The sequence below is a fragment of the Phoca vitulina genome, unplaced genomic scaffold, assembly GCF_004348235.1.
Source record: "Phoca vitulina isolate PV1807 unplaced genomic scaffold, GSC_HSeal_1.0 scaffold89, whole genome shotgun sequence".
NCBI lineage: Eukaryota > Metazoa > Chordata > Mammalia > Carnivora > Phocidae > Phoca > Phoca vitulina.
Window position 1 is genome coordinate 1,673,115 of NW_022589792.1, and position 215,786 is coordinate 1,888,900.

Genomic DNA, 215,786 nt, shown 5'->3' on the forward strand with positions numbered 1-215,786 from the left:
TCGGCCTAGCTTGTGACGGCCAGCGACGGCCCGGGCTTTCTGCCCAGACACCTGACTTGCTGAGGGTCCGCACCAGTGGCCCTGTGCTTAGACAGCTTGCAAATTGGCCCTGCTTCAGCTTCCTACCCCCCCCTTTTTTTTTTTAAGATTTTATTTATCTGACAGACACAGCAAGAGAGGGAACACAAGCAGGTGGAGTGGCAGAGGGAGAAGCAGGCTTCCAGCTGAGCAGGGAGCCCGACGTGGGGCTCGATCCCAGGACCCTGGGATCATGACCTGAGCCGAAGGCAGATGCTTAACGACTGAGCCACCCAGGCGCCCCCTACCCCTCTCTCTTACGTTTCCTCAGCGCGCGTGCACGGCCTCTCTTTGGGCAGGTTGCGTGGAACTGTGGGCGGACGGGCCTCTCTCCACCTCTCCCAAGCATGTGCGCAGCCTTGCGCATGCACCCAGCTATCTGGTCCCTTGCTGATGTGTGGGGTCAGCTGTGGCTGTGTTGTTCTCTGGGCCTTTCGACTGCTGATTAGCTCACCAGTCTGTTGCAACCAGGATCCCAACCTCAGGCTAGTTAGGAGACCTTGACCTTCCCCGTTCATCCCACCCTGAGAATCCCTCCCCTTCCCAGTATGTTGCTATTCAGTTCCAAAGAAAATACACGCGGTCAGGCAGTGACTTTCAGGTCCTGGCCTGGCTAGAGCAGCTTTAGGCAAAAGGCACCACCATCTCTCACCACTCCTACCTGCCATCCTGATTTTCCTGAATAAACACTTTTTAATTTGTTGAATGCCTTTGATCAATCTCAGGGATCCTGAAATGGCTGTTTTTGAGAACTCCATCTAGTTTTGTTTTTGCTTTTAGGGAGTGCATTTGCCAAGATCCTCACTCCCATCAGTTTGGAAGTCCACATGTTTTTGTTTTAGTGGCTTTGACTTTATTTTAATAGATTCGGATTTGTTTTAATGTTTGCAGCAAATCAGCTCACCGAACCCTTGATTTCAGGATATTCAGGATGAGGCCAGTTTAAAAATGAGCCCCTTGAGGGGAAAAAAAGTACCACTGGAATTTTGGTATGACAAGATATCATACGATACATGTATTTGTATGATCTAGTTCATTGGCGAATGGCAGCAAGATACAACATAATATTGAGTTATTGGACACGAGTTAATATATTTCATACAGAATCTAGAGTTGGTGCCTCACAGTGTTGGAAAACAGGTCCTTCTGTGTTGTTGCTTTAGTATGTGCCATCCCTATATCCAAGGTCATCTCATGGCCCAAGATGGCTGCTGGTACTCCATCTATCCATTCCACCTTTCAGCCATCAACAAGGAGGCAAGGGGGAAGAGAGGGGCCCACGCCACCTCTTAGAGACCCAATATGGAAACTGATCCATCACTCCCTTGTGCCCCTTGGTCACGACAGTCACATGGCCGCACGTAGCTGCCCTGGAAGCCCAGACATGCAGCCTTGCTGCCGGTGCCTGTGTGCCCAGCTGACGTTCTGGACATGTGACTTGCCCACTATCTGCTTGGTGGTGGTTATCCCCAGTTCGCAGGTGAGAAAACCGGCACAGAGAAGGCAAGTAATTTGCCCCGAGGCTGCCCTGCCAGTCCTGGAGCCAATATCTATGAAGCATTGCTCACCTTCCTCCCAGGTCGGGTGGTTGTGGGTTCCAATCGTGACCCACCGCTTCTGGGCTCTGTGACCTTGGGCAGCATTCTGCACCTCTCTGAGCCCACTGGGGGATGGGACAGCAAGAGGTACTAGGGAAGGTTGTACTTTCTTCAGGCATTTCTATATTCTCTATGGTAACAATGAAAAGGAAGATAATTTGGGGGGCACCTAGGTGGCTCAATCGGTTGAGTGGCCGACTCTCGATTTCAGCTCAGGTCATGATCCTTGGGGTCATGAGTTCGAGCTCTGCATCAGGTTCCGCACTGAGCGTGGAGTCTGCTTGAGATTCTTTCTCTCGCTCTTCCTCTGCCCCTCCCCGCACTTGTTCTCTCCCTTTCTCTCTCTCTCAAATAAATAAAATCTTAGGGCGCCTGGGTGGCTCAGATGGTTAAGCGTCTGCCTTCGGCTCAGGTCATGATCCCCAGCGTTCTGGGATCGAGTCCTGCATCGGGCTCCCTGCTCCTTGGGAGCCTGCTTCCCCTCTGCCTCTCTCTCTTTCTCTCTCATGAGTAAATAAAATCTTTAAATAAATAAATAAATAAATAAATAAATAAATAAATAAAATCTTAAAGAAAAAAAAAAAGGAAGATAATTTTTAAGCAAAAAAAAAAAAAACGAAGGTAATCAATAGGAGCTGGTGTTTGACATCCACACATGGTAACCCAGGGACACATGGACCGTGATGAGGGTGAGAGGTCAGGGCTGCAGGCCCTCTGGCCTGGCTCCCACATTGACCTTGGCCTAAGGTCATAGAACCAGCTTGGTTCTTGTGTGGACACTGGCCCCGAACCAGGCACCTCCACCAGCCTGAACTGCTGCTCCGGGTTGCAGATCCTGTGCTCCCTTCCCACCCCCCAGCTGGCCTTTGCTTTCACCACCCATCTATCTGGACAGCCCTTTCCCCTCCAGTCAGTGCCTTCCTCCCCCATTTCTCCCCACATCCCTAACAGGTGGAGGACTTCATTCTTCATTCCCATTTCACAGATGACACAGGTGGGGCTCAGAGAGGTGAGGCACTTGCTCAAGGCCACAGAGATCTGAGCCCAGGTTTGGGAAAGACAAGAGTCTTCAGGGGCCAGGACGGGCCCTGGGTCTAGAGGAAAGTCCTCGGCTCTAGAAGGTGAAATGGCCCCATGGAGAAGGTGGGGTGTTGAGCAATGGGGGGGGGGCAGACCTCTGTGTCCCCAGGGAAGCACAAGAGGCCTCAGCAAGGCATGGTTGAGGATGTGCACGGAATGGCTCAAGGCTGGAATGTCATATGGTCAGTGTGTGATGGGAAGCCATGAAACGCCCTGACACAGCTGGGACTGGGAGGGGGGCAGTCACGACAAGTGTAGACCCAGGGCACCTGGCTGGCTTAGTCGGTGGCCCATGTGGCTCTTGATCTTAGGGTCGTGAGTTCAAGCCCCACGTTAGGCATAGAGTTTACTTTTAAAAACAAATAGGGATGCCTGGGTGGCTCAGTTGGTTAAGCATCTGCCTTCAGCTCAGGTCATGATCCCAGGATCCTGGGATCAAGTCCCACATCGGGCTCCCTGTTCAGCGGGGAGCCTGCTTCTCCCTCTGCCTGCCACTCCCCGTGCTTGTGCGCTCTCTCTCTCTCTCTCTGACAAATAAATAAAATCTTAAAAAATAAATAAAAAATAAAAATAAAAACAAATAAAATTTAAAGAATAAAGATGATAGACCCCTCCTATGTGACAGATGGCCACAACAGTATCTCCCATCCCAGGTTCATTCTAGAACCTTGCAACTCCCCCATTAGATTCCACTGGATACGTTGTCTAATACTCCTTCCCAGGCTTGGGACCTGCTGGTAAGTAGAATCCAGTGGAGGTGACACTGTGTGACTGCCGATGGTGGGGGCGGGTCATACAAGGTACTACAGCTCCCACCTTGCTCGCTGGAAGACTCACTCGAAGGCACCAGCTGCCCGGAGGCTGCCATGTTGTGAGGAAGCCAACACAAGCCCATGCTCAGAGACCACCAAGACCACGTGAGCAGAGATAGCTGGCCAGCCAAGCCCCAACTCCTAAGGCTGTAGTCCCTGGCTGGGCGCACGTGCCCGGCTGAGCCCTTCCCATATTCCTGGCACATTGAAACCATAAGAGGGAACGAAAATGATTGTGTTTTAAATCACTCAGCTGTGGGGTGACTTCTTATGCACCAACAGTAGCTGGAACATCCTAAAACAATGTTTCAAAGGACATGGGTATAATTAACACAGAAAGATCTTTAGAACATTGTTAAAGATAGAAAAGCAAGCTGCACAATGAAGTGTCCAGCGAGCTGCTATTTTGGACACACACGGGATCCTAACCATTGCCTCTGGACCCTGTCACTACCACATAAATGTTTAGAGAAAGGTCCCTCAGGATAGGCTCTGAACACACTGCATCCCGAACGGCTGTTAGCCCTGGGGGCAGGGGACAAGTGGATGGACCTGGGAGCTTTTCCAAGCCGGTAAGGTCCTGGACACCTCTCCATTTTAAGAACTATTTCTTTTTTTTTTTTTTTTTTTTTTTATATTTATTTGACAGAGACACAGCGAGAGAGGGAACACAAGCAGGGGGAGTGGGAGTGGGAGAGGGAGAAGCAGGCTTCCCGCCGATCAGGGAGCCGGATGTGGGGCTCGATCCCAGGACCCTGAGATCATGACCTGAGCCGAAGGCAGGCGCTTAACGACTGAGCCACCCAGGCGCCCCTTAAGAACTATTTCTTAATGCCTCACCAAGGTTTAATTCAACAGAAGGTTTCAAGTTCATGTCATGGTCTCAAAGATTTCTACCGCAGTGAGGCCATTCACTTCTTCTGGAGCATTGATATTTTATGAGGTGGCTAAGGCCCAAATCTTCGTGTTCCTCCCACACCGGACTGCTCGTATGGCCCCCTTCACAGGTGGTCGCATTGGCCCCCAGCGGTCCAACTCAACTGTCATCACTTTCCCTGAGGCTCTACCATCCAATCTCAGCTCGGCCCATTCTCCTAAGTAACTCTTCAATCCATCCACCTCTCGCTCCGCCCGAGGCCCTCACCTTGGCCAGCCACAGCCACCGTCCCTGGTGTGATCAGCTCCTCCCTGATTCTCCGCCTTCCACCCTCATTCCCTGCCAGACTGTCCTTTCCACAGGGCCAGAGGCATCTAAACTCCCAACTCCTCAGTGCACGTGAGGCTCAGATCATCTGAGCCTGGCAACTCTCCAGCCATGATCACTCTAAACCTAAGCCACACTGAAACTTTCCACCACACACTCGCAGACATTTTGCCCATGCGCCTCCCTCCTCCTGTGATGGTTCACCTGGCAAATCTCCTTCCTCTGAGCCTCATCTCAATTGTCGCTTCTGCCCCTTCTCGCCTTCGTTGACATTCTAGGGGGAGGAAGCAGGTAGGCCCTCCTTAAGAGAATCCTAAAAAAGGTTTCTCTCCAAAGCATGGTCCCATGATGCCCATGAAGGCTTGTTGATGAGTGACCAATGGGAGGGGATGTGATAAAGATGAATATGTCAAAACTGAAAAAGAAATGGTAGCTTATGGGGCGCCTGGCTGGCTTAGTTGGTAGAGCATGCGGCTCTCAATCTCAGCATCGTGAGTTCAAGCCCCACGTTGGGCATGGAGCCTACTTAGGAAAAAAGAAAGAAAGAAATCCTAACTTGTTTGCTGAAAAACACTTTGAGAAACTAACAGAAGTTTTTTGTTTATTATTTATCTTTAGAAGCCTCACAGAGAAACCACAAAGAAATATGAGTTCGTATATGGAAATAAAGGATTTAATCCTATGAACCTCCAAGTAAATGCAAATTAAAACACTGATGAAACACTTTATTATTATTTTTTTTATTCGTTCGCTTAGCAAATTGGCAAAGATATGGTAAATGATAACACACCATGTTGGCGAGGTGGTGTGAAGGCAGGTTGTCGTAACAGCTACTATACCTGGATATGACTTCCTAAAAAGAAATTTGACAAGATGCCTTACAAATACGTATACCCTGGGGGCGCCTGGGTGGCTCAGTCGTTAAGCGTCTGCCTTCGGCTCAGGTCATGATCCCAGGGTCCTGGGATCGAGCCCCGCATCGGGCTCCCTGCTCCGCGGGAAGCCTGCTTCTCCCTCTCCCACTCCCCCTGCTTGTGTTCCCTCTCTCGCTGTGTCTCTCTCTGTCAAATAAATAAATAAAATCTTTAAAAAATATATATGTATACCCTGGGGTGCCTGGGTGGCTCACTGGGTTAAGCGTCTGCCTTTGGCTCAGATCATGATCTCAGGGTCCTGGGATCGAGCCCCATGTGGGGCTCCCTGCTCAGCGGGGAAGCCTGTTTCTCCTTCTCCCTCTGCTCCTCCCCCCTCTCAGGCTATCTCTCTCTCTCTCTCTCTCTCTCAAATAAATAAATAAAAATTTAAAAATATATATGTATACCCTTGGGGCTCCTGGGTGACTCAGTCAGTTAAGCATCTGACTCTTGATCTCGGTTCAGGTCTTGATCTCGGGGTGGGTTGTGAGTTTGAGCCCCATGTTGGGCTCCACTCTGGGCATGGAGCCTACTATAAACACACACACACACATGCACACGCACACACACATATCTTTTTCTCAGGAATTTCTCATAAGGAAATTATTCGAGATACAATCAGAGAACAGGTATCATTTCCATTGTTTGGGTAGCAATGGCAACACCCATTAAGGTTCATCCAGAAGATTCTGAACAGCCATTAAACATCATATCAGGGGCATGAAAAAGGGCTTATATATGACACAAAGAGGGGGAAATGGGCTACAAATGGTATTGATCAGTAAAATTTGAGGTAAGTCTATAGACTTATTAATCGTAATGTACTAATGTACTAATGTTAATTTCCAGGCCCAATAAAGTACTATGGTTATGTAAGATTTGTAATATTACCTACCATTGGGAAAAGCTGAGGGAAGGGTCCATGGGACCTCTCTGTACTGTTTTTGTAACTTTTTTGAGTCTGCAATTATTTCAAAATAATTAGTTAGGACAGTCTGCTGTAACAAACATCCCCATTGTCTAAGGGGTTTATATCAACAAAGGGTGATTTCTTTTCTTCACACGCTACCAGGTTGTGTTACTCAGGGACCCAGGGATATGGAGGCTCTGACTTGACACGGGCTTCTATAGTTGCCAAGCGAGGAAAATGACACTGAGAGCATCTCGCTGAAGGTGACACTTGTGCCCAATATCCTTAGCCCAATCAAGTCATATGGCCACTACTAGCTTCACTTGGGGACAAAAGGAGCAGTCTTTTTGGGCCTAGAACAAGTTTAGTGAGTACCACACTGTGCAGAAAATAATCCCATTTCACAAAGATTTACGTTATATCTATAGATCTATCGATCAATTGATCGATCAATCGGTAGATAGTAGATGACTGGAATAAATAAATAATATATACAGTGATGACCTTGAGTAGATTGTGGATGGCTCCTCTTGGTAATTTCTAAGTTTTTCTAAGTTTTCCACTTTCTAGAGTTTTTACATTTAAGCATGTGCTATAATCCAAGATAATGACCAAAATAGATGGACTTTAGATCAACCTCAAAGGAATAGTCTTAAGTAGGAGATGATGAGGATGAGAATTTGAGGAAGTAACACCCTTGTTTTTCTAGCCCCAGACATTTGTGATTTCAGTTTTAATCTCAGAGACATTTTATCAAGGGGGATTCTTGTTTACAAATGACACAAACCAGCCTGGGTGGTTTATGAATCAAAAGGACAATGGGTGTTGGATTCCTAGCCTGGCTCTGGAGTCAAAGTCCTGGATGTGAGAATGTGATTGGCCGATTTCAAGTCACATGCTCATGTTCTTGTGCAAGGGATGCTGGGAAAGCTAATATTTAGCCTTTAGAATTTCAAAAGTTGGAGGTAGGAGAGAGATCCACAAATGCAGGAATGAGGTTCAGATGCTGAATAGACAAAATAAAGTTGGGGGGAGGGGGACCATAGCTTGAGAAAAGGGAGATCAGCTCTACCACCAACTTGCTGCGTGACCTTGGGCAAACCCATTTCCTTCTCTGTGCCTCCATTTTTCGTCTCTTTGTTAAAGGGGGCCTGAGTGATTTTCTTGATATTCGCCTATGAAACAGACATTTTACATGTATTTTTTAAAGATTTTATTTATTGGGGCGCCTGGGTGGCTCAGTCGGTTAAGCATCTGCCTTTGGCTCAGATCATGATCCCAGGGTCCTGGGATCGAGCCCCATGTCTAGCTCTCTGCTTGGCGGGGAGCCTGCTTCTCCCTCTCCCTCTGCCTACCACTCCACCTGCTTGTGCTCTCTCTCCCTCCCTCTATCAAATAAATAAAATATTTTAAAAATAATAAAATTAAAAAATAAAATTAAACGAATGAGAGGTGCCTGGGTGGCTCAGTTGGCTAAGCCACCGACTCTTGATTGCAGCTCAGGTCATGATCTCAGGGTAATGGGATTGAGCCCCAGCCTGCTCTGCACTCAGGGCGGAGTCTGCTTATCCCTCTCGCTCTGCTCCTACCCCCCCTCATTCTCTCTCTCTCTCTCTGAAATAAATAAAATCTTTAAAAAATAAAAATAAAATGGATGTTAAATGATGCAGCTGCTGCGGAGTTTCTTTGAACAATTAAAAATAGAATTACCAGCACCTAGCTAGCTGAGTCAGAAGTGCCCTCCAGGTTGTGAGTTCGAGCCGCATGGTGGGTGTAGAGATGACTTAAATAAAACATAGAAAAAAAGAAAAAGAGAGCGCTGTAGTTGCAGGCAACTAGCAGTATCCACTGCCCCTGTAGACAGGTGTGCTATCCCCCCACCGTCTACCCACTGCGAGCCAGGACCACGAGTTGCAGTCAGGTCAGCCAAGGAGGACAGAGCCCAGATTCCAGGCAGGGTGTTGGGGTCACTGAGCAGCCTAACACGCAGAATGGGAAGAGCAGACAGGTCTGCAGGCGCCCCACAGGGATTCTGATGGCCTTTTCCTCCCTGGATGCCCGGGGGTTCCTGGCAGCCAGGGTATGGGCGGCTTGGAAGAGGGCTGGGAGGCCGTGCTGCCCTTGACGTACGTCCCGAGGCTACGGCTCACCATGGCTGACGCAAGAAGCTGTGAGAGCCAAGGTCGAAAGCGTGGCTTGGAGGAGATTTTCACAATGTTGGGTTTTTTTTTCCCCTCTCATTTATTTCCCCTCCCTCCTTACTTTCCTCTTTCCTTTCTTTCTATTGTTCTTTTCCTTTCTTTTTTATTTTTAATCATGGCAAAATACACATAACATAAAAGTTACCATCTTAACCATTTTAAGTGCATGGTTCAGTGGCATTAAGAACATTCACGTTGTTGTGCAACCATCACTACATCGACCATCAAAACATTTCCATCTTCCCAAACTGAAACTGTCCTCATTAAACACCAACTCCCCCTCTCCCTCCCCCGGTACCCACCATTTTCTGTCTCCATAAATCTGACTCCTCTAGGGACCGCCTCTAAATGATTCCATGTCCTTTTGTCCTTTTGTGAATGGTTTGTTTCACTTTTTTCTTTTTTAAGATTTTATTTATTTTAGAGAGAGACAGAGAGAGTAGGGGGAGGGGCAGAGGGAGAAGGAGAGAGCATGTCAAGCAGACTCCGCTGAGTGCCGAGGCCGACGTGGGGCTCCATCTCACGACCCTGAGATCACGACCTGAGCCGAAATCAAGAGTCAGACGTTCAACCCACTGAGGCACCCCGGCGCCCCTTGTTTCACTTTTTTCTTAATCACATAAGTAGTAATACATGAATAGGACACATCCTGGTATGGGCCAAACACGGTAGGACACAGTGAAAGACACTTTCCCAGTTGCCTCCTCAGATTGGAACCCAGGGCTATTTGTGTCCCTGGATGTAACCACATGCTGTGGACAGTGGAGTCCCAACCTCTACCCATTTTCACTCCTGCCCACAACTGTCAATGAACCTCTGTTGTTCAGGAGTCCTAGAAATTCATGGACGCAGTCTGCTCTTAGCCATGCAGCTGACATGACCACCCGGGAGGCGAGATGCAAGCCCAGCTCCGCCATCCAGGGGCTTGTGCTTGGGAGGCCTCGCACGCCAGGCCTTTGTACAGCAAGAACAGACTGCTGATAAAGGAAAGCCTGATCTTGGCCTTTGGGACCCCCGTGGTGTCTCAGTCATACCTCAAGTACCTTGCACCTGCTCTTCCTGCTGCCCACATCACCCTTCCTTCAGCTAGGTCCTTTTTGTTATCCAGTCCTTAGCTTAAATGCCTCCATCCTCAGAGAAGCCTCTCTTCCTTCCCCATCTCAGCTCAGCCCAGGGGTGTGAGGGACGCTGCTAATATTATCTATCTTGCTCGGGTGGTGGTTACACAGACAAGTACGTATAAGATAAATCTCTGGTGGGACACCTGGGTGGCTCAGTTGGTGAGGCGTCCTACTCTTGATCTCAGCTCAGGTTTTGATCTCAGGGTTGTGAGTTTGGGCTCTGTGCTCAGCAAGGAGTCTGCTTGAGATTCTCTGTTTCTCTCCCTCTCCCTCTGCCCCTCCCCCTTGTGCTCTCTCTCTCTCTCTCAAATAAATAAATAAATCTTTAAAAAAATCTATAGAGGGGCGCCTGGGTGGCTCAGTCGTTAAGGGTCTGCCTTCGGCTCAGGTCATGATCCCAGGGTCCTGGGATTGAGCCCCACATCAGCTCCCTGCTCAGCGGGGAGTCAGCTTCTCCCTCTCCCACTCCCCCTGCTTGTGTTCCTGCTCTCGCTATCTCTCTGACAAATAAATAAATAAAATCTTTTAAAAAATAAAAATAAAAAATAAAATAAAAATAAAAAAGTCTATAGGGGCGCCTGGGTGGCTCAGTCGTTAGCGTCTGCCTTCGGCTCAGGTCATGATCCCAGGGTCCTGGATCGAGCCCTGCATCAGGCTCCCTGCTCAGTGGGAAACCTGCTTCTCCCTATCCCACTCCCCCTGCTTGTGTTCTCTCTCTCGCTGTCTCTCTCTCTCTGTCAAATAAATAAAATCTTAAAAAAATAAATAAATCTATAGAAATGAACACATAAGCTTTGTGCACTTCATTGCATGTATGTTATATCTCAGTTTTAAAAAGCTAAAAAAGGGGCACCTGGGTGGCTCAGTCGGTTAAGTGTCTGCCTTCAGCTCAGGTCATGATCCCAGGGTCCTGGGATTGAGCCCCACATCAGGCTCCTTGCTCAGTGGGGAGCCTGCTTCTCCCTCTCCCTCTACTGCTCCCCCTGCTTGTGCCTCTCTCATTCTTGCTCAAATAAATAAATAAATAAATAAATAAATAAATAAACAAAATCTTAAAAAAAAGTCATGAAAAGAGGCACCTGCCACACTAACCACTCCTTTTTGTGTTATCACGAATTTGGTTATGGACAATCACCTCGTTGATTTATTTCATGTATCTAATCCACTGGAACCTCAGCTCCTGGAGGGGTGGGATCTTTGTTTTGTTTCTGTGGTGGACAACTAGAATGTTCCTGGGACAGAGTAGACACTCGGGAAAAGTTTGTTGAATGAGGAATAAATACAAGGAAATGGAGACCCAGAAAGAAGCGATTTGTCCAGGGTCCCAGAATTTACGTAATTGAGACGCAGAGCCGACTTCCCACTTCTGGCCAGATTTCCCATACCTGTGAAGCTTTCCAGTATCTTCCAGATTATTCCAGATATTCCAAAACCATTCAGAAAACTCTCCATCTGTGGGCAAGCTGTGACCAATGCACTTCATGTGGATATATTGTAGAAACCATGACAGGGCGAGGACTGTTCATGACCGAATTTTTCATTTCAGGATTCATGTGGATTAATAACTGGTGTGTGAGTTAAATATAAAGTATAACCGAAGAGGTTTAATCCCCGCTCTTGCCTGCTCTCCCTGCCCTCACCTCAACTCTTGCCCAGGCCTCTCTCCCATCCCCATCCCATGACCTAATTAATGAGTCATCTGCCCAAATGACCACTTGGACCCTGCCACTCTCAGCCTCCATGGCCTCGAATGCTTCTGACTGCCCCGGAAATAGATTCCTTCATTCGAAGGACATGCCAAGGCCTCGGGTGTCCATCCTGTTTTTACTTCAGCTTCCCAGCATTCCACACATGTGCCCCAACCCTTCAGCTAACCTCTCTCCATCTCCACCTCACTGCCTCTCCCGCCATCTTTAGGCAGTTTTAGGTTGACAGAAAAATTGAGTGAAACATGCAGAGATTTCCCATATACCACTGTTCCCCACGTTTGCACAGCCTCCCCACTATCAACCGTCCCACCAGAGGGGTACATTTGTTACAAAGGATGACACACTGACACGCCATTATCACCCAGAGTCCATGGTATACATTAGAGTTCACTCTCCAAGCGTTAACATTCTTTAAATTTGGACAAATGTATGACATGTATTCTATAATATAGAATAGTTCCACTGCCCTAAAAAACCTCTGTGCTCCACGTATTCATTCCCCTCTCCCCCGCCACCATGACACCTGCCAACCACTCGTCTGTTTACCATCTTCATAGTTTTGCCTTTTCCAGAATGTCCATCTGCACAGTTGCAAGTGTGCAGTATGTTGTTTTTTCAGACCAGCTTCTTTCACTTGTTAATATGCATTTATGCTTCCTGCATGTCTTTTCATGGCTTGATAGAACATTTCTTTTTTTTTTTTTTTTTTTTTTAAAGATTTTATTTATTTATTTGACAGAGAGAGACACAGCGAGAGAGGGAACACCAGCAGGGGGAGTGGGAGAGGGAGAAGCAGGCTTCCCGCAGAGCAGGGAGCCCGATGGGGGGCTCGATCCCAGGACCCTGGGATCATGACCTGAGCCGAAGGCAGACGCTTAACGACTGAGCCACCCAGGCGCCCCGAGAACATTTCTTTTTAGTATGAATATTCCATTGGCTGGATGTATCACAGTTTATTTAGTCATTTACCTGCTGAAGGATGTCTTGGTTGTCTCCATGTTTGAGCCATTATGAATAGAGCTGCTATAAACGTCCGCATGCAGGTTTTTGTGTGGACTTAAATTCTCATCTCATGTGGGTAAATATCAAGGAGTGCGACTGCTGGATCATATGGTAAGAGTGTGTTTACTTTTGGAAGAAATTGCCAAACTATCTTCCAAAGTGGCTGCACCATTTTGCATTCCCACCAGCATGAGGATTCCAATTTCTCCACATCCTCACCAACACTTGTGATTTTCTGGTTTTGGCTTTTTAAAAAAGTTTATAATAGCCATCCTAATGGGGATGAAGTACATGGGATCTCGCTATCATTTTGATTTGCATTTCCCTAATGGTTAGTAATGAGTATCTTTTCATGCCCTTACTGGCCATTTTTTAAAAAAATTTTTTAAAGATTTTATTTATTTATTTGACACAGAGAGAGCAAGAGCGAGACCACAAGCAGGGTGGGTAACACACAGAGGGAGAGGGAGAAGCAGGCTCCCCGTGGAGCAGGGAGCCTGATGCAGGACTCAATCCCAGGACCCTGGGATCATGACCTGAGCCAAAGGCAGATACCTAACTGACTGAGCTACCCAGATGCCCCTTACTGGTCATTTTTATATCTTCTTTGGAGAAATGTGTATTCAAGTCTTTTGCTCATTTTTAAAATTGGATTGTCTGTTTTGTTGTCAAGTTATAGGGGTTCTTTATATATGTTGGATGCTAGACCCTTATCAGATATAGGATGTGCAATTATTTGCTCTGATTCCATATGTTGCCTTTTCATTCTGTTGAGAGTGTCCATCTGATGCATGATAGTTTTTAATTTTTCTGAAATCCACCTTACCTATATTTTCCTTTATTGCCTGTGCTTTTGGTGTCACATCCGAGAAATGATCACCAAATCCAGTGTCATGAAGCTTTATCCCTATTTTTTTTCTTCTAAGAGTTTTATAGTTTTAGCTCTTCCTTTTACGTCTGTGCTCCAGTTTGAGTTAATTTTTGTACCTGCTGAAAGTAAGACGTGTCCAACTACATTACTGTGCATGTGAATATCCAATTTTCCCAACACCATTTGTTGAAAAGACTGCCCTTACCTCATTGAATGATCTTGGCACCCTTGTGAAAATTCATTGGACCAGATATGCATGGTTTATTTCTGGGCTACCTATCCTAGTCCGTTGGTCTATGTGTCCGTCTTTATGCCAGGACTATACTGTTTTGATTCCCGTGGCCTTCAGTTTTGAAATCAGGAAGTGGAAGACTTCTGACTTTGTTCTTAAGATCGTTTTGGCTATTTGGGGTCTTTTGAGATTCTATATGAATTTTAGGGTGAATTTTTCTATTTCTGCTAATAATGTCATGGGGAATTTGATAAGGATTACATTGAATCTGTAGACTGCTTTGGGTAGCGTGACACTTTAACAATATGAAGTCTTCCAATCAATAAACTTGTGATGTCTTTCCATTTATTTGTGCCTTTTTGAATTTGTTTAAAAGATTTTATTTATTTATTTGACAGAGAGAGAGAGTGTGAGAGCACAAGCAGGGGGAGCGGTCGGCAGAGGGAGAAGGAGAAGCAGGCTCCCCAGCTAAGCAGGGTGATGGAAGCGGGGCTCGATCCCAGGACTCTGGGATCATGACCTTGAGCCGAAAGCAGACAAAGACTGAGCCACCCATAGCAGGAGGGGAAGAATGAAAGGGGGGAAATCGGAGGAGGAGAAGAACCATGAGAAACGATGGACTCTGAAAAACAAACTGAGGGTTCTAGAGGGGAGGGGGGTGGGAGGATGGGTTAGCCTGGTGATGGGTATTGAGGAGGGCACATTCTGCATGGAGCACTGGGTGTTATGCACAAACAATGAATCATGGAACACTATATCTAAAACTAATGATGATGGGCGCCTGGGTGGCTCAGTCGTTAAGCGTCTGCCTTTGGCTCAGGTCATGATTCCAGGTCCTGGGATCGAGCCCCACATCGGGCTCCCTGCTCAGCGGGAAGCCTGCTTCTCCCTCTCCCACTCCCCCTGCTTGTATTCCCTCTCTCGCTGTGTCTCTGTCAAATAAATAAATAAAATCTTAAAAAAAAAAAAAACTAATGATGTAATGTATGGGGATTAACATAACAATAAAAAAATTTAAAAAAAAAAAAGACTGAGCCACCCAGGTGCTCCTGAATTTCACTCAGTAACATTTTTTAGTGTTCAGCGTGCAAGTCTTTTTCCTTTTTTTTCTTAAAGATTTTATTTATTTATTTAGACCCTGAGGGCAGGGGGGAAGGGCAGAGGGAGAGAGAGAATCCCAAGCTGACTCTGCACTGGGCGCAGAGCCCAACATGGGGCTTCATCTCACAACCCCGAGATCATGACCTGAGCTGAAGGCAGACGCCTAATGGACTGAGCCACCCAGTCGCCCCATCTGTTCTGTTTGAAAGGCGCTGTTCTGGGGCACCTGGGTGGCTCAGTTGGTTAAGCGACTGCCTTCGGCTCAAATCATGATCCCAGAGTCCTGGAATCGAGCCCCACATCGGGCTCCCTACTCAGCAGGAAGCCTGCTTCTCCCTCTCCCTCTACCTGCTACTCCACCAGCTTATGCTCTCTCTCTTTCTGTGAAATAAATAAAAAGTAAAAAAAAAAAAGAAAGGTGTTGTTCTGTTTGAAAGGAAAGACTGTCAGCCCAAGATCAAAGTTGAGTTCTGCATTATCAAAATCCCGACCAAAGTGGAATTCAGAAACAGTGCTGATAATGGCAGCCATGTCAATGATAATTTCTTTCATTTTCACTTATTTATTTTACCCTTACCACAGCCGGGTGCTGGAGATAGAAGCAATGATCTCAGCTCTCACTTGGCTGATGGGCATCTTATGATGGAGATAACTGATGGCCCAATAGAGTCAGGTCCTTAATCGCACCTACTGGAAGGCTCCCAGGCACCCGTGATCGCTCACCTTCTCTCTGCAGACTGCTGGGCCAAAGGGCAGGCTGCAGCTGTCATGGCTCACTATTGCCAAAAGGCCAGGCTCCTCTGGGCAGAGGCCTATTCTGGTCTGAGCCTCCTGATGAATCAGAAGTAAAAACCAGGACAAGGCAGGCTGTCCGTTAGAATGAGGACTATGCAAGCCTGGCCACTTTCAAATGAAATGGATTCTGTGGAAGGATTTTTGTTTGTTTGTTTGTTTGTTTGTTTAGGAAACTAACACTTATTGTTAGATTGAAGGTGTAATACAGGTTTCTAAAAATGTGGCAGTGAGAATACCAGCATAAAAAAAAAAAGAAATTTGAGGGGTGCCTAGCTGGCTATCGGTAGAGCCTGCGACTTGATCTTGGGGTTGTAAATTTGAGCCCCACATTGGGTGTAGAAATGACTTAAAAATAAAATCCTCAAGAAAAGGGGCTCCTGGGTATTTCAATCAGTTAGGCTTCTGCCTTCGGCTCAGGTCATGATCTCAGGGTCCTGGGATCGAGCCCCGCATCGGGCTCCCTGCTCAGCGGGGAGCCTGCTTCTCCCTCTCCCACTCCCCCTGCTTGTGGTCCCTCTCTCACTGTCTCTCTCTGTCAAATAAATAAATAAAATCTTTAAAAATAAAATAAATAAATAAATAAATAAATAAAAACCAACAACACAAGTTTTCCCAGGTAATTGCTAATTATCTCATTTGACCCCACGAGGAACCTGCCAAGTAAGGGAAGCAAGCATTATTTCCTCCCCTTTCCTTGTTGGAAAAGCTCATTTACTCACCCAGGGTCTGCCTGTTTCCGAAGCTGGGGCTCTTAACTGCTCTTTCTTACTCTGATTAATCACCCTTTCACACACACACACCCCCAGGGTTCAATTGTCCTCTTTCTGCCTCTTTTTTGCCTCCTCTCAGGGGTTTCCCCATAAGCCTGCTGAGAGGTTAGTACATTCTGCCAAGCTCTAGTCTGTAAAACCTCAGAGAACTCTGCTCATTCCTGGGAGACCCCTCCAAGACTGCCAGACCCTTCATGGGGTTCAGGCAAGATTCTCATACATGCCTTTTTGGCAAGGGGCCTTGGAAACTTCATTAATTCCAAAAGGGACTCTGATATTTTTTTTTTTTAAAGATTTTATTTATTTGACAGAGAGGGAGAGAGAGAGGGAGAGAAAGGACACGTGAGCAGGGGGAGCGGCAGGCAGAGGGAGAGGGAGAAGCAGGCTTTGCTCTGCGCAAGGAGTTCAATGCTGGGTTCCATCCCAGGACCCTGGGATCTTGACCCCAGCCAAAGGCAAATGGTTAACCGACTGAGCCACCCAGGTGCCCCAAGACTCTTGATTCTTAAAAGCTGCTTTCCATCAGCCCTCTCTGATCAAGGCAATCAGGTTCAACTCTAAAAGGTGTTTTGTTTTGATTTTGCTTTGGAGAGAGGAAGCAGCCTGTTTAACATCTTCTCCTAAAAATATAAATCTGTATTTATGTCCAGACCCCTATTGGATCAATTGATTTTAGAGATGTTTTTGCTCGTATTCATCCAAGTGCGGGATCCCACAAAACAAGATCAGTTTGGGGCTGAAGGTTTGTGAAGATTTTATTTAAATTCCTCACTGAGTACTGTTTAGACCAATTCTGAAGAATCGTCTCAAAACTATATAGGATTAAACTCAGTTAAAATCTATATACGATTCCTAGAAAGGAAAAGGCAAGTGGAGAAAGGAGCCGGTAAGGTTTCCGACATGTCTAGTTTTTTCCTTTGGAGGCAGAGGGCAATTGGTCATTAGCCTATTAGATGATCTGGAAGCAAGTTTTGGAAAAGACTGGAATCCGAGTCAGGGCTTTACGGGTTAAATAGGCCTTGTCACATCGGCCGTTCGAAACTCCTCCTCTCGAAACTCCTCCTCCCGCAGTGAGGTGAAGATATTCCAAAATCACCCCACCGCAAACTCCTCCCCCTGCAAGGAAACACATAGAAATGCTGCAAATGACTGGGGCCCCGCATGCATTTGCCACCCGAGCGCTCGAAGCCCGGGTTTCCTGCGCGGACTTTTCGCACCGAAGCCCGGGATGGCACTTTCGCTGGCGGAGGCTGGGAGCATGAAACCCGCGGGCTGGGGGCTGTGGTGGGCCGCCGCCCTGCTTCTCTCAGCGACGGGGACGGCAGGTAAGGTTGGCTCCAGGCGCCCGCGTGCAGTGGGGTGACCCCTCCAGAACTCGGGGAGCCCCTTGGTAACTCTGGGAGCTGCGGAAAATCACCCCATCCTTGTAAGATGTGTGGGGAAATGGCACGAAGTCCTTTCCAAACGGCTGGAGGGAGTGTTGAAGGGATTGCGAGGTTTGGGGTGTGGGGGAGTCACGAGAAGCGGGGTGAGGCTTTCCCCGTAAGTCTCCGCCGGATGGGAGGACCCCCTTGTCTTCCTCAGAGCAGGACACGGGGCTCTCCAGCTCTCGGGAGGCAGGGACCCCCCCACCGAGGTGTTCTGGGGTGAGGAGTACCAGAATCCCGGGGGCTTGGCCCGGGGGGCGGGTCCCTGCGGGCGCCCTCGCGTCCACCCGCGGACAGGAATGCCGCAGGCGGCTCAGGTGGCTTTGTAGCCCGCGTGGAGCCCTGGGTCCGACGCGGAGTTTCCTGGCGGGCACCGCACTCACGCTTCGGCCGGTGGTCACCGCCTCCAGCCCCGCCTCCGGCCCTGAGGGCTAGTCCCCGAGCTCCCATTGGGTGCGATTGGAACACGCGAGCCTCGAGCCACTCCCCTTGGCCAATGAGAGGCGGTGGATGCGGGGTGGGGGCGCGCGGGGCGGGGCTGGGACACCCGCTGGGCGGGGCTCGAGGTGAGGCTGGGGACTCCCGCCGCAGCTAGTTCGGGTGAGGGTCGGCCGGCGTTCCCTCGCGTCGCCCGGGGCGCCTGTCACAACGCGTCCCGGGCCCCCGGAGTCGTCTCCGCGGGCCTGGGCGAGGTGCCCTCCGCGATCTGGGGCGAGCCCATTTAGTCCTGGAGGCCTCGCTCGCTGCCCCGGCCTGGGTCGTTCACCTACGCGCCCCCCAGACCACCCTCAGGGCCTCGGTTCCTTCCCGAGCCGAAACGTGGCCTCCTCGGTCGCCAGCGAAGGGAAGTTCGCGGAGACCTTCAACCGGGGCAGCGACCGGGTGGAGGCAACGTCGGACGGATCCCTCAGGGTGGCCTTTTTTGTTCAGAAGCTGTGAATGGGTTTAGTTGAGCTGTCCGCATGACGATGTTTCCTTTTAGGGGGGGTTCCGATTTAGATTTGGTGAAGAGACTAGTGGGTGCGCGATCCTGAGTTATCCAGTGGCTTTAAGGGAGTTGCCAGAGGCACTTGACCTCGCCCTGGATGTGAGCTAAATGGTTCTTTTCCTATTTAGAACCCGAGCAGCCCCTAAAAGAATTGGGATTATCTGATTGCAGGAAACTTTTTTATCGACGGGAGGGGAGGGGCGGCTTTGTGCGGGCAGCTGTGAACTCTTGGAATTCCTATCCGTGACACGATCGGTTTTCTCTGAGGGGAGGAAGGAAGGCTGCGCCCTGTAGCTGACGGTTATTGCGATAACTCTGCCACCCAGTTGTGTGAAGAGGAGGGGGTTGGGGCTTGCCAAGCGGCATTTAATTGACTTGCATTTCAAACGCTGATTGACTCCATCCCTGAGAGGAAATAATGGCAGTCAAGTCTTGAGCAAGATGCGAGGTTGACTTTAGTTTCCTCTCTCTTTGGGGTTCTGATAGGACTGCAGGAGGAGGAGTTTCTGGGCAGTGTGACCGGGCTGGTTAACCCTTGAAGCCCTGACTCGGACTCTAGTCTTGTCCAGAGCTGCTCCATGGTCAGCTGCTTGATTTGTCCAGTTTTGGTATTCCTTTGATGAGCTGCGCCCCCAAATTTGGAAATGCACCTCCCGAAAGATCTCTTTCGATTCCCTCAACTCTGATTTTTTCATCCCTAACAGGAACTAAGGACGGTGAAGCCTTGAGCAAGATGTGTTGCTTTACTTTAGGTTTCTTTATCAGCGAGTAGCCTCCTACGTTCTCGGGGAGGCTCAGAGTCCTGATGTGTTCCCCAGACTCCCGAGAGCTAGCAGCTCCTTCTCCTCTGGTGTTAACAGGATGATGTATATTTGTAGCAGCCCTGGCTGCTGTCTTTAAAGCATTCTGGGGGGTCGAGGGGGCTGGGATTTCTTGTTCTTTTTCCTTGGAAATGGGAGTTGTTGGAATCTGAACTGCATGCCTTCACTTAGCCATTTCAAAACCACTTACCAGTCCTGTGCAGAGCATCAGGCATGCCCAGGGCACACCCAAATTCAGAAAAGTGGAGCATCTCCCTAAGAGCTGTGTCTGTTTTAGCAACATGAGCCGGGGAGATTCACTGGTCATCGCTGGGCATATTTTTCTTCCCGGGCAACACTGGAAAAAGACAGGGAGAACTTTTTGTTTTGGAGACTGCAGACCTTTAAGGGGAGTTACGTGGATCATTCTGTCTTTCCAGGATATTTCTGCCTTGATAAGATCCAAATCTAGATGCCTTTATTGCTTAGTGCTTTGATGGCCCTTCGCATTCCTTGTTAAGTACATTAATAGAATCCATACTTTCCCTGGATGTCAAGCACATGACATTTGTTGATAAAACACCGTGGAGGTAACCAGCAATGAACAATCACAGATACAAACCTCTCCCCAAAGGAGCTGACAACAAAATCTTCCACTGAGATCACACCTGAGGAAAATGCCTTGGCATCACCTAGTTTGGAAAAACACAGTGGTAAATTGATTTCTTGTTCATATTCAGCTGAGTCTGTTAGCACCAGCCGTTTCTTTTTTTCAAGGAAACGATCCTGTCTATAATTTTGATTTTCCTGAGCAACAACTACCTTCCGTAGCATGGGAAAGAAAACATCGAAAGCATTTACCACCTCATTTGTGTGCTGGAGAGAAAGCAGAACTGGGTCTTCTCCTTTTCTGTTTCGATAACCTTGTTCCTGGCTTGTCACATGTGACAAGAGCGATTTAAAGGCTGGAGTTTAGAGATTTGGGCACTGGGGGGTGTGCGTGTGTGCGGTTCCTGGGTAATTTTAGGCATCCCCAGCATGAAAAGATACCGATGGGGTGCTCCAGTTGGCTTTTACTGGACTACAAATGAAACTGACAGGGAAAACACAAACCTTGCTTCAGCAACAGGGAGGAAGCCCTGAGGTTTCTTTGGGCGGTGGTGCTTGGAACAGGACTGGTTCTGTCCCCTTGCTCAGAATGGTGTTGTCTGCTGTGGGGACTCCCATCTGATGTCCTGTCACTAGGTGCTTGCTGTTCCTGATCCCTGTCCCCACCAGCAAGGCCATGGGATTTATTAATTTCCCGGCTGACTATTGCCTGGCTGCATCTGTAACAGTAAAATCCATTAGCTTTTCATTCAAACATTGTCCAGAGCTGTCGGCCAGCTACTGGATGACCTGTCCTGATAAAAAGTAAGGACGGGATCTTCCTGTTGGTGAGGTCTTCAGCCATCTTTGGCTAGCAGATATTTGGAGAGTCGTTGCCAGGGGAAGACTGATGTCCAGGGAAGGGGTTTATTATTCTTTATCCTGCTTTAAAGGGCCTTGAGGTGTTATTACTATTTCCAGTCTTTCCAATGGCATGTTTTGTTGGTAAAATAAGGCTTTGTGCAAAGGTTGGGAGGCCAGAGCAGCGGATTAGTGGTAATGGAAGTTGTGATCGCCTAGGGGATGAAGGTAGGACAGAAGCTCCTCCTCCAAGATCCTTATTGCGAATGCCCTTTGCCTGAACTTCCTTTTTAATTTTTTCTGAGAGTCCTGAAATTCCAGTTGCTTTTTACCCACCCCGTGTGCCAGTAGCGAGACGTGAGTCATATCCGGTTTTTGGCACAATTGCCATTCAGCTGTGAGTCAGTGGGGGGTGGGGCCTACTGTAGAGGCAGCTCCGAGGGAGTCATCCTGTTCAGATCCGAAGTTGGGCAATTCGATTATCAGTCTGTGTAACCACAGCACATTCCAAAGCTCAACCCATTCCCTTCTCTCTTATTTTCTCTCTCTTACTCAGTCTCGTCACCTGGGCTGTCCACCATGGCCACCTCAAGCATGGTCTCCTTGTAATCCAGCTTCCCAGTCCTTTGATTCTTCTAAGCCCTCCTTGTATTTCTCTATTGTTATCACCTCTATTCTCCTTACAACCCCCCTCAGATCTCTCCTGATATCCCCTGACTGGTTTCCTAACCTCTGGCAGGAGCACAGGACTTGCACTTTGAAGACCCAGACTTCGTTGGCTTTTTATTTCTTTATCTTTGAATTTTCTTTAAGTAATCTCTACACCCAATGTGGGGCTCGAACTTATGACCCTGAGATCAAGAGTCGCCTGCTCTTCTGACAGAGCCAGCCAGGTGCCCCTGTTTGCTTTATAAAATGAGGTATAACTGGGGTGCCTGGGTGGCTCAGTTGGTTAAGCATCTGCCTTCGGCTCAGGTCATGATCCCAGGGTCCTGGGATCGAGTCCCTCATCTGGCTCCCTGCTCAGCAGGGAGCCTGCTTCTCCCTCTCCCTCTGCCTGCCGCTCCCCCTGCTTGTGTTCTCTCTCTCTCTCTCTCGATCGCTCTGTCAAATAAATAAAATCTTTTCAAAAATGAGGTATAACTGACATACTATAAAATGGACAGATATTAAGTGAACAGCTCAGTGAGTTTTGATAAATGTCTACCTCCATGTAACCACCTCCCATTAGGACATAGAACATTTCTAACTTCCTAGAAAGTTCTCTTGTGCCCCCTTTCTAGTTTAATTACCACCCCTACACACCAGATGCAACCACTAATCTGAGTTTTATCATTAGAGATTGGTTTTACCTGAACTACAACCTCACATAAATAGCAGAGTACATACGTTTTTTTTTTTAAAGATTTTATTTATTTATTTGAGAAAGAGCAGAGTGAAAGAAAGAACATGAATGGGGGTGGAGGGGCAGAGGGAGAAGCAGGCTCCCCACCGAGCAGTGAGCCCGATATAGGGCTCTATCCCAGGACCCCGATGTGGGGCTCGATCCCAGGACCCTTGGATCATGACTGTAGCCGAAGGCACTTAACCGACTGAGCCACACAGGCGCCCCCAGAGTACGTACTCTTGAGCAAAAAAAGCCAGACACATAACGTTTCAGAGATTCATCCCTGACCGTGCGTTCACCAGCCATTTGTCCCTTTTTATTGCTGACGTGTCCCGTTGGACGAATACTCCACCTGTCTGTTTTTAAGCTGATGTTTGTTACATCAGCATGTGTGCGGGGCTCCTTTTTGTTCTGTTCCTTAATCCTCATAACAGTCTCACAAATAGGGACTGTTCTTCTCCCCCATTTTACAGATAAAGAACTGAGACCCGGAAGGATTAAGTCAGTAGCCTAAGTCGATCTACTTCAATGGCCCAGAAAGCCATTGAAACCTAGGTCTGTCTGACACCTCACTCCACGGGCTCTCAGGGAGTCTACATGAAAGGGCTGGGTGAGCCATTAAAGTAGGAATGATAAAGGGGCACAGATTTGAGAACTGCAAAACATGGATGCATACATACATAAATACAGACACTCCTCTTTTTTTAAAAAAAAAAGTTTGATATATTTAAGTAATCTCTGCACCCAATATGGGGCTTGAACTCATGACCCTGAGATCAAGAGTCCCACGCTCCTCAGACCCAGCCAGCCAGGCGCCCCCAGACACACCTCATTTTATAATGCTTAGATATGCCTTTCTTTACACATGGAAGGTTTTGGCAACCCCTTGTAGAGCAAGTCTACATTTTCCCACAGCTTTTGCTCACTTCCTGTCTCTGTGTCACATTTTGGTAATTTAGTGTAAACATAACTTTTATATGCACCAAGAAAACAAATTCACTGGGCTCGCTTTATTGCGATATTCATTTTGGTGTGGTGGTCTGGAAATGAACCTGCAATATCTCCATAGTATGGCTGTATGTAAATAATTAGATAATAAATAAAAGTAAGTAAATAAATAGTTATTTGAATTAAAATAGTTTTTTTGGGGAGGGCGCCTGCGTGGCTTAGTGGGTTAAGCATCTGCCTTCGGCTCAGGTCATGATCCCAGGGTCCTGGGATCGAGCCCCGCATCGGGCTCCCTGCTCAGCGCAGATCCTGCCCTCTCCCTCTGCCCCCACCCTCCCACCCCCAGCTCCTGCTCATTCTATCCTTTCTCTCAAATAAATAAATAAAATCTTCAAAAAATGATAATAAAATAGATTTTTTTTAAAAAAGATTTTATTTTTAAATAATCTCTACATCCAACATGGAACTTAAACTCACCACCCCGAGATCAAGAGTTGCATGTCCCACGATGGAGGTGGCTGGGCACCCCTGGGAAGGTGGCTTTTAAACTGGGTCCCAACGTCCCTGGCCCCCAGGGCCCTCAGCCCAGGTTCAGGATCAGGTTCAAGCCTAGTGGAAATGTTCAAGGGGGCCTTGGCTACTCCCACGGGAATGACCAAAGACAGGAGAAGGCACTCGGAGCAGTTAGAGAATTGGAGTAACACGCACAAAAGCCAGGGACGTACAGTGACTGGTGTTACGGTTATTTCGCTTAATTATTTTTTCTTTCCTTTTAAAAAATCTCAAACATAAAGCGTCCTTCGAAGAAAAATAACTCTGAAATGAATTGGCCACTATTCCCTATGCAGAAGCACAGATAAGATTCTGTTTCTTAAAAAATTGGATAATATGGAATTATTACTAACTACTCTGCACTTCCTTTTTCTCCCCAGTTAGAAAATATTGTGGGCAGCTTTCCGTTTTACAACATAGGATGATTGACCTCATCTTTTTCTTTCTTTCTTTTTTTCTTTTTAAGATTTTATTTATTTATGGGGCGCCTGGGTGGCTCAGTCGTTCAGCGTCTGCCTTCGGCTCAGGTCATGATCCCAGGGTCCTGGGATCGAGCCCCACATCGGGCTCCCTGCTCAGCGGGGAGCCTGCTTCTCCCTCTCCCTCTGCTGCTCCCCTGGCTTGTGCTCTCTCTCTCTCTCTGTATCTCTTTGTCTTAAATGAATAAATAAAAATCTTAAAAAAAATTAAAAAAATAAAATAAAAATAAAAACAAAAACAACCCTCATAGACAAAGTTAAATGAGAGGCACCTGGTTGGCTCAGTCATTAAGCGTCTGCCTTCGGCTCAGGTCATGATCCCAGGGTCATGGGATCGAGCCCCACGTCGGCTTCCCTGCTCAGCGGGAAGCCTGCTTCTCCCTCTCCCACTCCCCCTGCTAGTGTTCCCTCTCTCATTGTGTCTCTCTCTGTCAAAAAATAAATAAAATCTTAAAAATAAAAATATCTTATTCGTGATAGCTTCCTAGGATTTAAAATCTCAAGTGATGATGTACAGTTAGGGCAGGGAAGGCAGGTTTTTTTTGTTTTTTTTAAAGATTTATCTATTTGACAGAGAGAGACACAGCGAGAGAGGGAACACAAGCATGGGGAGTGGGAGAGGGAGAAGCAGGCTTCCCGCTGAGCAGGGAGCCCGATGCGGGGCTCAATCCCAGGACCCTGGGACCATGACCCGAGCCGAAGGCAGACGCTTAACGACTGAGCCACCCAGGCGCCCCTTTTTTTGTTTTTAAGATTTATTTGAGAGAGAGAAAGTATGCGCGCATGAGCACCTGCACAGGGGTGGGGGACAGAGGGAGGGAGAATCTCAAGGAGACTCTGCACTGAGCATAGAGTCCGATCCAGGACTTGATCTCACATCCCTGAGATTACGTCCTGAGCTGAAACCAAGAGTCAGATGCTTAACCAGCTGCACCACCAAGGCATCCTGTTTTTTTTGTTTTTGAAGTTTTGTGTTTTTTTAAGATTTTATTTATTTATTTGACAGAGAGAGACACAGCGAGAGAGGGAACACAAGCAGGGGGAGTGGGAGAGGGAGAAGGAGGCTTCCTGCAGAGCAGGGAGCCCGATGTGGTGCTCGATCCCAGGCCCCTGGGACCATGACCTGACCCCAAGGGAGACACTTAACGACTGAGCCACCCAGGTGCCCCTGTTTTTGAAGATTTTATTTTTAAGTAATTTCTACACCCAGATGGGGCTTGAACTCAACCCTGAGATCAAGAGTCACATGCTCTACCAACTGAGCCAGCCAGGCACCCCTGGTTTTCTGTTCTTTTTGTCTGGAAGGTTCTCCTAGCCATGGAATATCTTTCCGGAGATGTGGTTTCTGCTTCAAGTTATCATGCATTCATTAAGTACCTTTGTGCAACATGAGGTAATGATTAAATTTTGCAAAAACCACTAAACTATACTTTTGGTTATGGGCAGCATTCAAAATTAATTGATAAAAGGAAAAACAGAGTCACCCGGGTGGCTCAGTTGCTTAAGCTTGTAACTCTTGGTTTCCAGTTAGGTCATGGTCTATGTGTTCTGGGATCAAGTCCCACATGGGGCTCCATGCTTAGTGAGGAGTCTGCTTGGGATTCTTTCCCCCTCTGCTCCTCCCCCTTCTCGCATGCTCGCCCTCTCTCTCTCTCAAATAAAATGAACGAAATCTTAAAAAAAACAAAAAGGAAAAACAATCTTCTTACAGGAATAATGGAACTTATAATAAATGCAGCCAACAGTCAAAACTTACATTTTACATACTATTTGCCTACAGAACATTGGACTCAATAGGAAAATCCTGCTAGCTTTTCTTCTTCTTCTTCTTCTTTTTTTGGTCTTATTTGCTTATTTATTCATAAAGCATGATGAAATAAACCAGATCATAATTTTTATTGGCCACATTGTTTTAATTTACATAGGGCATCAGAATTTATACTTAGAGATTAAAAGATTTTTTTTTATTACCAGGTATCACTAATAATAAAAGTTTGCTTTATTCCAGTTCACATGGAACAATGCATTCTGAATCAAAGTATAATATTTAAGACTAAACGCAATCAACATTATTGTAATCTCTTTTCCAAAATGCAAAAATCAATGTTTTAGGAAATTTCCCAAAAATTTACTTGTCCTCATTTTTATCTAAAAATCTGAGTCTTTGTAGGAGCTTGGGTAGCTCTGTCAGTTAAGTCTGCCTTCGGCACAGGTCATGATCCCGGAGTCCTCCCCCCTGCTCAGCAGGGAGCCTGCTTCTCCCTCTCCCTCTGCCTGCCGCCCCCCCTGCTTGTGCTCTCTCTGTCAAATAAATAAATAAAACCCTTAAAAAAAATGTTGAGTCTTTGCTTTCCTAGAAAAAGTTTCTCTTATTACAGCTTTTGCTACTGTCTCTGTTCCGTTTCTTTTGATCTGACCTTCCAATATATGAGTATTTTTGCTGCAGCATCTCTGTTCTCTGACATCTACATTCACAATTTCCTATAATTTTTATCTCTTTATATTTCCTCCTTACCCACTGGAGATGGCCCCTCATGTTTCCTTCCGCTGAATGATTTCACACTATCAATTTTCCTCATTACTGTCGCCAGCACAGGTTTGTAATATGCTAAATCGTTTAAATGCTTTTCTTTTCTCATGTGCAGGGAAGTTGTACTCTTTTGTTTCCTGCCTTAATGGGTCCATACACTGGATTCAACGACCGCTATGTCAAGTTTCACACACGTTGGCAAGTCACTCTTCTAGATCTATTCTTCGCATCCTCTGCTGCACTTGTGGTTCATGAAATGTGTGTGTTGTATTTCCTGGGAAGGATCGGATTCTATTTCTGGTTCATTCCTCAGCTGGCAGGAAATAGACACACACAGGTGGCATTGTCAGTTTCCGATTCTGGCGCTGAATGGTCCTTCCTCTTCCCTTCTCTCTCAGCGGAAGACAAATGTGGGAGAAACGAGTTCCAGTGCCAGGATGGGAAGTGCATCTCCTACAAGTGGGTTTGTGACGGGAGCGCTGAATGCCTGGATGCCTCAGATGAGTCCCCCGAGACCTGCAGTGAGTCCCCTTTGGGCTTCCTACCCTTTTTGATGAGAGTGGGTGACAGATGAGATGAACATCAGCCAGCAGACTGATGTGTTCAGCCATGAATTGGGCCTTGGGGGGAAGAGAGATTTCTGGAGCCTTAACAGCTTTTACAAAAAAAAAAAAAAAGGTGAAATTCACATAACGTAAAATTAACCATTTTAAAGGAACCAGTTCAGTAGTATTAATACGGTCACGGTGCTATGCGACCATCACCTCTCTCTCCTTCCAAACCTTTCCATCACTTCATGTCTGATTTTTTTTTTTTTTGTCCCAGAAAGGTGGGCTTGGCCCCCTCTTTCTGAAAACTGTGTTTTTGTTCTGCAAAGCTGGGGCTGGGGACGTCAGATTGGGCTTCCCTCTGAGGGAAGGCTCAGTCCTGTTTCTCCCACAGTGTCTGTCACCTGTAAGTCGGGGGACTTCAGCTGTGGGGGCCGTGTGAACCGCTGTATCTCTCAGCTCTGGAGATGTGATGGCCAGGTGGACTGTGAGAATGGCTCGGATGAGCAAGGCTGTTGTAAGTGTTCTCCCCCCCCCACCCCCTGCAGCCCTGCGCTGGCCCCACTGGTCCCACCCTGGTCCTGGGCTGTGCTTAGAGTTGGTGCCCCCAGGCAGTCCTGCCCCCAGCTGAGCTGCGGATTGGCTGCTCTTCAGTTGGCTCCGTCTCCTGGAAGCTCCTACCAAGCCTCCTCCCACTACTGGAGCCCCACTTTGCCCAGGAGGCTTTGCGGGGGGATAGGGTTGGTGCCACCTCTTAGGGTCATCGGCATCCTCAGTGAGGCTGTCCTTGCCAAGTGTCCTTCCAACCACATGGCACATGCTCTGGTGAGCCACTGGGACCACCACCAGCCGCCCCGGGGGGCTGAGCACCCAGTAGGTGCTCGCTGGCCGAGACCCGATCACTCAACTGACCACCGAGAAGAGGAAAGCTTTACTGAGTTGCGGCTTCTGGGAAGAAATAGGGCCAAGAGTCCTGGAGGGGGAGGCACTTTGGAGAGCAGGGGGTCTGTCTTGGCTCTTCAATATTAGTTAGTTAGTTATTGTGTAGTTTTTGTTTTTTTGTTTTTTTAATACCTCTTTACTTACTTGAGAGAGAGAGAGCGAGAGCAAGCACGAGCAGTGGGGAGGGAGAGAGGGAGAAGCAGACCCCCTGCTGAGCAGGGAGCCCGCTGTGGGGCTCAATCCCAGGACCCTGAGATCATGACCTGAGCTGAAAGCAGACGCTTAACCAACTGAGCCACCCAGGCGCCCTAGTTTTGGTTTTTTAATGGAGTTAAGGCTCTGAGAAAAATAACTGGGAAAAATTTAAATAACTAAGATAATGTCAGATCTTCAAGTTCAGAAAAATATAAAAATCCATGAAAAAAAGCGACACTCAAGTGTTCACATACATTCACCTGAGAAATGCATGTCTAACCTGGATTAGTGGTCATCTGATGACCTCGGGGTCATTTAAAAATAAAATGGATTGTTGTTCTTTTTATAGGTACGTTTTTTTTTTTTTCCTTCCAGCTTTATTGTGATATAATTGACATACAACATTATGTAAGTTTAGAGAGTAGATGGGGGAAAAAATAATTAAAAAAAAATTTATTTTAAAGTTGCCAATTTCTTCTTTTTTTTTTTTTTCTAAAGATCTTTATTTATTTGAGAGAGTGAGTGGGGAGGGAGAAGGAGAGGGAGTCTGAAGCATACTCTTCGCTGAGTACAGAGCCCCAACTTTAAAAAAAATTTTTTTGGTGGGGGGCACCTGGGTAGCTCATTCGGTTGAGCGTCCGACTCTTGGTTGCATCTCAGGTCTTGATCTCAGGATCGTGAGATCGAACCCCGAGTCAGGCTCTGTGCTGGGTGGGCATGGAGTCTGCTTAAGATTCTCTCTCTCCCGGGCGCCTGGGTGGCTTAGTCGTAAGCGTCTGCCTTCGGCTCAGGTCATGATCCCGGGGTCCCGGGATCGAGCCCCGCATCGGGCTCCCTGCTCGGCGGGAAGCCTGCTTCTCCCTCTCCCGCTCCCCCTGCTTGTGTTCCCTCTCTCGCTGTGTCTCTCTCTGTCAAATAAATAAATAAAATCTTAAAGAAAAAAAAAAAAGATTCTCCCTCTCCGTCTGCCCCTCCTACCCTCCTCATGTGTAGACTCGCTCTCTAAAAAAATAGAGCAGGTGACGATCTGATTCACATACATATGGCAAAATGATCACCACTGTAGTGTTACAGCCAACAGCTCCGCCAATTCCCATGATTACCACGTTTGGGGGGTGTTTCTTCTAATGATAACAGCAAACTCAACTAGTGCCTCCCTGGGGCCAGGCCCATGTACAGATGACAGAGCTGAGGCACAGAGGGACCACGGGAGCAGGCTGGGGAGGCTGAGCCTGGCTGGGGTTTCCAGTCCAGGGCCCCTGACCACTATCCTGGCTGCCTTCCCAGGGTCTCTCACTGAGGTCTGGCCTCTCCAGGACTCGGTGTCCTCATCTGTGGAATGGGCTGCTAGTGAGCAGTGGGGGCGCTCTGGTGACCGGGTTGTCTTTCCCCACCTATCCCTGCAGTGCCCAGGACGTGTGCCCAGAATGAGTTCCGCTGCCAGGATGGGAAGTGCATCGCCCTGGAATTCGTCTGCGATTTGGACCGGGACTGTCTGGACGGGTCGGACGAGGCGTCCTGCCCCGTGCCCACCTGCGGCCCCGCCACCTTCCAGTGCAACAGCTCGTCCTGCATCCCCGAGCTGTGGGCTTGTGACGGTGACCCCGACTGCAAGGATGGCTCAGATGAGTGGCCGCAGCACTGTGGGGGCCCCAACACGTCCGCCCCGCAACAGGACAGCAGCCCTTGCTCGCCCCTCGAGTTTCACTGCCAGAGCGGGGAATGCATCCACTCCAGCTGGCGCTGTGATGGTGGCCCCGACTGCAAGGACAAGTCGGACGAGGAGAATTGCAGTAAGGGCGCTGCGTGGCGGCGGAGGGGGGAGGGGCGCCCTCTCCCCTGTCCCTGCGCTCCCCCGGGGGTGGGGCGGGTCGGCCTTGGGATGCTTAAATGATGCCAAGTCTCACCGCAGGAATTTCCATCTCCTTCCGTGCTTCTTCCAGTGCTCCTGATCACATGGAGGAGAAAGCCTCTGTAAAAGGAGACCCTATCTTTAACGCCTATAGAGTTCACCTCTTTTTTTTGACCAGGGGAGCAAGCAGCAAGCTGCAGTATTATTTTCATCCAGAAGGGATCCTGGGCTCCAGGCCTGGCGGGTGACCTCTGGCCAAGGACTCAACCTCACTGCCTTGTGTTCTCTTCCCCCATGGAATGGGGCAAGAGCATTGGCCTTTGCAGACTTTCGACTGGAGTCCAGCACCACCCCTCGAACTTTCCAGGGGCGGTGGAGACCTCCCACGTCAGCACTGCCCAGTGCGGTAGCTGCTACCCAGGGGAGCTCGTGCAAGCAAGGAAGGGACTGTTTTGTTTTATTTCTTTTTTTTTTTTTTTTTTTAAAGATTTTATTTATTTATTTGACAGAGAGAGACACAGCGAGAGAGGGAACACAAGCAGGGGGAGTGGGAGAGGGAGAAGCAGGCTTCCCGCAGAGCAGGGAGCCCGATGTGGGGCTCGATCCCAGGACCCTGGGATCATGACCTGAGCCGAAGGCAGACGCTTAACGACTGAGCCACCCAGGCGCCCTGTTTTGTTTTATTTCACTTTTGTGAATTGAAAGTTAAATAGCCACAGGTGGTGAGTGGCTCCTGTGTTGGAGGCCGAGCAGATAGAGGATTGTGCCACCCAGACCCTGGCCTCGCGTCAGTGCTTCCTGAACGGGGGGCCGATACCTCAAAGCTACGATGCAGAGCTCCTGTGAATTTAGAACATGTTTTCGTGTCCCTGTTTCTTTGGTACCTTTGCCCTCGTGCACTGTTTTCCTAGAATTGTAATCTCAGTGTAGCTGGAATTAGACTTTTTAAGAGTCACTTTAAAAAAAAAAAAAAGTGACTTTTTTTTTAAGTTTATGTATTTTTATTTAGTAATCTCTACACCCAGCGTGGGGCTCGAACTCACAACCCCGAGATCAAGAGTTTCACGCTCTTCCGACTGAGCCCGCCAGGCGCCCCTAAAAGTCACATTTTAAAATAATGGATGATTTTGTATACAATGTGTACTAAAACTCAACACAAACTCCCTGAATTCTCATAACTTGAGCAGGCTTCCTCCACCCTTTACAGATGGGGAAACTGAGGCCCAGAAAGGCTGAGTAACCGGAGGACACACACCTGTGAAAATAAAAAATTCATCTTTTTTCTTCCACAGTGTCATCTCATAAACATTTGTCCTGCTTCACAGCGTTCGACTGTGTTGTACGCAGTGGTACTGATCGAATTTGTCCCACTTTGGCCTAGATTGGGAACACACCATTGCTTTTCCGCTGAGGGCAGCCTATTGGCTCTGGCAGGTTTTTGGCAAATTATGTGTTCTCGGGGCACCTGACTGGCTCCATCCGTAGAGCGTGTGACTCTTGATCTCAGGGTTGTGAGTTCAAGCCCCACATTGGGTGTAGAGATGACTGAAAATCTTAAAAAAAAAAAAAAATTTGTGTTCTCAAAAATGCATATGTGGAAAGGTTGGGGAGAACTCCAGGAAAACTCAGTGGTTGTGTTAGGGGTGCTTCCCCCCTCACACTTTCTTATTTTCCAAACGTTGCTCTGTGACTTTAGTAATAAAATTTTCTGGGATTAGTCTTCATTGAGGAAAAAAGTACTTACTGCCATGAAAGAAAAGCTAAAACTATATTGGTTAGGGGGGTGCCTGGGTGGCTCGGTCGGTTAAGCGTCAGACTCTTGGTTTCGGCTCAGGTCATGATCTCAGGGTTATGAGATCGAGCCCCACGTGGGGCTCTGTGCTGGGCGTAGAGCCTGCTTAAGATTCTCTCTCCCTCTCCCTCTGCCCTCCCCCTACCTTTAAAAAAAAAAAAAAAAAAGGACTACATTGGTTAAAATTTAGAATGTGAAGACAGGTGTACCTGGGGAGTTTTTCCCCAGGTGGGAAGCAGGTAAAATGGATGAGCCACTGTCTCCTGCTTGTGGAGGTGGTAGGGCATGTTCTTTTCACCTCTAGAGTCTTCCCTGTTACGTGCTGTCCCTGATGCCCGAGGCAGCCAGGAAATTGCTGCTTCAAAGGTGGTAGTTTGGTTTTGCTTCGCTGTTCCTTGAGAAAAACCAACATGTGCCCTGTCTTTCCCAGCGGTGGCCACGTGCCGGCCTGATGAGTTCCAGTGCTTGGACGGGACCTGCATCCATGGCAGCCGGCAGTGCAACAGAGAGTATGACTGTAAGGACAGGAGCGACGAGCTCGGCTGCGTCAACGGTGAGCTCCTCTCGGGGTGGCCCCGCGCCCGCTGTGTGTCCTCAGGCCAGTTACTTGCCCTCCCTCAACCTCCCTTCCATTTATCTGACCAGCGTGCGTCATGGAAGCCTCTGTTTCAGGACTGTGACATTTGATGAGGCCAAAGTGCACGGGGCTCGTGTCTTCGAGCTTTGGGTAACGCATGTGGTACGACTCCGTGTAAAGCACTCTCCTGGGCTTACGGTGTGACACTTCCACTCCTGGGAATGACGCCAGGAGAAACTCGCACCTGTAACCGGGAGACGGGCTCCAGAACGTGTGGAGCAGCACTGGCCTAACGGCGAAACCCTAGAAGCAACCCAATTGTTTATCAGCAGAATTCATTTTTAAAATTGTTTTAATTGTGTTAAAATCGTGGAACATAAGGATACGACTTTTATTTTTTTATTTTTTATTAAAGATTTTTTTTTTTTAAGATTTTATTTATTTGAGAGAGAGAGCGAGAGAGAGAGCATGAGCGGGGGGAGAGGGAGAAGCAGGCCCCCTGCTGAACAGGGAGCCCGATGCGGGACTCGATCCCAGGACCCTGGGATCATGACCTGAGCCACCCAGGCTCCCCTATTCTTAAAGATTTTATTTATTTATTTTTAGAGAGTGTATGGGGGGGAGGAGGGAGAGGGAGATAGAGAATCTTTTTTTTTTTTTTTAAAGATTTTATTTATTTATTTGACAGATAGAGACACAGCGAGAGAGGGAACACAAGCAGGGGGAGTGGGAGAGGGAGAAGCAGGCTTCCCGCCGAGCAGGGAGCCCGATGTGGGGCTTGATCCCAGGACCCTGGGATCATGACCTGAGCCGAAGGCAGACGCTTAACGACTGAGCCACCCAGGCGCCCCGAGATAGGGAATCTTAAGCAAGCTCCACACCCAGCACAGAGCCCGATGGGGGGCTCGATCTCACGACCCCGAGATCATGACCCGAGCCGAAATCCAGAGTTCAGACATTTAACCGACTGAGCCGCCCAGGCGCCCCCAAAACAAACTTTTTTGAACAAGAAGTTAAATTCTGATAATGCACTTTTTGACAGTTGTGGTAAACGACACATAACACACACAAAAACCAAACCAAACAAAAAAAAAAACGACACATAACAAAATAATTACCATCTTTACCATTTTTCAGTGTTTATTTCCATGATATTAAGTACGTTGTTATGTTTTATTTATCAATACATTTGCTTATCATCTTGTGTAAATGACCTATTCTATGAGTAAAGAGTAGTAAGTGGGCTCTTGCTTCTCCGAAGCACCTGACCCTCCTCTTTGGCTCCTAGTAACGCTGTGCGACGGGCCCGACAAGTTCAAGTGCCACAGCGGCGAATGTATCACGCTGGACAAAGTGTGCAACTCGGTCAGGGACTGTCGGGACTGGTCGGACGAGCCCCTCAAGGAGTGCGGTGAGCCCCCCAGGGTGCTGGCAGCTCTCAGACTTAGGGAGAGCTGGGGCTGGGACCCAGATGTGGATATGCTATGGGGCTGCAAGTCTCCTGCCCACCTGTGCCCGTGGGTGCTTTAGCTCTGCAGCAACACAGAGATGGGGGTCCTAGGGGAGAAGCAGCTTTGCTTCCCTAGCCTCAGTGTTCACATCTGTAGGATGGGACAGTAAGGGTTCAACATCCTAGGGCTGCTGGGGATTGGCTGTTGCGATGCTTATAAAGTTTCAGCAGTGCTCTGTGATCTGTGGCCATGTAAATATTTTGGACTTGACAGCTGTATGGTCCGTCACAGCTGGTCAACAGGACCTAAATTACAGCAGGAAGACCGCGTACGAATGCACATGCGTACATGAACGTGTGTGGCCGGGCTCCAAGCAAACCTAATTGTGGACACTGATATTTGAACCTTTCATGTGGCACAAAATACTATTTTTCTTTTGATTCTTATTTTTCTTTTCAACTATTTAAAAACGTAAAAAGCATTCTGAGCTTTGGGGCCACGCAGGAACAGAGGGTAGGCTGGCATGGGCCGGAGCCCTGTAAAGAGAGCCAGGGCAGTCATGCTGGTGCCGAGCGCCCTGGGTCTGGTCCAGCACGGCGATCTTGGGCAAGTCGTGGAGCTTGGCCGTGCCTCAGTTTCCACAGCTGTAGTTCAGCTACCTGTATGGTTGTTGGGAGTTAGTACATGCAACTGTGGAACATGGTGTTTTAGTTTTTATAATCAAGAACATTTTGAAATGGGTCTTACAAAAAAGAACTAATAATGTAGAACTTACCATCTTAACCATTTTTAAGTGTCCAGTCCAGAGGCACTAAGCAGACTCACATGGTCGTACAACCATCTCCACCGTCCGTCTCCAGAACTTTCTCATCTTCCCAAACTGAACCTCTGCCCCATGAAACGCCGACTCCCCATCCCCTCCCCCAGCCCTACTTCCTGTCTCTGATTTTGACTCCACTGAGAACGACCTACGAGTGAATCCTGCAGTATTTGTCCCTCTATGCCCTGCCTAGTTCATTCAGTGGAATGTCCTCCAGGTTCCCTCCTGGCGCCACACATGACAGGGGTCATGTTAAGTCCTCTTAGGGGACATGGTAGTTCACGTCCCCGAGTCGTTGTGGCAATCATGATAAGGGTGATGATGAAATGGTGCAGGGGTGCCGACGACCTGAGTGTGACCTGTCTCTGCTCTCTCCCCACCGCCCCCCGACCTCTGCACCCGGCACAGGGGCCAACGAGTGTCTGGACAACAAGGGTGGCTGCTCCCACATCTGCAATGACCTCAAGATGGGCTACGAGTGCTTGTGCCCCGAGGGCTTCCGGCTGGTGGACCAGCGAAGATGCGAAGGTGATTCCCCAGCAGCCTGGGCTCCCAGCCTCCTCGGCCCTTTCTCCTCATGGGGTGGCCAAAGCCTTGGTGCCTCAGTTTCCCCATCTGTTAAGTGGGCGTGTAAGCCGTGCTGACCTCACAGGCCTGTTAGGAGGATTTAATGAGGTGCCAGATGCACGGGACATCCAGCGCAGGCCTGGCCCTTGAGGAGCGCTCGGTTCTTGCCTTTGGGGATTAATAAGAAAGAGAGAAAGAGAGAGAGAGAGAGAGAGAGAAAGAGAGAAAGAAAGAGAGAAAGAGAGAAAGAAAGAAAGATTTCTTAAGAAAGAAATCTTGGCTGACGCAGCTTCGCCCTGTGAGCTGCACCCCTGGGGTGAATGGTGAGGTCAGGGTCATTGTTGGAGACGATGCTTAGCTGTTTCTGTGTTTTTATTTCTGAACCTGCTGGTCACCAAGACCCTGGCTCTAGGGGTTGTCCCCAGAGGGCTTGGGCTGTCCCCATTTGCCACTGGAAGGCACTCCAAATCCCTTTCTGCACCCCATGAGGAAGAAGCCCCAAATCCCTTTCTGTGTCCCGACTTACAGATATCGACGAGTGTCAGGATCCCGACGTGTGCAGCCAGCTGTGCGTGAACCTCGAGGGCAGCTACAAGTGTGACTGTGAGGAGGGCTTCCAGCTGGACCCCCACACCAAGGCCTGCAAGGCTGTGGGTGAGCGCGGGGCGGGGCTGGTGGGGGCGGGGCCAGCGCCAAGAGCAGGTGCAGCGGGGAGTCTCATCATGTGAACTTTGCATCCACTCCAAAGACCGCTGGGTGGGGCCGACTCTGTCCTCGGGAGACCTCTGGCAGATGCATGAGCAGCCCTGTCGGGAACTTGCCAGGAGGCTGCCCCCACGTGTCCTGTTTCCCTGCAGACACAGGTCAATTGCAGGAGATCCAGCTTGCAGCCCCCAGCCCTCCCCAGTGGCTTCAGGGGACAAGAGGTTGAAAAGCTGCGGCCTGAAGGGCCCGCACACCCACCAGCTGTTCTTATTCACTTAGAGGAACCTATCCCCAAAAAGCAAAAATTCACTTAAGAGAGACCAAGGTATAATCAATCGCTCATAAGAAAACCAAACCGCAGGAATAGTTGTGTTTCTTTTCTACCTAAACTGAAGATGAGCACGGCAGCCAGGCATTGATTCTCAGAAGCCCCGAAATGAAGAGATCCCATGGGTTTGGAGGCGTAGCCGTCCTTGGGGAGTTGACCGGTGGGCCAGACTCCCTTTGCTTTGTGTCCTATTCCACCCTCCAGTGTGATTCCGGTGAGGAACAAGTGTGCAGAAATATTTTAGATCGTCTTCTGTTTCCCTCCCCTGTTGTCATCCCTTTTGTGATGGTTCCTTGGCCACCCTCTGTCACACCTCCATGTGTTCCCTGTTCTGGGGAAAACCAGGGACTGAGTTCACGAAACCACCCCAGGGTTTGAGGTTTCACTTTTGTTCTGATCTCTCCGGGCCGGTGTCTAAACAGACCCCTTCCCAGGGCAGCGGGTGGTGTCGTGGGAAGGGCTGTTCTGAGTGAGGTCAGTTGTACACACGGTCAGACTGTCGGTGAATACTGGTGTCGTGGTCACAGCACAGCCCCCAGAGTCGGGGCGGCCTGGGTTTGAATCCCGGCTCTGCCAGCTGGTGTGACCTTGGGCTCGTCACTTCCCCTCTCTGAGCTTCAGTCCCCTTATATGTAACGGGAGTTTGACAACAGCCCTGGCCTCATAGGAGTGTGAGGATCAATGAGGGAAAACATAATATGAAAAGCACTCAGAATTTCCTGCCCTAAGGAATCGCTCTGTATTCCTGAGCCGCTAACGTTTCTTCATCTTTATGTTCCAAAACGGAAAATGCTGGGCCCCCAGTGTAGATTTTTTTTTTTTTTTAAAGATTTTATTTATTTATTTGATAGAGAGCGAGAGCACAAGCAGGTGGAGTAGCAGAGGGAGAAGTAGACTCCCTGCTGAGCAGGGAGCCTGATGCGGGGCTCGATCCCAGGACCCTGGGATCATGACCTGAGCTGAAGGCAGATGCTTAACTGACTGAGCCACCCAGGCGTCCCCAGGTTTTATTATTAATGTAGGTTTTATTACCATTCAAGTATGGTGGGGCCGACCCGGCAGGAGACGACCACCATTGAGAAGATCAGTTGTTACAGTTCCCCAGAGGAGGGGGCGTGGCAGCTGGGGGGTCACCCTGGGGAAGCACCAGGGTCGGTCAGGAGGCGGAGGGAGAGGGCCGGCCCTGGGAGGGGCTGTCCCTTCAGTCTCTACAAGGGCCAGGATGTCAGAGCATCAGAACCACATGGTTAATACACCCCAACCCGAGTGCCTCCTCTGGTTCAGCCTGACCCCAGAGGGTGACAAGCAGGAGTCGGGGGTCCCTTCTGCTCCCCTGAGCAGCCTTCCTGCATTCCCAGGCAACATCGCCTACCTCTTTTTCACCAACCGCCACGAGGTGAGGAAGATGACCCTGGACCGCAGCGAATACACCAGCCTCATCCCGAACTTGAAGAATGTCGTTGCCCTAGACACAGAAGTGGCCAGCAACAGAATCTACTGGTCTGACCTGTCCCAAAGGAAGATCTACAGGTGAGTCTTGGAGCCGCTCCCAGCCCCGACCCTGGGTGAAATAGGCCCCTCACACTGACGCTCTCCTCCGCCTCTCCCTCTGCCCCCCGACAGTACCCAAATCGACAGAGCCCCCAGCTTCTCTTCCTATGACACCATCATCAGCGAGGACCTCCAGGCCCCCGATGGGCTGGCAGTGGACTGGGTCCACAGCAACATATACTGGACAGACTCCATCCTGGCCACCGTTTCCGTGGCTGACACCAAGGGAGTGAAGAGAAAGACGCTCTTCAAGGAGAAGGGCTCCAAGCCGCGTGCCATCGTGGTGGATCCTGTTCACGGGTGGGTATTCCCGTAGCTGAGGGGTACAGAGGGAACGAAGAGCAGAGGCGGGGTTCTAGAACTGGTTAGGACTCAGATGGGGGGAAGGCGTGTGCCTGAGCTGGACTGGCCTCCGTGGGCACGGGGCTGTCCCCAACCACAGAGGCCCTTGCTGTCAGGAAAGAACAGGACCTGGAACGGTGGTCCTTCCCCGCCCACCCTTTGGGAGCCAGGGGTTGGTCCCTCTTGATGTCTGCTGAGATGGAAGCGGACCCAGAAAAGTTGTGCGCTCAGGATAAGAACCCAAAATCAGGCACCTGGGTGGCTCAATCCGTTAAGCATCTGATTCTTGATCTCCACTCAGGTCCTGATCTCAGGGTGGTGAGTTCAAGCCCTGTGTTGGGCTTCGTGCTGGGCGTGGAGTCTACTTAAAACAAAACAAAACAAAACAAAAAAACAGAAAACCAAAACCAGAAATTAAAATATGAATTTAAATTGGTCTTAGAAATGAATACTTATTTAAATTCTGATTTAGTATTTCATAGCAGAGAATCCTGTGCCAGGATAGGATTGGTGAAAGTAAAAAACGCTCAGATCCAACAGTAGTTTCAGGGAGGAGGCCACAGGGGGTAAAGGTCGCCACCCTGCTGAGCCCCCAGGAGGGTGTTTGCAGGGCTCACGGCTGACTCAGCAGCTCCGGGGCCCACAGGGACCTGTGTCCCCTGACGGAAGGCATCTCCCCGCCCCATGTCCAAACCCATTACACCATATCTGCCCGTGGAATTTCACAATTCTGGAGGGACGGTGGCAATCTCGGGATGGGCAGCTGTCCTGGTGGCAATCATCAGGAGGAAAGGGAATTTTTTATTTTTTTAAGATTTTATTTATTTGAGAGAGAGAGAGAGATTGAGAGCACGAGGGGAGGGGAGAAGCAGAGGGAGAGGGAGAAGCAGGCTCTCTGCTGTGTGATCCCAGGACCGAGGGATCATGACCTGAACCGAAGGCGGACGCTTAACCCGAGCCGCCCATGCACCCCAAAAGGGAACTTTTGAGATGAGCATGACTCACACGGGACAGACCCTGAGTTGAAGGTGGGCCTGGGCCCACAAACGTTCTCATTTGGTAGAGGGACACTCGGTTGAATAAATTTAGCCCCCCAGCTGCCAGGAAAGAGAGAGGCTCCTAGAAATAAACCCTGAGATACAAGTCATGGTGTGTGTGTGTGTGTGGTCTATTGTTGTGTTTCATTTCCCCCCAGGTAGTAGCGTAGGATTGCCCTCTTGGACTCTGTTCTCCACTTGGCTCTGTCATTTGGCATATGGGGCTCATTCCCTGTTGACTAGATGAGCCATGATTACTTTGTATCTGGTCCATGGAAATTTAGTTTTTCCCCCCTACCTCACACAAAGAGGCTGCAAATACCTCTGAATATCTTTGAAGGTGAGTCATTGCAGTTTCTCTGCAGGATTGTCAATTCTAGATTCCTCATTCTAGAAGCTGGATTATATTCTAGAAGTTGGTCCGAGGGTACGTGCGTGGCCAGAGCATCAAATTGCCGTTGAAAACCTGCATTATGGGGCGCCTGGGTGGCTCAGATGTTAAGCATCTGCCTTCGGCTCAGGTCATGATCCCAAGGTCTTGGGATCGAGTCCCGCATCGGGTTCCCTGCTCAGCAGGGAGCCTGCTTCTCCCTCTGCCTTTGCCTCTCTCTCTCTCTCCCTGTCTCTCATGAATAAATAAATAAAATCTTAAAAAAAAAAAAAAGAAAACCTGCATTATAAGACCGAGCCTCCGAGCGCACCTGAGCACCCATCTCGCTCACGGTCAACAGCAAGTTTTTCATTTTGCCAGTCACGATGGGGAGGGGCTATTTCAGTGTATTTGTATGTGGCTACTTGTGAGTTAGTTTGAGCATCTCTTCAGAGGCTTAAAAGCCGTCGGAGATCCACGTCTAAGTATAGATCCAAAAGCAGTGAACACAGGGATGCAAACAGGTGTTTGCGGCCCCGTGTTCACAGCGGCCGGGGTACGGAAGCAGCCCGAGTGTCCCTCGATGGCTGAAGGATAAACCAAATGTGGTCCATCCACACAGCAGAATTGTACTCAGTCTTAAAAAGGAAGGACATTCGGACACCTGCTGCAATGTGGATGAACCTTGAGGCCATTATGCGAAATGCAAGAAGCCAGGCACAAAAGGACAAATGCTATATGATCGCACTTATGTGAGATCCCTAGAGGAGTCCCATTCATGGAGATAGTGAGCCGAGTGGTGGGAGCCAGGGGTCGGGGGAGGCGGATGAGGAGTTGGTGTTTCATGGGGTCACAGTTCCAGTCTGGAGTGATAGAAACGTTCTGGAGATGGATGGTGGTGATGGTGGCATGACATTGTATGTGTACTTAACTTCACCGAACTGGACACTTAACAATGGTTAAGATGGTAACTTTTATGTTTTGTATGTTTTACTACAATTAAAAAAACATTTTATTTTTTTTAAGATTTTATTTATTTATTTGAGAAAGAGGGAGAGGGAGAAGCAGACTCCCCGCCAAGCAGGGAGCCCGACTCTGGGCTTGATCCCAGGACCCTGAGATCATGACCTGAGCCGAAGACAGACGCTTAACCGGCTGAGCCACCCAGGCGCCCCTAAAAAAATATTTTTAAAGCAAAAACAAAACAAAAACAAAAAAACAAAACCTTACAAAATAAAAAATGTATAAAAGCCTTCAGAAAGCACTGTCAAGGGTGCAAATTAAGGGCCCCCGTCCAGACGTTGGAATCAAAATCTCCCTTTGTTCTCGAAGTTTCTAAAATCCTGCCAGGCCTCACCAGGTTGCAAGCACTAGGGTAGCAGAAGAAACCAATGAGAGGTCTCTTTTGGGGGGATGCCTTAACATTTCCTGGCCTGGCTGCTTCAGCTGGGAGCCTCCCCCACTGACACCCTGCTGTCCTTGCTGCTCTCCCACCAGTTTCATGTACTGGACGGATTGGGGAACCCCCGCCGAGATCAAGAAGGGGGGTCTGAACGGTGTCGACGTTTACTCGCTCGTGACGGAAGACATCCAGTGGCCCAACGGCATCACCCTGGGTACGTCCTTGGGACCTGGGTCCCTGGGGTCAGGCACCGTCTGGAGGAGAGGGGGCAGTGGCCAGGCCGCACCTGAATAAGCACATGCAGCTTCCTGAGGTTTTTATAACCTGCCGCTAAACCGTGCCAGTGTGGGGTTTGGGCTCACACAGGGAGGTGGCCCGCTGGGGCTGCTTTTCGGGGCACCTGTCCGCCGGCTCCTTGGGCAGGGGGTGCCTTCCCCGGGGACGAGTGGAGTGGCCAGGCCCAGGCCCCTTTGGCATCGGCATGTGATCTCTTCCTTATCCACCTGTGGGTTCTAGATCTTTCCGGCGGCCGCCTCTACTGGGTCGACTCCAAGCTCCACTCCATCTCCAGCATTGACGTCAACGGCGGGAACCGGAAGACCGTTTTGGAGGACAAGAAAAACCTGGCACACCCCTTCTCCTTGGCCATCTTCGAGGTAGTGCTTGAGGGAATTCACATCCCAGCGCCGGGTGCAGAGCGAGGCCTTGGTGCTCGCGCTGATGGGTCAGCCCATGTCATCGGGCTCGGTCAAGCCAGGACCAACTTAGAAAACAGAAGTGATTTCCATTTTCTTCTCCTCAAAAGGGGTGTTTTTGTTGGTTTGTTTTTTTATTTATTTATTTTTAAGTAAACTCTGCCCCCACCGTGGGGCTCAGACTCACGACTCTGAGATCAGGAGTCGCAGCTCCGCCGACTGAGCCAGCCAGGCGCCCCCTACTCACCCGAAGAGTCTTAAAGCAGCGGTTCTCACTTGGAGGCCATCTCGGGGCCCAGGGGACATTTGGCACTTTCTGGAGACTTTTTGGTTGTTGCACTTGGAGGGGAGGAGGTTACTCCTGGTACCTAGTGGGCAGAGGCCCGGGAGGCTGCTCACCGCCCTACAGAGAGAAAAGGGGGCCAACCACTGCGGGGAAACCTGCTCTGAGGAAACGTTGTTATATTCGTGCACCCTTGTTTGACGGGCGTGAGTCACAGTAGCCGAGTGGTGGAAGCAAGCTGGTGTCCGTCAGAGATGAAGGGCTAAACAAAATGTGTATCTGTACAGTGGAATGTGATTCAGGAAACAGGGAGGAATTTCTAACACGCACTAGAACATGGAGGGAGCTGGGGGCAATTAAGCCAGACACAAGAGGACAAATCCTCTCTGATCCCACTTCTGTGAGGTCCCTAGAGGAGTCCCGTCCACAGAGACAGGAAGTAGATGGTGGGGGGTGGGGAGTCCGTGTTTCCCGGGGACAGAGTCTCAGTTTGGGGAGATAGAAAGTTCTGGACATGGATGGTGGTGATGGTTGCACACCAACGTGAATGTACCTAATGCCACAGAACACACTTAAAAAGGATTAGGATGGTCGATTTTAGGTTGTGTATATCTTACACAATTAAACATTTTTTATTTTTATTTATTTATTTTTTTAAAGATTTTTATTTTTTTATTTTTTGACAGAGAGAGACAGTGAGAGAGGGAACACAAGCAGGGGGAGTGGGAGAGGGAGAAGCAGGCTTCCCTGCCGAGCAAGGAACCCGATGCGGGACTCGATCCCAGGACCCTGGGATCATGACCTGAGCCGAAGGCAGACGCTAAACGGCTGAGCCACCCAGGCGCCCCTAAACATTTTTTAAAAAAGAAAAAAAAAAAGAAGAAATGAGGCTCGTACCACCCAGTACCACTTTCTCCCAGAAATTCGGGTGTCCTATGCCCTTGACTAATGGGATCGGCTGTCTTCTTTAATTGCTCATATAGGATAAAATATTTTGGACGGACATCATCAACGAAGCCATTTTCAGTGCCAACCGCCTCACGGGCTCAGACATTAATTTGGTGGCAGAAAACCTGTTGTCCCCGGAAGACATTGTCCTTTTTCACAACCTCACACAACCAAGAGGTAAAGATGGGGTGACCGCCTCCCCCCTTCCACTTCCCTGCTGGTGTTCTGGAATTTTCTAGCATTGTTCTTCCCCTAACCTCCTGCCTCTTCCCCATCAGGGGTGAACTGGTGTGAGAGGACCGCCCTCCGCAATGGTGGCTGCCAATACCTGTGTCTCCCGGCCCCGCAGATCAATCCCCACTCGCCCAAGTTCACCTGTGCCTGCCCTGATGGCATGCTGCTGGCCAAGGACATGAGGAACTGCCTCACAGGTAGGGCACCAGCCTGCCCGGGCATGCATCCTGCTTCTGCCACCCTTGTGGCTTAGTCCTGCAACTTGACCTTCCCGATCTTGTCTTTGCTCATCTGTCAAATGGGAGCCTGAGTCTCCAGGAGGCCATCGTAGGGGGTAACCGTAGTTTGCCTTTGTCATGTGGGACCCATGAGCTCTGTGCCAGGCTTTTAGACAGACGCTCTTCACCTTTGATGTCTGGTTCACTCTCTTCCAGCCCCTTTGGGAGGTGACTGATTTTAGACATGGGCATCGAGTGAGGAGATAGCCCCCTGTTCGACTTTTCTCATCCTCAGAGAAAGTCTCAGTTTGGGGCCAGTGTGTCTGGAATACTTGTGAATCTCCCTTTCGAACTACAACAAATAACAACAACATAGACATTCGTGTTTTTCAATTATTTTCAGTTTTTTTTTTTTAAGATTTTATTTATTTATTAGAGAGAGAGCATGAGCAGGGGGAGGGGCAGAGGGAGAGGGAGAAGCAGACTCACCGCTGAACAGGGAGCCCAGCACAGGGCTAGATCCTAGGACCCTGGGATCATGACCTGAGCCAAAAGCAGATGCTTACCAACTGAGCCACCCAGGTGCCCGTTTTCAGTCATTTCTTTGTGGCCAATGGCATGTGCTACTTACCAGCGGGACACTCAGGAAATGCTTCTTCTTTCAGGGACTGAACCTCCAACGACCACCCTGGGTACCTCCACGGTCCCGGTCAGGCCGACGACGGTCCGCTCCACAGCCAGCCCGTGGTCCGTGGCCAGCCCTGAGTTCACCACGGCTGAGATGGTGACGATGTCCCACCACGGTAAAAGCGGGGGCTACCCTGGCCCCTGGTTTATAGCTCAAGCCTCTAGACAGGCCCCTTCAGGGGCCAAGAGAATCTTGGGGAAGGGATCCAGTGGGTTTAGTCTTTGCCCCTGCACTCTTTCTGACGTGGCCTGTGCATCTTGGAAGCTTCCGCTTCCCTACCTATAAAATGGGATTAATAAGCATGCCCGCCCACCTCCTGGTAGTAGTGGGGATTACGTGGCCCCAGGTGTGCGGAGGGCTGGAATGCGTGGCGGCGGCTTACCCCAGAGTCCTCCCCGACCAGAGGCCCGGGAGCCTGAAATGTTATCAGGGCCCATTCAATGACCTGCTTTCAGGTGTCTGCCCAGCAGGGCCAGGGCTGGGGTGAGGCAGGTGAGGCGCTGCTCAGGGCAGCATCGGAGGGGGCACCAAAAACCCAGGACTTAAATCGTATTTTACTGCATTGTTGTTTTCAAAAATCAAACCACCAAGCTATGGGCCATGGGCCGAACACCTGGTCTTGTAAATATAATTTGATCAGAGCCAGGGTCCCAGTGAGGCCGGGTCAGGCAAATGTAGTTAGAGCCCGTCTTCCTAAAAATCTGACACTTTGTTATCATGGGGTATTGGCCTTCATTTTTATTTCTTAAAAAATAACACATTCAAATATTACTCAATTACTAAGTGTTTTTTGTTTTGGGGGGTTTTTTTTGGCAAGGGGGAGGGGCGGGGGTCAGGCTTTAAGTTCTTTTTTTTTCATGATTTTATTTATTTATTTGACAGAGAGAGACACAGCGAGAGAGGGAACACAAGCAGGGGGAGTGGGAGAGGGAGAAGCAGGCTTCCTGCTGAGCAGGGAGCCCGATGTGGGGCTCGATCCCAGGACCCTGGGATCATGAACCTGAGCTGAAGGCAGATTTAACAACTGAGCCACCCAGACGGCCCAGGCTTTAAGTTCTGTGCTTGGGGCTAATGCCCGGCTCTCACTGGCTTCATGGAAGACCGCCATTTATCTCTTTGCCCACCAGAGGGCGCCTGCCCTGGAATTTGAGTGGCCAGAAAAATGGAGCTCATAGATTTTTCTAGCCAGAAAAAAAAGGTGGGGGGGCACATCAGCAAGTTTCAGACATTTTTTTCCCCCCTCAGAGTAGCTGAAGTCTGTGTCCAGCCGTAAACAAGGCAAAGCAGGAACTACTGTGGTTGAGGGAGGCCAGGAAACCTGTTTGCTTGGGGCGGGTTGAAAAGCCATTTCCCAGACAGGCCCACCCAGGGCTTCTCGCTTTGGGCAAAGGAGCCCTTTTAAAGGAAGAACTTCTCAAGGACCCTGCTTCTGTCTTAGATAATTTTTGTTAAGAAGTTTTCTTAGGGCGCCTGGGTGGCTCAGTTGGTTAAGCAACTGCCTTTGGCTCAGGTCATGATCCTGGAGTCCCGGGATCGAGTCCCACATTGGGCTCCCTGCTCAGCGGGGAGTCTGCTTCTCCCTCTGACCCTCCCCCTCTCATGCTTTCTGTCTCCCATTCTCTCTCAGATAAATAAATAAAATCTTTAAAAAAAAAAAAAAAAGTTTTCTTAAATATGTGCAAATGTGACAAAAGTCTGTATAAACTCCCTACACACACACACACACACACACACACACCAGCGGGATGGATGGATGTCAGTCACTGCTCACCTGCGTCCATGTGGTCCAGGTGTGACTCCTCAGTCCTCCCAGCCTGTCTGCTTGTTTGGAGGACTTTAAACTTTGGTTTGCATGGGGCCCTCACAGGGCTCGGGGGCACACGCGTGCTTCCATAACGAGGTCCCCCCCCAGGATTTCTGAACTGGGGACAGCTGGTACAGGACTGTGGAGCGTGGTGCAGTCCACGCCAGGCCCTGGGATCGCTGAACGCTACCGAGTCAGGTGGTTCTTGTCCCACGCAGACCTGTCTCGTTTCCATCAGACGCACAACCAGGGCGAACAAGTCCACCAGTGACCTCACCAACTGCTGGGAATGTCCCTGCAGGCTTTTTTTTTTAATATAAAGATTTTATTTATTTATTTGAGAGAGAGAGAGAGAACACATGGGAGGGGGGAGGGTCAGAGGGAGAAGTGGACTCCCTGCCGAGCAGGGAGCCCGATTCGAGACTCGATCCTGGGACTCCAGGTTCATGAGCTGAGCTGAAGGCAGTCGCTTAACCAACTGAGCCACCCAGGCGCCCCTCTACCTGCAGGTTTTTGTCTCAAAGACCGGGGTCCTCTTCCCCGGAGCCTCATAACGCTTGACTAAGGAACCCTCTTAAATCTGCTCTGAGTCACATAACCCTGACTGCTAAGAATAAGGCCCCAGCGTGATGCCTCTCAAACCCGGGAAATGCTCCAAGTTCCTTTGAACTTTTTTTTTTTTTTAAGATTTATTTATTTTATAGAGAGAAAGAGAGTGTGCAAGTGGTGGGGAGGGGCAAAGGGAGAGGGAGAGAATCCCAAGCAGACTCCGGGCTGAGCGTACAGCCTAATATGGGGCTTGATCTCACAACCCTGAGAGCCGGACCTGAGCCGAAATCAAGCGTCCAACGCTTAACCAACTGCGCCACCCAGGTTCCCTGCCCTTGAACCTTTAAGGACACCAGGAAGCATCAGGCGTTTCCCTCTGTATGTCGGTTGTCCTACACCTGCTGTGTTTCCCCTGGCCCTCACCGTGGATCTGAGCCTCGCTTTGTCCTTTCCCTCATGCAGCCCTGGCTGATGCTGCCAGCAGAGGCGACGAGGAGAGGCCCAGGAGCGGGGGGGCTCTCTACATCATCCTTCCCATCGGTAAGCCTGCCGGCCCGGCCCACGCCTGGTCCCGGCTTCCTGCAAGATGACCGCCTTGCCCGGCGAGCTGGGCCGGTCCACCTTTGCTCCCAGCCTCGGGGCGGCCCCTTTTCTAGCTTCATTCACTCAAATACAGTTGAGCGCCTACTGTGTGCCAAGCCCACTTCTGGGTCCTGGGGCCGCACCCAGGTGAGGATGAAGCCTCCCACCCCTCCGAGCGACCGCTGATGTGTCAGCTGGGGGCGGGGGGTGCGCGTCCCTGAGGGAAGCCTCCTGGTGAACGGTTCTCTTGCAGGGGGAGTTTAGGGAGTTCTACGCCCCTACGCCCCACCTCACCCCTGTCACTCGCAACTCTGTTAGCATCACACCCGTTACTCCTTTTCTGAGCAAATCGTTTCGAGGTGTCCCTTCAACACCCAGCCTGCTCCGGAGACCTGCATGTTGGTGCCTTATGGTCGTCTGGCTGTGCGTGGACCGTCATGACAGTGGGACCCTCACCTCCCAGCTGACTGCCCGAAGGTGGCACCCACCCCTTGTCTTCCCAATGGAGCCTGAGTCTCTCCCACCCTCTGGGCCCTCGCCAGAATTTTTTATTTTTATTTATTTATTTGAGAAAGAGCAAGAGAGAGAGAAGGAGCAGGGGGGAGGGGCAGAGGGAGAAGCAGACTTTCCGCTGAGCAGGGACAGCTCGGCTTGGGGAGACCTGGGATCATGACCTGAGCCGAAGGCAGACGTTTAACCGACTGAACCACCCTGGCGCCCCCTTGGCCAGAATTTTTTACAAACCTGGGCTGGGTGAGCGCTTGGCTGTCCCCTGGATCGTGGAGGGTCTGGGAATGCCACCCCGGAGGCCCACTAGAAATGAGGCAAAGAGCACCCGGACAAAAGAAAAGAATTTTGGCCCCATTGATAGAGAACAGGCCCATTTCTGAAAGGCAGGAGGCCCCACGTGTGGTGACTCACAGAGGAAACCTGGAAGCATCACCCCCAGTGGGGTCGTTCTGGGGCGAGGCAGTCACAGTGGGCTTCGAGTTAGATTTGTTACACACATAGGTAGGTTTTTCTCCAGTGGACAAGTATGTATGGCTTCAAATTTGGAACAAAAAAACCCCTATATACGTCAAAAGGCCCAGAGTCTGCTGGTGGCGTCACTTGGGGGGCTGAGCTGGGCGGCCTCCTGACCAGGCCCCCTTCTCCCCCCTCCCGCCCCCCCCCGCAGTACTGCTCATCCTCTTGTGCTTCGGGACCTTCCTCCTCTGGAAGAACTGGCGGCTGAAGAGCATCAACAGCATTAACTTCGACAACCCCGTGTACCAGAAGACCACGGAGGACGAGGTCCACATCTGCTGCGGCCAGGACGGCTACACCTACCCGGCGGTGAGCGCCCCGCCCCGCCCAGGAGGCAGGGGATCCTCCAGAGCCCTTCTCAGGGTGGGGGATGCACAGCATCGAGAAAAGGGGGGGGAAGCAAGCCAGTGGGGGCTGGGAGGGAGATCTTAGATAAGGAGGCTGGGGCAGCCTTCCCCGAGCTGGAGGCACAGCCTCGGCATCGGCCCTGAGGCTGGTGTGGCTGGAGCTGAGAGTTGGGGGAGAGGGGTGTCGAGGGAGGAGCCAAGGGAAGGGACCAGGCAGCTGGGGAGGATTCTGGCTTTGCTCTAACAAGGTGGGGAGCCCTGGAGACGGTTCTGGGCTTGGCCTGACTTGGGGCTCACGGGCGCCCTCCGGTGGCTGTCGCGGGGGAAAGACTGGGGCCAAGGTCGGGAGACCAGGCTGGAGACCGCTGGTCCAGGCCAGCTATGAGGGGGGCCAGCCCCGCTGCGGGGGGGCGCGGAGGGCGTGAGGCGTCTGTGGCCTCTGGCCGTGTTTACTGAGCGTTGGACTGATCGCTTCCGGCGTTTATCTTTCTGTTGACAGAGACAGATGGTCAGCCTGGAGGATGATGTGGCGTGAGTTGCGGCCTCTAGTCCTGTCCTTCCCCGGAACCTGCTGCCGCTCACGGGCAGGAAGAACACTTTCTCCCCGGCCGCTTGACCTGCCCCAAACCCTTCCTGAGACCTTGATGCCCTCCCGTTTCATGCAAAGAGAGAGGTGAACCCAAAGCACTGTTGGCGGCCGCAGCCGCTTGGCCTGTCCTGCCGGAGCTTTGTTCTATATATTTATTTGTCTGGGAGGCAGAACGGGCTTCGAATGGCACACGCGCAGCGGGTTTAGGTTGGGATTTTTTTTTTCTTTCTTTCTCTATGAATAGTGGAGAAGAGAAGGCCGAATGAGCTGGGGTGGGGGAGGGGCGCGTTTCTGCCCTCTCCAGGGACTTGCTCACTCCTTCCACCTGAGGGACTGCTGGAGGGACCCAGAGGGAGAGAAGGCAAGGGGCTTGGGACTCGAGAGAACAGGTCCTACCCGCAAGGTCCAGGGTAGCTGCTCTACCCGCCCCCCACTCTAGCCCGAGCCCCCCAACTCAGGAGTAAACGTGCTCACCTCTGCCTTGCTAGACAGCCAGAGTTCACTTTTGCTTTGCTATCCCTCTTCCCAAGCGAGGTCTGTGCCCTCCCTCGACGCCAAGACTCTGGCATCTGTCTTGACCTGGTCGAATCCAGCATCCCGGGGGCGGGGCCCAGCGACCCCCAGTCATGCACCAAAACCTCCACGGTTCCCAGGGAAACCTGAGCCACCGGTTGCCCTTAATATTTATTAAGTGCCTGAGATACGCAGTTAGCTGATTCGTGAAGACAGCGGCCTCCAACCTCTAGGAGCATCCTGTGGTTGGATGTGGTGGTCTGGACCCCCGCCCCGGCCCCCTCCAGGTCCCCGTGCACTTTTTTTTTTTTAGTTCAGGGCTGTGTCTTGTGTAACGTTGACGTTGTTACTATTTTGCACTGGTTTCTGTTCCGGTTGGGATGGGCTCCGGGGTGGGCGAGAGCCTGTGTGGATGAACGTGAGATCCCGGGGCCTCTCCCCCCACCAAGCGCCTCAAAGCTGCCATCATGAGACTATCCAGCTAGTGTTTCGGCTTCTGTGCAGATGCCCCCGAGCCATTAATTTCCCCAACAAGATGGTTGTGGTTGACGGGTATCCGCCGAAAATGTGCATGGCGTTTTAGCCCTGTAAGACGGCCCCCCGGCTGGGTCACTTCATGGGACTTCTTCAACAAAACGTCTTTCCTGTCCGATCACCCGTGTCCCATTTACGACCAAAGAGAGAAGAGGCAGCCTTCTGTGGCTTCCCGCCTGACGTGGCCCGGGGCCTGCCCATTGCTCACCGCATGACCACCGAACACTGTGCCCTACCCTGCAGGAAACTGTGAAAGCCTTTTCTCCTTCCGAAGCATGTAAATAGTCCCCTGTACAGATCATGGGGGGGGGGAGCTTTTTTGTTATGTTTGCACTTTGTATATTTGTTAAACATGTTTCACTTATATATATATGAAACAAAGATCTATTTATTTTTGCAAACCCTGGTTGCTGCATCACTGACCCCTCCAGGGGCTCTGCATTGGGGGCCGTCGTCTCTGAGACGCCTCTTCTTTTTGTACAAAGATTAGCGCAAAGCTCTTCAGGTGAATCGTGTCTGTGTTGTATATATGGTGGGTTGCTTTGGGAGGATGGGTATCGCTTTTTAAACCACTGTACAGAATGTTTTTATAGCCTGAATGTCTGTGATCGATTAAATTTCTTAAATGAACTGCTTGGCGAAACCTGGACCATTTTCTTTTTTTCTTTTTTTTTTTTTTTAAGATTTTATTTATTTATTTGACAGAGGGACAGCGAGAGAGGGAACACAAGCAGGGGAGTGGGAGAGGGAGAAGCAGGCTTCCTGCCAAGCAGGGAGCCCGATGCGGGGCTCGATCCCAGGACCCTGGGATCATGACCCGAGCCGAAGGCAGATGCTTAACAACTGAGCCACCCAGGCGCCCCTGGACCATTTTCTTCCTCTGGTCTCTGGGCTCCTCCGGGTCTGTGCATGGGTGGGACTCCACTCCCCAGGAGATGGATCTGGAAAAGGGAACATTTCCCCAGAGCTCAGGACAGGCTATGGGGCGCTTCCCTGAATTGGGGTTTTGCTAAATCTCCCGCATGCTCATTCACAGAACCAACATCTACTGGGCGCCTGGTCTAGGCATGTGGGACACTGCAGTGAGTAAAAGAACAGAAGTGAGTAAGAGTCTGCCCTCGAGCTGACATTTTAGAAGGGGGAAATAGATACAAACAATGACTATATTTTGGAAGAATATTCTAGAAGAATTTTAAACAGGGTAATGGGACAGAGAAGTGACTGGCAGGGAGAGGACTCCTTTCAGGAGGGTTCAGGGAAGGATTCTCTAAGGAGGTGACACTTGAGCTGAATCCAGAAGCATAAACTGGGGGAAGAGTGGCTGGCGCTGAAACCTTCCCACCTGGTTCAATCAACACATGATTTCCAAAGGAAGCTTCCCTTCAAACCCTTTGGGCTCCTGGAGTGGTTGATGTGAGGTTTTCTTAAAGGATGAGACAAAGGATAAACACCTATGAAATTAATTGCTAAGAGATAAAGCAAGAGATTTCACAACACAAATCCAAATAATCATGAGTTCCGGCGAATTCTCAAATTCCATCGTGGCAACATTTGGCTACAGCTGTGGGCGTCCAGCTACATATGTCCCCATTCTTTTGTGCACCCCGGCTCTTCTGGAGTCTGGACCTGTAGGCAATTTAGACCCCTTTCCTTGAGCATGGCAAATCAAACCACAAGTAGTCTAGGTGGATCTGTTGGGGTAGGGTCAGGAACAGCAGGTCAACGGATAGAACTTAATATGGGGAACTACGAGTAAAAAGATCAAATGGGGCAAACCATAATGACATGCCACCTCACACTCTAGGTCCCTAGAGAAGTCAAATTCATAGACATGGCAAGTAGATGGTGGGCGCCGGGGGCTAGGGGAGCAGGGTGGGGAGTGAGCGTTCAGTGGGGACAGAGGTTCAATTTGAGAAGACTAGAAAGTTCTGGAGACAGATGGTGGTGATGGCTGCACAACCATGTTATTGTACTTGATGGCCCTGAAGTAGACGCTTAAACACGGTTGAGCTGGTAAATTTGATGTTGTGTGTCGGAACACAATTTAATACTAAATGATAGTTTTTTTAAAGACCAAATCGGGGAACAATGAGGCAGCCAGCCCTAAGCAACAGTGTAGGGTGGGGCTGGCGTTACTGGAACCCGGGAGGGAGCTGGTGGGAGCCTTGCAGGAGACCCTGTGTACGGCAGAAAAAAGGGAGAGTCAGCTTCTCCCCCCCTCCCGGTGCCCTCTCCCACCAGCGGCCCCCGTTGGCTGAACCCAGCAGGACCTGGGGAATGGGGTCCCCTGCCTTACAGGGCAAAGGGAGGGAGAGCAGGAACGGGCTGGGAGGGGGGCTTCCCAGAGTGCCGGACAGTGGGGCCAGGCCACTTAGGTTGAGATGGGTGACCGCGGGCCCGCGAGAGCCTCAGTTTCCCCCAACCGAACCGGGCCAGCGCTAATCCCCGCTCCCAGGCTCGGAGCGTGTCGGCGGCTCTGCGCATGCCCGGAACGCGGGCGCGGAGGGCCTGTTATCTCTTCTGTGTCCACAGGGTGGCACTTCCTTCCTTCCTTCCGCCTTTTGTCTTGGGAAGGTTCCAAAATGCCTCCGGGGGTGAGAACTGAACTGACCGCACAGGAAGCGGCCCGGGCCCGCACGCGGGCGGTCGATAATTGGTTGATTGACTGATTCCATGCTCAGCCGCGTGGCAAACGGGACAAATGAGCGTAAATGGCTTGGCAAACAAGGGGCCTGGAGGTGGCCCGAGGATGCAGCGAGGGGAAGGTGGCAGGACTGGGGGAGGGGGGGGTCCCTGGGCCAAGGGCACGCATGGGAGTGGCCAGAGGTGATGGAAGCTTCTGGTGTCTGGCTTCGGCTGCTTTCTGTTAAAGGACTGATGACTGAAATCCTTCCTCGGTGCCCGCAAGGCGCCCCCTGCATGTAGCCTGCGCCCATTTCACAGATGGGAAAGGGGAGGCTCGGGTCACTGGGCTCAGCTCAAGCAGCTCCGGGGGCGCCTAGTTGCCACCCCGTGGCTTTCCCTACTGGCTACGAGGGGTAGAGGGGATGGATTCTTAGGGCTCAGAACCGGGTCCCGTATCGGAAGGCCCCAAGTCGCACTCCCAGGTCTGTGGGCTCAGCACCAGAGCTCCACTCCGGTAGAGGCATTCTGCAGCTTGGGGGCTGTCACCCCGACAAGGTGGGGGGCTGGCGGTCCTGTCCTCCTCGGCTCTGAGGGCTCAGTAGCTCTGGCCAGGACAGGGTGGGTGGTGGGAGAAAGCTGCTCCCCTAAGCTTGATACCCCCAACTCGTGTCCTCTGCTGCCCCCCACCCCCACCCCTGGCAGCCCCAACCACAGCTGCCTGCGGTGAGTCAGGCTGGAGCCTGCGGGGCTGAGCCCAGGTCTGAGGGGGAGAGGGGAAGGGGAGGGCTGCCCGCACCCCACAGCTTCCCCAGCCAGCCCCGACCCCACTGCGGGGGTGAGTGCTTCCTTCAGTCCCCCAGGAAGTGAATTCTCCCATGAAGGATGAGGGAGAGGCTGAGGGCTCTGACTGTGGGTGAGCCCTGGTCACATCAGCCACCCCACGGAGCAGGGCAACTGAGTTGGGGGGGGGGGGTTGGAGGCGGGCAGCCCCGGGGGACGCCTGGGTCTGGTCCAGCCCCCACTCCAGGCAGCTCGGGTTCCAGCCCTGCTTCCTGCCCTCGGGGGAGGGGCTCTCTCCTACTGGAGCCCCACCCTCCCAGGCCCAGCTGTTCTGCTTATCCTGGCCTCTGCTCCCACGCTGTGCCTGGGATGGAGGGGGGTAGCTCCGGGTTCACAGCAAGACCAGCCCCCTAGAAACGCTGGGCTACTGCAAGGTGGCCTGTGCTAAAAGGCTGTCATCAGGCTTCCTTTTCCTGGGCCCCAACTCTGGTCCTGCCTGTAATCTGAAATCCTCTCCAGATCTTATGCGGGGGGAGTGCAGGCTCAGCAGGATCAAGCAACCACTCCCTACTCCCCACCCTCCCTGTGGGATCAAGCCCCCTGTTTCAAGGTTCAGGCCTCACAGTTCCCACAGGCCACTTGGCTACCCCTGAACACCCACCTTTGCACTTGCTGTTCCCTCTGCCTGGATCACAGTCTCCACACTTTTGTCCCCTGGACGCTTAAGTCTGGGCTCCAAGGACCCCGCCTCCCCAGAGCCTCCCCCAACAGTAACAGCATTTATCACTAACTGAAAGTTGGAGTTCAGTGCCCAAACTCTAGGTCCAGTCCAAACCCTGGCTCTGCTGCTCTGAGAACTTCACACCAATAACTGGTGGACTCTCTGTGACTCAGTTTCCTCCTTCTGGACCCATGAGTCTTGACCTCCAATGCAGTGTGGCTCCCTGACGGTGGGGGGGGGTGTGGGGGAGTGGCCCGCTGGGTCACAGATGCCCAGTCCACATTTCTGAGTCAGCTGGGGAGGCCACAGGAGGTCCTGGGACCACATTCAGAGGGTCCCCAGGAACCCAAGCACTGTCATGAGGACGCCCTGCGACTGGTCTTTCCGGCCTCTCCCCAGCCAGTCCAGAGAGATCAGGTCACGGCCTCACATCCAACAACGGAGGTTCAAATCCAGCCCTGGACCCCTGTCCCCCAGGCACATGCACTCACCCACCCCCTTGATCTATAAGCTAGGAAGAGCTCTGAGCACCGCTTACACCGGGCCTGGGGGTGGGGGACACAGGGTGGCCCCACCACGGCGATGAAGTCCTGGGGGTTTAGAGGAAGAGGTCGAGTGGGCCCCTCGGGGGCAGTCAGCCTTGGGACTGGACCCGGGACTGCCCCGTGTGAGGGCCTTAGGTCTCCCTCGCATTCCCTGGGCTCTTTCCCCAGAAACACCGATTACAAGCCAGGTCAGCTGGGCCTTCGGATGTCTGACTCGCGGCCACCTATCCGTGATGACTTTATCTGGAACGTCAGCTTTGCAGCTCCAACACAGGCGTGGGTTCGTCATTGCTTGGCCTCTTGCTAGCCAGGTCACCTTGAAAAAGGGGCCGCCACCTCTGAGGCTGTTCCTCCATGGACCCCACAGCCTCACTGTGGGGGTTCAGACTCCCGGGGTGTCACTGTCCTGTGACTTTGGGCAGGTGACCGGACCGTCCATGCCTGTCGCCCCATCTGTAAAATGAATACTCTTTACTGGCTTGGGATGGCGCTGGGCCTGTGCTGGCCCTGAGGGGGTGCAGGAGGAAGGGGGTCAAGCCTCAGCCCTCCAGGCGCAAAGCCAGTGGCCTGGCTCCCCACTCCCCGGGCCTGGGGACACGAATCTCGGTCCTCCCTCAGCAAGGCTGGGCCAAACACTCAGCAGGCCTTGTGGCCGGCCTCCAGAATTCAAGAGCTGGTGACCACCACCGCCGGGGCGGCTCTCAGAGGAAGGCCAAGCACGAGTGGGGTAGGGGTCCACACTGGAGGCTGTGGGCCTGAGGCTGTCCCGCCGGCTGTCCCAGGCACCCGGCAGTGAGTCAGGGCCCAGGCATGCAGAGGGCCGGGGCCTCTCCAGGCCCCTGTGAGCTCAGGCACCTCCCTGAACCCGCCCGCCAGGCCACGTTCCTTACCCGCTTGCTCATTCCTTCGGCCAGTCCCGGGGGGCTGCCTGGGTAGACAGAGGTACACAGCCACTCTGAGCCTGGGTTCATGCAGCCTCCCCGAGGGGACCTTCTTCCTCTTGGAGAAACTGAGCTGCAGGCAGGCCAGCACCTCCTTGGCCTCCTCCCAGAACCAAGCGAGGCGATTGCCTGGAGGGAGAGCAGGCCCATGGAGGGCTTTAGGGCCTGGGCCTGGGCCAAGGGCACTCACAGGCTCTGGTCTGTAACAGCCTCCGCCCCCCACACCTGCTTTGTCTCCCAGGCGCTCTGCGTGATCCGCTACAAGGATGCGTGCCTCATCGCCTGCCCCGCAGCTCAGCTGGGCTGGGTCGATTCGCACATGCTCTTGGGGCCCCCCCGGGCGGGGCGCACTCCCGGCACCTTCACCCGTGCCCTCGAGCAGGCGGAGGCCGGCTGCGTTAGCGGGAACGCCCGTCAGGGACACAGCTATTCAGCCCACCACGTGTGGATGCCTGGCTGGTTCTTGGCTGAGGCCGCAAGGTGGGGGGGGGGGGGGGGGGGGGGGGGGGGCGGCTGCCTCGTGCGCGTGCTCCATGTTTGTCATGACCGAGGGGGTGTTCCTGGCATCTAGAGGGCGGTGGCCAGGAATGCTGCTAAATGTCCTGCGGTGTCCAGGACAGCCTGTACCACAGAGAATGACTGGCCCCGATGTCCCTAAGGTGGGAAAACCCTGGTCAAGTTCAAGTCTTTTGCCCTTTGGAGACCGATGGTACAAACAGGAGGCTCTGCGCCCATTTCATGCCATAAAAGACCCTACCGATCTTGAAAATGAAAACAGCTCAGGAGGGCTTATGAGAACATTTACTCGAACACGTAAAACTGAGGAGGCCCTTGGCATAAAAACAGGGCCTCTGAAGTTCTGGGAATTTTTGTGAACCGAATGAACTGGCCCATTTCCCTAGAGCCTGACAGGCAGTCTTCCTTGCCCCGGAACCTCCAAGGGTGACCTGAATGGACTGTGTCTAGTGCCCATGATGTGCTCAGATGCTGCTAGAACTTACTGCTCCCTCTGCCTAGAATGCCTCCTCTCCACTTAAAAAACACTTACCGTAACATTGCACCTACTAGAAACAATTCAGTTATACAGACGTGCACGAAACCCCAGACCAAAGGACCCAGAGGCTCATGTGACCGTAACAAATCTACCGGCCAGGCTTTATGTTGAAGGCAGCCAGTTAGGTTTGAGGGGAACCCACTTCCCGTTCTCCACCCTCAGGCAGGCAGGCTGGCCGTAAGCTTCCCATTCTTAGTGGTACCCCAAATCACTGAGGATGGGGGGTAGGGGGACACATAGATTGGCCTGGGTTGTATGCTGCATCAGTTAGATTTACTTTAGTTGTGGGGCTCCTGGCTGGCTCAGTCAGTGGAGCATGCGACTCTTGACCTCAGGGTCATGAGTTCGAGCCCCATGTTGGGTGTGTAGAGATTATAAATAAACTAAAAAAACCCAAACCAAACCAAACCAAACCAAACAGTGGCACACACAAGATGACTAGTCTCCCCCCACATAAAGTGTCCAGTACGGGGGCGCCTGGGTGGCTCAGTTCACTGAGCATCTGACTCTTGATCTCAGCTCAGGTCTGGATCTCAGGGTCATAAGTTCAAGCCCCATATTGGGCTTCTACGCTGGATGTGGAGCCTACTTAAAAAAAAAGTCCAGGGGTGCCTGGGTGCTCAGTTGGTTAAGCATCTGACTCTTGATTTCGGCTCATGTCATGACCTCAGGGTCGTGGGGTTGAACTCTGCGTCGGGCTCTGCGCTCAGCCCGGAGCGTACTTGTCCCTTCCCCTCTGCTCCTCCCTCTGCTCGCTCCCTCTCTCTGAAATAAATAAATAAATAAAATCTTAAAAAAAAAAAAAAGTCCAGCGCTGCTGATACCCGGTTCCACGGTCATCAGGGAACCAGGCTCCCATCCACCCTAGAGGACTGCATCCCGCCTCACGTGTGGCAACGGGACTGCCAGGGCTCCAGCCTGCACCTCCAAATTCCAGTTCTGGGCACACAGTGGCACTCAAGGATATGCCCCGAGTCAATACACAAATCACAAATGACAAAGACGCAGGACATGTCCTCATACGCTACAGCGTCGTTCCTACAGTGTGGCCATGACGTGAAGCCGCAGGTCTAGCCGCAAGGGCAGTTCTCCGAGGTTACCTAGCCAAGGCCAGGCCAGCCCTGAGGCTGAAGGTCAAAAGGAATCCAGTAACAAACCGCACTTGTGTGTAAACATTTAATGTTCAGCTCATCTCACCACTGAGGCACCGACCACCCACCACGCTGCTTTGTGCTGTGGACGGACGTGTCCCCGAGGCCCCCGGCTACCAGTCCGTGTCCACCAGGCTCCAGAGATAGTCGCTGATGAACTTCTTGGAGAGCTGGGTGCTGTCCAGGTGGATGGGCTGGGCGACGCTGGGGCCGTGATGGACTGAGGGCACAGATGTAAGGAAGCCTGACACACACGGTGCCCCCCCAACCCCGGGACCCCAGGAGCAAAGGATACTGCCTCTGAAAAAATTGTATGATGATATTTAGAGACTAAACGAGATTTCTGTGAACAAAATTTAAATTCTGATAATGTACTATCTTTTTAAAAAATTGTGGTGAAATACATGTAAAATATACCACTTTAACCAGTTTTTAAGGGTAGAGCTCAGTGGCATTAAGTACATGCACGGGGTTGTGCAACCACCCTCGCCATCAGTCTCCAGAACTTTCCATCTTCCCGAACTGGAACATGGACTCCCCTCCCCCTCCCCCCAGCCCCTGCCATCTACTTCCTGTCTCTGTGGCTTTGACTCCTCTAGGGACCCCTCCTGTCCGTGGAATGAGACAGCAGTTCACTTTTTGTGTCTGGCTGATTTCACCTACCATGTCCTCCAGGTACATCCATGTTCTAGCATGTGCCAGAACGCCCTCCCTTTCTAAGGCGGAATATTACTTTAAGGCATGGATACGCCACAGCGTGCTCACCCAGCAGTTTGCCGAGACATCACTGGGTTGCTCCCACCTTTCGGCCGTTGGGACCAACGCAGTCATGAACACAGGTGTACAAATATCCGTTCGATCCCTGCTTTCCATTTGTTTGTGTTTATGCCCAGAAGCGGGACTGCGGGGTCGTCTGGGGACTCGGGGGACCTGCCGGACTGCTGTCCACAGCGGCTCAGCACCTCACATCGCCGCCGGCGCACCAGGCTCCACTTTCTCCACAAAGGATACTGCCTTTGACCATCCCCGGCTCACTCTCGTAGTCCCACTCAATTTTACTAATTCGATGATAAAGTTGAGCCACATACCTGAACGAGAACACAAAAAACAAGATGAAGAGAGAGAAAAGAAAGTCACTCCCGCAGAGACTCCAACTCAGCTGCGGGACCGCGCCCGACACCTGCCACGCCACCCCACGCGCGCTGGAGGGACCTACACGGCCGAGGGGATGGTGACAGTCGTGTCTTCGTCAACTTCCCTCTCCTGTCTCTCCAGACTGGCCTCGATCTCCTTGAGCTCCTCCAGCTCTTGGGTGAGCTGAGTAAAGCAGGCAGTTAAGGTCACCTCGCTCTGGAGGGGGGCTGCCCGCGTGAACCCCAGCTGCAGGGGGGCCCAGGGCCCCCGGCTCCAAGCCCAGTGCCTAGCGTCCAGGAGCTGGCGTCTCCGGGGTGAGCCCGAGGCCCCGCCGCCGCACACACACGGAAGGATATAGGAGGCTGGCCTTCAGACGGGTGTCCTCCTCGCCGGCCTTCCGAAGCTCGGCTTTGAGCTGCTGCAACTCGACACCCCCCTGGTGCGCCCGCTCCTTCGCATCAAGAAGGCTCTGGGCCACTTCTTCCTCCATGGCCAGAACCTCTGGGGGGGTGGGGTGGAGAGGAGAGAAGGTGGAAGCCCTTCAAAGCAGTTTCTCCAGGGTCTGCCCTTGCCCCAGAAGAGCCCGAGGACAAAGGGGGGGGGTTCATGCACCTGAGGTCTCGGCCACTCCTCACTTCCCTGTCTACGGCTCCCCAACCTGCGATCCTATTTCCAAAAGCCCACCACTCAGTTCCACCCGGACCTTGCAAAAGTGCTTCCATTTCACCAAAACACATTTGAATCCGCCAAAAAAAACGAACGAATGAATGAATAAAAAAATCAATCAACCAACCAACCAACCAATCAATCAATCCAGTCCTTCTTTGCACACCTAGTCTTAACTTACAATGTCACGGTCAACCTTGTTGCCCAAGCAAGAAGCTTGGCCCTCACTTCCCACATCCCATTAGTGATCCAGGCCTGGCCAGTCCCCTCCTCCTGGCCAGCGGCAATCCCCTCACAGGTCCCTCCAGGACCACCCAAACAGCCTCCCCCTCGCTCCCTGCTTGCCAGTCCCTTCTGCTCTCTGCCTCCAGTGTGGCTGTCTTAGAGACCAAATGTGAAGTCACTCCCCGGCTCAAAGACCACCCATGGCTGCCTAGTGTCTCCACGATAAGGTCCAGGTCCCTCTGAGCACCTTCAACTTCCCCGACAGCCTTTCTCCCTGCTTTTCAGCCCACCATGTACTCTTCCCTCTGCTCTGGCCACAAAAACACCTCATCATTCTTCAAACAAGCCCCATTTTTCACAGGCCTGGGCCTCCACCTGCCTGTCCTCTGTGGGATGCCACTGTGCTCCTGCCCATTGCGTACTCCTGGACTCAGCCTTCAAGACCTCCTGGGCAGTGCACAACTCGGGCAGCCGGACACTCTCCTCTCCCTCCTAGGGCACGGCCATGCTTCCATGACAGCCCCTCCAGCACTGAATGATTCACTCCTCCTCCTTCTTCCTCCAATCAGGCATTGCATCTTACATTCACCATAGATCGCCAGCACCTACTCAGAATAAACATGCTTTGAACAAAACCCTGAAAGATCAAAAACACCCTAACAAGGTTACCATGTTTCTTCCCAGAGAGCTGGAGAAACCCGCCAACTCAGAGAAGACACAGATGGAAATGTTTCCCAAAGGGCTGGCGTTTAAGTGTTTACAAACTTACATTAAGTTAATTTTTCATCAAAATAGTACATGTATATGGCTGTGAAAACTTAAACACACACAGGAGCACCCCCCTCCTCAAGCCTCTCCAACCCTCTGAAGCAGCCACTTTCAACTCATCACTGTTTTCTTTGGCATTGACCTTCACATTTCTAAATAATTTGCTTATGCTGCTATTTCTTGATTTGTCTGTTTTAAACAGTGCCTGCTGATTTCCTGTTAGGATAGCTGAGGGACTGGCTCTCTTCTGCAGCCTTCCTGCCCCTTCTCCCCTCACCCTCCCCACAGACAACCGAGTCACCTTGGATTCTTCCCTGGGAGTGCCCTCCTCCCTCACAAGCCTCTGAGGGAGGTGGCTTAACCCCTGCCCCCATGGAGAGGTGAAGGACAGAAGCCCCAAGATGTTCAGTGACTTGTCCACAGGCACTTAGCTCTGAGGCCTGGATCTGAACTGGATCCCAGATTACCAGCTCCCTGGTACACTGACTCTTGTCTCGCCAGCCCCAACTCCATCCGTTCTGCTAAAACCCAGGCAGTCTGGGTGATGCCATCTGCTCCCCAAACCATCAATGGAGGGGGAGCGAATGCAGTGGGTAGGAGAGAGAAGAGAGAAAAAAGAGAGAGGAGGAGGAGAGAAGGGGAAGACTGACTGGGGCATGCACCACACTTAGAACAACCTCCAAACACCTCCTGGGGGGCTCACTGCCGGCAGGGTCTGGCTGTGGCTGACCTCACCTGCACCACTTTCTCCGGGGTCTCCAAGTTCACTCTCACCTCAGGACCTTCGCATTTGCAGTCACCTCTGCCAGGAACATGCTTCCCCCAAGCCATCCCCTGCCTACCTCCTAGGTCATTTCAGTCTCAACCCAAACAGTATCTCCGCATAAAACGTAACTGTAAAAAGGCATTAAAAAAAAAAAAAAACCCTGGGGGCGCCTGGGTGGCTCAGTCGTTAAGCGTCTGCCTTCGGCTCAGGTCATGATCTCAGGGTCCTGGGATGGAGCCCCGCATCGGGCTCCCTGCTCTGCGGGAAGCCTGCTTCTCTCACTCCCACTCCCCTGCTTGTGTTCCTGCTCTCGCTCTCTCTCTCTGTCAAATGAATAAATAAAAACTTTAAAAAAACAAACAAACAAACCCTGGCACTGAAACCACTGTGGAAAACTGGATGACAGTTTCTCAAAAAGTTAAATATCAAATTACCACGTGATCTAGCAATTCCATTTGTGGGAAAATACAAAAAAAGATTTGAAAGCAGGGACCCAAAGAGATATTTGCATACCCATGTTCATGGCAGCATTATTCACAATAGCCGGGGGGCTGGAAGCTACCAACTGTCCATCAGTGGATGAACGGACAAACAAAATGAGGTATGTCCATACACTGCAATATTATTCAGCCCTAAAAAGAAAGGAAATTCTGACACGTTACAACGTGGATGAATCTTCAAAACATTCTGCTAAGCGAAATTAGGCAGACAGAAAATATAAAAAATAATAATAAAAAGAAAATAAGCCAGACACAAAATTCCAGGATTCCACTTTATATGAGGTCCCTAGAATAGTCAAATTCATAGAGACAGGAAGTAGAATGGTGGGTGCCAGGGGCTGGAAGGAAGGGAAATGAGGAGAGTCAGCGTTTAATTAGTACAGTTTCAGTTGGGGATAATGAAAATGTTCTGGAGACGGACGGTGGGGATGGCTGCACACTGATGTGAATGTGCTTATTGCCACTGAACTGGACACTTAAAAATGGCTAAGTGCTATCAGTGGTCCCATTTCATAGATGAGGACACTGAGGCTTGAGAGGGCAGCCACTGGACTGGGGCCGCAGGGCTCATGAGTTACCTGAAATCCAGGTCGCAGGCTGGGCGAGCCCCTCTCACCTGTGGGAGAGGCTTGATCTAGCCCTCTCTGTAGCATATTAAGATATTTATTAGCAAAGCTTTTTCCCCTTAGCTTTAAGAGTCTTACATTTGAAGGTGTCTTCGATTCCACGTAAATGGTATTATCTATCCACTGTCCTCTCCATGTAAAGCAGGGGGCATCTTACCAGCACCGATTTATTTAATCCTCACCATAGCCCTGGCTCCCTCCCAAGCCTCCTTGGGTTTCTGCTAAAACATCATCTTTTCAGAAGGCTTTTGCTGACTTGCCCCAAAACATCACCACTCCCTCCTATACAACCCAGTTTTTCTCCTTAGCCCGTCACCTCCTGACTTACCATTTTCCTTGTTTATCCTCTGACCTCCCCCCCGCTAGCATTAACTACCCTCTATCGGTCTGTTTTGTTCTCTGCTTCTAACCCAGGGCTGGCACTCTACCTGGCACACGGCAGGTGCTCAATAAAATAGCTGAACAACCTCAATAAGTGGGGATGCTGGGATTAAAACCCAGAGCTTTGACTCCTGAGCCCCACTTCGGACCGAGTCCCCCAGCTCCTGCTCACGGAACGCTCAAAATTGGGCCAGACCCTGCGAGCTCCTATATTCACCCACTAACTCTCTGGGAAGTGGCTGCCATCCTGAAGCCCATTTCACGGGCGGGGAAACTGAGGCTCAGAGGAGGCAGTGTCTACGGGAGAATAGGGCAGGGATGGGGGCGCCCAGGAGGGAGGGTTTTGAGGCGGACCTTCTGCCCCCTGCCATCACGCGGACCCGGGTCCCGGCCGCTCCCGGCCCCAGCCCTGACCTCGCAGCCGTTGCTCGGCGCTGTCTTGCGTCTCCAGCAGCCGCTCCACCACCTGTTCGTGGCGTCCCAGCAGCCGCCGTTGCTGCGCCTCCGCGCGGTTGGCGCCCAGCAGGCTCACCAGCCCCTGGCTCACTTCTTCCATGTCTCGGAAGGCAGCCATGACTACGCCAGGACCATTCCCGCGCAGGTTTAACTGCCCGCAGGGCCCGCCCCCTTCCCGAAGAGGCCCGTTTCCATTGGCTTCATCTTCCGTCAGTCATCAGGGAATGGGCGGGAGGTAGCTTCAGGTCTGGCCTAGTGCGCCTGCGCCAGCTCGTCAGTCTCCGGCAATGACCAATCGGCGCAGGGAGGGAGGTGTGTGTGTGCCTGCGGGAGTCCTGCATGATGCGCCTGCGCAGGCTGGAAAGCGTCTGGCAGATCCTGAAGCTGTTTGTGTCCTTGGCAGTAGGCAGCCTGCTGCATCCAGGGCGGGGTTCTAGGGGCGAAGCCTTGGACTGCATCTCGTGGAGCTGACCTTATATAGAGTGTGCGTGGGGTCCTCACAATCAACGTAATAAGTACATAAATTCCATAAGAGGCTGCATAGCAAAATAGAGTCCGCAACCAGATTTATGGGGTTCGAATCCCACGTACTAGCTTTGTTACCCTGGGCAAATGACTTCACCTCCCTGTAACCTCCCTTTCCTCCTCAGTAAAATGGGGGTCATAATAGTACCTACTTAGGGGTTGGCGTGAGGATTAAGTGAGGACGGTGCTGGGTATTCAGTGAGCACAATATTAAAGCGTTAAATAAAACCTACATAGAACACTAACAGGTCGGGCACCCAGCCTCACTGGCACCAAACACCATGCTGTGTGAAGGGTTATAGTAGAGAAAAGAAAAGCTGCCCATTTACGTGACAAATTTCTCAAACTGAGGTAAGGAAATCAATTCAGCCTGTCACAAGCAGCATTTTCTACAAAATACAGTGGGGAAAAAATCAGTGCATTGTGTACAGAACGTTAAGTATTGTTTTGGGAAACTCCAAAATCTGCATTTGTGTATTGGGTGTGACAGATTATATTTTCAAAAAATGGCTACGGAAATAGTTCCAACCTTGACACTCCCTATCAAGAGGCAGACTCATTCTCCTTTTGAACTTCAGCAGGACTCCGCAACAAATAAAATGTAGCAGAAAGGGTACTATGAATTACAAGCCTCGAGCCTTCGGTCAGAAACTAGGATGCAGCTTCCGCCTGGTGCTAGCTTGTGCCCTCTCTTGCTCTCTTGCCCTCTCTCAGTTTTGGGATACTTTTTCTCAGAGCCCAGCTGCCATGTTGTGAGGAACCCAAGGTGATGATATAAAGAGTCTCCCAGATGAGGTCGCAGCAGAAGTGAGTGAGTGAGTGACTGAGCCTGGAAATGATTTCAGCCCCCAGCCTTGGAGGCATCTCAGCTGACACCAAGAGGAGCAGAGATGAGCTGTCCCCACCAAACTGCTGAAACTGTAGATCTCTGAGCAAGATCAATGCCATTCTTCAAAGGCAGTAAATTTGGGAATAATTTGTTGTGCAACCGTGACACCTGGACTGCTGGGTCACAGGTGTAATTTCCATCTTACTGTAGGTCACACAAAAAACACGGAAGGCCACTGCTTTAGTGGCAAGACCTCACAATAAGCAAGGAAACAAACGAACAAGATCATTTTAGCGAGGAAACTGTGCTTTGAAGGCACTCCAGCAGGGTCTGGGATAGCGTCAACGGAGTTGGGGGCAGGGAAGGAAGTGACTTTAGGCTATGTGGCCAGGGACAGGGACGGACTCCCTGAGCAGGGGACATATGAACCATGAACCGGGATCTGAGTGATAAAAAGATGTTGGGAAACCAGTGCCAGGCAGAATAAAGAGCCTGTGCAAAGGACAACGAAGTGGGGAAATTTTTAGTTTGTTTAAGGAATACTGAGGAGGTCCAAGTGGCTGGAGAGGAGGAGGGAGAGGGTTTCCAGGGGTCCTGAAACTTTATTCCGGTGTAACAGGAAGCATTGGAAGGCACTGAGTAGAGGAGAGCTATGGAGTGGACTGGCTTGCAGATCTTGCAGAGTCTAGAGAATTTTGGGGCTGGGCTGGATATGCAGAATGAGGAAAAGGAAGAAGTTGCTTCCTGGGTGTTTGACCCAAACACCTGGATGGGTGGTGGTGCTTGTGGCCAAGAGGGAGAGGAACAGGCATGGAGATAAGTATGGAGGGCCCCCTCAGGGCCCCATGAAGTGAAAGGTTTAGGGAAGTTCTTAGTAGCTGGGGCATGGCCACATGGAACTATCGAGAAGGTGGTTGCTTGGCTGTGAGTCCGTAGAGACGCTTAGGCTGGGAATAAAAGTCAGTTGTCCAGATGCACCTGAGACCAGATGCCACCACCCTGGAAGAGAATAAGGAGGAGGAGGCCCAAGGACCAAGCACTGAGACCCTCTGACTGTAGAAATTGTGGAAAAGAGGAGAAGCCGGCAGAACATAGAAGGCAAGCCAGGGAGGAAGGAGAGAAGCTACCACAGAGAAGTCAGGAAATGTGATTTTGATTGATCATCAGGACTCTGACAGGTCCCCGACCCCACGCCTGGGGCCACCTTCTTCCTCAGAGCTTACTTTATTTTTTTTTTTTAGGTTTTATTTATTTAAGTCATCTCTACACCCAATGTGGGGCTTGAACTCATGACCCTAAGATCAGCAGTCGCATGCTCCTCCGAGTGAGGCAGCCAGGCACCCCCAGAGCTTACTTTCATTTCTTTTTTTTAAAGATTTTGTTTATTTATTTGACAGAGAGAGAGACAGTGAGAGAGGGAACACAAGCATGAGGAGTGGGAGAGGGGAGGGCAGGGCGGGGAGCCTGACGTGGGGCTCGATCCCAGGACCCTGAGATCATGACCTGAGCCAAAGGCAGATGCTTAACGACTGAGCCACCCAGGCGCCCCCAGAGCTTACTTTCAAGAGACAGTTTTTGTGACGACCCCAAGGGCTGTTTTTATATTTTTACAGTGGTCATGGAGATGGGAACACCCTTAGGACTGATAGATGGATTTAGTCTTATCCAGGTCACAGATCCCTTTGAAATCTGATCAAAGCAGTGACACGGGCTCTTTCTTGAAAAATGCATGCCACATCCATACAGGTTTGGATTTTGTGCATATTTGGGGTTTAGGACCCCAAAAGGCCATCCCCAGATTTTTAAGTTAATGAAGCTCTCCAGCCTTGTCTCCTCGGGTAGCTAGCGTTCTTGCTGAAACATCAGTGTGTGGGTGTGGAGTTAGGTCCCCGGAGACAGCACTCAGGGCGAGCAACACTCATCTCCTGTTGGCTGAGCATTTATGCTGATTGCTGTGTCACCCTCAGCTGTGTGACCTTGTGGCAGGGGCTCACATTCTCTGTGTCTAAAGGTGGTGGATTACTTAACAATGCAGAGTGAAATAATGAGGAGATAAGAAGTCAGGGGTTCAGTTTCTGGTTCTGCAGATTACCTGTGACCTTGGCAAGCTCGGAACCTTTCTAAACCATGGGCTAATGATAGCTCTCTCTTATCAGCTGGGGTGGGCTGGTCATGAGATAAGCCATTTGGGATTGCACAACCATAGCCGGATAGATATAAATGCTCCTGTCAAAAAAGGTCACTCACCTCCCTTCCAAAAAACAAAGCAAGAGCCACCTCACAACCATTAGGATGGGGACTATTAAAAAAATAATAATTTTATTTTTTTAATGTAAAATTAAAAAAGCGGGGGGCTGGGGGGTGGAGAAATTGGAACCCTTGTACATTGTGGGTAGGGATGTAAAATGGCACAGCCGCTGTGGTAAATCAGTATGGCGGTTGCTCACAAAATTAAAAATGGAATAATCCAGCACTTTCACTTCTAGGTATATAGCCCCAAAATTGAAAGCGAGGATTTGGAGATATTTCTAGACCCGACATGATTTACAATAGCCAAAAAGGTGGAAGCAACACAAGTGTCCACTGATGGATGGTTGAACAAAATGTGGTGTATCCATATGAAAGGATGTTATTCGGTCTTAAAAATTCTGACAGATGCGATGTGGATGAACCTTGAGGACATCGTGCTAACTGAAGTAAGCCGGTCACAAAAAGACAACCACTGCATGATTGTACTTATTTGAAGTCCCTCCAGTAGTTAAATCCATAGAGGCAAAAAGTGGACCAACAGTAGCCAGGTGGGGTGGGGGCGGGGGCGGTGAGAGTCAGTGTTTAATGGGCAGTTTCAGTTTGGGAAGAGGAAAGAGATGGATGGTGGGGATGGTTACACAACAGTGTGAATATGCTTCATGCCACTGAACTGGACATGTAAAAATGGCTTCGATGGGGGGCACCTGGGTGGCTCAGTCGGTTAAGCGTATGCCTTCAGCTCAAGTCATGATCTCAGGGTCCTGGGATCGAGCCCCACATCTGGCTTCCAGCTTGGCGGGGAGCCTGCTTCTCCCTCTCACTCTGACCTCCCCCTGCTTGTGCTCTCTCTCTCTCAAATGGATAAATAAAATCTTAAAAAAAAAATGGCTTCAATGGGGGGCGTGCCTGGCTGTCTCAGTCTATGGAGCATGCGACTCTTGACCTCAGGGTTGTGAGTTCGAGCCCCACATTGGGAGTAGGGGTTACTTAAAAAAATAGGGGCACCTGGGTGGCTCAGTCGTTAGGCGTCTGCCTTCGGCTCAGGTCATGATCTCAGGGTCCTGGGATTGAGCCCCGCATTGGGCTCCCTGCTCAGCAGGGAGCCTGCTTCTCCCTCTCCCACTCCCCCTGCTTCTGTTCCCTCTCTCACTGTCTCTTTCTCTGTCAAATAAATAAAAAAAATAAAAAAATAAAATCTTTAAAAAATGGCTTACATGGTAAGTGTCATGAATATTTTACCACAACTAAAAATAAAAATACACGTATTAGAAAAAAGCAAAGCAAGAAACTGGGTGGTGCTGGGGAACGGGGTCTTAAGCATGAGCTGAACAAGTCAACAAAGACGACAAAATGGTCCTTGGCAATTGCTTGTGAATGACAATATTTTTTATTTCTGGAAGGCCTCTTGGCTCACAGACCCATTTGGAAAACTGACAGTAGACCTTTAGTTCAGAAATACATAACTTTACATAAATTTCTGGGATTTCCAAAACCCTCTGAAAGCCCCCCACGATCTCATGTTGGAACGGTCCAGAGGAAAAACAGAGGAGGAGAGGTAAAGAGAGCAATCTTCCATCACCCCACCCTTGGGGGAAGTGAGGGGGGACCCAGGGATGGGCAGAGAGGATGCTCCACCTCCTGTCTTGGTGTCGCTGACACGGGGATATTGCTTGCCAAAGGCCATAATGCTATACACTTTTGTACACGATCTGTGCACAATATGTATGCATAGGATACCTCGAGAAAAAGTCAGTGAACCAAAATTCTAAAGATCCAACCTATTAGAAAAAGGTTTGATAGGAGATACCCCAACGTGTTGACAACAGAGGCATTTCAACCAGTTGGGACCATGGCACCTTCCACCGTGCCAAACATTTCTGTATTTTTAGAATTTTGCCTTTTATAGTCACAATGAATTATTTTGTCACAAGGAAAAAAAAAATCAGTTAAGATGTTTTCTGAGGGGTTCACAGCGGGTGTTCATTAAAACTTTCTGCAGGGCACCTGGGTGGTACAGTCGATTGAGCGTCTGACTCTTGGTTTCGGCTCAGGTTCTGATCTTGGGGTCGTGGGGTCGAGCCCCATGTTGGGCTCCATGCTCAGTGGAGTCTGCTCGGGACTCTCCCTCTGTCCCTCCTCCTCGTGCTCTCTCTCAAATAAATAAACCTTAAAAGAAAAAAAAAAAACTTTCTGCAACCATGGCAATGTTCTCTATCTCCACAGTTTGGTTCGGTAGCCACCAGGCACGTGTGGTTATGGAGCACAAATTAATTATAATAATTTACATTTAAATGGAAATAGCCACTTGGGACAGTGCGTGTGTAGGGCAGAGCAGAAGGGAGTTTACTGTATTATTCTTGTCACTTTTCTGTCGCTTTGAACGTTGTTTAAGATAAGTCCATTTTAATTCTAATTTTTTTTTGGAAAGAGAACGTGTGTGTGGGGGGGTGCACAGAGGGAGAGGGTGAGAGAATCCTAAGCAGACTCCCAGCTGGGTGCAGAGCCCGACACAGGACTCCATCCCATGACCCTGAGATCGTGACCTGAGCCGAAAACCGAGCCGGATGCTTCACCGACCGAGCCACGCAGGCGCCCCAAAATCAGTCCATTTTCAAAAAGAGATCAATCTGAGGGGCACCTGGGTGGCTCAGTCGTTAAGTGTCTGCCTTCGGCTCAGGTCCTGATCACAGGGTCCTGGGATCGAGCCCCGCATCGGGCTCCCTGCTCGGCGGGAAGCCTGCTTCTCTCTCTCCCACTCTCCCTGCTTGTGTTCCCTCTCTCGCTGTGTCTCTCTCTGTCAAATAAATAAATTCTTTAAAAAAAAAAAGAGAGAGATCTATTTGAAAGCTTAAAGAGGAGTACAGGGAGACAAAGACCAGACACTGATGCGTGGACGTTATCATAAGATAGCTTTATTAAATTCCTTTACCTTCTACAACACGATTACAAAAAGGAATACTTCATTTAAGTGTAATACTGTCTTTATGGACGTACCGTGGCCGGAAAGTGAAGTTAAAGGTCATGAATACACATGAGAAGAGCACAGGGACAAAGGCGGGACATCCCTGGAGCCTCGCACACCAAGCCCCATGGGCAGGGGAAGGGAAAGCAGGGATAAATACGGACTTATCTGAGGGGGGGGGGGGCGGATTGTCAATGAGCTGCTTCTAGGAGCTTAAAATAAACCTAACTGCTGGCTCTGGGGCCAGACACACAGGCACACAACTCTTGTACCACTTCTCAAAGCTGCCCCAAGTTGTGGCCTTCTGTCAGACATGAGCAGTTGTCCCCGGTCAGCTTTGGTTTTGTTTTCTCTCCGATTTACACACGTGTGCGCACGCACACACACACACACACACACACGCAACCTAGGGTGTCTCCTTTGACCGTCCAAGCTCTTTTGTCTTCGGTACCTCCCTTCAGTCAAAAATCAAAGCAAGCCAGACTCCATCAAGCCAAGAAACCCATTTTTCTAGGAGAGAAGTCAGCGCCTCACTTTACTGAATGAACACGAGCACTCAGGGCCGTGGTTTGGCTTCAACCCTGGCGGCTGAGCTCAGAGAACTGGACGACAGGGGACGGGACACCTATTAGCTGGGGACCTTACTCCCTGTCATAAGGCACTTCTCAAGGCTCTGAACCCATCCTCCATCCCCGGTTTGTTGTTGTTGTTGTTGTTGTTGTTCACAAAAGGAAGGAACTGGAAAGAAAACTATGTTAAGGTTCTGGGGGACAAAACAGGCCATGAAGGAAACTGTGTCTGGCGAGCCCTATTTCCAGCAGGCTCTGTTCCAGGCAGCTCCGGAAGGCCTGTAGGTTGTTAAAAAAAAAAAAAACACACACACACACAGACACACACAAAAAAAACAAACCCAGCTGGCCCTTGTTTGGTTTTCGGCAAAGCCCTGTCTCTTTAAGTTTGCACTGGGAACCCTCGGGGGCAGCCAACTTTTAATTGTGCACACATGGAGTTTTTGGAGCTTGCCCTATGCTTTGCTAGCAAGCGCATAGGCCCTTTCTCCCCGCCCCGCTTTGAGGAGAGAAATTCTGGAGTCTGGGGAGGCTGAGGACGGCCCCGTTACCAGGGTTCTAAACCCAGGGACTCAGCAGCTGCTCTGGGAACTGGATTCATTTCCTGCGTCCCCAGGTCTGAAAGATTTTCTAGGAAAATTAATATTTGCCAGGGCCTCCACGCAGGGAGGGGACGGGTTTCTGGGTGATTTTTCGATGTGAACTGCTCACACATCTCAGCTGCTGGGTCCTGAGCTCCCTTACTTGAAAGCAGAAGGAAGGACTCAGCTTCCTGCCCTGAGTGACAAGGACAGAATCTGTTTTGTGAAGAGACCAGAAGAAAATTCTCCCAAGAGAGGTCTTGCGGGGGGGCAGGGGGGGAGGAGTGGACAAAACACTATTATATAGCAGACAATTAAATGTGGGGTGGGCGAGGCGGGGGGGCGTTAAGCCACTCCAGACGTGACCCGTGCATAATAACATTCAGGATTAAAATGAAAATATGCGATTCCAGTGACTTTCAAAATTGGCAACAAGGAATATGATTCCCCCCCTCCCCCGATAATGACTCAAAAATACAGTATTTTCCCTTTCACCCCGCTCCATCCATAATTGCCAGTTGATTGTTCTCCATGTTCTTCACAAACCCACGCCCCAGCCTCGGCCACTGGCGCCGATTTACGTAAGAATGTAGCTTCAGTCTGCACTGCGGCGGCTTTGAACTGGCCTACCCGGAAAAACCCGCTTTAAGCTGGAGTCTTGCTGCTGTCCGGGGCTCCTCCTGGGAAGCGGAAGAAAAATCCACTTGCCTTTGAGACGTGGGCCTTGGTGAGTCTGCGTGGGGGCTGGCGAGGGAGGGGACAAGGGACGAGGGCCAGCTGGCTCTGGGGCTGGCTGGCCCCAAGCAGAGGTGCCCCTGGCCTCCCTCACAGCTACTCTTCGGCAGAGGATGACGCAGGACTTTCATCATCGGACATCGGGGCAAACTGAAACAAGCAGAATTCTTTTGTTGGGCATCATTTCCAGTGCCTGCCAGGTGCCAACTAGGTTGGCTGGCCTCAGGGCTGAGGTGAGTGAACAACAGAACTTGGTCCCTTGGCCTCAAGGAGGCGATGTTCAGAGAAGCGCAGGGATGCTGAGGAGGATTTTCATCACAGATAAAGGATGGCGGGGGGGGGAATGAAGTGGAGAGCAGGTAGTCAGGGCGGGAGGGGCTTCTGAGCTGAGTGACATTGAGGGATGGCGCTTTCTGGCAGAGGAAGTAACAAGTGCAAAGGCCCTGAGGCAGGAGCAGCGGAGAGGCTGAGCAGACTGAGCAAGGGGCAGAGGAAGAGAGTGCGGGGGGGAGGTGAGGGTGTTCATGCAGGGCTTGGTGGGCTCTGGGGAGGACTTTGGTTTTTTCTCCAAGCAGGGTGACAGCTACAGCGGGCTGTGAGCTGAGGAGGGATATACCCTAACTCACGTGTTCACAGTGACTGACCTCTGCTTGCTGGGGGGGCGGGGGGGGGCAGGTACAGACTGGAGGCGGCAGTGAGGGTGGGAGCCAGGGTGGAGGCAACAGCAGTGGTCTAGGTAGACAATGATGGAGGACTGGGGTCTGTCCCTCAGGAGCCCCTGGGAGCGGGACCACACATCAGACAACAGCTCATCACCTGGTCCTATCACCCCCATCTTTCAGTTGAAGAAACTGAGGCCGAGCTGATCCCCAGGTGATGCCCTGAGCACAACAACTGAGTCCCAGGTGTCCAAACATTCTGGGGAATGAAGCTGGGAAAACCTAGAGCCTCAGTAAGAACCTGGAAGTCACGTGGGCGACGGAGGGCTTATCTCAGTGACCTTCGCTCTCCTGGACTATTTGGGGGGGGGGTCACTGTGGTCAACACCTACCATGCCACCCTCGAGCCAGGCTGCAGACGTGCCTCAGGGAGGCCAGGGCAAGGGCAAGGCAGAGTGAGGAGGAAGGAACGTGAGTTTCCTGACCTAGGTCTGGAGACAGACGGCTCTCGGGGCCTCCCCCATTCCTATCTGTGAGACTTTGGGCCGGGGGTGTAACTATTCTAAGCCTCAGTTTCCCCACCTGAAAAACAGAAAGGATAACAGTACTTTATGCAGCTGAATCAGGCTCTTGTGGAGGGTTCAAGAAATCATGGCTGAGAGGCACCTAGAATACGGTCCCTCAGACTGGAAGAGCTTGTCTCCTCCATCAGACAAGGGTATCGCTTTAGAGACCTATGAGGAGTGCCTCTGTCTCCCCCTTCAGACTGGAACGCCTCTCTCCTCCATCAGGCGCTTATGATACAGCAAGTATCAAAATTATCCTCCTCTTAGGCTTCCGGAGAGTGTTCTGCTAACAGGCATCATTTCTTAAAAACCCTGGTTTCTGTGCTCAAATAAGAGCGATGCCGAGTTAGACGCAGCTTAGGTTTCTTTACGGGGAGACATCTCAAGGCCTTGAATATACACTGACATGCTTCGAGCAGAAGCCAAAGGCCTCACTGTGGCCCACAAGGGCCTGCATGATCTACGGTGTCACCTCCTTGCTCTCATCTCCCTGATGCTCCTCAAACACACCGAGCACGCTCTTGCCTCAGGGCCTTTGCAGGTTCCCTCTGCCTGGACAGCCACACAGCTCACTCCCCCACGTCCGCAGTACCTCCCATCTCTCACTGTCCCCTCCTATCCTGTTTCAGATTTCTTTCCAGTAGTTACTATCACCTGGTCATGGTACACTGATTTGTATATTTTGTATCTGCCTGCTCTGTGGGGGCAGAAACCGTTTCCTCTTTGGTTCCGGGCTGTGGCCCCCAGGGTCTATCATGCAGCAGGTGCTCTGTAAATATTTCTCAAATGAGTGAATGGTAATTAAGAGCCAGCCTTTGGAACCAGACAGGTCCAGGTTCAAATACTATCATGTATTCTCAGCTGTCTGTGCCTCATTTCCTCATGGGGGCACCAGGAAGGTTCAACAAGCATGGGCCCCATATGGCCCCAGCCCTTCCTAACCATCGGCCCCTCGAAGAGTGTCCCCCCCCAACCCCCCGCCAGGGCTGACACTCACCGAGCACTTGATGTTCATGCGAGAGTACAGCATGGACGCGATTTCACTCTGCCCAGCATCCAAGGCCACCATCAAAGCGGTGCTCCCGTCCTGTAAAGCATCCACTGTTAGGACGAGCCCCGGGCGGTGCTCCCGCCCTCCCTGGGGCGCGCCGGGCCGGGGACTCACGCGGTCAGTGAGTGAGATGTCGCAGCTGGGCACGGCCAGCAGGAGGCCCGTGATCTCCTTGTGGCCGTGCTCGCAGGCGCACATGAGAGCTGTGGAGCCGTCGTCATCCTGCTGGTTGACGTCCGCTTCACAGGCCAGCAGAGCTTTGACCACGTCCACCCGCCCGTGGCTGACGGCCAGCATCAGGGCGGTCTGCCCCGCCTGGACAGGGCAAGGAACAGGGTTATGGACTATGCGGGGCCCCAAGGCATGACACCCTTGCTTGGAAACCTTCCGTGGCTCCCAAGTACTGTGATGGTGATGGTAACGGTATCCCCACTCGCTGGCCTTCTAGATCTCAAACAATCCCTCCCACCACCGGGCCTTTGCACCTGCTGGTCCCTCCTCCTCCTCCTGTCTCCTTCTCATCCCTCACGTCTGGACTTAAATGTGTCCTCTTTGGGGAGGTGCGACTTGCCTACCCATTCCCATCCCCAACTAAAGCAGGTTCCTCACTCCCAGGTGTCAATATAGGTGTATAAACTTACTGAGCTAAGATTTGTATACTTTTCCCGTATGTCAGTTGAACCTCAATAAAAATTAAATCAATGTTCATTAGTGGATGAACGGAAAAACAAACTACAGAGTAACACTGAGCCTTAGAAGGGCATGAAGGACTGATGCACCCCACACAGTGGACGGACCTTGGAAATATTATGCTCGCTGGAAGAAGCCAGACACAAAAAAACACATACTATGTGATTCTATTTATGTAAAATATCCAGAATTGGTAAATCCATAGAGATAGAAAACAGACTGGTAGTTGCCAGGAGCAAGTGGAGGGGGAATGGGGAGTGACTGCTAATGGCACAGTGCTTCCTTTTGGGGTGATAAGAATGTTCTAGAAATAGACAGAGGTGATGATTGTACAACATTGTGAATGTACTACATGCCACTGAGTTGTATACTTTAAAAGGAATAATCTGGGGCGCCTGGGTGGCTCAGTTGGTTGAGTGTCTGCCTTCGGCTCAGGTCATGATCTCAGGTCATGAGATCGAGCTCTGCGTCAGGCTCTGGGCTGGGCATGGAGCGTGCTTAAGATTTGCTCCCTAAAAAAAAAAAAAAAATTCTCCTTCTGCAACACCCCGCCCCGCACGTATGTGTGCTCTCTCTTAAAAAAATAGTAATAATTTTTTTAAAAAAGATTATCCTGGGGCGCCTGGGTGGCTCAGTCGTTAAGCGGCTGCCTTCTGCTCAGGTCATGATCTCAGGGTCCTGGGATCGAGCCCCGCATCGGGCTCCCTGCTCAGCAGGAAGCTGCTTCTCCCTCTCCCACTCCCCCTGCTTGTGTTCCCTCTCTCGCCGTCTCTTTCTCTGTCAAATAAATAAATAAAATATTTAAAAAAAAAATATTATCACTTTTATTTATTTTTATTTTTTTTAGAAAAGATTTTATTTATTTATTTGAGAGAAAGAGAGAGAGAGAGAGCGTGCACACAGGCACAGGTAAGGGGCAGGGGGAGAGGGAGAAGCAGGCTCCCCGCTGAGCAGGGAGCCTGACGTGGAGCTCGCTCCCAGGACCCCAAGATCATGACCTGAGCCGACTGAGCCACCCGGGCCCCCCCTAAAAATTTTTTTTAAGTAAACTCAACTCCCAAAAAGGGGCTCAAACTCAGGACCCCAAGAGCAAGAGTCACATGCTCCACCAACTGAGCCAGCCAGGGGCCCCTAAATGGATAATCTTACGTGTATTTCACCTCAGTTAAAATAAGTAAACCATTGAAATTATTTTTAATTAAAGAAGAACTAAATCAATAGAGAAGCCAGTGGGGGGCGGCGCCTGAGTGGCTCAGTCGTTAAGCGTCTGCCTTCTGCTCGGGTCATGATCTCAGGGTCCTGGGATCGAGCCCCGCATCAGGCTCCCTGCTCAGTGAGGAGCCTGCTTCTCCCTCTGCCACTCCCCCTTCTTGTGCTCATTTGCGCTCTCTCTGTCAAGTAAATAAATAGAATCTTTAAAAAAAAATAATGGGGTTCTAAAGCTAGACCATGGGGGTTCAAATCCCACCTCCTCTAATCTGGCCTTGAGGAAATGGGTGCTTCTCTGAGCCTCAGGTCCCTTGTCTGTGGAGTGGGGATCCTCCCCCGGGGGCATGGAATAAGATCACATCTGGGCTTGGTGCACAGCCAGGACTTAGTGGGAAGGGCTGCCTGGGTCCGCAGCACGGACGGCCCGTACCTGGCTAGCTTTGGCATTGACGTTTCCGAGCCGGAAGAGCTGCAGGATGGTCTCGATGTCATCCTGGGTCTTCAGGGTAGCCAGGGCGGTGAGCATGATGGGGCTGTAGCCAGCACGGTTCTGCTTGTCCACCTGACACACACCTTGGGGGGGGGGGACACTGGACCCTCAGACCCCAAAACTGGGGGAGCGCCCATGAGAACCAGGCAGCATCTCCCCCATCAGTGGCCAGATTCCTCCCTTCTCTCAGGCTGAGAGCCCCATTCTGCCCCAGCGTCTCCACCTCCACTATCCTGCCCCATCAGATGAGGGACTTCGGGCCTTGGAGGGGGGCTGGAAGGTGTCCATGCTGTCCCTAAGGCCATGTCTGCCCTTTTCAGTACGCTGGGGCCTCGGGTGGGACGTGTACCTCCCTCACCAGACTGGGAGGCTGGCATGCTCCTCAGGAGACGAAGAAGGCAGCGTCTTCGCCATCGGGCCACCAGACTGGGGGGGGCAGCTGGCCCCCCCACCCGGGGCCCCCGCTCCCCCCCCCCCCCCCCCCCTCACCACTGTCAAGCAGCTGCCGCACCACAGGGAAGTTGGCGTGAGACACAGAGTAGTGCAGAGCCGTGTTGCCGTTGCTGTCGGCGATGTTGACCACGTAGTCCAGCAGGCGCGCCGACATGGCCCGGAAGGTGACCAGGTGGCGCCGCACGAGCTCGGGGTGTGCGTCGCTGCGGCAGGCCAGGCGCAGCCATTCCTGCAGCACCGTCGTGTAGGCCACTTTCTGGCCGCCGTGCGGGAGGGGAGGCCGTGAGGGCAGCAGCAGCCTGCTCCCCAGCGGCCCCCCAGCCCGGACGAAGCCCCAAGTCGGGGAGTGTGGGTAGGGACACCCCCCCCATCCTGAACCAGAGCCTGAAGGAGAAGCATGGGCAGCCCTCCCCCGATGAGCCCCTTGCACTCAACAGCGTGGGCTCCCCGTCCCGGACAAGACAAGGGCTCTAAAGGGACTCCAGGCACCGCAGTCCCAGATGTGCCCCCCGCCCTGCCGAGGAAGGCGTGAGCATCTCCATCCTGGGCCCGTGGTCTTCAAAGGCAAGTACAGACCCCCGGAAAGAGAAATGTGGCAGCAACTTCCCTCAAGCCCCCAAAACAGCAGGAACCAGAGGTCAGGACTGTTGGCAGGTGACCATCCTCGGGGCCCCTCCCACCATCCTGGCCCCTCTCTCCAGGGCCCCTTCCCCCAACGCCCAAGCTCTCGGCTGGGATCCCAGAGTCCCTTCAAAGCCGGCACAGGGAGACACTGTGGATGAGAACCTGGGGTGGGGGTGGAAGAGAAGGAGGGGACCCCAGGCCCAGGGCCCCATCGTACCAGCTCCCGCTCAGTGAGGGCATTGGGGTTGTCCAGGTACTTTTCCAGGGCCAGGCAGGCTGAGATGAGGTCGGGGCTTAGCTCCATCCTGCCAGGGGCAGATAAGGGGGAAGTTTATCTTTTTTTTTTTTTTTTAAAGATTTTATTTATTTGACAGAGAAAGACACAGTGAGAGAGGGAACACAAGCAGGGGGAGTGGAGGAGGGAGAAGCAGGCTTCCCGCTGAGCAGGGAGCCTGATGCAGGGCTCGATCCCAGGACACGGGGATCATGACCTGAGCCGAAGGCAGACGCTTAACGACTGAGCCACCCAGGCGCCCTGGGGGAAGTTTATCTTCAGAGCACTCGCCGCAGCCTCCCGGGTGACCCCAGACATGGGGAGCAGACAGAGCCCAAGAGAAAGTGGACATACAGGCTAAAGTTTATTCCAAGCAGGCAGTGGTGGATAGAAAATTGTTGCCCGAGGGCAGATTTTTCACCAGGGGGGGAAGGTAGGTGTGGCGTATGTCCCAAAGACAGCGGGTGGCTTAAGGACAAACTTTGCTTGTCCCTTAAATTTTAACCCCAACAGCCCAAACTGCCCTCATCAGGCCCTTTATCAAAGCCTGTAGACCTTCGGATGGCCAGAAGGAGAAAGTGCTGGTTCGCCAATTCAGACTAAGGCGTGCACGACTGATGGCAGGTTCCCTCAGAGGGCGTGAATGGTGAGATCTGAGGCAGGGGTCACCCACCTCACCCCGTCTGAGTTCATCCCACACAGAAAACTGACCGGATCTCCTCCTCTGCATTCGCTCCTGACGCGCCCTCCGCCACGGGCGCCTGCTGAGACTCCCGAGATAGCTGGCTCTCCTCCTGGCTACTCTTGGCCACCGCCGTCCCTGAGGGCCTGAGCTGGGGGGCTTCGGCCACACTTGGAACCTTCTCCTTTGGCTCTGGGGCCTCACTCTCCGTGCTCTCGTTGTCTGAAAAGTTCTCTGCTGTGCTAGAGTCCTCAGATGAGGACTCGTACCTGGGAAGGAAGGACGGGCGGAGTGAGGAGACGCAGCAGATGGGACAGGACATGGGCTCTGACCGCTTGACCTCTCTGCGCCTTGATTTCCCCATCTGTTAAATGGGAATAATGGCAGTATCAGCCTCACAGGGCCGCAGGGATGTGCCTTACAGCACCTGGCACACAGTAAGTGCTCAATAAACACTAGCTAGCACTGCGATCGTGCTTGGGGTGGGTGGGGGGAGAAATACTGCTCTCACCCTCTACTCTTCAGTACCTCGTCTCCCTTGGCCCCTTATGCAGGTCTAACTGCGTCAGACCCTCACCCCACTGCAAACAGGTTCCTCTTGTGCTTCTTGCTGCCTCTGGACAAAGTCTAAGCTTTGGGCCTGGCATTCAAAGTCCCCAGACCATCCCTGTCTACCACTCCTACTCCTTATGGCTCTTGCTTCTCACGTGTGTTGCTTCCTCCTCCCACCTCTGAGCCTTTGTCCAGGCTGTGCCCTCCACCGGGAGTGCCCTCCCAACCCCCACTCTTCACTCTGCTGGCTCCTGCTCATCCTGTAGCACACTCGTCCCCTCCTTCAGTGTCTTCCCTGGGGACATCACTGCCTCCCCCGGCACCCTGCACTGCCCGAGTGTCCCCATCCCCCATCACCGCTCCAACCACACTGGGTCTGAACTGCGCGCCAGTGCCCGAGGCCCCACTGGACTGGGAGCTCCATCTGGGTAGGAAGCCGAGCCCAGCACCTTCCGAGGACTAGGAGACCAACGGCACAGCACAGGCTTGGAAGTCTGACCACCGGGGCCGACTCCCAGTCGCCGTGTGAGCTCCAGCAAGGCATCTGGCCCCGGAGTGCCTCAGTGTCCCAACCGTCTACTGCGCCTTGCTTAAAGGAGTGAATCAAAGTAAGGGGCCTAGGCCAGGGTGCATTCTTGGACATGAACAAACCAAGGAACAATCAGGAGGGTAGAAGCTGAGGAAAGGGTGGGAGCGTGGGGAGGGGTGGGGGGCTCCTCTCACCCGCCATTGACCCCCACAAACTGCAGGCTCCTCCGGTGGGCCGCGGGGTCTGCGGACTCCTCTCTGCGCTTTATGATGGACCGCACGCCTGCTGGGGGCTCACCTGGGGGGACAGGTGGTGTCGTAAGAATCTCCCAAAGCCAGACCCTATGCCCAGGCCTCCAGGGCCCCGTCCCCCTCGGCGGCCACCCTCACTCACCTGCACTCCCCGCCTCCTCTGACTTGCATGAGGCTGCTTGCCTGGTGGGCTCCGTGTTAGCAGCCTCACGGGCGCCCATTCCACCCGCGTTCTTCTCAGGCTGTGCCAGATGGGTCACTGCCACTCCTGGGGGTGATGAGGATGACTCTGCCAGAGCCTGTGGGAGCCCTGCAGGGGCAGGAAGAGAGGTGCTCACCGTAACAATGTGGGTCACATACCCCGGGCCAGGCGCTCGGAGGGCTGAGGCTTGTGTTGCTTCATCAAATCTTCCCAGACCATGAGATTCTGATTGTTACAGATAAGGAAACTGAGGCACAGAGGGTTGCCTGAGGTCACCCTCACCCTCTGAGCAGCAGAATATGATTCCAGCAGCCTGCGCTGGCAGCTGATCAGGGACAGAGAAGAAGACACTGTGACTACAATCCTGGCTTGTGACCAACCCCCCCCCCCCAAACACCACACTGAGTGTTATCTGGAAATAAGGTTTGATCACAGCCAAGAGTCCCCATCATGGTAGGGACTCAACTCTCCCATGAACAAGCTGTGTGACCTCAGGTAAGTCACTTAATCTCTCTGTGCCTCACGAGAATGACATCTCCTCCATCATGGCGTTGTTGTGCAGACTGAAGACAGCAACATGGGGGGAAAGGGCTTAGAACAGCGCCTGGACGTCAACAGTGCTCGAGGATCATTTGTTAACTCAAGAGAGCTGGAAGCACTATTTAGATAAGATTTACTAGTATTTTAACAAAAGCAAGGTTGTGTTATGGATATCACAGCTCCCTTCTTCTGAACTTTAAGCAGGTAACACTTTAACAATCAGGAAAAAGAAATAATAAGGGCTATTAAAAAATAAATGTTTTTTAAGATTTTATTGATTTTTTTGAGACAAAGTGAGCAAGAGAGAGCATGGGCAGGGGAAGAGGGAGAGGGAGCAGCAGACTTCCCGCTGAACAGGGAGCCTGATGCGGGACTCAATCCCAGGACCCTGGGATCATGACCTGGGCCGAAGGCAGACATTTATTTTATTTATTTTCTTAAAAGATTTTCTTTATTTTTGACAGAGAGAGAGAGTGTACAAGCAGGGGAAGAAGCAGGCAGAGGGAAAGGCGGAAGCAGGCTCCCCGCCCAGCAGGGAGCCCAATGTGGGGCTCAATCCCAGGACCCTGGGATCATGACCTCAGCTGAAGGCAGACGCTTAACCGTCTGAGCCACCCAGGCGCCCCCCGAAGGCAGACATTTAACTGACTGAGCCACCCTGGGGCCCTGGAAAGTAAAAATTAAAACCCAGGTAAGGGTGCCAGAGTGGCTCGTTCAGTTAAGCGTCTGATTCTTGGTTTCAGCTCAGGTCATGATCTTGGGGTCATGGGATCGAGACTCGGGTCAGGATCTGTGCTCAGTGCAGTCTGCTTGAGATTCTTTCTCTCCCTCTGCCCCTCCCACCTCACTCACATGGACGCACGCGCGTGCACGCTGGCTCTCTCCTTCTCTCTCTCAAATAAATAAATAAAATCCTAAAAAAACAAACAACCCAACCAGGTACATTTTCAGTTTGGGAAAATGAAAGTGTTCTGGAAATGGACGGTGGGGATGGTCACGCAACAATGTGCATGTGCTTAGTGCCCCTGAACTGGACACTTTAAAATGGTTAAGATGGGGCGGGGTGCTTGGCCGGCTCAGTCGGTGGAGCATGTGACTCTTGATCTCAGGGTCATGAGTTAAAGCCCCACGTTAGGCATGGAGCCTACTGAAAAAAATAATAAAATAAAAATAAAATAAAATAAAATGCTTAAGATGGTAAGTCTCATATTATGCATACGTTATCACAATTTGAAAAACCACCCAGGTTGGGCAGAGGACAAAGGTGACTCAGTGGGCACTAGGTCCCAAGGGTGCCCACTGCCCATGTGGGAGTGAGGGCAGCAGGGAGCTCCAGGCCTGGATCACCAGCCTGGGAGCCAGGAACAGAAGTGCCACCGTGAGTGGCTGTCTGCATCTCAGAACCTGCTCAGGTTCCCCCAGGCCACGTGTGGCTTCTGTGTCCCTGCTTCCCCAGGACGTCTCATTTCTACCCCTGGCCACGGGCTCTGCAGACCAATTCCTTTCAATTCCTTTTAACAGTTACAACTTTTTTTTGACAGGCACAGTGACTACTTCCTCAAGTCCACGACCACTCAGAGTTAAGAGCAGAGAGTCACCAGTCAGCACAAGCAAAGCGTGAACACATGAGACACAGCCACAAATGGGTCTGACGGCGCCCAGCCCAGGGTGTGGCCGGGTCTGGCCACTTCCAGGGCCGCAACCCGAGCCCCTGTGGGGAACCAAACACACACTGGGGTTTTTATGTGAGTCTTTTTTTTCAGATTTTTATTTATTTGACAGAGAGAGACACAGCGAGAGAGGGAACACAAGCAGGGGGAGTGGGAGAGGGAGAAGCAGGCTTCCCGCCGAGCAGGGAGCCCAATGTGGGGCTCGATCCCAGGACCCTGGGACCATGACTTGAGCTGAAGGCAGACACCCAACGACTGAGCCACCCAGGCGCTCCTATGTGAATCTCCTGATTTCTTTTTTTAAACTCTGTCAATAAATTCACATCCAACAAACAAAATCACTTCGTGGCCAAGTGGGATGTGTCAGGAGGCAGATGGGCCAGTTCACCGTCTCAGTGATTGGCCCCAAACTCCAGACTCCTAATTTCAATGCCGGGGAGGGTCAAAAAAAATCAGGTGAGACAACATTTTGCACAGTGAAAGCAGCCGGTCACAAAAGGACAAATACTGCAGGATTCCACTTTTGTGAGGTCCTTAGAGGGGTCACATTCACAGAGACAGGAAGTGGATGGTGGGTGCCAGGAGCCGGGGGAGGGAATAGGGAGTCAGTGTTTAACTCAGACAGTTTCAGTTTGGGAAGATGGAAAAGTTCTGGGGATGGATGGTGGGGATGGCTGCACAACAATGTGAATGTGCTTAGGCCACTGGACACTCGAAAATGGGTCACATGCTAAGTTTAACGTTATGTGTATTTTACCACAATTTTTTAAAAGTGGAGGAAAAAAAAAAAAAAGAAATAGAGCAGCCCTATAGCCCATTCTGCCCCAAGGGAAAAGCAGGCCAAATGGGGCAAAATGATACCACAATTTACATGGGGGAACTGAAGTCCACAATCAGCTAAGACAACTTTACGAAAAAGGGCAAAGATGGGGAACCTGGCTGAGGAGAGAGTAAAACATTCCAAACGGCCACAATGGCCCAACAGCAGGCACAGCTGAGGGAAGAAAGGGGCCAAAGGAACAAAGGCGAGAAGGCCAGGCCCAGGCCCCAGCTGAGGAAGCTGGGGTTAAGACCAAGGGGTTTCCACAAATTGGTGGGAAAGTTGGTCTCTGGGGTGTAATGCTGGGAAAAGCAGCTTACTCGCCCCAAGGAAAAAAAAAAAAAGTCAAGCTAGGTCCCTACCTCACACCTTAACACAAAAACTCTGAAGGATCAATGTAGCTACCAGAAGCTACAAAGCTACAGGAAGAAAATGTAACAGAATATCAGGGACCTCAGGAAGGGGAAAGATTCCTTTAGAAAAATTCCTCAAAGATGGGGCGCCTCGGTGGCTCAGTCAGTTAAGTGTCTGACTCTTGATTTTAGCTCGGGTCATGATCTCAGGGTTGTGAGATCAAGCCCAGAATCAGGCTCTGCACTGAGCATGGAGCCTGCTTAAAATTCTCTTTATCCCTCTCCCTATTCCCCACGCTCTCCCTCTCTCTAAAAACAAACAAACGAACCTCAAACCACATATGAAAAATACAAGATGATCTCACTTACATGTAGAATTGGAAAAAAAACAAACTCCTAGATGCAGAGAACAGAGCGGTGGTTTCCAGAGGCAGGGGGTGAGGAAATGGGAGAAGGGGGTCAAAAGGTAGGAATTTCCAGTTATGAGATAAATAAAGCCTGGAGATGTCCTGTCTAGGATGGGGACTATAGCTGATAATGCTGTATTGTACATTTGTAAGTTGCTAAGAGAGTAGACCTTAAACATTCTCATCACAAGAAAATCTGTAACTCTGAGCTGACAAATGTTAACTAAACTTACTGCGGTCATCATTTTGCAATATATACAAATATCATTATTTGTATACCTTGAATGGGTACAATGCTACATGCCAATTATACCTCAAAACCTGAAAAAAATTAAAAATTAACACAAGAAGAAAAGAAAAATACGACGGATTTAACTGTATCTGACATGAAGATTTCTACTTGATTAAAAAAAAAAACAAAAACAGGGGCGCCTGGGTGGCTCAGTTGTTAGGCGTCTGCCTTCAGCTCAGGTCATGATCCCAGGGTCCTGGGATCGAGCCCTGCATCGGGCTCCCTGCTCAGCGGGGAGCCTGCTTCTCCCTCTCCCTCTGCTTCTTCCCCCGCATGTGCTCTCTATCTCTTTGTCTCAAATGAACAAATAAAAATCTTTAAAAAAAATTAAAAATAAAATAAAAATAAAAATAAGCAAAAACAAAAACAACCCTCATAGACAAAGTTAAATGAGGGGCGCCTGGGTGGCTCAGTCGTTAAGTGTCTGCCCTCGGCTCAGGTCATGATCCCAGGGTCATGGGATCGAGCCCCACGTCGGCCTCCCTGCTCAGCTGGAAGCCTGCTTCTCCCCCTCCCCCTGCTTGTGTTCCCTCTCTCACTCTTTGTCAAATAAATAAATAAACTCGTAAAAAAAAAAAAGTTAAATGATAGAAGAATGCACATTATGGGAAGATACTCACAATGCCAAAAATGGCCAAGGGATTATCTTCTAGAACAAGACTCAACAAACTTTTTCTGTAAGGGACCAGACAATAAATATCCTCAGTTATGTGAGCCATAAGGGTCTCAGCGGCAAAAGCAGCCCTGGACAGTATGCAAATTAACGGGCGTGGCCGAGTCATGATAAATTTGAATTTCATATAATTTTACTCATGTCACAAAATGTTGTTCTTCTTTTCATATTGTTTAACCATTTAAAAACATAAAAACCATTCTTAGCTTTCGAGCCTATAAAAACAGGCAGTGGGCTGGATTTGGCCCAAAGGCTGTAGTTTGCCAACCTTGAATCTGGAATATGCCAGAACTTCTCAAAATTGTCCGAGGAAAAATGGACAAAGGCTACGAATAAGTGATTCACAGAAGAATCTTATTAAACATGGACGGTGATGCCCAATCTCACCAAAAAAAATCAAAGAAACGCACATTAAAACTCGGAGATACCACTTTGCACCAGTATCAGATGGGCAAAACATGAGACAAAACTTTGTGCCGGTGGGTATGTGGGGAAATGGGCACCTCGCATCCAAGCGTGGCTGGTGGGAGTGTGGACAGGCAGAGTTTTCCCAGAAAGGATCAGACAAAACGTGGAGGGAAGTGAATTCCCTGTGATTCAGCAACCCCAGGGGAGGTGACACTTGAAGACAGCGCCGTCACTGCTCACGGCCGCCAGGAGCTGGAAGGCACACAACTGCCCACCGACGGGGCACGGAAAAGAAAAGTGTAGCACGCCCCTAGGGCAGAAGGCGACGCAGTCATTATAAGTGACAAGCCCGAGGTACCATCATCAGGATGCAGAGTTCAAAAAGAGTGTACAGAGAGAAAAAAAAAAAAGAAACAGCAAGATTTCTTCTTCGGAAATCACAATACCATTTTAGGAAGTCAAGCATGCACAGAGCATATTTTTCAAGGACACTGAAATGTCTAAATAAGCTTTTGGAAGGTGGATTGCGAGGAATGGTATTACATGGGCTGGGGGGGCGGGGAGAGTGAATGGCATAGGGCAGGGGTTGTCCAACTACGGGCCGTGGGCACGATTTTTGCATTTTTGATGGTTGGAAAAAAACAAAGAAGAATGCTATCTGGGACATGTGAAAATTATATGAAATCGGGGCGCCTGGGTGGCTCAGTCATTAAGCGTCTGCCTTCGGCTCAGGTCATGATCCCAGGGTCCTGGGATGGAGCCCCGCATCGGGCTCCCTGCTCCGTGGGAAGCCTGCTTCTCCCTCTCCCACTCCCCCTGCTCGTGTTCCCTCTCTCGCTGTGTCTCTCTCTGTCAAATAAATAAATAAAATCTTTAAAAAAAAAAAAAGGAAATTATATGAAATTGAATTTCACACAGCCCCACTTGTCCCTTTATATATTGTCCACGCTTACATGCTACACAGGGAGAACCAAGGCACTAAACTCATCAAAATGCATACATTAAATATGCAAAAAATATTTTTACATATTATAATAAAGCTTAAAAAAAAAAAGAACCAAGCTGAACTGAGCCATCGCAACAAAGATGATAACGACCCTCAGCACTGAGGGTGGAAGGTGAAGGTGGAAAAAGAAACAAGTAAAATGAGAGGGCTGGCGTGCACAGACCATCGGAGCTGGTCGCTGTGAGCTGAAGAATTTAGATGAACTAGGTTTGGACGTCCTTCGGGCCAAAAGACTTTTTTTTTTTTTAAGATTTTATTTATTTATTTGACAGAGAGAGACACAGCGAAAGAAGGAACACAAGTAGGGGGAGTGGGAGAGGGAGAAGCAGGCTCCCCTCCAAGCAGGGAACCTGATGCGGGGCTCGATCCCAGAGCCCTGGGATCACGACCTGAGCCGAAGGCAGACGCCCAACGACTGAGCCACCCAGGCGCCCCACCAAAAGACATTTTTAAAAATGTAAACCACTCAGCCACCCAGTGTGGGAAGGGAGTGAGGCCACAGGGGAATAAAGCAAGTTGGCAACAGACGTCATGGACCTCAAAAATGGTCTTCCAGGGGCGCCTGGGTGGCTCAGTTGGTGAAGCATCTGCCTTCGGCTCAGGTCATGATCCCGGGGTCCTGGGATCGAGCCCCACATCGGGCTCCCTGCTGCTCAACGGGGGAGCCTGCTTCTCCCTCTCCCTCTGCCCCTCTCCCCTGCTTGTGCTCTCTCGCTGTCAAATAAATAAATAAAACCTTAAAAAAAAAAATGGTTTTCCAGAAACGTGTCCTGAGAAAACAGAAGACGTGAGGGGTTTCTGCAGGAGGAAGTCCGCGTGGCACGGATGACAGCAGAGACCGACGTGGCTGTTCAGTAAATACGGCATCCCAGGAATTTTTAATGACGAGAAGAAATGCCTCTGGGATCATGTTAAATCCAAGAAACCAAAGACGTAGTTTGAATCCTGCCCTCATGAACAGTGGGCAACCACCCTAGGCCTCCGTTTCCTCATCTGTAAAATGGGGATGAAAACACTGCCCACCGCATCCGCATCCGGGTGGCTTGGGGAGGTGAGTTAAAATATGAAAAGAGCGTCTAAAAATGCCCTGGCCCCTTGGTGAGGCTGCCGAACTGCTTTTCAAAGTCAAGTAACGCAAAACAACGCTTTCCATCAGCATCAGTTCCCTGTTGCCAGGCTTGAAAAATACGTATTATTTTCTGCATTAAAAATTTCGGAAGGAAAGAAGAAGTGCTGACAACAGCTGCGTCTGGGCGGTGGTGGGTTTACTGGGGTTTTGCTTTGTGTTCCAGATTTTTCTGTTACTTCCCAAATTTTCCACAAAGAATATGAATTGCTGTCAGAGGAATATGTTTTGAAAGGGAGCAAAGGACATTTCAAAGCCCTGGAGCCCCCACGGATGTACATGCCCAGCTGCCCCTTCTCCCAGTCATCCCGCTGAGGCGGTGCCTTTGGAAGGTGGGCGGGGGGGGGGGGGGGCTGGTGAGGTGTCCAGGCCTCTGCCTGCCCCACCCACCCTCGTCAGCCCGAGGGGAAGGCTGCTTCTCACCCTCCCTGCCCTTTGGCTGCAGTGAGGGAATTCTAGATGGCAGAGAAGTCCTTCTTGCCGCCGCCTCCTCCAGGGAGTACTCCCAGATCCACCCATCAAGCTGGCTGACCTGAACACATGGTTGGAACGCTTCTCAAGTTCTGTACTATCTAATTTCATTTTTCACAGTGCTTCTCCCCAGTCTACAAGCCCTACAGGACCCACCTCTGATGCCCTGCTACCTCTAGACCTTGCTTCTCCGGCCTCATCCTATTCCAGCTGGTTCCACACCTTGATGTGCTCAAGGCAACTCCTCACTTCAGGACCTTTGTCCCTGCTGTGAACACTCTTCTTCCCACCTCTGTGCCACCTGCCTGCCTCTTCTCTTTCACGTCTTGGTTCAAAGAGCCAACAGCCTGACGCCACACGGAACACTCGATAGAAACTGACGCATTAAACCTCACACTGATCTGGTGACACTGGGCTGTCAGGACCCCCGATTTGCAAATGAGGCACACAGAGGTCAAGTAACTGGCTCAAGGGCACAGAACTAGGAAACAGCGAAATCAGAATTGGAACCCAGACCCACCACCCCATCCAATTGCTGCCTGCCCCATGCCCCCGTTTTATCCGCTTCAAACACGTATTCTCTGAAATGGTACTTCTTCACTTACTATGGGGCTTCACGTGTTTATGGCACGGGCTCTGTCTATCTTGTTCACTGCTGCGTCCCCAGTGCCTAGAAGAGTCTGGCACAGAGCAGACATTCAATAAAAGTATGCTGAAGGAAAAGACACTAAAATGAACTGGCACACTCCAGTTCTGCCCAGGCAGAGCCGAGACTGGGGCTGGCTGCAGCAAGAAGGAATTAAGTGAGACACAAGGAAGAACGCGGGGGGGCAGCAGCCTGCACAGAGTGGGAGCATCACTATGTCTGTGTGTCCCACAGGCAGGCAGCCCCATGGCTGCCCTAGGTGGCATGTCTGGAATGAAGGCTGCCTCTCAGAAATCCCAAGGCTGAGCTGGGCAGGGCCCTTGGCTGGGGGCCAGAGTCAAAGGGCCGGGAGTTTGTGATGGACACAGAACAGAGGAGTGGTGTCTGGAGCTGGCCAGGAACAACACGGAAAAGCAAGAAAACACAGCTGGGTCCCCACCCTCCAGCTTGTGCTCTCGGGTCCCGCCATGGGGCTCTGACATTCGAGACTGGGTTGAGGGCCTGAGCTGCACCTTTGAGCCCTCTGTAGGTTCAGGCTGACCTTGGTCTAGATCCTGGCTCAGCCACCTCCTGGCTGTGACCCAGGGCCAGTACAACTTTTCCCTGAGCCTCAGTTTCCCCAGCTATAAGCAGAATTGGCCTGAAAATTATCAAAAGCAGCACCAAGCAGGGATTGAGGGTTCACTGTGCACATTAATTCACACGAGTCCTAGAGGGGGGGACTATTGCTATGCCATTTATGGATAGGGAAGCTGAGGCTCAGAGACGTGAAGTCCCTCTAGGGCTACATCAAGATGTAGAATTTGAACCCAGGTGGCTTGATTATAAAGCCCCATACTCTTTAGCATTCCACGAGTGAAACCCTTAGCGTAGCACCTGGCACTAGGCTAGCGCTTGATAAAGAACAACTGTCATTAGGGGCGCCTGGGTGGCTCAGTCGTTAAGCGTCTGCCTTCAGCTCAGGTCATGATCCCAGGGTCCTGGGATCGAGCCCCACATCGGGCTCCCTGCTCAGCGGGGAGCCTGCTTCTCCCTCTCCCTCGCTCCCCTTGCTTGTGTTCCTGCTCTCACTATCTCTCTCTGTCAAATAAGTAAATAAAATCTTTAAAAAAAAAAAAAAAGAACAACTATCATTACATGAATCATTCCGACGGCTTCTCCCAGGAGCCCAAGGGTAGCAGTGGTGGGGCAAGTGTCATTTTGCAGATCCCACATCCTCTTTCCTGGCATACAGACTCAGCACTTCTGCCAGGGGGACACCTCTCTGTTCCCTCAAAGGCCACCGGACTTGGGTGGGGCTCCTCTACCCCCAGGATCTGGAGTCGGGCAGTGAGGGACACCGTGATTGGCTCTGTGATGGGTACATGACTGCCACCGGCCAATGAGGGGTACCCCTGGGAGTTTTTTATGGGCACTATTTGGACTGAGAGGCTCCCTTTTCACTGAGATGGAAGGACAGATGCCTGGAGTGGTGGGGCCACTTTCACTCACCTGAGAAAGACAACTCCAAGGCGCACAGAAGTCAGAGATCCTCGATGATATCGGAGCACCTAGATCCAGCTATACCTAAAGTTGTCCCTAAGTTACACGAACAATACGTTTCCTTTTCCTCGCCTAAACTGCTCTGAAGTTGGTTTCTGCCATTTTCTGAATAAATTGGGTGGGTTTTTTGGCCCAACGAACCAACAGTCTTAGGGACCCTCCCTCAAACCCTCAAAAACCTCCTGTTTTCTGGATACTTACAACATACTAGATATGAAAACGCACACTTAATCAGATACCTGATTTTTCTGCATGCCTCCCTACAGCACAGAATCAGTGGTACAACTGTCCCCTTTTTTGCAGGTGAAGAGACGAGAGGCTCTGAGAGCCAGAGTGGTTGGTCTGCTGGAAGGCCAGGGCTGGGGGCTACACCTTGGCATTCAGAGGAACAAAGAGGACCTCTCCACCATCCTCCCCTGTCCCCTATGGCTCACCTGTTGTCCCATCACAGCTTCGTTCCGTGATGCTGATCTTTTTCACCAGGTGGACGTTGCCAGTGGGCGCAGTGGACGCTGGGAACGCTGTCTCTACCACCTCATGGCTGCGGAACACAGCAGGGCTCTCGACCCTTCCAGACGTCGCCAGGGACCGCAGCCCTGTCCCATAGGGCTCCAGACTCTGGGCCCGCTGTGCAGGGGCCCCGGCAGCTGTACTGGCCACCACCTCCACCTCCCGAGGGCCCTCTACCACCCGGACAGTGTCCACGCGGATGGGGCTGTCTGGTGGTGGCCGGGGCCGGGGCGGGGGGTCAGCCTGCCGGGCCTGAGCTGCCTGCAGCTCCCGGAGGGTTTTCTTGAGCTGGGTCTCCAGCACGGCGACCTGAGCGGCAAGGGCTGCTTCCCCGTCGGGCACCCCCAAGTCCCGCTCCCGGACCCAGGTGCCCACGCTCCGGGTCTCGAGAGTCACCGGGTCCTCGGGGGTCTCTGGGAGGTCCAGGCAGAGCTCGCTTCGGCCCCGGGCCCCTGTGGGATGGCCCAGGAATTTCTGGCTCTTGAGCTGTACTGTGAGCTGCCGTTTCTCCTCCTGCAGCACAGAGAGCTTCACCTGGAGCACGGGGATCAGCTTCACCTGCTCCTCCAGCTGCCGCAGCTTCCGCAGGGCACCTGCCATCTGTTCCCGCACGTGGGCCAGGTGCCCGGCGCTGGGAGGCACAGGTGTGGACAGTCCCGAGCCCCGTGGCGTCGGGGGTGGCAGCCCCACGCCCACCAAGGAGCTGGTGGAGCCTGCCGCGCTGGGGGTCAGGGAGCCCAAGCCAGTGGGCGCAGCCGCCTGGTCCTCCAGGCGGCGACGGGCGTCCAGCAGCGTGCGCTCCACGCGCGGGTTGAAGCCGGCTCGGGTCTCCAGGGCACCGTACTGCGGGTAGAAGCCACGGCCACAGTAGGAGTAGGCCGAGTGGCGGCTGTCCCCACTGGCATTAGAGCACAGAGACTCGGTGGATGTCCACCAGGAGCCAGGACCTCGGGGCAGTGAGCCGAGGCGCGGCCGGCGCTGCACGGCGACTCGCCGGAGCGTGTGGCCTTTCTCGATGTCATCCACGTACTTGAGAAAGTCCAGGTCGAGGCGGTAGCCGTAGGGCGTCTCCACGGAGTACGGCGGGTCAGGCTCCCTGGCAGGGAAGGCGGGTGGGGAGGCTGGGCCAGGGGTCCCTGGGGTGTGAAGAAAGACCAGGGCCTCTGAACACTGCTGTCCCCTCCTCAGGGTGAAGACTCACATCCCTGGGAGAGTCAAGGTTTATTTGCCCAAGGGCTGGGAGCCCACTGGGTGCTCAACCGTGACTCCATCTCAAGGCAAGGCCCTGTCCCCCCCTCAGAAACCCTCAGGGCAGGGCTGCGCCTACTCCGTCAACACCCCCAGCATAGGGACCTGTGTCTCTACTCAGACCAGCCCCTTTCCCTGAAAGACTGTCTCCCCCATCAGACCCTCCAGGGCAGAGCCAAGAGGTGCTCATTCAGGCCCTCCGGGCAGGGCTGTATTCTACCCTCAACACCCCCCCCCCCCCACACCTCCTCCTCCCTGGCCTCTACCCCTGAGGCGGGGCCATATCTTTCTCCCAGACCCCAAGGCAGGGCCCCTTCTTCCTGAGACCCCTGACCTGGGAAGGGGGCTGGCACGTGCAGGACTTGGGCCATCCTCTGGTCTGCAGATGCTCCTCAAGAGTCACCTGGGGCCTATGACTCAGATCACCTGCAGCACAGGCCGAGGCGTACCTGGGGAGAGAGGATATTGGAGCCTGGAGTCAGGAGGAGTTCTGCAGGGGGAGGGGATGTGGCCACCCCTCCCCCACAACTGTCCCCCTCCCAACCCCCCCACCTTCCTCGAGTCCGGGACCCTCTCATACGAATACACCCGGCCTGGCTTGTGGAAAGGGGTGGGGGGGAGGGCCCCCGAGGCCTGGAACAAAGAAACCAAACCTCACGGCCCGCCTGCACATCTGTCCAGCCCCTGGACAGGCTCCAGCTGCTCCCACAGCCCCGCCTCCACAAGGCCCTGGGCCGGGGGGCCCCAAGCCCGACAGGCCCCACCCTTCCTGCACCCCTCCTCTCAGCCCAGGCCAGAAGCTGGCTACAGGGACAGATCGGGGCTGAGGTGGGCAGGGGGCTGGGGCACTAAGTGGGGGACAGTCTTCCTGCAAAGATCCGAGCACACGGAGACACAGGCACAAGGAGAGATGGAGCTCAGGGTAGGGGACCCCAAAGCAGAGCGGGGTCAGGCTAGCCAGAGTGGGGGGGGTAGGGAAAGTTGAGGGGAGGCAGCGAGGAGCAAAGCCTTTCCTCTTTATGGAAACAATTTTCTCTAAAAATAAACAGTTTTGCTGCCGGGCTACACGAGAACTTCCTGCCCCCCCAGGATGCGTCCGGCTCAGGGGCGCAGCAGGGATAGATGGCCGGGTGGTGGCCAGGGAAGTCATGGGGGTGGGGGGGGAGGAAGTAAGAGAGGGTGCCTGGAGGCTGCAAAAGGGAGGGACAATCAAAGCCTCTCACTAACCCCTCCTCAGCCCTGGAGGCCAGCCAGGACCCTTTTGTCCCCACCACTCAGCCTGAGCTTGGCCAGTCCTTTCTGCTGTCTGACCTCTAGCCACCCTGCTCCAGAGGCCCCATCCCATCCCACCAAGGAGGACCCTTTCTGGCCTACGGGTGCCAGGGCAGTGGGTACCTGGGAGGATGGGCCAAGCGGGGCACCTGCCGGGCATGAAGGCGAGGCTGGGGCTCCAGGGGCGGCCAAGCTTGTCCTCTTCTCACACCCTGCTCGCCTCTTGCTTAGTCTCTCCACGTCTCTCCGAGTCTCTCCACATCCGTCTGTGTCTCGATCCACTTCTCTCTCCCTCTCTCTCCACGTCTCTGTCTTTCAACGCCTGGAGCACAGTCACCAATTGTATGAAGTTCGGTTTTCCATCTGCTTGGAGGTTCACCCCCTACACACCAGGGAGGTGATCAAAAGTATTTTCTGGAGACCTGAGAGAGACTGGTGGCAGGAAGCAGAATTGGAATAGCCTGTGGGGGCCCCTGGAGGTGAAAAGCGGTGGGGCGAATAATGGTGATAAGTGTAATAATCACCCCAGCCGCTCATTTGATCACAACATTCCCATCAGGCGCACGGTTACTGCCCTGTTTTGGAGACAGAGAAATGTCCAAAGACTTGCCCAGGGTCACGAGAGGAGGAAGGGGCCGGGTGTGGACTTGAACCTAAGCCTGGCAGATTCCCCACTGCCAGGGCCACACCACCCTCACCCCCAACTCCACATCCCTCTGCCCATTTCCCAGACACAGAGACTGAGGTCTGAGAGTGTCCAGTCATCTGACCACCCTCTATGTGCGAGGATGACTCCAGATCTAGAAAGCAGATGGAGGTGGGGAATGTGGTGGCTGAAGCCCCTCTCCCTGTATGGGACCCCTGGGGTACAGAAAAGGAAACACCGGGTAGGAGAGAGATGGAGAAAAAGGGAGGCGAGACGCTCCCAGAGGGGACAGGTAAGGGGGCGCGGGGTCCCGGGCCGGCCCGAATGTCCGGCGGGGTCTCCCTGAAGCCCCCCTGCCAACCAAACCCGGACGTCTCTGGGGTCTCCCCGCCCCAAAGATGGGGGCAAGGGTGACCCCGCCCGTGCAGGGAGGGGGCGGGGCCTGCGGGGTCCCCGGCTAATGGCAAACAGCTGCCGCTCCCCATGCCGGCCCAACCGCCAGGCCGAGGCCCAGCCCGGCCGGACGCCCGGACGCCTTCCCGCCGTCTGGGGCCTGGCTCGGCTCGGCCACGGAGGAGGGCGAGGGGGGGCAGAGCGGGGGTAGAGAGGTAGAGAGGAGGACCGAGGTGGGGGAAAGAGGCAGAGGGAGGGCAATGATGCGGGAAAGGGGCAGGGCGAGAAGTACAGATGGAGGAGGATGGGGCCGGGGAGGGGAGAAGTAGGGACGGGGTCAAAGACGGGGGAGGGAGGGACAGAGACACGGGGAACGAGACACTGAAAGTCCGGAAAGTTTGGACCTAGACGGTGGAGTTGGAGGCAGCGGCTCGTAGAGAACGGCGAGGTCGCGCCCCGGGATTGGGGGTGGGTGGGGTGGGGACCACGCTCGAACCCCGAACCGGACTCGAACCCCGACCCAGCCTCGGGTCCTACTCGCCTCGCGCGCTCCGGCCGCCGCAGTCCCTGCGTCCCGCCGCCCGTGCGTCCTCCGCGCGCCACCGCCCGGCCGCCCGGCCCTCGGCGGTGGCTCCGCCCCCGCCCTGCCCCCTCCGGGCCGGCCCCGCCCCCAGGCGCCCGCCCCCCCCGGGCAGCCGTGGAGGGGGATGCCGGGAGAACGGGATCGCACCTGGACCGCAGGTGTGTGTCTGTGTGTGTGCTCGCGCGCGCGCAAGGGGTCCGGTGTCGTCCTCTCGCCCCTCCTCCCCGAGTCCCCAGAGCACGGTCCCCGCCACCGCCGCAGCTGGGCGCTGCGGGGGGCGGGAGGGGGCGGGGCTGGCCAAGGCCCAGCTCCGGGAGGGCGCGGGCGGCGGCGGCGGCGGCGGGAGGTCACCCCTCCCCCACCCCGCCGGCCGAGGGCTGGAAGCGGCCCAGCACAGGCCTGGTACGGGGTGGCGTGACTGCCGCGGGGTGGGGAGTGGGGCTGGGTCAGTGCGAGGCTGCGCAGGCAATGGCTAAACCGGACCTGGGCTCCAATCCCCACCAAGCCTCTGCCTGGGGCCTCATTTTCCCCACCTGTAAAACGGGGTTAAGAATGCTTCCTACCCCCCTAATGGCATTGAGAAAATTCACTAACTAGGAGGCGGGGGCCTAATGGAGGTCAAAAAGGCCCCATAAATGGGGCGGTGTCTTTTTAGGAGCCATTTAGCGCAGTGCTGAGTCCTCTGCCAAGAGTTTAATTAATGTTACTATTATTCCCCATGGGCACGTGACATTATTTGTGTGTTGCCTCCTCTACTAGAATGTCAGCCCCACCAGGGCAGGAATTTGCATCGGTTGTCACTGCTGTGTTCCTGGCACCCAGTGAGTTCTCAGAGTCTGTCAAAGATCAGGGTGTGTGGGTGCGCTCATGACCCAACTCCCAGGATCCACATCAAACAGGCTGCTTATGAAAACCACTTTAAATTAGAAAAGGTAAGAAGCATCAGTGCACACAGATGGGAACAAAGGAACAGAGGGCCCAGCCCCGTGTCAATATGATCACCCCACAGCCCAGTGTGCCAGTGGAGGGAGAATCCTGGGAAGGCATAGACAGTTGAGGCTAGGGTGATGGTTCTTCTGGGTGTGGCTTCAGGCCACTCGGAGCTCAGAGGTCGGCCTTCCGGAAACTTGCTCTGTTCAAGGAGTTCCTGGGGGAAGAATGAGGTGGGTCAACATGGCCAACTCCATAGTGCTCATCAGCCTCCCCCCGCCCCCTCCTCTTCTAATTAGGGACTCTGCTCCTTTCCCATCCATTCTGATTTGGCCACGAGTTCACAGAATCTCTCTTGGAATCTCCCACCAAAGCTAAGAATTGTGCCCATTTTACAGATGTGGAAATCTCGGCTCCGGAACATGAAGTCACATGTCTGGGAAATGACCTAGCCAGGATCCGAAGTGGCTGCCGGGAGCCTGCCCAGCAGGCATGTCCCCATAGTTGCATGTTTGTGCCACGCCGTGAGCATGCGTGCTGACATGCACGTGTAGGACAGCACGTGTCTGTGCCCGCCTCTGCCCTCCCGATGGGTGGGGGGCTGGGGTCAGGCACCTGAGGCCCGCTGTGGTTGGCGCCAGCAGCTGGGGCAGGCGCTGGGTGAGTAGCGGCTGCAGAGCCTCCCGTAGGCGGCCGTAGTTGCGCTCTAGCTCACGGTGGTACTCCTTCTGGTCTGGTCCTATCAGGGCCTTGTTCTTCCGCAGGGCATCCTCACACCTGAGAGACAGAGGGCAGGAGAGGCTCGGGGCTGGCGGTCAGGAGAAGGCAAGACTGGAGGTGGGGGGCAGTCCATGGGGGGTGGGGTCAGGAGCTATAATATGAGTCTGCTAGGTAGAGGAGACTTAATGAGAACCAGAGAGGCGGGAGCTCCATGATGGACATCCGGGATACAGAGAGGCTGTATGAGGTCAGGAAGGCAAAGAGCCCGTAAGCGGGGCTTGGAAGGGTCAGGCCTACTTCTTGCAGAAGTCCTTGAAACAGAGCCGCAGCTTGTTATGGTGCCTGAAGAGTTTGGGGTCTTCTGGGATCTCTGCCAAAAATACCTGGGCCACCTCCAGGGGACCCTGCAGGGTGAGAGGCGCTCCTGAGGGTGTCCGCATGGCCTCTGGGGTGCCTCAGGCAGCCTGCCTGCCCCACTGGCTGTACCTGGTTCACAGTGGGCCCCACAGAGCCCTGCAGCACCATCTGAAGCATCTTGGCGTCGGGCGGGTCCTGCTCGGTGGCAAAAGCCAGCTCCCGTGTCTTCTTCTGCATGTCCTCAATGGCCACCTCCACTGGCGTCAGCACTGTCTGTGAGAGAAGGGGGGGTTTGGCAGGCACTGGCTGGGGCCTGAACATGTCCTGACCCAAGCCGGCCCAGAGCAGCCTGGACCCCTGCTGGGGGTGGAGAGGGGTTCCAAGAGGCTGCGTCATGAACAGGGTGTGGGGGTGTCTGCCTGCCTGGGTCTGGCGGAGGGGGGAGGGGGGTGTCTGGTCTCAGCCTCCTATGTCTGGCTCTGGGGACTTAGGTCTGATTATGGTCCAGCCTCCAGTTGTCTAGGTTGGGGAGTAGAGGTTTGAGTCTGAAGATTGGTGTTTAGGGGTTGGAGTTTGGGGTCCTCTCGCCAGCGTGGGTCTGGGGTACCCGGGCCTCCCTTGATCTTGGGTCTCGGCCTCTCCCCTCCCTGGGCCCTGGGCCTCTGCCCACCTCCTCCCGGTGGCACACGCGGATTCGCGTCTTGATGTAGGGGAAGGCGTGGTCTGTGCTGAGCAGAGTCTTGCGCTTGTGTTGCTCCGGCAGCTCCCCGTGGGCACGCCCGTCAGGTGTGAAGGGCGTGCAGAACAGGAAGGTGCGCAGCCCGTAGTTGCGGTCGAAGTAGGTCACCCGGTCCTTGAGCTCATAGGTGTCGAAGTGCGGTTCCACGTAAGTGATCTGGATGTAGGCCTGGGACGCGGGGCTCAGGTATCAGGCTCCCACAGCCCCAGTACACACACTTGGGGCTTGCCAGCCTCCCTGCAGGGCCCCATCCCTGGAGAAAGGGGATTTGGACTTCCTTGGGTCTGGGAGCTTTAAATCTGGGGTTCCCACAGCCCCCGAAGTCTCGATGTTTGAGAATCTCCCAAAGAGAAGGATTTGTGGGTCCCCGAGAGAGATAAGCTCTCAAGTTTGCCAGAGAAATACGATTTGAGGGTCCCCAGGAAATAGTACTTTTGAGTCTCCCTGAAGATAGGATTTGGGGGTCCCCTGGGATGGTCAGGAGCCCTCACCTTCTGTGGGTCAAGCTTGGTCTTGTCCACGGGGTTCGAATCTTTGACAATCTCGACCACGTCCTCCCCAAACCTCTCCGTGTAGAACTCCTGGGGACACGGGGCTGACTCGGGGCCATGGAGGAGCAGCGGCCCCCGCTCCGCCCCAGCGCAGCCCAGTGCCCGTCTACCCCCTACCGCTGGGACGTGCCTCCAGCCGGTGTGAGATCTCGGCCAGCTTCGTGATGGACGGCTCCTTATACACAAACTCCTGCTCGTCCAGGTCACCGAAACGGGCACCATAGAAGCCCACGCGGAAGTACGTCCCGAACACGCGCTGCATCTGTGAGAAGGGGAGCTGTGGCCCGGGATGCCCCCCTGGAGGCTCCCTGGCCCCAGGGATGCGTGGCCCTGAGCCCCCAAGTGTGGAAGAGGTGGGCAGGGCCAGGGAGACCCCAAGAACATTAGGTCATAGGCACAGCTGGGGGGACCCTGAGACCCAGACGATGGCCAGCTGCTTACACCCTCACTCTTTCTCCCCAGCCTTTGTCTCCTGCCTCCCCCAAATCTTTGTTTTCATTCAACACAAGCCCCTGCTTTCTGATTATCCCTCTCATCCCGTGCAGTTCTTCAGAGTCTGAATCTCAATATGAAATTAGGACTAGGGCTCTGTTGCTTACAGCTGTGTCCTCAATGCCTATGGGGCTGGGTATACAGCAGGTGCTCAATAAATGCTTAAGTGGCTGAGGAAATGCATAGCCCTCTGGGACAGAGGCTCTGGCTACCTTGTTCCAGGGCACCCCTCACCCTCATCAGATATACTACCCTCCACCAGAAAGGAAGAGGGTAGCTCCATGTTCACTCACCAAGGCCGATCCAGGCAGAATGGGGCAGGCACAAGGGTATTGGTAGGGGAGGGAGACACAAAGTCATGGGAGAGGTCAAAGGTAAGAGCCCCCAACCCCCAGGATCCTGGTTATGCTGCCCCATGAGTACCATTCTTCGGGCAGAGACCAGAGATCTCTCTCTTCCCCCTCCTTCTCTCCGGGGAAGGAGGGGACCTGACCGTCCTACCCGGCCCCCACCCAGCCCTCCCATCTTGGCTCTGGGTTCCTGCCTTCTTTGGCCAGAAAATTCTCCCCAAACTAGGAGATGCCTAAAAATAGACCCAAGTCGGGGAGAGGCGGGAGAGGGGGAGCACGAGATGGCAGTGAGGAGCAGAGATCCTGGGAGAAGCTGGAGGAGACAGTGAGAGACAGAGACCCAGAGAGACAGAGTGTGACCAAGACAGGGAGAGAGAAAGAGACAGGGAAAGAGACCATAATTCGAGACAAAAAGGAACACAGAGACAGACAAGGAGGGAGTCAGAGCCCCCCCTTACAGGCAGTGACCAAGCTGGCCCTGCCCGAGGGAGGGGTGTCTCTGGAGAGCTCCCAGCTGGGTGAGTCACAGGCTGCCCTTGGGATCTGGGGCAGGGAGGGGGACCCGGGGGAATGGGGGAAGAAGTGGAGGGTGCGTCATTGCCCACTGAGCACCAGCCCCTGCGGCCAGGCAGCCATGTTCCTCCAGCACCCCCTGGTGGTCCCTGACCACTGCTGACCAGCCATCATGGGGGCCCCAGAGGCAGGTGGCCACTGGGCTGACTCACCTCCCAGCCAGAGCTCTGTGGGGGAGAGAAGGGTCAGGGTCAGCTGAGCTGTGGTGAGGTGGGAGGTGGGGCCAAAGGCAGGGTCTGGGAGGGCATCCTGGGCCCACCTGGTGCATGATCTTGGTGAAGGCCTCCTGCAGTTTGCCATGCACGGCAGCCAGCTTCTTGTAGTCTCGGTGGGCTTCCAGGATGGGGATGAGGGTCTTGTAGACCTCGTTCACTGCCTCGTAGAGCCCGCCCTGGGGGTGGGGGCACATCAGGGTTCCCAGCACCCCCCGCCCCTAGTTTTCTCCCCTGCCTGGAACAGCCCACCCTCTGTGCAACTACCCATCCTCTAGGGGTCCATCTTTCACCACCTCCTCCAGGAAGCCCACCCTGACCACCCTGCCCCGGATGGGACACCAGTCTTTCCACCCCCCACAGACCCCTCCGTGGTCTCTATCGTGCTTACTGCGGACCAGGTGCTGTGTACACCTGTACTTTACCCATGTTCCTTCATTTGTGGGAGGAGGTTTTCTTGTTTTTTGTCTTTTTTTTTTTTTTCATTTCTCAGAAAACTAAAACTCAGAGACATGGCTCCCCAGGGCCAGGACCTGAACACCAGCCCTTTTGGCCTGGTGCCCAAGACTTCCACACCCAGCTACCTCTTGGCTCGTGGTAATGGCCGCTCCTAAGTGCCCCTCACCCACAGCCAGCGCCAGCACAGCAGGCAGGCTGCGATGTTTGCTGACCGACCGTGAGAGGTCTGTGTCTACCGTGCAATTTATTCCCAAGGCTTTTGTTTCTGAGCCTTTAACACAATGACAATAATGAAAACCCCACTAGGGGGCTGGCAGCACAGAAAAGAATTCTCGCTGGAAAACCTGACCCTGAATCTGAGCAGGGCTCCAGATCTAATCATCAGTTCCCATAAACACAGGGGACTGAGGAACAGGTAAAGCAACACCACAGGGATGCAACCAGCCCTAAGCGGGCCAGAAAACCTCTTGGAACAAAGCCCAGGTCTCCAACAAGTGAAATGCAGGGGAAAACCCAACTGCTTTCACACAAACAAGCAAACTGGAAGAGAAAACCTTTTTATAACAGTGGACAATACATCGCCTGGGCCTCAACCTATCAAGGAAAACATTAAAAACGCTTATTGTACAAAGTGGGGAACTTATGCCCTGTCTTTTGTTCCTGTTTTCTTTCTTTGATTGAGAGAGCCTTAAGAGACTTGTCAGTCATTGCCACTGTGGGTCTTATATGGATCCTGATTCAAACAAACCAACTGCAGAAAGAAAACTGTTTCGAGATCGTCAGGGACATCTAAGCACGGACGGGTATAAAGAGTTGCATAAAAGGATTTCACCAGCGGGGCTGCACAGGGAGGTACTTGGTGTGATGAGTAGGGTTTGTTTGAAGCTGGAACTTCTCTGACTCCCAACACACAGGAATCTCTGAGATCTTGTTAAAATGTAGGGTTGGGGGGCACAGGACTCTGCATTTATAACAAGCCCCCAGGTGATGCCCGTGCTGCTCGTCCTCAGACCATACTGAGTAGGCAAGCTTTGAAAAAAAACTCCAGCTGAACGGTCATGTTGGGTTTCATCAATCAATCTGTGAAAATTAAGATCTTCTCTTTTTTATGTACAAAAAAAATTGTGAAAATTAAGATCTTTTTATGTATATATAAAAAAAACAAAAAAAACCCCAAAACAAAAACAGAAAAACAAACGCCATCAAAAACAAAACAAAAAACTAGAGGCAATGAGTTGAAACAAGAGCGTAAAGACTGGTGGTTGCTGGATTTGAGTGTTGGGGGTGGGGGTGGGGGTGGGGGTGCAACCTTTTCTTTTATGTGTGCTCGAAATTTTCTCTAATAGAAAAAATTTAATAGCGGCTGAGTGTGTGGAAGGCTAACTACGTCCAGGCCACGTTTTAAGGGTTTTATAGGGAGAGAGGCAGGTAACCCAAGCTCGTGAAGGACCCCGTTGTCCTCAGTCAATCCCCTGCTCAGAAAGGGAGGGATCGGGCAGCAGCTTCACCGGGAGCCCCCAGGAGCAGGTACTGGGCCCGTCAGTGGCCCTGAGGACGCCACCCTGGCCCGAGCCCCGCGTTCTGCGGCCAGCCGCAGGCCTCACCATGGTGAAGTAGGCAGCCGCCTGCTCCAGCAGCCCCACCAGTCCCAGCTCCGTGAAGTGCTTCCCGGAACAGAAGCCCTCCTCGTCGGGGGACAGGATGTCATCGGAGATGGCAGACTCCTCCAGCACGTTGGATGAGATGTTCTGGGATGGGAGGTGGCATCAGGCCCTGGCCCCGGCCCACGGGTGCCACCCCCTGCCCCATCGGGCCCGCCACTGCCCCCACTGGCTCACCTGGAAGGAAACGCAGCCCACGGGCAGGTAGCGACTGTCCTCCAGCAGGGCGAGGTACTCGGCCACCAGAGCGGCGGCGTGCACCATACACTGGGCGGCCTCCGCGTGGTTGCCCAGCTCCGCGTGCTTCCCCGCCATGTTCTGCAACCACGTCAGCCGCAGGTCGGGGGAGCCCTGGTAGCCGCGGGCAATCCTGGCATATGGGTGGGGGCTGGTGAGGAGGATGGGGACTCGCCTAGCCCCCACTGGCCGCCCCTCGCTGGTCCACCCCCTTTGCTTGCTACCCCACCCATCGGTGGCGCTCACCAGCCGGGCTCCAAAGCTGGAATGTTAAGCCACGCCCCTGTTCCCCTTGCTCCTGGCCCCACATCCCCGTGCACCAGGCCCCGACCTCCCATAGGCCCCCGCGCCTTCCCTAGCTCCATCACCTGTCCCCTGCCTCCCACTCCCCTACTTCTTCCCAAACACCCCTCACCTCTCCTCCAAATCACTTGTTCCTGGACCTGTCATGGGTTAGCACCTCACCTGTCTCTCCCACCTGTCCCCCTCACTTGACCTTTTTCTCCTCTGTCGTCCTCCAGTTATGTTCATCTGGCACCCTTTGTACCGTTCATTTACCTGCCCTCCCCTTGCTTGTGCCCTCTCCTGCCTGCTCACCTGGCCCTCTCCCCACCCACCCCACCGCCACCTGTCTGTGGGTGAGAACAGCTGAAGGGCCCACCTGGCCCTCGTCACCTGTACATGAGATCAATGAGCATCTCCGGGTCCTCCTGATGCTCCTTCATCTTCACCGTGTCCGTCAGGATCATGTGCAGGTTGAACATCAGGTCCTGGACCTGGAGCGGGGGAGCGGCCGGGGACAATGAGGGCATCGAGACGTGACTGAGAGCCTTAGTGGCGGGGGCGAAGCAGGCAGAGCAAAGATGCAGGCCGAGGAAGGCGTGACGGGGGGGCCCGGCGGCGTCACCTGCTCGGCGAAGGTGCTGTCCCGCAGCCCCACGTCCTCCTCGGCATAGGTGAGGATGGTCTTGAGCGACCGTCTCAGGTGCTCTTCGCTGAAGCTCTGCGTTGTCCCCACCAGGGATGAGAGGGACATGGTCACTTGCATCTTCACGCGGGCAAAGTTCTACGAGGAGCCGGGAAGGAAGAGAACACCTGTGAGCCTGGGACCCTCACCCCCAGGGCCCGCTCGACCTGCCGACCTCTCCCCTCCTGCCCTCCATTTACTGCACCAACCCCCCCCCCCCCCGGCCGCCCTCCCCTCCCCCGAGCCTCCTGTGGACCATGGCCTCTGCCCGCCGCTCCCACTTACGTTGCCAATCTCGAAATTCTGGCGCATGAGGAGGTAGAGCGAGGCGCTGGCGTGCGTGCGGACGGTGCTGAGGCGACTGCCACAGTGTCGCAACAGCCTCAAGCAAAGGTCGGCGCACAGCTCCGTGTCCTCCTCGAACAGCAGCTCTGGGAACTGTCCCCCCAGCGCAACACAGACACTGGTCAGCCCCTCCCCGTGGTGCCACACAAGGCCCCTGATGGGGACGTCGGCAGGGGCGGCTGTATTCTGCCCCCTCTGGCCAAGCACAGTGGGCTTCAGAATCAGACACGGGGTTAGGCCCTGGCTGTGTGACCCTGGGGGAGTGACTCTGCCACTCTGATCCTCAGCTCCCTCCTCTATAAACCATGGCTCAGGAGTGTGTGTCTCATGAAGTGGCTGAGCATACAGCAGGAGCTCAGTGGGCTGCAACGATTACTCAGGGCCCTGCCTGTCGAGCGGGGCTTACCTTGGACACCAGGGCTCGCTGTGTGGCCAGGCCGTGCTGCAGGAAGAGGGCACTCTGGGCACTGCCCAGACTACACAGCACAACCTTTAGCACTGCACCCAAGATGCTCTCCCGGGCCTCTGACAGCATCACTGTCTGCCGGGGCGTGGGGGAGAAAGGGGTCAGAAATCCAGCTGTTAGGGACTGAGCTGCTTCCCGGGTCAGGGAAAGAGAGGGATTCTAGAGTCAGAGATCACAAGGCATGGCAGTGGGGTCAGAGGTCAGAGAGATGCTGGCTCAAGCCCTACCTGCACGATGATCTCCAGTGTGTCCAGAACCACCAGGCTGGCCTCGGTTGCCAGGTTCCCGTCCACCAAGGCCTCATGTTCCATCTCATCCTTGGTCCTGGAGGGGATGGGAAGGGGCTGGGGGCTGAGCTCTCTGCCCCTGCCTTAGCTGCTCTAGGGGCACCCGTTCTCTGGAAACTGGTCTGACCCCAGCGAACGACTTCCTGCCCACACCCACTTGTCCACGCGGTCCGAGGTCTGTCTCCAGTGCGTGATGCTCTTCCGCCAGCGGACGTTCTCCTGGTTCCCAAACGGGCTCCTCTCTGAGATGCGCAGGTGAGCGTTCGCAGATGTGCAAAAACATAAGGACGTGTGACCGTGAGGAGAAGGGCTCAGGCATTAAGATACACATGTGGGACGGCCCCTGAGGACACCGGGTGACACATATACATGCTAAGGGAACACAGTTAAACACGAACGACATGAGAACAGACAGGGAACACAGATGCCCGCGTGCATACGGACGATGTGCGCACTTCTTTCTGGGAAAGGTGAGGCAGACACAGAGGTAGGATGCCCCCTTCTTGGGGCCCCTCAGACAAAGGCTGGGAGCAGCCCGTGGGGACGTGCACAGGGTACATCTCCCTCTCACCACGACTCCGCCGGACCATGTCCTGTCGTGCTCCAATGGTGCCCAGGATGGCTTCCTCCAGACGGGCCTTCATGTCCAGTGACTTCTTAAACGTGAGGCTGTTGATGCGCTCAAAGGCCTTTTTCCCCTGTGAGGACAGAGTACGGGTCGAGGCTTGACTCTGCCCTTTCCTGTGGGACCTGGGCTGCTTGGTCACACTCATTCGGCCTTTTCTGACCTCCAGGATCGTGTGCTTGGAGACACAGCTCTCCCCTTTACTACAAAGTCTTGGCACCTTCCAAATTCTATTCACGAAGACGATTTTCCCTTTTCTCTTTGGCTCAGCCCAGAAACAGTCCACCCCTTGACCCTCAAACCCACAGGAACCTGGGCATGAAGACAGTTCACCCCTGCCTCGTCCACCCACTCAGTCCCCTGGCCACCCCACCCCCATCCCCACACCTTGTACTCAAAGGCAGCCAAGCAAAGGTAGAGCAAGTCCAAGAGGCGACCCAGCTGAGGGAGGGCAAGGTCAGCGGCCCAGCGCTGCAGGAGGGCTGGCTCAGCATTCTTCAGGACCCACAGCACACACACCAGTAAGGTCCGGCTGGACTCGGCAGAGAGCGGACAGCCTGAGCGAGAAGCCTGGGGCCAAACAGGGGAGAGGGTGCTCAGAAGGGATGGAGTGGATTCTCATTTCCTCCATATTGTGATGAGAACTGACCTATCAGGATATCCTACGTAACTTCTATTACCAGGTTGGATGGTGTCTCTGGGGACCAGCGCCATACTCACTGCCACGGGGCCCTGAGAGATGCTGGCCCGGGAGCCAGGGGCTAGGGGGCCACCAGCGATGGCCATGGCCACTGAGGGGTTGATGGTGCCTCCGATGTCCCCTTCCCCTTCTGTGTCTGAGTCGAGCATCGAGGCCAGTCTTGACCGTTGACCTGGGCCCTCTGGGGGCAGGGACAGGGGGACAGAAGAATGGCCCTTGGTAAGTACCGTCTCTATCTCATAGTCTAGCTCAAAGTTCGCCTCCTCAGGGAAGCCTTCCCTGATACTGCTCCCCCAGGCCAGGGTGAGGTCTCCAGTTATCTATTCTCAGAGCTCACTTTTTGTGCTTATGATTAGATACATTTATCATACAATATGATGACAAAAGCCTGAACTATATCTGCTCGAGCTGCTGCTATATGCTCAACACTCAGAATGTGGCCTGGCCCACAGGAGCCGTAAATGTTTACTACGATGATGATGATGATGATGGGAACAATGGCAGGAATAACAGTAATAATAATTAGTAATAAACACTGCTACAATGATTGTAGCATCAATTGGCACTTAGATAGAATCTCCTATGTGCCAGGTGCCATTCTAAGCACTTTGAAAATATTAACTCGTAATCTTCAAAACAACCCTATGAGATAAATGCTTTTACCCATCCCCATTTTATGGGTGAGGAAACTGAGGCACAGAGAGATTACATCACTTGCCTGGGGTCACACAGGTAAATGGTAGAGATAGGATTTTTTTTTTTTCAAGATTTTATTTATTTATTTGACAGAGACCAGCGAGAGAGGGAACATAGCAGGGGGAGTGGGAGAAGGAGAAGCAGGCTTCCCACGGAGCAGGGAGCCCGATGTGGGGCTCGATCCCAGGACCCTGGGATCATGACCTGAGCCGAAGACAGACGCCCAACAACTGAGCCACCCAGGTGCCCCTAGAGATAGGATTTTAACCTAAAGAGTCGGCTTCCAAACTCTATGGTCTTAAAAGAGTAACTCCCATAGCCCCCCCCACCAAAAAAAAAAAAAAAAAAAAAGGTCTCGCCAGAGACAGGAGCTGCCAACAAATACAGAACTGGTCTCACCCCAGAGATTCTTGAAACAAAGGGTCGACTGAGTTTAACTAAAGCTCCAGCTCAGCTTAACCTAGCTCAGTTCCTGACCAGATTGAGGAGACCAGCCCATTTTCCTATCTGCATAAGGGAGGGAAAGAGGAACCGTGAGTCACTGGGAAAGGATGACATTACCTCAGTCCCAATGATTCGTTTACATACAGCATCCAAAATACCGTAACAAGTTAAAAGACATAGGAAGAGGCAGGAAAATGTAATTGATAGGAGAAAAACAGACAACAGAAGCAGGCACACAGATGATCAAATGTTGGAGTTAGCGAACAAAGACGTTAATATATAAACTGGCAGAAAAGATGGACAAACGTGGCTAAAAAGATGGCAAATTTCAGTAGAGAACTGGGATCTACAAAAACACACACACACAAAATCAAACAAACGTTCTATAGCCGCCAAGTATAACATCTGAAATTCGGAACCGGGGTTAACAGAAGACTGGACGCAGCCAGAGAAGACCGAAGCAGTGAGCTCCAGTGAATGTTAAGTTTCCCAACTGAAAACGGAATGGAAAACAGGACAGAGTACAGCAGGCACTGAGACGTGATCAAAAGGTCTAACGTACGTGTAATTGGAGTCCCAGAAGGAGGGAAGCGAGAAAATGAGGCAGAAAAAAAAAAAAAATGCAAGAGGTAAAGACTGAGAATTTTCCCCAAATGACAAAGGGGATCCACCCAGAAAGCCTAAGTCTGTGCTTCCAACTGTCCCCTGTCCCCCAGGTGCCAGTGAAGGTTGAAGAGGAGTGACTGAATGAACACGGGGCTCCGACCATCCCCTCACCCCGATGTTCCCCACCTGCCCCTCCTCACCTATCGGGAGGGTGACAGTGTCCCAGTACGCTGCTCCCCAAATTTTCACATAAGCCTGGGAAAGTGCATGCGACCACTGTCCCCATGTAACAGGTGAGAAACCTTTAGCCTCAGAGAGGTTAATGGCTTGCCTGGGGCCCCCCAGCAGCACACTGGAACCTCCTCTTCTGACCCCCACCACCCATGCTTTTGTTCCTAACCCTGCTCCCCACCTTCCCCGACCTGAGCCGGTGTGATCAGTGAAGCCCCTGGATCGTGTAGCCCCGTCCTGCCCCCGGCCCACTGACCAGCAAAATCATGCAGGCGGGGCAGCGTGTCCCGGGCGAGAGACAGCAGCGGCAGGTAGAGCTCGGCCACACGGGCCTTCACAGCAGCCTCAGCGTAGCGGGGGTCCGCGTCGTGGCCACAGAGCAGACTGTGCACGGCGCTGATGGCCTTCTTGTGCAGCAGGGATGCCCTGTGTGTGTGTGGGGGGGGAGTAGCGAGGAGCTCAGGATGGAGCAGACATGGCTCCTGGACCTTTTCGCCAGCCCGGGGACCAGAGCGGGCCTGTGCTCACCCCTCGGCCTCGGGCTCCAGGGCCAGCGCCAATTCTGTCAGCAGGAGCCCAGCCAGGAAGTGCTGTTGTCGGAACGGCCCACTCAGCTCGAACATGCTGGTTACCTTGGGGTCCGGGGCCTGGCTGGAGAAGGTGGAGCTCTGCAGAGGGCAGGTGGAGAAAGCAGGGATGGCGGGAGGCCAGGGGTCAAGGGTCGGGGGGGGGGGGGAGACTGGCGTTAACCCATATGTGAGGGGACAGGGCCTGGAGTCAAACGTCAGAAGTCAGAGAAACAGCAACTGGAACCCCAGGCGGGAATTAGGATTTGGGGTGAGAAATAAGAAGCTGGCCCCCACTCCAAGAAACTGCCAAGAGTGCGGGGTCAGAGGTGAAGGGTCAGACTACCTGGGCTTTGGCCCACTCTGAGATGGCCAAATGAGGGTCCCACAGAAGAGGGGGCTGAAGGTGAGTGGTCATAGGTGAAGAGGAGGAGCCAGGAGTGAGGCCAGCCCACCTGGGAGGTGGTGGAGGATACAGAGGGTGAGGGCGAGGCTGGGGGCGACAGGGGGCAGCAGGGGAGGTTGAGGGTCACGTAGTGCTCGTGGCTGCACAGGATGCGGGTGAAGTCCATGCGCAGGGTCAGCAGCAATGCCGGGTTGGGGGCCGACTGCAGTCGTGTGGCCACCTGTGGGGGAGGGGTCAGCGGGCGACCTTCACGTGGCTCTGCCCACCACGCCCACCACCCTGCCACGTCACTGCAGATGTGCCGTTCCCACCGTGCCCACCCCTACCTGCTTGTAGTGGGCCCGGACCAGGCTGAAGATGAAGCCGCGGTCCACCAGGGACAGCAGGTCGCTGAGGAAGAAGGCCAGGCTGGCGTTCAGGCGCTCGGCCAGCTCTGCATCCTAGGGGCACAGGGCCGGTCAGCCCGTATCCACGTGTCCCATTGAGCCTCAGTCTCCACATGGGGCCTGGCTCCCACCAAGGCCACCAGTGACCTCCAGGAGCCGCGTCATTGCCCCAAAGCCTTGGGGCTTCTTGATACACCCTCATTTCTGGACTCCAGATACACCTGGCCTTCCTGGTTGTCCTCTTCCCTCTGTCCCTCCCCTTTCCCACGGTTATATGTCTACACTCCTCAGGACTCTGTTCAGAACACTGTTTTCTTTCATTAGATTTGACCAGTACAATATGGATGGCAGAAACTGGCTGCTGACTTCCCCCAAATCCTCTCCCCACTCAGAGTACTGGAACCCTTCTTCACAGTTCAGAGTTGGGCAAAGACTACATTTCCCAGCCTCCTTTGTGGCTGAGAATAACCATGTGACATCTTGGCCAATGGGGTTTGGGAAGAAGTGATGCCGTCACTTATAGAGAAGGGGCAGGTCTGCCTGTTCCCACCACCTGCCACGCCTCATGTGGGGGGCACCATGGTGAACCACGATGGCCAGTCCCACACTGGGAATCCCCTGCAACCCACCTAGGCTCAGAAATAAACTCTGGTCACATTTAAACCACTCGTAATGATGATCAAGCAAATTAACCTCTCTCTTAACTGATACGCTCTCAGCAACCATTTAACAAGACGATACTGAGCATCTACTATGTGCCACGCCCTGTGAATGGCATAGACATGGTCCCTGTAGCTTGTCCAATTCACAGTCTTGTGTGGGGGGAAGGCAGAGAATAAATAAAAGGACTGGGGATAGTTCCGTGTATTTTGAAAAGAACTGAATGGGGTGCTGTTTTGAGAGGAACCCGAAAGATGGGAAAGAGCCAAGATGAGAAAGGCATCCTGAGCAGAGAGAACAGTAAGTGCAAAGGCCCTGGGGCAGGATGTGCCTGGCAACCGTGAGGAACAGCAAGAAGGCTGCTATGGCTTCCGAGGCCTAGCTGATGCTTGTTCTGCTCTCATGCTACCATAAGCCCACAGAGCGGTTAGCCTCAGTGGCCCTCAGTTCCCTGCAACCCAAAGAAACAAGATATAAAACCTGCCTTAGCTCTGAGTCCAGAGGGGAGCAGAGACTGGGTCTTCCTTGTACACTGAGCCTGGTAGTCAGTGCACGATAAATGTCAAGTGAAGCAACGAAACCACTGTGGCCCATCACCAATGCCTCACTGGCAGCTGTGATGATGCTGCTTCCTGGGGGCGTTGTTCCTCCCTTCAGCCCATTCTGAGTGTGGTTTCCTCACAATCCGGCTCAGCCCCTGGGAATATCAGCCCTTGGGGAGGCTCCAGTGGAACAAGGTCGAGAACTCTGAGCCCAGCCCAGAGGTCATGGGATATTGCACAAGGGCTGACTTGGGTTGGGCCGGCATTTCAAAAATCTGGAAAGTTCCTATCAAATCCAGAACTCCCATTTCTCCTGAAAAATCAGGCATTCTGGCCACAGCCAATGGGTACATGCCCCTGAGTCCACCCTAAGCCCCACTCTTCCCAGGTGGTGAGGTTGTGGGCTCTGGAGCTGGTAGCTTGGGTTCAAATCCCCATTCTGCCCCTTCTCAGTTGTGTGGTATCACGTTGTTACCTGGTCATTCTCTGCCTCAGTTTCCCCACCAGTAAAATGGAGACAACTTCATGGGGGTGGTTGGGAGAATTTAATGATATGATCCATCAACCACATTTAAGACACACAGTAAGTACTCAATAAATGCTCAATATTATTACTACCCTCATTGTTATTACTGCCTGCCTAGCTCCTGGGAACACTGGAATTAGTGATCCAGGACCTGGACAATCAAGGATCAAGGCCTCAGAACATCAACGTCCATTTATTGAGCACTTACTGTATTCGGCACTGTGCTAAGCGCTAATGGATCTGCTCTGTCCACCTCCCCATCCTCATCAACTCCCATTCCCACTTTTGCTCACTCCACTCCAGCCACACTTACCTCCTAACTGCTCCTCTAACAACCCGGGCATGGTCCTACCTCAGGGCCTTTGCACTTGCTGCTCCCACTGCCTGGAAGGCCCTTCCCCCAGCCATGGCATAGAGTGCTCTCCCCCCGCGCCTTCAAGTCTCCTCAAAAAGTCAGCTCCATGAAAACATGGATTTGGGCCTCTTTTGTTCACTGCTGTGTCTACCATCCGGCACAGCCACTGTGCACACGGTCAGTGCTCAAGAAATAGATGCTGAGTGAACCGACTGATCTGGCAAGCGGGTTCATGGTGCTGCTGCCTGGCTGGCTCTATGTCCTCTCTCAGACCCTCCCATTGAGGCCTGTTCCTGCACACCTTGTATAGCCGGGTGATGACTTCCAGGCCCACAGAGCCCACGAGGGCCGCGATGTCGTCCAGGAAACGCCCAGGGAAGCGAAGCTTGCGGGGCGTGTCCAACCGTTGGCCCAGAAGCAGGTGCAGCGCCATGCTTTTCACCTGGGGGTGGGGTGAGAGTGGAGCGGGGCTTGAGGAACTGAACAGGGGGGCCCACCAGAAGGGGGCAGGGCCTGAGGGGCTGTGAGCGGTGTTTTACTAGCAAGGCACGGGAGCTAGAGGTGGGCATAAGGGGTCCTGGGTGGGGATTGAGCCCTGACTCTTAACACAGGGCTTGAGCCGGCAGTGAGAGGAGCCTGAGTGGGTTCTAGGCAAGATGCAGGGGTGGGGAGGCTGAGAGAGCCTGGGAAGGGCTGGACTAGGTCTCCTGGGGCTAAGTATGCGGGTAGGACAGAAAGCAGGGCTCAAGAAGTGGGATTTGAGGGAGCCCTGGGTGGGGTTTGATGGCCCACCAGATTGGGGGGGGTTTGTATCCAGCAGTGGTGGTTCAAGGCACCACTTGAAGAGTCTGGCGCAGAGGTCTCGAGTCTGATCACAGGGATTCCCTCTCTCTCTGGGGATATCTCTTGAGAGGGAAGGGTCTCCACGCTGGTTAGGGGGACTCTCAGTGGTCTCTATAATCTCCTAGGGAAGGTGGGGGGTCATCTCTCTGTGGACGGGGTCTCAGGTGAGTTTCAGGGGGCCTCTCTCCAGGGAGAGAACCCCTTCAGTGTTTCTTATCTCTCGACACGGAGGGTCTCTTGGGGTCATTTCTCAGGGGTCTCAGGTGCAATCTCAGGGGCTTCTCTCCCGAGGAGAGGACCTCCCCGGGGCGGCTCTTGCTCTCAGGTGGGGAGGAGGGTGTCTCACCATGAGCTGGAAGAAGAACCAGGCGTGCTGCAGGACGGCCTCTCGCACGGCACTGCCGCTGACCACCCACTGCAGAGCCAGCTCCTCGTGCAGCAGCTGGGGGCGGGGGCAAGGGTCACAGAGAGCCGAGGAGCCCACCCCATGCCCTCCTCTGGAGGGCATAACGGGGCTTGGATGCAGCAGGATGGCTTGGGGTTAGTGCAGCTGGGGACCGTGCAGGAGAAGGAGCGGAAGGAGTCAGCATGCCCTTTCCCTGGGCCCTCCAGACCCTGCTGGGCTTCGGGGGAGACAGGAGCTCCAGGGCCAACACGGAGTCACCCACCCCCTGCCTCCCACTACCTTCTGCACAGTGGGTCTCGGCTGGGTGGCTGGTGGGGCCAAGGAGGAGCCCTCAAGGTAGGAAGAAGTTCGGCTAGAGCTGCGGTCGATGGCCTATGACGGGATGGGGTGAAGAGGATGGGATGGCGAGGTGGGTTAGTGAGGGTGCCGGCGGTATGGACGGGGAGGAGATGGTTGGCATGGATAGGGCACAGACGTGTCCATGTGGACAGGCCAGGAGGGCATGGATGATTTTGGCGGAGATAATAAGGATAAAGGTGGGGGGGGGTGATGGAGGGGATGAGAAGCATAACAAAGAGAGAAGGGGGTGCCCAGCAGGGGGAACAGAAGAGGTGAGAATGGGGACAGGAGCCCGTCGGCGAGGGTGGACGGGGCCGGACAAAGATGGCAGAGGGATGGGGGTGCGGGTGGACACGGTGAAGAGGGAGGGTGAAGTCAGAGAGCCGGAGAGAGTCCGTGAGGCCGGGGTGGATGGAAGAGAAGGGCAATGAGGTGGAGGAGGGAGCGTAGACAGGGGAGCGGAGTATAGACATGGGGTCCAAGCGAGGGTAGAGAAAGAAGAGGGAAAGAGACAGGACAGAGGTGAGAGGAGGTGCCGATGAGATGCAGCAGGAGCAGCCAAGAGCCCCAGGTTCCAGGCCTGGCCCTGTTCCAGCCTTGCTTGCCTCAGTGCTCCCCATCTGTGAAATGGGGATGGGGGCCCACGCTCCACTTCTCCCCTCCTCCTTTGCTGGTCGGGAGGTGAGGCCACTGGCAAGGAGAGGAGGCCCGAAGATGGAGTTGCTCTGACCCCTGGAACCTGCCCGGGCCCCAGCACTCGAGGGACCCCCAGTTCCCACAACCCCAGCAGGGCCCTGGCTCCTCAGCACACACCAGATGGGCCACCCACAGCAAAGGCCGGCCTCAGGGTCCCCTCCTGCCTGCAATGTCCACCCTCTTACCACCTCATCCCCTCCTAGGTGCTCTTCGAGGCCCAGCTGACACCTCAGAGAATGAGGGCATTGGGGGAGGCCCTCTTAAAGATGCTGGGGGGCCGGCAGGGCCCATGAACCCAGATTTCCAGCAATCTCAGGAGAAGACTGTCCAAAAGATCCCTTGCTGCTAATAGTCCCCTGGCGTGCCTTCAGTGCAGGCTGCCCGGGTGATGGGCACGGAGCTGGAACAAGGTCTGGGGCCAAGTGTGTGGGGAAACCACCCCAGTGGCCTCCTTTCAGTGCCTCGGGGGCTCTGAGCTCGGTCCCAACCTTTGCATGTGCCTTTCCATCCATCTGGAGCAGCCACCCTTCCCTGGCTGGCTCTGTCTCACCCTTCAGGTCCCAAGAGAAATGTCATCTCCCTGGAGAGGCCCCCCCCAGACCACCCAGAGGAGGCTGGTGGCCTCATTCCTATTCATTTCTTTTCAGGCATTTTCACACCCTGCACTCATATACTCGTGTGTTTGCATGATTGGTGCCTATCTCCCAGACCTGGCAGCTCAGAGGCCGGGCTGGACTGAGATCTATCCCAATAAAATCCTGCCTGTGATGCCCTAATGCGTTCCCAGGTTCGGGACCACTGTGCTAATAAACACTTTACTTTGAATCTTGACCACATCTGAAAATTCAGAGCCTCGGGCACAGGGCGAGCCCGCAGCAGAGCGAGAACTCGAGAACTGGGACCCAGGTCTGTCTGAAGGCAAAGCCTCTCCCCACACCAGATCCCTGGGAAGGGGCAGAGTAAAGGGAGCTGCCCACAGAGGTCTCTCTGCCTGAAACAGGAGGGGAGGGAGAGCCCAGAGGGTCAGTCTCGGCCCTTTGGCGTCATTCGGATTGCTATGTCAAGGGGACAGTTGCGAGGCTCCTGAACAGAGTGGATTAGAGAGAAACAGGCCATGCGAGGCAGGGAGGTTATAGTGGCTGGATTTGCGTATCCTTTGCATGCTATTTGCATACCACCCTCTCCCTCCTGTCTCTGCCTGAGGCTGGAGTCTGTAAGGCAGCAAAAGGCTGGTTAAGATGACCGTGATGCCTAAAACACTGACTCCACAGCCCCTGAACAAAGGCAGGAGGGGTGTGCTGCCTCCTTCAGGCAGCCCCCCTATGTTAGTGGGCCACAGCCAGGAAGGTGGGAGGAGCTCATGCCAAGATGGGGTCACACGCGTGCAGGGGCAGGTAGGGAGGGCACCTGTCTGGGGTCGGCCCCACAATAAGGGGGTGCCCGTCGCAGCACAGCCTTGCTGCCTCCTGGAGCATAAGCAGAATTCACCCAGGAGTGTGAGCGGTCGATACCCTGGAGACACACAGGGACGCGGTAGAATCCGTGGGCAGAAGGCGGGGAGAACGGCACGGAACACCAAGCGTGAGCACTGCCCGGGGCCATACGCGCACCCCGGGCACCCACACGCAACCCTGGCAAATGCACGTGCACATACGTGCTTGGGGCCCATGCGCATACGCTCCCTGGGGGCGGCCGTGCATGGAGTGCACGTATGTATGTGCCCCGTGCACACACATGCGTGGGGTCTGTGAGTATATGCACCTGTGCGTATATGCGCCCACACGCACCTGGTCCGCTATGTACACATTGCTTTTTTCAACCAGGCCGACCTCCAGCCACCCATCCTTGGGTCGGCCTTGGAGTGCGGAGCCCAGGGCAAAGTCTGAGTCGCAGCTCCCAAGCTGTGAAAGCCGCAGACCAGCCCCGCTGCCCAGAGTCAAGCTTCTGTCCGTGCTGCTGCTTGGAGCTTCCCGTCCTCTGTCAACCCTAATCCTTCACCCGCCCACCTGACAGCCGTGGCCGCTGAGGCTAGAGACCCCAGCGCCCACCCGCGCCCTACCTTGCTGGCCAGGATGCGGGAGACCTCGTCGTCCACAGAGCCCGGGGCCACAGCCAGGTCGGGGTTGCTGCTGCTGATGCTCTTAGAGCGGGCCAGGTAGAGGCTGGTGGGGCGGCCAGGGCCACGGGCCAGTGTGGCAGGCTGCACCGCCACTGGAGGGGCCCCTGAGGATGGCGGCAAGATGGTCGGCCCCCTGCCCCTTCCCGGCCGGCTGGCCTGGGTAAAGTCACTTTCTGTCTCTGAGCCTCAGGCTTCTCGCCTATAAAATGGGCATGCTAGTGGCTGCCACCTCATAGTGATTTGGGGGAGACGGACAAAGCCCAAGAACAGTGCCTGGCACGTGGTCAGTGCCCAGAGGGGCTAGAGGTTAGTATTAATTACTTAGCAAATTGAAAAGGATCCAACTGCACTGAGCGTTCACCATATCAAGCGTGTTGTACGGATTAGACCTCATTTACTATTACCAGCGCCCCCATGAAGGGATGACCGTTATTATCCTTGTTTTACAAATGGAAAACAGACCCAGAGAGGTGAAGTCACTTGCCCAGGGTCACAGCATGTGTAGGAAGCAGAGCTGGGATTCGAGCTTGGGCAGCCCAGCTGCGTCTCTGCTTCAACTTAACTGCAGATGCTTGTTGACTGGCTGAATGACCCACCAGTCAAGCAACAAAGACCACCAGCCTGGGGAGGGGAGGAGTGAACAAAAAACTCTCTCTCTTGCAAGTTGCCCAAAACAGCCAAGGTCTGTACGGCTTCCAGGCCTTTGCACATGCTGTTCCCTCTGACTGGGATGCTCTCCTCCCAGATATGTCCTGTCCCCCAGGGGCCTCCCACTAACACTTACCACTTGGGAGGCTGGGCTCGGTGCCAGGCAGTCGGAAGGCATAGTGGACGTAGGCAGCCAGCAGTGGGCAGTGACCACGGGCATCCTGGGCAGCCTCTAGACTCCGATGGACAAGGCTGACCACATGGGCCATTGCCTCAAAGGCCCCACGGCCTAAGTTCACTGCCGGGCAGAGCAGAGGTCAAGTGCTAAAGTCCAGGGCCTTCTACCTCCCCAAGGAACTCCTATCTCCCACCTTTCCAAGGGGTTGTGGGGCCAATCAAAGGGTCACAGGTGGTTGGGAGCCATTTTTCAGAAAGGAAGACCGAGGCCAGAAAGATAAGCGGGCTGAGGAGGTCACTCAGGACCAGGGGACTGAGGGGCCGGCCCTCTTCCAGATAGGGAAACTGGGGTCTGAGGCTGTGCCCGCTCACCGATCTGGCCGCCAATGATTGGAGGCCGCACGACCAGACGGACGAGCTTGTCCAGCACGTGATGGGAGAAGGCAACAAGGGGCTCGGGGCTGGCGAGGCGCAGGGCTGCTAGGCTGGCCCGCATCTCCTGCTCCACAGTGCTCTCACTCAGCACGGTGTCCTTGAGGCGGAACGGGAAGGCCCCCTCCTCCAGGACATGCACCAGAGTGAAGAACTTGTCCAGGTGAGGGTCCTGGGGGTGGGGGGAGCCGGGGTGAGCAGGGCGGGGGGTGGCCAGGGTTCCATGGCTGGGAAGGCCCTGGAGGGTTGGGGGTGGTGCTCAGTGGGCAGAAAACCAAGGCCGGGGATCAATGAACTGACTATAAATGAGGAAAGGGATGAGCTAGGAGCTGGAGGGAGGAGAGGGGCGGGGGAGTGACCACAGAAGCGGTGAGGGACACACGCGGGGAGGAGAGACCATGCAAAGGGCCAAAGCCCCAGCTGGGATGGCCACTGGCATGGCCGCCCCCGCCTGACTCAGCAGCTTTCCTGGGAGCCGGGCCTCGCTGACCAAAGTCACGTCCATGGCCCGAGGCCAGGCCTCCCCGGTCAGCGGCACTGTTGCTCAACCCCAGGGCCGGACTCCTGGGTTCCCCCCACCCCCTACCTGCGGGTGCACAGAGGACACGGCAGTGAGCTCCACGCTGAACACGCCCTTGTGGCCGTCCACCCAGCGCATGCCCGGCAGCGCCACCTGCAGGAGGGACACGCCAGGTGGGCACTGGCCCGCCCTCCCGTGCCCATAGCGCCACCGGCCCCAGCCACTGCAATACTGTGGGTGTAACCCAGCCCCACCGGCGGGAGCAGCCGGGCGCCAACGGGGGGGACACAGACAGGAGGGAGTACTATGGGGGTCCCCTGGGCAGGCTGGAAGCCTGGGGTACAAACAGAGAAACAGACAATGGAGGCCTGGGGTGTACATTACTGAGGGGAATGAATTGGGAAAGAGCATAATGGGAGAACTTGAGGCCCCCAGGGCATTAATGACAGCTCAAGGGTAAGTGGGAGGGTGACAGCATTAATGGGGGTGATGGGACCTGGAAGAACTACTGGGGGCATCGTGGTCAGGGAGGCAGGCAGGGCTACGAATGGGGGACTGGAGCAGAAGGACAGTGGGGAATGGTGAGTGCAGGGGCAGGAGGTGGTAATGAGGCCAGGCTAGTGGGGGACAGGGACATGTGGGGACAGTCGGACACACAAAAGTGTAATGGGGGGGATGGAGCAGCCAGGGGCCCCGGAGGCCCTAACAGAGGGCAACAAGGCTCCCAGGGGTATTGATGGGAAGGAAGGCATGGCACAGATCGGGGACCATGTGGTGGGAGCCTGGGGAGTGTTGTCGGGGGACAAGGCACTGGGAAGGGAGGCAGGGGGCCAGGGCACATACGTCTGGTGTGAGCACGGAGTAGCTGGGTGGGAGCTGGTCCACAGACACAGGGAGGCAGAAGGGGCCGGTCCTCAGGCGGCCATGCTGCAGCAGTGGGATCCACTGGGGAGAGGCTGGGGGTCAGGTCTGGGGCCAAACAGGGGGTCAGCGGGGCTGGGGGGTGGGGGTGAGGGCTGGTGGGGTCTCACAGTGAAGCCCACGGGAGTCTCCAGCGCTGTGCCCGGCCGGGGCTGGCAGCTGACGTGGTAGAAGGTGAACAGCAGGTGGTGGTTCTCGGTCACACAGGCTGGAAGACGCAGCTTGAACTCCTCGTAGAACTCTGGGGACCTGGCATGGGGCTCTGCTGGGGGCGGGGACGCCCCTGGCCCTCCCCATCCCCTCTTGCAAGTCAGACCCCAGTGCTGCCTGGCCCCATGGTCTGCTCTCTGCCTCAGGATCCGCCGCCGGCTCTCCTAGCGGCAGCCTCCTCCCCTCCCGCTGCCCCACCGCGTCCCCACCGCCAGTCCCGTCCCGCCACCCCGCATACTTGTTGTGGTAGACCACGGGGGTGAAGGCCTCTCGGGTGAACTCACTGCAGCTGGACTTGCCAAAGATGACCTGGGGGAGGGTGAGCGTGAGGGGCCCCCCGGGATGTCCCAGCCGGGACCCCCGCCCCCGCCCCCGGCACAGCCACTGACCGGCAGGGCCTGGCTAGGGTCCTCCCCCGCCATGTACTGCACTCGCACGGTCAGGTTGCGCACGGAGCCCTGGCGGCTACTGAAGTTAAGGCAGTGTGGGTACACGTACAGCAGGTTCCTGCGGGGGCAGGGGGGCATCAGAGGGACAGGCGGGGCTGGGCTTCCGGCGCAAGCCTGGCCTGGGACACGGGGGGGGGGGAGGGGGGCGTCGATGGCCACACAGCTGGGGCACTGAGGGTGGCGTATGGGGCAATTATGGGCACCGGGCGAGAGATGTCACTGGCAGAGAGTGGGGGACAGGTGGGCACCCTCAGAGCATAGATGGGGGAACAGTACAGCTGAGCGTGGGGACACAGAGGGACTCCGGGGGCACTGAGGCATGGGGGGGTGTCGAGCAGGGTCAGATGGGTGCTCAGGGTCGGGGTTCCAAGAAGGTGGCCCGGGCGGCCAGCAGTCAGGCCCGAGCCCCCACTTGGGCTGACCCGCCCCTTCCCCCCGCTCAGGGGCCTGACTGCCCTTCCCCCAGGAGAAGCCACTAGAGTTAGGAGGCCTGTGTCTCGGGTGGAGAAACTGAGGCCAGAATCAGAAGTGGGGCTGGGCTAAAGTCAGAGTTCTGCCTCTCCCTCTCACGGCTAACTCTGTGCAAGCCCCAACCTCCTTCTGGGCCTCAGTTTCCCTATCTGTATAACGGGGGCATCGAGCCTCCCAGCTTAGCCTTCATAACAATACCAGTAATAAGAAAACAAGGGGAGCGACAAGGATTGTACCAAACGTTAACATGGAACCTACTGCAGGCCCAGCTCTGTTCTAAGCGCTCAGCATGAGAAACAACTCATTTACTTCTCCAAGCAGCCGAAGAGGGGGGAGGAACGCTCCTCCCATTTTACGGTGTATGTGTGTGTGTTGCGGGGGGAGAATAGAGGCACCTGCCCACAGTCATCCAAGGAGCAGAAATGGCAGCTAGCCCTGATCCGGGGCACACACGGGGCCTGCAGTCAGGCTGTGCGGCCTTGGGAGAATCTCTGCCCCCTGCACCCCTCCCCCAAACCATCCGAGCTAAGATGCTCACTATCCTCACTGCTATGGCTACCATGTCTGTTACTGTTGTCGTCCCTTCCACGGGCGGGGAAACTGAGGCTCCGAGCTTCAGGTTTCCCCGGCGGGGCCTGGGCCTGTCCTCAACCAGTGCCCCCCAGTCCACAGCTGGCCCCAAGCCCCAGCCGGCGTGATCTCAGCGTGGCCTCACCGGACATTCGCCTGATGCAACTGCCGCGCCACCGCCAGGCCCTTGCACAACCCGGGGTGTCCAGCTGGCCGGTTAACGATTGACCGGGGGTTAACGGGGTGCTGGGGCATAAAAGCTGGTGGCAGTGGTACCGTGGCTGCACCCTCAGAGCCTCAGCCATGCCCAAGCTCGCACTGTGCCTACTGTGTGCTCTGGCCACGGTGGCCCGGCCCGCCTCTGCAGCGCCCGTCGGGGGCCTGGAGCTGGCACAACATGAGGAGCTGACCCTCCTCTTCCACGGGGCCCTGCAGCTGGGTCAGGCCCTCAACGGTGTGTACAGGGCCACAGAGGCACGGCTGACAAAGGCTGGGCACAGCCTGGGCCTCTATGGCCGTGTGCTGGGCCTTCTGGGGCAGGAGGTCAGCCGGGGCCGGGATGCAGCCCAGGAGCTACGCACAAGCCTGTTGGAGATGCAGGTGGGCACTGCAGGTGGGGCATCGTGGGGTGGGTAGGAGTTTGCGGTGGAGTTGTCTAGGGTAACCAACTGGGTTTGCCCAGGATTGGGGGGGGTGGCATCCCTGGAATATAGGACTTTCAGTGTTAAAATTAAGCAAGTCCCAGGCAAACAAAGACAAGTTGGTCGTCCTACTAACATCCACTATTTATTGCTCAGATGGAGGAGGATGCTCTGAAGCTGCAAGCAGAGGCCACGGCCCAGGCGCTAGGGGAGGTGGCCCAGGGACAACAAGTGCTGCGGGAGAGCATGCAGCAGCTGGAAGTCCAGCTGAGGGGCGCTTGGCTGGGCCATGCCCAGCAAGAATTTGAGGCCTTAAAGGTAAGAGCCTCCTGGCCCTGGTGGAGTGGAGACTCTGATTTCCCACAAAGAACTTGCTTCTGAGCCTTGAGTCCCAGAGACATCTCCAGATCAGCCTCCCAGTGCCATGGCCTCTAATCTATGTGACCCTGGGCAAAACCCTGGTCCCTTCCCATGCCTCAGTTTCCCCATTTGCAAATAAGGGCAACAATTCACATCTCAGAGCAGAGACAGGGACTCAACACAGATAAAATACTCAGCATGGGGCAGGGGCTATGGAAGTTACTCAACAAATGTATACTATCAGAGTAACTGGTAGTGTTTCTTGAGCGCCCAGGAACTACCCAGCCATGCCTCTTAATAATCCGTATCATGCTTATAACCCCCCCATGAAGCAAGTCTTCTGTCATCCCCATTTAACAGATGGGGAAGTTGAGGCCACAGAGTAGCAGTGACTTGTTAGGTCATACAGATGCAGGGTTGGGGGATGGGAGGTGAGTGGGCCCCAGCTGAGGTTTCTGTCCTGACCCCACAGGCCCACGCTGACAAGCAGAGCCACATCGTGTGGGCGCTCACAGGCCACGTGCAGCGACAGAGGCGGGAGATGGCCGCACAGCAGCATCGGCTACGACAGATCCAGGAGAGGTGAGGCTGGAGGGGACTGGTTGGGCGGGGCCGCTGGATGGGAGGCGTACAGGGCACCTGGATGGGGGCCCCTTTGCCTTGGCTGAGCCTCATCTCCCTTCCAGACTCCATACAGCGGCGCTCCCGGCCTGAGCCTGCCTGGGTGGAACTGAGGACCAGTCTACACGGAGGGGCGCTGCCATGCCCCACGCGGCCCCTGCACAAAGAGGAGCTGCCTGCCCCTGGGGTCGGCCAGGGTGCCGGGGCCTGCTTCTGGCCACGGAGGAGAGACGGAAGCAGGCGGGGACACAGACAGAGGACATGTGTATGTGGAGGGGTGGAGGCAGGACATGGGACCCTTCATGCGTACACACCCCTCCATTAAAGCGGAGTAGTGGTATCTCACTCCGGGTGTCTGTGTGTGTCTGGGAGAAACGGTACCTTGCTCTGCATGATGCCTGAATACCCCCCCATTCAAGTGCCCAGCTGGGCCCTGGGGGCTGTACCTGTAGCTTGTGTGGGGGGCATAGACTTCACGGGCAGGGAACTCCAGGATCTCCTTGGTGGGCCGGCCCCTGGGGTCTGGGTAGGGCTTGACATGAAGCAGCTCCGGGGAGAGGCAGAAGTGTGGGTTCTCAGGGGCCGGGGAAATGTCGATCTTGAGCTGGGCTGGGGAGAGAGGAGCGCGTTTGCACCTGCCCAGGAGCCTCCCAGCCCCAGCCCCACCCTCTCTGGGCTTCAGGGCTGGGGCTCTGACTTTTCCATGATGCCCTCTAGTGGCTGTCCTTCAGGTGCTAAGGCCAGAAGTCACCCTCGATTGCTGTACCTTGCCTCCACATTCGATCAGCTCTACCCTCAGGACCCACGTCCCCACTGCCACCATGTCCCCCATTTGACCCACTATCTGTCTTATTATGTTTCTTGTCTATGATGCCCATTAAAGATCCAGCCCCTGACGTCAGGGATTTGTGCATCCGGTCCCCTGTGGGTCCCCGGGGCCTGGCAGTGCAGGTGCTCAGTGTGGGTTTGCTGAGTGACTGCATGGAAGTGCCAGCTCTTATTTACGGGGTGCACCACGCACCAGTCACGGGCCGCAGGCGCCGCAGGACAGAAGAGGGGCGCCGCATGTCAGCCAGGAACTTGAAGAGGTCCTCATCACTGAGCCGCTCGGCCTCCTGCACGGGACATGCCCACGTAAACTGGGTCCCTGGGGCCCGTGCGCCCACAGTGGGGTAACGGGGCTTATCCCTGGGAAACCCTCCCCCAGCCCCACGGCCATGGCACCTGCTTAAAGAAGTTGGTGACAGTTAGCGTGGCTGGGCGGAATCCAGAGAAGCTGCAGGTGTCATCCCCACTACTTGTCCGATCCTGGGGCCCACGCCGGCGGCGGTCACTCCAGGCAGGTCGGCGCTCTAGGGGAGGCAGTGATGGAGATGGAGGGGGCAGAGATGAATGGGAGGCGGGGAGGGCCAGAGAGACACGGAGACTCGACCTTGTACCAAGTCCGGCCAGCAGAGGGCGCCCCTTCCCCTCCCAGTAGCCCCGCCCCTGGCCAGGCAGCCCCGCCTCCTCACCGCCCTCGGAGTCCGAGTCGCGGTCCGGCTGCCCTGCGCTGCTCACGATGTTGGCCAGGTGGACCGCGGTCCAGGCGAAGGGCATGCGGTAGCGGCCCAGGCGGGTGCAGAACTGCTCCGCCGCTAGACGCAGCTTCTCCAGCTTCTCTTTGTTCTGTGGGGAGGGCCCCCAACACACCCCACAAGCTCAGTGCCCCAGGCCTACCCTGCCCGGTGACCCCTTCACCACCCCGCCCAGCCTCCCCAGGCTTACCTTGGCCGTGTCCACCTCCTTCATCACCATGTAGGGCTCGCAGCACTCGCTGATGTCCCCCTGCTGCAATACTTTCTCCAACTGAGGGGGCAGGCAGGGCCAGTGAGGCCTTGTCCGGACCCCAACCTCCCACCCCATTTCCAATCGCCTGGCCCCCTCGTCGGCCCTCAGACACTCCATCCAGCTAGGGCTCTCGCTCCAACACCTCCCATGGCTCCCACTGTCCTCCGGATTGAGCACTAGCAGTTGGCTTGCCTGGCCAGCTGCCCCCTCCCCTCCCCTTTGAACCCACTCCAAACCCAAGTCTCCATATTTTCTCTACATTGATATTTTTGTTAATATACAAAGAGGCCACTCCAAGCATGGCCGGATGCCAATCCTGACCACTTGGGGGCTGTGGGAGCCTAAATAGGTCCCTAACCCATTCTGTACCTCAGTTTCCCCATCTGCAAAATGGAGGCCACAGCAACCCCCACCTCCTGAGGCTGCGGTGAGGTTAAAGGTGGGAATCCCCGTGTAGTCTGACTGACCATGAGCAGCGCCTGCCTGTAGTGTAACCCAACTGAACGTCTTGGGGAAGGAAATTTGAGCCCACTCCTAGAAACAGAAAATCTCACACAAATGTGCCAACTAGGTCCTTCTTCCCTAATAAACTGAAAAACTCTCAACTTAAAAAACATTCTAAATGTCCATCTGCACGTGCCAGGCCGCCCACTCATGGGTCCCGGCTTAGCAGTCACCTCTCCACAGAAGCCCTCCGTGATTTCTCCCCACCTGGGTTGGGTCAGGAGCTTCCTCTGGGCTACCCAGCTGCCTGTGCTTCCCCCACAAGAGACTTGATCACCCTTCTTGGTGACCTGGCCATCCTCTTCCATGAAAGCAGGGACCACCCTCTGGCGTTTACCATTATCACCCCCTGACCCAGCCCCAGCGGGCACCTTGATGACCAGGAAGATGTCGGGTGAAGGGTAGGTCACGGAGAAGATGGCAGAGCGGGCCAGGGTGGAGATGGCGGGGTGGGTGCCATGGGCCCGCAGCAGCCCCTTCATAGAGTCCGAGTTCAGGTCAAAGTAGAAGTTTTCTGAGATCTGGGGACATGAAAGGCAGCTGGGCCACCGCCTCCAGGAAGCCCACTGCCCTGCAACAAGGAGGAAGGTTGGGGTAGGAAAGGGAAGAAAGGGGCTCCTACCTTCTTTTTCTCCCGCACATCATACAGGGCCAAGATGCCAAAGATGGGCTCAATTTCGATCTCAAACCTACAGTGAATGGGAAGACTCTGGCAGAGGCTGTCCCTAAAACTCCCACCACCCACACACCCCACTCCCTCTTGAGACCCAGCCCAGGCGTGGTGCATTATGGTGCTGGTGGGGACTAATTTCCATTGGCCCACCAAGAATTGCTACTTAAGAGCTTGTAGGAAAAGCCTGTCCCATTTTGCAAAAGGGGAAACTGAGCCACTGAGCTCCTGCCCCCCACTCCGGCCCTGTAACTCGTGCAGAGCCCTTCCCCTGAAACGATGGCCCTTCTTCAGTTGATACAGAGGAAGCTTTTGGCACAATGACCCCCATCTTGAAGTTCTCAACTCCTGGGCTTCCCTGTCCCCCCTTTCTGAGGTGTCCTCTGCCACCCTGGGCTAAGTAAGGCCCATCTTCACTCCCCTGAACAGTCCCTGTAACCACCTTCCTGTCTTACTCTGCCCTGCTGGCTCCCACTCCTCATGCGAGTCTAAGGAAGCATCTTAAAACTTACAATTTGAGGCTCCCCAGTGTGCTGAGAACAAAATCCTGCCTGGTCCATTCCTGCCCACCTCTTGGCCTCATTTTCTCCCCTCCAGACATCTCCCAGCCTTTGGGTGTACCATGTCCCCCCACCTAGAGAGCCCTGTGTGGTCATTCCATGGTTACATGTCCTGTACACAGTAGGTGCTCAATGAGTGTTTGCTGAATGACTGGATACTCATAGAGCTGGTTCCCAGCCCCAGTGCTTGGGGCAGGCGGCCCACCCAGGCCTCAGGCCAGACCAGGGCCTCCCTTTCCTGCCCCCATCCAGGCAGGAACTCAGGGTGGGGAGGGGCAGGGCTGGGCTTAGGTCCAAGGCCACATCCTGTTCAGCTCCATTCCCACGCACTTCTGGCTGCTCCCAGGGACTGATGTGGAGGGGGCCTCGGTCAGCTGGAAGCCAGGTCCAGGGTCACCAGCGCCCCCACCAGCCTGGGTCCCAGCAGAGCGAGAGCCAGACTCCGGCCTCACAAGTCATGTGATCTCACGCACAATGACTGCCACCCTGTGCCTCGGTTCCCCCCCCAACCCGCACCTATCTCACAAGATTAGGGGTAATGCATGTGAAGGGCTGAGAACAAAGCCTGGCACAGTCGGTGCTTAAGGCCTGGTGGCTTTGAAGAACAAGAAAAGGAAGTCTTACTTCCCACCTAAAAGTGCCCGGACCGCCTCATGGGTCTCAGGGCTGCACGCAGTCATGGCCCAGCTTGGGCAATGGGCGTCATGTGCGCGCGCACCGGGACCTACGTGGGGCCTCGCACGTCTGAAGGGAGGGGGTGAGTCAGCACACTCACTTCAGCGACAGACACTTGACCAGGATCCTCTGTCCAAAGTGTTCCCGGGGCGGCTCGGGGCGGCTGCAGCGTTCCACGGCCTCGTCCTGCCGAGAGCCAGGGAGGGCAGCTGGGACACGTCCTTTAAGAAGGGCTTGGAATGCGTGGCTTGAGACCAGCTCTACCCCCAGCCTGACTGAAGTTTCTTGCAGTTCCTTGTATTCCCCCTGCCTGGATGCCCTTCCTTGTCCCCTCCTCATCCAGGTCGCAGCTTAGCCGGCACTTCCTCCAGGAAGCCTTCCCTGACCCCTGAGGCCTGGGCAGGCTCCTTGTCCAGGTGTTCACCATGCCCTATTGCAAAGGGCCACATGGCTGGGACACAGAGGGCCATGTGAGGGCCAATATCCGGCAACTCATCACGGCACGACTCGGCCTGGGTTGCAATTTCTTGGGAGGAGGGTCTCTCCCCCACTACACTGTGAACTCTGAGGGCAGGGACTGAGTCTATCCTGTTCATGTCTGTACCTCCAAGGCTTGCCATCCATGTTGGTCAAATAAATACAGAGGCATACAGTAGGGACCTACTAAGAGGTGGTTAGATAAACATAGATGTCTACAGAAAACATTTGATTAATGCTGACTGGACATACAGAGGGATATATACTAGGCCCCTAGTAAGTACCAATTGAATAAAGATAGGAGTATACAGTAAGCACTCAATAAATGGCTGAATGAAAACAGAGGTGTATACACTAGGTTCCCAATAAAAGTTGGTTGGGTAGGGGCGCCTGGCTGGCTCAGTTGGTAGAGCCCTCGATTCTTTTTTTTTTTTTTTTTTGATATTTTATTTATTTATCTGACAGAGAGAGACACAGCAAGAGAGGGAACACAAGCAGGGGGGTGGGAGAGGGAGAAGCAGGCTTCCCGCCGAGCAGGGAGCCCGATGCGGGGCTCGATCCCAGGACCCTGGGACCATGACCTGAGCTGAAGGCAGCCGCTTAACTGACTGAGCCACCCAGGAGCCCCGAGCCCTCGATTCTTGATCTCAGAGTTGTGTGTTCAAGCTCCATGTTGCGCAAAGACTTTACTTAAAAAAAAGTTGGTAGGGTAAACATAAGTACTCAAGATATAGGAGTTGCTTCAATGCCGTCTGATTAAATAAAGGATTATACAATAGGCACATAATTAACATTGGTTGAATAGAGAAGTATATAATAGGTGCCCAATAAATGCTGGGTGGATAAATATAGGAGTATATATAAAATAAAAGCCACTGAATAAAAACACAGGGTATACACTAGGTGCCCAATAAATGTCGCTTGGATCAATATAGGCATATATAGGAGGTGCTCAATAAATATCAGTTGATTAAATTCTGTCTGAATTAAGAAGACTATACACAAGCATACATTAAGTATTGGTTGAAAGACGATAGGAGGGCGCCTGGGTGGCTCAGTTGGTTAAGCAACTGCCTTCGGCTCAGGTCATGATCCTGGAGTCCCGGGATCGAGTCCCGCATCGGGCTCCCTGCTCGGCAGGGAGTCTGCTTCTCCCTCTGACCCTCCTCCCTCTCATGCTCTCTGTCTCTCATTCTCTCTCTCTCAAATAAATAAAATCTTTTAAAAAAAAAAAAAAAAGAAAGACGATAGGAGTATATGGTAGGTATCCAATAAATGCTGCTGGGATAAATATAAGAGCATGTCATAGACATCCAATAAAAGGAATTGAATAAAAAAACAGGGTATCCAGGGGCACCTGAGTGTCTCAGTTGGTTGAGCCTCTGACTCTTGATTTCGGGTGATGGGATGGGCTCTGCGCTCAGCGGGAGTCGGCTTGAGATTCTCTCTCTCCCTCTCCCTCTGCCCCTCCCCTCTATGCCCGCACTCTCTCTCTCTCTCTCTCTCTCTAATAAATAAATATTTTTTTTAAACCCCCCAAAACAAAACAAAACAAAAAACCCCAGGGTGTACAGCAGGCCCCCAGCGAATGTTGGTGGGATACCATATAGGGTCGGGTGCGTGCATGTGGGCCTCAGGGCGGTGGCGGGCCTGGGGGCTCCCACCTCATCAGGTGCCGGGTAGAGCGCCAGCAGGGCGCGGGGTCGGTGCTGCCGCCGCGAGGCCTCGTTCCGCCGGTCCACATCCTCAGGGGCTGTGCGCTCCAGCAGCCACGGCAGCAGTGAGTCAGCGGCCAAGTTCCTCAGGTCAAAGATGCCGGAGGCACCGCTGCTCCGCGGGGTGTCCTCTGGGGAGCCTGAGGAGTGCCGGGGGTCATCCTGCCGGTGAGGAGGCACAAACACGGAGCGCCGGCTGGATGCACCTTCAATCCCGCTCCCGTGAGACTGTCCCCATGCCCAATGCATAGATGGGAAAGCTGAGGCCCAGGGGGTGGGGGGGTCACTGCTACAACGGTCACTTTGAGGCTTTGCTGAGCCTCTTTCTAGAACCTTCTGCCTGGGAGGGCGCCCCTCCTTTACCATCGTTGGGGGAGGCTCCTCCTGGGGCCAAGGTAAGGACATGTGTGGGCTGGGCCAGTGAGAACCTTCCCTGGGGCTTTGCTCCCTGTCAACAGGGGAGGGAGAGTTCTTCCCAAGGGGACTGTCGCTGGCTCAGGGTAACCTGCCTGACCTCCCCGACCCAGCTATATGGTCAGAGGCAGACCACCCTGGTTCAAAGCCCCACTCAGCTCTGTGACCCTGTGTCCCCGAACCCAGCTCGAAGGGCCTCAGGATCCTCATCTACATCTAAAACTAGTAACAATGGAAGCGATATCAGTAACTCTTGGTAGGATTATCGTGGGCATAAAGCAGGAGCCCAGTGAATATTGGCTCAGGACCCAGTGGGCCAGTGAAGCTCCTCTAATCACCTTGCTGTGCCTCAGTTTCTTTATCTGCAAAATGGGTGTGGCCTTGCCTCCCAGGATGAAAGATGAGGACAAGTATAAAGCCTTTAGTACACACTAAGCATGTGTGTTCATAATCATGACCCTTAACTTTTAACTCACGGGGCTGACACATTTCCTTTTGGGTTCAAGGCCGTTTGGGTCACTTCCCGTCACATGTGACCGAGAGCTGGGGCCAGAGCCCACACACTCCTATGGTGACGCGTGCCCGGGGCTCCCTCACCGAGTCCTCTGGGCCGGACCTCTCATCCCCAGAAGTGTCCTGCTCAAAGACCTGGCGAGTGAGGTCCTTCTGCCGCTCTCGCTGCGTCTCCGTGGTGATAGGGCTATACGCCACACTCAGATGCTGGTACCTAGGAGGAGGCAGGGCTGGGTGGGTAGCAGGGATGAAGGCACCCCACAGGTCCATGTGATGCCTGCCAGGCCTTCCACCCTCCCTGTGATCCACCAGAGAAGTCCGGCTGCCCTTGCAGGGACAGTGGGCAGATAAGCAGGAGGACTGGCCCAATGGGCTCAGACCTGGCCTCTTGACCCTCTGCCTGGAGCTGCCCCCGAGTCAGACCCACCTCCTGTGAGCGATGATCCAATCCTCTGTATACATCTCCACTGCGGCTCTCACCTGGGCATCTAGCTTTCTGCACAAAATAAAATCAGGGTAAACAGAGGCAGGGCATGGTGTTCATCTGTCCAGTGGCCTGAGGTAGGGCCTGCCCTTCTGCCCGTTTTGGAGATGTGGAGACGGAAGCTCAGAGAGAGAGGGTAACTTGCCCAAGGTTACACAGCCAAGCCAGGAGTTGAACTTGGGGCTGTGGCAAGCTTGATGGAAGGGGGGTGTGGATGAGGGGCGGGCACGGAGGCAGTCCGGAGTCACAGACAAGGAGGGCGTGGGGCTGAACCCACCCATCCTCAGGGATCCCGGGCTCTGTGGTCCGGCATTCCCGGGGCTGTAGCAGGAGCTCCAGGTCGTCAGCTGGAAACTCAGCCAGGTCCCGGAGGGGCCCGGGCTCGGCGTCTGGTGGCCGGCTCAGGATCACATCCTCGAAGTCCAGGGGCTCAATGACTTCAGTCAGTGGGACCTGGGTTGGAGCAAAGGGGCTGTGGGCCCTGCCCTGGGGGCTGAGGAAGGGGGTGGGGGGGTGTGGGCTTGGGCTCAAGCAAGAGGGCAGTGGGAGCCATGGAGGGTGTTGGAGCCGTGAGGAGCCAGGGAGGACAGTGACCTCAGACTCTCTACGCCCATCCCAGCATGGCCTGCCCTGCCCCTCTTTCCAGGCAGGAAATCACACCCCTGTGCCTGGAGGGGCAGGGTTATGCTGGAAGGAAAGGCAAGCTGGCTGCAGCGAAGAAAGACAATTCCTCAGGCCCCACTCCCTCTCCGCTGCAGCTGGAAGTACCTCCCATCCCCCCCCCCAATCTGGGTGGTCCCGGCAGCAGGAGGTGGGGCGGCATCAGGCTGACCACCCACGGCGCTGCCCCCCGAAACCCCTCAGCAGCTGCAGAGAGGGGACTACCCTCCCCACCCACAGGGAAAGAGGAGTGGGGACAGTCCCACCCAGGACAGGGCACTAGTGGGAGGGGTGGGTGGGATCAGGCCCGGGCAGAGCGGAACCCCACATCTGCTAGAGAGCAGAGTCCTGGAGGGGAGCATCTCCCAAACACGTACCCCCAGAAAGCTGCTGCCGCGCCTGCTGGAGTGCGGAGAGCCACTGCGCTCCCGGGACACCTGTTTCCGCACCTCCGCAGCCACTGTCCTGCGGGGACAGGGAAGGGGTCACTGAGGACATGACAACTTGGGCGATGTGGCCCTGGGAACTCCACTTCCGGCCAATAAATTCATTCTCCGAGAGGAAAATCCAGGCTGTGGAAGGGAAAACCCAGGCCACGGACCAGGAGAACCTGGACTTCAGAATCTGCAGAGCGCAGCCTCGGGGCCCCAGGGCTGTGGCTGATACAGAGGCCCCAGGACCCCCCAGGCTGGGCCTGGGGCCCTTCCAATCCCCCACCCCCCCACACCGGCCAAGCACAGATGGAAGGATTTGCTCCCGGCAGGGCATGAGGGTCACAGATCCTTCTTTATCCCTGATGCCCGGCAATGGGTGTGAGTCCTGGCTGGCCAGCCCCCTGGTCCCTGGCCTCGGCTTCCTCATCTGGGGGACCTCCACCCACCCTGTCCCATCCTTGCTGTGGGGCTTTGGACAAGTTACTCCTGCCTCTGAGCCTCAGTTCACCCATCTGAGCGTGTGTTAAGAGACCAGCATGATTCACAGAGCACACCCAGTAACCAAGATCTGGGCTATGGCCTTCCTGGGCCACCTTCACCTGTGCTGGCCTTCCAAGTCAGGGAGGAGGAGGGTGAAGGGGCAAGACCCACAGGGGAGGGGGCCAGCACAGGAATCTGGGACTTGGTACGCCCAGGCACTCAATTCCTTCAGCTGAGCTTGGAAGGAGGGGAAGGAGAGAGAGCCGCACAGTTATCTGAGGAAGAGGATTCCAGGCAAAGGGTACAGCAAGTGCAAAGACCCTGTGGCTGGGCTCTGTGGTCCGAGCATGGAGACTCCTGCTTCCCGGGGTCTCTATGAAGGCAGGAATAGGGCTGTGTGGTCCCCATGCAGGCCCCAGCACCAGCCCCACACACAGTAGATACTCAATAAATTTTTCTTGAGGGGAATGAATCCCTCCCCATTTCCCTCCTGGTCCAACTTGCCTAAATCCACCGTGAGTTAGGAGAAGCCCCAGAAATTTTAGCTGTGTGGCTTTGGGCAGATGGGATACCCTTTCTGGGCCTCAATCTCTCTTTTTTTTAATTTATTATTATTATTTTGTTTTAAGATTTTATTTATTTATTTGACAGAGAGAAACACAGCAAGAGAGGGAACACAAGCAGGGGGAGTGGGAGAGGGAGAAGCAGACTCCCCGCTGAGCAGAGAGCCCGATGCGGGGCTCGATCCCAGGACCCTGAGATCATGACCTGAGCTGAAGGCAGACGCTTAACAACTGAGCCACCCAGGAGCCCCTGGGCCTCAATCCCTCTTAAAATTGAGAAGGCAAGTGCCTGGGTATTTGGGCCTTACTCCCATTTTCCACTTTTGTGCTTGGAAGTTTTCATAATGAAAAGTTGTACCCCCCGGAAGTACTATGCTGATCACAAACCACGGACCACCGATGAGATGAATGCGTGCGGTGGGCTCAGGGAAGACAGGTTGGGCTGGGGGAGACTGGGGCCACCGGGGGTCATCTGGAAGCCTCTGAATTCAAATCCGTATAGGTCAGGGGCGCCTGGGTGGCTCAGTCGTTAAGCAACGGGCTCTCTGCTCTGCAGGAAGCCTGCTTCTCCCTCTCCCACTCCCCCTGTTTGTGTTCCCTCTCTCGCTGTGTCTCTCTCTGTCAAATAAATAAATTAAAAAAAAAAAAATCCATCAAACAAAACTTGACCATGACCCTGACCCATCATGGGGGCCTCCAGTTGAGACCTCAGCCTCACTCCTCTGCCTCTGTATTCTATTTACTTTCTCTCTCAACTGTCCCAGAGTCTTGCTTCTATTGTTCGGGGGTGTGGAGGGAGCTGATGGAGGATCTTCCAGGAAATTCAAAGGGTGTTCCAAATGAGCTATTTGTCCTCAAATTCCCAAAGTTGGGGCCACCTCCTCTGGAAGCCTGGGCACACAGGGTCTTGGGGGATGATTTATGAAAATGCTGGGACCAGGGCACCAACAGAGCAGGGAGAGGGGAGGAGGGACAGCCAGGACTCCCACTTCATTTTGTCTTTGGCCTTGGAGAGATGGCCCCCAACTGGGAAAAGGCCAGGTCCTCAACACTGTGGCCATGGGAGCCACTTTCCTGTGTCACAGGGCTCTGCACTTGGGCCTGGGCAAGCATGGATGAGTATCATCCCCTCTCTGGACCTCTGTACTGTACAATACAGTACCCACACTTTATCGAACTGTTCTGAGTATAAGGCTCGGCACACAGTAAGTGCTCAATTAAGGCTTGCTGTCACTAAGTTGCCTTAAAAGGATCCTGGGAAATTGGAATTTCTGGCCCTGCTTTTTATGCTGGGCCAGAAGAGGAGTGAGGCTCAGAAAAGGGCGGGTCGGGAGGCCTCTGGGGTTAGAGAGCCGAATGCGGTAGGTGCCAAGAATCAAACCCCTGTGGGCCAGAAGTCAGAGTCTGTGCCCCCCAGCACGTGGTGTTCCACGTTGCCATGCTGGGGAACAGGGCCAAAAACAGGGGCTCCAAAACCTGCCTCTCCCATGTCCACGCTCAGCCCCCCCCCCCACAGTGGTCCCATCCAGCCTCCAGGTTTCAGGACCACCCAAACAAGGACAATCCTTGGGTCCATTCTGTGTGGCACCTGCCTCCTTTGCATGCCCACGTGGGGTCTTGCAGGCATGCAGCCTGACCATAACCTGCCCTCCTGCCATCCTCCCCGTCTCCCTAAGGGCAGCCCCGCCCTCTGGGGATGCTCAGGACCCACGCCTGGGAGTCATCCCCAATTCCTCTCTTTCTCACGCGCACATCAGATCTGCTTCAGACACCCCCACGGAGCACATCTTTTAAAAGGAGGCAAAATGGGCGCCTGGGTGGCTCAGTTGGTTAAGCAACTGCCTTCGGCTCAGGTCATGATCCTGGAGTCCCGGGATCGAGTCCCACATCGGGCTCCCTGCTCAGCGGGGAGTCTGCTTCTCCCTCTGATCCTCCCCCTCTCATGCTCTCTGTCTCCCATTCTCTCTCTCAGATAAATAAATAAAATCTTAAAAAAAAAAAATAAATAAATAAAAGGAGGCAAAATGTTGAGCTGAATATACTGGTTTTCCTCAGGAAGTGACGTCAGGATTGCAATGAGACACTGCAAAGGTCAGGTGGTGGGTTACAGCTATTGCTGAGACAAGACCTCCTAAGGTGAAAGTCAACAATCCTACAGAGACACTCAGAGGGGAAAGATGAAGCAGTGGCATCACTGGGAATTCATGTGAGACTGTGGACCTCACCCCAGGGCTGGTCAGATTAACAGAAATCTATCCCCACAGGGGAGGAGGAGATAAAACCAGAAACGAGAATGGCGTAAGCCTCTGACGCTGTGCGTTCCCACTTGAGTAAAAAAGTGAGGGAAGACTATGGATCCATATAAAACCATAAAGAGATTCCTCTTTATACCCCACCCTAGCCCTCCTGGACTGGCAGAACATTTTAAAGACAAATGATCTGCCTGCCAGCGACAGGAACTCTCATCTGCTGCTGGGGGAACCCCTTTGGACAACCGTCTGCAATGATCAAGCAAAGCTGAAGATAAGCCAATCCAGCAATTCCACGCAGAGGCGTAGATGCTCAGGAGGCTGAGAATGTTCACGGCAGCCCCGGTCATGACAACCCCAAAGTGAAAAGACGCACACGTTTTTTGACCGAAGACAGAGACTGTGCGTGGGCGGAATAGTATGCAGCAATGAAAAAGGACGCACCCGCCCATCGACGGCACAGACAAGCCCTCCTCCTCCTGACATTATGTCGGGTGAGAGACTCTGGGCACACAAGCCTCGACGCCCCACGTGATTCCACTGATAAGATGTTCTAAGCAGGCAAAAGTAACCCGTGGCGCACAGGGAACCAGCCCGGCTGGAGAAGCCATAACGCAAGTGAGGAAGTGGGGGCAACTGCCATCAGCATGGCAATTCCCTGGGGGATGGAACTGGGTGCAGATCAGGAGGGGCGGCTAGGTTGGGTGGCCCAGGAGATAGAGACTGCCTTCATCTCTGCCTTTGACCCCAGTGACTTTTTCCCCTGGTATTTATTGTCTTGTTGTTGTTGTTTTGTGTTCTCATTTTTTTAAGGATTTTATTTATTTATTTGAGACAGAGAGAGCGCACAAAAGAGCAAGAGAGAGAGAGCGCACGAGCAGGGGGAGGGGGAGGGGCAGAGGGAGAGGGAGAAACAGACTCCCCACTGAGCAGGGAGCCGGATGCCGGGCTTGATCCCAGGACCCTGGGATCATGACCTGAGCCGAAGGCAGACGCTTAACCAGTTGAGCCACCTGGATACCCCTGCTTTTTAATTTTTTAAAAAGTAATCTCTACCCCCAATGTGGGGTTCGAACCCATGACCCCGAGATCAAGAGTCCCATGCTCCACTGACTGAGCCGGCCAGGCGCCCCCTTGGCATTGGTTCTATAACTAACTACTATTTAAACTTTGCATTTTTCTAGATGCATGTCAGATGTCACCATTTTTTTAAAGGTAGAAAGTAACAATACGTGTGTGTGCTCACGTTTGCAGATGTATTTGGGGACAGGGGTGGGAGGGAGACATTTCCTTGAAATCCCAGAGGCACCTTTGGAATTTGGTCAATACATGTCTCTTTGCCCTCCCACGCCTCCAACGAAATCACTATTTCCTTGAGTGAGAAATGCCACCTGCCCCGCAGGAGACAGCTGGGGGGCCGAGTGAAGATGCCGCTATCAGATGCCTGGAAGAACGGGGGACATGTGGGGGCAGGAAGAGACACGGTTTCTGAGATTGTTCTGAAGTCTGGGGCCACACACTCCTGGGCTCACTTCCCCACAAGAGACACTCGACAGTCACTGGACTGTGAGTCCAGCTTTCTATAGTTATACCTATGTCACCAGGCTCTGGTGACAAATGGCATTCCCGCTGGGGACCAGCCAGCCATAAACATTATAAGCGCTGGCCATTATCACCATTCCATATTGTGTTTTACTTTAAACAGTATAAGTGAAAAAATGAACAAGTTATATTGCATACAGTAATGTTTGTCCATGTTATTTACTTTTATAAGAGTTTGTAGTTTTAAGTTGTCCCCCCAAATCTTTGTGTTTTTTTTTAAGAATCTGTTCATTAGGAAACTGGGGGACTGTTTAACTTTTGGGTCAATATGGCATTGTGGAATGAATGACTGAATGATTGAATAGATGAATATAGGCCCAGATCTGAGCATGTAGACACCTGGGTGTCCACTAGGCTGCTCTGGAGGCCCTGGCAAAGGATGGCTAGAAGACATGAGCCTTTTGCTTGTGGTTCACTGGGGCCCCAGGATCATTCTCTGCTCTTCTTACCCTGGGCTCTGTAGCATCCGTTCCCCAGGGCAGGACCCAGGACCTCTCTTTTTTACTGGAGTGGAAGCCAGGACCCAAGAACACAGAGACTGAGTGGCAAAGAAACGCGTTCAGAGAAGCCAAAGGTCCAAGACAGAGAGGCAATTTGGGAACATAAAGATAACAGAACATAAAAATTGCCTGACTCCTATGCTCCAGACACATGGTCACATCCATATGTTCAGAACTCTTCATGGCTCCCACCTCACTCAGGATACAAGTTAAGGTCCTCCCCACAACCCACAAGACCCCGCACGATCTGCTCCCACTGTCCCCTTCCTCACTCTGCTCCAGACTGGCTGGCCTCCTCAGATGACCTGTAAAGACACTATGCCTCCTCCTGCCTCAGGGCCTTTGCACTTGCCTTTCCCTGTGTTTGGATTGCTTTTCCCCCATATATGGGCATGGATGCCTCCTTCACCTCCTTCAGAACTTTGCTCAATTGTCACCTTATCATCCCGGCCTTTCTGATCTGCTTCTCATATCTAAAATGGCCCCCATCGTCCCCATCTCCTTTCCCTGCCTTGTGTGTCCCCATAGCACTGGCACTTATCATTAATACATAATCTACTTTATTGTGCTACTCCTCTGTCTACCCCATTGTATCTGCCACCAAGGGTGGGATCTTTTCTTGTGTCTCCATCAGGCCAGCTCTGGACCCACAGGGCGCTCTTTCACTTGGGCGTGGCCAGCACAGGTCCCCTGTAGAGAGGACCCCTGGGCAGACTCTGGCCACGGAGGCAAAGATGGGGGAGAGGCTCTTCAGCCCTAGTCTGACCTCCCCCTCCCGGGCTGAGTCTCTTACAATCTCCAGTGGCCACGGAAATGGATCCCCCAGCGCCTGGCGCCTGTCCCCTCCCCCGTCTGCCCACCAGCTGGTTGGGTCCCCAGCCCCCACTCCCTCCATTCAATCACCCATCCATCTCCAGCGCGTCCAGCCGCCGCTGGGAGAGCCTGAAGCAGGGCTGGGGGGGGGGGGAGGGCATCCACAGCTGTCCCCTGCTCCCCAGACAGCTGGGCACAGGACCTTGGCAGCGGGGGAAGAGCACGGGAAACTTCCCGAGGGGCCTCAAAGGCCTCCAAGAGCACCATCCCCGTTCCCAAATCCCGGTTCCAGGAGCATCCCAGCCCCGCGCCAGGAAAGAGGGTGGGTCGCGAAGGCCCCTCCCGCTCCCATGCCCTCGGGCTCGGGGACCCGGGAAGGACCGGGAGTGGCGAGGGACGCGGAGGGCTCCCGGTCCCCGCTCTCCCTGAGCCGCCGCCTCCAGGAAGGCCCCCGGACACGCCCCCACACGTCCCCCCCCCACCCCACCCCGGCGTCCAGGGCGGACCTCGGCTCAGCCGCCATCGCACTCGCAGCCCCGCCGCGGCCCCAGCGGGGACCCCGGCCGCCCTCCCCGCCTCCCGCCGCCCCCGGCCCCCGCCGGAGGAAGCGGGCCGGAGTCGGCCCGGGCGGAAGGGGCTTGAATCGGGGGCGCCGGGGCCGGGGAGGGCCGGGCCGCCCCGGGGCGGGGCTCGGACACGTGCGGGCGGCCCGGGAGGGGCCCGGCGGCCGCGCTACCTGTTGATCTTGTGCGCGAAGGCGCGGCGCTCGGCGGCCGCCATGGCGCCGCGCGCGTCCCGCCGCTGCCGCCGCGCGCACCGTCCCCGCCGTGGTCTCCACCGCCGCCGCCGCCGCCGCCTCCCGGTTCTGGGCTGCCCGGGCTGGGCGGGGCCGGGGCCGGAGGCGGGGCCCTTCCGGGTGTGCGGGGCGGCCCCGTGCTGCCCCTGCCGGCCGGAGGGGCGCGGGGGCCCCAGGCCGCCTCCGCGCGCCCCTCGGGCCTGGGGTGGGGAAACTGAGGCTCTGAAGGGGGCAGGAGAGGAGAGGCGCCGGGACCGAGGCTGGGGGTGTCAGACTCCGGGGGATGCTCTTTCTGCGCTCTGATTAATCCCCACAATAATCCGCAATAAGTATAACCTCAAGCGTTTATGAAGCATGGCCCTGCAATTCACAGGTGCAGAAGGAACGATCGTTTCCCCATTTTACAGATGGGGAAACTGAGGCACGGAGGTGATCAGACGTTTGCCCAGGCCTGAGTGATCGCAGGGGTCTCTGAGGCCACTGTGGGATGTGCCCCAGTCCAGGACAAGGGAAGCAGAGGGGTCCAGCTGGGCTCTGAGATGCCGGGCCATGTGACTGGGGCCTGAGTGGCCCGGATGCCTCCGCTGGAAGGAGGATGTGGGGATGTCTCGGTTTACTTGTGGTCTCAAATCTCTCCCCAGTGGTTCCTCTCCCAGCTCCAGTGAAGCAGCAGTCTTCAAGAATTCTCCAGCCCCCACTCATGCTCTGGATGTGCCAACCCCTTGCTCACCCCCAAGCCTTTGCACGGGCAGATTCCTCCTCCCGATGGCCTTTCCAGCCCTGGTCAGAAAATGTCCTAGGCAGAATTGGGGGCTGAATGATACGAGGGCACGGCTCTACCTTAGGGCTTTGCATATGCTGCTCTTTTTCCCATGTATGGGTGTTAGCATTATCCTCCCTTTTACACGTGAGGAAACTGAGGCCCAGAGAAGCAGAAGAACTTGCCCTAACTAGGCAAGTGGATCAGTATCAGATCCTGAGGCCAGAGAAGGGAGGCTTGGATTTCCGGGCGGGGCGGGGGAGGGGGGAGCCCTCATACCCTGCCACTCAGCCCCAAGCTCTTAAGGGCACAGCAGGGCTGTTCCCAGCCTGGCATGTGACATGTGTATCTGTCAGCAGCCCACGCACTTGCACTTGCCTGAGTGGTCCAGCCACTCTGACATGGGAACCGCCAGGTATAACCCCGCCCATCACTCTGCTGTGCCCCACCCCATGTCACCCTCACCCCAACCAGCAGCCTCCTGGGCTAAAGTGCCTGCCTCGCCTTTGGGCTCCTGGGAGCCCGGCTGGGCAAGAAACATGAAGATGAGCAAAGATTTCTGGGTTTCTCCCCTCCCCTCTGCCTCGTTCCAGCCCAAGACCCCATCATACCTGGTCTCGTGGCTCCTGACCTCACCCCTCCAGTTTGTTCTTCCTTTAGTGTCCAGAAAAGGCCTGGCAACACCTGAATCAGGTCAGGCCCCTCCTTTGCTTAGAATCCTCCCTGGCTCCCACCTCATTCAGGGTAAAAGCTAAAGTCCTCCCCAAGGCCCATGAGGCTGTGCATGATCCGCCTCCCCTCCCCCTCCACTCCAGCTGCCCACCTGCTCAGTGTCCTCTGAGCCCTAGAGCACAGCTCCCTCTTCACATGTGCTGTCCCCCTTCCCACTTGTGGGTGCCGTCATCACCCCACTTTTGCAGATGAGAAAACTGAAGCCCAGCGAGGCGGAGCGACTTGCCCAATTTCACCGGCGAGCCAGCGTCCCATCTGTGATCCCAGATTTGTCAGCGAGGGAGCCTGACCCTGAAATGTGTGTCTCCAAATACTCACAGAGTCCCAGGCCAGGCCAGGCTGTGGGACCCAGGGTCGATCTCTCCACCTCTCTGAGTCTCCATCTCCTCATCTGCTCCATGGAGGGCTTGTGGCCGGTCCCAGCACGAGGCACAGACCTCGCTCAGGAGCACCAAGCTCCAGGCCCTCGTGGGAGTTGGTTCCCCCCAGGAGCCGGTGGGGGCTGTGAGCCCAGTGACTCCAAGCCCAGTCTGGGTGGGAAGGCTGCTTCAAAGATGCCTCCAAGGAAAGGCCCTGCCCCAGCCGCCTGGAGCCTGCTGCCTGCCCCGGTGCCTACCAGACCTGATTGGTGAGGAAGTTCCTCTTCAGGCCACGCCAGGCCTGACTCAGCCAGGCAGGGCGAGGTGACCCTGGCAGCTGCTCAAACAGAGGCCAAGCTTGGCGGGGACTTTGGCCTCGTCTGGCTGTGATGAGGAACAGACTATAGGGTATGGGGACAGCGCCTCTGTACCGAGGAGGAAGGGACTGTCCTGGTCCAGGTGGGAGATGGCTGGGCCGGGTGGGGGTGGGGCTGAGGAGCCGGCCAGGGGCTGAAACTCCTTCCCTGTGAGTGACAGAGCGGAGCTGAAGATCAGCCCTCTGTACACCAATGCCCGCTGCTGTTCCCACCACCTAGAATGCTGTTCCACTCACACCTCCTCTGACCCTTCTCCATCCCGTAAATCTCAGCTTGGCCATCTCTGCCTCCTACAGCTGCTTGGGCATCCCCCGTTACAACTACAATCACACTGTGTCTAACCAGCCAGTTATCCGCCTCCCCGAGGTCCCCAGCACCTGTAGTTGGCCACTCCATGAATATCTATTTCCAGCCTCTCTCTCCTCCGTTCCCTTGAGCTGCTGCTCAGTGCTTGTTCCAGAACCTCGCTGTCCGCATCCGTGCAGCATTATCGTGTGCCTGCCTGTCTATGTGGGGGCAGGGGGCGGCTGCTCCAACCCTCGGCACAGGCTGTACCATTGGCCCAGAACCCTGGTTCTCCTGCTCTTTACCCGAATGAACTTCTATTCGTTCTTAGGTCTCATGCTTCTTGGAAGCCTTCCTTGACCCCCTCCCTTCCCTGCTCAAGCCAGCTCAGGGGCTCCTCTGGGTCCTCCTGCCTCCAGCCCCTAGGGTTCCCCATCACAGCCCCGATCACCCTCAGTTGTAACTGCCTGGTTCCCTGGTGTCCATCTCTCCCACTCAAATGTCAGCTCCATGAGGGCAAGGATTTTTCTCTGCCTTATTCACGGCTGTGTCCCCAATGCCCGGCATAGGGCTTTGCATATAATAGGTGCTCAATAAGAGAATGAATGATACCTCCCTGTCCCCTAGTGCCTACTACGTCCACCATCAGTGTGGTGGGAGAAGCCAGCCTGATGGCAGGAGGATCAATGTCTCAGCTTCCCCACCTGAGTGAGGGGTGCTGGGGGCAGGTAGAGGAAAGCTGACTGGGCACCCACTGCCCCCTGCTGCCGATGCCAGGAATGGCAGGATCAGCCAGCTCAGGACCGTGCCCTGCCCTCAGCCCTCCTGCCCACAGGCAGGGAACCCTCCTGCCATAGGGAGAGGCAAGTGGGGTGGGGGTAGTGCGCAGGTAAGGCCAGATAGTGGGAGCAGGATGCAAAGGCCATCTGTTCAACAGGCATCTTCTGAGCCCCTGCTGTGTGCAGGCTCCAACTAACCCCGTCCCCCCCCCACGGGGGCGGGGTGGTCTCATCACCCCAGGTCATCAACCTATGGGGGCAGGAAACTGAGGCTGAGGGAAGCAGCCACCCACCTCAAAGCACACATTTGAGTCGTAAAACACGAAACTGGGTCTGTTGCGTTTAGGGAAATCTCTCCCCTGGATCTTCAGATGATTTTGGCAACTTGGTGAATCACTTGATGAACGAATGAGGAATGAATGAATGAGTAGGTGTCTGGAGGTAGGTGGTAAACTCAGAGCAGGAATGGCCACAGGCAGGACTTAGCATCCAAAGAGACCTGAATTCCTGTCCCAGCTTGGCCACCGCCAGGCTGGGTGACTTGGGGCCTCTCTGGCCCTCTGTCTCTTCATCTCTGAAATGGGTTGTTACCCTCAGAGCTGGCCCTATGGGGCTGTGATTGGGGAACCATGAAGTGTTGTCAGGAGAGCACAGAACCTGGGTGACGCCGCCTTGTCAGGCTGTTTTTCCTGCTGCTTCCGGAGCTGGGAAGGAAGCTGGAATCCGACTCACAGGCTCCCGGCCTGCCTTTGGAAGTTAAAGTCACAAAGACAAAGGCTGGGCCCAGAGAGGCCAGAGGGGCAGAGTGCAGTCTTCCTGTTTTTCTTTGAACAGATGGCCCAGCCGCCGGATGCTTGTCTGTCTGGATGCTTGTCCATCATCCCTGCAAATCACTCCTGTCCCTCTTAGTGACACCGCTGTGAAGTTTGCTCACATTCCGGGTGCTCTTACCACATCCCAGCATCTGGGGGGTTTTCACCGGGGTCCCCAGACACCCAAGGGGTTTGCAAGCAGAATTCAGGAACTCTTCCTTAGAAGGAAAAACTTGCATCACTCACGCTCCCCCTGCTTCTACTGATGACAGTCGTTGGAGGTGCCCTGGGCCATCTTATTTAATGTATTAAGAAAGATGCCCACATTCCATTACAATTAAAACAGATTTTGGTAACAGTATCGAACGTAATGGGTTTCTAATGGGTTTCCTTCACCATCCTAGGTGTTTGATTTTATGAACTTACAAAGTTCCGCTAATAAGGGCCCACGGCACAAAAAGGTGCCCCTGCAAATAAGAGAAATTTTTCAACATGCCTGTCCTCTGCTCAAAGCCTGCTCTGGCTCCCCATTGCCCCCGGAGGGAGCCATGCTCCTCCCTATGGCCTATAGACCCCCTCCCCTTTCCCACCTCATTCCTTCATCCATTCATTTGCTCCAGCAGCATTGCCAGGCCTGGGGGACTTCTGGAAGGAGGTGATGTCAGCTGGAAGGGATGTCAAGTGGGTGTTGGCCAGACTGAGTTAGGGAGGGAGGGGACCAGCAAAGCAGAGACTGAGAGGAGAAGTAGAAGTCACCTGTGTGGAGGGCAAGGGGGAGAGGGTGGTGGGTTTCCAAGGCCTCCCAGTGGGAGCCCGGGCATAGCCCTTTGGGCAGTGGGGAGCTATGGAGGGGCAGGGACACCCTGGGGTTTATTTCAGGAAGAGCCAACTCTCCCGTCCATCACTGGCCCAGGTGTCTTTAAGTAAATGTCAAATGGAGGACAAATCGGCTGGATATTTCAAAACTACAAACCTGCGAACCCTTAGACTCAGCAAGTCCCTTTCTAGAAATCCAGTCTTTACATGGAAAATGACGAAGACATTCGTGACAAACAGGGTTGACCGAACAGCCAAGGGTGGAAATAACGACCCACAAGGGGCTGGCTTCATTGCCCATGCGTAGCGGAATACTGCACAGCTGTGCAAAGAGGAAGAATTCTCTTTCAATAAAAGAAACAATGAGGAGGGCATCTATGCAGTGCATGGAATGGCCTGGAATGAGAAAAGCAAGGTGCAGATCAGGGTGTATAGAAAGCCGCGTTTGGTGTCAAATATTAAGGAAAAATGTATAGATCCATCTTTACTTGATTTTCTAGATATTCTCTTCAAAAAATTCCAAGAAACAGGTGGGGCCGGGGTAGAGGGCAGGAAAGACACTTTCCTTTTTTTAAACTAATGGACTTATTTATTTATTTATTTTATTGGGGGGGGAGGGGGAGCCCTACACGGGGCTCGATAATGACCTCAACCATTTAACCGACTGAGCCACTCAGGCGCCTCAATAGATTTTATTTTTAAAAGCGGTTTCAAGGGCGTCTGGGTGGCTCAGTTGGTTGGGCGACTGCCTTCGGCTCAGGTCGTGGTCCTGGAGTCTCGGGATCAAGTCCCCCTTCGGGCTCCCTGCTTGGTGGCGAGTCGGCTTCTCCCTCTGACCCTCCTCCCTCTCATGCTTTCTCTCATTCTCACTCTCTCAAATAAATAAATAAATAAAATCTTAAAAAAAAATAAAAAACAAAAGCGGTTTCAGTTCGCAGAAAACTGAGCGGATAGTACAGTTTCCGTATATTCCCCGCACCCCACCCAGTTTCCTTTATTACTAACATCTCGCTTTAGTGACGGACGTTTGTTATAACCGGTAGGTCATTATTCACTGAAGTCGGTAGTCCCCATTAGGACACACCCTGTGTGTTGTACAATCTCTGGGTCTGGATTGACGGAATGACACGTATCCACCATAACAGTATCATACAGAATGGTTCCACTGCCCTGAAAATCCTCTGTGCTCTGCAGCTCATCCCTCCCCACCCCCGCAACCACTGATCTTTTTAGTGTCTCCATAGTTTTGCCTTTTCCAGAATGTCACATGGCTGCAATCATAGAATACATGGTCTTTTCAGTCTGGCTTCTTCCACTTAGTCACATGCATTTAAGCCTCCTCCCTGTCTTTTTGTGGTTTGAGACCTCATTTCTTTTTCTTGGTAAATAATATTCCAGGGAGGTTATCAGAAAAAAAAAAAATTCCAGGGAGGGACACTTTTGCATCATATCCATCATTATTCCAACTGCAGGATGGGCTCATATTCTTGATCCCTTTAGTAGTTGGGGACACTGAGGCTGAGTGAGCTGTCCCAAGTCCCCAGAGCCCTCAGGCTGTCTGGTTTCCCCTGGACTGGCCCCTAAAGGACTTTTTCTCCGCCCTAATTTCCTGTGCCATCTCTTCCACCATCGAAGCACAAGTGTGAGTCCCCTGTGGGGGACTCGTCCCCCTAGGACGAACTCTGCAGGAACTTTCTCCCTGACTGCCAGGGCTCCGGGGGACATCTCGCCTCTGTGACATGGGACCTCCGAGATGCATGCACCAGATGACACAACCAGGGCTCTGAGAGGTTCCGGCGACACAGCTGACAAGTGGGAGACAATGGGTTTGAACCCAGAGCCCCCTCTTGCACCCAAACCTTGCTCCCCCACCTCGTTAGCACATTTCCTCCTTAGCACAACCTCTTGAACAATGTTGGTGGCAATGACTCCGACAAAGCTCTGTCTTCTAGATGGACCAGATTGTCTCAGCCCAGACTTCTCCTTTATCTTTGGAAAACAGCTGTGCCAAGAAAAGGAGGTTAGACGCTCACACGCTCGCGTTCGAATCCTGCACTCCCACTCGGCGCCAGCCTTAAAAGACTTTTGTTTCATGCTTATGAGAACAACTAAACTCAAAATACCAACAATACCTGGGGCACCTGGGTGGTTCAGTCGTTAAGCGTCTGCCTTCGGCTCAGGTCATGATCCCAGAGTCCTGGGATCGAGCCCCGCATCGGGCTCCCTGCTCTGCGGGAAGACTGCTTCTCCCTCTCCCACTCCCCCTGCTTGTGTTCCTGCTCTCGCTGTGTCTGTCTCTGTCAAATATATAAATAAAATCTTAAAAAAAAAAAAACTTTAAAAATACCAACAATACCAAATGCTGACAAGGATGCAGAGAAACTGGACATCTCAGAATCTGCTGATGGTGATGCCAAATGGTGCAGCCATTCTGGAAAAGTTTGGTGGCTCTTAAAACACTAACCATGCCGCCACTATATGACCCAACAATCCCACTGCCACATATTTAAATTTAGAGGCACCTGGCTGGCTCAGTCGGTCAAGCATCCAGCTCTTGGTTTCGGCTCAAGTCATGATCTCAGCGTATGGGATCAAGCCCTGCATCGGGCTCTGAGCTCAGCATGGAGTCGCTTGAGAGTCTCTCCCTCTTCCTCTCACCTCCCGCTCTGCCCCTCTCCCCACTCTCTCTCTCTCTTTCTCTCTCAAATAAATAAATTAAATCTTTAAAAAATATTTAAAAAGTAAAAAATAAAAATGAAAATTTGGGGAGCGCCTGGCTGGCTCCGTAAGTGGAGCACATGATTCTTGATCTTGGGGTTGTGGGTTCGAGCCCCACGTCGGGTGTAGATGACTTAAAAATAAAATCTTTAAAAATAATAAAATACAAGTGAAAATTTATGCTCACATAAAAACCTGTACATAATTATTTATAGAAGCTTTATTCATGATTACCAATAGCTGGCAACAACCCAATTGTCCTTCAATGGGCGAATGTGGAACAAACTGGCATCCGTGGGTACAATGGAATATTCTTCAGTAACAAAAAGGAACAAACTATTGATAGAGGCCACAAAGCTTTAGGCTCAAATGCTTTATGCTGCTCAGTGAAGGAGGCCAGACTCAAAAGGCTACGTATTGTATGAGTCCATGTATAGAACAATCTCAGAAAGATAGAACTCTAGTGTGGGAGAGCCGATCAGCGTTGGGTTGGGGATGGGGGGAGGGGCTGACACAAAGGGGCAGCGGGAGGGAGTTTAGGGGTGTTGTGGAGTTTTGGAGCCCACCAGCAGGACAGCAGATGATGACAACCCAGTAATCAGGCCATCATGGGGACTCCTGGGCACTGGGGGAGCCCTGAGGCCATGCCTGACCCAGCCAGAGGGCATCTCAGAGGAGCAGGCATTGAAGCTGAGACCTAAAAGCTGTGTTGGCAGCAGGCAGGTGAACAGCCTTGCAGGCAGTGGGAACAGAATGAGCAGAAGCCCAGTGGAGAGACATTCAGGAAACCAGGGCATTTATCTGACTGGAGTACACGGGGTGTTTTTTGTTTGGTTTTTGGTTTGGATTCATCCACTTTTGAGATGAAAACCGGGAACTCGGCAGCGGATGGCAGGATTGACTTGGGATCCCATGCAGGCAGCTCCAGGCCAGGTTCAGCCCTGTGCTGTGAACTTAGCCCAGCATCATTCTCTCACTGGTCTGGCATGCCCATTTTGCAGACCAGGAAACCGAGGCTTAGAGAAGAGGCCCTTTACCACTTGATGTGACCGTGAGGACAACTTTTGCACAGGATTAAGCACTCAGGCCTGGGTTTGATGAGCACATAAAAAGGGTGGGGAAATCAGGGAAGACTGCCTGTGGAGGTGACACTGAAGGCTGAGGGATGAATAGGAGCATGGTAGACGTGGACCTTGCTTTTGAGATCCTAGCAAACACTACTCCAACATCTAGATGCCTTTGTTGGAGAGTTTTCTCTGGAGGCTGCACAGAACCAGGGAGAAGTGTCTAAGAATTAACTCCCCCAGGGAGTAGCCTTCAGCCAATGGGGGTGGAAGATAAACACCCCAGCTCCCTTGCCTGCAGGTGGGAGATGACCGAGGTGCGTGTCCTATGCTATCTCCCAGAGGTCCTCAGTGGGACTGAGCCCCCAGTTGCCTCTGGGGCTAACCTGCCTTAAACACCCTCCCCCTTGGGGCGCCTGGGTGGCTCAGTTGTTAAGCGTCTGCCTTCAGCTCAGGTCATGATCGCAGGGTCCTGGGATCGAGCCCTACGTCGGGCTCCCTGCTCTGCGGGAGGCCTGCTTCTCCCTCTCCCACTCCCCCTGCTTGTGTTCCCTCTCTCGCTGTGTCTCTCTCTGTCAAATAAATAAATAAAATCTTTTAAAAAAACCAAACAAACACCCTCCCTCTTACTGGCCACCTTCCCTTCTTGGACTCACTTCCTTTTACAGACTGAATTATGTCGCCCCAAATTCATATGTTGAAGCCTCCCCCCAGTAACTCAGAATGAGACTGTATTTGGAGATCGGGCGCTTAAAGAGGTAATTAAGTTAAAAGAAGGTCACATTAAGACAAAACCATCCGAGGGTACAAAAGATGGCATGGGTGGAGAATTTTGGGCAACTGGGATGAATGGGCCCGCACCAGCAGGGCAGAGAGGAGACAGGGTCCTCTGCCGGTTGGGGCCAGACCTCAGAAGCCACAGAAGCCACAGGGTTTGGCCCCAAAAAGTGAGGAGAAGTTTCCGATGTGGGAGGGGAGATCTCACCACAGGAACCTCCTCTGCAGTTTCAGGCCACAAAGTAAGATCGCAGTCCATTTCTTCTCGGCCGCAAAAGAAACGGTTACTAGGTCAGGGCTGGGCTGGCCCGACCTCAGCCATCTGGGCTGAGCTGCAGGCACTAAGTGCCTTGGGACGTCTCCTCCTTCGTGGGTCTTTCTCATTTATTCCCACAGATGGACAGCTAGCTGACCTTGGCCGTCTTCAGCCTGCAGCCTCTCCTCACCTCCAGCTCAGAAGCAAAACCTTTTAAAAATAACTTGATTGAGGGGCGCCTGGGTGGCTCAGTTGGTTAAGCGTCTGCCTTTGGCTCAGGTCATGACCTCAGGGTCCTGGGATCGAGCCCATGCCCGGCTCCCCCGTGCTGGGTGGGGAGTCTGCTTCTCCTTCTCCATCTGCCCCTCCCCACTGCTCGTGTTCTCTCTCTCAAAGAAATAAATAAAATCTTTTTAAAAATAGCCTTATTGAGATATAATTCACATACCATAAATGTCCATTTAAAGTGTACCATTCAATGGGTTTTCGTATATTCACAGATGCATGCAATCTTTGTCGTAGTCAATTGGCAAACATTTTCATGTTTGGAAAAATGCCCTGCACCCATTAGCTGTCATTCCCCTGTCCCCTATCCCCTGAGCCCTAAGCAACCACTAGCCCACTATTCTGGACTTTTGTATGACTAGAATCATGTAATACATGGTCTGACTCCTTTCACTTAGTGTAGTGTTTTCAAGACTCATCATCACTGTACATGTATTAGAGGTTCATTCCTTATTGTGGCTAAATCATGTTCCATTGTATTTATCTACCACAATTTGTTTATTCGCTCATCCATGGAGGGACATTTGGGCTGTTTCCACCTTTTTATTTTTTTAAGATTTATTTATTAATTTATTTATTTGAGAGAGAGAGTTCGCGAGAGTGGAGGTGGGGGTGGGTGGGGGAGGAGCAGAGGTGGAGAATCTCAAGCAGACTCTCTGCTGAGCTCAGAGCCCAATGTGGGGCTCCATCTCACGACCCTGATACCATGACCGGAGCCAAAATCAATAGTCGGATGCTTAACCCACTGAGCCACCCAGGCGCCCCTGGATTGTTTCCACCTTTGGCGATTATGAACAATGCTGCTCTGAATATTCAAGTACAAGTATTTGTGTGGATGTATGTTTCCATTTCTCTTGGGTGCGTATCCAGATGGGTCCTATGGTATTTCTATGCTTAACCCTTTGAGGAACCGCAGGACTGTTTTTCCCAGGGGGCTGCCCCCCACTACACTCCCGCCAGCAGTGAATGCAGGTATTTCTCCACACCCTCATGTGAAAACACTTCTTGAACTCACTTTGCAGGTAAGACTCAGGTATCCTGAGGCCAAGCAATGGATCAGGGTCCCACAGCCAGCAAGGGGCAGAACCAGGGTAGGCACCAGCCTGCAAACACAAGGGTTTTTTCACTCCATGGACTCTCGAATAAACAGTCAATGGGTCTTTTTTGAGCTCCTACTGTGTACCAAGCACTGAACAAAGCAGACAGGAAAACTTGTGATTGTGAGGTGGGGCATGGAGAGGACCCAGATTGGTCAAAATAATAAGTTATAAAGCTTAATGTAAGGTAGAAAAATCTGGAGGAATATGTGGGATTAACAGGGACTCTTACTAGGTTGCGATCAGTTTTTACAACATCTGGATGTTTTTACACTAAGCATGGTGACTTTTAATGCTCTTTTAAAATCATGGTAAAATATATATAAAATAAAACTGGCCATTTTAACTAATTTTACGTGTTTGATTCAGCGGCGTTAAATATGTTCACAATGCCGGGCCACCACACCCCTATTTCCAAAATTTTTCATCGCCCCAAGCAGAAGTTCTGCTCCCGTGTAGCAGTGACTTCCCATTCTCTGTACTCCCCCCTACCCCATAAACTCTATTCTATCCCCGTCTCTGTAAACCTGCCTCTTCTAGGTATTTCATATCAGTGACATCATAACACAGCCTATTTCGTGATGAAAAATGGCCAGACTTCATTTTGTTTTTAAAATTTTTTTTCTTTTTTATTTTTATTTATTTATTTATTTTTAAAGATTTTATTTATTTATTTGAGAGAGAGAGAATGAGAGAGACAGCACATGAGAGGGGGGAGGGTCAGAGGGAGAAGCAGACTCCCTGCCGAGCAGGGAGCCCGATGCGGGACTCGATCCAGGGACTCCAGGATCATGACCTGAGCCGAAGGCAGTCGCTTAACCAACTGAGCCACCCAGGCGCCCATTAAAACTTTTTTTCTTTTTTAGAGAGAGAGCGCAAGCAAGCGGGGGAGGGGGAAAGGGAGAGGGAGAGAGAGAATCCCAAGCAGGTTCCACACTCAGCAGCATGGTGCCTGATGTGGGGCTCGATCCCTGGACCCCGAGATCATGACCTGAGCTGAGACCAAGAGTAGGACACTTAACCAACTGAGCCACCCGGGCGCCCCTTCATTTTGTTTTTTAATAAGAGAAGCTGGGCATTGGTGCCAATTGCTACATCTGCCCACATTAAACACATAAAGGTGTCAGGTGGGGGCGCCTGGGTGGCTCAGTTGGTTATGCGTCTGCCTTCGGCTCAGGTCATGATCCCAGGGTCCTGGGATCGAGCCCCACATCTGGCTCCCTGCTCAGCGGGAAGCCTGCTTCTCCCTCTCCCTCTGCCCCTGCCCCTGCTTGTGCTCTCTCTCTCCCAAATACATAAATAAAATCTAAAAAAAAAAAAAAAAGTTGTTAGGTGATGCCTCGACGGTCTTCATGTGTTAGAAGGGCCGAGGATGAAGGTCAGAGGCCACTCCTGGCAGACTCCAGAAGCCAGGCCCAGGAGGAGGAGACAGCAATGCAGATAAAAGGCCAGACTTCCAAATGGGAGAGCTGCAGGGTCCGAGTCCCCTTTGGCTCATGGACACCTGAGCACTTCCAGGCCCAAGGAATAAGGGGCTCACACTGGGGTCCACCAATAATGGACCAGGTTGCTTTGTCAGGTAGTGAGATCCCCGTCATCCCAGATCCAATGTTGTAATTGTTTACACATCTGGGTCCCTCGAGTATCTGAGTTTGTGATGGGAGGGACAGCGACTGTTTTGTTTGGTACAGCGGTTGGTATCCACTGGGCGCTCAATGGATGCTCACTGAATGAAAAGTTGCATGCATTAGTGAACGGGCAGATGCCACCCACACAAAGAAGCCCTGACTTCAGACTCAGAAGGCAGCATTCAAATCTCAGTAGTGTGACCTGAACACAAGGCTTCCCGCATCATGCCCCCAGATTGTTGACTGTAAAATGGGAAGAACAAGAGCTCCTACCTCCAGAGACAGAAGAGGAGATCCCAGACTGTTAGTTAAACACTGGCACAGGGTAAGGGCGCCAAGAAACGGACACACCAACTCTCTTGGATCTTTTAAGAGAGAACAACAGAAAAAACAGTTGGCATGCAGCCTGCAGAGGGAATTCCAACACTGGGTGGGATTGTTTTCCAGGATCCCTGAGATCATGGAGAAGTTGCGGGCCAGAGCTGGGTTTTTTTTTGTTCGTTTGTTTTGTTTGTTTGTTTGTTTCTGAACATTCTCTCTCACTCCTGTGGTCAAAGATGATGTCGTGGTTTCCGATATCATGAAATCCCCACCAGACTCAGCAAGGAGCATCAGCTGAGATGGCAAGAAAACCCTTTCAAGCATGCAGAGGTCCTGGTTGAAGACAGCACCTGTCATTCAGCCTGGGCACGTGTCCTTGGGTCCTCTGGGTTCTTTTACAATCACAGCATCCCTCCATTTTCTTAAAAACAGTTTTTTCCTGGGGCACCTGGGTGGTGCAGTCGGTCAAGTGACCAACTCTTGGTTTTGGCTCAGGTCTTGATCTCAGGGTTGTGGGGTTGAGCCCCAAGTTGCTCAAAAGCTCACCAACGCTGGTGTTTTTATGGCTTTCATTCTGGTCATTTTTCTCTACAGAATAGGTATCTGCTCTGCTTTTTCAAAAGTTATGATTGTTCTGAAAACCCAGCTTGGAATCTGCTGTGTTGGGATAGTTTTTCCACACCATTGAATTTCCAAGGCTGTGATGGATTCTATATTTTAACATAAGAAAGACTATGTATATATACTCATGGGCAGAGAGCTGGACAGCTGTCCTGCAACCAAAACATCTATGTGGTGATTAAGATTGAGACCCTGGGATCAAAGTCTGAGTTTCACCATCTTCTATCTGTGACATCGGCCAGGTGTTTTAACTTTCATGCCTCAGTTTATCCACCTGTAAAATGGGGATTTATTATTTCATTTATCTCAAAACAACCCTGGGCCCCCAGTGAATAAATAGCAGAGAAGAGATTTCCATGTCCTTCTTAAAAGATTTTATTTATTTATTTGAGCGAGAGAGCAAGCACTAGCGGGGGGAGGGGCAGAGGGACAAGGAGAAGCAGACTCCCCGCTGAGCATGGGGCCCCACATGGGGCTGGATCCCAGGACCCTGAGATCATGATGGGGGGCCGCAGGGGGAGAGAATCTCAAGCAGACTCTCTGCTAAGCACGGAGTCCAACACGGGTCTCCATCTCATGACCCTGATACCTGACAGGAGCCAAAATCAAGAGTCGGATGCTTAACCGACTGAGCCACCCAGGTACCCTGAGATTTCCATGTTCTTAAGGAACATACCACGCTGCCTTCCCAGCAAGTTATAAAAATCACACCTATGGTACTATATTTTTTACGTAAAGTTACAAAACATGCTTGCAGTGTTGTTTGCTTTGTCGTGATTCATTTGTCGCATTTAGCAGGCATATGTGTTTTATGTAGTTTTCTGCATTTGTGTTCTATTTCCTCATTTTAAAAAAGACTTAAAAAATAAATGTCAGATTGTGCAAATGAGTTTGGAGCAAAAAACAGATGCCACCACCAGTGTTTTCTTTTTAAAAAAATATTATTTATTTATTTATTTATTTATTTATTTTGGGGGGGTAGGGGCAGAGGGAGAAGGAGAGAGAGAATCCCAAGCAGACTCCCTGCTGAGCGTGGATCCAGGTGCGGGGCTCGATCTCACGACCCATGAGATCATGAACCAAGCCAAAATCACGAGTGAGACACTTAACTGACTGAGATACCCTGGCACCCCTTCTTTTTTTTTTTTAATTAATAGAGTTTTTTTTTTTTTTTAAGTTTTAGGCTTGAAGAATTGAACGTAAAGTACAGAGAGTTACCATATATCTCCTCTCCCTTCCACCTACAGCTTGCCCTATTATTAACATCTTGCATTTGTGATCAATTTGTTACAACTGATAGACCAATATTGATAAATGAAGGTAAAACGATGTCCCTGTGGATGGACCCTGATCCAACATGACTGGTGTCTTTATAAGAAGGATTAAGAGGAGCCCGTGAATGGTTCAGTTGATTAGGTGTCTCACTTCAGTTCAGGTGATGATCTCAGGGTCTTGGGACCATGCCCCAAGTCCTGCTCTCCGCTCAGCAGGGAGTCTCCTGGTCCCTCTCCCTCTAACCCTCCCCCAACTCATGTTCTCTCCTTCTCTCTCAAATAAATAAATAAAATCTTAAAAAAAAACCACCACACATCTTATAAAATATAAGGAAGGAGACCAGGCAGGGGAGAAATGAATTAAGACTATCTTAACACACCCTAAGCTCTATTATTAGGCAAATATTGGAGTAGTTCTCCTATTTCTACAATAATATTTAAATGTTTTCCTAATGGCTCTGTAGCTTCCCTTCAAGAGCGGCTTTTCACTGTTTTCTAGAACCTCTGAACTATTACTGATAGATTGCACTAGTTTTCTCTATTTTTGGGGGGGGGGTGCCAAATATCTGACATTTGTAATTCGCCAGATGCCTGCACAATTCTATTTCTTCGCACCGATTCAGTTGGTGTGGGTTAGGGGGACTTGGAGGCTGCGTCACAGACCCACTCCATTTCCTCCCACTGACGGTCAGAGCGGCGGTCCCGGGCACCGAGGCTCAGTTGGCCTTGGCTGGCTGGGAAACTCGAATAGGGCCCACGTAGGGCCGCGCTTCCACTGATGGCCGCCAGGGGGTGCGAGAGGCCGAGACCCGCGCCTGGTCCCCGCAGAGAAGCCGGGACGGGGGCGGGGCTGCTGCGGGGGCGGGGCTTGGAGGAGGTACCTCACGCCTCAGTCAAAGGGTCCTGAGTTCCTCTGGCCATCGCGGGGTGTGCTCTCCTTCAGCCTCCACTGGGCCTCCCATCCTCCCTGCCCTTGTTTGTCCTTCATTTTCCCGCCCTCTTTGAGCCACACATCCCCCGTCCTCCTTTGCGCCAACACTCTCCTGTCCACCTTTGCCCACATTTTCACGCCCTCATTGGCATCCCTGCATTTTCCCATGCTCCCTTGCACCCCCGTTTTCTCACCCTCCTGTGCTTCCCCATTGTGAGGCCCTCTGCCCCTGGCTCTTAGGCTCCTTACTTCAAATGACCTTTTGGAGAAAGTCATGGAAGGATACACTCCTGGATGTGAATGTGACCCGCAGTCCAGGGAGTAGATGGTCACTCCTATGTGAACATTTTTAGTTCCACATGTTTCAAGAAGCAATTTGACAAACATTCCTTAAATCAATTCAAATGTGTGTGTGTGTGGGGGGTCTCTATGCCCTCGCGCACAATTTTTGCTCTGAAATGCCTGCTATGCCTGTCTCATCAAAGCCTGCTGATCAGTGGCACATGGGCTCAAGGAAAATTCCTTCACCTGCTATGGCTGAGCAGACCTCAGAGGCAGAAAGAAAAGGTTTTGGTGGGAGTGGGAGTGGGGCTGGAGTGGGGAGGGTGGAGAGCTGTCAGAGGTTCCCACCTTCACATCACTCTTGGAGCTTCAAAGCCCAGCCTCGACCTTGCTTCCTGTGTCACCCTGGGCAGTTACCTTGGCCTCTGAGCCCTGTGAGAAGGATGAGGATGAGTCAAGTGAGCTAATGTGGAGGCAGAGGCTTGGGGGACCTGATGGCTTGTAGCTAGATCCTGCTTCCTGGAGCTTCTTCATTCATTCATTCCACATCGGTTTCTTGAGGACCTACTGTGTACCAGGCTTTGGGAACACAACCAAGATGAGGACAGCCCAGGACCGTGCCCACTCAGAGCTCCCAGTCTAGCAGGGCCAGAGCGGTCAGTGCTGAACACTATGCCCAGAAGGCCCAGGTGGCATCTGGGGGTGTACCAGGGCAGGACGTCATGCCTTCTCTCCACCCCTGGTGCAGCCTATTTGGAGGATGAGGAGCCAGCAGGGGTAGCTCGGGGCACCTGCTTCCTGGGCATGGGGAGCCTTGCTCCGGCATCCGATTGTGATGTGATGGAGGCTTATGATTGAGGAGGGGTGGCTGCTGGGGCCCCTCCCTGGCAGATATCAGACAGCCAGGAGAGAGAGGGGCAAGTCAGCCTTGGTGCCCCCGACCCTAGACCTATACCATCTGGGGAAACAGTAGCCCTGGAGTTTATTTAGGAGGATGCTGACTAAAACGTCCGGAGCACCCCAGTCCGGCCGACATGGATGAAATGCACACTCCGTATTCTTCCCTGAAGAGACTGTTATCTTTCTTCAATGGCTTCGTGGTTGGAAGTATGTCACCACCCAGGCCCTGGGGCTTTGCAGCCCTTCCTCCATAGCTGGCTTCCTCAAAGACAGAAATAAGTTGATCCAAATTCACTGGCATCCAGATCGGTCGTCCCCAGGGAAGCAGGAAGGATGTAGGGCAGACGGACGAGGAGCAGGACACATTGGGAACAGGTGTAGGCTCTATCGACTAAGAGTCGGTGAAATCAAGCACAGAGGCTGTGATGGGGGGGCTGGGGAGGAGGGGGGGGGGGTTGGGGCCCGGGTTGGTGGCGGAAGAGCTTGACTAAGTCAAATCCTGCAGAACACTAAGTTGTTTGGGAAGGATAAAAGGGAGTGGTTATTTTTCTGGGTCCTTTAAATTCTTCAAAACACTTTTTTTTCTTACTATAAAAGTGACCCAAAATGTGCATCGTTAAGAAGCAATTGTTTTGGGGCGCCTGGGTGGCGCAGTCGGTTAAGCAGCCAACTCTTGGCTTTGGCTTGATCTCCAGGTGGTGAGATTGAGCCCCCTCCCTCCCCGCCCGTTGGGCTCAGTGCAGAGTCTGCCTGGGATTCTCTTTCTCTCCCTCTGCCCCTCCCGCTCTCTCAAAATAAAATAAATCTCTTTTTTTTCTTTTTTAAAGATTTTATTTGGGGGCGCCTGGGTGGCTCAGACGGTTAAGCGTCTGCCTTCGGCTCAGGTCATGATCCCAGCGTCCTGGGATCCAGCCCCACATCGGGCTCCCTGCTCAGTGGGAAACCTTCTTCTCCCTCTCCCACTCCCCCTGTTTGTGCCCTCTCCCTCGCTGTCTCTCTATCAAATAAATAAATAAAATCTTTTAAAAAATAAAAATAAAAAAATAAGCAATTGTTTTGATAGCCGAATGGCATTAAGAAAAGGTTGCCAGGAAAAAGAAGGATATTAAATATCACTCCTCATCTTGTTATCTGTGTTGTAACATTTTCATGGAAATTAAATGATACAGAACATTTAAAGAGCTTATACCTATCATGGGAACATTGCTCAATAAATACCATCCCCATTTTGATATCCTTCCAGATTTTCCTGTTTACCTTTTAAAAACAGCAAAACAAACACAGAAAAGCTATTGCTTTACAATCCACTTTCCCCCTTTTTAAAAATTTAATTTCCCCTCCTTTTGGATAGACTTTATTATTATTTTTTAAAGATTTTATTTATTTATTTGACGGAGAGAGACACAGCAAGAGAAGGAACACAAGCAGGGGGAGCGGGAGAGGGAGAAGCAGGCTTCCCATGGAGCAGGGAGCCCGATGTGGGGCTCGATCCCAGGACCCTGGGATCATGACCTGAGCCGAAGGCAGACGCTTAACTGACTGAGCCACCCAGGTGCCCCAGATAGACTTTATTTTTTAGAGCAGTTTTAGGTTCACAGCAAAGTTGAGCAGAAGGTACTGAGATTTCCCATATACCCCTGTTCCACACACACACACAGCCTTCCTCATCAGAACATTCCCACCGGAGCAGTATATTTGCTACAATTGATGAACTTACATGGACATTATCATCACCCAGAATGCATAGTTTACATTAGGGTTCACTCTTGGTGTTGTACATTCTATGGCTTTTGACAATGTATCCACCATTTTAGTATTATTATACGGAGTAGTTTCACCACCCTAAAAATCTCTGTGCTCCACCTGTCTTCTCTACCTCCCCACTAACCCCTGGCGACCACTGGTCCTTCTACTGTCTCCATAGTTTTGCCTTTTCCAGGATGACATATACTTGGAATCATACACTGTGTAGCCTTTTCAAATTGGCTTCTTTCACTCAGCAATACGATTGCGAGTTTCCTTCATATCTTTTCATGGCTTAATGGCTCATTTTTTTTTAGTGCTAATCTTCCATTGAATGTCCCACAGTTTATCCATTCACCTGCTGAAGGCTATCTTGGTTGCTTTCAAGTTTTGGCAACTATGAGCTTCTAGAAACATCCATGTGCAGGTTTTTGTGGAAACATTAGTTTTCAGCTCAGTTGTATAAATACCAAAGAACATGACTGCCATATCAATAAACATTCTCCTCCCACAATAAGGATCAGGCAACTACAGCCTTGTAAATAGATAGATAAATAGATATTATTTATTTGTAAATAAAATATATTTGTTTATGAATTGCACATGGCGGCTTTTGAGCTACACTGACAGAGCTGAATCGTTTCAGCAGAGGCCTTATGGCCTAACAAAGCTCACAATATCTGGGGTTTTTCACATACACAAAAATTGCCAACCCTTGTCCTAGAGCATTATTTAAAAGAACTGTCTAGAGTCCCATTGCATGGCTGTCCCATGATTTACCTACCCAATCTGTATTATTGATTGCTTCAGGTAGTTTCATCCCTGAGCACTCTGATACTGAGGTATGTATGTGCATATCAGGATATCAGATATTAGGCTGAATAACTACAAATGTAATTTCTAGGTAAAGGGTTTTACTGTAAAACCTTTAAGATTTTAAATATGAATTGCAAAGTGTCCTTCTGCACACCGTCCCCCTCAAAAAAGCTTGTTACCTGGCAACAATATGTGAGAATGTCTCTCCACATCCTCACTAACTCTAGGTATTAACATTTTTTAATGTTTTTGCTGATTTTATTTGCCTTTGCTCTTCCCCTCCCACCCCCATCCCCACCCCCAGCGAGAGTTCTATTTGTATACAACTAACAGACTTTTTTTTCCTGTCTGATTTCTGTCCTAAAGATGTCTGGTGTGATCCCCATTGGCCTGGGCATCTATGTCAAGTTCAGAGGGGCTGTCCTGATAAGGGTCCTTGGGCTGGCCTCTGCATATCTCCTTCACATTGGCTACCTGTGCCTGGCAATGGGCTGCATCACAGTGCTGCTCAGCTTTGCTGGGTGGTATGGAGCAACCAAAGAAAGCAGAGGTACTCTCTTGTTTGTAAGTTGGATCTGCATACATCCCCCAAAACTCCCACCCCACCACCATGTGAATCCTTCCTTGCACATATTACAAACCCCTGCCATCAGCATCCCCTATTTTTCAGTCTTTGTGGTGTCTCATATGATGGCATGAGATGCATCCATCTTTTCCTTTATGATATATCTCGGTTAGAACTCCTCTCCTACCCCAGGCCATACATTCTAGTCTCCTAGGTTTTCTTCCCATAATTTTAAGTTCTTGATTTCTCACTTTTAGCTCTTTGTCTTTTGGGAGTTGGATTAGGTGTGTGTGGTGTGAGGTAGGGGTCAGTCCTCTTCTGCCTACACTAATTGCCATTATGCTTGGGTCTTTCCTGGGCACACTGCTCTGTTCCATCAGCCCATGTGTATGTTCCCACTAACACAATACAGTTGTTATCCTCATGTCTGCACAAGTACATGTTCAAGTACATGAGGTAGGAAAGTTTTAAGCATGATCATGCAGACAGCATGTTGTAGATTTTACATGTCTTGCTCATCCTCACACATAGCCTTGGCCAACTCCCCAAAGGCCAGCTCCCATCTTCCCCACTCCCATTTCCCTTAGAATCTTGTCTGAGTGGATTATCCCACCTTAGGTAAAATTTGTCTCCAGCATTTTTTGTTTTCCTTCCTTCACTATGTTGTTGCAAAACTCTGGGTATTTCAATTTGGGGGTTTCAGGGAGATCCTTAGTAGGGTCATCTTTCAGAGCATAAACAATCTCCATTATTAAAAAGCACCCCGCCCCCACCCTCCTCCTCCCTGAAACTCTATTATCTCGTTTTCTCTCTTGATTACTACATTCAGCAAATATTTATTGGGCAGGTCCTGTTCCTGAAATAGTCCATTTTATTTTCAATATGATGTGGATGCTATTTTATTCATAGCTTAGCTTGAAGGAATCAAAGAGGCCTCACACCCTACATCCAACCCATCAGCAAATCAGATTAACTTTACCCTTCGCGTCTGTCCCTCCAAAGCCTCTGAGACCTCACTCAGAAAAGCAAAATCGTTTTTTATGGTGTTGGGAGCCACAGAGGATTCTGAGCAGAGGAAGGATGTGCCCTGACTCAGGTGCTCACAAGCGCCCTCTGGTGGTCATTAGGGGAACAGAGGGTGGGGGACGAGGGCCTGACTGAGAGACCAGGGTGAAGGGACTGTGCTGGTCCAGGTGGGAGACAGTGGGGGCTGGGCCGGGTGAGGCTGTGGAGGGGGGAGAAGTGGGCAGAATAGGGATAGATTCTGAAGATGGAACCTGTAGGACATACGGACGCCTGGATATCTATCCTCCAGCCACCTCAGTCACCCAGAGGCAGGGAGGTAGTAATATTAATATTAATCCTCACAATCCGTTACACGAGCCACTTGTCTGGGGTCCCACACCGCTGAGCCCTGCTCCCATGTTTGTCCTTGTGGGTTCTGGGGTCCCCGGGTGTGTCTCCACTGCGTTTTCCTGCCTTTCCATATCAGGACTAGATAAGCCCAGCCATGGGCCGGTCTGGCAACTCAAAGTCTCAATTAGCAAACAGATTTTAGTAATCATAATCAAATAGATGAAAGGAGAGCCAGGAGCTGACCTACTTTGCCCCCATCTGGCTTCCAGAAGCTCTCCAGAACTTACAGACACCCCCGTGAGCTGGTCCCATGCCCACATGTATCTATGGGGAAACTGAGGCCTAGACTGAGCAGCAGTTTCTCCTTGATGGGTGACTTCAAGACATCCCCTCTGCTTGCTGTCTTTCTCATCGTTTTCCATTGGGCTTGTGAATTTTGTCACAAGGCCAAGGGCTCTCTGTGGCATCTCAGCCACAGAGGCTAGCATAGGCCAGCAAACATAAGCCCCCCACCACTACCACCAACCCCGCAGCCACCGACCTATCACCCTGCATCTTCCCTACAGCCCCCTCCCCCCTACCCCCATTTGCAAGAGTTCTCAGCCTGCTTCTCCTCCCCTCCTCCTGCCTCCGTTCTGTGTTCTGTCCTTCCCACCATCCCTCCTGATTCCCCACAGGCTCCTGCTGTCGATGCACAGAGCCTTTACTGACCTGGAGGTCCCCTCACAGGTCTCCCTGGTGCTCAGAAAGTGCTAGGCTCCAGCTAGTGGCTCCAAGAATACCTCAGTGCCAACATCCTGGATGACATGCAAGAAAACGCCACGTGAAAGAAAGAAGCCCTACACCCCACCCAAGGCTGAGTTCTTTCAAACTGAAGAGGTCCCATGGCCCGGGGGTTGGGGGAGGGACAGTCCCCACCCCTGCAGGGACACGGCTGAGCAGGCTCCCAGCCCCCTCCGACCCCTCTGTGTCTTCCAGTGTTTCCTGTCCACGGTTATCATCCTCATCGCTGAAATCATAGTCACCACAGTGGTCCTTGCCTTATTCCACATTGTAAGTACTATGCTGTTGCTCCCACTCCCCATTAGATTAGAAAGAAATCGAAATCATGAGAAGCAACGCCCCTCCCCCCGTGAGCCGCCCACGCGGTGATACACCTGGCCCATGGGTCCCTGGGGCTGGAGATGGGGTCTCCAGAAATGGGGTGAAGAGCCAAAAACCTCCGCCGTCTCCTCGAAGGCCTCAAGAGACTGGCCGAGTTAATTTCATTCACCATCTCCCTTGCGTTTTTGGTGGTGAGGTGTTAAGAAGTAATGGGCAAAGCTGCAAAAGCTGTTGGGGTTTTGAAATGTGTCAGAAACAGAGGGCTATTTAGCCAAATCCGTCAAAATGACAAAGCATGGATGCTTTGACCCAGCTATCCCATCCCTAGGAATCATCCAAGGATTGGCTTGCTTGGGTGCAGAAGGACGTATAGTATACACTGAGGTGTGCAAAAGATTGTAAGCATCAGTAGGAGGGTGGTTCATTTATAATAATGCTCACCGTTTATTTGAGAGGGGATCCCAAGAGGGACCTGGAGGGGACAGGGGGAAAGGGCAACCCTGCAGGCAGCTGGGCTCAGTCCTGGGGGGGGTGCATCTGGGAGCAGCATCGAATGCGTGTCTGTTTTCCCACTCGAGGGGCGAGGGAGCTGCGATATTGATCCCCCTCCCACCAGTATTGCTTGAGGGCTGCTCGCAGGGCACATGTGGGCTGAGATGCCACAGAGAGCCCTCGGTTGCTGGCACTGGGAAGCCAGGCCAGTGGGCAGAGAAATGACAAACGCCACTGGGATGTGCGCTGGGCACCAAGAGCAACTGTTACTCTTGCTAACAACAGCCATATGCAGAACAATGAGAATAGTGTAAAGCAGGGAGAAGAATAATGAGACTATGCTTTGCTTTGACACACATCGAATATGTCTTTTGGGACACAGGAAACAGTCACCGTCACCGTAGTGGAGTGGGAGGAACTTGGCTGGGAGAAAAAGGTGGGAGGGAGACTTTTCATGGTCTACCCTTCTGTGCTTTGTGAATTTTGAACCATGTGACTATTTCACCTCAGCCAGAAAACTTTTTTATTTAGACCTTGATTTAAAAAATAGAAAATGAAATTTGCCCCTTTTGTGCAGCGATTGATTCAGTTGCTAAAGATGATATTCAAATCTTTAATCGAGTTCCAGCCAAATCGGGGGTGTAGCAGGCATGTGGGCGATTCAAAAGAGCAGATGATTCAAGTTTGTGGTGGGTACAACCAGATGCACTGAGCTCGGAGACCCACGCTCTTCCTATGTCCCTCTCTCAGGGGTGATGGCAGCCAGAAATTGTCCTCCTCCAGGGCAGATGCGTAGCTGGCGGGGGGGGGGGGGGGGGGGGGGGGGGGGGGGGGGCGGGAAAGGGAAGAAGATGGAGGGGGGGGGGGGGGGGGGGGGGGGAGGGGTACTGTCAAGGAAGTAAAAGAAAGCAGAAAGGAGGGCGCCTGGGTGGCTCAGTTGGTTAAGCGGTTAAGTGTCTGCCTTTGGCTCAGGTCATGATCTCAGGGTCCTGGGATCCAGCTCCATGTCGGGCTCCCTGCTCAGCAGGGAGTCTGCTGGTCCCTCTCCCTCTGCCCCTCCCCCCACTCATTCTCTCTCTCTCTCTCTCTCTCTCTCTCTCTCAAATAAATAAATAAATAAACTCTTAAAAAAAAGAAAGAAAGCAGAAGGGGCGCCCCACCTCCCTGCTCTGTCCCCAGGAAACCTCCCCATGTGGGGCACTTTGCTGTTTTGTGTACCTGTCACTTCCAGTTTCATCTTTGAGGTTCAAGAAGTGGCCTTGGAACACATCTTTGTGACCCCGAGGTTACGATGAGCCAGATGACTATTCCACAGAATGGGACTTGGTCATGGAGAAGGTGAGCTCCACATCCTGGGTGTGTTATTGTGGTAGAAGACACATAACATAAACTTGTCATCTTAACCATTTTTAAGAGTCCAGTTCAGGGGTATTAAGTACATTCATGTGGTTATGCAACCATCGCCACCATCCATCACCTGCCACCACACCATTCTACTTCCTGTCCCTGGGAATGTCACTCCTCTAGGGATCTCACGGAAGTGGAATCCTACAATATTTGTCCTCTTGTGATTGGCTTATCTCACTGAGCATAATGTCTTCCAGGTTGTAAGCATGGGTCAGAATCTCCTTTCTTTTTAATGTGCCATCAACACCACGTTTGATTTATTCATTCCCTTATCGATGGACACTTTGGTTACTCCCTCCTTTTATCTCTTGTGAATAATGTTGCATGAACATGGGCATATGCGTATCCCTTCAAGTCTCTGTGTTTAGTTCTTTTAGGTATATATACGGAAATGAAATTGCTGGATCATCTGCTAATTCTATGTTTAATTTTTTTGAGGAATTTCCATCCTGTTTTCCACCACAGCTGAACGATTTCACATCCTCATCAGCAATGCACAAGGGTATTAGTTTCTCTACAACTTTGCCAACATTTTTTATTTTCTCTCTCTTTCTTAGTAACTAACCCCCCGGGGTGGGAGGCGGTGGCATTTACTTCTTGAGTCTTGGTGTTTAAGGAGCAGGACCAGCCTCCATAAGTCACCGGAAGCTCTTGGGGCAGGTAGTTTAGAAGGGCCCCTGAAGCCAGGGCGGGTTTGGAAGGAAAAAGCATTGCCTGTTTCTAGGAGTGTTTCACATCTGAGTTTTGGGCGCAGGAACTGCTGTGGGGTCACGTGCGGGCTTGGGAGGCGGCACACGATGGGTAGGGGGCTTCCTGCCTCCCAGTTTTGGCTGCTGAGGCTTGACGTGGTAGAGAACATCTCTCATTCATTCATGCAGCCCTTCTGTTAATCCTTATTGAGCACCTACTGTGTGCTGGGCACTGTTCAGGGCTCTGGGGACACAGCAGCGCACAGAACAAGATCCTTGCCCTGTGTTACTGACGCTTAAGTGGGGACATGGACAAGAAACCGCTAAGTAAATATTAGTGTCAGATGTGATGAATGCTATGAAGGGAAACAATGCAGGGTAAGGGCACAGAGAGTAAGGGTTTGTTTACTCGAAGGTGCTATTTGTCACCTATTGTCACCACACAATGGGATGATCTGTCCTAGCCCCTTTGGGGGGGTGTCATGTGATGAGTTCTGCCTAATGAGCTATGAGAAGTCACGCGTGTTATTTCTGGGCCAAATTATTTCATTGCCAGCACAGGGCTCTCAAGAGCACTCTTCCCTCCTGCCACGATAGTGGAACCACCCGGATGGTGGCTGCTCCATCAGCTTGAGTCCTTGAGTGATTTCAAGAAACAGAGTCCCCCTGCCAAGCTGTGAGGGGCATGTAGTGTGAGTGAGAAATGAACTGCTGAGTTTGAGGGGTCCTTTGTTATGCAGATCCCTGAACCCAGCCTGACTGATATAGGCGCTGTGGCTAATTTGGAAGGAGGGGTCAGGGCAGGCCTTCCCAAGGAGGGACATTTGAATAGACACCTGAATGAAGTGAGTGAGGGAGGCATGCAGATATTTGAGGGAACAGCATTCCAGAAAGAGGGAACAGCCTGCAGAAAAGCCTTGAGGCTGGAGCCTGCGAAGTGTGTTTGAGGAACAGTGAGGGGACCAGTGTGGCTGGAGCTGAGTGAATAAGAGGAAGAATGGGGGCAGATGAGGGCCCACGGGTGACTGGGCAGATCATGCCAGGCTTTGGGGGCCGTGGTGAGGCGTTCAGCTTTTACCCCAAGTAAGAAGAGAGCCACAGAGGGTTCTGAGCCACGATGGGCTGGAGTAAGGGAGGCATTCAGCACAAGCCCCAGAATAGCATGACTGCTCTAGACAGTAGCCATGGTGACCATGATTTCTATTGGGGTTTTTTTTAATTATTATTTTGACATCTGAAAGGGAGTCTTCAAGTGATTATTCTCCTCTCTGCAGCTAAAGTGCTGTTGGGTGAAGAACTACACAGATTTTTCTGGTTACTGCTACCCCAGGAGCTGCTGTAAATCCATTGGGACCGCAGCCTGCAATGGGCATGACGTGTCCACAGACATCATCCACCAGGGGGTAACTCGAGACCGTGTTGGGGGTCACCTACGTACACCCCAAGGGTGGGTGACTTTTAGAAAAGTTGTGTATTTGCCAGAACCCCAGCGAGAGTGGTCAAGGGCAAAAGAAAGCAACTGTCATTGGGTGTTCAGCTCATTTTGGCTACACGGCCTTGGGGGCTTAGGGTTCCCATCCTCATTTCTCATATGGGGAAACTGAGGTTCAGGGCGGGGACAGTTCAAGGTCAGTTCAAGTGGCTTTGGTGGAGCTGGGTTTGGCCTGAGTCCATTCCCTGGCCTACATTGCCTACCTTACAGAGGGCTTACAATATAGCAGTAATGATGAACAATGATCATTCTTGGAGAGTGTCAGCTCCCCAGGGGGCCGGGCACTCATTTTGTGAATTCCGTCCTCATCCCACGCCATGATGAGGTGGGGAGTGCTTTTCTCCAATTTTATAGATGAGGAGACTGAGGCACAGAAAGTTGCCCAGCACTTACTCACCACCTGACAGTGTTTATTGCTGTATTGATTACCTGTGTTCACCACTCAGATGTTGGCCCCACCAAGGCAGGAATTATGTCTGTTTTGTACATCGCTGGGTTCCCAGTGCTTAGCTCACAGTAGACACTTAATCACTGCATAGTGAGTAAAGGGGGCACTGAATCCTGTCAGGAGCAAGCTCAAGGCAACTCAAGCTTCTGGAAGCAAGAATTGCCAGGGGCCTAGAAAGGAGAGCATCTCCGTGACTGCAGGAGGGGAAGTGGGTAGCTACTCTACCCACACACTGTGTCTGGTCTCTTAATTTCTCTGAACCTGTTTCTTCACCTACAAAACAGAAAAAAGAATAGTACCCACCTTTTGAGGTTACAGTGATAAATAAGTGAGAAAACACATGTAAACGGCTGAGAAGGTGTTGGATACATGTTAGCCCTTCTGTTCACATGTAAAGAGCACCCAGAAATAACTAACAGTTACTGAATACTGGCTGTCAGGCCGCTGTTATGTACTTCATGTAGATTTTTTTTCTCTTAATCCTCACAAAAACTTGGGCAGCAGATCCAGTTGGTCCCATTTACAGTTGGGGAAACTGAGGCACAGAGTGGTGTGCGACTTCTCAGGGTCACACAACTAGCAAAATAACTTGGGACATCTGGTCATACTCTTATTCACCACACTTGGGGGTCAGATAGATCCTGGGGAATACGTGGTATGTTCTGGGTGAGGTGAGGGAACAAGGAGTCCAGGGAAGACGCTGGGATAGGGGAAGCAGTCAAGTGAGGAGTCAAGGTCCTTGTGGCTTTGTCCCCTTCTCCTCCCTGAATCTGAGAGGAACATCATTGGCCCAAGGGGTGGGGCCAATGGGAACTTGGAGTCCAGAAGCCCTTAACGAGGTTCTTTGGTTTGATATTTGTATCCTCAGGGCTGTTTCCCCAAACTCTTAAAAATAACCAAGACTCAGAGCTTCAACTTGGGTGGGGGCTTACTGGGGGGCAGCAGTGATACAGGTAAGGCCTAGGTCCTTTGGAACGCAGTGAGCTCTTTTATTGAGCACCTACTGTGTGCCAAGCACTGTTCTGGGCACTGGGGATCCCTGCTATGGTGGAGCTGACATTCAAGTTGGGGTGGGGGATGGATGATTATTTCAGTTAAAGATCCCTTCTGGGAAGGGAGTAAAGCAGGGTGACAGGATCGGGAAGGGAATCAGGGATGACTTCCCTGCAGAGGTGACATTTGACCAGTGACCCGAGGAGATGAGGATAACCATGTGTGTGTGTGGGAGAATCCGGAGGAAACAGCTGGTGCCAAGGCCATGAGGTAGCAATAGGCTTGGCTTATTCACAGACCAGCAGGGAGGCCACTGTGGCTGGAGCAGGGTGAGTGAGAAGAGGGGTAGGGAGAGATGCGGCAGGGAACTGATGGGGTAGATCATACAAGACCTTGTAGGCTGCAGAGAGGGGTTTGACCTTTATTCTGAGGATGATGGAAAGCCATTAGAAGAGTTTTAATGTTCACTTTTTCAGTCCACAAAACTTACCGAGCACCTCTTTGGACCAGGCATTGTTGTAGGCACCGTGGATACAACAATGAACTCCACAGGCAAAAATCTCTGCCCTCGTGGGCATTCTAAATCAGCAGCGGGAGACAAGAAATATGATTTTTTCAATTGGACAATTTATTGTATGGTATTGATAAGTGTGTGGTTGTTTTTGTTTTTGTGGGTTTTTTTTTTTTTTTTTTTTTTTTGAGACAGAGAGAGAGCATGAGCAGGGGGAGGGGCAGAGGGAGAGGAAGAATCCCAAGCTGACTTTGCGCTGAGTGCAGAGTCCAACGCTGGGCTTGATCCCAGGACTGAATTTTCTTTTCCTACCTCATTTAAAAGACAACTGCATAAGGCAATACCTATAAAACTGTGTTTACAGGCTGATATTAAGATGTAATGCACACGACAATAGTAGCACAAAGGAGGGTGGAAAGAAAAGAGATATATAGGAGTAGAGTTTTTGTATGCTACTGAAATTCATTTAGTGTTAATCCAAACTAGGTTGTAAACAGTTAAGATATTAATTGTAATCCCAAGGGCAACTGCTAAGAAAAGAACTTTAAAATACAGCAAAAGAAACAAGGGAATTAAAATGCTGCACTAGAAAATATTTAACACAGAAGAAAGTTGAGGTGAGCAAATAGAACAAGGACAAAACACAAATGGAAAACAAATAGCGAAATGGCATATAGAAATCTTACCTTCTCAGTAGTAACATTAAAGATAAAGGGATTACACCACTTAACTGTACACTTTAGAAAAGTGAATTGTATGATATATGAATTTTCTCAATAAAGCTCTTATTTTGTAAAAAAAAAAAAAAAAAAAAAAGGCCCCATCCCTCTGGGCCCCCACGAAGTTGTTTTTTTTTTTCACTCAGGCGCTTCCCTCAGATTGATTTTCAAGATGCAGTAGTGTTCTTCTGCAGATCACTGCCAGTTGAGAGATGAATGAGTCTCATCCATCTGATCTGTATTTTAAAAATGGGTATTTTTTTTTCATTGTACACATTTATATCGAATATATGTTTGCAAACTATACCACACCCTCTTCCCCAGGGAGGTCATAAGAGTCAAGATCCCAGCAGGAAACAGAATGCAACCCCCAGGTGGTCCTTTTAAGAAATTTTCAGGGGCTTCCTTGCTGAGGTGTGGGCAGGGTTAAGAAAAACGGAGGGATGAGGTGCTGAGGGGCTAGCAACACGGGAGCTTTTACTTCTGGGCCTGAAGGGGTGGGGAAAGCAAGAGTCAAGGAAGAGGGGCCATCTGCCCACAGCTGCAGTCTTGAAGAGCTCAGGGTGGGCCGGAGAGAGGAGGCAGTGGGGAAGAAATACTCCAACTTTTCCTCCAGCCTTCCCATCTCCTGCAGGTAGGTGTCTCCTATTGGGCGGTTGCGGTTCCATAACCGGAAGTGAAAGGGCAGGAGGTTCTGGGAAATGTAGTTCGCAGGACCCAGGGTAGGGCCGAAAGAGGGTGGAGATAAGATCTGTGGGAAACAAAGGGAAAATGACCCAGGTGCATCACAAAAGGCCTCCATCTTCGGCTCACGACTGAGACTGATTGTGGAAACAGGTTCAAAGCGGCTCCAGACTGACCATCCGGGGCCTTCCGCTCTCTGTAAAACCCTGCCCTTCACCTTTCAGGAAGAAGATACTCCTCTCCCCCTGTCAGTGTATCCAATTTGCTTTGGGTTCCAGAGGTCCCTTAAGTTGGTTCAATATTTCTTTCTTCTCCCATTTCAGCTGCCAGGAATTCTTGCCACTTTGCTGCTGGGGGGAGGACAGGACATCTGGTCCACCTGGCTGCTGGAGATTTTGTCTCATTATTTCTCTGTCGCCCTCACTGCTTTTGGAAGAGAGTTTGGTAATAAAAGATTTTGGAAAGCACCGTTATCCTGATCCTTTTTCCTTCATTTTATTTTTTATGGCAGCTAGCAATGGTTTTAGCCCTAAGTACCTAAATGGGATGACATGGCCTCCCTTCTCATGCAGTTGTCCTGTTTTGTAAATTATTTTGTGAAAAAAAAAAATCTAAAATGTCCACAAAAAGAACCAAAAGAACTTTTCCAAAGAAACTCCTATATACCCATCACCCAGATTCAACAATCACCTCGAGTCTGACATATTTGTTTCATGATCCCTTTTTCCCCTTGATGAAGTATTTAGAAACGAATCCCAGACAATGTCATTTCTCCCCTCATACTTCAGTACACAGAGATCTCTAAAAATGTATACATCTGCGTCAGCCCCAAGGCTATCATCACACCTGACTAAATGTTTGTGTGTCCCCCCCCCCCCCAAATTCCTATGTTGGAACCAAAGTCCCAATGTGATGGTCTTGGGAGGTGGGGCCTCTGGGAGGTGACTAGGTCATGAAGGCTGAGCCCTCACAAATGGGATTAGTACCTTATAAAACAGACACCAGAGAGCTCCTTTGCTTCTTCCACAAGAGGACACAGGAAAAAAAAAAAAATCCAGCCATCAAGGACCCAGGACACTGGTCTTCCTTCACCAGACACTGAATGAATCTCCTGGCACCTTGATCTTGAACTTCCCAGCCTACAGAACTGGGAGAAAGAAATGTCTTTTGTTTATAAGCCACACAGTCTGTGGTATTCTGTTAGTAGCAGCCCAAATGGACCAAGGCAACATCTAAGACAATTAGCAACCATTCCTTGTTATCACTCAACACCCAGGCCACCATCGGAATTTTCCTGATTGGCTCAAAAATGTCTTTTTACATTGATTTCTTGGCATCTTGTTTGGTTTTTATTGAGATATAATTGACATGTAACATATTTGTTTCAGGTGTACAACATGATTTGATATTAGTATACACTGCAGAATGATGGCCACAATAAGTCTAATGAACATCGCCATACATAGTTACAAACTTTTTTCTTGTGATGAGAACTTTTAAGATCTACTCTCTTAGTAACTTCCAAATATGTAATACAGTGTTATTAACTCTAGTCACCATGCTGTACTTTACATCCCCCAGCACTTACACATTTGGTGTCTTTGCAATGGATCCAAATAAGGTCCACATATCACGTTTACTTGTCATGTCTCCTAAATCCCTTTTACTCTAATCCAGCTGTTCTCAAATTAGAGCATGCATTAGAATCCTCTGAATGTTCTGTTAAAGCACAGATGCTGGGGGAACCACTGCTCCAGGTTCGTCCTCCTCTTCTCCCACCCCACCAACCTTTGATTTGTTGCAGAAAGAGTATGGGGGCCCCTGGGTGGCTCCGACGGTTAAGTATCTGCCTTGGCTCAGGTCATGATCCTGGGGTTCTGGGATTGAGCCCTACATGGGGCTCCTTGCTCAGCCGGGAGCCTGCTTCTCCTTCCTCTGCTGCTCCCCCGTTTTGTCCTCTCTCTCTCTCTCTCAAATAAATAAATAAATAAGATCTTTAAAAAAAAAAAAAAAGAGCATGATTTACTCCTTGCTTCTACTGTGAACCCTTGATCTTCTTCCTCCCTCCCCCATATTTCCTGTAAGTCACTGGTTCTCAGCCCTCTGGGAACTTTCACAAAATACCCAAGCCTGCACCCCGACTTCCACCTTCTGATTTAATTGGATGGGGCCTGGGTGTGGGGACTCTGACATTCACCCAGAATCTAAGGGTGGGCCATGGTCACTGCTGAGAAATAATCCAAGGGCTTCATCCAATGACTGCAACTACCTGAATCAGTTCTTTCATTGGGGATTGCAAAATGGCGGTTTATCTGATCTTTCCATCTTTCTTTGGGGGGGTTGATTTTGAGGAAGCTAAAATGAGCCCATGTTGTATTTGCTATTGCTGCAATCACCTCCTGCTTCAGGAAAGAACACACCAGTTTCCTTTGGAGCCAGCCCACCTCTCAGATTTCTGTCCCCAAGCAGGGCTATCACGTGGTCTCAGCCAGCCAATCAGCATGTTCCATCTCTGCCCGACGTTCGGGTTCAGGTGGCCATGGGTACTCGTTTTGGGGACTTGGGATAAGATGACCAGTTCCCTTGAAGCTCACCTCACCTCGCGAGGGCAAGGCTGCAGAGCAAAGGCACAGAGAGCAGTTGAGAAGCCTGGGACAGTATGTGAGTCCGTGGATCTAGCTCCCACTTGAGCTCTGCAGTTCATACATTCACTCAACAAACATCTAGGGTGCGCCGGCTCTAAGTCATAAATGAACTATTTTTACTGACGACACTTCTGACATCAAATGTGTGTGTGTGTGTGTGTGTGTGTGTGGAGGGGTTTCACACCAAACGATTCTCTCCGGGCACCAACTGGGTGTCCTAGAGTTCAATTCTGACATTAACTACCCGGTGTTTGAGGCAGATACCACAAACTTTAGGGCTCCGTCCGACTCGACTGCCCCCACTTCAGATGCCAGTTTCAAGTATTGGGTCTCCAGGGGACCCATACTTCTGACTGACTTGGCTCCAAAATCAGGGGGCTCCAACAAGTCTTGATAGATTGTCAGGCTTGATAATTAGAATCTCACAGAGCTCAGGAAGCACTTTAGTTACTATTATTAGTTGATTATGAAAGGATATATAAATCAGGAACAGCCAAACGTGTAGGTAAGGTATGGAGAAGGCGTGCAGAGCTTCCATGTCCTCTCCTGGCATGCCACCCTCCCAGCACCTTGATGTGTTTCTAATCCAGAAGCTCTCTGCATTTTGAGCGGGGAGGGGGCGGGGAGCAGACATCCCGCTGAGCAAGGAGCCAACGTGGGTCTGATCCCAGGACCCTGAGATCATGACCTGAGCCAAAGGCACTTAACCAACTGAGCCGGCCAGGTGCTCCTTGTTTTTTAGGCTTTTTATGGAAGTTTCATCACTCAGGTATGATGGATAAAATCATTGGCCATTGGTGATTAACTCAATCTCCAGCTTGTCTCCCCTCCACTTTAAGGTCAGGGGGCTGGGTTCATTGTTCCCACCCTCTAGTCGTGGTGTGGTCTTTCTGGAGACCAGCCCCCCTCCTAAAGCCACCTAGAGACTCCCCGCCACCAGGCCTCTCATTAGCATACAAAAGACGCTCTTATCACTCCAGAGATCCCAAGGGTTTTAGGAGCTGTGTGCCAGGAAGCAGGGACAAAAACCAAATATTTCTTTTTTATTCTATCAAACAGGAACTGAGCTGGGTGTGGTGGTGAAAAATAAAACATCCCTGCATTTGAGGGACTGGTATTATATTGAATATATAATATATATATAATATAATTATATATATAAATATATAATAACAAGTGTATAGTAGTTTTGATTCTAGGGGCTATGGGGAGGAGGACACAGGGAAAGGGACATCAGAGGTTGCAGTACTAAACAGGGAGGGGAGAGGAGGGAAAGGGGGGCCAATGGGAAGGTGAGATTTGCACAAAGACCTGAAAGAGGGGGTGAGTGAGAAGAGCCATTTGACTTCAGGCAGATGGACCAGCCAGTGCAAAGGCCCTGAGGCAGGGGCCTGGTGTTTTCAAATAGCAGCAAGGTCAATGTGACTGCAGCAGAGCAAATGTGGGGGGCAAGTGGGGAGAATTGAGGGAAGTGACAGGTCAGATCACACAGGACCTTGTGAGCTGCAGGGAAGACTCGCATTTACTCTGAGTGGGAGCCACAGAGGGCTCTGAGCAGAGGAGCAATGGGAAGACTTGGGTATTCACAGGCTCCCTCTGGCTGTTGTGGGGAGGACAGATCATCCTCCCTACCACACAGCAAACTTTCCAGGGCCAAGGTGGTGGACCTGAGGCCTGGCTAGAGGCAGCCCCAGACCTGAGCCTCCTCCCTAGCCTGATCCAGATTCTGCTGCATTACATAGCCCTCGACCAACCATCTACTTGGCTGTAAATCAACCACCCTCTTCCTGAAAACCACATTTTACTAATGGCAATAAAAGAACAACTGCATCGGGGCATAACGGCTTTATTTTCTCCTGTGGATAAAAGTGCTCGTCTTTCCGAGTGGACATCAAGGAATCGCTTACACAGGAGAACCACATCCAGTATATAAATGACTGAGTCGAGAGCTCACTCCGTAGTGTTTTGGGATCGCAGGGGAGAAGCCAGTTCATGGAATTAGCGCTTCAACACCGAGACCAAATTTCACCCCTTACTTAGAAGAACATGATCTCTGGGGAGGCCAAAGAAAGAAAGAAAAGGAAAAGGCAGAACCCCAAACCCCCAACCCCAAACCGTGGTCATGGCAGTGGAAAGATGAGCTGCTAAAAGCAAATGGTGAGAATATAGGACCCAGCCTCAGGCTCCCTTCCCAGACCCCGGTCTCCCTGGAGTTGAGAAGTGGTTTTCCCGCAGCCTTTGGCTTCATTTTTGTTTGTAAACTCAACAAATCTCCATCCCTCTGACCAGGTACCACCACCCCCACCCACATGATCTCCCAGGACAGTGGTTTTGGTTCCCCAGAGACCATCATGAGTGAAGCCTCCCACCCAAAATTATAAAATAAAAACTTGCATTATTTTTAGAAGAAAAAACAACAAAAAACCCTCTCCTACATTATTCCCAATTTTGAGAAAACCCAGAGGCAGCTAGCTGTCTCAGTTGCTACTTAAAGCTCAACTGTTCAAAAATCATGTGTAAACACAAGGCTTACTTCACGTCAGGTGCAGGGCACAGCCAAAGCTGTTTTTTATCATGCGGGCCATGACAAGTTGGCTCGTCCCTTAGGTAATGGCACTTTGAACCACCATTTTTTTTTTTTTTTTTTTTTTTGGCAAGCAGCTTAAGGAAAATGGGGTGGCCTACAGAATCTTGACAGCCTATGGTGCATCTTAACAGGTTTTTTTTTTTTTTAATAGCTCCTTTAATTTCCCCTTTATGTTAAAGCAACTAACATTTTTGACTCCTGTCCCCAAACATTCCCCAAACTCACTGTATGTTTCCAGAAACTTGTCCATTTCACCAGTCATCTGGCTTGCTGGCTTACAGATACCCTCTCTTTGAAGCTCTAAGGGCAGCCCTTGGTAAGGGATGAATGGGGCCCTCTAGAAATAAATTCGAAGTAGAGCTTCTATAAAGGCTAAGAGCGAAGTTCCGCTTGAACCAGATCTTCCTCACTTGCAGGAGGAGGAGGCTGAGATCTTTAAGGCTAGAGCAAGTCATCTTGGTGGCAGGGGCTGGGGGCGTACACGAACCATCTGTTTAGACCATCTTCACAGTGTCTGTCAAATTATGGGATGTTAAGTTGGTATTCCGGGGCACAAACGGGTGCCATGCCACTGGAGTTTGGCCTTGGGTGAGCAGGAAGGACACTGAGCTGGGGTGGGGTGGGGGGGAGAGCAAGATGGAGATCCCCAGACTGCACATAATCTCCCAGCAGGAGCCCCCACCAGCTGGGGAGCCCAGCCTTGTGGGCTCCCTGATCGTGTGTCAACCAGGGAGACTGGTTCCCAGCCCATCCCCATCAGCCTGCCACTCCCAAGCTGTGTCCGTGAAGCACATGTAGCAACAGTAATTACCCAATCCTGCCTTCTTGCCCCTTCAGCCCAACCCTATAGGCTCTCTTAGAGTCACTCCTCCGTTAGTAGGAAACATCACCTCTCTGGGCCCCACCAATGACATGGCTCAGGAAATAGGACTCTGGGTCTTCAAGGGTCCTTGAGGGGGAGGAGCCCGAGTCCTTCTATCAGCAAGTCGCCAGCAAGAGCAGGTAATAGGAACATTGCTCAATTTCCTTTTCTAGCAGGATGGAAGATGTGGAAAGACCTTGCTTAAAACATCACCAGCTAAATGGGGCCTGGGAGAGGCAGGAAGGGGCGGGAGGGGAGGTCCGGGGCTCCCGGCTCTGAGGTTAACTCCCTGCAAAAAGTCCTGAGCAGGAACGCCACGGCTTGGGCCATTCTCCGCCCAGTCTGATGCGGCCCATGGTTCCAGAATTCAATCCAGGGATCAGAGATGCTGCAGTGGATAAGCCAAAACAGTGGCGGGGGTGTGGGTGATGTGAAATCCTGGGGAAGCTCAGAAGGCACTTCTGGGGTCCCTGAAGCCGGTGGGGGGGGTGGGCCTCTGACTTCCTGCCCCTTTACTATGGGAAAACCTGCTTTAATACTGCTTTCACAGGCAGAGGATCTGCAGGCCAGTAGGCAAGGGTCTGCAAGGGCTAAAATCACCTCCCCGCTTTGGAAGCTTGAGGTCCGAGGAGGCTCATGGGTGGGCCTGGGATCACACCAGGAGACCCTGAGAAAGGACTCACCTTCCACCACCCCAGGAATGAACTCTGAGGACCCACACTGCAGGAGGAAGACGACGAAGCATCTTCGACCAGCTTGTGAACGCCAGGCAATACCCCAACACAGAATGGACGAGGACAAGAGTTCTAACCCCAGAAGGCACTGTGGAGGCCCCTCCACCAGACGGGGTGGGACATGCTGCCCATGCTCCCTCCGTTAGAATTCCTGAAAAGCAGCAAGCTCGTGCATGTCAACGCACCCAGACTCTGCCCACAGTGCAGAATCCCCAGGGTCTGGAGCTTGTGATAAGGCTGCTCGGGCAAGTCGGAGGTCATGCGGGAGCCGGGGCAGCTGACGGGAGGGAAGGGGGCGCCCTGAGCTTGGAAACAGCCCTTGTGGCTCATGCCTCAGTCACAGTCCCTGCCAAGGCCGGAAGGGGTGGGCAGGAGTTGGGGACCATCTCTAGCAGCTGCAGCTGCTAGGCTCAGGGGGTGGGGCATCCCCCAAGGCCGGGCCTTTCCCATTGCTCCCCGGGCTGGAGCTGGGTTCTAGGGATTCATTCATCTTCTCACAGATGATGTCCACCAGGCGCTCAAAGACCTGCTTCACGTTCACGTTCTCCTTGGCGCTGGCCTCAAAGAACTCAAAACCTGGACGGACACAAGGTGGGAACACCAGTGAGACCCCCGGAGGGCAGAGCCTGGGCATCACCCAAACCTGGTTTCCAAGCCCAGGTCTGCCCTTCATGCAGTTGTGGGACCTTGGCTGAGTGCCAAAGTCTCTCGAAGCCTCAGCTGGCTCACCTGTAAAAAGGGAACAATGCTGATGCTGATAAAAATCTGCCCCGGTTTGGACTATTGCAGGAATCTTTTTGTCACAAAGCAATGGCTGCAAGAGTCCAGCAAGTAATGTTCTGGTGCCCGGCGGGCATTTAACAAACAGCGGGTTTCCCAGCGTCTGTGGGGCATATGCGATGCCCAGTCTTGACCTACAGAACATACTAAAGGTTGTAATAATGAGGGGTGCCTGGGTGGCTCAGTTGGTTAAGCATCTGCCTTCGGCTTAGGTCATGATCCCGAGGTCCTGGGATTGATCCCCGCATTGGGCTCCATGCTCAGCAGGGAAGTCTGCTTCTCCCTCTCCCCCTGCCCCTCCTCCTCTGCCCCTCCCTTGTGCGCGCCCTCGCTCGCTCTCTCTAATAAATAGATAAAATCTTTTTCTTTTTTTAAGTGGTAATAATGATAGTAATAAATAAGAAGAAGCAAACACCCAGGCGGCCCTAACTTGTCTCTCATTTAAAAACAAAAAGCTTGTCCTGGGCACCTGGGTGGCTCAGTTGGTTAAGCATCAGACTCTCAATTTTGGCTCAGGACATGATCTCAGGGTCCTAGGATCGAGCCCAGCTCCTTCTCCCTCTCCGCCCCCCCCCGCCAAAACTAAAATTAAAAAATTAAAAAAATTTTTTCATTTAAAAAAGCTTGTCCTTCCAAAGGTGGAAGGTAGTACAAAGGCTTTGGGGACTTGCCCATGGTCCCTCAGCTGCAGAAAGTGGGGGCTGTCGACCTAACAATAAGGGTGTACATGACAATCCTTCCTGCACTCCTAAAAGGTTGGCTTAGGCTCTCCCTACAGGGAGCTACCCCGAATGGTTCCTGATAGGTCCACCCCCACCACACCCACCAAGTTGGGCCAGAAATTCAGACAAACGCCCGCCATATTACACACAGCATAGGGTAAAGAGGGCCCTATCCCAGCACTTGTTATGCTGTACTATAAAAATGTAATTACCCATTTACTCTCCATCTCTGCTCCTGGAATGCCAGCTCTGGGAGGGCAGGATTGCCGTCTGCCTTGTCTTGTGCCTGGCACAGAGTAGGTGCTCAGGAACTACTTGCTGAGTGATTGATTGATTGATTGATTGATTGAATGATGGAGGCAGGCCACGAACTCAGATCTCTTACTCCGAGCCTAGTGCTCATCAATGTCAGCCCACTGTCTTCCTAGGCAAGGCTGGCATATCCTTATCTGTGTGTGGCTCTGCCTCAATCTGAGTTCTTTTTTTATTTTTATTTTTTTTTAAGATTGTATTTATTTATTTGACAGAGAGAGACACAGCAAGAGAGGGAACACAAGCAGGGGGAGTGGGAGAGGGAGAAGCAGGCTTCCCGCTGAGCAGGGAGCCCGATGCGGGGCTCGATCCCAGGACCCATGGGACCATGACCTGAGCCGAAGGAGGACGCTTAACCGACTGAGCCACCCAGGCGCCCCTGAGTTCTTTTTTTAATACTTTTTTCTCCTGATTATCAATATTCAGTGGAGAAATTCACTGAAGTTAGAAACGACTGAAAAATATCAAGATGGATATAAAAGCTATTTGTAAGCTCATCATCCAGAAACAACCACTATTGGTATTTTGATATTTTGCTTTCCACTTTTTTTTTTAATATAAATACACAATTATTGGGGTTGGGTCTGTAGGGAGTATGTGCGTGTGTGCGCGCATGCATGCGTGTCATTTTTTTCCTACAAAACTGGCGTCAAATTCTGTCTCCTGCTCTGTATGCCAGTATTTTAAACTTAATGACAGAGTAGGAAGCCCCCTCGCCCCCATTCACTAGATGTTCTCCGCAAGGTGGGGGCAACAGCCACAAGTATTCCAGCCCATGGCTGGAAACCATAGCTGATTTCGCCACTCTAGGCAAATTGGGGATCTAAGCCCCAGCTGCAAAGGCTGACTCCCCATCATACCTGGAAATGAGACCCAACCTGGAGTTCCCAGAAAACACAGGGAACAGAGGAACAGGTTAAATGACACCACCAGGGAGCAAAGAGCCAGATCTCAAATGGGAGATATTCCATCGAACAAAGACCCAGTTTGTCCAACAAATAGATGGTAAGAAAAAAAAGAGAAAGAAGACTGTGTATAGTCCAGGGTCCCTGAACTTTCTCTGTAAAGGGCCAGATAGTAAATATTTGAGGATTTGTGGGCCATTATGGGGTGCCTCGAGTTTCGTGGGCAAGCATCAACAACAATTCACAATCATGCTTGTTAACACTTAGCTAAAACTGCATGGGTACCAGCCGGTGATATGGGCCTCATATGCCATAACTCATTTAGGCCCCACGACAGCTTGATGAGCTGGGGCTGTTACAATCTTCATTTCACACAGGAGGAAGTGCAGGCCCAGACAGCTGAAGTTACCAATACAAGATCACAAAGTGATAGGAAAGAATACGTGTTAATGTTCAATCAGGGCCAGTATTGGCTTATTTCATCTTTCTAACAGCGCTCTGAAGGAGCCACGGTTTTCACTGTTTTCCAGATGGAGAAATGGAAGCACAGAGAGGGGAGGCGATGTGCCCACGGTCACACAGCTAGTGGGTTGCAGAATGGGATTCGAGCTCCTGAGTCTGGGTCCTTAACCCACCCTCCCCTCTGGTGGTGGTTACACTGCCTCCTGCAAGGAAAGTTCTATGGAGGGCTTAGAATACTAGAATACTCCAGGCAAGATTTCCTTTTAGCTTAGGGGTGCCTGGATGGCTCAGTCAGTTAAAGCGTCTGCCTTCAGTTCAGGTCATGATCCTGGGGTCCTGGGATGGAGCCCTGCTTTGGGCTCCCTGCTCAGTGGGGAGTCTGCTTCTCCCTCTGCCCCTCCCCCCAACTTGTGCTCGTGCGCGCGCGCTCTCTCTCTCTCTCAGATAAATAAATAAAACGTTAAAAAAAAAAAAAGATTTCCTTTTAGCCTAAATTTCCATTTATGTGATTCAAAAAGGTAGCCTGAAAACTCCTCCTCCCATCCCGGTGCCCTGGTCCCCAGTTCTCGGACACACACGGGTCACCACTGTTACTAGATCCTTCTGTATCCTTCCAGAGTTTCTTCGGGCACCCCTGCAGGGGCCAACAAACTTCGAGGCACAGGCCAGATCTCGCCTATTGCCTATTTTTGTAAACCAAGTTTACTGACAGTCACATTCATTCCTGTCAGCTCTCTGGCTGCTCTCAGGCAGAGCTGAGTGTGTAATAGAGGTTCTATGACCTTCAATATTTCCTATCTGGGAGCACGTGGGTGGCTCAGTCCTTAAGCGTCTGCCTTCGGCTCAGGTCATGATCCCGGGGTCCTGGGATCGAGCCCCACATCGAGCTCCCTGCTCCGTGGGAAGCCTGCTTCTCCCTCTCCCACTCCCCCTGCTTGTGTTCCCTCTCTCACGGTGTCTCTCTCTGTCAAATAAATAAATAAATAAATAAATAAATAAATAAATAAAAAATATTTCCGATCTGGCCCTTTAAGAAAACATTTGCTGAGCTGCGGACTAAAGGAAGCAGCCAAGCCCACCTCTCTGCAATTTGCTTTTCCCACTTAGCCCTATATCCCACAGACCTTGCCATAGCAGAACATAAAGAACGTGTCCACCCCTTTTCACAGCTGTGTGGTATTCTACCGTGTGGCTGTGCTTTATGCTTCGAGGCTTCCCTCACGGTGAGATATTTAGTGCTGTGATTTGATACACTCGCCACTTCCCACGTGGGTGGGATGTTTGGAGGATACATTTCCGGCCATGTTTTTGCCCGATCTGGGTTCCCGGGGCAGCGGGGAGGCGGGCAGTACCTGTCACTGAGTTCTCTGAAATTAAATGCAGAAGGTGGCGCACCTGTGGCTATTTTCCTGAGCGGAGCCTCAAAGGGCAGAGGGTTGATGACCGCGGTTGGACCCGGGACCCAAGGGTGGGGGTGGGGGGATTGGGGTTTAGTTCTGGGAGGTCCAGGGCCCGGGGCCCAGGCTGGGCACTAACCAAGGTCATCGGCGAGCCTCCGGCCATCCTCAGTAGGCACGACCCGCTCATCTTCCAGGTCACACTTGTTCCCCACAAGGATCACCTGAGCATTGTCCCAGGAGTAGGTCTTGATCTGTGTGGCCCTGTGGAGTTTGAGGGCCATGAGGCTAGAAATGGAGAGTCAGGGGGAGAGGGCGATGGTCAGGGTGTCACTGGTCCACGAGCACTCACCAGTCCTGCACGGCGGCGAAGGACTCCTGGTTGGCAACGTCATACATGAGCAGGAAGCCCATGGCTCCGCGGTAGTAGGCCGTGGTGATCGTGCGGTAGCGCTCCTGGCCCGCCGTGTCCTAGGCACACAGCAGGGTCAGGCCACCAGAAGCTACCCTGTTCCCCACCCAACCCCTGCAGGGCTCTAAGCGGGCCACCACCCTGTGCTCACAGCCCCGGTCTGACGGGAGGCATGGCCCTGCCTCTGAGGAGTTCCCAGTCTGAGGGCTCAGTGGCCTCTCACAGACTTGTACCTCATCTCCAACAACAGACTTAGTGACCCCATGCAAGAGCCACCTGGGCCAGAGAGTACCATCTCGGGGCGGACACCCTGGTGTGCAGTACCATGATAATCGCTATCGGCGGCCATGTTGGGAGTGAGAGCCTCTGAGGAGCACACAGGCTCTGTGGGCGATCCTGGGATGGTACCCAAACCTCCTCCCCACTGGTCACCAGGACTTCTAACCCGCCTCGGGTCAGCACTCTCTGCCCCTCAGACCCTATAGGGCAGGGCATATCCTCATCCTGATGAATTCACCTCATAGATAACTCCCCCCACCCCCTCTGCCACCTTTCACATCTACCCCAAGCCTCCTCCCTGACTTTGGCCCACTCTCGCTCACCCGGGGCCCCTCCGCACAGCCCTCCACCCTATCGTGGACTTCCTTGGAGGAACCCCAGCCCCTCCTGGGCCAGCACGCAGACCCCTGTCCCTTGCCCCAGATCCACAGTCGCCGCCCGCCCCACCCAGATCTGCAGCTTGATCCTCTTGTCGTGGCGATAGACCGTCTTGACCTTGAAGTCGATGCCCACGGTGCTGACGAAGGCAGGCGTGAAGGAGTCGTCTGCATAGCGGAACAGGAAGGACGTCTTGCCCACACTGCTGTTGCCAATGAGCAGCAGTTTGAACATGTAGTCGAAGTTCTGGTCGGCTGCATCCCGCGGGCCTGTTGGGGGGTCTCCGGCTGATGCCATCTTGGCAGAGAGCCTCCGGGGGAGGGGGGGGCAGCTGGAGCCCTGCGGAAAAATAAAACACCAGGAATGGCTCCAGTGTACACACCAGACCCGGATTCAAATCCTGACTCCGCCACTTGGAGGCCCAGTGACCTCAGAGGCATCACTTGCTCTCTCTGGCCTTCAGGGTCCTCCTCTGGAAAATGGGGAGGCTTATCCAATGCCAGGGCCCAAGTTGTGGGGGGCATATGGGGTGCCTCCTCTGGCCACTGAGGAGGCAGACCCGGCAAAAGGTACAGGCGTGGACTTTGCCCCAGAGTGAGCGGCTGGCTTGGCCCAGGTGTGGGCTGAGGGGAGGGGGGCCTGCCAGCTGGATAGAGGCCCCCCTCAGGGCCTGGGTGTTGACTTTGGCAGGGACACCTGCCCTGACACCTCCCCCTCCGCCAACGCTGAGTTTAACTCCATCCCTGGCCTCCACGGGGAAGGGGGTTTTAGTGGATATGGCCCAGGTTTAAAGCCCAGCTCTAGCCCCAAATGGGTCCTACTACCTTCTGTTTGTCAAAGGGGTGGGCCCCGTCTCCTTCAGGTTAGGGCTGACTCACCCCATCCCCAGCCCAGAGGCTGCAGGGACAGTCCTCAACTCTAAGGAAGCCACATAATAAGAACCCCACCACCACCACTCCTCTCTACCCCTGATCCTTCCTTTCTTGGCAATCTGTCCCCACAGCTGGGTTGCTTCATCTGGGCCCCGACACCCCCCTTAGCCTTCACGGCCTCCCGAGGCCTCAGTTTCCTCAGCTGCCTGTGGCTACTCCTTGAGCTGCGCAGGGAGGCTCCAGGAGGCCTGGGTGAATGAAGGCACGCAGGCAGAGGAACCCTTAGCAAAGCTATTTCTCAACCGCCTGTGGGGCTTTTTTCCATTTTAAAAGAGGACCGAACCTGCCCGCTTTCCTGCCCAGCCCTCGGCCCCACCCGGTGTTCCAGGAGAACGAGTTCGAGGAGGGGAAGACGAGAGGCAGGAAGCCTTTCCCCATGCTGGGCAGGGCTGCCAGGCTGGAGCCCTTACCCCACCCCCAGCCCCAGCCCACCTGTCAGCCGGTCCCACCTCTTCCTGACCATCAGCGCCCCCTCCCTCACGCCTGGCACTAGATCAGGGTCCCCGGAGGGCTCGGCCCTGTTCCCCTGCTGGATTTGGGGCGCCCCCGCCGGTGCAGGGGGGCTCAGGAGCTTCCTCCCATCACCATATGGTCCCATCTCCTGTTCCCAGCTGGGCTCTCTGCCCCGCCCGCGCCCCATTAACGCTGCTCGAGGAGCCCAGCTGGGTGGGGGCGAGGGAAGAGGCGTTTCCCCCACCGCCTGCCTTTGTTCCCCGGGCCCCGGGCCCTCCCTCTAGCCCCCGGCCCCCCAAACCTGCTGGGACGCGGAGGTGCGGGGCGGGGTGCGGTCCCTCGGAAGGGGTCACCTCGCGTCGGGGGGGGGGCGCTGCCCACGGGCGTTCCTCCTCCGAACTCGCTGCGGCCTGGCCCCAGCCGCGACGCCGACCCCGCAGCCGCCGCCGCTGCCACCGCCGCTGCCCGCAGCCACCCGGATCCCGCGCCGGCTACGCCCAGACGGGGGAGGAGGGGCCGCTCCCGGGAGAGGGCGGGGCGGGGCCGAGTCCGGGGCGGGGCTTGCGAAAGCCGGGGAGGGGGAAGGGCTGGAAGCGGCACCAAGCTCCGAGCAGCCTAGGGCCCGCTCCCCAACAATAAACTTTTCACTTTTCCTAACTATATTGTAGAGCTCCTACTCTTTGCATGGAAGTGAAGCGCGTGGATTCTGGAGTCAGGTTCGAATCCCAGCTCCCTCACTTTCTAGCTCGGTTTAACTTTGGACGTGTTACTGAACCTCGCGGGCCTGTTGCGCCCATCGTCCAGGGGTCCATAACAAGAATCCCTGCCTCACAGGGCTGTGTGAGGGCTCTGATCTGAGCTAGTGTCTCGAGAAAGTGCGATGCCTGACCCTAAAGTGGGCTCGTCCCTGCGAAATACTCTGAAGGGCCCTGAGAATCAAACCTTTTCCACATAAGGAAATGGGAGCCTCTGAGAAGGGTACCTCTGTGCCTGAGGCCACACAATGAGGAAATGTGGCATCCGGGCTCAGGTGAGGCCCCAGAATTTTCAAGCCATGAGAAGATCTGCAAGCCTTGCTGGAGTCAAATCCCAGCAACTACATCTGAAGCCACCTGCTGAACTTCTCTGAGTCCCCATTGCTTCGTGGGAACGATGATAGCTCCCACCAAGGGCCACGTGGATGAAGGAAAAATGTAGCTAATCATGCACTGCCTTGTACACATCTCTTTGCAAGTGACTCTCTTCACATGTCCTTGGCCAAAGCTAGTCATGGGGCCATCCCCAATGTCGATGGGTTGGGAAATCTGATTGTCCCCTGGGGCTCAGAGTCAGCTATTGTTACAATAATACACGGTATGTGCGATGGTTAGTACCACGCCTTGCACACAGCAGGTGCTCAATAAATGAGCACCATTAGAGGAAGAGCTTCAGGCCAGTTAATAGCTAACACTCGAAATCCAGCCACATGAATGTGGTAATGAAGGCCCTCAGCTCTACCTTTGCCCACCCCTCTGCCTGCTTTCCAGTTGGAGAAAAATGACAGCAGGCATTTTCAAAGAAGTGTTTTATTAACATTTGGGGTCTCAGCAGGGCCAGAGCGGAAGTGGGTGCTAGAGGCTCCTGAGACCCAGGGCCAGGCCTGCAAGGCAGAGCCCATTGCTCAGGAGGCAGCCCAGATTGCAAATGGAGGACAGACCATGGTAGCGGAAAAAGGTCTGGCGGAGGACACTGTACTTGGGGTCCTGCTCTCGCAGCTGGCGGTAGGGGTCGGGGCCCTGGTGGCTTCCAGGCACCTCCCCGCCCAGACCCCGCTCCTTCTCCACCCTGTGCAGGGCCCACATGGCAGCTGTGGTGCGGGGCTCCAGCCAGCGGGCGTTGATGGTGGACAGCGTGAAGCTCAGAAGCAGTAGGCCGAGCTGGTAGGGTGGTGGAAGGAGGACAAGCTGAGTCACGCCTGGGCGGCGGGAGGGCTCCTAGGGAGGGTCCTCCTGCATCCTCAAAGCCCAGAGCGGGGTGGAAGACTGCATTTGGTCAAAGCTAGGCCTCCCTGTCCTTCCCAAACCCCATCTGGAGGCCCCAAACAGAGCTCCAGCTTTCATACCCTGAAACCAGCAGCTCCCAAGGAAAGGCTCCATCACCATCTCCTCTGTTCACCTCCCCCCACCCCCAAAAAACCCTGAGCCTCTCCTCCTCTGATACCCAGACTGGAATTTCCACAACGCAGCCTTGTCTCCTCCCCCGCCCCACCCCGCTCCCCAGAAGTGGGGGTATCTCTGGGCAGAACCTCTCTTTCCCAAATTGGGACGAAGAACCATAACTGTTCCCCCAAAAGAGAGCCTAAGACAGGGCCCATCTCCTCTGTGGTCCCTGCCCAGACTCCAGAAGCTGAGATTGGGTCCACAGGGAGTGAACAGAAAGTCCTTGAAGTTCTAGTTACCCAAAATCCTCTCCTGTATCTTTGGGATTATTCTTGAAACCCTTGTCAGGCCTTACCTGCCCACATCTGAGGAACATAATGGGGGCAGGGGGAGGGCAGGATAGAGAAATATGAGATGCAGAGATGGTTCCCTTCCTCGTGGGTGGGAAAATGTGTGGATGGGAGTGGGGGACTGTAAATTCCCAGTCAGGCTGGTTTTTAAACAATGAGCTGGGGTCACTACCCCAACCCAGCTGAGTCACCACAACTTGGCAGCAGGCCCAGCCAGGGGAAAGAGAGGGAGCAGGAGCCAGCAGGGAGACACTGAGGGATAGATAGGGCTGCTAGGGATGGTTGTGCAGGCTGTGCACTGCTCAAGGGTATTCAGAGCCCAGCTTCGTATCCACCAGGAAGGTGCAGTTGCTTGTTTGTTTTAATTCTCCGAAGGTGTAGCCATAGGTGCTCAGTGGGGTCCTGGGAACGAGTCTCCAGAGGACAGTGGAACCCAAGCCCGCATACCTGGCTGGCCTCCCAGAATGTGAGCTGAGCCCAGGCATGTTGTGGAGCCAAGATGCAGAGGTTGATGAAAGCACAGCCCATGGAGATGTGAAAGTAGAAAGGGAAGAGTTTGCTCTGCACGAAGCCGAAGGTATGTCGGGGAAGGCTTCGGAAAAGCAGGAAGCCTGTGGGGTACAGGGGACCATACGCCTGTTAGGACACTTCCAGGCCCCCCCTCTCATTCTTGTCTCCGCCCTGGGTACCCATGATGTCCAGGTGGAGGGTCCCTACCTGAGATGAAGGTCACCCACATTTGCATGCCCCAGGCCCCCGACAAGACCAGTAGATGGACCATCTTAGTCAGGCCTCCTGGATTCCCACCTTCCTCCATCTTGCAGGCCTGGGAAAGAGGCACCGGGAGTTTCAGAGTTTTACCTTTGCCCCATGGTCTTCAGCCTGTGAGCCTGCTCAAGGCCAGGATCACGGCCAACCCAGGGGAGAGAGATCAAGGGATACCAGCCCGGGAATGCGGGTGGGGGAAGACCCAGAACAATCCTGAGACAACCTCCAGCCCCATCTCTCCAAATGTCAGCCCTCAAGATCTCAGGCTCTCTGGACCCCAGCATCCACGCTGCCTCCGAGACCTGAAAATTTCAATTAGCCCCAGCAGCTCAAACTCGCAGCCCTGGGTATTCAGATATCCCCCCAGTGACTCCCAAAAATTAGCCGAGGACCTAATTCTAACAGTAAAGACCCCTGCTCTCATCTCAGGATCCCAAATATCACCAGGAAGAACCCCAAAGCGCCCCCGGACACCCCATCTAATCCCGGGAAACCCCAAATCTCATTCTGAGGACACCGACCCTATCACTGCACCCAGACCTCAACCCTCAGCACCCAGGAGTCCGAGAACAGTACTGCCGGGGCCAGATATCGGGGCCCGGGTGGGCTGGGCTCGCTACCTCACTCCTGTGCTCCCAGGTGGCCCGCGGACCTCTTCAGTCACCTCCCAAGAATTCTCCCCGCCTCCCAACTAAACCCGAAGCCAATTGGATCGTAGATCTGCCGCCTTCCGCACCACCCTCTTAGATATTGACTAATCGATGAGCGGAAACCAGCCTGGAATCCCGCCCCCTAGTCTCGCTTTTATCCAATTACACCGCGGCTCCTAAGATCTGCGGACGCAGGAAGGCGCCAATAAGGCCTTCGGCTGCATCGGCGGGGGCGGAGCTAAAATGTCAGCCCCACCCCTCTCTGTGACTCCACCTTCAGTCTTTGCGCGTTTTAATGCGATGGTGTCCCCGCGGGATCAAATTTCAGCGTCACAGCTGGGGACTGGCTTCGCGGTCCTTGAGAGGAGAGCATGAGCAGGTGGTATGTGGTAGGTGGGGGTGGAAGGGGGTCTGGAGCCCGGCGGGCGCAGGATTCTCGCCCCGGGGGGGCGGGGCTCAGGCTAATGACCCCGCCCCCTTCCCCCCAAGAATTCTCCCGGAGACAGCGGGAGAAACAGTTGATGTGGGAGGGGAAGGGGGAAGGTTAAGGGGAAGGGAGGGGGGCTCGACTGGGGACCTACCTACAGTTGGCACTCAGAAATGCATCTTCTCTTTTCCCTTTCAAGCCTCCCAGGGCTCCTTTGGTCCGGTTTCCCAGGTTCTCAGTGTGACGTTCGAGGACAGTGTCCCCACTACTGTATTTCAGGCGATGGCACAGATTAATTTACTTAATCACAACAACCCAGGAAGGTGGATAGTATGGCATCCCATTTTTATAGTTGGGGACACTGAGGCATGGGGAGGTTCGGTAACACTCCAACATCACACAGCCGGGAAGGGGCAGAGCTAGGATTCGAACCCAGGCCACCCAGCTGGAGAGTCCCCTGGCTTAATCATCATGCTGTACTGCCTCTGAAAGTGCGGGCCTCCTGAGACAGTGATTCTGGAAGGGGTAGCCCAGAACATTTCAGGCAGAAGAAAAGCTCCTATATCATAAAACGGGTGTGAAGTGAGTGCTTAGGATGGTTCCTAGCACTCAGTGAGGTGCTCAGAAAATATGAGCTTAAAAAAAGGATTAAGGATTTTTTACAGAGGAAATGTTGAGTAGAGTTTTGAAGGGTGTATAGCCGACTTCCAGGAGGACTGGGCCAGAGGAAGGACACCAGACAGCCCAGCAAGGGCAGAAGAGAAAGCCCTAGAGTGTGGGCTTTCTGGCTGAGTGTGACTCAGGACAAAATGCTCTTCACCTGGAAGTTTTTCCAGACAGACCTGCCCCAGGTCTCCATCTGGGCCAGCTCTGACAACACTGGAATGTTGAACAGTGGGTATGAATGTGAGACCCAGAGCTGAATTTTTCTCCCATTCCCAGCCTCACCTAGCACAGGCCTTCGGCCCCAATTCTGCTAACATTTACTGAATAGATATGCCCTGCCTCTCCTGCTCATACTCCATGGCTCCCACTTACCTTGGGAGCCAGATATAAACTTCCCTGCTTGGCTTTCAATGCCTTGCTTGAGCTGCCCTGCTAACCTCCTCCTGCTTCCTCTTGGACCCTACCTTCAGCCATCCTGAATTTACCAGCACAGAGCATGTGGTTCCACACCTCCAAGCTTTTGTCCATGCTGTTTCCTGCCAGGAATGCCCTTCCATTAGTGCCCAATGTTAAGATCCTTTTTTGCTTTTAGGCTCTTCTGAGGCTTCACTCTCTCCTGTGGGGGTCTTCTGGATTCTTCTCACTACCCAGCCCAATGCCTGGGGCTGGGATCATCTCTCATCCAGGTTCTGCTCCTGCCGTAACTGGGAGGCCCTGTGTTCAGGGCTGAGGCCTCTCTGGGCTATTAGGGAAGGTCTGGGCATGTCAGGACATGGGGGCTGGTCTCAGTGCAGCCCCCTGTTCCCCCTTGTTGAAGCGACCCTCTTCTGGCTGGCCTACCCCAGGATCCTGACTACTCTGTGCCCTGCTACTGCTCATCTCCCTTGCCCTCCAACGGGTGTTTGCCTGCTAACGGGAAGTGTGACAAGTACTGGGGTTTGTTGAGGGGCTTCCCTGGGGCTGGGGAGCTGGGAGGGCTGGAGTGCTCTGGGTTGGTCCTCAGAAAGCCCTCACCCCTTCATTTCCCCAACCCCCCATCCCCCCGCCCCCCGTTCAGTTTCTTCCTCAGACAAGACCTTGGATTATATGATTCACTGGTCCAGGGTCCCAGAGCCAGAGATCGTGGGGCCAGCTGCTTCTGAGAACACAGTGCCGAGGATAGACTGGAGGCTAGAGAGGGACTTGGAGCCTCAGTCATGTGGGTCTTCCATCTTCCCGAACCCAGGCTCAGAGGAGCAGTGTAATGACCAGGACCTTCTGAAGAGGCATCACAACACTGCTAAGGTTACCCCCACCCGGGGAAACCCACACCACAATCTACTGCTGTGGGGCTTAGGGAGGGGGCCTTGGGGGGGGGGGTCTTTCTCAGGAACCTTCACATTGTGTGAGTTCAGCACCCAGAACAGCACCCAACGCTCAGCCAACCCACACCAAAAATGTCTTAAATGAATGGATGAAGGGATGAATGGAGAGGATGTGTGATTGTGTTTCTTTCTTTTTTTTTAAAGATTATTTATTTATTTATTTATTTGACAGAGAGAGACACAGCGAGAGAGGGAACACAAGCAGGGGGAGTGGGGAGAGGGAGAAGCAGACTCCCCATTGAGCAGGGAGCCCCATGCGGGGCTCGATCCCAGGACCCTGGGATCATGACCTGAGCCGAATGACCTGAGCTGAAGGCGTCTAGACACTTAACAACTGAGCCACCAGGCGCCCCTGTGATTGTGTTTCTTAGTGAAGTCTTGTCTGTGATAGTTTCTGGATATGACGGCCTGCGTGTCTGGTTGTGCTTGTGTGTCCGAGTTGGGTGTGAGTGGACGCCCTGAAGGTCTTAAGCACCTGGTGTGTGTGGCTGTGTCTGAGCTTGTGTGGGTGTAGTTATGTTTCAAAGATCGTGTGCGGTTGCGCTTCGGGGCTGTTGGAGCTCCCTGGAGACATTGGCTATGTCGTTTGCCCTTAAGGAGGAGGGCCATTACCTGAGCCCTGGCCAGAGACAGGGCTCTGCAAGGGTGCTTTCGGGGACAGGGGACAAACCACACAAGTATGCTTCTGACCATATGTGGGCTGGTGGGGGAAGGGTGCACACACGCATGGAGGCAGCTTTGCCAGCACTCGGGGTCTGGGACACCCAGCACTCAGCTGACCAACTCATACCCAACCCCCACACAATGGGTTGGGGTGTGCAAAGAGAAGCACAGGGATGAATTTCTACTACCCTCATGTCCCCCTTTCCTAGAAGCCCTTGGAGACCAACTCTTCCAAAGTCAAAGGTGAGAACCCTCCCTCCCGACAAGACTATGTGCGGAAGACCTGCCAGTTCTTACCTCTACCCTCTGCCCTAGCCTGGGAGGAACCACACCACTGCTACCCACTTAGCCCTGTCCCAGCCTCCGCTGAGTCTTGCCCCTGACCTTGTCCCCCACTCCTGCCTCTACCTCAGCCTCAACAGACCCCAGCTCTTTACTTGAGCCCCTGCCCCTTGCCCTCCCCTGAGCTTCTGCTGACCTCTGACCTGACCTTGCCCCTGCCCCCACTCCTAGCCTCGTCTGACCCTTAACTCTGCTCATAGTTAAGTCCACCATGATGATTCCTGACTCCCAGAAGCTCCTGCGCTGCGAACTGGAGTCACTCAAGAGCCAGCTCCAGGCCCAGACCAAGGTGAGGCTCGTCTGCGCCGTCCTCGGAGACCTCTGGCCCTGTTCCCCTGCTCCCCGTCCCTGACCTCTTCCCCGCAGGCTTTCGAGTTCCTAAACCACTCAGTGACCATGCTGGAGAAGGAGAGCTCCCTGCAGCAAATCAAGATCCAACAGCTGGAGGGTGAGGACTGGCCAAGGGTCAGAGTCAGGCTGGAGGCCGGTCCCGTTGGGGTCAGCCGGGTTAGCCCAAGGTGGAAGAAGTGGGGTGACTCTAGGGTCAGGGTCAGGGTCTGGCTAGGGTTGGGGCCAGCCGGATTCGAAGCTGGGCTCAGGTGTGGTTGGGGCTCAGTCATGATCCCATCTCATCTGCAGAGGTTCTGAGTCCTATGAGCCGCCAGACAGAGAAGGAGGGACACAAGTGGGGCGTGGAGCAGGGACGGCAGGAGCTGTATGGGGCCCTAGCTCAAGGCCTGCAGGGACTACAGAGGACCCTGCGTGACAGCGAGGAGGTGCAGAGGGCCCGCACCACTCGCTGCCTGCAGCTGCTGGCCCAGGAGATCCGGGACAGGTGGGCATCACCAGGAGGGCAGCCTGGAAGCTGGGGGAGGGAAGGGAGGGAAGGGAGCGGGAGCCAGAGGTGGGATGTGGGATGAGGCAAATGGGAGAGGCCTGGGTAAGGTGACCTAGGGGCCATGGAAGGTTTGAGGGACAAGATGGGGGGATGAGGAGGCAGTGAGAAGGTGTGGGAAGCTGGGAGGCCAGAAGGCAGGAGGAAGGAAGAGGAAGACAGGAAGCTGGAGATGGGATGGGGAGGGAGGCCAGGAGATCAGGAAACTGGACATGATATGGGAAGCTGGAGGGAGGAGAGATTGAGTGTGGCAGAGGCTGGGGAGTATGGGAGGTCAGAGGGGCAGAAGGTGGGGAGACGGAGGCCAGGCAATGAGAGGCTGAGAGAATGGGAGGCTGGAGGTCAGGAGGAGGGGACAAGGGGCTGGGGGATTGGAGGTGGGGGAGTAGAGGTAGGAAGGGCAAGGTGGGCAGGGAGGTTGGGGGAGGGGACAGATCCTGGGGGGGATGGGAACATGAGAGTTGGAGGAGGCTTGAGGAGGCAGGTGGGCAAATGGGAGGCCAGAAGGCCAGGAAATAGGAGGTCAAAGGCTGAGCAGGGAATGTGGGTCTAGGCTGCACTGTCCCCTCAGCAAGAAGTTCCTGTGGGAGGAGCTGGAGCTGGTGCGGGAGGAGGTGACCTTCATCTATCAGAAGCTCCGTGAGTGCCTGGAGCCCACGGCCAGAAGGGGGGTCCTTCTGCTGCTCTGGCCCCCCTGAGTCCCCTCCCCCCACAGAGGCTCAGGAGGACGAGATCACAGAGAACCTGGTGAACATCCAGAAGATGCAGAAGACACAGGTGAAGTGCCGCAAGGTGAGCAAAGAGGGTGGGACCCTGTGTGAGATCTGGGGACGTGGGAATCTCTGCCGGCCTCCGCCGTCACACTGGGGTCCCCACAGAAGGAGCCAGAAGGACTGGGTTCAAATCTCAGCTCTGCCACTTAACTGCTGGGTGACTGTGGTCTAGTCAGTTGACCTCTCTGGGCCTCAGTGTCCTCATCCGTATAATGGGTATGACACGGTATCCCTACCTGAAGGAGCAGCTGCATGAACTGCATACTAAACACTTTGAGGGCAGCCTGACATATCATCAGTGAAGGGTCACTTTTCACCATTACTGTTATTACCATTGTTGTCTCATACACACTTCCCGCCCCCTGGCCTCAGGTCCTGACCAAGATGAAGCAGCAGGGGTATGAGACATCCAACTGGCCGGAGACTGAGGAGATGCCACCAGGAGGCGGAGGCTCCTGGAGGGATGACCTCCAAAAGGAGCTGAGTGACATATGGTGATGCCCTGCTCCCACTCTAACCTCTGACTCCTGACTTTCATCTGCCTTGCGCTCCCACCAATCAGTTCAAGCAGCGACTACCAGAACCTGGAACCCACCTGAGTCCAGGCCTCCCTCTTCTCCCAGGACGCACCTCTACCCCTGGCCCCTGGTCCCCACCGTGGCCCCCCTGCCCCAGCCCTGACCAATCAGAGCCTCCCAGCGCTCCCAGCCCCCCATCTCCCCGCAGGTCCGCTGTGCACTTGCTGCAGAACTCCTTTGATGGCTTCACCATGTCCTCAGGCCTCCCCAGGGCCTTGAACCTCAGGGGTAAGGGGGGGATGAGGTGCACTCTGGGGTGTGTGTGTGGGGGTCATTCTCCAGTTTCACACATGGAGGTCATGTTCAGAGGCCATATTTGGGGATCACCTCTTTTGGGGCTTCTTCTAGGGTCCCATTAAGGATTTCCATCCTGGGGTCACTCAAGGTCACTGGGATCTTTTTAAAGGATCCGTGGGGTATTCAAGGATCACTGAGGTCATACTTTGGTATCACGTTGGGTCACATTTAAGTGACAAAAGGAACACTGGCCCTTGATCACAATGCCACTCAAGGGTCACATTCAGGGTTTGTGGGTGAAAGGCCAGAATTGCACCTGTCGCTCCCGCAGGCTACAAGGGGCACCAAGGCCTGAGCCCTCTACTCCTCTCCTGGGACTCAGACTCAGACCAGGATCCTTCCCAGCCACCATTCAGCAAGAGCCGCTCCTTCCCATCCGGTACGGAAGCTCCCCTGCTCTACCTGACCCTTCCTCTCCTGGCCTGCCCTCCAGTGCCACAATATGGACCCTCGCAGCTCACAACCTGGGCATCTGCTCCCTGATTTCCAGCCCTGAGGTCCTCTGGGCTAAGCTGGGCCCTGACCGCCCTGACCCACTCTCTCTCCACAGCCTGAGCAGCCGGGACTGCTCTCCCTGAAGACCCCTCCAGAGAGAAAATAAACTAGCCAAGACCCTCTTCCACCTGTGGACTGTTGCTCCTGCTGCTTCCTGTGCCTGAGAATGACCACCCCCACACCCAGTTTACTTTCCAGTGTTGGGGAGGGTGTGGGGAGCCCAGAGGCTGTTCAGGATGTGTAGGCTTAGGATCAGGGGACATTGTGAGGCCAAATGTAATATATAACAAGGTCAGTCTGTTCAGATATGAGTATCCAGACAGGCTCTTTCACACTAGCCACCAGAGCTCCTTTCTGGGGGGCCCTGGCACTCTAGTCTACTGCCCCAAAGGAGAAATTGAGGCACAGGGAGGGAGGGTCGAGGTCCAGGGTCACGCTCTCACCTTGCCCTCCTCTTCCCCTCAGCGCCCCCACCGCCTAGTTCTCCCTCAACCTGCATCCTTCATTCCCTCCCACATTTGTCTTAACCCTCTCGGGCCCCCAAGAGCAACAGAGGCCCCGCCCCGGACCATGCTAATGAGAGGCCGCGAGTCCCCGCCCCACGGGGTTATGCAAATAAAGCACCCGGAGGCCCCGCCCCTCGCCCCTTCGCTGAGCCTGCGCGGCGCTGCCAGGCCGACGGCGTCTCCCATCTCCGTGTCCGCCCGCGGGGCCTGCCGTCCCGTTCGTTCGTCCTGCCGCCCTGGTGACGTCTAAGCGGAGGGGGGCTCCGACCGTGACAGCCTCGACCCGGTGAGGGAGAGGGGCTTGGGCGCTCCCGGCACCCCCTCTCGCGGGCTACCGACCCTCGGTCTGTCTGTCCGGCCAGGGTTCAGCTCCCGAGGGTCGGGTCCCCTGTGGGTCCGGCGCAGGGAGGGGGAGGGGAGGCAGTGAGCTGGGGCTTGAGAACCGGGCTCCGGGAGGGGAGCGTGGAGAGGGGACCCCGGGCCGGAGAAGCCAAGCGGCAGGTGGTGAGGGTGACTGTGATTGTGCGGTTGTCTTTTTGTATCAGTGTGTGGTTGTATAACTGTAATTGTGTGGCTTTGGGGATGCCTGTGTGGTCTGTGTGGTGTATGTGTGACTCTCCTGTGGCTGGCATTGTGTGGCTGGCATCACGGGTGTCACTCTGAGGGTGTGTGTGGCTGTGCTGTTGTGACTGCTCTCACCGACTGTGTGGGGCCGGCTCGGTGGCTGGACGGTTGTGTGCCTATGACTGCCATTGTGTGTTCCTTCTGAGGGTGTGGGGGCCCATTTTTATGTCTCAGTGTGGGGCTGTGATCATGCGCCTTTCTTGTGTGGCTCGGTGTGCAAGTCCGTGTCATGGTCCATGTATGTGCCCTTGCGTGGCCATGTGGCTGAGCTTGTGGATGACATCGTCTTTCCTGTGAGTGTCGGTGTGGATGAGACAGAGACTGTTAATGTGTGTGGCTGTCACTGAGTGCCTGGTAATTGGGGGTGTGACGCCGTGACCGGTTTATGACCCCCAGTGTGTGTGGTGACTCTTTTTGATGTAACTCTCAGTGTGGTGGCAGCCCTGAGGCTATGTCCCTGATGCGGGTGGGGTGAGTGCTTGTGTGGGGCTGTGTGCGGGGCTGTGAAGTGGATGAAGGACCTCCTCTTGTGTCCCTATGACTGTGTGTGCGTGTGGGGGGGGGAGTTGTTTGATCTGCGTGGGTGTCTGTGACAGGCTGTGTGCACACCGGGCCATGGGTGTGAGTGTGCAGTTGTGTGTAGTGGGTGCTGGGCACCTGTCTGAATGAGCAGGCCTGTCTTGTTCACCAGAGGCCAAGTGCCTAGAACCCAGCAGGCACTGGATCCTTGTTGGTGGAATGGACAAGTGCTATACCGTGTGTGTGTGTGGTGTTTGGGCTGGAGGCTGTGGCTGAGTTGTGTATTCTAGGGATGCCAGCATGTGTGATTGTGTCTCTGGAAGGGTGAGGGGCCCTGGCCACATGGGCATCTGAGATCTCTGGTGACCCTCACCCCACATGTCACACTGCAGAGCAAGCTGCGTGGATGGGGCACTGGACCCAGAGTGCCTACCCTCACCTTCCTGGGCCTCAGTTTCCACATCTGTGCAATGGGGTTGACCATCCCTGCCCTGCTGGCCGCCAGGAGCGGCTGTGAGTCTGTGGGTGTGGCGGAGGCCTGTGGGAAGCCATAGGGCCCTTTCACAGGTGAGGTCAGCCTGGGAGAATGGGTCGAGCAGATGTGGCTCTGTTGGCCCCTCAGTGCTGGGGACTGAGGTTAGATTGGGGGGAGAGGGGGCTTGTTGGGAGAAGATAACCCCCTCACGACACAGACAGGCAGACAGGCTGGGAGGAGGGGGAGAGGGGGAGGCAGCTGGGATAGAAGGAGGGCCTGGCCATCAGCCCGAGAATCAGTCAGGCGCAGCCCATGGGGACAGGAGAGAGAGGCCCCTGTGGGCCATGGGGGAAGGGACTCAGAGGAGGAACCTGGTGGGGGTGGGGGACACAGAGCATGGGGTCCATTATAAAGCACATGAGGAAAGAGAATGGGGTCTCCTAAAAACCAGTGGGGGTGAGGACCCTTCTCTGTGGGGGAGGGGTCCCATTAAGCTGGAGAAGTCTCTTCCAAGGGCTATGGGGAGGTGACCTGTATGGTAAGGAGGAGAGACCCCCCTAAAAAGCTTGGGGTCCGAATCTCCTATGTGGACTGTTGGGGGAGAAGACCACTATAGAATCTCTGGGATCCCTGGCAGAGGATGAGCTGGGCTGGTTGTGTCAGGGGAGGCCTCCAATGGGCAGGATCCTGGATATTCAGAGTCATGGCCAGAAGGCTCAGTGGGTGGAGCCAGGGCTCCTTTGTAGTAGTTCTGGGGTCTGGGGCTGGGGGAAGGGGGGGGTCATGGTGTGGCCAGAGACTCTACTCAGGCAGGTGACCAGAGCCTCCCCCTAGGCTCCACCCTGGCCGTCCCATTCCCTCCCCACCTCCACAGGCCCGGTCTTCACCATGGCAGGAGGGAGACCCCAGTCGAAGAGGAGTTTCTCCATCATTCCCTGCTTTGTCTTCGTGGAGGTGAGGAACCCAGTAACTCTCACCCCCCGCCAGTCCACCCCCCCAGACTCGCTCCCAGACCCTCAGTGGGGAGGAGGGGTGTTCAAAAGTGACACTCCCAGAGTTCCAAGCCCACCCTTACCACAGAACTCTGGGTACCTCACATACCCTCTTGAGCTTCAGTTTCCTTGGCTGTCAAATAGGCGTAATCAGAGTCCCTTTCTCCTAGGGCAGTTATGAAGTTAAGATGTATTAATTCACGGAAGAGGTTCAGTATGATGTCCTGCCCCCAGTAACAGTTGTACTTCTGGGAGCTGCTAGAACTTCTACTAGCAGTTTTATCTTTTCCCCTCTTGGTCTATGTCCCTGGCCCCCGCTGACCCCTCTCTCTGGTCTGAGCCCTGGCCCAGTCCTCACTCTCTCTCCCCCATCCTGTCTCCTCTCTCCTTTCCATTCTACTAGTCCCTTCTCTTTCTCTTCTCCTCCTCTGCCCTCCCCTCCCCTCCTGTCTTCTCTTTCTGTTTTTGTCCCTTTGTGTCTCCCAGGCCCCGACCATTCCCAGCTTCTCTCTGTGTCTCCTACCCTTTGTATCTCCCTCAGGCTTGATCTGTCTGTCTCTCCTCCCCATCTTGGTCTCTCTCCATCTCTGTGTCTCTCGGCATGGCCCCAGCTTGGACCTGACCCTGTCTCTTCTCTCTCTGTCTCCCTGCCATGACTGGGTGGCAGTCAGTGCTTCTGGGCATCGTGGTCCTGCTTGCTTACCGCCTGGAGTTCACGGACACCTTCCCCGTACACACCCAGGGGTTCTTCTGCTATGACAGTACCTATGCCAAGCCTTACCCAGGGCCTGAGGCTGCCAGCCGAGTGCCTCCTGCACTGATCTATGCCCTGGTCACTGCTGGGCCCACCCTCACGGTGAGACTGGGGGTAGCCTTGGTCAGACCCAGGCGGCAGGAGGGCCAGGTGGAGGTGGGTGGAGGGTTGGATTTGAAGGCCAGGAAGACCCTGCCTTGATCTTGCCCACAGATCCTGCTGGGGGAGCTGGCGCGTGCCTTTTTCCCCGCGCCACCCTCAGCCATCCCCATCATCGGGGAGAGCACCATCGTGTCTGGGGCCTGCTGCCGTTTCAGCCCCCCACTGCGGAGGCTGGTCCGCTTCCTGGGTGAGTGATGTGGCCAGGGGGTCAGCTATGCAAAGGAGATCTGGGCCAGATTCAGCCATAATCATTTTATGGGGAAGAGAGCCTAGAACTGCCATGATGGTGCCTCATGAGGCGAAGAGGGATATGGCTAAGGCCAGGCACAGCAGAGGTTCTAGGCACAATGGTGGGGCCTAATCCAACCATGGTGGCAACGGTCAGGGCCCCAGATTGCTACGAGGAGAGTCTCAATGCAGAAGAGGGGGACACAGGCCCAGGCCAAACACCAGTCCACCCCCCCCCACCCCAAGCAGGAAGATGAGACCCCACTGTGTGGTTCCAGCCACAGTCGGTGGCCATGGTATAGAAGGGCAGAGCTCATCCAAAATGGTGGTCCCTATGACAGAGGGCTGGAGAGATCTAGCTCTGGCTGACTGTTGAGCCAGGAAAAAAGTGATCAACTCAGTAACAGTGAGTCCAGGGCAGGTGTAAAGCGGCCCAGAAATGCCATCAGGCATGGGCCCAATCCTGATTTCATGCTGTTGAGGTGTCCTAGCCCAACTATTTTGGGGTTCCAGGGGAGGACCCACTCCTGACATGGTAGTAATCCAAGGGGGACAGAAGCAAGAGGCTCAGAGTATCCTCATAGTGGTCCCAAGGGGAGAGAACCTTGGCCCAGCGATAATGGGATATGGCTTTAGGGGGATTCCCAGCTGTGCTTTAATGATGGTCACAGGAACAAGGCGCCCAGATGAGCCATAGGGGCTCACAGGAGGAGGGCCCCTGGGGTATCAGGGGCCCAGCATGAACTCCCTCTCCCACCCCACCCCCAGGGGTCTACTCCTTCGGCCTCTTCACCACCACCATCTTCGCTAATGCGGGGCAGGTGGTGACTGGCAACCCTACGCCGCACTTCCTGTCCGTGTGCCGCCCCAACTACACGGCCCTGGGCTGCCCACCGCCCTCGCCCGACAGGCCAGGACCCGACCGCTTCGTCACCGACCAGGGGGCCTGTGCCGGCAGCCCCAGCCTGGTGGCCGCTGCGCGCCGTGCCTTCCCCTGCAAGGATGCTGCCCTATGCGCCTATGCAGTCACCTACACAGCGGTGAGCCCCAGAATAGAGGCACAAAGATGGGGGGCGGCCAGTGGGCAAGGAGGCCACTCTGGGCTGGAACCTCTGATTCCTTTGCGGGGTAAAGTCACACCCCGGTGCTGGGACACTGTCCCTGGGGTGGCCCCACTCCTCGGCCGGCCGGCCAGAGTTTATTACGGTGTTCTTGACTGCCTCTTTTGGGTCTGGCCACGCCCCCTGGCCCAGGAATGCCACACCCAAAGGAGGCTGTTGGCTCCGCCCCGTGGGACCAAACACTGTTCCTGGAGCACTGCACTCCATTCCCTGGAGCCTAGCCATGTCCCCATGATGCTACAGGTCCCTAAATATTGGCTGGGACACTGGGTGGGTGGGCTTTCAACTCGGGTCTCCTGGAGCCTGGGAGGGAGGACCCCTCCCTTTGTCCTTGCCCTTTCTTAATCTGACCACGTCCCCGACTTGACCCACTGGGACTTCCTCTGTCCCCAGCTTTTCCTTGGTTCCCACCTCCTGTTGCTTTGACTCCTTTATCTAGCGTCCAGGACTAGTTTCTATTCTTGTCAGTGGATCCCTGGGGTTTGGGGATTCCACCTCCTGGAGTTCCCGGACCTGCCCCCTTGGGCCTTGACTCCACCCTCTGGTTCTGAAGCTGTGCGCTAACCTAGCAAGGATCTTTCCCAATCTGTGACTGGTCCTGGGGAGACCTGGGCCCCAGACTCCGTCCACTGCTCTTTGGTGCCCTGGCCACGCCCCCATTCCTGCAAGGGCCCGCTGGGAGTTCACGGCTCCATCCCCGAACTCCTGTCCCCCTTGCTCTGTTGCCTGGAGCCTCCGGCCCCAATGCCATTCCTAGGGATTCTGGCCACGCCCTCTGGCCCGGAAGGCAGTATCCACTTGGGTTCGGCAACTGCGCTGCCATGCGTCCCCTGACTGGTCTGGCTCCCACAGATGTACGTGACTCTCGTGTTCCGCGTGAAGGGCTCCCGCCTGGTCAAACCCTCGCTCTGCCTGGCCCTGCTGTGCCCCGCCTTCCTGGTGGGCGTGGTCCGCGTGGCCGAGTACCGCAACCACTGGTCCGACGTGCTGGCGGGCTTCCTGACAGGCGCAGCCATCGCAACTTTTCTGGTGAGCCACCTTGCCAGCCATTCCAGTATGGGAGACCCTCTATCAGCTCTCTGACCCAAGAAGCTGGACCACACGATACTGAAGGGTGTGGACTCTGTGTGACCTTGGGCGAGTCCCTTACTTTACCCTGCCTGGATGTTCTCATCTGTGAAATGGGATGACAGGACCAGGACCAGGGTAAGTAGAGTGAGGTCCTTGCTTTGAGTGCAGAATTTAAAGGGCCACCAAGACACTCAGTAATCAAGATAAGTAATGTTTTAATGAGATATCTTTAAAAACCAAAATTAATGCAAAAACACATCATGTCCAAAATATCAAAAACTTAAAAGACAGGACCAGATCCTGCCTTTGCACCACTCGGCTTTACTTGCCTCACCCTAGTCACGGCGCTTTGGAATAAATAATAATAGTACCTACCTCTTAGTAAGGTGGAAAGAATGGTGCCTGGCACATAAATGTACTGGAAAAATGTTAACTGAATACCTGAGCCTCAGTTTCCTTATCTGAAAAATGGGGATGGTATTTATGCCATTCTTATATTATTGGCTTCAGGCCTCAACATGCCCCTCTCACTCTGTCCCAGGTCACCTGTGTCGTACACAACTTCCAGAGCCGGCGGCCCTCTGGCCGAAGGCTCTCCCCCTGGGAGGACCTGGGCCAAGCCCCCACCATGGACAGCCCCCTCGAAAAGTTAAGTGTGGCCCAGGTAAGGGGGGCCGGGGTCTGCTCCCGGCTGGAGAGGGTGGTGGGTGGAGGGGGACCAAGGAGGCAGGAAGTCAGGCAAGAGGTGGGGGTCTCCAGACCATGGGGAGGTAGAGGGATTGCTCGTCTCTGTAGACCTTGGTCCTGGGGGACAGTCACACAAAATAGAAGGGTGTGTTATGGTTATGTTGGGTCCTTCTAGTTGTCTTTTCCACTGGCTCTCTGCCTGATGAGCCCCTCATGGCTGTGGCCAGCGGGGCCCAGGGGGCCGCTAGCCCCTTCCTTCTGCCTCTTTGTCTTAGGAACCCGAAGCCTGCAGGCCGCATTCGACACCGGCACGGCTCACCCCATCCAGTGAGTGTCGAGGGAGTGGGGGGAAAACCGGGGGGACTTCCAGGTCACAGTCACTGCCACAGAGGTCTCGCCTATGCTCTCGTGGCCCCCTCCCAAGCTTTCTGATCCCCTGACCTCTGACCCTGACCCCCAGAGTCGCAGAACTGTGCCCGCCGTGGCCACCTGATCCCCAGCTGCGTGTCCTCCAGGGCTCCAGCCATGTGTTCGTCGCCCCGTGTGCCCCGTCCTCGATTGAGGTCTGAGCCGACGCCCCTGCCCCTGCCCCTGCCCCTGCCAGCACCAACCCCCAGCCAGGGCCCCTCACCCTCCTCCCCTGGGCCTGGGGGGCCGGGTGGGGGTGGCGGACGTGGTCGGAAGTTGCTGCTGCCCACGCCCCTGCTTCGGGACCTGTACACCCTTAGCGGACTCTATCCCTCCCCCTTCCACCGGGACAACTTCAGCCCTTACCTGTTTGCCAGCCGTGACCACCTGTTGTGAGGCCCCACCGCCCTCCCAGAATCTGCCAGGTCCCCATTCCTTCCCTGCCACACGTGTGTGTGCGTGTGCCATGTGAGTGCCAAAGCCCTCAGTGCACAAACCAGCCCGGCCTAGGCATTAGAGGCTGGCTGGGAGGACATTTGGGGGGCCCCCTGCCTCTCTTGCCCTCTGGGATACCCAAGTGGGCATAACTGGGAGGTGGGCCCTTGCCCCTAGGATTGCTCTTTTAAGGGCCAAAACCTGACCCCATTGGCCATTGCTCAGCCAATGGGAGCCCCCAGTTCTAAAATTTCTACTTAAAAGGAGTTTACTCCAGCCAATGGGAGCCTCCCCTCATGTCTTTGACATCTCAGGCAAGAGGGTAACTCCAGTTAGTGTTCAGCGTCTGAACAACCAATAGAAGTCCTTGGTTTTCAGAATTTCTAGGATGGGTGGGTATGATTCCAGTCAATGGGGGACCGCCAATGTCTAAGAACGAGCAAGGGAGGAGAGGGAGATGGGGTCATCCCTTGTCATCGGGTCCTCTCTCAGATTCCGGAGAGTCCAGCTAGAGCATGGGGGGCAGGCTCCCCCATGGCAGGGTCCTCTCTCAGCCCCTCCCCCATGTGCAATCTCTCACTCAGTCCCTCCTAACTCCCAATTTACGCAGGGCTTGCCCCAGTTCAGAGGTTTTGGGGTTCAGGGTGCTGTGTCTCCCCTTGTCTGTTCCCAGGTCACCCCAAACCCTCCTGTTATTAGGGCTATGGGATGGGACTTTTTTTTGCCTTGGAATCTGCCCTTGTTCTTTCCAATGCCCCCCATCCCGGGCCCCAGCCTCCTGCAGATGTGCCATCATGGGGGGGCATGAGTGGAGCAGAGAGGTCTCCCCTGCCCCAGGCAGCCAAAGGCAGTGGGCAGAGGAGACACTGCCCCCCTTTCCTGCCCCCTCCTTATCTTTAATAAAGACCTGTTTGTAACAGAAGTTTGGCCACCTGCCTTCCTCCTCCCCCAGGTGTTGGGGTGTGGAAGAATTTAATCATTGGTATGTGCGTTTATTGTCACAGTGGATCTGAGAGTGATTATGGAAAAGCAGTGTGGGGTCATTGAGCCAGCAACTTGGATTTAAATCCTGGCTCAGCATTTCCTGGTTGCATGACCTCAGGAAAGTTAACCTCTCTGTTCTATTGTTTCTTCAGTCCCACAAGCTACATGTAAGGCACACAAACACATGGTGAGGGGCCTCACATGACTCCTCCAGACAGCTAGCCTGTTTCTGACTATGGCCAGGGTGCAGAGGACACAGGGAATAGGACGAGGGCACTAGGAACCTCCATGCCAACCCCCTGGCTGCGTTGATGGGGGCAAGGGTTCTGATTGACATTGTGCTGAGACCCAACCCTTGAGGACCCAGTGGAAACCAGGATAGGAAGGGCATGGAGGCACAGACCTCCCCACAGCCCACTGTGGCTCTGAATGGCTTCAGACAGGCCATTCGGGGCATGGAGTCATTCAGGAACCAGCGAAGGGTTATCTGCTCCCCCCCTTCTATTCATTCATTCATTCATTCATTCATTCAACAAACACTGTGGATCACCTACTGTGTGCCAGGTGCTGTGTAGTAGGCACAGGGGCTGTAGCAGTGAACAGGTCGGACACAAATCTCTGCCTCAGGGAGCTAACATTCTAATATGTGAGAGACAGACAACAAGATAAATAAGCTAGATACAGAGTCACAATGCCAAATTCCAAAAAGGTCTGAAAACCAAAATTTTTTCATAACCCACTTGTGGCAAAACCTGACCTTTACTGACATAAGGTTATTATACCTTTTATTTATTGAACTTGATGTAAATATTCTTATGTTTCATTGCAGATAAAGGAAAGTGTTTGATTTTGAGATGTTATCCCAGGCCCCACTAGGGATGTTATGCAATACATAGTATTATACCATAGTACTTTTAAAAAATCTGAAAAGTTCTGAATTCCAAACTCTAGGATCAAGGGTTTAGGTCAGGGTTTGGGATCTCTGATATATTAGATATTTGATAAGTGATAGGAGAAAATTAAAGCTAGAGAAGACAATGGGACAACTTTAGGATGGGGACACGGTTTGCAATTTAAAGAGGCATGAAGGAGGGAGGAGAGAGCCATGTAAATATGGCAGGGGGGAAGGAACGGTCGAGGCAGAGGGAAGAGCAAGCACGAAAGCCCTGAGGTGGGAACCAGCCCGCTGTGTTCAGGGAACAGTGAGGAGGCCTGTGTGGCTCAGGTGAGCCAGGGAAGAGGCAGATAGAGGGAGAGGAGGTGGCGTAGGTGGTGGGGCTGATTGTGGGCCATGGGAAATGATATGGGAGCATGAGAGGGCTTAAGGCAGAGGAGGGATAGAATCACGGAGCCCCCTTCTTCACCAAACAGAGCTCCTATTTCCAGGGATCGCACCCCTGAGAGCCATGGTTCCTTCTTTTTTTTTTTTTTTTTTTTTTAAGATTTTATTTATTTATTTAATTGAGAGAGAGAGAGACAGCGAGAGAGGGAACACAAGCAGGGGGAGTGGGAGAGGAAGAAGCAGGCTTCCCGCCGAGCAGGGAGCCCAATGTGGGGCTCGATCCCAGGACCCTGGGATCATGACCTGAGCCGAAGGCAGTCGTTTAACAAACTGAGCCACCCAGGTGCCCCGCCATGGTTCCTTCTGTCCCACAGCTACCTCCGTGCGGGCCAGGACAGAAGCAAAACTTCAGCACAGCGGACAGCACTCCAGGCAAACCCGCTGGCGCTGTCCGCGGTCCTGAAATTAAGTGCTGGCCAAGAAAGGGTAAAGTGGGGATTGCCAGACACAAAGAAGCGTTCGGGCCTGCTAGAGAGGGTGGAGACAGCTGGTCTCGCCATGTCCACACCCTCATCCCAGGATGGATAATTTTAGGTATAAAATCCAGACTAGGGCATATGTACATATTCAAAAGACTCCTCAACATGCCCCCGTAGGTCCCACAGAATCTCTAACTCAACTCAACTAAAACCGAGTTCTGGTTTATAATGTAAGTAAGACCACAACCATCCTCTGCTCAAAGCCTCTTGTGGCTGGCTCCCCATGCATCCTGGTAAAAGCCAAAGTTCTCCTAGTGCCTCAGAGCCTTTGCACTTAGAGGTGCCACCGCTTGGAATGCTGTTCCGCACCCCGCCTCCCCCCCTCCCCCCATCTACATGGTTCACTCCCTCACCTCCTTCAGGCCTTTACTCAAATGTCACCTTCTCAGTGAAGCCTCCCCCTACCACTCTATTTCAAATTGCAAAATCAAACAATTGGTCCTTCCAGCTCTTGTTTACCCTGTGCAAATTTTTTTGGCATACACTTGTCATCCACTCACAGACTACTTAAACTCCTCGTTATGCTTAGTGGCCATTATCTTCTCCCTCACTAGGATGTCAGCTCCACAAGGACAGAGACTTAGTTGTCTTTTTTTTTAAGATTTTATTTATTTATTCATTTATTTGAGAGAGAGCATGAGTGGGGAGAAGGGGCAGAGAGAGGGAGAAGCAGACTCCTTGCTGAGTAGGGAGCCTGGCGCAGGGCTTGATCCCAGGACCTCGAGATCACGACCTGAGCCGAAGGCAGATGCTCAACTGACTAAGCCACTCTTAGTTGTCTTTTCACTGCTGAAGCCCTGGTGCCTAGAACAGTGCCTGGCACTAGGTGCTCAATAAAATTTTATTAAATGAATGAATTAATCACTTGATGCTGAAATATGAGGGGGAAACACAGACTGACTCTGGGCTGTCCACTCCCCTGTCCCCTCACACTTTGGTCCTCCCTCCTCCTGGGAGTTTCTTTACAGTAAGTGTCCTTCCACCAGGACATGAAGACAGGCATCTGAGAAGTGAGAGAAAGAAGTACTATGTGTACAAGAAATATGCCAAACATCTGCATCTCTGCCAACGTACTCAGTCTACATTTACAAGCACCTGCTGTGTTCTGGGTGCTGTTCTAGGAAGTGGGGGCCGAGCAATGAACAAAAGAAAGAACCTCCCTGGTGGAGTTGACATTCTAGTGACAAGAGAGGCAATAAGTAGATAACATTGGAAATGATAAGTTATTTGAAAAGAAAGATGGATAAAGAGTGTAGGGCATGCACTTTTACACAGGTGACCAGGGAAAGCCTCTCTGAGTAGGTGATATTTGACCAAGACCTGAATGGAGTGGGTGTGAGCCACAGGGATATTTGGGAGCTGAGTGCTCTCAGCAAGGGAATACGAAGTGCAGTGGGGCTGTGTTCAGCATGCTCCCGTGTATGTATGTAACTGCACGACTATGTGATACTGTGTGTCACCCAGTATGTCACTACTGGGTGCTTGTGCATTTGGAGTGTTGCAAAGTGAGGTGAATCATGGGTTGTGCATCTGTTGGGGGAGGGGGTTGAGGTGGTATGTTTGACAAGGAGTGTAACAGTGTGCTTCGTGTGTTTGTGTGTAGAAAGAGCTGCAGGCACATTAACTGAAAGGAAATGTATCTATGTGTGTGCACGTGTGTGTGTGTGTGTAATAGCAATGGTATGGTTGTATCAGAGTGTGTTTTAGTGTGTGTGCAAGGGAAATAGTGTGGGGACGTAAATGTGGGAGAAAGTGTATGGGATGGTTTGTGTCAGGATAGGGCTGTGAACATGTGGGTGATGGGGGTTCTGGAAGTAGAATATATGCAGAGATGCCATGGTGTGTGTGTGTGTGTGTGTGTGAGCGCGTGTGTGTAGAGGGGTGTGGAGGTGACTGGCGGTGTGGGTGGGTGTATTGGGGGATGCTGTGGATCTGTTTTCTGGCCCCAGAGGGAGAAAAAAAGCCCAGGAAATATCAGTTCCGCCCCGCCCCTGGGTCTCCTGGCAACAGCACCACTTTGAAGTTACCAGGAGACGGAGTTGCCAGGGCAACAGGGGTGAGTGGCAGCTGTGGGGCGAAGTCTGGGTGAGGAGACCCAGCCAGCCATCACTTAGCCACTTATCTTGTTCCCCCTCGTTTCCCAGTTTCTCATCAATCCTACCTTCCTTTCTTCATTCATTCGTTTAACAAGCATATATTGAGAATTTACAATGATCTAGTCACTGTTCTGGGCGCTGGAGACACCTAAGTGAACAAGACAAACAACGTCTCTGCCTTGGCTGTCCCTTAGTCTCCCACCCCGTGTGCGTCTTTGTCTCTCCTGGCATCTTCTTTGGTCTATGGTCATGCCCGCCCCCTCACCCCAAGAAAACCCAAGGAGCCCCCAGGCCAAAGAGGAAGTCAGCTGAGACTCCTCTTCTCACAGATTCTCAGAGATGGCTGCTGCTTTTTGCCCACGAATGTTTCTGAGCCTGCAGCCTCCAACACAAGCTTGTGCCAATACTAAGGTGCGGAGAAAGAAGCACACAAGCTCCTCCATCACTCACCTTCTCAGCTGTCATTGGGTGACATCAGCAGAAACACACACAGACACATTCATCACAATATTCCTCTGATCATGAGCTCCATTTTACAGGTGAGCAGACTGAGGCTAGGAGACTTTAAGTAATGTGTCAGTGATTAGGACCTGTTTCCTTCAACTCTCGATCCTTATATTTGTCTTGATTAGCTGATTAGTTCACAATAATAATATTCGTGCTGCTTTCCTAAGCCAACTTGCGCAAAGGAAGGGCCTTTTCTCCCTCAAACGCCTCCATTCCTGCTCCCTCAAACTTAGTTATTTGCCCCTTCACCGGGGGGAGGAGCTAGTAAAGGCCAATCTAACTTTGATGGCAGATCCATGTACCAATGGAGAAGCTAATGCATTGTAACCAATGAGACCTCGGCTTGGGCGGGATTAAGGGCAGGAACGGGCCGCTGATTGGACAGAAGTATGTTGCGAATGGCGGAGGTGCTGAGGCGGGTGCTAAACCTGGGCAGCTCGGCAGAGTCCGAGGAGGAGAACACGGCTGAAGCTGGACCGCCCTTGCTGCTCCTCGGCGGTCCAGGGTCTGGAAAGACGGCGCTGCTATTCGCGGCGGCCCTGGAAGCGGCAGGAGAGGGCCGAGGCCCCGTCCTCTTCCTCACCCGGAGGCCTCTTCAAAGCCTGCCCCGCGGGAGAGGAGCAGCGCTCGACCCCCTGCGGCTACAGGTAACCGAGGGATGGGACCGAAGGCGGACTAGTTAGTACCTGAGCCTATTGAGGATTGAGTGACAGGTAGACAGACCAATGGAGGGGACGAAGGAAGAGCGAGCCGGCGCGGCCATTGTGGGGCGGACTCATTAATGAGCGGAGGGTGGGAGGGTGGGGGCGGGACCATAGGAAGCTTTGTTACGATTGGGAAACTGTCCCGGGGGGCGGAGCTAGAGAGAGGAGACGCCCAAAAGGTGGAGTCAAGGGGGTGGGTAAGAGGTGGGGCTAAACCAGCGTCTTGTTTGGACGCCGGCTTTTCTTTCGGGACCAATCAGTAGGTCCCACTGAGAACCTACCTACCAGCGGGTTTTCCGTGGAAAGATTGCCTTAGAGACCTGGCGAAAAAACTTACCTGTTCTCAGCTAATGGGGCAGTGGTAAATGCAGGATAAAAAAAAGAAGGTGGGGGTGCCTGGCTGGCTCAGTTGGTAGAGCATGCGACTCTTAATCTCAGGTTTTTAAGTTCCAGCCCCACCCACCTTCGGTGTAGAGATTACTTAAAAATAAAATATTTTTATATAAAAAAAGGGGAGGTGGGTACTAGTAGAAGAGTATTCGACCACTCTGAGCGGCTTCACTCTGGAACCAGCTGAGGCCTGAGAGCCTAGTGCAGGAAAGTATACAGGGCAGCAGGGCAGCTAAAGCTGGGAGCCTGGCTTCCTGAGCTGAATCTGGTCTTTTCCTTTTTTCCTCCCTCTAGAAGATCCGCTTCCAGTACCCACCGTCAACCCATGAACTCCTTCAGCTTCTGTGCTCTGCCCATGAGGCCCGGGGCCCAGCGCCCTCCCTCCTGCTGCTGGATGGCCTGGAGGAGTACCTAGTGGAAGACTGGGGGCCCCAGGAAGCGGCCTACTTGGCTGCCCTGCTTCTAGACACAGCTGCCTACTTCAGCCACCAGATTGGGCCTGGCCAGGGCTGTGGGCTCATTGTGGCCCTCCAGATCCAGGAAGAGGGAGACAGTGGGGATGCCCTGCAGCTGTCGCTGCTCCAGCGGTATTTCCCTGCCCAGTGCTGGCTGCAGGTGGATGCACCAGGCCCCGGACAGCGCTGCCTCCGAGCCTGCCTGGATCCAGGTGGGCTGGGCCCTAGAGCAGAGTGGTGGGTGGCTTTCCGACCAGATGGAGAGATGACAATCACCCCATGGCCTGCCCAGGCTGGTAACCCCAGCTCAGACAAAGGTTCAAGTTCTGAAGGCCAGCCTTGAGTTTTGGTGTGTGACAACCTCTCTGCCTCAGTTTCCCATGGCTGGAATACTTACTTCAGGAACACGTGCAAATTCAAAGACCTAAAGAATCTAAAGTGCTTTTTCTTTTTTGAAAAATAGTACCTTTTATGCCCAATCAACATATTGTTTTGTTGTTTTGAACTTTATAAAAAGTTTCATGATAAATGTAATCTTCTGAGACTTCCTTCTTCTCCCACTCAACGTTGTTATTAAGATTAGGCCAGGGGCACCTGAGTGGCTCAGTGGGTTAAGTGTCTGACTTCAGCTCAGGTCATGATCTCCAGGTCCTGGGATCAAGCCATGGGTCAGGCTCCCCTGCTGAGTGGGGAGTCTGCTTGTCCCTCTCCCTCTGCCCACAACCCCCCCCCACCCCCGCCCGGCTCCGGCTCATGCTCTCTCTCTCTCTCTCTCTCAAATAACTAATAAAATCTTAAAAAAGAAAAGATTAGGCCATATTTTTTAGTTCAGTCCTTTTTCCCTATTGCATATAATTCCATGGGTGACTATACCCCCATTTTATTCATCAGATTGACTTATTTACTGCTTATGAACATTCTTGCACACATATCCTGGTTCATGTCTGTGAGGCCTTTTAGGGTATATACCTAGAAGTGGAATTGGTAGAGTAGGTCTGCATATGTTCATCTTTCGTCGGTTATGTCAAACTTTTAAAAAGTGGTTAAACCAGAACTCCCAATGAGCCACCTGATGACACTGGTCACATCAGAGTACTTTCTTAGAACAGGGCCTGATTCAAAACAAAGCCTTACAAAACAGTGTCATCATTATTAGTGGCAGAGGCCAGCTAGAGGCTCATTCAACAACCTTCCTCTCCCGGGGTGTACAGCTGAACTACATTTCCCCCCAGCTGTCTGTGGTTCTAGCTGGGGTCCTGTGACTATTTCTGGCCAATGGGATTTGTGAAGAAGAGATGATTACTACTTCTTAGGCTAACTCCCTAAAATGGCCCACCAAATCTTCTGTTTGTTTTGCTTATTGGTTGGCAAGACGCAGAGGACCCATCTAAAGACCTCAGGGTGGCCCCGGGGGATGGGGAAGCTATAGACCAGAAGGGTCGGGGCTTCTGACTCATCCCAGAGATGACTGCTCACCTAGAGGTTTGCATTGAAATACGAGAGAGAAAGCATATTGATGTGTAAAGCGACTCATATTTAGGGGTTGTTTGTTACGGCACCTAGTACAACATATACTGACCAATTAGTTTTATTATGATTATTATTCAGGTTGCCAGATCCAGAATTTCAGACGGAGCTCAAGGCCTTTTTCTGCTGCCCCTATGGCCTGGGCCCAGGGAAAGATGGGGTTTACAGAATGTTTGTAGAAGTCATGATAGGAAAAAAAATACACACACATTCATGCATACACACACACACAACTCTCCATTTTAAAATACTGCAAGGATGGACTGAGCAGGATGGACTGGGCAGAAAGCCGAGGTTAGCAATGCCCCTAGTCCTGAGGGAGGCCTCACCAACCCTGCTCGATAAGTCTTAGGCCTGGACTAGCACTTGAGGTCATGCTGGATCTCCAAACGTCTGAGGGCTGGAGTCCTAGGAGCAGGCCACATAGCTGGGAGGTGAAGGCTCAGGGGCTGGGATGAGGCTGTTCTCATAAGGGTTCGAGAAGGGGCCATTCGATGAGTCCCCCCGGGCTCCCTGGGAGCCCCCTGAGCTGTAGTCAGTTGAGATGCCAGAGTCAGACACCATGAGGTACAGGTACTTTATGTGGGGCGGGGTGGGGGGCAGCTCAGGGGGCAGTGCCCTTGGGCGCAAGAGCTGGGAGCTGGGATCCAGGATGGTATACTCAAAGCTGGTAGCCAAGGCCCCCTCTGGCCCAGGCTTCAGGGACAAAGCAGATGAGCAGGAGGATGCTTCTGAGCCTTTATCCATGGCTACTATGTCCAAATCGCCATCAGGCCGTGGGAGATCCTCACTGGGTGGGTTCCGGGGCAGCAACCACTTGTCCAGCACCAGGTAGGTGTCCTGGGTACATTCACTGCCCACTGGCTCCAGCAGGGGTCCCTCATCCTCTGCCCCTGGCTCCACCGCCTGTGTCGCCCCCCAGCAGCGCTCAGAGAGGACTTCCAGGGGGGCGGGTGGGTCCTCTGCAAAGGGAGTGCAGGGGCTCCACCAAAGACAGCCCTCATTCTGGTAGAGCCACAGCTGGGGAAACAGCACCAGCCTGCTCAGAGACCTGGGGTTCAGCCGTAGGAGCAGGGAAGCCCCAGGCCCTGAGGGGACAACCATGCCACCTACCTGGAAGTTACCCTTGTGGGTGGTGAAGAGGCCCTCAAACTCACTCTCAGGGCTTGGGATGCCAGGCCAGATCTTCTGCTTCAGAGCCCTGGTGAAGCCAAAAGAACCAAGAACATGGGTATGTGTCACTGAACACCCACCACTACCCTGTTAGGAGCAGTCACAGGGGCACAGATAGTCCTCGCCCCTTGTGACCACAGTGGAGGCAGAAGAATGCATAGGGACAGAGGAACAGAGGCTCTGGCTTCCACCTGCAAAGGCCTATAGGTGGGTGACTGGAACAGGGTTTTGAAGGATGCATAGGAGTTCAACATGCACTGTTGTTACTTCCCTTCTCACTCCTTTCCATAATATTCCCCCAATGTACTCAGAATAAAATTCAAACTCCTCCCCACAGCCCTGCAGACAGCCTGGCATGTTCTGACCCCCTGTCACCTCCCTCACCTCATCATTTAACCACTCTCTCCTAACACATTCTGCTCTAGCCAGAGAGCCCTTCTTGGCAGCTGCTTCAATGTTCCAAGCTCATTCCCACCTCAGGGCTTTTGCACTTGCTGTTTCTTTTCAATTTTCATGTGACTGCCTTCTTCCAACCTTCAGGTTTCCATTCTGATGTCACCTCCCAGAGGTCTTTCCTGATCATCCTGTCATGTCCCCAGGCCCCACTTGTTTCTGTGATATCACAATGCATAATCAAATATCTGTTGGTTCCCTTGTTATTTGACTCAACTATGAGATCCACAAGGTGAGGGACTTGTTTGTTTTCCACTTTCTCCCCAGTGCTTAGCACACAGTTGGCACTCCGTATGTATTTTTCAACCAAGTAAATAAACAAGGCCTTGAAAGACATCTAGGAGACTGCTTGGCAGACAAGGCAGGAAGGGCATTCCGGGCAGACGGAATAGCATGTGCCTAGGCTTGAGGGCGTGAAACCACATGTTATGTGCTGGGAATTCCAAAAACCTCAGGATGGCTGGTCCTACCGTAAAGAATCTAAGGAGCTTCACAACAGAGGCAGGAGGCACTCAGGGTGTTAAATCTTTCCATTAAGCCCATCCAGGGATTTTACAAAAGTGGATAAAATTGGGAAAAGGAACGAGCAAAGGAATTCAAGGAGCAGCCACTGAGGTTGAAGGAAAACCAGGTGAATGTTCCCAGGGAATTTTAACTAAGAGTCTGGGTCTGGTCTGGCTTGCACTCCAGCCTTGCCCCTGACCCCTCACTGTGTGTCCCTGGGCAAATGCCTGCCTGTCTCTGAGCCTAGCTTTCCATAGCAAAAGAACGGTGGGGAGGAGTCTGGGCTAGGTGCCCGAATGGGGCGCTCACCTGCGGTGGGAGAGCAGGGCGAGCACGGCCAGCAGTATCAGGATGAGCACGAGGATGAGGGAGAGCGTCAGGATGAGGGGGTCCAAGTCTGAGGAGCAGAAAGTCAGGGTGGTGGGAATGCCCCATGTTCCGCCCTAGCCCCTCCTACGCCCCTACCTGGGGCCTCACCACTAGCTGTCAGCAGCGACGCAGGCTCGGACCAGGCGCTCCAGAAGCCACCGAAGCTCGGCTCGGCCATACGGGCGCGTACCATGAAGGTGTAACGCGTTCCGCCCCGAAGGTTGCTCAGCACGCACTCAGTGCGGCCATCCAGGATCTCCACCTGGGGGCGGGGCCTGGGTGAGAGGCGTGGCCAGAGGGAGCGGGGCGAGCAGAGAAAAGCCTGGGGGGCGGCACCGAGCCAATCAAAGAAAGGAAGGACAGCTTCCCAAGCGCTGCCGTGAGGGGGAAGGGCACTGAAAGCAAGAAGCGGCTTCCAGGAAGGCTCGGGGCCAATCAGGACGGGGCCCCAGGGAGCAGAGGGCGGACTCGGGCTATTTAGGGGCGGGGCCAGAGCCTAGAGGGTCGGGACCTTGAAGGGGTCTAGTATTTGGGACACTGGGGTAAGTGGGATTGGGTCCAGGTGGGCTGGGGAGGCACTGGGAAAGAAGACATGTCAGTGGGCGTGGAGGTGTCTCGGGCAGGGAGATGACGGGCGTCAGAGGCGGGGCCTGGAGGGGCGCGGCCAGGGGCGGGGCCGTGGTGACCATCTGGGCGGGGTTTGGAGGGAGGAGGCGGGGCTGTCCACCATGGAGCCTTTGGGGCTGGCGGTAGAGGCAGCCTCACCTTCTGTGCGCCCCCCGCGACGTTGCCAGAGGAGATGTTCACTTCGTAGCGGATGAGGCTGGCCACGGGGGCCCCAGGAGGCGGGAGCCAACGCAGTACCACGTGGCCGCCCTCGTCGGCCCGCCGCGCCAGCAGCCCCGCTGGGGGGTCCAGGAGCACTGAGGAGAGGGGTTGATCAGGCGGGCGGTGACCGTGACTCCCTCACCCGACAAGGTCCCCATTCCCTGCGCACTTACCTACTTCGTTGATGTGGATGATACGGTGATAGCGTGGAGCGCCCGAGGATACCGCTGTGACGCGCAACTCTAAGGGCACGAAGCTCGACGTGTCGGCCGTGGGCAGCGAGCACCAGAAGCGCACAGCGCCGCGAGCCGTGGGCGCCTGGTGTAGGCTGCATGGCTTCCATGGCTCACCCCTGTGCGCCAAGGGGCCAGAGAGGCGACGGGGCAAGTTGGGGGTGGGGGTGCGACAGGTTGTTATTGCCTGGACCGTGGGCGCATTTTGGGCACCACCACCAAGGGGCGTCCCAGCCCCGACGCACGCGACGCCTTAGTCCTATCGGAGGGGTGCCGTCCCTGCCCTACAGTTTGGGATCGCCCTCCAACAGAGATCGCGGGAGTGTTCCAACCCCAGCCACTAGGGGGCCGTGTCAGCCCTGACCCCGCGGGCTTCCCACCAGTGACCACCTGGGCAGGTGCCATCCGGCCCCGATTCCAGCAGATGTCCCAAAGCGTGAGCTCCGGGGCGAGCTCTGTCCTGCCCACCCGCCCCGTCCTCAGAGCGTGGGGGCGCTCCACCTGCCCCGCTGCACTCACTCGAGCTGGTAGAAGAAGCTGTAGTTGTCGGGGCCGACCCCGGCGCTTGCCGCTTCCTCCCAGAAACACACCAAGTCCTCCAACCGTTCGGTGAAGCACAGAAGCTCTTCGGGCCCGCGGGCAGCCAGCAGGGCCGCTGCGGGTGGGAACAAGGGGAGGGGGTCGGGGGAACCCTGTCTTCGGGCCACCGCGTCCTCCCCCCTCCCTCCTGCCGCCTGTGCGAACCGATAAGAAAAAAGCCCCGCCTCGCTCTCTACCCCAAGCGGGGCCCCTCGAAGGGTCCCCAGAGGTGGTGCCCCCCGAACTCCCAAGCACAGGTTGCTTGCCTTACTGTTCCCACACACATCCCCGCCCGCCCCACAACGCGCGGGACTGCGCGCAGCTAGCCAGGCCTCCGCCTCCCGCTGCCGGCCCCGCCCCAGGCCAGGCCAGGCGAGCCACTGGATGTGTGCGGAGGTGGCGGGCTCCCCTATCGGCCCCGGCAGGCTGCCGGCGGCCCGATAACGCCAACCGTGGCCCCCTCCCCCGCCCCTTCCCTCAACCCGGCAGGCCGAGGGATCTGGCGCCCGCGTACAAACCATGTTTACAGTCGCCAGCGGCCCCGGGCCCTCTGCCTCGACCCGGGCTTTGTCCTCCCTCCCTCCAATGAAGGGTCGGCTAGGTCCCTCTCTCCTCAGGGACTCTAGACGTCGAGGCCTAGACCCAGCACCGCCCCTGTCCCATTAGGATATATCATGTCCCAGTCTCCCTGGAAAGATAAAACGGGAACCTTATGTCCCCCTCCAGACCCAGTCTGGAGTCTTAGAACCCAGTATGCTACACCAGGTCCCAGTCCAAGAGATTCAGAGACCAGCTTGGCCCTGAGGACCTAAACTGGAGGTTCGGAACTCGATATGGCCCCCAGGACCCAGGCTGGAAGTTCAGGCCTGAGCTTTGCCCCCAGGACCTAGTGCGGGGGTCCCACACCGATCCACCCTTACCTTTACTTTCAAACTTGGGGTCCAGGGGTTTGGGTGGGGAAGCCCAGGCGGCCCCAGCGAGCAAGAGACAGAGAGAGCGGACTCCAGGCCAGAGGTACGCCCAGAGGTGATCCATGATGCAGCCCCCCGCGACGGGGGGCCCAGGGCCCCTGCCCTCCTTCCGCCCCTGGCACAATCCACAGCTGGGTCAGCAGCTGCCTCCGCCGGACACAGCTGACCAGGCCCTTCCCGGCCAGGCGCCTCCAAGTGGCAGCTGCCCCGAGGGGGCGGGACCACACGCAGCCTGGGCTGAGATAAGCGGGAGGAGGCCGCCCTGCTGGTCCCGCGGGAGGCCCCAGGGGCCCTCAGGCCCCCCACCCCACCCCGCGGCCACTTGGGGGTCAGGAACAGTGCCGGTTTCTGCGGCAGACACACTTTCTTACTGTGTGACCCTCGGCAGGTGACTTATCCGAGCTTCAGCCTTCTTGTCTGTAAAACCCGGCTTGGCACATAGCAAACATTCCAAAAACGTAAGATACTGGTATTATCGTGCTAATCAACATCTCTTCCCAGTCTGGGTGGGAATAAATAATCGTAAGAGTGACTGGCGGTTGAGTGTTTGCACGGTGGTAGCAGTGTGACCAGACAGTATGTACCATATGATCCTGTATTGGTAAAATAACATACATTCTGGAGGTTGAGATTTGTGATTTCTTTGGAAAAGTTTTACTCTTGGGATATTTTTACTGTTGGGATTTTATTTTACGAGGAATGTGCAGTTCTTTTAATCTGTAAAGTAATTATAGTACACACGGTGAAAGCTATTCACTTGGGCTGAGCTTCTCAAACTAGGGTAAACACCCCCACAGGGGTACACCTGCCTGGGGCGCTTTGGCGCCTGCCCTCCCTCGACTAGCCAGTCAGAACACTCCGTTTCCCGGAGCACCGTGATTGGCTCAGGGTGGGCATGGGACCCAAATGGATCCAATGAGCCTCCATCCTGGGACTTTACCCGAAGTTCCTGGGGAAAAAGAATTTGCCCACATCCCATTGGCCAAGACTTAGTCACATGACCACATTTTGCTGCAAGGGAGACTGGAAATGTTTTCTATTTTGGGTGGCCAGCTGAAAATCAGGGGTTGTTCTGTTGCCACAGAGGGTGATTGGATTTGGCAAGGTGCAGGGTGGGGGGTGGACACAGTCTCATTCTCAGGGCAAATCAGAGCCCAGAGACAGCAACATAATCCTGATGACATCTTTTGAATCCCTGGATCCAATTGTGATTGAAGCTGGACCCACTGAACTTTTCATTTACACGAGCCATTGGTTTACTTTTTTTTTTTTTAAGATTTTATTTATTTATTTAACAAAGAGAGAGCGACAGCGAGAGGGAACACAGCAGGGGGAGTGGGAGAGGGAGAAGCAGGCTTCCTCCTGAGCAGGGAGCCCAATATGGGGCTCGATCCCAGGACCCTGGGATCGTGGCCTGATTCAAAGGCAGACGCTTAACAACTGAGCCACCCGGCCACCCCAGGACTGGGTTTTTGAACACTTGAAGCACAAAGACCCCTGATCAACAGTGAGATATAAAGGGGCACCTGCATGGCTTAGTCAGTTAGGCATCTGCCTTTGGCTTGGGTCATGATCCCCGAGTCCTGGGAACGAGTCCCGCGACAGGCTCCCTGCTCAGTGGGGAGTCTGCTTCTCCCTCTCCCTCCTGCTTGTGTTCTCTCTCTCAAATAAACAGATAAAAATCTTTTAAATAATTTTTAAAAATTTAAAAAACAGTGAGCTATAAAGCTGCTAGTTGATGTTCGGCACAGAGTAGAAGTTCCTCAGTGAACACATTATTGTTGATTGTGGTTGTTGCTGGTTATGACTGTGTCCTAGGTGGCCCTATGGCTCCCTTTGTCTCTGCCTTCTCTGTTTCCTCTCCCTACCCCAGTACAGGGACACCGTGCCCCCCTCTCCTTTCATCTTCACACCCTGTTGACTTATGGGTGATGGTATTTATCTCTGATCCCAATGGATTTTCATTTCTTCACTCTCCCATATACATGGCAGAAAAGAAGCATAACGCCCCCCAAATGCTGGGGAGTCCCAACCCTTGTGTGTGTGATAGTCCCCTGACCCTCTGCATCTGGTCGTGTCTCACCTGAACCCTTTCACAAGACTCTTAGATTTTTTTCAGTTTTTGGTTTTGGTTTTTAATTTCTATTGAGATAGAGAATATAAGGCCCAGGCTCAGAACAGACAAGACAGACCTGTTTCATAACTTTGGTCACTATTTTCATCCACTTCTGTCAGTTCTGATGTGTCTCCACCAGTTACAAGATTTCTCTGGGGAAGGGTCTGTCCCCCCCCCCCCCCCCCCCCCCCCCCCCCCCCCCCCCCCCC

At 53.3% G+C, this 215,786-nt stretch overlaps 12 protein-coding genes across 22 annotated transcripts; 6 read left to right on the top strand and 6 right to left on the bottom strand.

Annotated features, from left to right (window-relative positions):
• Positions 1-17,531: 17,531 nt before the first annotated feature.
• Positions 17,532-51,088, top strand: LDLR (low density lipoprotein receptor). Its single transcript, XM_032396147.1, has 18 exons — positions 17,532-17,723; positions 27,357-27,479; positions 27,901-28,023; positions 30,050-30,436; positions 32,718-32,840; positions 34,153-34,275; positions 35,544-35,663; positions 36,231-36,356; positions 38,094-38,265; positions 38,359-38,586; positions 41,533-41,651; positions 41,954-42,093; positions 43,399-43,540; positions 43,642-43,794; positions 44,481-44,618; positions 47,319-47,396; positions 48,616-48,773; positions 49,311-51,088. Exons 1-18 carry the CDS (start codon positions 17,627-17,629, stop codon positions 49,344-49,346), a joined length of 2,586 nt encoding a protein of 861 aa, XP_032252038.1. The 5' UTR covers positions 17,532-17,626; the 3' UTR covers positions 49,347-51,088.
• Positions 51,089-58,290: 7,202 nt separating this feature from the next.
• On the bottom strand, positions 58,291-64,040 carry SPC24 (SPC24 component of NDC80 kinetochore complex). Its single transcript, XM_032396148.1, has 5 exons — positions 63,745-64,040; positions 59,755-59,899; positions 59,481-59,585; positions 59,276-59,352; positions 58,291-58,484 (listed from the first exon to the last, which is right to left on the bottom strand). The coding sequence occupies exons 1-5, from the start codon at positions 63,902-63,904 to the stop codon at positions 58,378-58,380; spliced, it is 594 nt and encodes a 197-aa protein (XP_032252039.1). The 5' UTR covers positions 63,905-64,040; the 3' UTR covers positions 58,291-58,377.
• A 6,247-nt stretch (positions 64,041-70,287) lies between these two features.
• KANK2 (KN motif and ankyrin repeat domains 2) lies at positions 70,288-95,329 on the bottom strand. Of its 5 annotated transcripts, none has more exons than XM_032396155.1 (13): positions 95,223-95,329; positions 93,577-93,926; positions 92,516-92,630; positions 90,858-92,069; positions 80,410-80,577; positions 80,211-80,313; positions 78,965-79,204; positions 78,197-78,284; positions 77,392-77,584; positions 76,843-76,985; positions 74,628-74,828; positions 74,460-74,549; positions 70,288-72,387 (listed from the first exon to the last, which is right to left on the bottom strand). In XM_032396155.1, the coding sequence occupies exons 3-13, from the start codon at positions 92,550-92,552 to the stop codon at positions 72,334-72,336; spliced, it is 2,529 nt and encodes an 842-aa protein (XP_032252046.1). In that variant the 5' UTR covers positions 92,553-92,630; positions 93,577-93,926; positions 95,223-95,329; the 3' UTR covers positions 70,288-72,333. The 5 variants fall into 5 exon arrangements, with proteins under 5 accessions (XP_032252046.1, XP_032252045.1, XP_032252043.1 ...); XM_032396154.1 differs by having other exon boundaries at positions 77,392-77,611; positions 93,577-93,775; positions 95,223-95,328; XM_032396152.1 differs by having other exon boundaries at positions 77,392-77,611; positions 93,577-93,835; positions 95,223-95,328.
• A 650-nt stretch (positions 95,330-95,979) lies between these two features.
• Positions 95,980-137,517, bottom strand: DOCK6 (dedicator of cytokinesis 6). Of its 2 annotated transcripts, XM_032396149.1 has the most exons (50): positions 137,467-137,517; positions 130,467-130,554; positions 129,707-129,882; positions 129,373-129,441; positions 129,030-129,159; positions 127,968-128,180; positions 125,927-126,012; positions 124,544-124,610; positions 124,293-124,442; positions 123,355-123,435; positions 123,102-123,255; positions 122,812-122,939; positions 122,609-122,702; positions 122,034-122,196; positions 118,865-118,982; positions 118,714-118,784; positions 118,376-118,514; positions 118,188-118,289; positions 117,411-117,497; positions 116,765-116,996; positions 116,352-116,513; positions 115,508-115,671; positions 114,856-114,960; positions 112,693-112,785; positions 112,354-112,449; positions 111,466-111,606; positions 109,022-109,135; positions 108,745-108,915; positions 108,252-108,391; positions 107,980-108,149; positions 105,767-105,927; positions 105,434-105,616; positions 104,993-105,119; positions 104,579-104,663; positions 104,362-104,458; positions 104,075-104,209; positions 103,609-103,761; positions 103,264-103,422; positions 103,032-103,132; positions 102,297-102,489; positions 102,063-102,206; positions 100,047-100,178; positions 99,940-99,954; positions 98,503-98,628; positions 98,313-98,402; positions 97,753-97,989; positions 97,212-97,355; positions 97,023-97,129; positions 96,621-96,782; positions 95,980-96,222 (listed from the first exon to the last, which is right to left on the bottom strand). In XM_032396149.1, exons 1-50 carry the CDS (start codon positions 137,508-137,510, stop codon positions 96,180-96,182), a joined length of 6,342 nt encoding a protein of 2,113 aa, XP_032252040.1. In that variant the 5' UTR covers positions 137,511-137,517; the 3' UTR covers positions 95,980-96,179. The 2 variants fall into 2 exon arrangements, with proteins under 2 accessions (XP_032252040.1, XP_032252041.1); XM_032396150.1 differs by lacking the exon at positions 112,693-112,785.
• ANGPTL8 (angiopoietin like 8) lies at positions 120,007-121,925 on the top strand. The gene is made up of 4 exons (XM_032396156.1): positions 120,007-120,565; positions 120,763-120,924; positions 121,439-121,548; positions 121,653-121,925. Exons 1-4 carry the CDS (start codon positions 120,269-120,271, stop codon positions 121,678-121,680), a joined length of 597 nt encoding a protein of 198 aa, XP_032252047.1. The 5' UTR covers positions 120,007-120,268; the 3' UTR covers positions 121,681-121,925.
• A 17,217-nt stretch (positions 137,518-154,734) lies between the features above and the next one.
• Positions 154,735-168,098, top strand: TSPAN16 (tetraspanin 16). Its single transcript, XM_032395960.1, is given in 10 exon segments — positions 154,735-154,800; positions 155,020-155,022; positions 157,526-157,723; positions 160,059-160,133; positions 161,921-161,955; positions 161,957-162,014; positions 164,047-164,175; positions 165,581-165,646; positions 165,648-165,665; positions 167,943-168,098. Coding segments are annotated over 10 exon segments (804 nt in total).
• A 3,759-nt stretch (positions 168,099-171,857) lies between these two features.
• On the bottom strand, positions 171,858-181,960 carry RAB3D (RAB3D, member RAS oncogene family). Of its 2 annotated transcripts, none has more exons than XM_032396157.1 (5): positions 181,781-181,960; positions 180,164-180,433; positions 179,378-179,496; positions 179,165-179,289; positions 171,858-175,023 (listed from the first exon to the last, which is right to left on the bottom strand). In XM_032396157.1, exons 2-5 carry the CDS (start codon positions 180,389-180,391, stop codon positions 174,836-174,838), a joined length of 660 nt encoding a protein of 219 aa, XP_032252048.1. In that variant the 5' UTR covers positions 180,392-180,433; positions 181,781-181,960; the 3' UTR covers positions 171,858-174,835. The 2 variants fall into 2 exon arrangements, with proteins under 2 accessions (XP_032252048.1, XP_032252050.1); XM_032396159.1 differs by having other exon boundaries at positions 181,833-181,942.
• Positions 181,961-183,028: 1,068 nt separating this feature from the next.
• TMEM205 (transmembrane protein 205) lies at positions 183,029-185,419 on the bottom strand. 2 transcript variants are annotated; one of them, XM_032396160.1, is made up of 4 exons: positions 185,356-185,419; positions 184,685-184,793; positions 184,415-184,578; positions 183,029-183,395 (listed from the first exon to the last, which is right to left on the bottom strand). In XM_032396160.1, exons 2-4 carry the CDS (start codon positions 184,782-184,784, stop codon positions 183,090-183,092), a joined length of 570 nt encoding a protein of 189 aa, XP_032252051.1. In that variant the 5' UTR covers positions 184,785-184,793; positions 185,356-185,419; the 3' UTR covers positions 183,029-183,089. The 2 variants fall into 2 exon arrangements, with proteins under 2 accessions (XP_032252051.1, XP_032252052.1); XM_032396161.1 differs by lacking the exon at positions 185,356-185,419 and adding an exon at positions 185,257-185,349.
• A 251-nt stretch (positions 185,420-185,670) lies between these two features.
• On the top strand, positions 185,671-192,454 carry CCDC159 (coiled-coil domain containing 159). The gene is made up of 11 exons (XM_032396166.1): positions 185,671-185,767; positions 188,715-188,748; positions 189,048-189,136; positions 189,214-189,295; positions 189,487-189,682; positions 190,314-190,381; positions 190,458-190,534; positions 190,888-191,009; positions 191,242-191,321; positions 191,662-191,769; positions 191,941-192,454. The coding sequence occupies exons 1-11, from the start codon at positions 185,681-185,683 to the stop codon at positions 191,943-191,945; spliced, it is 948 nt and encodes a 315-aa protein (XP_032252057.1). The 5' UTR covers positions 185,671-185,680; the 3' UTR covers positions 191,946-192,454.
• Positions 192,455-192,589: 135 nt separating this feature from the next.
• Positions 192,590-200,782, top strand: PLPPR2 (phospholipid phosphatase related 2). 4 transcript variants are annotated; one of them, XM_032396164.1, is made up of 9 exons: positions 192,590-192,677; positions 194,884-194,963; positions 195,669-195,857; positions 195,969-196,104; positions 196,914-197,185; positions 198,119-198,295; positions 198,879-199,001; positions 199,300-199,351; positions 199,485-200,782. In XM_032396164.1, the coding sequence occupies exons 2-9, from the start codon at positions 194,898-194,900 to the stop codon at positions 199,826-199,828; spliced, it is 1,359 nt and encodes a 452-aa protein (XP_032252055.1). In that variant the 5' UTR covers positions 192,590-192,677; positions 194,884-194,897; the 3' UTR covers positions 199,829-200,782. The 4 variants fall into 4 exon arrangements, with proteins under 4 accessions (XP_032252055.1, XP_032252053.1, XP_032252056.1 ...); XM_032396162.1 differs by lacking the exon at positions 192,590-192,677 and adding an exon at positions 194,013-194,101; XM_032396165.1 differs by lacking the exon at positions 192,590-192,677 and adding an exon at positions 194,013-194,101 and having other exon boundaries at positions 198,879-198,985; positions 199,485-199,610.
• A 4,890-nt stretch (positions 200,783-205,672) lies between these two features.
• SWSAP1 (SWIM-type zinc finger 7 associated protein 1) lies at positions 205,673-207,368 on the top strand. Its single transcript, XM_032396167.1, has 2 exons — positions 205,673-205,922; positions 206,664-207,368. The coding sequence occupies exons 1-2, from the start codon at positions 205,674-205,676 to the stop codon at positions 207,165-207,167; spliced, it is 753 nt and encodes a 250-aa protein (XP_032252058.1). The 5' UTR covers position 205,673; the 3' UTR covers positions 207,168-207,368.
• A 1,025-nt stretch (positions 207,369-208,393) lies between these two features.
• Positions 208,394-213,660, bottom strand: EPOR (erythropoietin receptor). Its single transcript, XM_032396168.1, has 8 exons — positions 213,411-213,660; positions 212,431-212,566; positions 211,852-212,030; positions 211,616-211,773; positions 210,959-211,112; positions 210,791-210,878; positions 209,465-209,552; positions 208,394-209,371 (listed from the first exon to the last, which is right to left on the bottom strand). The coding sequence occupies exons 1-8, from the start codon at positions 213,523-213,525 to the stop codon at positions 208,760-208,762; spliced, it is 1,530 nt and encodes a 509-aa protein (XP_032252059.1). The 5' UTR covers positions 213,526-213,660; the 3' UTR covers positions 208,394-208,759.
• Between the last annotated feature and the right edge of the window lie 2,126 nt (positions 213,661-215,786).

Excerpts from the sequence above, each read along its gene's own strand:
- CCDC159 (XM_032396166.1), top strand. The coding sequence starts at position 185,681 with ATGCGATGGTGTCCCCGCGGGATCAAATTTCAGCGTCACAGCTGGGGA. Across the intron at positions 189,137-189,213 it reads AGCTCCAGGCCCAGACCAAG|GCTTTCGAGTTCCTAAACCA; the intron begins GTGAGGCTCGTC and ends TCTTCCCCGCAG. Across the intron at positions 191,322-191,661 it reads CAGGGCCTTGAACCTCAGGG|GCTACAAGGGGCACCAAGGC; the intron begins GTAAGGGGGGGA and ends TCGCTCCCGCAG.
- ANGPTL8 (XM_032396156.1), top strand. The coding sequence starts at position 120,269 with ATGCCCAAGCTCGCACTGTGCCTACTGTGTGCTCTGGCCACGGTGGCC. Across the intron at positions 120,566-120,762 it reads CAAGCCTGTTGGAGATGCAG|ATGGAGGAGGATGCTCTGAA; the intron begins GTGGGCACTGCA and ends TTTATTGCTCAG. Across the intron at positions 121,549-121,652 it reads CTACGACAGATCCAGGAGAG|ACTCCATACAGCGGCGCTCC; the intron begins GTGAGGCTGGAG and ends TCTCCCTTCCAG.
- TMEM205 (XM_032396160.1), bottom strand. The coding sequence starts at position 184,784 with ATGGAGGAAGGTGGGAATCCAGGAGGCCTGACTAAGATGGTCCATCTA. Across the intron at positions 184,579-184,684 it reads GTGGGTGACCTTCATCTCAG|GCTTCCTGCTTTTCCGAAGC; the intron begins GTAGGGACCCTC and ends TGTACCCCACAG. Across the intron at positions 183,396-184,414 it reads CATTCTGGGAGGCCAGCCAG|CTCGGCCTACTGCTTCTGAG; the intron begins GTATGCGGGCTT and ends CCACCCTACCAG.
- SPC24 (XM_032396148.1), bottom strand. The coding sequence starts at position 63,904 with ATGGCTGCCTTCCGAGACATGGAAGAAGTGAGCCAGGGGCTGGTGAGC. Across the intron at positions 59,586-59,754 it reads CGTCTGAAGGCCAGCCTCCT|TCAGCTCACCCAAGAGCTGG; the intron begins ATATCCTTCCGT and ends TGCCTGCTTTAC. Across the intron at positions 59,353-59,480 it reads GTCACCATCCCCTCGGCCGT|GTATGTGGCTCAACTTTATC; the intron begins GTAGGTCCCTCC and ends GTTCTCGTTCAG.
- LDLR (XM_032396147.1), top strand. The coding sequence starts at position 17,627 with ATGGCACTTTCGCTGGCGGAGGCTGGGAGCATGAAACCCGCGGGCTGG. Across the intron at positions 32,841-34,152 it reads CGAGCTCGGCTGCGTCAACG|TAACGCTGTGCGACGGGCCC; the intron begins GTGAGCTCCTCT and ends TTTGGCTCCTAG. Across the intron at positions 43,795-44,480 it reads CATGAGGAACTGCCTCACAG|GGACTGAACCTCCAACGACC; the intron begins GTAGGGCACCAG and ends TTCTTCTTTCAG.
- RAB3D (XM_032396157.1), bottom strand. The coding sequence starts at position 180,391 with ATGGCATCAGCCGGAGACCCCCCAACAGGCCCGCGGGATGCAGCCGAC. Across the intron at positions 179,497-180,163 it reads GGATCAAGCTGCAGATCTGG|GACACGGCGGGCCAGGAGCG; the intron begins GTGGGGCGGGCG and ends CTGTGTGCCTAG. Across the intron at positions 179,290-179,377 it reads TTCGCCGCCGTGCAGGACTG|GGCCACACAGATCAAGACCT; the intron begins GTGAGTGCTCGT and ends CAAACTCCACAG.
- DOCK6 (XM_032396149.1), bottom strand. The coding sequence starts at position 137,510 with ATGGCGGCCGCCGAGCGCCGCGCCTTCGCGCACAAGATCAACAG. Across the intron at positions 116,997-117,410 it reads TGTCCTCTGTGCACCCGCAG|GACCCTCACCTGGACAAGTT; the intron begins GTAGGGGGTGGG and ends CCCCACCCCCAG. Across the intron at positions 114,961-115,507 it reads CCCGCATCCTGGCCAGCAAG|GGTATCGACCGCTCACACTC; the intron begins GTAGGGCGCGGG and ends GTGTGTCTCCAG.
- KANK2 (XM_032396154.1), bottom strand. The coding sequence starts at position 92,552 with ATGGCCCAAGTCCTGCACGTGCCAGCCCCCTTCCCAG. Across the intron at positions 74,829-76,842 it reads TCAATGCCAAAGCTAGCCAG|GCGGGGCAGACCGCCCTGAT; the intron begins GTACGGGCCGTC and ends TGCCCTGTCCAG. Across the intron at positions 74,550-74,627 it reads ACATCTCACTCACTGACCGC|GACGGGAGCACCGCTTTGAT; the intron begins GTGAGTCCCCGG and ends GATGCTTTACAG.
- EPOR (XM_032396168.1), bottom strand. The coding sequence starts at position 213,525 with ATGGATCACCTCTGGGCGTACCTCTGGCCTGGAGTCCGCTCTCTCTGT. Across the intron at positions 209,553-210,790 it reads GCCCTGCTCTCCCACCGCAG|GGCTCTGAAGCAGAAGATCT; the intron begins GTGAGCGCCCCA and ends TGGCTTCACCAG. Across the intron at positions 209,372-209,464 it reads CCCACAAGGGTAACTTCCAG|CTGTGGCTCTACCAGAATGA; the intron begins GTAGGTGGCATG and ends CTGTTTCCCCAG.
- PLPPR2 (XM_032396164.1), top strand. The coding sequence starts at position 194,898 with ATGGCAGGAGGGAGACCCCAGTCGAAGAGGAGTTTCTCCATCATTCCC. Across the intron at positions 196,105-196,913 it reads GAGGCTGGTCCGCTTCCTGG|GGGTCTACTCCTTCGGCCTC; the intron begins GTGAGTGATGTG and ends CCCCACCCCCAG. Across the intron at positions 199,002-199,299 it reads AAAAGTTAAGTGTGGCCCAG|GAACCCGAAGCCTGCAGGCC; the intron begins GTAAGGGGGGCC and ends TCTTTGTCTTAG.
- SWSAP1 (XM_032396167.1), top strand. The coding sequence starts at position 205,674 with ATGGCGGAGGTGCTGAGGCGGGTGCTAAACCTGGGCAGCTCGGCAGAG. Across the intron at positions 205,923-206,663 it reads TCGACCCCCTGCGGCTACAG|AAGATCCGCTTCCAGTACCC; the intron begins GTAACCGAGGGA and ends TCCTCCCTCTAG.